At 46.3% G+C, this 281,950-nt stretch overlaps 13 protein-coding genes, 2 long non-coding RNA genes and 1 other non-coding gene across 32 annotated transcripts; 7 read left to right on the forward strand and 9 right to left on the reverse strand.

The window, feature by feature from the left end:
* Window positions 1-15,216: 15,216 nt before the first annotated feature.
* Window positions 15,217-61,209, reverse strand: CORO2A (coronin 2A). Of its 3 annotated transcripts, none has more exons than XM_015849995.2 (12): window positions 61,138-61,209; window positions 34,653-34,853; window positions 31,361-31,477; window positions 22,859-23,008; window positions 22,206-22,385; window positions 21,272-21,388; window positions 20,320-20,424; window positions 19,870-19,966; window positions 19,054-19,166; window positions 18,355-18,445; window positions 17,802-18,067; window positions 15,217-17,035 (listed from the first exon to the last, which is right to left on the reverse strand). In XM_015849995.2, exons 1-12 carry the CDS (start codon window positions 61,180-61,182, stop codon window positions 16,904-16,906), a joined length of 1,614 nt encoding a protein of 537 aa, XP_015705481.1. In that variant the 5' UTR covers window positions 61,183-61,209; the 3' UTR covers window positions 15,217-16,903. The 3 variants fall into 3 exon arrangements, with proteins under 3 accessions (XP_015705481.1, XP_015705482.1, XP_015705483.1); XM_015849996.2 differs by lacking the exon at window positions 61,138-61,209 and adding an exon at window positions 43,841-44,298; XM_015849997.2 differs by lacking the exon at window positions 15,217-17,035 and having other exon boundaries at window positions 17,920-18,067; window positions 18,308-18,445.
* Window positions 61,210-63,174: 1,965 nt separating this feature from the next.
* On the reverse strand, window positions 63,175-80,118 carry TBC1D2 (TBC1 domain family member 2). 3 transcript variants are annotated; one of them, XM_015849951.2, is made up of 15 exons: window positions 79,693-80,118; window positions 79,288-79,441; window positions 78,061-78,569; window positions 77,301-77,433; window positions 76,574-76,715; window positions 74,487-74,608; window positions 73,691-73,866; window positions 72,470-72,856; window positions 71,818-71,928; window positions 70,067-70,248; window positions 68,023-68,493; window positions 66,648-66,768; window positions 65,234-65,419; window positions 64,472-64,593; window positions 63,175-63,742 (listed from the first exon to the last, which is right to left on the reverse strand). In XM_015849951.2, exons 3-15 carry the CDS (start codon window positions 78,469-78,471, stop codon window positions 63,541-63,543), a joined length of 2,766 nt encoding a protein of 921 aa, XP_015705437.1. In that variant the 5' UTR covers window positions 78,472-78,569; window positions 79,288-79,441; window positions 79,693-80,118; the 3' UTR covers window positions 63,175-63,540. The 3 variants fall into 3 exon arrangements, with proteins under 3 accessions (XP_015705437.1, XP_015705436.1, XP_015705438.1); XM_015849950.2 differs by lacking the exon at window positions 79,288-79,441; XM_015849952.2 differs by lacking the exons at window positions 63,175-63,742; window positions 64,472-64,593; window positions 79,288-79,441 and having other exon boundaries at window positions 65,316-65,424.
* A 78-nt stretch (window positions 80,119-80,196) lies between these two features.
* Window positions 80,197-109,465, forward strand: ELP1 (elongator complex protein 1). Its single transcript, XM_015849949.2, has 36 exons — window positions 80,197-80,429; window positions 80,579-80,731; window positions 83,429-83,510; window positions 85,102-85,182; window positions 85,468-85,553; window positions 86,165-86,264; window positions 86,982-87,072; window positions 87,538-87,661; window positions 88,220-88,310; window positions 88,760-88,990; window positions 89,718-89,888; window positions 90,205-90,304; window positions 91,308-91,490; window positions 93,786-93,892; window positions 94,388-94,491; window positions 95,310-95,363; window positions 95,463-95,568; window positions 96,196-96,311; window positions 97,018-97,091; window positions 97,711-97,789; window positions 98,062-98,141; window positions 98,933-99,073; window positions 100,071-100,156; window positions 100,736-100,884; window positions 101,822-101,945; window positions 102,376-102,473; window positions 103,488-103,689; window positions 104,455-104,516; window positions 104,938-105,000; window positions 105,140-105,200; window positions 105,784-105,897; window positions 106,569-106,680; window positions 107,613-107,740; window positions 108,143-108,297; window positions 108,674-108,752; window positions 109,308-109,465. The coding sequence occupies exons 1-36, from the start codon at window positions 80,280-80,282 to the stop codon at window positions 109,373-109,375; spliced, it is 4,005 nt and encodes a 1,334-aa protein (XP_015705435.1). The 5' UTR covers window positions 80,197-80,279; the 3' UTR covers window positions 109,376-109,465.
* APTX (aprataxin) lies at window positions 109,399-118,938 on the reverse strand. 8 transcript variants are annotated; one of them, XR_004305603.1, is made up of 9 exons: window positions 118,662-118,934; window positions 118,393-118,439; window positions 116,164-116,499; window positions 116,006-116,080; window positions 114,704-114,763; window positions 112,103-112,329; window positions 111,530-111,633; window positions 110,126-110,670; window positions 109,404-109,764 (listed from the first exon to the last, which is right to left on the reverse strand). XR_004305603.1 is itself a non-coding variant. In XM_032441393.1 (9 exons), coding segments are annotated over exons 1-9 (1,260 nt in total). In that variant the 5' UTR covers window positions 118,792-118,933; the 3' UTR covers window positions 109,404-110,275. The 8 variants fall into 8 exon arrangements, 7 of the variants coding, with proteins under 7 accessions (XP_032297287.1, XP_032297284.1, XP_032297286.1 ...); XM_032441393.1 differs by having other exon boundaries at window positions 109,404-110,277; window positions 110,392-110,670; window positions 118,662-118,933; XM_032441395.1 differs by having other exon boundaries at window positions 110,634-110,670; window positions 118,662-118,932.
* Window positions 111,861-111,955, reverse strand: TRNAI-UAU. Its single transcript has 2 exons — window positions 111,918-111,955; window positions 111,861-111,896 (listed from the first exon to the last, which is right to left on the reverse strand). It is a non-coding gene; the product is annotated as a tRNA-Ile (tRNA).
* Window positions 118,939-119,065: 127 nt separating the features above from the next.
* On the forward strand, window positions 119,066-126,553 carry DNAJA1 (DnaJ heat shock protein family (Hsp40) member A1). The gene is made up of 8 exons (XM_015849954.2): window positions 119,066-119,286; window positions 119,369-119,546; window positions 120,809-120,913; window positions 121,027-121,254; window positions 122,571-122,685; window positions 124,440-124,555; window positions 125,392-125,492; window positions 125,769-126,553. Exons 1-8 carry the CDS (start codon window positions 119,155-119,157, stop codon window positions 125,985-125,987), a joined length of 1,194 nt encoding a protein of 397 aa, XP_015705440.1. The 5' UTR covers window positions 119,066-119,154; the 3' UTR covers window positions 125,988-126,553.
* A 2,253-nt stretch (window positions 126,554-128,806) lies between these two features.
* SMU1 (SMU1 DNA replication regulator and spliceosomal factor) lies at window positions 128,807-138,239 on the reverse strand. The gene is made up of 12 exons (XM_015849953.2): window positions 138,118-138,239; window positions 137,792-138,002; window positions 136,834-136,986; window positions 136,166-136,276; window positions 135,289-135,417; window positions 134,510-134,629; window positions 134,035-134,151; window positions 133,718-133,845; window positions 132,368-132,494; window positions 131,422-131,589; window positions 130,990-131,142; window positions 128,807-130,365 (listed from the first exon to the last, which is right to left on the reverse strand). Exons 1-12 carry the CDS (start codon window positions 138,141-138,143, stop codon window positions 130,267-130,269), a joined length of 1,542 nt encoding a protein of 513 aa, XP_015705439.1. The 5' UTR covers window positions 138,144-138,239; the 3' UTR covers window positions 128,807-130,266.
* An 11,027-nt stretch (window positions 138,240-149,266) lies between these two features.
* On the reverse strand, window positions 149,267-168,552 carry B4GALT1 (beta-1,4-galactosyltransferase 1). The gene is made up of 6 exons (XM_015849999.2): window positions 168,221-168,552; window positions 160,438-160,673; window positions 154,934-155,121; window positions 153,966-154,088; window positions 152,786-152,890; window positions 149,267-152,506 (listed from the first exon to the last, which is right to left on the reverse strand). Exons 1-6 carry the CDS (start codon window positions 168,492-168,494, stop codon window positions 152,371-152,373), a joined length of 1,062 nt encoding a protein of 353 aa, XP_015705485.1. The 5' UTR covers window positions 168,495-168,552; the 3' UTR covers window positions 149,267-152,370.
* A 6,310-nt stretch (window positions 168,553-174,862) lies between these two features.
* On the forward strand, window positions 174,863-177,958 carry SPINK4 (serine peptidase inhibitor Kazal type 4). Its single transcript, XM_015849947.2, has 4 exons — window positions 174,863-175,047; window positions 175,442-175,476; window positions 175,796-175,908; window positions 177,776-177,958. Exons 1-4 carry the CDS (start codon window positions 174,978-174,980, stop codon window positions 177,828-177,830), a joined length of 273 nt encoding a protein of 90 aa, XP_015705433.1. The 5' UTR covers window positions 174,863-174,977; the 3' UTR covers window positions 177,831-177,958.
* Window positions 177,959-181,928: 3,970 nt separating this feature from the next.
* HEMGN (hemogen) lies at window positions 181,929-186,527 on the forward strand. Of its 2 annotated transcripts, none has more exons than XM_032441476.1 (4): window positions 181,929-182,451; window positions 184,597-184,690; window positions 185,108-185,355; window positions 186,415-186,527. In XM_032441476.1, exons 1-4 carry the CDS (start codon window positions 182,373-182,375, stop codon window positions 186,519-186,521), a joined length of 528 nt encoding a protein of 175 aa, XP_032297367.1. In that variant the 5' UTR covers window positions 181,929-182,372; the 3' UTR covers window positions 186,522-186,527. The 2 variants fall into 2 exon arrangements, with proteins under 2 accessions (XP_032297367.1, XP_015705498.1); XM_015850012.2 differs by lacking the exon at window positions 181,929-182,451 and adding an exon at window positions 182,501-184,445.
* A 6,874-nt stretch (window positions 186,528-193,401) lies between these two features.
* Window positions 193,402-197,121, reverse strand: FOXE1 (forkhead box E1). The gene has a single exon (XM_015849940.1). The coding sequence runs from the start codon at window positions 197,119-197,121 to the stop codon at window positions 196,261-196,263; it is 861 nt and encodes a 286-aa protein (XP_015705426.1). The 3' UTR covers window positions 193,402-196,260.
* A 23,256-nt stretch (window positions 197,122-220,377) lies between these two features.
* Window positions 220,378-237,359, reverse strand: LOC107306654. 5 transcript variants are annotated; one of them, XR_004305645.1, is made up of 7 exons: window positions 237,013-237,359; window positions 233,589-234,214; window positions 232,949-233,040; window positions 231,876-232,866; window positions 230,714-230,910; window positions 226,398-226,510; window positions 220,378-225,851 (listed from the first exon to the last, which is right to left on the reverse strand). It is a non-coding gene; the product is annotated as an uncharacterized LOC107306654 (long non-coding RNA). The 5 variants fall into 5 exon arrangements; XR_004305644.1 differs by lacking the exon at window positions 237,013-237,359 and adding an exon at window positions 236,006-236,520; XR_004305646.1 differs by lacking the exon at window positions 237,013-237,359 and having other exon boundaries at window positions 233,589-233,752; window positions 234,080-236,520.
* Window positions 237,360-237,924: 565 nt separating this feature from the next.
* Window positions 237,925-243,582, forward strand: XPA (XPA, DNA damage recognition and repair factor). The gene is made up of 6 exons (XM_015849965.1): window positions 237,925-238,175; window positions 238,447-238,557; window positions 240,152-240,257; window positions 241,389-241,554; window positions 241,655-241,772; window positions 242,840-243,582. The coding sequence occupies exons 1-6, from the start codon at window positions 238,025-238,027 to the stop codon at window positions 242,986-242,988; spliced, it is 801 nt and encodes a 266-aa protein (XP_015705451.1). The 5' UTR covers window positions 237,925-238,024; the 3' UTR covers window positions 242,989-243,582.
* LOC116652524 lies at window positions 238,569-240,088 on the forward strand. Its single transcript, XR_004305647.1, has 2 exons — window positions 238,569-238,780; window positions 239,463-240,088. It is a non-coding gene; the product is annotated as an uncharacterized LOC116652524 (long non-coding RNA).
* Window positions 243,583-244,708: 1,126 nt separating the features above from the next.
* NCBP1 (nuclear cap binding protein subunit 1) lies at window positions 244,709-270,516 on the reverse strand. Its single transcript, XM_015849961.2, has 23 exons — window positions 270,368-270,516; window positions 270,170-270,255; window positions 269,931-270,031; window positions 268,797-268,953; window positions 267,369-267,476; window positions 266,706-266,827; window positions 266,116-266,185; window positions 264,294-264,509; window positions 263,282-263,379; window positions 262,198-262,261; window positions 258,291-258,401; window positions 257,169-257,233; window positions 256,670-256,732; window positions 255,260-255,334; window positions 254,405-254,508; window positions 253,759-253,881; window positions 253,325-253,427; window positions 252,476-252,569; window positions 249,910-250,013; window positions 249,539-249,653; window positions 247,379-247,510; window positions 246,860-246,973; window positions 244,709-246,404 (listed from the first exon to the last, which is right to left on the reverse strand). The coding sequence occupies exons 1-23, from the start codon at window positions 270,408-270,410 to the stop codon at window positions 246,291-246,293; spliced, it is 2,382 nt and encodes a 793-aa protein (XP_015705447.1). The 5' UTR covers window positions 270,411-270,516; the 3' UTR covers window positions 244,709-246,290.
* Window positions 270,517-270,530: 14 nt separating this feature from the next.
* Window positions 270,531-281,736, forward strand: TSTD2 (thiosulfate sulfurtransferase like domain containing 2). Its single transcript, XM_015849962.2, has 9 exons — window positions 270,531-270,658; window positions 270,794-271,071; window positions 272,006-272,114; window positions 275,197-275,322; window positions 277,197-277,302; window positions 279,051-279,169; window positions 279,811-279,969; window positions 280,615-280,753; window positions 281,025-281,736. The coding sequence occupies exons 1-9, from the start codon at window positions 270,560-270,562 to the stop codon at window positions 281,282-281,284; spliced, it is 1,395 nt and encodes a 464-aa protein (XP_015705448.1). The 5' UTR covers window positions 270,531-270,559; the 3' UTR covers window positions 281,285-281,736.
* Window positions 281,737-281,950: the final 214 nt, after the last annotated feature.

Consider the following 281,950-nt stretch of genomic DNA (forward strand, 5'->3'; position numbering starts at 1 on the left):
AACTAACCTTCCCACAAGCCAAAGCACAAAGAAGCTTCTCATGGTGGAACATTCCATCACAACTCACTCCTGGATGCCAGCAGCCACTCCTGACCCAGGAGGCAGAAGTCTGAACTCCATGTCCAGCTCAGGGAGTTTCAGTGGGTAAACCATCTGCTGTTCTTGCTGCCAAAGCCCAGTTATGCAGCACCACTTTCAAGTTAAATGATGGTACTTCTGGTTGAGGTCAGCAGCTGAGAGCACGGAGCAACTCTCCTGCACTAGCACCAGGACTGAGCACGTGTCAGCCTGCTGAGGACTACTCACATCTGAACTCTTGCTCTTATCAAACAGCAATACTGAACTCCAATTCTAAGACAATGCAGACCTCCACAGCTAAGCAAATCTTTGCGTGTTTCAATTATTAGGAATAGAGATATTGCTGACATTTACTTCACCTTGATTAAGCTGTAGAATAAATTGGATATTATTTAAAACACCCATTTCAAGGAGCTGATTTTCTGTCTATGATCTGCACACCCTTTGAGACCTACAGACTATACCTAATGCATCTGAAAAAGATAGTTAAAAGAAGCAAAATGTTATCTGTTGACTTGAACACTTGTCTCCATCTCCAATCTCCACACATTTTAGGAATTTACAAAATGAAAGTCACTGCTTTTCAGGCCCTGTCTGCAGTTCATATGAAAGCCTTGGCTGACAGAAGAATCTCCATATATCCCTGCTGAACAGGAAATCAAACTGTGCATGACATCCATTCACTGAATGTGCATAACCCTAAAAGAATGAAAGAAACCTTCCTCCACAGGGTATCCAGACCTATTGTAACTAGACTACCTTGTAAAGAACCGTGGTGGACCTGACTCTGGAGTGGACCTCAGCAGAACAACAGCTGATCCCTTCCTTTGTAGATACTCCTTTATGACCATGTAAAAGTCCCTGCTCCCCATCTCTTGTTGGCCACTGCACTGAGGAGCTAAATCTGGTGCTATACACCTCCCCATCACTGCCTGCCTTTGAAATTTCTCTCTCTTTGCACTGATATCAGAACTATAATGCAGACTTACATGCTAACTTAGATACCTTACTTTACCCACTCTTAGCAGTGAAGGATTTTGAGGAAGAAGGAGGGTGAAATCAGCTGACCGAGACCTGTGTCAAACGTCAGCAGTATCCTCATTTAATATTCATGTTATAAAACTAGATTGTTCAGTCAGTAGTCATTGTAAGAAAACACACTTTCACTGTTAATGCTTTGCTGACTCTTCCAATTCGACGTTGTTCATTCATCTCACAGACATTTAGCTTACATGCAGCCTGATCAGAAAGCAAATTAAAGCCTTGCCCTTGACTTCAGTATACTTCAGCTGGCTGTTTTGCTGCTGTTTTTGTGCTCCTGGTCTGAACTGTCATGCAGCATCTTTCAGGCCAGAGTGAGAGTTTTTATTGCAGTACTATACTCTCTGGAGGAACAACTTTTGTAATGAAAGCACTGTCACTGACCCTTAACTAAAGGACAGCTTTAGATGCTGTTACTGCTCTGCTTTTATAAAGTCTCCTACTAGCTTCACAGCTCTAAAGAAGAAAAAGCCAAGTCTCATGGTGCTGTCAAGGAGCATTTCACTCATGCTTACAAGGTATTATTTTTATTCAACCTACCTTTGCCAAATTTTAAAGCCTATTTCACTTCTTCACTGAATACACCTGCTGCTTTCATATCATTAACTTCACTTGCTCTTGAGCTATACGAAGCATTAGATTTATGTCATTGTTAATTTGCCCCTGTGCATAAAGCTCATAGGCTGATTTATAGCTTTAAAATAATTTCTAGGCACAAGCAACTGGGCCAACTCCATTCCAGAAGCAAATCACTGAGCATTTTCCTTCTGCCCTACATTACTCCTCTGCAGGCCTCTAAATGCAATTAATCTGAACAGCTCCAAGTGGCCAGGACCACCTTAAGAGTTTTCATCTTCTCCCTCTTCTGCCACTTTCTTCTCTATTGCACTCATGGCAAAAAGAAAAGTTATTCAGATTAAGGCAAATTATCACTGGTCAGGATGTCAAGGTCCAAGCCAATGATTCAGCCCTACATGTCACCATTACACAGCATGAATAAAGCATGACAGAGAGGGCACACTTCAAAAGCCCAGACCTCTTACCAGCTTGCCCTCATTGCTGATCCATCATTTCACTGATGAACCACTGCAGAGGGCTGTCAGTATTGCTGTCACAATGATAAATAAGTCCGCTAGCTACAACTTTCTCATACAATATATTGACCCCATCTGTTGTTAATGTTGCCAGCACCTCCCTCTCAAGACACTTCTGGGCTGCCATCACTTCAACAGTTGTGTTTGTTTATTTGAAATTGCTGGGGGAGTAATTGGAGTAAACACACTATGATTAGAAATGCAGGGACTTGCTCACAGATAAGAATACAGGAATAAGCATTTGGAGCAATCATCTTCACCTATATACAGAGACACAGAGTCATTTTAACCAATGCCACCAATATATTAGCTGCTTTAGCCCGTAATCATGCTTTCCACGGTACAATATGTAAATCATAAAAGGATATACACAGGTACATTACTCCTCTGTTAGCTACTGTTTCTCACTACTGTTAGCATCAGGTTCTATGATTTGATAAAGTACTGCCTTCACAGTAGGACAGCCTTAAAGCACTAGCACTAAGTCAGTACCCAGTGCACTCTCCTATGTATTCTTGTAGGATGTGTAGAAAGTTGGAACAGCAATCTGATCCCTGTTTTGAACAAGGTTTTGTAATATTACCTAATCAAACACTGATGCACTGATTAACGCTGATAATCAGTGTGGCTGAAATGCTAACGAGTTTCAGGATTGCATGACAGGTTATATTGCTTTTTTGGTTTTGGGGTTGTTTTTGGTTTTTTAATAATAGTCTTATAAAATAAGTTTTTGTAAGTGCTGATCCTTGAATCTTTGTTGTGAAATGTTTTGTTTAGGTAAGCACAATAAGCACACACTTATTAATCCAGTTTATAAATAGCTTTAAAAACAAAACTGAAATCAATTAATAATGCAGTTTCCACTACAGAATACTATTTCATTGCGTATTCTGAGAAGCTCAGTGGCAGATCCCAGGTCCCTCAGTTCCACTGTAATAAACTTCCATACTTGCCTTTGAATGTAGTCATTAATCAGCAAGCATAAAACGTCAAGTGATAGATTTTGTCTTTCTTGTGGTTACAAAAAAGAGGCAGGAAAAGGAAAACATTGAAGAGGAAGCCTTATTTTCCAGTTCTGGAGATAATATAATGATAAAAACAGCAGGAGCCAGACTTCACTACTGCTCATATTTGTTTTTCAAAGAGAGACTGCCAAGTCTTGTGCACCCTTGAAGGACATCTCTGAGTACCTTGTTCTAAAACCTTTCCAAGTCTAGAAAGGAGAGGGTGGCTCTTACTGCTCATCTCTGCTCAAGCACATCTTCATGAAACCTCTTCCTGTCTTACTTCAGACTGCACCCATCTCTTGGTTCAAGACAAATCCTTGAAAGGAGGAAAAGGTAGGAAGAATGAAGAAAAATGGATCAGCGTTCTTTAATCACTGGAAGGACATGAAAAGGGCCTATGACACAATACAGCTCAAAAGAAGCCCACAAAACTCAGGGTGCCGGTTTGTGATGTCTCCTCTGTTCAGGATGCTGTTACTGTCATTTTGTTTCACTTTGCTGTAATACACACAACACCATGCCCACATGCAGGTGGAAGGCACACCCCCCATTCTCCCTGTACATCTGCTGTTGACAGCCAAGGGTCACTAAACCTTAACCCTACGCATCCCTGGGACAGTAGATCTTTTCAAAATGTTAAAAAAAACTCATGCAGAAGGCAAAAACCTTACACCAGCCACACTGCTGAAATTAGGTCATAGGAGTGAATGCCATGGAAGGTGTTCTAAGGAAATGACAAAAGCCAATTAGTGCTGCCTAGATCCTTTTTCCACATCCAAAGTACATAGAGCCTTGCTGTGTTACTTGGGCACCAACAGTGCCTTTGTCCTCACTAAAGTCCTCTGAGGTAAGGAAACGAAAATTCCTGTATTGTGAAACTCAGGTCAGGGCTGAAACTGATCTACCTAACCCATACTCTTTGTTAATTCCTTAAGATCCTTATGACACAGTAGTAGGGATCTCTGCAACTTGCACACTGTCTTCCCCCTTGCCAGAAACCAATTTTATCCTGCCCAAGGCTAGAACCTCCTTCTCTGGAAGCACATCATTTTTCTGCGGACCCAGTAGCTGGCATGTCATTGGTCTGGAGCATTATAAAAGACATCAGGCAAGTAGGGTTAAGCTGGATGAATCCCAGAAGAGGGCCCAGAGTCACATAAGTGTTATCAGAGTAGAGAGCAGCAGTATGGCACGATCCTACCTTTTCATCCATTCCACTCCAGCAAAGATGCTGCCAGAGCTTCAGAAGAAAAAAAAAACAGAACACAGAAGAGTCATGTCTTTGCATACAAAGGTGGGCATGGTGATGATGGGTCCATGTTTGGACTTGACAGCCTTAGCAATCTTAATGGTCTTTTCCAATCTTAATGATTCTGTGATTCTGCGGTCTCTCCACCCAGGCAGGTGATTGATTTATCTGAGAAACATTTACATATTTTTTCATGGACAGGTATATAAAACAGTCCAGCACCATTTTCAAATTTCTGAACCTAAGAATTACCTTATGTATCTCACTCAGCTGTGCATGATGCAAGCACTATTTGCCAGCCCTTGCAGACAGCTTGGGTTTTACAGTTCAATCCAATGGTATTGTCACCTCAATGCAATGAGGTCAGCACACTGGAATTCCTGCTTATAACCTTAAACTTGTCTGAGTGCTTGGGACAGATACAAGCCCAGCCTTGTATGACTGCTTTCATAGACCCCAAGGAGAAGATACTTGCAGTCATTTCACAAGTCCTCCCACTTCAGCCTCAGCTGTCACACAAGCCCCATGCCCCAGTGTTCCTTCAGAGCAGTGACAGGAGCTGGCTGTGACCTCTGTGTACCCTCATGCCTTGACACTTCATTCAAAGATCTTAGGGCAACTCCGTGCTTTCTAAAGAACATTTTAACTTCTTTTCTATTTTTCACTTTTGGAATTACAGCTTTGCTTTTCTCCCATGAGTTTACCTGCCTCTCATTCACATGTAGGTTCATTGAATTTTTAGCAGACTTGCTTGTGATAGCCATTCCATTCTTCAATATGTGCAATCGTAAGTCTGGTAGACAGCACTATTCACCAGAAGACTGCAAAATAGTTGTCGTCCAGACACTAACTCTTCCAGAAAGAAGAAAAGAAAAGGAAAAACAAAGAAGAGTGCTTTTGACTGGAACTATTCTGATTCTGTAGTCTGAGACTACTCACTGCTCACACAAACAGTATGCTTCCACAGTTTAGTGTCCACTTAGCAAGCTTACTGCTAGATCTGCCACTTTTTGGTGACATAACATCTTCTATATCCTGCCTGCTTTGACTTGATGTACAACTGATCCCTTTGATGCAAAAGCATAACATTCACCTCCCAACCCTTGCTTGAATAATATGCCTGCCTTATGCAACAATCAGCCACCCAGTTAACCTCCTTCCCAACCCCACAGTTCCATTTAATTGTAAATCACTCAGGAACAACTAATGAATGTCTTTGGCTGGTATCCATATTGCACTTTGCATGTCTTTCAACTGTCAGTCTCTCAAAGGGCCCCTGGAAGAGTACTGTAAGGTTATAAGTGAATAGAATTGCATAAATAGTTTTAAGTGTAGATTATACTTCACATTTCAAAGATTATATCCACAGAAGATCAATCTTCCTGTCACAGGGACTTTGAAGTTTAAAACTGTCTACATCTTATGGGAGAATCAACATCACATACTCCTACAGAATCATCTAGACAGCAAATCCCCTTGTACCCATGTCAGCCCTGTCCCCATCTATCTAACTCTTGTCCCCTTGCTAATGCTGTCAGTTTTGCATACAACTAGGTGTCTGTGACTGCAGAGCTCAGTAAGAACTGAAGACATACATTTGCTCATGCCAGTATCAGCATGAGACAGCAGAGTTGGCATGTGACAGGGTCTGCTGCAGTCACTTTCTCGAGCTGGGAGAACGAAAGATCAAACAACAGTTAGCAATAATCTGAGCAGACAAGCCAGCGATTATGTCACTGTATTACCCTTGATGTTTTGGGGAAACTGACCTGAACGGAGGTCAGAGCAATGCTGAGGAAGAAAGAGCAGTTGGGATCAACACAACCAGTTGCCACTCAGAAAACAAATAAAAATGTAAGCCATTTAGGCTCCTTGAAAGAAGAAAAAAGGAAAAAACACAAAACTTCTTGTCACTGCTTGCTTCAGAAATAAGAAAGATGCTCAGCTGAACATGGTAAGGAGCCTAGCACCACAGTGCTTACATATGCATCAGCACTAATTCATTTTAGTGTATGTGCATGTGCATATGCATGAGAGCATGTATGTCCATGCACATATCTACCAACTGGTCAAGCATCTGTGTTTGTCTGTCAGGTGTTAACAGAAAGGTGAGAAAGTCATTATCACGGTAACACTGTTCCTATTCATTGTAGAACTCACTGAACTGAGACAGAAAGAGAAGAAACATGAGAGGAAAAGAAGAAAAAACTGACTTAATGATATCTCATCATAGTTCCACAGGAGAGGACAGAGAGATCATCCATCAGAAGGGAACTCATGAAAGGAAAATATCATGGAGGACTAATACTTCTTAGAAGTGATCATCACACAGAGTGCTGTGCATGTCCCTGTGGCAGGAACATAGCTCCCAGGAGCTGCGCTGCTCAGGACTACCAGAGTAGCTTATGTCTGATGGCAACTGAGAAGGTTAGCAAGAGCATCAAGTAGGAGGTGGACAGAAGATGTGAGTGGGAAGGTGAGCAACACCTGAGGAAGCTTCCTGGCAAACAAGTCCCACTTCGGTGACAATGGCTCAGTTTCTGAGTATACAGAGCTAGGTAAGCAGTTCCTGAATAAGGAATGCCCTGAAGCAGGTAAGTGCAAAACAATCCAGCACTGAAGTTCGACTTCACTGGCATAGTGGCTATTCATGCATTTCCTCCCTTTTGTCCTACAGCATCATTACAAATTAGATTCCTGCCCCTAAAACTGAAACAATAAAAGCCTCTGCATTGCAATATTATTTCAAAGAAGATGCAAAGAAATGGGTCATGACATCTTCAGCTGCAGAGCTATCTATCATAATGCACCACGGCTCCTACAAACTGCTGCCTTGGGCAGATAATGGCAGGCATTTCTAGTCATCCCCAGGTGGCTAATATATGGCAATGGTTTCTAACCTGCATATGCTGGACCACCACAGCTGCTCCACTGAGCAATCTTGCAATATTGATGGACACTGTTCTTGACCCGGAACACAGAATATGTTTAATAGTGAACTATTGCCACCAAAATCATTCCTTTATGCCTTTCCTCCACATCCTCAATTCAGAAGTCAGAAGTAAAATCAAGCTCTTTCAAAGCTGTCTGGTGTTCTCATTTTTGGAAGAGATATTTGTGCTTTCATCTGACAGCTCAGTTGAAATACTCTGTCCTGTTTCAATATAAAGGATGGTCCGCACATTAACAAGCAGAGTACTCTTACACCCTACAACACGTTCTTTGTTCCAAAGCCTAGGATCCAGATTTTCTCTGAAATAAGGATGTGACTCACTTTGGTTTTTCTTCATTTGTTTGTTGTTTGTTTTTTAAATGAAAAAGCCTTTTTCTTAATTAATCTTTATGAAAACCACAACTCCATAGAAAATAGCAAGCCACTGTCACCACACTTGTTAGTGTAGTTTGCATTACAGTGTCTTTCTGTCATGGGCCAAAAACAACCCAATTTTCAAGTTTGGTTAGATAACATTTCTAAATTACTTAAAACACAAAACACTTACCCCAGTTTCTTTGTGTGTGTGTGTGTACATATATACAGGTATTGGTGTACATACTTAGGGAACTATATGAATTACAGACAGCTTAAGAATCCAGATCAGAGTTTAAATCTGTAGCAGCATTTCATCTGACTCTAGTACCTGGAGTTGAGCCCTTACTACATTATTCATTTTCTTCTCTTTAGAAGTTGTTGCCTGTTCTGATTTTTTTCTCCACTTCTATGTTCCCCTTTAGCCTCCCTTTTATTATCACTTGCCTTTGGTATTGTTAATGGCCTCACTGATTGTTTGCTTGTTAAATGATTTCAAGCTTGAATAGACTAATAAATTGTCTGAATTGATCTCCTTCATGACGCAGTTCAGAAAGCCTCACCCAGGTACTTTTACAGTGAGACTTGTGACTCATATTTAGCTAAAACATGATGCAATAGACATCCCAATGTAATCTGGGGAGAGCAAAGAACATAAAGTTCTCCATAAGCTTTTTGTGATGAGGTCCTCTGAATCTCAGTATTTAACAACTGAAAAGGAAGGTTTAATTCCACTTTGTTTTTTCCTGTCTTCACTTTCTGCAAGCACCCTCTCTCTAATCATCCAGGTGGATGTTTCCCAAACATTTTTCCATATTTGTACTTGTATAGTAGCAAATGTACTAAAAAAAGAGGGATCTAGAGCACAGGCCTTATGAGAAGCAGCTGAGAGAGCTGGGACTGTACAGCATAGAGAAGAGGATGCACAGGGGAGACCTTATTGCTTCCTGAAGGGAGGCTGTGTCAATGTGAGAGTCAGTCACTTCTTCCATGTAACCAGCAACAGGACAAGAGGAATGGCCTCAAGTTTCACCAGGGGGAGATTCAGGCTGGACATTAGGAAAATCCTCTCCAAAAGAGTAGTAGGTGCTGGAACAGTCTGCCAAGGGAGGTGGTGAAGTCAATGAACCTGGAGGTGTTCAAGAAACATCTACATGTAGTACTAAGGGACACTGGCTTAGTGGGAAACATTGGTGACGGATGGTTGGACTGTATGATCTTAGAGGTCTTTTCCAATCTTGGTGACTATGACTCCATGAATTCACCTTTGTCCTCAGGCATTTGTGCAGTAAGACTTGAATGGGCCATCCAGGGATCAGCAAGATTAGTCCAGTGAAGAAGTAAGTTAGCTGAGGATACTTAATGGTCTTCAGCAGGGCATAAAGTTGCTGTAAAATAAAAAGGAGTATCGTCCTTTTTCACAAGACAGGACAAATAGGTGTGAGGGATGCACTTCTATTTCGTGTGCTCTGGCTCAGGAATAGCAATACCTGAGCTGATAAGCAGATCTACTTGGGCATAAGCACTGTAAAATCAGGCAGAGTCAAGAGCCCACATTCCAAAGTATAGCCAGTGTATCTGAGAAGCTATTGGTGATAGAAGAAAAAAAAAACAGTATGTACAAGATTGACTACAAGTCAAAAACTCTGTGCTCTGAGTATTTGCATCCACTAGAGCCCGTGAAGCTCTCCTGTACACTTCTCAACACCTCGAGGTCAAGAGATATCTTCTCTGACATCTGATATTCACAGCAACATAAGCAACATTTGCATATACATACAACATTTATGTATGCCAAAATAAAGAGACATTTTCCACACATCAAGCTAGCTGAGCCATTAGATGTGCAGCAAACATACTTGGCAGTGCAGTAGAGTACTTAACAGCTGCAATAACTGATTATTGATTAATAAATTCTTTTGGTTAATCTCATGATGAGAACTTTTTTCAATAATTCATCTCAGATAACAGGACTGAAATTAACATCAGAAACTGTAGAAAGAAAGAGTCGGGTTCAATATTAGCACATAGCCTCTTGAGGGCAAAGCTGCAAGCACACTGGCACAGGCTGCCTGAGGAGGGCAAACATCTCCATCTTCAGAGGTTTTCAGCAGGCTAAAAAAACATCTGCCACAAATGGCATGTATGTAGTTAATCCTGCTGCAAGCACAGGGATGACTAGTGACGACACTCATCTTTCTTAGTTCTACTCTGTACATGTCCTTCAACTCAGACAGATGAAGCTAATAAGGAAGTGACATCTGATTCAACTGTACTTATTCTTCCCTATTGAGTTCCACATCACATTTGCTTCTTCAGATTTGTTGTTTGGGTGTTGGTTTTTGTTGGGTTTTGTTTTTTGTTTTGTTTGGGTGTTTTTTTCTGAGACTGAAATACATTTGTTTTCTTACATAAAGCAAACCTTTTATACCAGTTTTATAAAGAATTTCACACCATGGCACATTTGTAAATGCAAATACATGTAATGTTTGTAGAAAGATTATAACATAGCCTCGAGCTATCATCTGGATTCCTATCTTTGTTTATCAACAAAGGAAGAGCTACTCTGAACTGCTTGTCTTGCCATCTTACCTGCAACACAAGTTGATTGGAAAACACAGAAAGAGAATGAAGTCATTAAAAATGACCTATTATTGGGTTGTTGTTTTGTTTTTTTTTCCAGCCACAGACTATAAGAAGTGGTACAGCTTCACTGTAAATTGCAGTGTTGATGTAAGATATCCAGAAACCTGTTCATTGATTTTATCTGGGGTTACAAAAGAAATACAATTAGTCCACTGATGTTAAACAGAAGTCATTGTACAGAGTCACCTCCCAGATAATACTCCAGAAATTTTGTTTTTTGTCAGTATGATGAACTGGTGATGGATAAGGGAGAAAGCAGAGAAGAGCATAGAAAACAGCTGCCATCATCAGGCCATAAGATTATTAGGACTAAAGAGAGAGACATGAGGATGGTTTCATTGGTCTGAATACCCTGCTTTAATGGTTAGCAGCAGCAATGAGAATAATGGAGTGATTTAATTGACAAGTTATTAATTGCAGTCTCACAGTAGCCCTTAGATCTCTTTCCCAATCTGATCTCACATGCTAGCCTTAGTGTTGGCAGTTCAGCAGATTTGCTTTCTTGTACTCAGTAGTACAAGGAACATCATACATAGGACACACTGTCTGCATTTTGTCTTGAAAACAGTTAAATTACCTTTCATTCCTATTCCCTACACCAGCCTACATAGCCAAAGCCAGACCCGAAACAAACTGACAGAGGTTTGATGGTTCTATACTATGCCTTCAGTCCTGAACTCTTTTACATGTTTTTATGCATGATGAAAGAAAGTGCAAAATACATCACAACTGAAATACTTCATCTCACGTCAAGATGAGACCAGCAGACCTGGAGACATAAACAGTCCATGATCACTAACCAGTTATGACAAAGAAGCACCTTCTCTAAAGCTACAAAGTAAATGACCATTAAATTCTCTCAGCATGTATTTACAACTGAATAATAATAATAAGGTCACTCCACTTAAGCCATTCTTAATAAAACTCAGAGATTTATCAAGCCAGAACACTGAGAATCTGTGTTCTCTTGAGAACATCCTTTTGAGAACACTCCTTTGTGATTCCTGGAAGTGGCTAACAGCAGTGCTGCAAACACCACCGTTTGTAGAATGAGCTTCTGATGCGTCCCAGAAGATCACAGGCATTGAACACAAATCACAGTAATGTCAGCTATGTTACCTAAGTAACCTAATTACAACAAATTAATTTGACATTCCAGAAAACAAGATCTCGATTGGTCCATTTTTATGATAAATACAGTTTGATTTAACCTACATAAGAATATACAAAACACAAAGACAGATTCCATTTTCTTGCGATCCTAACTTTTGGTGTTTAGTGAAAATCACTCGATAATTCTGTTTTCACAGTCCATCTTCTATTATCATTACAGCAGCTCACTTTCATCTTTGCCGTATTCGAAACACGTAGATGTAAAAAGGTTTTCTGAAGGATGTAGCGCTCGCTGTACACGAAACAACAGACCCCTCTTCTGGACGAGGATAACATTGCACTCCATTGCGCAGAAACGTCTGCAGAGGAGCAAACTGTTCACGGTTACTGAGCATGGATTATGCGAGCAAAGATCAGATCTAGTAGTCGACATGAATAATACAATTAGTCTACTGAATTCAGAGGTGACCACGGAGCAGTCACCTATGCCCGCGAGGATTGCATGAGCCTCTCACTGGCTTTGCAGGGCAGCAGTCAGAATGGCTGCAAGGAGCGAGCAGGCAGACCAGTGGGGGCTCATTGGGAGGGCTTTAACCTCTCACTCTGGGCACGCTGTGTGAAAATACACAACGAACTTGTCAGAAATGTGATTATGTATGACTGTTCTTGGAAATCTAATGCATATGTATAGCTTCTATCTGAATGCTAGGTATGCACCTTAGGTGGAGCAATCCTCTGTGCATCCGGTAATAAGGAGTGTTGCCTCTTAGTGATGCATTGGTCATTGGTGTTAAGAGGTTCCTTTGGTCATGTTTTTGGTTTTTTTTTTGGTGACAGCAGCAGGAATAGATTGGTGTGTCTCAGACTTTTTTTTTCCTGAGAAGCAAGGACTGTTGTACAACATTTCATGACTGCAGTTCCGTGCTCCTTCTCCTTGCTTTGTATTTTTAAAAGTAGAATTGATGCTGCGTTTGATCAGAATAAAAGAACTGGGGAAAATGTGGGGAATCCTTAATTAGGCATGACTGAGAATTTAACAACAACAACAACATCCATCATCTTTGTCCTGTTGTAATCTGGAGGGAGTGTGAAACATTTCTTTTGGGGAGCATCTACATCGGAGAGGTAGGAGAGATTATGTGCAGAGAAACTGGCAAGGAATAGTGGGCTTCAGGTTTGAGTTAGGACAGGAGCACAGAATCATATAATGGCTTTAGTTGAAGGGGACCTCCAGGGCCATCAAGTTCCAAGCCCAAGCCACAACCATGATTGCCTGGGGCCCCATCCTGCCTGGCCTTAAACACCCACCCCAGGGACAGGGCATCTTCAACCTCACCAAGCAACCTGCTCCAGCATCTCCTCACTCCCTCATTAAAAACCTTCCCCAGTCATCTAGCCTAAATCTCCCCTCCTTTAATTTAAAAGCATTCCTCCTTTGTAAAATTATAATAATAATAATTAATAAACATTTTTTAAAAAATTGATTTCCCTCTAGTTTATGAGCTCCCCTCAAGTACTGGAAGGCCACAGTGAGGTCTCCCCACAGCCTTCTTTTCTCCAGGCTGAACAAGCCCAGCTCCTTCAGCCTTCCTCTGCAGAAGTGCTCAGCACTTGAGGCCCTACTCTGGGCCCACTTCAACAGCTCTGCATCCTTCCTGTGCTGGGGAAAAAAAAAAAAAAAAAACTTAATTTGCTAAATATAACAGCGGAATGTGAGATAATACAATATAATACAATATAACTGGAACTGAAGCAAATACATCAAATAAAACGAGTGTGTCTGAAACCAAAGTGCTCGTTCTCATGCTGTAGGTGAGACAACCAGGGAGCACACAAAGCAAAACAGGCAAAAAGAGGCAGACCTGTGCTTAGCATATACTTATACACAAAAAAGCAGTAATTAGTATGTATTACACCCACATATATCTGTATGCATATGGAATGGAATTACTGTGCTCCCCCAGCATCAAATTCCCTTGTGGTACATACCAGACATCCCCATTTTCCTCCATCACTTACCAAGTGATCCCAGGTCTCTGTGCAAAAACAGTTCCATGAAGAGGTTTGCCCTTTCCAGAATGTGGAAGGACCCAACACGCTCTTTAGATGTACTGCAGGGACCTTATCTCCCTCTACAGAATGTAGGGAGCTGGATCGGGTAGAACCATCTCAATTGACTGATCCTCTGGTGTTGACCAGCCAGGTGGCTTCTGCCAAACGCTTCTCCCGGTGCTTAGATGTTCCACCACCCATTGCTTTCAGCATAGTTTTCAACAACCCATTGTATTGCTCAGTTTTGCCAGAAGCTGGTGTAAGGTGGGGGGTATGATAAATCCACTCAATGCCATGATCTTTGGCCCAGATATCCACAGGGGAATTTCTGAAACAAGTCCCATTATTGGACTCAGTTCTTTCTGGGGTGCCATGTCACCACAGGACTTGTGTCTCCAGACCCAGTATGGTGCTTCAGGTGGTAGCATGGGGTACTGCACATGTTTCAAGCCACCCAATGGTTGCCTCCACCATGGTGAGCCCGTAACACTTACCATTGCGAGATCATGGCAAGGTGATATAATCAACCTGTCATGCCCCCTCATATTTATACTTTTGCCATCGCCCTTCTCCCCAGAGAGGTTTCATCCTTTTGGCTTGTTTAATTGTGGCACGTGTGTCATAGTCATGAATAAACTGTTCAATAGTATCCATAGTTAAGTCCACCCCTCGGTCTCTAGCCCACTTACATGTCACATCTCTTCCTTAAAGGCCTGAAGTCTCCTAGGCCCATCGAGCTAGAAGTAACTCTCCCTTGTTTTGCCAGTCCAGGTCTATTTGAGCCACCTCAGTTCTGGCAGCTCAATCTACCTGATGGTTATCTTGCTGTTCTTCTGTAACCCAACTCTTGGGCACAGGAGCATCTACATGATGCACCTTCATAATGGTATTATTTTGTTTGGGCAGCAATTGCTTTCCAAAGCTCAGCAGCCCAAATAGGTTTACCCTTCTGTTGCCAGATGCTTTGTTCCCACTGCTGTGACCACCCCCATAAGGCATTTGCCATCATCCATGATTCACTACAAAGATAAAGCATTAGCCACATCTCCCATTCAGCAACATCTAGGGCCAGCTGGACTGCCTTTACCTCTGCAAACTGACTTGATTCTCCTTTACCTTCAGTGGCCTCTGCAGCTTCTCATATGGAGCTCCACACAGCAGCTTTCCATCTGCAATGCTTCCCCACAATACAACATGATCCATCGGTGAACAGGGCAGATTTCTTTTCATTTTCTGGTAATTCATTGTATGGTGGGGCCTTGAGTGATTTCCAGAAAGGGCTGGTTTATTCATAGACATAACATCATGGTGCAGGACATTTTGATATGGCTGAACCCTGCAGCATCAGGGACAGATGGGAAAGCTAAGGCCACACCTCCACGCAAGACAAAGAGACAACAGGGGATGCTCTTTTCTGAACTTCCTTAGGTCATCCATCCTCTGATTCAGCCTAGTTTTTAGTCACTTTAAAAATACGACGACAATAAGAAGCCAACAGCCTTGCATGTATCAAAAAACTTCTAAATATATTTATTATTCAATTATATTTGCTTTTCATTGCACAAATTTGTTTTTTATCCCCATGTTTTACAGGTTTTGGTTTTTTGTTTTTTGGGTTTTTTTGTGTGGTTTTTTTTTTTTTTTACAAAGCAGTTAGGAGTTTTAGAAACTGTTAAATGATCACAGAAGTCAATTTAGGCACAGTTCATTAGCCCAGAATTACATTTCCTCCCTTTTTTTTCTTTTTTATTTTATTTTTTTTAAGATTTATGATTGCTTTTGAGCTCCAAATTGAAGTGTATTTCACAGTGTACACTTTTATGGGCATACTGTCTAAAAGAGCAGTTTCGATTACATTGTCTTGCCTTATCACAGGCTGCCAGCAAAGCCTAAATGAATCTTTTTTCTAGAAATGCTGAAATCAACACAACCCTAAGATGGGAACCACGGTGGCTGACAACATTCTATGCTATCCAGTCATAGCATGATGAAGAAACAGACCTCAAGAGAAAGTACAAATTCTGTGGAAAAATTATTATGACTAGGAAATAATTTAAATAATTTATTTTGTAGGAAAACTAAGAAAAAAATCCAACAGATAAAATGCATACGGTGAGTGACAAAGTCATATCAAGCACTTGCACTTCTGATAATAATACCATGGAAACCAAAGTACCATATTCCTGGGACTACACTGTGAAAATGGCTTTGAAGCCTGAAAGCTGTCAGGTTTTCTTGGCATGGCTGGAGAACTGTGGGCTTTTAGATCTCTTGTCTAGTTGTTCTCTTTGGTGAGAAAACCTGACCACTTCTGGCGTAAGATGCACATGTTTGGTTTAAAGCTGTGTATCTGTGGTGTGTTGCTTTTGCAAATAAATGCATACTGCAGAGTGTGCCCAGGGTGCAGGAAAGCCCATTCCAGAGGACATGAAAGTTTGATTCAACAAGGCTGTTCTTAAGATAATAGGAATCATTATTTTTTTTCAAAAAGTAGTGTTAAAGAAGAGTTGGAATTGATGAACCTTATCAGACTCCTCCAGCTCAGAACATTCTATGAAATAAGTGACTGATGCAATCCTGAAAAGCATTACAACTACTCCCTCTCTTTAATAATGCAGAAACAAACAAAAATGTTTGACTTTTTAGCACCCACATCTGTTGTTGCTATGTAGAAATGAATTAAGAATTTTTGAAAGCCGGGTAAACTCGATGTAAAGGAAATAAGCTGCCAAAGTCTTTGTATGATTCCGATACAAACAAAGCAGCCCTCTTTCACCTACTACCAAAGTGCTGACCACTGGCAGCCCCAGTGCAACCTCCTGCATGGAACAGGACTATCCCCAGCACCAGGTGAGGGAAGCTGCAGTATCATTTAGCCCCCCAATGCAGGGCTGAGTCGTGAGACAGGAGGTGGCAGGAGGATCACTTTGGAGTCTGAGGGGGGAAAAGAAGCAAGCAGCTGCCTTTACTCTCCCATTGTGTAACGTGGAGGAACAGCAAAACAGGTTTTGGTCCTAGAGCTTAACAGGTGGCTTCACCAGGACAAGAGCAAGATTTTCCAAAGTCTCTCACTACCTTCAATGCATGAGCTTCAGACACAAGTGACTTGGCAGGAGACTGAAGAAGCACAGCAAGTCCATCAACAACTGTCTGGTGATGATTAGGGAAATGTGACCACCACAAGCCAGGGAAATCCATGCTGCCTGAAGCATCAGTTTTTCCGCCAGCAAAAAAAAAAAAATAAAATAGGAGTCTTCTGCAAGAAATGGAGTCTGCTGCAGCAGCTGAGGGTGCAAAGAGTCACAGACCAGCACGTTCAGTACCTGCCTGTGTCCATGTTGAGGTTTCTGAGCTCCAGCTCCAGTTGTTTAATTTTGACATCTCTGTGATTTAGGAGCACACGAAGTCTGCGGATCTCTTCCTGTTGTCGGTAAAACATCTGCAGAAGCTGTAAGAAAAGTCACACTTTACTTCTCTTACAGTGAGGAAATAAAGACTTATCCTAACAAACACCACCAATCCTGTCAACTTCTGAGAGAAACTGCACCTAAAGAGAGTGCTTTCAGCTTACAGACTGACCTTCAGCAGCAATCACCTGCACTGAAAAAGTAGGTCTTTGTCAGTAATGTTACATCTGCTTAATTCAACAGATAATATAACCATCCTCCTGATGGCTCATGCGGAGGAGTATTTGGATTCTAGATTCCAGGATCGCTCACTGTCCTTCCTGAGTGTTGGTTTTTTTTTTTCCCTTTTTTTCTTCTGTTCATGCTCTTTTCTCTCTATTTGGACTAGCATGACCTTTCACTGTGCAAGCACATGACCAGCTTTGAAAGACATGCATGTGTAGCCTCATGGGGCAGGCTCAGAAACATGAAGAATATCCTTCTTCACACCACTGGAAAACTGAGATCAGTACATTTCTACCTTGTCAAGCACAGATGCTAAAGCCTTTCCTGAGCGAAAGTGTCTAAGCATGACTATGGGGATAGAAAACTTTCCAGGGTTCCTAAGTGTAAACAACCTGCATATACTCAAAAATGTCCCTGAGCTGCCAATGGGCTTCCTGCTTGCCACAAAGATCTCACACTCTTCCAGACTCTGCAAAATAAACCTTCTCCAGATTCCATCATCACCTTGTGAAACACATCTTTTTGCCAGCTGACTCTGGGTATCCCCCACGCCCCCAACCCCTCACCCTACAATCTTCACACCTCATTTTCAGTTTTTGGTGGTGGACACTCAAATACATCGAAGCCATTGGACAGACGCATGTGTTCATTTTTTGGCAACCTCTCCTCCTCCTTCAGCTGGTTTCTGCTATCTTTAATCTCACTTTTCTTCTCCATCTCCTCTGGTGGCATTCTTCCTCTCTGACTCTTGTTCAGGTCAGGACTTTTCACACGTGGCTCTGACTCAGGAAGCTGTGGTAAGGAATTCACAGGTCCAGAACCTGGTCTCAAGGATACCAAGAGAGGCCCTAGGGAGGGAGGCAGGTGACTGGTTAGCACTCACAAACCATCTTCAGAAATCAGCAGAAAGCAGTTCATTCAAACAACCTGCAGGGATGGACATGGAGGCGCTTGACAAGAGAGGTCTCTGGAGTTCACAGTAGTGAACATTTCAGCCACTATATTATTATAGTTGACAGCTATATTTGTTACATCTCTCCTTTACCTCCATTCCTATTTTTCAGGCCAGAGAGCCAGCAGCAGCTTACCCAAGCCCTGGGGAGCTGAAGGGCTGGGGAGCTCTCCATGTGCTGACCTTTGTTAACTCCGTTCAGCCACTCTTGTGCCGTCATTGCTGGCTGGCTTCCTGTGGTCAAAGGGTAGATGTCTTCCTGGTATGACTCTGACTGCAAGCAAACAAAACAGTCACAACATCAGAGAGGTTTGGGCTTAGACTGTCCATACTGGAACATGGTGGAGGAAGGATCTCATTCCACCTCATAGCAGGGAGTATTCCACTAGAACATACATATAATCTTCTCACCTGTCCAGAACCTTTCTCCTCCTCATCTCAGCTCAGAAGGAGAGCATCTGACAGCCTATTCTAAATTCCTGCGAGTAAAGCCCTTTCACATCTGGACAACAGTCTGGGGAGAAGTTAGTAACACAGACTAACCCTATGTTGCCAAACTCCTTACATCTGTAAACTTGAAGTTCACAGCCAGCTAGTTGAGCTGATAATCAGAGAGACCTTTTGTTAAACCCAAGCAGAGCAGTCTGGTGAGGGTGAGTTTTGAAGGAAAGTTAGCTATTACACAGGGATCTTACTCTGAGTTACCCAACGCACAGTTTGGTGGCAGGGCTGCCCCACCAGCTGACTAACTTTGTTCCTTGGAGAAGGAAACTCTCTTGTTCTCCCTGCTTACCTGCCATCCAGTAGTCACAGAGAGGAGGCACTGCCCTCTTACTCATCAGTTTTTATCCCAGACACATGTGTGACCCGAGGCTAACTTACCCGTCGAGGGACAATCATGGAGACAGGCTCAATCAGGCTTTTGGTTGGAATCAGTTTGTAAAAACGGAAGATCTCACAAGCTGACACTTCAAGGCCTCTTTTTGGCATCATTCCTGTTGGGAAAGCAACAGAGAAACAGGATAGACATCTTTCTAGGAGAACTAATGTCATCTGTCATGGAAGAAGGGCCAACAAACGTGAGTCAGAGTGCCAGCTCAACAGCAGCATGGTCTGAAATCTGAGCCGGCACTCTATAGGCTGAGATCTAAGAGCTGAAAACCAAATTTATGGAAATAAATTAAATGAGTCAAACAATGGGTTGATGTGAGTACAGGTTAATGAGCAAGGGTCTTGATTTGAGGAGGGGTAACCTAGTTGCAAGAGGTCTAACTTGAATGGGAAATGCCAGTACTGAAGAAGGTAGGCTAGTGGAAGGAGCAAAGGCAGTGTGTGACATGCATTACTCACAAAGAAATCCCAGAGTAGAAACAGTGTCAACAGAGTGGAAATCTGGAAATCTTGAGGCAAAGCCTTAAAAGGAAGAAATATGCTCCACCTCTAAACCCAGACTACAATCCCTTCCATCTTGACCAGCTATGTGGAGGGGATTTAGCAGACACAGACAGAGTCCCCCAGTCCATATTTTGCTGGCCAAAGGAGACCTCTCCAAGTAGTGACCATGGTATCACCTGAGATACATAGGTGATACCTAGTGCCAAGCCAACCACTATTCCAGTATGGAGACTGAAATTAACCCACTCTCTTTACTTCACATGTTATACTCTTGTAACATTAGGCAAACACACTGCCACTCACCTATTCCCTTCTGTGGTAAGTGAGAGCGATATTCCATCAGGTAGCTCAGGTATGGTTTCTCAGGGCTAATCTCATAGTACCGTATATTTCCATCACCCTAAATGCAAATAAAATGAACATAAGCCAGGCTCTGCTGTCCAGTATGAGAGTCTGTGGAGAATGCATGGCCCCAGAAGCTGTGTGAGGTCAAGAATGTAAGCACTTCCTAACAAAATATTTACCCTGTATGCAGGGAAGTCAGGACTCTACTGTCCCTACATTAGAAGTGACATGTTTGCAGTAGAAAATGTGGCCTGATTCTCCAGCATTCTCCCATCCCCATCCCACTGGTCCATATCCCTAGGTTAACATGATCAGAAGCATCTATGACTTCAGCTTCAGCAATGTGGATGATGCAGCACTGACTAAGGGAAGAATCAGACAGCATTTGCTAACATGGAAAGCACTTACCTTTCCCACAATATAAAGCATGTTTGTATCTGAGTCGTAGAAAGGAAACAGGAGCCCTGAGGAGCCATCCAGATCCTCCTCCAGTAAAGGCACAGAAAGGTCATTCTGGGTAGGACACAGGAAAAGCAAACAGCTGGAATCACCTGGCAGCTACCTCTAGTCAGGAACATCTTACATGAATTCCACCTTGGAGTGACATTTGAGAGCTGCTCTGTAATATTGTACATCTCAGCACAGCTCAGCGTTGTGGAAAGTGTTTGGAAGGCAGTGCAGTTCTTTGCCATACACAGTGAAGCCACGTCCAAATACAGTCAAATAATACATCAGAGAGCTGGTCAACCAGCTCTGTCTGCTACAAAGGATGACTGTGTGAAAAAGAGGCAGAGGACCACGCCGCAAGGTTAGCAGATGCAGAGGGGTACAGCAATGTGGTGAACAGAGGAAAAGTGTCGCTGCATATGAGGGGGGCAGAGGAGAGTTTGGAAATGCCAGCAGTCATCATTGAAGCGTGTCTTGAAAGCAGCAAATACTACCTAATGTAAGGAACCATCACAAATCAATCAAAAATAAATAAATAAAGCACATCTCCTTCCTTCAAGGCTTTGCTTTAATGTATTTATCTAGAATTCATTTAACTTCCAGTATCCATAAGAGTTTTGCCAAAAAGACCACTAAGAGCTGCTTTTAACTTTTTTTGAATTACCTTTTCCTGCACTGGGAACAACATTATCTTTATTGTAGTGGATTCTATGTACAGAGAGTTGAGAGCATCTTCAGAAATTCATACTCAGTTAATAGTATCCTAACAGTACAGCCTATCACACTGTAAGAATTAGACAGACTGCTTTTGAATTGCTGTTACAAACCAATTCTTGAGCTGGTGGAATAGTGAAGTGACAATAAAGGAAAGAAGAATTAAGATAGTAAGGTTAGAATTGATGGTTCAACTCACTTGATCCCATAATGCAATTTGCCTGTTATTCCACCGGGATGTTCCAGTAGAGAGCAGCTTCTTCATGTTTCCAAGAAACAAGACTTTATTGGCTCTGTGAGACTTGTAGCTGGCTTCCTATAGGAGAAGAAAACCCATTCCTGAGTAAGAGACAGCACCTTTCCTTGCTGCAGTAAACAATTTCAGGAGAAATCACATCATGGCAAGAAACCACCTTCCATTGCTCACAAAGCTTATCTGAGTGGTCTAAGGCACACACCAGTTCGTTTTCGTGTAGCCACATTTCGTTTTACCTGAGACCTCTAGTCCAAGAAGCCATGCACAGTTGAGAATGAAAGAACCACTCAGAGTATTTACCCTTGAATTCTTATGTGGGGAAGTTGTGCATGTCTAACATATCTCCCCAATTGGGCTGAAACTACAGTGAACAGTATTTCACAGGGATCTGAGAAAGGTAGCTTGAACTCTTTAAGCGCATTCTCAAAAACCTAGTAAATCTCTCTGGTTAGTGATTCACATATCCACATCAGGGGAATTTCTGTTGGATTTTCTGTGCACACAAATGTGTGCAAGTACCTCCAAAAGGCAGTCAGCCTCACCTTACCAAGAGACATAAAGTACAGACAAATGTACACTTCCATCCAGCTGACATCCTGACATCCATCAGCTAGAGCAAGGAATCCCAGAGAACTTCAGAAGGAAGCTATTAAATTAGCGCACTTCACAAGGGGCATAAGATAGGTAGGAAGATACAGAAACCCTGTTAATAGTGGCAGCAATTATTTCATGTAAAATGGAAGACAATACCAACATTAAATGACTGTAAGAATACTGAGCTCAGATCTGTCTTTTTTAGTGGCAATTAGTCTACCCAGAAGTGGAAATGCACCACAGGTGAGATCAGCTGGATCTAAAAACCCTGAAGTCAGCCTACTTGTAGGACTGTTCTTGCACGAGGGTCTATCAGACGGATCTTTTTATCTCTGCAGGCTGTGGCAAGGAGGCTGCCATCAGTGTTGAATGACATGGAGAGGACCACATCTTTGTGAACATCAAGGATCTTCACTGGGTTTGACAGGACATCTTCCCTGGTATCAAGGTTCCAGATCATTATCTGAGGCAGAAGAACAAAATGTCAGCTCTTTGTTCCCTGGCCAGACTGGGACTTTGTATATGTACACTCTTCACATCTTCCTCTCTTCTCTACATGTATAGGTCATCATGTATTTAAAATAATTTAAAATAATTTCTGGTACATAAGTCAAATCATGGTTTATACATTTAAAAAAAAAAAATGGCCAGCATCAGTGCGGATATTGGCACTAGCACAAAAATGAAGTCAAAGGTATATGGCATTGAATATTGCTAGAGGAAAAAAGAAAAGAGTAGGCTGATGTTCATCAGAAGAAAGGAAAACGAGCCAGGTGTTTTGAAACCCATGACAAAGACCTCTTGCCTTTGGACTCAGTATGGAAGTTCCCTCTCAGGAAGGTTTCTGAAGTCCTTATCGTTAACTTATAGCTTAAAATGAAAACAAATTTCAAAAGAACCTGACAAACACAGCATCTCTGCAGAGAACAAACCCACCTTGTAGTCATGGCCGGAGCTGAAGAGGATGTTATTGGCAGTGGGATGCCATTCAATGAGGCCAACCCTTCGAGCATGGCCAAGAAGTTCCTTCTTCGGGGTGGTGATGTTTTTTGTTAGCAGGTGCTTGGGGATGTCCCAGATTTTAACCTGAAAGGCACAAAATGGGTCTTAGTGAGATTAGTGAGTATGGTGCTAATTAGGAATATACAAATTTCTCTTCACATTGCATTATTTTGTTGGTATATTTCCTGCCTTTATTGTTTACCAGCCTTTCAAATTTATAACTTTCTTTTTAGTGGATCTAATTCTCTGACTATAGGTGGCAATTTCACATTTTTGTTTTAAATTGGCCATCAGACTTACACTCAGCAGTGCCATCAGCACATTTATGAGGAACTATTGTTCAGGGTAAGAAGTAAGCCACAGATCTTAAAGACATCAAACCGCATCACTTGCAGTTTTCCGCTTTGTCTCATACCAAACTTCGAGCAGGAATGGGCAAATATAAAAGAAACTTCAGCAAAGGGTCCTAGGAGATGTTACAGCATTGACAGATCCAAGCAATCATCCAGTCAACACTAGTTTAAGTACACAACACTGGTTTAAGTACACAGAAGCCTATGTAGGTGGCCACATGGTAGGCACCCTGATTAGAGAGACCGGGCATCATCACACGCTGGGAGTCTGTTGTCTCATAACAGCTCTGCTTGCTGCCCTCCATTCATCTGGAAGGATACTACATGGAAACAGAAATAAACATTGCCTCACTGGTGTGGAAGGAGACAGTAAAGGTGACCTGTAGAAACAGATTAACCTGTGTGACATAGCTGTCAAATAACCCAATCATCCCAGAACCTCAACAGTCCAGGGGAGAGAGACACAGCCGTGGACACCGTGAAGTCTTCTCTCAATTACTGCTGTGTCACATTCCTTATATATAATACTAATTCCCACGCAGACACGTACACCCGCCACACACCCAATACACGTGAGATAAACCCATACAGACACCTACCCAAACCTCCCTCCCACTGGCTCCCTAATCTATAGGCCATAACTCAACTAATTCAGAGCACTCATCCTACTCAGAACTAAATTCTATGCACTCGTTAACCCTTACACAGAAAACTCCGTCTCCCAGCACCTCCCCCCTTTCTTTGACAAAATGGAGTTTCAGAGTCACAAGTGGATTATAACAGGGATCAAACAAACAGCAAGCAAAATAGCAACTGAAGTGCTCACGCCCAAAGTTAGAACACTCTCGAGTAAGCCGGGAGGGGTCGAACAGGTTGGAGAAGAAACCCCAGCCTAAGCCAGTCTGAGCGAGCAGGAAGTCCACCGCCATGCCAGGTTCAGTCAAAGAATGAAAAAGGATCAATTGTGCTTCTCTTTGGCCTCTGGGAATAAAGCAGAAGGGGTGAGGGTGTCCATGCTATTATTTTCATTGCTCCAGTGTAGTCAGCGTCTGTAAGCCCTTGTAAAACAAAAAGTCCCATCCATGTAACAGAAGAACATTGAAGTAAGAGGGTGCTACGCCCATCCCAAGGGGGCACATGACACCTCGCAGAATGAGTCACAGTGCTGTCAGTCAGCAGCTTGACTGGGTGGCGGCCGAAGAGGGGGCACACAATTCTGAAGTTCTCTCCTTGAATTACTCCAAACCAAAAATGGGAGCGACCCAGTTGGCCTCAGCAGGACAGGACGGCCTGATCCACATCTACAGCATGTCCCATAATTACTGACAGGAGCAGACTCTGGATGGCTGTTTGTCAGCTGAGGTGTTGGTCCACTTGGCAGGGAGTGGAGAAATGCAGCTCATCCCTTGAGGGGTTGATAGGAGCATTTACTTCTGCACCGGTCAGCAGCTCCTGGAGGGGTTGAGTTTCTCCCAGACACACCACATCACCAAGAAGACCACCCTATGTGACATGGATGTGGACACAGCACAGCAACATGTGGCCATGGCAAGCCAGGACCACAGCATGCGGGTGTATGGGGCCAGCAATGGGAAGGAGCAGTGCTGCTATAGGGAGGCAGCATCACAGCATGAGACGTATCACAGAATCACAGAATTGTAGGGGTTGGAAGGGACCTCTAGAGATCATCGAGTCCAACCCCCCTGCCAAAGCAGACCATGTCACACAGGTAGGCGTCCAGGCGGGTCTTGAATATCTCCAGAGAACGAGACTCCACCACCTCCCTGGCAGCCTGTTCCAGTGCTCCATCATCCTCACTGTAAAGAAGTTCTTGCGCACATTCATGCAAACTTCCTAAGCTGTAGTTTCATCCCATTACCCCTAGACCTGTCCCCATGCACTAAAATGTAGGTGGGACAGAGGGCAGGAAGGCCACAGCCAGTGTCAGGGCAGAATGACAGATGATTAATGGTCGTACAACTTTATGAAGTTGCATGTCAGATAGAACCAGTATTAGTGGGCCAGAATGTGTTGGTGGTGGATGCGATAGGGAGTGCCAGCAGAGCAAGCCCTGCTTCAGAGAGCACTTTAACTCACACACCCATCACAGATTCTGTCCCCTGCTCTTTTTTCTCTCAGAATCTGAAGGGTATTTTCCATTTCTACAACATATCCACATGGCCAGTGCGTGATACATGGCCCAAGTGGAACAGCTTGGAAAACTGTGGGAATGCAGTAAGGACTTTACAGAGTAGCAGCTATGGAGCAAGATAAGGACTTCACAGTGCAGCAGCTCTGGTGCAGGATAAACAGCATGAGAACCAAGGACACCTCTAGGAAAGGAATGCATGGCTCACAGCTCTGAAGGGGGATTTAAGGGTTGTTATTGCAGTAGCTTTCCTCCAGTTAGTCTGTGTGATTTTTTGAACTCCCTCATACGTCTGCTATAAAAGTACGGCATTTCAGGCAATCACAGAATCACAGAATCACAGAATCACAGAATTACCCGGGTTGGAAGGGACCTCAAGGATCATGTAGCTCCAACCCCCCTGCCCAGCAGGGCCACCAAACATACACCTTTACTAGATCAGGTTGCCCAGGGCCCCGTCCAACCTGGCCTTGAACATCTCCAAGGACGGGGCATCCACAACCTCCCTGGGCAGCCTGTTCCAGGACCTAACCACTCTCCTAGTAAAGAACTTCCCCCTAACATCCAACCTAAATCTTCCCTCCTTCAACTTAAAACCATTTCCCCTAGTCCTGCTATTATCAGCCCTTTCGAAGAGTTTACTCCCTTCCTGGGAGTAAGTTCCCTTCAGGTACTGAAAGGCTGCAATGAGGTCACCCCGCAACCTTCTCTTCTCCAAGCTGAACAAACCCAACTCCCTCAGCCTGTCCTCATAGGGGAGGTGCTCCAGCCCCCTGATCATCTTTGTGGCCCTCCTCTGGACCCTTTCCAAAATCTCTATATCTTTTTTGTACTGAGGGCTCCACACCTGGACACAGTACTCCAGATGGGGCCTCACAAGAGCAGAGTAGAGAGGGATGATCACCTCCCTATCCCTGCTGACCACCCCTCTCCTGATGGAGCCCAGGATCCCATTTGCTTTCCGGGCTGCCAGAGCGCACTGCTGGCTCATGTTAAGTTTCTCATCTATCAGGACCCCTAGGTCTTTTTCTGCCAAGCTGCTCTCAAGGACAACTCCTCCCAGGCTGTACAGGTGCCTGGGGTTCTTCTGGCCCAAGTGCAAAACCTTGCACTTTGCCGTGTTGAACCTCATTAGGTTCACCTGAGCCCAGCTTTCCAGCCTGTCAAGGTCCCTCTGAATGGCATCCGTTCCCTCCACCGTATCGACTGCACCACTCAGCTTGGTGTCATCAGCAAACTTGCTGAGGGTGCACTCCATTCCCTCATCGATGTCATTAATAAAGATGTTAAAGAGCACCGGTCCCAAGACAGACCCTTGAGGGACACCGCTCGTTACCGGCCTCCACCTGGACATAGAGCCATTGACCACCACCCTCTGTCTGCGTTCAAAGGGAAGTATGATTTATCCACACTGGTGAATGTCATAACTTCATTTGATTGATCCAACTACATTTAGCACCCGAATAGGGACCTGAATCGGTGTTGGAGCTGGAATTTGGGAAGAGCCAGATCATAGAATCATAGAATCACAGAATTACCCAGGTTGGAAAAGACCTTGAAGATCATCAAGCCCAACCGCAGCCTAACCAGTACCCTAACTCTAACAACCCTACACTAAATCATATCCCTAAGTACCACATCCAAACAGCTCTTAAACACAACCAGGGATGGCAATTCAACCACCTCCGTGGGGAGCCTATTCCAGTACATAACTAACCTTTCTGTAAAGAAATTCTTCCTAATATCCAACCTAAACTTGCCCTGGCGCAACTTGAGGCCAGATTTGGTGTTGGAGCTGGACCTCAAAACTTCTGTGGAAGACAAGAGGGGTCAAGGGAGACGGGGACGAACAGTGCTAGGAGAGCAAGTGGCGCACTGTAGCAGGAGTGGGGATTATCATCATAATCATCATAATAATCTCGTGCGGGTTGGAAGGGACCTTAGAGATCATCGAGTCCAACCCCCGGGATTCGAGCCTGTTGTGTAGCAGAGCGGCACTTCTACCACTTGTGCCACAGGGGGATTCAAACCCGGGCCCTGGTGTTGCAAAGCGGCATTCCTACCACTGCGCCACAGGGGCACACCACGCGACTCCACGGCTCATCAGGACTGCAAAATGGAAATAGAAGAGACGTCCCAGCTATAACACTCACTAAGAGAAGTGCACCCAGTAACCTGAAAAGACTGAGAGTTTTGGTAACCTGGGCTCAGAAAGAGGGGTTTATAGTGGAGATCCCCCTGGTTTTTACTCTGGATGAATGAGCAAGCCTGCTCCAGCAGCATTGCCCAACTGAACTTCAGATTGCTTCATGCACACCCACACCATTCTGCAGGACTGGTGAGCAGTGAGGAACTCAGGGGAGTTCAATAACTGAGGAGCAACAAGAACATCTCAAAATATTACAGCTAGATTTAAAGTTTCAGAATCAGCCTGTATCTACTTCAGCATTAGTTACTTTTCTTAAGTGGATAAGCAAAAACGTCCCAGAATTTCTGAAAACTGGGTCCTCTCTTGATGGAGAGCTTTGGGACAAAATTGGCACAAAACTCTGGGAGGCTTCTATTACTAAAGACAGAACGTCTGCTAAACTTTTACCTGTTTGGCACCAAATAATGGACGTCAAATTAGACAAGGCAGAATTTCTTCTGACCGTTCCCCATTGCCCTCCCACCCTCGACGCTGTCCCTCAGTGCTGAGAACAGCCCTTGCCCGGGTTTGATCCGCGGCTCCGACCTCGCCCCAGGCTGGGGAGAGAGAAATCGCTCCCCCCTTCCCCTCCGCCCTCACCGCAGGTGGCGCCGCTGTCGCTCGACGGAGCGTCCCAATCGTCCGCTGCTCATGGCTGCAGCCTGAACATAACTTGGCTAAAGACCAGAATGGACCCGAACCATAGGAACCTTTTGATCCTACTTCAGTCGATTCGAAAAACAAACCAGTCATTTTCCCTCATGAGGATAATTTGAAGGATAAAGATAGATTTTTCTACAGCACGTCACAGTGCTTTAGAGCAGCGCAGAAAAGTCACACAGGATCACAGAATGACCCGGGTTGGAAGGGACCTCAAGGATCATGTAGTTCCAACCCCCCTGCCCGGCAGGGCCACCAAACATACACCTTTACTAGATCAGGTTGCCCAGGGCCCCGTCCAACCTGGCCTTGAACACCTCCAAGGACGGGGCATCCACAACCTCCCTGGGCAGCCTGTTCCAGGACCTAACCACTCTCCTAGTGAAGAACTTCCCCCTAACATCCAACCTAAATCTTCCCTCTTTTAACTTAAAACCATTTCCCCGTGTCCTGCTGTTGTCAGCCCTTTCCAAGAGTTTACCCCCCTCCTGGGTGTAGGGGAAGGGAAACTGTATTGAAAGGCTGCAATGAGGTCACCCTGCAACCTTCTGTTCTCCAGGCTGAACAAACCCAACTCCCTCAGCCTGTCCTCATAGGGGAGGTGCTCCAGTCCCCTGATCATCTTTGTGGCCCTCCTCTGGACCCTTTCCAAAATCTCCATGTCTTTCTTGTACTGAGGGCTCCACACCTGGACACAGTACTCCAGATGGGGCCTCAAGAGCAGAGTAGAGAGGGACAATCACCTCCCTATCCCTGCTGAAAGTCTCCTGAAGACCTTCTTGATAGTCCTCAGGATTTTCTCAGCAACTTCATCTTTAAGGGGGCGTTGCTGAGCTCCGCTCCCACTGTTGTTGCGCAGCCTGAGCTAACGATATGGAGTTAACCGAAAGCTGCTGCAATTTCTCTAACAGCGTCTCTGGTAAATCATCTCCCTCAGAATCCCCAGCTCTCGGAACGGTCCCGCGACCCCCCACCCTTCTTTTCCTCCCCCCTCCCCAACGAGCCGCCGATAGCAAACTAACGTCCGAGGGACGCGGTCGGCAGACACGGCGCAGAAGGAGCCAGCGGCGTCGCAGGGCTGACCGCAGTGCTGGAGGCAGGCGGCACCTCCTCCGCAAAGAGGGAATCCGAGGCTTTTTTTCCCTGGATAAGCGGCAAAGCCTGTGCTGACTGCCGAGAGCCCTCACAATCCTCCCCCTTTTCCTCTTTAGCAGATTTCTGAGACGAATCGCCAGAGAACTACTGCGGCTCTCCCCAGAGCTTTGAGGGCTCGAATTCTCCGGCTCTACCGCTCCCGGTGAGCCATTCACAGTACCTGCCGCCGCCATCCAAACACTCTGCGAGTCACGGAGTTCATAGAGGAAAGCTCGTAGCGCCTCTCAGGAAGGGATGAGCTGAAGAGCAGACTTATTTCCTGCTCCAGCAGCTGATAGTAACTCCATCCCTGCGGCTTGAACCTTATCCAGGTCCAAAGCCCGTACAGCAAACTCAGTCACCCCTCCTTCCTCTCCCCCACTTCACATCATCCATTAGATGAGCTTCTCCGTAGCACTGAAGGACAATGCACCCTCTGCACACCCTGCTAGCACTTTAAAAACTTATACCATCTCCTTAATAGATCCTGTTAACATGATAAAAAACTAGAATTCACCGGACCCAAATCATTTGCTCTCTCCAGACCAAAACCCGTCCGTTCTTTCCAGACCAAAAAAAACATCTGCTCTCTCTCTCTGGACCCAAAACCATCCGCTCTTTCCAATCACAACACAATCAGACTCCACAATCGCAAATCACATTCACACTATCACATTCATCACATCACATTCATCACGTTGGGTCACCACTTGATGCAGCCTTCAGATAACCCGAACGTCCCAGAACCTCAGCAGTCCAGGGGGGAGAGACACAGCCACGGATGCCATGAAGTCTTCTCTCAATTTACTGCTGCGTCACATTCCTTATATATCATCCTAATTCCCGCACAGATGCGTACACCCGCCATGCACCCAATACACGTGAGAAAAACCTATACACACACCTACCCAAACCCCCCACCCACTAGCTCCCTAATCTACAGGCCGTAACTCAACTAATCCAGAACACTCATCCTACTCAGAACTACATTCTATGCACTCGTTAACCCTTACACAGAAAACTCAGTCTCCCAGCGCCTGTGCAGGTAAAAGGAAAGAGTCTTTCTCACGTTGACCCAAGAAGCACAAGCACTTAGGATGACAACAGAAGGTTGATTCATTGGTTCAATGAAAATGACTCTACTTCAGACATTCTGTGTGGTGAAGGGTAAATAAACACAATAGGAGGAAATATGTGTAGGCTCTCTGAATAAAAAGCACAGTGGGTAGTCAGGCTCTTCACTGTCATAGACACCAAACCACACTGCTGATAGGCCATCAGAGAAAGCAACCTTCCAGTGGGTAGGTATTGGCTGATTTGTCCCTTATGAACACAAGTGGCATCTTTGTGCTCCTAAACTGCATCTACACTGAAGTAAAGTAAATCTGACATGTGGTATTTGCTGTTTATCTATTGCGTGTGTTAGCATTAGCGTTTGCATTTCTGGTGTTCCTCTGCACTTTCAGTAGGAAAATGCTCTCTTTGATGCCTGGGGCAGAATAAAGTACAACATGGAATCCTTAGCTACCCTAGCATGGCTTTACAGAAAAACTCAAGGCAGGAATAAGCTCATAGTTGCTACTCAGGGAAATAATCTGAAATAGCTGTTACAGATCGTTGCATGAAGCTTTTGTTTTGTTGTAAAGGAGGAGTTTCGTAGTGATTGACCATGAAACAATTTTAAATTCATATTCTTTCTCACATAAACATAGCCAAAAAGATGGAAGGTGCCCAAAAGAAACGATATTTGTCCTATCATGATTTTAATAACATCAGCTAGATGGGATTACATAGGCCTGACCCCAAGAGAAATACAGAGATCCTGCTTTTATATCTGGCTTTTATATAGGTACTTTCACATATCATCCCTGGGCCTTGATTCTTTTCTAATTTCTCTCCCCCAGAAGCACATTGGACAGGGAATAGCACAAAGGATAAGCTGGGAAACTTACAGTGGCATCTTCTGAACACGACGCTATTACATAGTCATTGAACGGGTTCCACTTGATGTCCAGAACGTTCCCTTTGTGCCCACATATTCTGGGATAATGTGGGTCAAGCTTTCCTGTCTGGAAAAAACAAAGATCAAAACAAAGATGAGCCTTGGAATCACAGGCTGTTTCCAAGTGAGACCTGAGCCAGCCCAAGTGAGAAACCCCCTGCTGTTGTTAGGTTCCAAATACCCTGGGTGGTTTCTGCTGAGAATGGGGCTTTGCTGTTCCTGCAAGGCAAGTCTCGATGATGTAACTGACTTGAAGGGAAGCGCTGCTGCTTAGGCCTTCCTTAGTGTACACTGCTACCAAGAAAACTGTACACATACAGCAGTCAGGAATGCTGTGGCTATAGAAGTTATTACTTGATTCAGGTGCCAAAGAAATCTACAGGGGGAAAAGGGAATGAACTGAATCTCTCAATTTTATTTTTTTTTTTTTTTAATTTTTTTTTTTAGAGATTTGGGGAGGACAGGAAAATCTCTTTTTTTTTTTTTTTTCTTGAGTTTACTTTTCATTTAAGCAGGAAAAAATGTTTTTCCTCTTTTAGCTTCTTCAAGTAGAATTTATTCAATTTATTGATTTTTAAGCAAGCTTACTCAAATGCAAATTACAACCCCGGCTTTTATTTCAACAAGCTGTCCATTTTTCTCTGATGGTTTTCAAATCCAATCATTCATCACATTAAATCAACATTCAGAACATTCTGGAAATATATCATGTTTGGGCTGTAAGCTCGCTGCTACCTACCATCCACAGTGAAACACACCAAGGACCTTGTTCCACATGGGGGCTGTGCTACACCAGGACAACACATACTGCAAACAACCTCTGCTACAAAGTGATCTCAGCCTTACTTGCTAATAAGGTTGCTGGGGATTTGATTGAGGTTGGAGCAGCACTGGCTTCTCCCTGCCAGCAGGAGAATAAGAGGAGCTCCAGGGCCTCTCTCCCAAGAGTGCAGGTCAGCCACATGAGAGATGGTGCCAGGCTGGTCACACTTCACCTGCCTTCTTTTATCCCAGCTGGAGGAATCATAAACCAAATGAGTGCAAACGTTTGCTCTCCTGGCAAGCAGGCAGTGCAGGGCTGTGCTCCCCACACCTCTCCAGAGGTGGGCACTCAGGGTGTGCAGTGGAGGGGCAACAGTGCTGACCATAGCCAGCATGTAGCAGCCATGTCATTTTTCCACCCTCAAACATCTACAGACTGACTGCTTTTCGTGTAGAACTGGATGCGATGTAAAACTACTCTGGCTTCACTGGAAAGTTTGTCACACAGACTGGGACTAACCTGCTTCAAGAAGAACACCCAAAGGGCTTTGAAATGTAAAATATAGTCTAAAACAAAGCATTTTTGTAATAGGAGCAATAACAAGTGACTCAGGAAGGGAAAAGACAAGAGATAAAAGGGTTTTAATGATATTAAAACCCAGACACACCTCTAGACCAGGCTCCACAGCAGTCAGGGGAGCAGGGTAGGAGCCCATGGGGCTACTGTCACTGAACCACAAGAGGCAGTGGCCACAAAGACCACCTCAAGGAATACAAGTCAAAATCTGCCACTTTTCACCAGCTGGCACCAGTTTATAAGCTTATAGTAAAAAAGATAACTGGTATCACAACTGGCAGGCTCAGGGAACCCCTTTCTGATGGCGAGTGAAGCAGCTCACCCCCACGGTTTGGGTTAGGAGAAGGTATGCAGAGGATGGCTGTAAGAAGCAAAGCATGTACAGATGCTTTCCCCAATCCACCGCCAAAGCTTAACCCTCAGGGGGCTTCCTGAACTAGGGGAACTGTCTCTGAATAAGCACAGCTCACGGCACAACTTTTCTCCATACACCAGTCCCATTTTGAACCCCTTAAATCTTCAGACTCTTCAGCATCCTGGTCTGTGAACTCCACATCTGAGCTGCAAAAGTGCTGGATTCTGTGTGCCACCACTCTGCTCCCCTCCACCATGTCCCCTCCACTACTCACATTAAGCATTACTTGCCAGATCTCTTCCCCACCCTATTTACTTTTTCACCTGTCTCACATATTTGTCTTTTTTTACCCAGATTTATCCATCTCACATTTTCATTTATGCACTTTAATTATCCTTTTCTGGTTACCTTTTCTAGTTCTACTTTGCTTTTGACTTCTGCAAACAGCATTTCAAAGCTGGGTGGAGTATGTAAGCAGGTATTACGAAGGGAAGAATTGTTGCCAAAGATGGGCTGAGCTGAGAAGAGGTGAAAACACAGAATTGACAGTAAACAGTGCAAGCGTCTTCATCTCGTTTTACCAGTGCTTTGAGAGCTGGGTCTCACACCAGGTCCCACACTCACCAGCTGCCTGCTCATAGAAGCAGCTCTGTGATGAAGATGAGCTATTCAGCTTCATCAGATCGTGGTCAAGGGGGCAGAAGTGACTCAGCCAAGAAAAACAGGGTTCATCTTAGGACTGCCTCTGAACAGCACCAGCGGTGAAAGCTCTGAATAAACAAAGTCTAGAAGGGCCAGGATCTGTGCTAGGTTCTTAAAGTGCACTCAGATCACTTTCATCCTTGGCAAATATATATATTGAAAAACTGGCATTACAATAACACCGTCAATTAACTTTTAATTAAAGGCTGAACTTTTGCCTTTCATCTCTTCTGGTCTGATTCCAGAGAGCTCATAACCTCATCCTGAAGGTAATCCACATTAATGCCTGCTGACTTCTGAAGCATAAATGTCAGATGGCCAGCTTTTCCCTCTCATCAAATCTCTAACCCATCAAAACCCACAAACATGGGATTTGTTTCTGAAAGGGAAGTTTTTCTAGTATGAGTGCTTGAAGCTCAAGAGCTTCATTGTCTCATAACCCTGTCTGCATTCCTTCGTGAAGGAGAAAGCAGTTATAACAAAATACATCATAGTCTCCTTTGGTGACAGCTGAAGCCATGCTACTAAAGCACCATTCAGATTTTGCCCTCTGTATCTACTAATTGCTTTATGATTTGCCATTTCTCCTAGGAGACAAACATTTGAGCATTGCAGTTCCTGCTGAGTACACAAGGCAACAGAGATACTACGTGAAGGAAGGTGCTGGAAACCTGCAAGCAGCTAAATAAGGCATTTTAGGTACAGGTCACCTGCCAGGGAACTTGGGGCCCTATCCACACTTTCTTCAGCTCAGCAAACAGCACTAATGGAATATCCTCTGTAAGATCCACCTCCATGTGAGCCCAGCACTCTTCCAACCCTCACGAAAACCTGGATGGAGCTCACCTGGTGGATGGGAATGACAAGGAAGGCCCCTCCGCCCGCACATTCGGTCACCACCGCGATGAAGTGTGGGTTCACAGCACAGAAGTGGTTGTCATGGACACTGTGGGTGATGGGCACGCAGTCGTAGCATTTCTCCTTGCTGGCAGCCTTTCCGTACACATGGCGGAACTTAGAGCTGCGGTACTGCGGGTGCCACGACATCTGTGGGGAGAAACACAGAGCATTGCAATGTGAGGGCAGGCTGGCAAGTACACCTGGCCACATTTCCCCCTTTCATCTCTGCTGGTGCTCAGGAGAGAAGCAGTTCTCCCTCCCCAGCCCCACTAGCCACTACACCAGCACTCTCTGCACTGCTGGGGCAGAGCCAGGTGGTGCCAAGGACACGGGATCCCAGGTAGCACAGCACTCAGAAAGCACCAAAGTTGACATCCTGAATGAGCCAGCCCAGACACGTATTTCATTTAGCTCTTTGGTGGTTTAAGACCAAAAAGAAGTCAACACTTTGCTTGCATGAAAGGAAAAATTAGACTTGACAGTTCACAGAAAGGCACCTGTTGGTTTATTTTCCCACTGACAAATACAGCGTGTCTGGTTTATAGCTGCACCACAGCCCTTAGCCAGACAGCATTTTAAACAGTATTAAAATTGAAGCATGCTAAACAGAAGAATTACCTTCCCACAGAGAGCAGTGTGGCTTTATAGAACACACAAAACTGATTTAACACAGGAAGCTATCAGTGCAGTAAGGAAAGAGCAAACCTGGCTACTGACTGCTCTCTCCACAAGAACCAGGCAGTAAGAGGCATATGGAGGGAATGGAAAGGAAAAGGCAAATAAATGCCAGACGAGGCAAAGAAGTTGTAGGTGAAAGAGTTCCACACAGACAACTGGAATTATGGGCAAAGGCTGGGACGGGATTTTGCACCTTGTTTGATGTGCACTGGTACAGTTTGATCAGTGATGCTAAAGCAAACTGCAGTTCAAGGGGGGGGATCCCAGACAAGCAGCTTTTGAGTTGCAGTAAGACTGATAGTGCTCAGTCATGTGGTTAAGCGCTGGTAGGAAAGCATGCATTCAGCACAGGGAAGCAAGATGCATCATCAGCATTTGACAAGAAGGGGTCCAAGAAACTGTAGTTTGAAATGTCCTTGCATCCAGCATATTTCTCTGGCATTCATCTCCCTCATGGAAAAGCTGTTAAATACCAGCAACCTGTCTTGCATGACTCTGGACAGCCAAGGTTGGGCTGTACAAGTACCCATCAACACAAAGATCCAGAGAACATGCATCCCACGTACACAGCACCATCTGGTCTGCAAATTGCACCAGGGCTCTGGTTCTGTCCCAGTCCCTGCCCTCCTCTCATCCACCAGCACAGCTCAGAGCCAACCCCACCCTCAACAAATACCCACACCCATAAAAACTCAGTCCTGGCAGATCAAAGTTGGCTCCTACAGTCCCTTCTGTGCCTCACTTTCAATACAGGATGTTCTACCTTTACTAAACCTGCATTAGTCCATATTTGTAGCTGATTACATTTCTTGTGCAGAAAACATTAGGCGCAGCGGATCTATGATAACTGTGAGGGCCACTTTCCCCAAACAAACCAAAGGAATGTAAACTACCCAGTAAAGAAATCACTGATCCTGGGAACCTAGGCTTGGAAGAAGGGATGTTCAGAGGCAAAAGGACAGCTGAGTTGCAAATGGCAGGCTCCCCTAACAGTCCCAGGAGAGCTGTGTTTTAAAACAACGTCATGTTTGTTACAGGCAGGAGATTGACTTTTTCCCTTTGCTGGGGTATCACCATGTTGTCTGGATGCAGCAAGTCCATCTTACAGCAGGAAAATTAGCTCTCCAAAAGGAAGTTAATTACCATGGTCCCGGGAACTTCTAGCTGAACTGCTCCTGAGCTGGGAGGGGTTTTGTGAGCAGGAGGCACTGCACTTCTCAGCAGCAACAATCTCAACTGAGAAATGAGTCACCAAGAACAGGGAAGAGTTCAATGTTAGATTGTCCTTCCTACTGGAAGAAGGAATACACAGCAAGATATTGATGTCCTAAAAAGTTTACCTGCAAGATTTTAATGACAAACAATAAATGAAACAAGGAACTAAATGCTCAAGTTCAGCCTGTGCTTAAGAAACACAGAAAAATAGCCTTTTGCTATTCCAATTTATAGATGTAAGACTTGGCTGCCACTGAAATGGACTCTGCAGCACTTACAGTTCTCCCAAGGGACAGAAGGGCAAGGCATGCCTTTGGAATAACAGAAAACTGGCAAAGACAGTCCTAGTGGAACTGTGATCCTCATGACACCACTGTAATGACAACAGATCAGCATTAGGAGATAGACATGGGGTGAACGATAGGAAAAGCTGTCTGGGAGGACTGTGGAGGAGTGCTGTGCAGCAGGTCACTTAGCTAGTGATGGGGGTCTCCATCCTTGGAAATCCTATCACAGCTTGGCTAGAAAAGGCCCTGTCCTACTAAGACTGTATCCCAGCCCATGAGCACATAGTCTGTCTCACAGTGGGCAAGATGTAGTTCCTCAGCAGGAAATGATCTTGCAGCTGGCTCTAATGAGAACAGCACAGCTATTAATAGCTGTCAGATATCAGCTATATAGACAGTGCAACAGGAAAATCCTTGCAGAGAAAATCAGGTCAGCATTCCTCAAAGTTCTCTGCGAGAGATTTCAACAACACTAAATGCTGTGTATGTGTAAATGACAGCCCAGTACCAAATGCACAAGTGAAGAGCAACCCAGACACAGAAAATGGGAAGAGCTGGGCTGGGCAGACCAGTGCTCTGCAGGGCTATCTATACAGGAGGTGGCCATCTGAAGCATCTGCTTTGGAAGAATGTTATCAGCTCCGCTCATGTAACATAGATAACTGGTCTTTCCTCCTTTGCTCTCCACCCATGTCAGTCAGTCAAAACAACTTCCTCACAGAACAGAAGCAGCTTCCTGGACAGTAAGGCTGCCAGCACTATTTCCCAACACTGGGAAACAGTGGGAAAGCCCACCTTGACTTCTCCCCTATCTTGAGTGAGTCCTGCAGCACAGCAGGACTTCTGGAGAAGAGAAGGTTCAGGGGGAATGTCATCAGTGTCAATAAATACCTGAGAGGAAGGCACAAAGAACATGGAGCCAGGCTGTTTTCAGTAGTGCCCAGTGCCAGGTCAACAGGCAATGGGCAAAAGCAGTGCACAAGAGGTTCCCTCTGAGTATCAGGAAACACCTTCTCATGCAGGTGACAGAGTACAGGGAGATATTTCGGGCTGCAGGAGGCAGAGAAAGGGAGGTTGTAGTTGAAAGTCCGCACACCTCCTAAAAGCTGGTGGGGGGCATGACAGTAAAAGCTTTCTCTGCTTCAGCCCTTTGCAAGCAGTAGGGACTGGGACCAGACACCCAGCATAATGGAGATCCAAGATAACCAAAGAAATGTCTGTAATGTGCAGCACAGAGTGCAGGCTTCAGTGAAAAAAAATGGGTCTGCACCTAGCCCTACTGTTTCTGGGTACGCACAACTTGAGTCACAGATGTAGTGAGAACAGCTAACAGTGGCTCATGCAAAACCTAGTATTCATCTCTAAGTCTGGTGGATCACAAAGACTTTTTGTTAAAGATGCAGCCATATTGTCCATGCCTCTCTTGGGTCCGATATTTTAAGAGAAACTAACAAAGCAGAAGCAATTCTCAACAGTGGCCAGAATGAGCAACACTCCTTTTCCAATGAAAACGTTGCTCAGAAAACCACAGGGCTGCACTGATAGCCTCAGACACATCTTCCTTGGTCCAGGCATTTGCCAGACATAAATGTGAAAAGACTTTCATGACATCTACAGGAACTATGGTTAAAGACAGAGACTGCATGTCTGCCACCTGCCCTCAAAGGTACAATTCTGCAACAACAAAAAGACTTTGCTGTGCTTTAGCAACTCCTTTATGAGGATCACCTGTAAAATCTTACTGCAAAAGTCCAAGAACCTTGTGGATGGTAGGACATCCTAACAAGGGTTGTGAAGTCTAAGGTTATCTAGAATAACCAGTATCAGTCTTGAAAGATCTATTCTACCAGGAAATGCCAAATAAATGGGAGTACACAGGTCTGATTGAACAGACACATGCTTCACTGCAAACCACTCACCCTTTTGTACAACACTCAAACCACATTTGCCTGCACTGCTGCACAAAATCTGTGAATTCTGGGTGAATTTCTCTTGCCCCTGAACAAAATAAGCACATGATAAAAGTGAGATCCTTGTTTGAGGACGCCCAGATATGTGGTAGCCTAACCCAGACCTAACTGAGAGCACTTTTTCCTCTGGTGCTCAGTGTTGTGTCATAGCAGCAATGTCAGCTCTAGAGGTCCGAAAACTCATGAGGTTGGCAGCAGCCTACTCTGGCCTTTGACCATTTTTTATGGTCTTGGTGTAGAGTGTAGACAGTGCCAGCAGCCAGAGGACCTACAGATCTGGTGAAGCCTGAAAGGAAGTTTGTGGGCACCTCATCTCCTGGAAATACCAACCCCAGCTTTGGCTCTAAGCACTGCCACCAGCTGACTTCTAGCACATAGTCCTGCTCTGTTCATATGCTGACACCTTCAGCCTATCCTTTGCTTTCTCTTGTTCAAAAAGCAGAAAATTAATACACTGAGGGAAGGGAAGGGGGTGGGGGTGGAATTGGACTTGAACAGAATTGGATCACAAAAAGCATGTGGTGTAGGACAAGCGGAGTACAAATGAATGGTCACATCACAGCAGGATGCAGAGGGAACTGCAGTTCCTTTGGCAGCGCTGAGATCCCCTCAGTTCACCTGGAAACCACGCAGGAGGTGCAGCTGTGCCACCAACCAGCCTGCAGTGCAGGGAACAGGAGCAGCAAACCAGAGCTTGCTTCCTTCATTGTGAGTTAGTGTCCACATCTCCAGCAGGGCTGTGAGCACCACTGCAGTCTGTGCTCCACTGTGCCAGTTCTGGGAGGAGTTCAGACTACGAAAAGGCCAGATGTGAGATGGGTCTGTAACCTAAGCAGGATGTTCAGGAGCAGGAAATCCCGCTTAGCATGCCCAGCTCCTGCATGACACACTGCAGGCGTGCCAGCCTCCTCTCTTTCCCTGTCCCAAGGGACTAGCAAGCTCCAAAGCAGATGCCATCTGCTGCCCTGCAACTCTATCACGTCACACACACAACATGTAACACCAGATCTCCACACAGGAGAGGGGAGATGATACCAGAAGGCATGTGAGCCAGGACCTCCATCTACTCGTACACTGGCTGCTAGGCAGGACCTTCATTTTTTATCTAACAGGTGCATGTAGCAGAACTGTCAGCTTCCAGGACCCACCCACCACACCAAAGGCTGAGCGTGCATGTCTGCTTCTGGAGCTGGGACTTTCTTCTGCCATCCACCCAGCAAAGAGTCAGCAACAACTTCCCTATGACTTCATGTGAAAGGAAGGGCTGAGCAGTACCACCATTTACTCATCTTGGTGCTCTCTGGGTGTTTTCTTTCATCCCAGGCACATTTCCTCCCCTGAATACACAAGCAGGGGATAAGGCAGCCCAGCTCTGTGCTGAAATACCAAAGCAAGGCACGAGCTGTCTGTTCCCAGGACAGACACATGATGCTCATGATACACACCAAAAGTGCAGGGAAGATCAGGCTGGACAGAGTGCTCCAGCCTTCTCCACAAGCACTTCAGCTCATGTTTCTCATCAGCAGCAACACACATGTCTCAAGACATCAGTGCTGGCACTGCAATCAGGTGCCAGGCACCTTGAGAATTCAGTGGCCAGTGCTAGCAAACAGTTCTAAGGGCATGTGGCCTAAAAAATCCTAAAAGCTTCAGTGTGGGCATGAGGGGGGAAGCAGCAATAATAGGCTTGAAACACAGAAGTCCACAAAGAGAGTTCAAATCGCTTGCTTTCAAAGTCTACGGGAGACAGTCAACGAGCTTGTGCCTTAGCTGTACCAGACTCTCCAGTTAAACAGCAATAAACTCTCAGTTGCAAAGAGGGAAAGTTATCAGTCTCCACCAAGCAGCACTGATTACAACCTAGCAATGACCACAGGGCTACAGCTGATCCTGATCTGGGCAGGAGACAGACTAACAGAGCAAGAACATAGAAAAAGTATTGTAATTTCATATGCAGCAAGCCTCTGTGCTGCAAAGCTTCATCTGCTTGCATGAGCCACCCTGTTCCTTCTGCAGGACACCTGCCATCTTCTTTTTATGCAGTTTACAATTGAAATACTAAAAGCCATATAAAGAGTTGCAATTCTTAACGTCCAAAGCAAAACTGTGGAATCAGATATTGCTACTGCAGAGCAAAGTGCTTCCACACGGCACAGTGCTGCAAGCCAAGCTGAATGGTGACAGCCATCACAGCTGCCAGTGATGGGTCAGAATGGCTGCTGTCAAACGTAGCGCTGCTCAGAGCTATGATCAGAAGTGGTACAATAGGAGGCGAACACCAGAAGTCTGAGTTTGGCTGATGTAGCATATCAGTTTTAGCCTTCTGCAGTGTCCCCGGGAAAACTAGCAGGCTCTATTTCCCCTAGGTTGAAAGCTGCATAGAACTGCAAAATGGGCATGCAGAGGGAAGGCACAACCTGGGTGCAGAGCTGAACAGGAGAGAAATGGGTCTGATGGGATAAGACCTTCGGAAGCAGAGGCTACAAAATATTGAGGGAAAGGAAGAAAAAGGCGGAGGTACAAAAGCCCTCAAAGTGACAGAAGATGGCATACAGAGAACTCACAGCAGATGGATGAACAAGTTCAGAGAGCAAAAGAAACATTTTGCTTGGACCAACTGGGTCTCTGTCAGTGTAAATTCTAGGAGGCCATTGAGCATGCAAAATGTTTCAAGCTAACCAGGCTTGGACCACTTGTGAGCTGAGGCCAGCTGGTTGCAATATAACTGGCTTGAATATATTTCCCAGTGAAGTCTGGCCCCAAGCTGGCCCAAAACAGCCTGAAGCCAATGGGCACAGAAAAGGTTCCAGAGCAGCTTGGCACAGAAATTCCCTAGGGGTGCATTCCAAGGCCTCCAGGCACAAAAAGGCTTTTCCTGAATGGGGTGAGACACACAGCTGGCAAAGGGTGTTGCTGCTGATAACCAGATGCTATCTCCAGTGTGCCCGCCCTGGCGCAAAGCACTGCGTCACTGCCGGGAGAAGGTATGCAGACTTTGTTTTATTGCTGTGGTCAAAACCACATCGGCTTTCTGAGCCCTCCTGACCCAAAATGTCCACTTCATCCATTCTTCACTACCTGTGGAGCGTCACATTAGCTCCCTCACAAGGCTGTGTCACAGTCCTGGTGCTGGAGCAGGGCATGTGAAGGCTCCATGAACTGCAGAAGCAGAACTCAAATCAGGCCAGTGCTGACTTTCAAGGCTGAATCAGAGCTTGTGAGGTCTGACAGAATGCTGCCCCGTCCCACCCATTTTCAGATAAGCAAAGGGAGAACTGTCTTCCTGTTTCTGCCACCGATCTCAGGGCTGATCTCAGAGCTCCTGGAGGGCAGTCTGGCATAGCACCACCAGTTAAACAAGATTTGCATCTTCTCCCCATCCAAACTCACACTCCTCAGTTCACCCCACACATGGGCTGAGAGCTTCCCAGTTCATCATGCACAATATAGATGGTACAATCCCCTTGTCAAATAACTGTTTTCTTTTTTCTCGAGCTGAAGGGCACAAATACACACCAGTGACATTTAAGATTAATGATTATCTTTTCTTCACCCTCTGTAGTTTCACCTCAATGAGCCTTCCCTTCCCATGGGAGCTGTGCTAAGCATGGCCTGTATTGCAGCCCAGCAGAGAGCTGCCCTGGCACCAGCAGAGCACGGATGAAATTCTGCCAGTCCCCTGAGTATCTCCTCAGTATCAGTTGGGAAAGCTGTGATGTGACAGTCTTCCACAGTGCTTTTAAGTGCTGTTTCCTTTTCTTCTAGGCAGGTTTCCATGCTCTGCCTTTCCCTCATCATCTGCTCTGAAAAGCACCATGCCCAGGTAACCCAGCCTGACAACTTGGATGCTCTTTCCCCCTGCTCTCCCATCAAGCAATTTACAGTCCTGAGTGGTTTTTCTGAGCTCCAGCAATAATTTGAAAAGCAGGAAAAAAAAAAAAACAAAAACAAAAAAAAAACACAGAAAAAATAAATCTACCCTTTGTTCCTTCTCTTGCAACCACGGTCAGAAAGAGATAAAATGGACAAATAAAGGAATGCAACTGCTGATAAGGGGAGATTTTGAAAGCTGCCATGAATATTTCAATGTGCAATGCCAGGAAAACTTTTCCCTTTTCTCTTTCCAAATGTTAAACTTATATGGTATAGATAATATCTTACACCTTTCAACTTCATAATTTTTAGGGAATGTTTCCATAGCCAAGAAATAAACCTTAGGGTGGCTTTGCTGGCCTCTTGAGAGCACTGATCAGAAGTATCCAAGGAGAGTGCCATAAGAGAATAAGGCTTCCAACTCCATACAGACTGAAATGTACATAGGATTGATGACCAAAAGTCTCCAGAGAAGCTGTTTGTCTACTTTTCAGCCCTGATTCACCCATTCCCAAGACAAAACTTTTGCACGCATTCAGCTAAAGGTAATAACACCAAACAAAGCAAGAGTCACTGGCCTGCCCCAAATCTGCTTAGGTCCATGGTCTTCTCTGGCAGCTTTCCTTCTACTGCCTTCAGCTCAGTTTTATTCTGCTTATCCTTCTCCTGCCAAGTCCTCTCTCCTTACTTTCCTGTCATCTCCACATTTACCCCTCCCTATCCAAAAATGAACTATGTAACCCGCTTCAAAAAGACTAGAGGAGTCACCCTGGGAGACATAAAAAAGCTCACTTGGCTCTGCTAAGGCTAGTCAGTTAATGGCAGCTTGCTCGCACACAGAGACAGATGACAAGATCAGGACATACATGAAATCAGCTTCACCTGCCCCACACTGCATATCATGCTGAGCATGGGCACAGGACACAGCCTTCCAAATGCACCAGGGTTTGCAGAAAGGAAGCAGTTAAATACATGGCTTTAAATAAAGTCATTAATATACCATGGAATGCTGCTGGTTTTCTGCCTGAGAGCCAGCTACATGCACTGTAAATTTCATGATGAAACTCTGTACCAAGCAGGCTGTACAGATCAGCCCCATAGAAGTACTCACCTTCTACTCCCCACGCTGTCCCCCAGCAGGTTCACACTGAAGCCAGGAGATTTCTGCTTCCTACTCCCATGCGATCCTTGCTCAGGCACAAAGTATGGGTCCCAGAGGCCCCACACGAAGGGCTGCTGACCCCTTCTCAGAGCTGCCCTGAAGGTGCCAGGGCACCAGAGGGACCGAGGGCTGCCTGCTGCTGGGCTCCCCACCGCCACTGTGTTGTCAGGGTGCAGCCAGGTACAGCTCTGCAGGTGTCAGGTCAGCAGGCACAGCGTTTCTTACACCACCCACAGAAAACATCCCTCCCCAAGGTGCTGCATCCAGCGAGACTCAGAAGAGCTTTCAGGAGATGCCCAGAGTAACCAAACAAGCTGACCAAGTTGCAGGTCCCTAGGCTGGGATCGTTACAGCAACAGCAGGAGAAGGACTCTAATACAAAGATCAGGTCGTTGTATTTACTCTGAATAACATTACCAGCCTTTCTCCACAGAGCAAAGATCTCTCTGCAGCACACGTGTTCCAGCAGACCCTGCCCCTGCTGTTAAGCAGCAGCACTCCAAGTGACAGACTGGAGAAACAGTGCGTAGAGAAACTTCTTACTTTCCGATGGCTTCACAACTTTCAACCTCACACAGCTCCACATGCATTTCTCACCTCTTTTTTCTAGCCCTGTGCAGAGAAATGTCTATTGGCTGCAACCCTGGCAAGATTGCAGTGATGACTAAAGAAGCAAGCAGCAAGAAAGGTGCCTGCTGTTTGTGCCAGTTTGAAGTGCCAATGTCTAGGAACAGCACTGGGTTTCAGTTTTCAGTCCTTTGTGTCCTTCTTTGCCACCAGCTTTCAAGACAATGAAAAGTGCTCCAGCAGAAAAGGAACTGGGAAAATGTGTGTTAAATCAAGCACTGTAGGAAGACAGTTTTCTGCCAGTAAGATACACTCATCCCTGAAGAGTTTTGTAAGACGGGACAGCATCCCTCATGCAAGCATATATCAGGTGCAGGCATGAGCTGTCAGCCTCCTGGAGCAGGAGCTGCTCCAGCCACCATTCATCCCACCCTGTGCAACCTTTGTTCTCAGGTGATCTCAGCAGAGCAGTCAGCCCTTTACAGCTCACCATGCTCCCTCCTCTCCCCCTTTTCTTGAGCAGCAGCAACAGGGACAGTATGTCACAAGTGTTAGCAAATAGCTCCCCTGCTCCCAGCAAAGCTGTCCCCAGCAACAGCATGGCTGTGGCTTTCTCCAGCACTGACTTACTGAGGGAAGGACAGAGGCTGCTCACTCTCCTGGAGCAGTGCACCACCTGCTTCAAAGCAATCCACCCATGCACCTGAGACCTTCAGTCTTCTGCTTACTGTACTTCATGCATGGCCTGAGAACAGGCAGAGCAGGGAGTTATTCCAGAACCACTCACCTCCAGCCCCCAGAGACACACACCAGCAGCCCAGGGAAAGCCTGCAGGGTTGTATTGTAAGTCACTTAATGAAAGGGTCACTAATAATACAGACCTGGTCATGAATAACACATCCCATGTGCCACCAGGCAGGTGGAAAGGCAGTCCCTGGTCTGTGAGCTGCAAGAAAACTGAAGGAAACCCCTCAAAATATGAAGGAAGCTACTGTGCTGTCAGATTGCTGCAAGAGCAGGCAGAGGCTTTGTGAAAGCACTCCTTTGCTCCAATGACTTTGGACCATTCTCATCTCATCCCATTAGCACCTGTTGCTTCCCCATGATAAAGGTCTCTATCATAAATGTGAATGCTCCCCTCTCCGGCTCTCTCATGCACAGGGACACTTCATTTATAATAAGTTCTTTCCAAGAAACTGTACATTATGAAATCAAAGCAAAGTCCTCATACAGCCATCCAGATGCTGTGCTCACAGGGTCACACTATCCCTTCACATTTTAAGCACTCTTCAGGTGTGAAAGGCTCTGGGTGAAGCTATGCGGCATGTGCTGCAGACAGTATGGAAGAAGTATTGCTAAGAACCGACTACAAGTTTAACACATTATTTCTTCCCCAGCAACAGTAGCCAGAGGCAACTGTGCAAGTACCTCTGAATCTTCCATTCCTCTGGTACCAAGGAGACTGATCTCTGATGTAACAGAAATGTGCAGGTGCCGTGGCAGTTGACCAGCATTTCAACTCCCATCTTAAAAGTCAGTGTAAATGTTTTCTTTTGTCCAGAAAAGACAGAAAGTCCAACATTAACTGCAACTCTGTTTTTAGCTCAGGAAGTAGATCTAAGTACAAATGGCAAAGCTTGCTGCACAGGAGCAAGAAACAAGGTAGGTAAAACAGTTAAGCCCTTTCAGTTGGCATGGAAAGAACACAGTACTGGAAGCAAAGGAAAGTGAAGTCATAGCACAATCAAGAAAATATAAGGGGGCCTTTAAATTTAGGCAGATCTGATGTACAAAAATGCCAAAAAAAAAAAAAAAAGAGAGAAAAAGAAAAAGAAAAAAAAAAGAGGTAAGAAGCAATTTCTAGATGGCACAAGAACTGCTGAATTCTTTCTCCAGTACAACCAAAGATGGATTTTCAAGGGTCACTTTCTTTAAGTTCAAGAATGACCTGCCAGAAAATGCAAGAAAACAGCACTGAATTGCATTACGAACAAGAACTTCTTCACTAATCTCAGCCATTAAAAGGATACACATAGGAAGTAGAAGTAATCACAGATTGGGCATGCTCAAGGGCCTGAAGGGACAAACGCAAGGGAGCTGAGGGAGCCACTCATGTCATTCCAAGGTGAGCAAGGGAACCTCTTAGTGTGGGAGTTGTCCAGCATCTGAACTGGTTGCCCAAAGAGTCTGTGGGGTCTGTGCCCCATCCTCAACATGCGATGTGCTGAGCATCGTGCTGCAGGCAGCCCTGTGCTGAGCTGGCAATCCGACCAGGTATCTTTGGCCATACTGTGAGTGTGAAATGTGCACAGTGATCTCCAGAGAGACAGAATGAAAGCAGAACAGAAATGTCTACATTCACTCACCATAAAGAAATTGGGAGAAGTTTCTGTTCCAGGACACTGTCTGGAGGGGACTCATCAGACCAGCAGTGCTTATGAGGAGGAAGATGGGCTGTAACAACTCAACCGGGTGACTGAAAGTAACAAAAATAGCTGAACTGCAGCACGTCCCCATTTAAATCCAGCTTCGTGAGATAAGGAGGAATACAATGTTAGGTTTTTGGGGAGGGCTGAAGATCAAAGAAGTGAAAAAGAACAAAGTTGGTGGAAACGTAGAATAAAGGCGAGATAGAGGGAGAGCCAGCATAGCTTTGTTAAATCCTCACCTGGCCTCACATGCCAAACTGTGCCAACAAACATCAAAATCTCCATGTGGTCAGGTTCCATTACCCAGCACAGTTCCAGACCAAAACAACGAAGCAGCACGAGGTTAAACAGAAGGTCCTTAAATTGACAGGATAAGTGAAAAATGGGAGGCTCCTACTTTTTGAGTGCTGCAGGCTCAAGTTCAAAATAGATTCTCACCACCCTTGTTATATGTGTGCATTCCCAGGAAGGACACATTTGTAGAAAACAGGCAGATCTGCACAGATCTCGGGACCACATCTTTCTCTTGTTCTTCTCATTCGTTTCTTTACACACTTTCCTGATTTCTAAAATCCTCCAGTGACAGAGCAGCAGATTCCTATAGAACTCACCAGTTCTCAGCTGCCTTTAATACTATGGAGCTTTCAAAGCTAAATCTCCTTTTGTGCAACCATGTCCTTTCCTTCTTATCCCATTCAGCCTCCTTACAGAGAAAAGACTTCTTCACGCAGCAAGCTTTCCCATGCATCTGACACACAGCTTTTCAGGCATACCAGATATACCTCGTTCTCTCACCATTGCCCATGTTTTCTCAACAGCTGATGAATTTGTTCTCCTTGCTTCTGCTTTCCCCCAGCTGATCTGTATTTTTCCAGAGCAGTTGCACCTAGAGCTAGCATATTTCTATTTTAGTTACATGGATGAGCATATGCTTTCTTTATAATTCACCACATTCTTTTCTGTTTGTATTTGTCAGCTTCCTGCTGCAGGGTCTCATTCAGTTCTGCTTAGTATAGGATGAACCGCAGACCCTGAGACACTTTTCTGCAGGACTGCTCTGAGTCTGCCTGCACCATGCCATCCAAATACATCCATCTATCACTGCTCAGATGCATCCTATTTTTCCTGTGCTGTACCCAGCTCATCAAGGCAGTTTCAAAGCAGAGGCCTGCCTTCTGCAGCCTTTCTGCTCCTCTTGCTTACTGTTTATTTTTCCTTTGTCCTAACACTATCAAAAATATCTAACAGCTTCAGATGACAGGGAGAACCCTGCAAAGCTTTTCTCGATGAATTATCCCATTTTGATCGTGCAGACACAAGAGCTGCTATACAGCTTCTCCACCAGATTTACATCTCTCTTACCATAGACAGGTCTATATATATATTCTTGTGTGTCCCTTTGTCTTGATTACATGCAGAAGCACTGAACATTGGTCTAAAGCCAAGATAAATGACATGCCCTGCTTTTACACTGCCCACTGGGCTTACCAACCTTCGTGAGAGGAAATTAGGGTGGGTAGACATGATTAGATTGCCATGCTTATTCTACTTCTTCTGCTCACTGTCTATCCTAGGTGTTACCCTTTTTCATATTGCTTTGATAACTATGGACAGGCTTGCAATTCCCTTTGTCTAGAGCTACAGTCTCTCATCCACTCTCTTTAGTGTCCTCAAAGACATCCCGTTCCTGGCCTGGACCCCGCAGACTACACTGAGCATGGTCCACACACAGTAACCCAGAACAGAGCCTAAACTCAGTCTGCCCCATTGGACCCAAATAACAATTTTCCCCTTCCTATTCTTGCAGAGGAATTTGGCCAGATTTCATCAGGTTCTGAGTTTGTCCCTCCAAGGAGACACTATCATCAGCATCTGTGAGCCCTGCCAGCCAGAACCAAGCTGATGGGTGATAGCAGGACATGTGAAAGCTGATGGGTGAGCAACAAGCAGATGGACTGGACAGCATGTAGAACAGCAAAGCGCCTGGTGTCCATGGCAGCATGACAGAGAGAGGTGCAAGTTCTCCATTACTTCCATGCTTTTTTTCTCATAGGTCTTTGGAAACTGTTGGTTTGTTGTTTTTGTTTTCCCACTTCATCAGACTGAGCTCCTGGTCCAGCAAACCAAACATCTGCATCATCAGCCATTTCATGAGAGCAGATCAATCTTGTCTTCTGCTGGGGAGAGCTCATATCTTGTCTGTGACTGGAGATCTGGAGCAACTCCCTGGAGTTCAGATTACAAAACAGTGAGCCAGGACTCCTGTCACAATGCATCTTCTCAGTGCTACAAAAAATCTTGCTGCTCCCACACCGGAAAATCAAGGCTGCAGTGATGTGTAGGGGAGGATGCATTACATCTCTGTCTGTGCTGGGTTTTGCCCAGCACACCAACAAACAAATGCCACTGTGCAGATATACAAATCTACAGGCAAAAATTAGCTGAAGAGTATCTTTGCCTTCTCCACTGTAAGAAGATCCCCTTCTAGACTAGTTTCTTTGTGCCGAGATGAAGTCTAACCTGACCACCACCACCACTGGCTTTATTAGTTTGAGTACATGCTTCAGATTTTACTAGGAAAGGAAAAGCTGGTAACAGGTAAAGGTACCTGGCAGTCCACAGAAAGCTCTAGAAATCCAGACAGATCATACTTTGCATCTCAAAGACGGGACCACTCCCTATCAATTCCATTTCTCCCCCTCTTTAATTTCAAACTAGAAATTGTGTTCTTCTGCATGAGAAAGCAATGATGGTAACAGCTACTGGAGAAGACTCTCTTCCAACATACAAAACCTAAGCATTCCTGCCAAATCTATTGCTTTTGCAAGTAAGCAGACATCCACCATGCAAGTCCCATGTTCTCTCCTGCCTTTTACAAACATTTTATCAGGGTTTGTATCCCGGTCACACTGTGCTGCATAAATTCCACATCTGCTGCTCAATAAAACTGCCATGGAGGTCGTATCTGGAAGAAGTTGCTTTGGATCCTGAGTCAATCACACAGCAATCTGAAGCCCTAAATGCTATTGGTATGTGTTGTTGTAAACACCACTCGAATCCTAGGGTCTACAGATTTATTGTCATGAGAGCAATAAACAGCAGAGATAAAATAGTTCTCACTTCCTGGTGCACAGCTCAGCTCCCCCAAACACAGGGCAAGGAGGGGCAGTTTCCTTTCCTGCAGCCCTGCCTGTACGGACATTGCCCTGGAGATGGGGTTTGTCCTCCTGGAGTCCCCAGATGGAAGCCTAGGCCAGCACACCCTGGCTCAGTAGGGATCAGAGCAGTTTGGGCTGTCACTAGGCTGCCAGTTCGTAAATGACATAGAAGAGAGCTACAGGATGAGATGCGTTCCCAGGATGACTTTCTATACATCCAGCCCACAGAGCAGAGCATGCCAGTGTCCGCAACTGGGAACCAAACCCCTCTTGCTGTATGCAGGGTCTCCCCCACAGCAGACAAAATGCAAGCAGAAAAAGCACTACCTATCTTTGACTCCTAGGCTTGCAGTGCAATACAGAGCTGCTTCTGAAAGAGGCTCGTGCTGCCTGCAGCTTAGGAGGGGCTTTGAAGGGGCACCAAGCACAAGCATGAATACTGCAGTTGTGCCCATTGCCACAAGAAGGGGACCTGGATCTTGGAGCATAGCCCTGCTGAGATCCCCCACCACACAGCAGAAAGGCAGGCACTGCCTCCCATGGCTCTGCTGCTGCTGCTGGAGCCGAGTGCCCCAGCATTCACGCTCCCCAGTGACAATTCGCACAGATAAAACTAATGCATATGCATTTGTGGAGCTGTATGCAGGGCTCCATTACTGCAAATGCTCAGTTTTCAAAGCCTGCCTTGGCATGCATGCCTCACCTCAGACACTTGAGCCCTTTCAGAGGAGCAGTTTAAGCCCTGTGCCACGAGAAAACTAAGCTACAGGTGAAGTCTCACGAACAGGACCAGTCTGGTTAGAAGTTTTATATAAACAATGCGTTCCAAAAATACTAAAAAATAGGCAGGTCATTGTTTGTAGACAAGAACGGAGCAGGAGAGCCACTAGCAAAGCGATCTCACATCCCTCAGTTTGCTTTATCAGTCTCCTCATTCATTAAAAATAAATAAATAAATAAATAAATAAAAATAAAGAAAGAAAAAGAAAGAAAAGGGAAAAAAAAAAAAAAAAGGCTTAAGTGTAGTCCGGGCTCTCCAGTGAATCAACAAAACCACAAAAAGGGCTGCACCACTTCCCATAGCCTCCAGGCTGTGCATTAGCTTTTAGCGAAGGTATCTACCACATGAATAATGCAGAACGTCCTCCAGAGCATCTGTACTCCAATCAATCCGCAGCAGCGAATAAAAACCTTTCAGCACGCCTTTCTGCCAGGCAGTAGGACCCTTTCACAGCTGCTCAGAGGCACGTTCTAGGAAAAACAACCCTATCTGCTACGCTGGCTGGAAGCCTTTCAGATCAGCCAGCTGGGAACCAGCCATTAAATCAGCCATCCTGCTACCGGCCCTGATTTTATCAATTGCTTTTCTTTGCCTTTTGTTCCTAAAGATCCACACCCACCGCTAAGGGGCTCAGATTAAGGGCTGGGTGCGCTTCTGGAAAAGGACACGTGTCCCCCTCACCCCCCTCTCCGCTGCCTCAAAGCACGGCGGATCTGCGGCTGCAGCTCTGCCTGAGCTCCCCCTCCATCCCAGACGGACCAGGTGCCTCCTGCCACAGCGCTTCTCCCACTGCTGCAGAGCATCCCCTTCCCCACTGCTGGAGAAAGAGCAAAGAGCCCCCAGGACTTGCTTTGCTTGCCTCCTATCAGCAGCCCAACCCGCATTCTAGAGGCTGGAGGATTAGGTGCTAGTGGAGGAGGGTCTCAAGACATGGTGGTGGTGGGACAAAGGGACAACTGCTAGCGAGAAGACAGAGGAGACCGCGTTCCAGCGATGCATGCCTTCCACCAGAAATCCAGCTGTAAACTACACTGCAAAATAGCAGCAGTTCTCCAGCGCTACAAAAATACTGAAATAGAGTGCCTGGAAACCTGGCTGTGAAAAACACTTCTGCCTGGAGTATCAGCATTACACAAGGAGGGCATGAACTGGAAGGTGCAGAAATCACTCAAGAAGGAAATGAGTTATTTCCTCATTCATGAGACAGTGAGGTCTGAGCCTTCCTATATGTGCTCAGGAGAAGTCCCACTGCCCCATGGTTTCAGTGTATGTACGCCAGGACGCCTGGGAGGAGGCACACACATCCATCCATGCCTGCAGGAGCCCAAAACACACATGGACCTATTGGGTGATGTGGAGAGGTGAGACAGGTGCCACATCACCTCACAGCATCCTTCCATTGTGGGGCCTAGAGCATCCTGACAAAGCCCAGGGGCATAACCAACACATCACCTGCATCCAAACCTACATTGTGTGGATTTTCTTCATAGTAGAATACACCAAGAGTTATAAACCTGAAAATAATTTTAAGCACATATGCCAGGAGTGAAATGAAACTGCCACCCATTACTACTGTGTGACTGTGTTCTTATCTCACTCTGATAGGGCAGGGAGATGGGCAAGGGAGCATACGTGCCTCACAGAAATAGCTCAGCCAGGTTATTTTTAACTGCATCATCCCAGCACAGCCAACAGCAGAGCCCAGGAGCAGAGGAAAGCAAAGAAAAACTGTCAGCCTCCAGCAGTTACCAAGGGGCCTGATGAGGACCCCAGGGCTGCATGTGGATGGGATCCCTCAGAAAACTGTAAAGAAAAGCCATACGATGAAAAGCAGGTTGTGAGCTTCTTATTGCACTGCTGGTCTTACACCAAATGTGTACTTGAACCTCCCCTGAATTAAGCAGGAAAAGCAAAAATGAAGCAACAGCAATAAAGGATGCAGAGTCACAGGAAAAATACAGTCCAGGTGGCAGTTCTGAGCATCACAAGCCCTGCCCTCAGCAAGACTCACTATGCAGGAAGTCATCCAGCTGAGTCTAGCAGACCAACATGGAGATGTTGCTCATGGTTGGAGATTTCAGAGCCTCTTTGGGAAGCTTGTCTCCCTCCTGGGCTGGCAGCAGTACCTGGGTGAACAGTTGAACTTATTGCCTACCAGAGTCCCCTGGCCTTCACTGAAGAGCTATTCTCTTGCCAGTTGGCCCCAGCCTTTATCGGCATTGCTGCAAATCAGGTGCAGAAGTTGACATTTACCTTCACTGAAGGTTACAAAGAGCTGTGTTTCTCTTAAGGCCACAGAGAAGTGTAAAGCAGGCTGCACAGCCTGGGAAGGGTTGCTTAGGAAGGCCAGAGGCTGGGAATTTCCCACAGAGGATCTATTGCCAAATCTTGGACTTCCCTGCAAAGGCTACAGATAAGCCCTGCTTTTCCCTTCAGCAGCAAAAACGATTCACCCTGGAGCAAAGGGCTCTGAGGTATCTGTGGCATCATGACAGGCGCTCTGCTGCCAAGGGAGCCTGGAGCTCCTAACATGACACACTCAGCAACACCACCACTTTCTGATGGTTTGGCCTCCCTCATCCCCACACTGCCCATGTCTGCTGCCCTCCTGCCTCCACTGTGAAAGCCCTGACAGAAAGATGAGGTGTAGAGGGCACAAACTGCACAAGTCAGCATGTTCTTTGAGAACTAAAATGATCACAAAACTCAACTCATTTTCATCATACTTATCAGAGCACCCAGGAAGGGCGGGAGCCAGCCCTCGCTCTCAGAAAAAGCCAATGCTTCCATGGGTTCAGCTCCAGCTCTCGAAGGTAGCCTGTGCGCTCCAACAGAAAGATAACACTGACTTGCTTGCATTCCCCAGAGACAATACCCTCTTTCACTTTGCTGGTTACCTGGGCAGCAAAGAAAATATTATTGCTTATCAGCTTCCTTGTGAGTACTAATGTGCTTCTGAATTCAATGAGAGGGCAAATTCCAACTCACTGAGCTTGGCAAGAATCTGCTGCGTTACAAAAGAAAAGCAAATACAACAATCCTGTTTTGAAGAGCAGTAAAAACTCAAAGCCCCTTCACCCCCACAAAAACTCAGCATAAAAAGGAAGTGGTAAAACACGTGAACTTTAAGAGACATTGCCACATTTACTGTCAGAAGACAGCCTTGAAAAACTCATCATCTAACCTGCATGCTCAGCAGCCTCTCCCAAGACCAGAACTCTCACTCTCATGTTTTGCAGGAAGAAGTTTCCTGCTGCCCAAGGCCAAGCCAACCTCTGAGTTTCGGGAGCCAAAGTTCAGGTCCCCATTGAAAATATGCAGTCAGGTCCAGCAGCCTGCCATCTTGTATGGCAAAGTAAGGAGGTTTGATCCCACTGCTCTTCACCATAAGGTCTAAGTATGCTTGAAGCCTTCTGTGACACATGGGTACCTCAGGTGCATCAGCTGGGATAGAGTTAAATTTCTGCCCTGTATCTAGTATGGTGCTGTGTTTTGGATTTAAGAGGAAAACAATGGGCCATCACTGGTTTAGGAGATTTGGTCACCTCCAGGGAAATCCAAGGCCTTAGTTTTCTAAAGGAGTCCACATGGAGCCCACTGTGCTGGTTAGGGACCTTCCCACATCTCTTCTGCCTGGTCCAAGAGCTGTGGTTGCCCTCAGGACCTGAATATGTTTGCAAGCCTGAAGTGGCCAGTGGGATGGTGAGGCAGTGGAAGGACACCAAGCACAGATACTTCTCTTGAGTTCTGTGGCAGCTGGATCTCACACTTCATGTGGATGTCTGAAGAGACAGCCCTTAAATGTCATATGAACTAATGGAACCATAACCTAATCAGTCTAGATGCTGCAGTGTTTGCAGGATGTGATGAGATTCTGGTCAGCAAGACTAAGCATGGCCTTAAGGATTTCATCTGCAAAGCTACCTGGAGAAACTCAGCCAGGTAAAACAGAAACTGCTACAGAGCTGGAGCACTGACAAGGCTCAGTCCGTCTGGGCAGGAAAGCACAAGCACAGGTACAAGTGGACAATCTACAGGTGTCCAATGCAGCCTCACAGCAAACCTGTCTCTAGTTCTAAACTAGGGTGGGTGTGAAGCCTCTAAAACCCCCAAAGCCAGATCCCAGTGCTGCATCACCATCCTGGGAAAGAAGCCTTCTCCATTGCCTGATGTGATTCTCTCCAGCTGCAGCCAGCATCCTTTCCCCTTGTTATGTTGTTACTGCCAAGAAGAGTTTGGCTATATAACTGCTCCCTCCCAGGAGCTGTATGCTACTATTGGTGTGGTAGCAACAGATACACGTATCTACTTACTCCCATGGAATTTAGAAGAGCCTGCCATGGGTTTCCTAGTCATGCAGCCAGCAGCAATGGGGAACATCCCCCACCCCACTGGGAATGGTGGCAGTGGGACCTCACTCACTGAAAGACAGTCAGCAGCATCAGAGGTCTCCTCTGAAGCCTAGAGGTGCAAAGTCCTTCCCCCTCCCTTACAGCATCATCTACATAGAAAAACATGTAAGGGTCCCCAGAAATGTGGGGTGAGCTGTCCCACACATATGCACTGCCTGTGGAAATGCTTTCTAAATCCAGCTGAGGCTTTTCTCTTTGACTTGCTGATTAGATCAAAATTGACACCTCCCTGTTCTCTGGAAAATTCCTAACTCACTTTTGAGCTCTCTAATGGTAGGTCCCATTTATCTGAGGCATGACAAGCTAGCAGGAGTGTGTGGCAAAGGCAGCTGTTAGCAGAGGCAAAGGCCACTGCTCTCTACTACCACATCACAAGCCTGAAAATCAATTTGCCATCTAGAGAAAGGATAGCCAGTCCACTTTTTGCTCTTTTCAGTTCTTACTCTAGCTTTGATTTATGTTGGCTAAGTGGAAGAACTACTGATGCATTCTCTGCCAGAGAAGTGAGACTCTGTGCCTATTCATTCACTCACTGCACTTGGCAAATGAACAGTGCCAGAGAAACCAGTAGTGATTTTCTGAACCTAATCCATCAGAGGAGGCACAGGGCTGCTGTTTGGTTCAGGCTGTGAGCAAACGTTTGAAGCAAATCACTGCATTTACTGCATTCCAGCTTGCATTGCAAACCAACCTTGGAACGTGCAGACAAGATTCACTCCAGATGAAATTAGAGGTGCTCCACAAATCCACCTGCTAATGGGATTGGCTGGGTCAAATTAAAACAGTCAAAATGCTGGTGGATATGAAGTCTAGGAAGCACTTGTTTCAAACCACAGGTCTACTTCTCTTGCACTGTAGATGTGTCTGTACTTAACATGGAGGTGACCTGGGTGAGGTCAGTCATTGCACGCCTTTCCAGACATCCTTCTCTGTTCTTCAGCCTTGCCCATCTTCACATGGGACTATTTTCTCGACCTCCCCTCCTCCAAGTATTACTCATCTATTATTTATTGTTTGTGTCTCTGTCTCTGATCATTTTCTTCCATATCACCCCACAGTCACTGCTCTCCTCTGTAACAAGTCCCATTCTTCACATGTCCCATCTATCAGCAATGAAGATCAGCCTCTCTTCCCATACACTGGTTAATTTCCTACATGCTTCATTCCTGCTTGCTCCCCTCTCCCAGAGGGATGGGGGAGAGAACTGGGGGAAAAAATTGGTAGCATTCATAGAACTTCCTTTAAAAGTTAAGTCAGAAAAGAGAGAAATAAGAGTAACCATGTATATGTATTTATAAAGCAAGTGATGTACAAGTAATTGCTCCTCACCTGCTGACTCTTGCCCAGCCAGTCCCCAAGCAGTGGCTGCCCACCCAACCAATGATATCATATGGCATGGAATATCCCTTTGGCCAGTTTACATCAGCTATCTGGTTCTGTGTCCTCCCAGCTCCAGGCATAGGAAGGAGAGCAGATGATGGCATAGGCAGACACCGAAGTAAAGAAAGTTATAGGATATTAGAAAGAGCTGAAAACAAAGATGCAAAGACTCTTTCTGTGGGAGCTTAAGACAACATACCAAAAGACACCATGCAAACGTTTGTCTGTATTGCCGATGGCCCCTAACCCAAACATCTGCTTAAAGTCCCTCTGTCAGGTCTCCCCAAAACGCAGCCTGGATGCCAATAGAGATGAGAGCGTCACGCTTCCACTTGAGCATTTACTTACAAGAGCTCAGTGAAGTGCTGCATGTGCCTGCTTCAAGAATTTGCAATGCTTGACAGCCTGCATCACACCCATAGCTATTGCACAGGGCCTAGTGAACAGTGGAGGGCACAAGTCTCAAACAGACACCATGGGTTGTGAGGTCAGGACCGTCAGGACTTTCCAGTCCCTAGCTCAGCCTTTTGACACGTGCCATGATTTATAAGACTGTGGGGCTCTAAAGCTCTATCGATTTCTATGGAAGACGTCAAATGATCATTAGCAAGATCAATCTTTTCAATGAAGACTTCAGGCATCAGTTACTAACATGAAGACCTCTGAAAAACCAAAGGGAAACATGAGCCACCACTTTGGCCGCAGGTGGGAGGTGTCAGATGAGAGGCTCTGATCCTCCCTGACTCTAAGGAAAAAAGCCTCTGTGCACAGGAGGAGCTGGAACTAATGAGAACATGAACTTGAAGCAGTGCTATCCTGATTTTTTGTTCCACTGTATGCGTATTTTGGTATCCAAATTAAATTAGAGAAAATGGCAGAGAAAAAATAATGTAAACTAATTACATTTAAGTAGATGTTACCAAGACAATCTTTGACTTCTTCTATTTGTCTGCTGCAATTAAAGAGCTGTCTGGCTTTTCTGTGCCTATTATCCCACTGTTTCTTTGCCAGCAAAGGTTGTTTTTGTAGGCCAGATAGAATGGAAGAAACCAGAGGATCAAAAAGGAAGGTTGGTCCTTCCTGGCATCTTTCAAGTAATCAGACAGCCTTCTCAACAGAGTCAAGGTGAGGTTCCTTAGGAAGGAGTGCTGCAGCTTTACCAGCAACTGAGGCACAATGGCAGCTATGCTTTTCTAAAAGCCTGTGTAACCATGACCCAGCAGCCCTGACAAACCTGCCTTCCCTCCCCACTGCTCACCCTGTTCATGCACAGCTCTAGGGGCTGTGGGAGGAAGAACGAGATGGAGCTCCTCAACCTCTCCCACTTTTCTGGAAGTTATCTAATCAGGTTCCGTGGACTTTGCCTCAAATTCAGTCATAAAAATACCATAGGCACTGTGAGTTGCTGCTGCCTTGTCTTCCTTATTGTCCTTCTTGGTAACTTTGTCCTTCAGTGACTGAGAGGTGGTGCAGACAGGTGCAGAAGACCATCCCTCTGCAGGGTGAGCATCCCTGCATACCAGAACAAAGCCCAAGCACAACCCCTGCACATCCCAGAAGGGTACCCCATCCCTGGAGGCATTCAAGGCCAGGCTGGATGTGGCTCTGGGCAGCCTGGTCTGGTGGTTGGTGACCCTGCACATAGCAGGGGATTGAAACCAGATGATCATTGTGCTCCTTTTCAACCCAGGCCATTCTATGATTCTGTGATGCTATGAAGGGTGACCTAAAGAGAGAGGGACTGAGAAGCCAGACTTCAGACTGTGCACCACAGGGTGCAGTGCTGGGTGAAACAAAGCAGGTAGACAGTCAAGAGGGAAAGAGGGAACGGTCTCAGGGCTGAGTTCTGTTAGTGGTCCTTCCATGGGCTGTGGCATGCCCCTGAGTCTGAGAAAGAGCTTTGCTTGGCTGAGGGCTGAGAAGTCCTATTTGTGAACGTCAGAGTGCCTTGGGAAGAGCAAACGTCAGCATTACCCTAGCACAGCCCTGCAGGGCGTCTTTTCAATATGGAGAATTGCTGGCAAGCCTGTCATACCGCAAAGGGGAAATCCCTGGAAATACCAGGCCAGGTTGACTCCACTTACCAGCCAGCATCACCCTGTGTGTGTCAAACCCCTCTCGGCCCACAGAGGGGGTTTACCCCAAGGTCTTTCCTGTTCCTGCTGCGAGAAGGCAGAAGGCGCGCCAGTATAATTGTCGCACGCCGCTGGCGGTTTGTTCCAGCCAGCTCTGCACAATCCAAGCAGCTCAGCTTGCACCTGTGGGAAGCCAGGGGCACCTGGCTGTGCCCTGCAGCAGGAGAGCAGGCTGCTGGCGGCCCTGCCTCCACCTGGAGGAGGCCAGTCTCATCCAACCAATGCAGCCCCACACAGCAAGGCATCAGCCCCACAGCCTCCGCAACACTGGCTACAGCATCCTTGCCAAAAATTACCACTGCTGTTTATAAGTGGAAGAAAGGAAGATAACGGGGGGGAAGCAGGAGGAGCAGTTGTTCCTTCATTTTTCCATTGAAGCTAACACACCAAATATATATAAATAACAAGTACAGAGGTCCTGTTGCACCAACCAAGAGCAGCTGCAGAGAACTGCTCTGGGCTGGTCTTCCTGCACCCTATTCCTTCACAGAAGTCCTCTCATGCCTTACCACCCTCTGACAGGTTCTCTGTGAGATCCTCACTCTAGAAACTGGGGCCCACTGAGCTGGGATGAAGGCTTCCGCTGAAGCCACTGTTGGCCAAGCAATACAAAGATGTCAGGACCACATCTAGAGGAGCCCACATGGTCATGCAGAACACAAAACTTCCCTTAGCTCATCTGTGAGGCATCCATGTCCTGCTCCAGGACATCATCTTCCTTTATGGGCACTTACAGATACCTCCAGTGCCCTTCCTATATCTCTGCAACACCAAAACACCTGGATATCCACAGCTGGAAGGACAGGGAACCTCATGCAGAACAGGGGCATTGGCAGCCCCACTAGGAGGAGAAAATGGTCCCCATGCAGGTCCTACAAGACAGCTCCAGGGACCAGCAGCAGGCTCAGTGCCAAGAGAGCTGCCACAAATCCAGCACAGAGCCAGACATCCCCAAATCCTCTCATTATCCAGCTGCTAATAACATTACCAGATGCAGAAAAGTTCAAGATGTTATCCATTCACTGAAATGTTTCCCAGGTTACAAACCAGTGTGTTCAAGGAAGAAAATATCACAGACACAGAGTCAGAGAGCCATCACAGGTCCAGATAACAGCCAGCAGGGAGACCACTGCCATGGACACCAACCAGAAGCAGGAGGGCACCACTCCCTGCACTGTGGATGCTCAGAGAGGCACCACACATCACTCGCCTCCCCAGTGCAGTGGGCCCAAGAGAAATGCTTTATCTGTGGTAAGATAAGAGCATTGCTGTGACAGCAGACAGGCAGCTCGAAGATGTGGTCAAGAGGGAGCCCTGTGGAAACAGGATGGGCTCGCTCTGGCCAAAACTCCTGTCCTAAGGGAGGACACAGTGACTGTCACACAACGTGGGTCTGACTGCGGACGTGTGGACCCCGCAGGCATAGGATGGCTGCGAGAAGCTCAGGTGGGACCTGGGGACTTAGGGAGGAGAGCTGTCATAGACTAAGAACCCTGTGGGCTGCATCAACACTGGAACCCCAACTGATAGTCACCTTCTCCGTTCCTGTCTATCTCTCTCTCTCTTTACTTTTCCCACTAGAAGTTGTTAAGTAATACAGGGTTTATTGCAGTTTCTTTAAAAGTCACACAGTTCAGCTGCACATCTTAGATACGAGAGTGACAACACTTCAAAGACCATTTTAGTACAGGCATTCTCTTTAAGACTGATTATTATGTTTGGACCTTGAGTGGACCTTAATCTAACAGAGCCGACTGGTGAATCCAGCCTCCCTCCCTTCCAGCACGGGTGGGACACGGGGCACCCACCCGCGGGACCCGTGTGTGCGGCGCAGCCTGCACTGACATCCCACACCCCGCACTCCTGAGACTCCAGAACAAAGGCTCCTCGTTCAACCTGCCGCTCGCACATACATGGGGCTGCTCTCGGGATCGCAGGCGAAGTTTACGGATGCCCAACCGCTGCATGGCCAGGCAGGGCGGCCAGCACGGCGAGCAGGTGTCGGGCGGGCGGGGTTACATCGCCGCGACCCGAGGGAGCCCCGATGCAGCGGCGGGCTCCTCGCAGGGCCGCCTCGGCAACGCGGTGATGCCGGGAGGCGGACACCGCTCCACGGGGATGCAGCCCCGGCCGAGGGACAGCCGCTCCCCGCCGCGTCCCCGCGCTGTCCCCGCGTCCGCGGATGGCGGCGGCCGCTCCGCACAAAGCGGGGTGGGGCTGCAGGAGCCCCGCAGCGCCGCACCGGCACCGCCCCCGGCTTCCCCGCACGGCAGCGGCTGCACGAGCCGTCCCTTCGCCACCGGCCGTCCCGCTCCCGGCAGCGGCAGGTGCCCGACCTTCCCCTCCCCACGCGCGTCTCTGCCCCGCGCCGCCCCGCTCCTTACCTCGCTGCTGGCCGCGGGGTCCGGCGGCCCGCAGGGCGTGCACATGGGAGCAGCGCCGCGCCAGCCCAGCCCGCTCCCCGCCCCGGCCCGCCCCCATGCCGCGCCCCGCAGCCGGGAGGTGTCCGCGGGTTCCCGGTGCGGATGGTGTTACGGTGCTCCGGCACCTCGCCCGCCCCCCGGCAGCCTTGTGCGGTCCCCCGACGTCGCCAAGGAGCTGCGGTGCGGTTTGGGGCGCGTTTAGCAGGGAAACACCTTGCTGTCATCTGCCCGCAGTCACAGCGCTGCCGCGGCTCGGCGGCCCCAGCAGCGCGTGTTTGCTGGCATGTATGGACTCGGAGCCTCATGCCTTCATCCGCAGAGCCGCAGCCCGGCCCTGGGGCCATGCCTGGGTAGCTGGCAATGCCCAAGACCAGTGACAGAGTAAAAGACACGTCCCTGGCCGGTTACCCGGCTGACATCGCTCCGTCCCGTACCCACGTCCCGCACACATCAGTCGGTCGCGGCGGCAGCTCTGGGCTGTAGGACTGTGCTCTCATGGGGCAGGATGCTGCAGTTCGGGTGTCCTCGCACTGGTTGCGGTGCACACGTGGTGGCAGGTGGTGTAGAGGCATAACATGGAGTTCAGGGGCTGATTTAAACACTGCCCTTGTCAAAATTAGTGGGTTTTTTTCAGTTTCTACATGCAAGAGGATTTTATTGTGTTGAAAAACATTAAACTATCAGAGGATAAAGCAAAATATGACTGTTGATTTGAACTTGCTTTTGGAGTTTCTTTTCCCAACAAAAAGAAAGAGGAAAAAAAGAAAAAGCCATAAACAGCACAAGCACTGCAGGCAGGTCCTGTGACAGGGCCTTGTCACTCCACTCTCATGGCGAGGCCTTCACTCCCTGCTCTGTCATTCCACCTGGAAGAGAAGTCCGGGACTGGGATAAAAATTAACCCAAGTCAAAAATAAAAGAGTCCTGGGCCTGGCTCTGTCAGGGCAGCACGCCAGGGTACAGGAGTGGATCGAGTTGCTCTGCTATGCACCGGCACTTTTACAAGTAAGGGATTTGCTAAGGGGTATGAAGGCAGTGGTGGTTCAGACCTGGGCTGAAGCCTCCCATAGCCACCTGTTGTCAGCCCAGGAGCCAGCAAAGAGTTCTGTGTAGTTCACAAGTGCCCGTGCAGGCAGGTGGAACTACTGGACTCCAGGTGCTCCATCTCAAACTCTTGTTTTCCAGCCATAACAGGTGGCTTTGGCAGCACAAAGTATCCTCGTGGATTTCATGCAGAGATAACCTCTGTAAAAGCTGGTGTTTGGTTGTTTGTTTTTGTTTTGAGATACTGTGGTAAGACATGAGTAACACTTTATTCTCACCCTACACTGTCAGCGTGCACAGCTGTTACTGACACACAGCGGACCTATCTGCTGCAGGGCTCCCACTCTTTCCAAAACCCCAGCTCCACTTTGAATGTAAATTCATCCTGTGTGTCGGCCTCCAGAGGGCTCTGCCAGCTCAGACTTCTGCCGTTCTTTGAAACTGGCTGATAGGAGTCCTTGTATCTCATGCTGTATATTCCAGCTCATCCTGGTCAGCTGTGGGTCAGAAGACTCAGCTGTCCCCAGCAGTCCAAATTGCCATGCCGTGCCCATAGCCAGCTGGCTTCACACCAAGGTGAGACCTCCTCTCTGGTGCAAACTCAGTGCTGTCACCAATGACTGCTCAAAGCTAAACAAAGAGCAAGGGTCGTTCCCAGCATTTTCCAGCCAGGCAAGAGACACATCTTGTGCCCCTACGGATTCCCACAGGAACCAAAATAAACCTGAGAGACAACTCCACCTTCCCACATTTCATTTGACTCGTCCCAGTCTGAGCCCCACAGCAAGATGTCCTCCAGCTTCCAGGCCTTCTTCAGGCCTAACCTGGTGAGAGCAGCATGACTCAGCAGCTGCAGGCTTATGTGCATGCTTTCCTGGCAAGTGAGCCATTGAAGGCACCATGTATTCAAAAAGCAGGTTCCCCTCCCAACCAGTTAAGAAGCTTAGACACCAATGAGGAAGTGCTCTTGGCTTATTTATTCATTTGCGACTTTACATGCACAGAAAAATCTCTTTCGAGCCTCTTCAAGAAAAGCCCTGCCTGGTTGGATCGTTTGCATCAATGGTACCACAACCATTATTTCCTACAGATCTTTAGCTGCATCCCTCAGTTGCACAGCATGGGGTGTACAGGAAGGGTAAAATTCCTTTGACACCTTTCAGTCACAAAGCCTGGTTAGGTCCCCACACGGTCCTACATCTACAGCCTTTCTTCCAGAGGCAGACAGGCCTCACAAACACCTCTATCTTTGTCATATACAGATAGTTGTTACTGGAGACCTTCCACAAGGTGAAAAAGGAGTGATGAGCTCCATTTTTGCTATATCTCTTCTTCCTCCTCACTTACAGCTTCCTCCAAGCCCCGAGATCCCTGCTCTGCTCTCCCTTTTACGTAGGCTGCTTTGATCTGTTCCAGCTCGCACAGCTCTGTCTCCAGCTCTCCCCTGTGAATTCTCCTCCGGTTCCTCAGCAGTTTCATGGGGAAGGGGTTCAAATCATTGAAGGCAATGTTCAGCAGCTTCCTACAATGGAAAAGAGGCCTGGTGAACCCATTTACTGGCTGAAATGGTAGCAAATACTTAAGTGTTTAAGAAGAGTGGGATTTCTCAGACCAACCCAAGTGCAGCTTGTTATTCGCTCCCTCAGGATGCTGCAGAAAGTATTTCAGCTCTGTGCTCAACAGTCAGCAAGCAGCAGAGTCATAAAGGAATCACAGGCAATTGCTTCTTACACAAACAACCACCCAAGGTAACCTTTTAAAGCACACTTTTAAGGTACACTTTTAAGGTATGAAGCACACAGTGAGGAAATGGGCTCAGAACTAACTCTGATGACTCATCTTCCTTGGAGAGGAACAGCCCCTATGCTCCACTCTTCTGATTATACAATTGTCATTCTTAAGCAGTTTGTGCCATTAAAGGCCATGAGCAGAGCTGTGTTCTCAAATAACCTGATCATTTCAGCTGTGAGAAACCCAGCAGGTAGGACTGCCAAGTTTCAGCTGCTGAAAAAGAGGAATAACCCAGACTTTCTGGACAGGCCTGTTGTATCATGACTTTGTCCAAGCCAAACAGGCCTTAAGTAATAGCATGCAGGAGAAATCAAAAAAGAGGCACATAGGTCTATGTCCTGTTAACATGCTAGTGTATGCATCTGTTAACAAGCTAGTCACATCTCTTTTTAGGTTGATGTAACAGCTGAACAAGTACAGGCCTCAGATATGAGACTGACAGCAATTCAGTCTGTCCTACCTGCCATCCACGATCATCCTTGTGAAAAAACGCAGGTACTGGTAGATCTCCACACTGTCATGAATTCTTAGGATTTCCTCCTCATTGTATTTAAAAATTGCAAGTGCATAGCGGAAAATCACCTGGAAAGTTGAAAGGCGTTTCAGTTGGCAAAGTCTTGGCAACCAAGGGATTGGTCTCCCCTGGCTTAAAACATAGGATAAGGGATACACACTACAGTATATGTGGTCGCTGGGCTACTCCTGTGCTCAGTAGGCTGCTTTAGGGTGGGCCTGAAGAAGCACAGAGCTAAAACCAAAAGAACAACCCTCTGTAAGCTAACTTACAACTCTAAAGCTTAACAGAACCTCCAAAAGGACCCTGAAACTAGTCTCACAGGGTTTCCCAATTCTCCCTATACAGTGGGAGTGCAAAATTCACAATTATTTTTAGGAATATTAAATCTCTGCCCACCTTCTGTTCCCTGTATCTGTCCACTCTGAGCTGTGTCTGAGTTGTAGAGCAGAGGGGACCTCATCAGAACTGTTTTACATCAGAGCTACATGCTAAGAAATGCCAGGGGCACCACTCACAATAGATCTGCTTGAATGCATCAAATATACAGCAATATTAGACAAGGAGACAACAAGGCATTGCACTAAAGAGGCAGGACAGGACAAGAGGCTCATCCCCACACCTCTCTGACACATGTGAATGTTCATCAATCTACTGTAATGTCAGATGTGGTGCAGATGGAAAGAAGGCCTAGATTAAGGGTTTCACCTTAGTTCCTTCATACAAGAAAGCATCCCACACTCGCAGGAGGATGTCACTGACCAAGCTGTCCACAAAGGCCACCAGAAACCAGTTGAAGGTGATGAGTGAGACATCAATCTGATACTGCTCAAAATGAGTTGTGAGGCGAGGCAGCTTCTCTGCCAGGAAGTCTTTGAAGACTCTCTGATCTACCTAATCTTGACCAAAAAGAAAAAAATAAATTGATTAATTAGCAAGCACAAACCATCTTAGCAGTGAAGGAGAGGAACAGTGCAGCAGAACAGTGGCCTACATATGCCACTGGTGCTGCCTTCTAGCCTAAATACATCCCAGGTAGAGCATAGAATCTCATTGTCTCTCAGCCCTTCAGAATTACAGAGCAGTAAACTTCTGTGTGGTAACACGTGAAAGGTGTGGAGTTGAAACAGGGCTGAGATGTGCAGAAATGTGCTCTTCTCACACAGTGAGAAGAGTTCTCTATCTCAGAGTCATGAGGGAAAACACCGACGCATCTTTCCACATTAATCCTACTGTTATTTTCTCTGATGTCATGAGAAACCAGCTGAATGACAGGGACTAAAAGCATGCCTAGGTCTGAATGACTGCACATCGCCTAATAGACTGAATACGTTAGACCCCTGTCTGTCTTCACAAGAAAGAGCTAATCTTCTCACTTCACTTCTTTGTGGGATCACTGCTGTCTGCTTTGCTTGTAGCTGCATGAACCTAGACGCATAAATGCAGCTGGTGAGATCCTTTAATTAAGTTTATAAAGGCTTCATTTCAAGGAAGCTATGGTTTTATGAGAGGAAGTGTTCAGAGCAAGACCAGGGTTACTGTATCATATTACTATACCAGTTCTGTCAGCCTACTTACCTTTGGCCCTGTAGTACAAACCAGACAAAGTGATACGCTTTGGTCTTTCAAGTCTGCAAGAACTAAACCTTAACACTCTCAGCCAGCTTTCAGTTTATCAAGCCAACCTATAAAGCCCCTAGGCTTACTTTTGTCATTTGATCCTAAACTGAAACACAGTTGATATAAAAATTCCAGTACCTTCCTTCATCTGCACAGGGCATTCCAAAGATGGAAAGATGGAAAGCAGTTTCCACAAAGACACCTTCTTTATATTTGGTTCTACATGTCAGAGTTAGCCACTTCACTTTTACTGGATCTTCCTTGCAATAAATAACTGCACAGTTAATGGGCGCCTCTCCCCTGACTAGCCTGACAGCCAAGTGATTATTCAGGAGTGGTGCCCCATTTCTTAAACAACTTTGTAACTGTAATGGGAAGAACTACAAGGTGATGTCAACTGTCAAAAGTTAAACACATTGCAAGATGACTGCATGTTTTTAACCCTTTAGTTATAAATCACCACATCAGAGCAGTACAAGCAGAAATGGGGGTGCCAGCTCACCTGTGATGTTATCAGAGTGTCACTATAGTAGTCTGCTGGCATTAGATTCTCCACAATATGAACCAGACACCAGAAAGCATTTTCCTCATCTTCCAGGACCAGCAGGGCAACAGCTGCCAATCTGTGATGAACAAGACAACATGAGGCAATACCACACTGTATGAGAAGACACAGTCCAACACTGGAACAGGAGAATCCAGTATTCTTACTGGCCTGTCTCTAGCTCTGTGAGGGAGCACAGTTGGTCAGAGAATGATCTGTTCTGCAGGCTTCTGAAAGATAATTCTATAACATCTAATATCAAGGGATTTCTGGAATGGAAAACGTCATTCTGAAGAACACCGAAAGAGCAATAGGAATGCCTTACACAGATTTTCCTCCCATGAAAATGTACAGTCAGAAACTTCCTTCTTGCAGCTAGTGACTGGTGCCTCTTTTCATAGACTACACACTTCTAAGAAGTCTGTTGGTTTTTTTTTTTAATCTTTTCTGTAGCTAAAATTTGGGAAGTGAAAGAAGCTTTTAGATTCCTTGAGCCTCACAGACTGATAGAACTGGGCTGTTTGGCCTGGTGAAGAGGAAGCTCCAGAAGACCTGGTGATGGCCTTCTAGCATCTAAAGGGGGGCTATACAAACAAAGGAGAAAGACTCTTTAGCAGGATATGCTGTGATAGGATAAGGGAAAATGATTTCACACTAAAAGAGGAGATATTTAGATTGGCTATAAGGAAGGAGTTTTTTTTACAATAAAGGTGGTGAGGCACTGGCACAGGTTGCCCAAAGAGGTGGTGGATGCCTCATCCCTGGAGACATTCAGGGTCAGGCTCGATGGGGCTCTAAGTGACACGATCTATCTGTAGGTATCGCTGTTCATTACAGGGGAGTCGGACTAGATGACCTTTAAGGTTCCTTTTGCTTCTGTAATTCTTCAGATATAACAAGATCAATTTCGTTAGCTTCTCCTCATGCGTCATCTGCCACAACTGCTAGCACTTCCAAATATTTCCTCCAACTATTGCAAGACAAAAGCAATCACTAGGGTGCTCTTCTGAGCACAATATGACTCACAGATTCAGCCTCTATCTCTTGACGTTAATCTGAGACTGCATCACCCCACCTCCTATAGCTTTTCCTGTAGAAGTCACAAAATAGGAAGAAGACAAACAAGTGCATTCTGTCTGTTGACTGCTACAACACAGCAACAGCAGTGGGTGGAAAAAAGACACCATGTGCCAAATACAGCAGGAAAATACCTAGAGCTAGTAAAGATCTAGAGAAGGACAGGAGCCTGGGACTGTTTGAATCACAGCCTAGAGAAAGTATCTACACCATCTCAGTGCTATCCCATGAAGAAGCAGCATACCTGGTTCCTCACCTATTCAGTCCCTGGCAGTATCCAATGGCAGGATTGTGCCAGGAGAATGCCAGAAGTACCCTTCGGAGCTTGGGGATGAGCTGGGAAGTGGGGGACGAAAAATGTTTGTTGTTGGTCAGTGTCCGGGGCAGGTCAAGCTCAATCTGCCGACAGGCAGGGTGTTCAGTGCTCTTGCTCTGTCTTAACAGCTGCTGGTAGTGGTCAGGCAGATAGCTGCAGTGCTGGCTGACAATCCACTTCCAGACCCGCTGCCGATGCTCCACAGGAATGCCACTTCGAATAAGGCTTTTCAGCTCTGCAGAGGGACTCAGTTCTACAATGCTATTCCACCTGTCACGAAGGGGTTTCTCCACTGCTTCCTGGCTCCGCAGGTTGTTGGATTTCATCTCTAGGGCTTGAATTTTGGCCAGGAGTTTCCAGTCCTCAACTTCGTAGTCAGGTACAGTCATAAATCCATACTCATCGTACTCACTAGAAGGGTACAAGGCAGAGGTTAATTCAAAAGCCAGTTCTAGGCCACTGCCATGTTCCGCTCCTGTCACGCATGCCAGAGCACAGGTATTTCTCCTCTGCTTCTCTGGCAGCCATGCGCATGAGCCTGCCATATCTGCTGTCACAGAATCATGAAGACAAATGGTAGTCTGCACCAGTAGCATAGACAAACACATGAACTCAAGTGTAGCTCTGCTCTGAGCTGCAGTCTGACCCCAACAGACCCTTTTCTCTTGCTCCATCTGTTCCCCTACTCACAATGTAGCATTTTGCTCAATCTGTGCATCTTCTCCCTGCCATGCCTTAGGACACAGACAGTTCTGCAGTAACGAACTGCAAAAGCTTCAGAGCATCAGAACAAAAAACAGAGACTAACAGCACCTTCAGATGTCTCCGGTGCACAGCGCAGATCTCTTTCTAATCAGAAAACTCCAGGAGCCCTATTGGTAGTGCTTGTTGGAGGTTTGTGCACCCTCAGTCCACAAGCAAGGCTACTTCCAAGGTATCACAGAATCACGTGGGTTGGAAAGGATCGCTGGGGATCATGAAGTCCAACCCCCTGCTAAGAAGATACCTCACTGTAGGCTGCACAGGAAACAAGTCAGTCCATGTCCATGCTTGTTTTATCTTCCCTAACATATCTATTACTTTCAAATTAATACAGTGTTTATCTCAGCTAACATGGGGAGGTAAAGGCATTACAGTTAACCTTAATGCTTCCTGATCTCAATAGAGAGCAAGAGCCACACACCAAAATCCAGAACCAGGCAGGCATCGTCCAAGTGAACTGACAGAGTGACCAAGCACGGCCTTAGATTCTTAGGGCTACCTGTGAATCTGAATTTGATCAACCAGATGTAATAGAATTTGCTATGAAACTAGGGCAGTAACTTTGTAGAAAAGCATTAGTATAAATGCAAAGTCCTCAGTAGCACCAGTAGCAGAGCACTCTGGAGGACTGCAGTCTAGCCCCACCCCTTAATGCAAGACTGACCCAGAGCTAGAAACAGGGCAGCCATGGCTTTGCATGGATGGGTCTAGAAAACTCTAAGGGATAAATATTCTCTACTTTCCAGGGGACTTCTCAAGCATTTCTGTACTCTGCTCTGGTGAGGCTGCAGCTCAGGTTAGTTTAGTTAGACAAGAAAGGCATTGAGGCACTGGAGCATGTCAAAAGAAACAAAGCTGGTGATAGGTTTGGAACACAAGACTCGTGGGGAGCAGCTGAAGGAGCTGGGATTTTTTAGTCTGGAGTCTCAACAGAGATCTCATCATTCTCTACAACTATCTGAAAGGAAGCTGTTGTGAGGTGAGAGTCAGTCTCTTCTCCCAGGTAACTAGTGATAGGGTTTATGTAACTTTTATATCCCCTTCCTGCACTGATATGCTACTATCAGGTGTGCGTAGTTTCCATATTACCACGTTTTCTTTACTAATCCTTGTGGGTTATGGCTCCCATTAGCTGCCATAAGAACTGTCTCAGACTTCTCTTGCCCGTTCCACTGACAGACTTCCACAAGGGTGTGAATGTCCCCATGTGTTTCCCTATTACCTCACAGGGTTCAGGTTCAGATCTGCTCCTTCTTTCACATCCCACCGCAGTGCTTCCTGAATGAGGTTCCTCACCATCTCAGCATGTGAGCTGGGCAGGCCACAGACAGTCTCCTGCAGCTTCCGCAAGACCGTCAGGTATTTGCTCTCCATCTGGCAGTTTTGGGCTTGCAGGTAGGCACACTGATGTGAATACAAGAAAGAATTAGGTAGCTCACCGGCAGTTCTTCCTGTATCACCACTGCTCTTTGCTATCCTGGCCCACACATAAAACAAAGATTCCTGAATAGCAAGACCCCAGAAAACATACCCAACAGTTTTCTACAGCCATGCGAAGTGCAGCCATGAATGAACCACCACTGTCAATGAACAAACATAAGCTTCATAAGCAAGAAGTTGCTTTTTGAATGGCAGACTTAATACAGCATCACCTGCACTGGTCTATTCAGTGGCTGGCCATTTCCCGGGCAGCACAGATCAGAGCCACCACTCTGCATCTGAGTTCTTTTCAGGTTTTTTCCCTACTGCTTAGCCACATTCCCTACCACAGACCGAGTTGTACCCTGACAATATACAGTACTCAAGGGACTGAGATGGAACCTCAATAACTTGAGGATACACAGCAGCATCACAAAGTGAACATGCTCCTGAGCAACCACAGTACCATCATACTGCTACACAACATTTCTCAAGCATGGGAAGCTCAAATGAGTTCAGAGTGAAACCACCATGCTCCAGGGCATGCACACAGGAAAGAAGGGGGGAAAAAAAAGAGAGAGAGAGAGAGAGAAATGAGTATTGTTATCACCACTCCACAGTTCACAACTGAGGCTATAAAGGTGACAAGACTCACCTAATCAATGTGTCATAGGAAGCACAATGAAGAAACCTGCTCAGTAGGAAGCAGCAATTAAAAACAAAGAGGAATCACAGAAAGAATTAGGCTGCATAGAAAGTGGATAGAAAAGAGCATAGGACACTGTTACACTACCACTTTAATCAACATTTTGCGTTGTCAAGCATGTCGGTCTGATTACTTCCATTCTGAAAGTAACAGCAATTGCAAGATCAGAAAACAGCAATAAGCTGAGGTGTACTGGGTTTCAAAAGACTAGGGAGCAAACAGATGAAAGAATGACAACACCTCAGAAGTAGCTGCTTGCTTTGTTCCAGAATACAAGGCTATGGAGACATTCTTTAAAACTAAGCGAGGAAAACCCAGAGAACAAATGCCAGCCTGAAGCAGTGGTTTAAGACCAGAAAGACAAGTCTAAGCATAACTAGTTCATGCACACTTACAGCACGAGAAGTAAAAACAGAGCCTAAAAAAAAAAAAAGAAATGAACTCTCAACTAGCTGACAACACCAGGCCTTGTGCAGAAATCAAAACAAGAAGGAGCCAGGACTTAGTCAGCCTGCCAAATCTCAAGAAACACTTCTCATTCTCTTAGAATAGCTATTTCTTTAATTGTATCCAAAAGTACAGCTGAATCTACAGGAATCTGATTTAGTTTTCCGCATCCCTAAGCCTGAACTTTGTAAGCGTTTTACTTTGGAAAAAGAAAACAATCACATCTAATCTGGGAACAATACAAAGCAAGGAAGTGTAAAACTAAAAATAATAATTAAAGTAAAAAAAATAGGAAACAAACTTCTTCCTGGTGAGTTTTGGTATCAAAATCATCCCAGTGCCCACTTTGGAAAGAACTTATAAAAAGCTGCCCCCGAGGAAGAAGAACTATTTTGCCTCACCTTCATTAGAAGGGCTTTTTCATTCTCAGCAACTCTTGTCCAGAGTCGAGTAACCTGATGGATCTCTGAGTTGAGAAATTGGTTCTGGGTTTTGTATGCATCAATATCATCCTGCCACAAAACAAAACAGTCATGGAAGAAGAGTTTTTGAGTTTTTTCTTTATTTTATTTTTTTAAAGAAACAGATGCAGATTTCAGTCCCACAGCTGGCAGAAAAAACATTCCCCACAACAAAGCAGCTCATTTGGCAATTCTCCACCCCATGCTAACAGTTCATTATAATGGTATATGTGGTAACAGTACAACAGGCTGGATTTGAAAAAACTAAAATACGTTGGGAAACTGTTTGCAAGAGGGAAATACACACCAACAGAGCCAGTGAAGGTAGCAGGTTAAGCTGCAGTAAATGAAGCAGAATATCGAACACAGAGGCAGGTACTCAGTGTTGACAAGAACTAGATCAAAACTAGGCTGAAGCTGAACTTCATACTTCTGAGAACCCTCCTGGTACCAGGTTAGGCCTTCTCACCCTGTCTAATGCACGCAGAACTAGAAATATGGCCTGTACTTTCCACTAGGAACAACCTCCCACTGAACCAGAGGGTACAGGAACGGGAAAATAAACCCAACAGTCCATGTCATCTCCACATACCTTCAGGTGCTCGATCTCCTCCTGTTGTTTATACAGTGTCTCTGCAGTAATAGTGTTTGCTTCTTGCAGGGAATCAGAGTGTTCTCGAGCCCTCTGCTCTGTCAAGGCCATGATGACTTGCTGTTTGGCATGGTTCTTCTCCATCAGAAGCTGCACATGCTCTTTGAGTTCCTGGATATGGCTGTCTCTTAGAGCAACTATCTGCTCAAGTTCCTTCTTTTCCTGCTCAACAGCTTCCAGTCGACTGGTGAGATCTGAAATTTGTCTCACTTTGTGGCGCACTAACTCCAGCCTGTCCTTATCTTCTGCTGCAGTGAGATACATGCTAGATACTCTTTTCTCCTGCTGAGCTGCCTCGAGGGCTTTGTGAAGAAGCTTAACCAACTCCTGGAAAAAGAAAACAAACTGATTAGCTTACAGTGCTGTTCAGGACACAGAAATTAATGGATACTACAGACCTGCCTAGTAATATGTGAACAGCTAAAGATCCTCAGGATCTCAAAACTGACCCCTCTCTGGAGAAAAACTGAATGGAAATTGCTGTATCATTTCAGCTTTCCCACTGCAAAAGTCCTCCCTCACTCCAAGCCACATGAACGCACAAAAGCTTGTTCCAACACTGTGCTGCTGATTCATGCTCTGCTGTCTCAGACATTTAAGGAACCAAATCAAGGGTGTAACTCAATCACCCACCATGGGACCTGGCTCTCTTGTCTTCTTTGCTGGAAGAAATCATAGCATTATTGGGGAGCCTGGCATTGCTCCAGGCTTGTGGAGAACAGTGTCACTCAGGAGAGAAGCCTTGCAGTGACCCACGTGCTGGGCTTCTGCAGTCACATCATGTCTTAACGGTGGATTGTTGTTTAAAACAAGCATGATACAACTCAACCTGGCAGCTCCTGCCAGCATCATGATACCTATCCATGACTGTACTTCATACACCTGTTAAGCAATGTACACCAGCATGACAAGTGCAGAATACACCTGGATTTATTTTTTTTAACCTCTCTTTTCCAACCTGTCTGCTAGATGTGTTTCCTAGCAGTGGCTGATGGATATCCATGATTCCCTTATGCCGGGCACCATCAGATTATGTACACAAAGGCAACACTAGGAGCTTCAGCTGATTTCCTGCTTAGCCTGACATCAAGGTCAAGGGAGTCCCTGTCAACACTTGCAAGGTCCTGCTCTTAAGAGCAGCAGATTCTTCACCGCACTCACCTTCTGTGACTTGACCTCCTCTGTGAGTGTCAGCATCTGTTGCTGTAAGACATTCACTTTGTCCATTGAGTTCCTTTCCCGGGGCTGCTCTTCTGTCAAGCTACTGTTCATCCACTTGGCTTTCCTAAACAAGTTCAACTTAGACTCCATCCTTCCATCCTCTGGGGTCTCCTTCACTGGAAGGAAATAGAGTTAACTTACACAGAACTGAGTTTCTTGCTATAAACTCCTATGTGTTGCTACGAGGGAACTCACAATAGCTCCAACTAGAAAACTAACACACAGGGTAAGAAATATTCACTTGCTGGGATTCATGAATAGCAGGAATCAGAACTACAGGCGTCCCCAGAATAAATATGATTTATGGTACCTGTAAATCCTCGTCTAAACCCTCCTTTCACCCCACCTGTCTTGCCCACAGCAAATGGCAATTAGCATCCGTGGAGAACACAGGCTAAACTTAGCAGCTCCACCCTACATTTGGGAAGAAAGGGTTGAGGAGAATGAGGCTGTGCAGTAGTTTAACTTCCAGCTCAAAGAAATAGTGTGGGCTAGCAACATGGATTATCATTTTGCCTCTGGAAAAGATTTCACAGGTAAGAGACAAACAGATACAGCCTAAAGCAGAGCAAAATAAGTCTTGTTTATGGCAGCAATGCTCAGGAAGGAAGGAAGGAGTGAGACAACATGCTCAAGCTTTCATGTCCCAGAACTACTTGCCACTCTATCCTTCACTTTCCTGCTAAGTCTGACTGGTAAATTACATCATACCCATACACATCTCAGTAACAGGCACCTGTACACTGCACTTCCACTTCTCCCTCTTGTTCAGAGTGCTCCTGGAATTTATTGAAGTTAAAGACATTCCCATCATTCCCCCAGAGCTGCTTGGAGCCACAGATATTGTAGACAGTGTTTCTGAAACAACAAAAGACCAAAAGAGACTAGTGAACAGAAGAAGTCATGAACACTGCAGCCAGTATATATTCAGATTACCCAGTGATATACGTCTTCTCATTTATCATCCTTCCTCACATCTCATCCCTCCTCTCAGAACCTGCCTCCACCATTTGATTGAAAAAAACAAACCATTCATGGCACTGGTGGATACAAGGGGAGCAAAGCTGAAACTGGCACATATTAGAAAGATGCCTCAAAATTGGTCCCAGCATAGCCAAGTGAATCAGACAGAGATCTTTCCCACATCCTTCAGCCTTGTACATAAAGGCTGGACAGAATTCAACAGATCAACTACAATCGTTCCTTCCTTCCTTCTCTCCTTCTCCTCTTTCTCCCTTAGCTCAGTTCCTTGCAGAAGCCCTCAGAGAGAAACAAAAGCTCAGTTCTCTACAGGACAGCCAAAAGTGCCTCAACAATCACAGTTGAAGCTGTCACGGGTCCCGTGATCTGAATCACATTTAATAACCTTGCCACAACTAATTTGATAAGCTCTGATACAGCACATAGATTCTGGAATAAAATTGCAGTCCATCACAGACTGTTTGTTGCAGCTGCTGCTTTCAGATGCTGTCAGAAGAAGGTGACTCCACAGGATTATAAAGAACCAGCAACACGCCAGTGTTCTTTGTAAAACCTATAGAAGGGAGTGAGACAGCTGCCTATCTCTATACAAGTCTTATCCCTTCCCATCAGCTGAAAGAAAACAAGCCTGTTGTTCTAACACATACAAAAGATTTTATGTTAGCCATGTCTTTACTGTTAATGAAGCTGGGACTATTATTCTCCTTTTTGTCTTTTTACTGTGAGGCACTAGAGTAGAAGAGCAGAAGTTTCTGACCTAAGGAAATTTATTGGCAGAAGAGATCAGCAGACCTCCATCCCCTGTGGGCTGCTGTGGGCATTCACTTGATGCAATTTTCCTGCCTTTCTTTATCTCATGCTACGCTATTTTTCCCATAAAACCAGAACAACTCAGAAATCAGATGAACTCAGATGAAACCAGACACTACTCAACAGAGCCCACAGAAACGTTCACAGAACTGAGGTAACAACTGGATCTGAGGATGAAAAGAAGCAATTATTACTCAAGCTAACAAAAGTAAGGATGGGGAAGAGTTATGAATACAGTATTTTTAATCAAAGTGAAGAGGAAAGAATGCATATCCTGCAAAATAGTACAGCTGAGATGGCTACTGTTAGTACCATAGGAAGTCTTCCTTCCTATCAGCATCAGATTGTAACCAGAGCAGCAGTGATACAAAACTACAGCCAGCCTCCCCAGCAAAACCCTTTGGCAAGTGCCAGCCTACCTACTGCACCTGTGACCACCCGCATGCTGTTGGTTATATGTAAATAAGTGATGAAGATATGCTTAAGGACACACTGGTGCGGACTGCCTTTAAGCAACAGTAACTGCTGAAGGTTTGCAACCCAGATGGAGCCAAAACCTGCAATCACAAACATGAAGTCAGTGCAGGCCGGGGGACTATTCACATGCCTGAAACTCAGCCAAGGAACAGCAAACTGTGTAATATCAAGGCCTTGCAAAGTACCCAAGATCCTTTCAAACCACTGGAAAGGGCTTTTGGTGCTAACCTACAGAGTAAAGTTCAACCTGCCCAAAAAGTCCTTCCAAGAACAATGTTCAGATGCACCGCAGAAGGCAAGTAAACCACCAGCTTCACCTAGGAAAGCTTAACCAAGCTCCTAGTCTGCCTCTAGGGTCTTTTGCAAGACAGATAGATTTTGTGAAATGCATTAGAACAAGGGCATGTCAAAGAAAGTTTGTTTCTTCATAAAAACACTTCATGGTTTATCTACCTAGAAAAGAGTCCCAATTCAAACAATATAAAATAAGCAAGTAGCACACAGAAGGGGCAGGCAAGTATGTGAACTGCACTGCAACTTTCCTCATGCACTTACTGTATCTCTGTCCAAGGGTGCTTAAGGGAGATGTTCTGTAAAGCAGTAGCTGTTTGGGGTGCAGGCAAGGAGGCTGCCTGTAAACCCACCACTTCTGTTGGCGTTTTGACTGGAGGCAGAAAGCCCTCATCATCAGCAACATCTACATGGAAACAAACCAGAACATGAAAGCCAAGTATCCAAGGTAGTCTTTCATTAGACCTTGACTCCTTAACGTAACTTAAGAACCACTGCATTTTCTTACATGTAGGCATTCTGTGTACAACACATCAGTAACAAAAGCAGCAGAGCAGGTTTCCCTTACATAAGATCAAATTACAGAAGGTTCCAAGAAGTCCCTGAGCAGGTAATTTATTTCTACCAAGTGACTTCAAGCACTTGTACATGAGAAAGACCTTAAGAAATCAAAATTCAACCCTCTAAACAGATAAAGAGTATAGTTATTGCTGTTCCCTACCCCAGTCACAGTGTTTCTTAATGTGTAGGTAGGAGATTCACAACCATAAGATATTTGAACATTGCCTAACACATGCTGTGGTGGATCAGGAAACAGTATATTCATGTTCATCTCCAGTAAACTATGACCTCCAAACATCAGTCCAGGCACTGGTAGTTGGCACATGCATTTAAATAGCTGGGCAGTGTCTCCTCTCACTTATAGATGAGGAGCACCATTCACCACTTTGAGGCTGAAAGCAAATGAAGGGATGACATATATGCCACTTACTTGTTCTGCCAACTAGAGGTTCATTTACAAGCTGGGAGCTGCCCACAGGAAGTCTGCTCTGAGCACTGCAAAATTCCCAACGTCTCACTTGTAGCTGCTGCAGCCAGTACATCATTGCCTGTTTGCTGATTGCCTAAGATAAGAGAAAACAGGAAGCAGGCAATCTTAACAGCATAAGACATGATCTGTAGGGCTAACAGCCACTGCTCTGCCCATGTTAGCAAAAATAAAAGCCAGCTGAGTCATGCTGATGCTATATTCTCCAGTCCCAAGTCTTAATTTGGAAAGACAAAGCAAGTCTTCAGCACAGACTTCGCAACAGAACCTCAATAGATAGCTGATCAATTCTGTTTCTGGTTTACTGAGACTAAGCAGAAAGGATAAGATTACTTCAGGTGGGAGTCATGAACAGATTTCTCTCAGTAGACACATTCACAAAGATAAGAATCTACGCTTCCTGCTGCAGGAACCATTTCACAATGGAGCTAATTTCTACTCAATAAGTTATGCATGGGTGCAGGGCTTTTAAATTACTTCAGTTCAGCACCTGGTTTAGCTTTTACTCCTATCCTGTTAAAGAAAAGCCACCTCAGTAACGAAAACCCAGCCTTGCAAAAACAGAGCAAGGAACTTAGGTCTACAAGGTAACAGTCCAGGCTGAAAGGGTTAATACAAAACTGAGGCTGAGGTACATTAGCAGAGATGTATCTATCCTAATGGGGAATGTTTTGTAACAGCCCTCAAAGGTTCTGCCTCTTACCTTCAAAGTAAAAACTCTGTTTGGTGTTCTGATCTCAAAAACCCCCTCATCATTCTCTACTTTGCAGTCAAAGCTAGCACTGGAGAGATCAATAGAGCCCAAAGGGTTGATGTCCTGTGCAGTCCTGTAGTATAGTAAGTGACATTTATTCTCATCATAAATGAACCATCGAGACTTCCAGGTCTTGATTGGACCTCTGATGCCTAGCTTATTTAAATAGCCACAGAGTTTTTTTCTGTGTGTTTCACTGCTGGGTTTCAGCTGTATATTTTCTAGTTCTCCAGGAGAGGAAAGCACATCCTTCTCCATTGCTGAGGCTCCGTTGCTCCTATTGTCATCTGAGTTTGGCTCTGTTATCTTGTCTGGAACACCAGCACTGGGACAAGCACCACTTCCTGGTCCTTTCTTCATCTCTTTCAGGAAATATGCTCAGAATCAAATCAAAACAGGAAAATCTCCAGGTAAATGAGGTACAGCAGACAACAGCTATATGAACATTATTATGCAACCTGCAGAAGACAAAATTGAGGAATATGCTTAGATCTCATACATGACCAAATAAAAAATAAATAAATAAATAAAATAATTAAAAAAACAAACAAACAAAAAAAACCCTAAACCCACCACATTCCCTAGCTTTCATATTACCCAGCAGAGGTCCCCAGTGTCTAATTTTGGTCATCACTCTTTCCCTTCCTGGGCTCTAATCACCTCTACCTCTCAGTTTTCGGTCTGTAATTCTTATACAGTTTCTACTACCAGCAGAGAAGCCGCTACAATCTTTCAGGTGAAAAACAAGTACATCCTGCGGGTGTTTCAAGTCAATAGCAACAAAGGGGGCATTTGAAGTCACAGACAGTACTAAGCATTAGCTGCAGAAAAAGAAGTAACAAGCTCTGAAGGAGCACGTATTCAGGTCAATGGCTTTCAGGTAAGCTTACCACTGCATGTTTAGCTAGTATTTTAAACCATAGCACCTGGAAAAAGACCCATCCTTATACTTATGTCAGCTGAAAAACTGTTGTTAAAAAGCCTTCATATCATGTACTGCAGAATCAGAAGCAAATACGTTATTGCAGGGTTGAGTTAGTGGGAATCCCACTGCAACCACAAAACCACTGAACACTGAACCAGCAGTGTGATGACAACAGGCCAGTGGGGATAACAAAAAGGAGTACAGAAAGACACTGGCCAAGCTCTTGCTTTTAGGAACAACATCCTCCTTACTGATACAGGCTGACAGATGTTAGTGCTGTTTAAGCTCCATCGTTGTAATGCCGCTTCCTCCCATTCACTCATTCACTTTTCAGAAAGCTACCGATGATTCTCACTTTTCATTCTTTCTTATCTGCTTCTTTTATCCGCTCTCCTACTGCTGAAACTACAAATGCCAAGGAATAAGGACAAGTTACACAGGTGCCACCGCAAAAGCTTAATTTCCCTGCTAGTTTCAGCTGGTGCAAGGGAACCATTAGCAGGAAGAAGCAGCAGCCTCAAGCTCCCCTACCAGCACAAGGTTTTCTCCTGCTGTCCAAAGACTCCAACATGGTCACTGTGATACTCCATGGATCCAGCACACAGATTCAAGAACCTTGTTAGAAGGGCACTAGTCAGATCTAGAGAAAGCCTCACCTATTTGCAGGAACTGAAGAGATGATGCCCTTGGGACCCACTGTCTGCTGCTGTAGAGCTGCAGGCACCCCAAGCCAGGTAACCACGGCCTCCAGAACAGATCCGGCACTGAGGGAAGCCTCTGCTTCAAGCCTCCCTCTGCCCAGCCGCTGCCCGTTCAGCTGAAAGCGGCTGCGACACTGACTGACTCACTGACGAAAAGGGAAGATCAGGGTGGGCCCCGCACATGTGGGGCACAGCAGGCAGCTCCCCCCGCCCTCACACAGCCTCCACAGCCCAGCTGCATCCCCGGCCGGGGCACGGCAGCGCCTGGCACCGGGCTGCACCGCCTGGCGCGGGGCGGGGAAGGCGGGGAAGGGAAGGGGACACAGAGAGCCCGGCCGGGAGCGGGGACAGGATGGGGCAGAGCCTGTCGGTGTGGGACGGCACCGCCTGTGGGATGGGATGCGACGGGACCGCGGGGCGAACCCGCCTGAGGGACGAGGCGCTTGCGCGCTATGAGCGTCACCTACTGCGCCTGTGCCCGCTGCGGGAGTGATGGCGGCGCCGTGTGAGAGCCGTGTGCCCTGACACTGAGCTCTGCCGACATGAGGAACCTCCGGCTGCTGAGGAACGGTGGCTGCCGCCCCTCCGGAGCACCCGGCAGCCCGCAGGGCTTTTGTCTCGGTGTGGATCATGGCACGGTGTTCGTGGGATCCCAGAGCGGCCTCCTGGAGCTGGACTGTGCCGCGCAGTCGGTGAGAAGTCGGTCAGGGCCTGGCGGTGTGGTGCTGCACTGCTTGGGCTGGTTCTGTAATATGTACCGGATTGTGGTTGGGTTTGTTTTTGTATAAATCAAAGTGAGGTGATACGGTGTTATTAAGCTGTCTGCCTTTCTGTTGTCAAGGTGGTGAGAGAAGTTTCTTTGACTGCAGAGGGTTTTATGCCAGAGGATGGAAGCGGCTGCATCGTTGCTATCGAGCATCTTCCAGAGCTGGAGTGTGTGTGTGTTGCCACGGCGGCTGGAGACATCCTTCTGTGCAACCTCAGCACAAAGCAGGTAATGTGGCAGGAAAAAGAACTGGGGGATTGCAAAGGAAAGCTGAAAGTCTGTGGGCTAGATGTGTGTTTGTTCCATGCCGCTCAGAATAGGTCTTGCAATTACTTAATGATCTTTATGAGAAAAAAAAGAAAAAAAAAATCAAAAAGAGAGAACTGAGGAAAATGGAGAAAGAATGAGTGTCAGAAAAATGAACAGGAAAAAAGATTGGTCTGTTTTGAGGGTCTGTTTCATGAAGTTCCATTGTCAGCATATGGTGCTGGAGAAGCAGGAAGGGGATGAATGTGCTCATCTGGAGGTCATAGTCGCAAACCAGCAAACAGCTACAGTGACCACAAAGAAGGCAACTTCACAGGGTTCTTCTCAGGCATCCTTTTATGCTGGTTGAGTTTGCAGGTGCACTGTCCCAAGGTCGTAAACAAGCAAGTTTGCAATAACAAGTTTGTCAAAAATAAGTTAATAGCCAAAACTTTCTTGTGGGAAGGGTAAGAATGTAGATTTCGATTAGATATTAGAAGCAAATTTCTCACTTAGAGGGCAGTGAGGTGTTTGCACAGACTGCCCAGGGAAGCTGTAGATGGTCCACCCTTGAAGGCATTCAAGGCTGGGTTGGATGGGGCCCTGAGCTATGTCACATGGGGGCTGGTAGCAGTACCCACAGGCAGTGGTTTGGAAATGGATAATCTCTAATGTCCCTTTTAAGCTAAATCATTCTATGTAGGTTTCTTGACTTCTATTTTGTCAGTCAGTAAGGAATATTATTCTGATATGACTTAGCTGAAGATACAATCAACTTGTTATATTGTGATTTGAAGATTACTTGGGATAAAATAATGGAACTGGAAAACACTGAAGGTAAACTTGATATATCCCAGCTGAGTAAATGGGGCAAAAACTGAGATACTTGCTTTCTATTTTCTCCTCATCATCCAGTTTATACCATCTTCACTAAAATACCGCAGCAGAATCCTCTGAAATTTGCATCTCTCCCTACAGTATCAGCCTAAAAGTATAAGCAGGTGGAAGTAGGTTTGAGATGTCACTGGTTACTTGCAGCTCATCTTTCGGTTTCTGCTTGAGTTTGATTTGTAAATACTACTTAAATGTAAAACCATCTGTATGTGAAAAATGTGCCCTGCATTGCAACTCAATAAACATCATATAAGAATAAAAACTAACAAAAGATGTGACGTGTGTAACTTTTCTTGCACTGTGTGTTAGAGTACAAATTTAACTTCAAAGCTTTTTGGCTCACTTTCTTGATTATAAACTTGTATACTTTTGGTTCAGTTTGGGCACCAAAACAGAAGACTTGATTACTCTCCTTGTTCTGAATCCTTTTGCATGTGGATGGTAGTTACTCTGTATACCACTGTGTGTTCACACTCTGAAAAAAGTGTGCTACCCAAGCTTAATTTCTTGAATAGAATTATCTTGCTATTCGTAATAATTGTTCTGTTCCTTAGTCTTTTACAATTCAGGGTAACAGTGAAGTGGGTGGAGATTTTCTGTCACACTGTTGATTATACACCCATAATGGCTCACAGAATCACTGAAGGGGTTGAAAGAGAACTCTGGAGGTCATCTAATCCAAAACCTCTGCTAAAGCAGGTTCCTTATAGTAGGATGGATGCACAGGAAGGTGTCCAGGCAAGTTTTGGATATCTCTAGAGAAGCAGACTCCACAGTGTCTCTGGGCAGCTCATTCCAGTGCTCTGTAACCTTCAAAATAAGTGTTTTTCCTCATCTTCAGATTGGACTGCATGTGTTCTAGTTTGTTCCCATTTTTCCCTTGTCGTGTTACTGGGCACCACTGGAAAGGTCCTGGCCCCATCTTCTTTACACTGTACAGGCACATCCAGGTACGCAAGTTCATAATTACATGTGTCTGTGGTGGGAAGAAGGAACTCTTGCCAAAGACGAGATAGTTCAGTAAGTTACTGATCACCAGCTGATCACGTGCATCTGATCGCATTTTCCAGTCAAATTTGTAGCATGTGGTTTTCCATAAAAGGTTTTAGAAATACTAACCCCATCCTTAACTCTAAAGTTATTTGAATTCTCAACAAAAGTAAGAACTTAGACTCATTTCAGATGTGCTTCATACATGATTTCTTATCTGTCTTTTTACTGTTTGGTTCATTCTCTCTATCTGGCCACCTGAGTGCAGTATCCATAGTATGTAAGTCCCATTTCATTTGCAGGAACCTAGATATTCCTTGGGTTATTTCTGCACAAAATGAGGTCTTCTATCTGGAATGAGTCTTCCTGGAACGAAATCCCCTTTTTACCTCTCCTGGGTTGGATCTCGTCTGAATTTTAGAATTGTTTTGTCCCAATTTTTTGTAAACTTATTTAGAGCTTGTACAGCTGTATACACTTGTCATATTTAATATCCACAAGCAGCTTTGGGATCAGATTTTCAATGGATATGGGGCCTCTTAACTGTTCAGTGGAATTTTGTAGGCAAGGTCAGTTACATATGTTATATCCATAGATTTTTCTGGCTTGTTGTATGAAAACATTATAGAACCATCTTTGATTAGAAACGTTTCTTTCAACACAAAAAGTGAAATACATCTTCTGACTTCTTTAACCATGAGAGGATTTCCCACAGACAGTGACTGACAGCTTTTGTGCTGTGATGGTGCTATGCTGGTGTTCTTGCTCATCTGTGATCTTAATTCTGTCTTACAGGTGGAATGTGTTGGAAGTGTGGACAGTGGCCTGAGTGCCATGAGCTGGAGCCCTGACCAAGAGCTTGTTTTGCTTGCAACAGGTAGTAACAGCTAGTAAGCTTTCTGCCCTCTGGCATGAAATTTTGTGATGCAAATGTAGAATACAGTTGATTTTAAGACATGAAAAGCAAGATATAGTTACAAAATCGGGACTAAGATACAAGGAAGCAAAAAAAACCATCACATGATTCTATATATTAGGTTTTGTTTAATTATCACTGCAGTGCATTGATGGTCCTAGCTGAAGCTGTTCAGGTCCAGAAAGTGGAGCTTTGTAGAGAACAGTTTTGCATTAATCTTTCAGGTCTTCACTGGAGGTGTATTTTCCATGCTACCCTAAAATGTAAATACAGGGTTCTAAGTCCTTTTGATTGCTTAATAACAAAAATTTTCTTGTCCTGTGAGAAGAAATATCTGAATTAAAAGCTCAACTTTATTGACTGGAGACACAGATCTGTAATAAGTTTCAAGCAAAACAGAACTTGTGGTTGTTGGGGAACTCTGGAGATCACCTATTCCAACAAAAAACCCCAAACGGCACATTTTCTTACATTTAAATGGAATTGTTTTTCAGTTCCATTTTGTGTTCATTGCCTCTTTGATACCACTAGTAGCCTGTCTTGTCTTCTTTCCTGCACTCTGCCTCTCTGTTCCTTCCCTCCTCTATAAGATGTTGATGCACACCAGTAGTTCCCTCAGAACCTCCTCTTCAGAGAATTTTTTTTTCTTAGCCTCTCCCCATCTGTCTGATTCTCCAAGATGTTAATAATCTGTGACCATTTTCTGAACCCATTCCTCTATGACAGTGCTTGCTGTGTACAGGTAAGCCCAGAAATGGAGCCAGTGCTCCTTTCCATCCAGTTGGTTCCCACATCTGTCATAGTTCCTGATGTGCAGGACTTGGATTTTCTCCTTGTTAAACTTCGAGTTTCCTGTCAGACTCTCTTCAACGTGCATCATTGTGGCAGCACAACCTCCTGCTCTACCTGTCATTCTTCCCAGTTTTGTGCTTTCTGCAAACTTGGCTAAGAATCTAGTCATTTAGGGCACAAATAAAGATGTTAAACATTAACCCAAGGTCTAGCAGTGGTGATGTGCTACAGGTGATGGGCCTCAAGCTAGGTTTTTTGCCATTAATAATAAGCTTCTGGACATGGCAGTTCAGCTGGTTTTGAGTCCACATTCTCTACTGATCAATCTATGCCATCTTTCTTGAATTTTTGAGTGATGTGGAAGACAGTGTCAGAGGCCTTGGAAGAGTCAAGATAAATAACATCACCTGATCTCCCCATATCCAGAAGCCAGTCGCATGAGTTCAGTTTCATAAATTCATGCTGACAGCTTTTCGCCTTTTTCTTGTCTTAAGTAAAAATGTTTAAGAAGTGCCAGGTACTTATTTTGAAAGTGGAAAGAAGTAAAGGATAGTCTAGGAAATATGTTTCTGAATACAGACACTTTAAGGTGTCCTTTTCCAGTCTGAGATTTTCATTTTTGAGGGATGTGTTTTGTTTTTTATCATTAGAAATGTTTCTGTGTTGTCTATCACAGAATAACAGGATAATTGAGAGCATTTTTTAAAAAAATCTGCTGAAGATTTAATTAACTGTATTGTATTTGATATCTCCCCTGCAGGTCAGCAAACACTCATAATGATGACAAGAGATTTTGAACCAATTACTGAGAAGGAAATCCACCAGAATGAGTTTGGGGAAGGTAAGAGATGCTTGAAGTCAAGTTGCTGAGACTGGTTGCATTGGTGTGTTGTGAGCATATATAACGAGCAGAAGTGGAGTACTTACTAGGGCCAGCAAAGCATTTCACATTATGGGGGTGCTGAAGAGCTGGAAGGGAATGCCAATATGAACTTGTCAGTGGAAATTCAAGCAATTTTTTAGAGTTAAACTTGGTGGGAGCAGGTGGCATGGTGCTGTAGTCGTTTACCACCCTTTGCAAAGTAATTCTGTAAATCTTTGACTACAATGATTATTTCTTCCTCAGGAAAGTTTATTACTGTTGGCTGGGGCAAAAAGGAGACACAGTTCCATGGATCAGAGGGAAAACAGGCAGCTCAGCGCAAGCAGACGGTACTGTGCTAGTTTTCTTGTGTTATGCTTGTGCTCTCTGCAGAGAGGACGTGTATAAAAAGAGTTTCTGATATTTCTAGTTGTCCCTATGTGCTCCTTTTGTTCCTATTGTCTGAAATTCAGCATTTTATCCTCCTTATAAATCAGAACAGCAACTGGAAGTACATAAGACTGGCTCATATAGAGCTCAAAGCAAGATTTGCAAGATTTAGTGCTTTTGCATGTAAAGCCTCATGGCAGACATGGTTGACTTTTGCTTTTTTTTTTTTTTTTGCTATTTTTTAAATCAAATTATCTGTCTGATCAAAATCTGTATCACTAGTTCAGCTGAGGAGAAATGGTGATGATTTTTTCTCCTTGGAGTCAAGAATTTAAGGATTTGAGCTACTGAATATTACTAGTCACGTGGAGTGACTCCTTGTGCCTGCAGGTTTTAGGTCTTCGCTCCCCTGTCTGAGGCTTCCTAAAATTATTGAGTAATGAATTCTTAACTTCGCAGTATTATGATTGTTTAATCTGTTGACTTCATGTCGAGGCTCTTGAAAGAGCAGCTTGGCTGTGTAAGTAGGCAAAGCCAGTAGTTGCCTTTCTAAGCTTTTGTGTAACTTCAGGAAGTGTTACCTGCTTCATCCTGGGATGATGGCAAGCCTCGGATGACGTGGAGAGGAGATGGGCAGTTCGTTGCAGTGAGTGCTGTCTGTCCAGAGACAGGTATGGGATTAGTTTCATTGTAATAACAACTTGTTTAAAAGGCTTTTTAAGTGGAAATGTGACAAGGCAAGGACCAGCTAATGTTCATAATCTCTTGGCCACTTAAAATCAGAAATCTGAACTAATGAATTATTTCTTCCTCTATTTCGATCTCAAAGATATGTAAAAAAACTTTTAATATACATGATGTTTTGAAAACTTTTGAGCAGTCTGACTTCCAGACCAGTGAGAGGCCAGGAGAAATTACTACTGAGCAGTTATTACCCAAACTGCTTTTTTTCACCAGTTTAAAGTTATTGCTCAAACTCTAAGTAGTATGTAAGAGGCTCCTAGTGCCAAATGGGTCTGTTTGGCTGCTGTGGTACTCAGTCCCTCATAGTAAGAATTCAGCCTTGCACGCTCATGTTTAATTACTGGTAATGTTTTTCCATAGGTTTTGCCATAAAGTCAAAGAGATAACAAGCACATACATTTTTTTAAGACCGTAATTGTTATCTTCCATGATTAATATTACTGAGAAGTAATATTAGATACCACTATCTACCACTTAGATACCACTAAGCTACATCAGACTGAAATTTCTACTTCCTTGTGTAGAGTTACTTGATTACTGTGGGAGAGCAGCCTGAGACATTGGAAGTTCTGATGTGCTGTTATTTAAGAGTCTCTTTGTATTGTTTTCTCACACCCTTTTCTCCCTGCCTTTTCAACCTGTAGGTGCTCGAAAGGTTCGAGTATGGAACAGAGAGCTCATGTTGCAGTCAACAAGTGAGCCTATCTCAGGATTAGAACAAGCATTGGCCTGGAAGTGAGTAGCAGTGTGTGCAGGCAATAGACTGCTCTGGCCACATTCTTTGCTTAGCATTTATTTAATTCTCCGGTGTTAATTTTCCTAGAACTTTAATAAAGCTTGATCCAGCATGTGGACCAGAAGGTCCTTTAAACCCTGGAAAGAATAATACTTGCATTGCAGTTTCTGTGTACTGTCTCAGTGTCAGATGTTTTGGGATTGGACTGTATAAATAGGAATATTACAGGGGCCTTTTCCTGTACTGACATTTAGTTGCTCACCTGAAGATGTCAGGAGCTCTAGGGAAATGTCTTTGCTGCACCTATGGCTTTGTCTCAACAGAGCTGTGGAAAATGGTGCTCTGCTGTCCTTTTCTTGATACCTTGTGTGAAAACTTTGTGTCTGGAGAAGATGATGTTTAAAGTGACAGTTTTGATTGAGCAACTGAATTTTTGTTTTACTCATCTATTTATTTTTTTTAAGGCCCTCTGGAAACTTGATAGCATCCACACAAGAAAAACCCAACAGACATGATGTGGTTTTCTTGGAGAAGAATGGACTTCTACATGGGGAGTTCACCCTTCCGTTCCAGAAAGGGCAAGTCAAAGTAAGTGCTCTGTCTGAGCTTCTTTGATTAGGCTATAGTGAAAGGGAGAACTAGATCATTTTCACTATCATTGGAGGAAATTGTTAATATTGCAGTTAGTGCTGATCCTAGTGGGGGAAAAAAAGGTGGTCTTTGCTTTTAGGCCTGAAAATAGAACTGAAGATGCAAAATCCTTTGTAGGCTCTAGTACAGAAATATCTGGGGGGTTGTACGCCTGAAGCTTTTCTCATCTCTGTATGCTTTCTATCAGACAAATGCTTCAGGAGTGCTCTTCTGGATGTCAGCTTGTGTAGGCAGATTATTTTTCAACACTGAGGAGAACTTTGCATTCACATGTGGGATTGTGTCACCTCCTTAGATGTGTAGAACTGCTGTGATGGGTTCTGCTTTGAGACACTGCTCTGGCTGCCAGAAGCTTCACAAGTGCAGTGTTAGTGCAACTCTTGTACTTTACATTGTTGAAAGGAAGAAATAACTGGTGGTCTTGCAAATCAGTCTGGAGTACCCACAATGTGGAGCTGCAGCAGTACCCTGTAAAAGCAATGCTTGTTTCTGCAGGTTAATGAACTGATTTGGAATGCTGATTCCACGGTCCTGGCTATATGGCTGGAAGAGCTGAAGAATGTAAACTCCAACCCAAACAGTTACGGTGAGAGGACTATGTGAAGATACAGATTTTACAATTGCCTATGAACTTGCCTAGAGTGGGTTATTTACAGGAATAGAGACTTTGGGGGAGGCTTACTGAAAGCTTTGAGGTCCCTCTACAGCTCAGGAAGAAATGCTAGTTCAGCTTGAGCTTGAAGCATCTTCCATGTTGCTGGATTTAGAAGTGATATTAACTGTTTATGACGCCTTCCTAAAACTATGGGTGCCTTCTCACAGTGACTAGGTGGAGGAATTCTAAGATTGATTCTTCTGAGAAAAATCTGTGGTTAATATCTTTTATATTTCTGGGTGTTGCATGACAGAGCACATGGGCTGGAGGGGTAAAACTTATTTTCACTGCAGTTTTTTCCATCTGCACAAGAGCATGCTAGGGAGCATTTGAGATGGGTTTGAAGCAGTAGTCTCTGGTAACCATTTCTTTATCTATAGTCCAGCTGTGGACTACAGGGAACTATCACTGGTACCTGAAGCAAAGTCTGCATTTTGGTAACTCGGAGGAAAATAAGTTGGTGTCACTGCTGTGGGACTCAGTGCTTCCGTATAGACTGCACATACTCTGCCAGGGTTGGCATTACCTCTTCTACGACTGGCACTGGTCTACAGATCGTGGAATGGGAGAGAATAGTTTGCATATGGCAAATGTGGCTGTCATAGATGGAGGTAAGCAGTGGGACTCCTTTGCAGATAAAGGAAGTTTCATGGCCCTTTGAATGCAAGCTATTGGAGATTATGGTAGTACTGCTGTCTTCTGTTTATGCAGTGCTTTTTACTGAGGGGGACATCTGATATTGGGGACAGTTTCAGAGGTGGTTTAATGGGATTACCTGCAAGGGGTGCAGCAGCTGTATTTTCATAGAATCATAGAATAGTTTGGGTTGTAAGAGACCCTTAAGATCATCTGATTCCAAGACCCTTGCTGCTACAGGCAGGGACACCTCCTTCTAGACCAGGCTGCTCACAGTCGCATCCAACCTGGGCTTGAATGCTTCCAGGGAGGGGGCACCCACAACCTCACTGGGCAACCTCTGCCAGTGTCTCACCACCCTCATGGTAAAGAGTTTCTTACTAATGTCTGGTCTAAATCTGCACTCCTCCAGTTTAAAACCATTTCCCCTTGTCCTGTTGCTACATGCCCTTTTAAAAAGTCCAGCACCAGCTTTCCTGTAGGCCCTTCAGGTACTGGAAGGCTGCTGTAGGGCCCTCCTGAGCCTTATCCTCCAGGCTGAAGAACCCCAACCCTTTCAGCACTGTTGTTACATCAGTGCATTGTTAGGACATTGTTAGGACATCTTAGTTTGTTCTTGAGCACTGTTTCTATATTCAGTGGAGAACTCCAATAACATTTGAACTGTGTTACAGCTTGATTTGTTTCTCTTTTCTTCTGCAGCTAAAGTACTTGTCACAGCATTCCAGCATGCTGTAGTGCCTCCACCCATGTGCACCTATGAGCTGCAGCTCAAGCAGGCAGTTAATCAGATTGCATTTCACACAGATCCCAAATGTAGTGGAGACATGGCTATCCTGGATGCTGATAACAAGATCTACGTGTACAGATATGGTGAGAGCATGTTGTACTGCCTTTTTAAAGGAAACCATCTCTCCTTGAGAGTGGCGTAGTATTTGATATCCTTTTCACAAGGGGCAGTTGCTGTTATCTCAGTGGGTTCTGTACTGTAACATTATGAGGTAGTTGTGTTCCACAAGGTAATCGCTAATTAATTGTTAATGAGGAGTAGGTGGTGGTTGTGCATGTAGGTGTGGTATATTTCGACTTTCATAACTTCATGTGACATCTGTTTTTCTCCATAAGAGTGAAGATGGAAGCAGCTCAGCTGGAAAGATGTATAACTTCTGCTTTGTTCTGTGTTTACTAGGTCAGAGCATGGTGAAGGACCCCACTGTCAAGTTAGGAGCTATAGGTGGAAATGGATTTAAAGCAAATGTGGAAATGCCACACCTGGATAAAACATACAGGTAATACATAACTACTGCAACCGCAGTGGAGAGAAAAAGACTGTGTCTGGTTGGCTTGTTTAGAGGTCACAGCTGTGACCTCTGTCTGAAGCTTTTGAAGTACTTGTCTGGTAACATGGCTTCATTGTACTGAGCCTGTGGCTTCAGTTAGGCTTCAACCCCTAGGGCTTGCACAGTGCAGTTGATAGTTTATTCTTAGTCCTTTGACTGAGGTCTTGGTCTATCAGGAGTGGTGACAAATCGCGGAAGGGAGCAGTGTTTGGCTGTAGTACTGAGATGGACCAGAAGAAGGACAGGGAGCAGGACAAACAGACAAAGAAAGGCCCAGGAAAAACAACACAGTTGTAGAAGCAGTAATGACAGGAAAGGGCATGGAGGGATTGAGATAGAGAAAGGTCAAGTTTAAGACAGAGATGGAGGAAGAAAGTGTGTCCAGTGATGGGCAGGAGGACTGAGAAATGGAGCAAGGCAAAGTATGTCTGGGGAGCAGGTCAGGTGTATAGAGTGGGAGAAGTGGGCAGCCAGTTGAATAGAGGATATAGTGAGAAACACTGTGATGAGAAAGGGATAGAGAGACAGAGCACAGAAAGGGACAGAAAGTGGCACATGGTTCAGATTGGATGCCAGGAAAAATTTTGTTAGTGTGAGGGTGGTCAAAACAGTTGGAAAAGCTTCCTAGATAGGTGATCAGTGCGCTATGCCAGTCACTGTTCAAAAAGCATTTAGATAATGCTCATGGCGGGGGGGTTGGAACTAAATGATCTTTAAGATCTCTTTCAACACAAACTGTTCAATAATGCCCTCATGCTTTAATTCTTTATAACTCCAGAAATCATCAGGTAGTTGGACTGGATGATATTTGGAGGTCCCTTCCACATCAACTATTTTATTCTATTGTAGTTTTTATTCTGTTCTAAGTCCTTGGCCTTCTGCAGTGTGGTTCTTAATGTTGCCTGCTGAAATCAGGTTCTACCTGCTTACAATCTCTTTTATTCCATGACAGAGTTGATCTAGGCAGCAACACCAATGAGGCGATGAATCCTCTGGGGCTCCGTTTTCTGACCTGGCTGCCAGATGACAGCTTCTTGGTGGTTGGTCAGGATCAGCAAGCTGCCCAGTCTGTCCTCCATCATCTCACTGCAGCACCTCACGTAACTGGAGCTGAAGAAGAGCACCTCAATTTACGGTACTAGAGATCTGTCAGTAATGGGTGTGATCTGAGGGTGCCTCTGGACAGGATTTAGAGGAAATTAAGTCTCTCATGTGTCCTGGAGGCTGTGGGGTGGATTTTTGTGTCTTCCTGCAGAAGTAAAAAGTAGCTAATGAAACTGCCTATTATGCATGTAGTTCCAGTGCTCACAGCCAGCTTGACAAGCTAACATGATGTGCTAACATGCCTGTATTGGTAACAAGATACCTCTGGACTTCAGACAAAGGAGCAGGCCTCTGAACTCTGAGAATGATTTTCTCTCTTTACCCTTTATCCACTATTACCACTGTCTAGAGAGCACTGGTAGCCCTTGTTATTCCTGTCCTCTACTGCTGGGCTTTGTGCAGTCAGAGCAGAAAGAAAGTCAAATGGACTGAGGTTTTGAGAGTCACTTTTTTTAGCACTCACACAACAAAAGCAGTTTGCATATAAACATGCTGTAGGTATGCAGACAGTGGCTAGGGCAAATGCCTGTTGTCTTAAGTTGTTGGTGCTGTTCTTTGCCAGTCTCACCTGACACAGGTGTGAAATGAATAGACTGCAAGGAGCTGCCTCTGAAAAGCAGACCATGAACAGGTTGAGAGTTTGTGGGTAAAAATCTGGGACCAGACTGATAAAGGACATTGTGGTTGGGGTCTACTTTGGGCCTCCTGATCAAGGAGAGCCTGTTGAAAAAGCCCTTCATGCTTCATCTACAAGAAGCATTGCATTGACAGAATCCCATTCTGTTGGGGGATCTCAACTGACTGGATGTCTGCTGGGAAAACAAGGCAGCAGGTTGTAAGCATTCAAGGGTCCTGAAGAAGCCTGGAGATGTTGCTACCAAGCCACTCTCCATCATATTTAGAAGGTCATGGCTGAAGTCCCCAGTGACAGGAAAAAGGGATTCGTCACTGTGAGTCTTAAGAAAAGTAGAAAGGAAGACCCAGGAAACTACAGACCAGTGAGCCTTGCATCTGTGACTGATAATGACAGAAGATAATGAGACAGGTCTTCCTGGAAGTTATGTTAAGGCACATGTGAGACATGGAGGTGATCTGAGACAGCCAGCCCAGCGTAACCAAAGGCAGGTTGTTCCTTGCCAGTCAGGTGGCTTGTGATAAAGGGACAGTATCAGTGTACAAAGGAGAAGAAACTGATACCATCTACCTGGACTTTTGCAAGGCCTTTGACATGGTCTCTCACCACATCCTTATCTCTAAATTGGAGAGATTCATTTGAAGACTTTATTATTCAGTGGATAAGGAATTGATTGGATGCTTGCAGACAAAGGGTTTTGGTCGACAGCTCCATGAATGGTGTCCCTCAGAGGTACTTTTATCAGTGATGTGGAGAGTGAGACCGAGTGCACCCTCAGCGAGTCTGCTGACAGCACTGTGAGCTGAGTGGTGCAAGTGATACAATAGAAGGAAGGGATGCCACCCAGAGGACCCATATAAGCTTGAAAAGTAGGCCCATGTGAGCCTCAGGTTCAACAAGATACTGCACTTGGGTCAGGGCGGTCTGCAGCATGAGTACAGTCTGCAAGAAGTATTTGAGAGCAGCCTTTTAGAGAAGCTTGGAGGTCCTCATGGATGAAAAGCTTGACAGTGTGCTTGCAGCACAGGAAGACCACCGGTATCCTGGGCTGTATCAGAAGAGATGTGGCCATCTGGGCCAAAGAAGTGGTTGTCACACATTGGTGTGACCTTGTTAAAAAAAAAGCCTGCTTTACTGCATCCAGGCCTGAGGCCTCAGGATAAGGAAGAAATTGGATGTGGGAACAGGTCCAGAGAAGGGGCCATGAAGATGATCAGGGGGCTGGGGCACTTCTTCTATAAAGAAAGGCTGAGGGAGCTGGACTTATTCAGCCTGGAGAAGGTAAAGCTCAAGGGAGTCCTCGTTATGGTCTTCCAGTACTTCAGCTTGTAAACAGGAAGGAAATCAGCGTTTCACGTGGTCAGATAGCAACAGGGCCAGAGGGAACAGTTTTAAACTAAAAGAGTAAAGATTTGATTAGATACGAAGAGATTTTTTTTTTTTTTCTCAGAAGGCAGTGAGGCTGTGGAACAGGTTATCCAGAAAAGCTGTGGATGCCCCATCCCTGGAGGCATTCAAGGCCAGGTTGGATGGGGCCCCGGGCAGCCTCATCTGGTGGTGGGCAAGCCAGCCTGTGGGCAGGGGCTTGGAAATGGATGATCTCTAATATCCCTATTAATCTAAATTGTTCAGCGATTCTAGGTTGTCTCTCCAATTACTCTGACATTCTGTGTCTTTTGTATCTTCTTCTAGCTTGTCTCTGCCTGTAGGTGGAGAGGTGATCAGCCTGTGCTGCAGCCCAGTGATGAAAACTGTAGCTCTACAGCTGGCTGATAGACAGATCCTGAAGTACCTCTGGGGTAAGGTGATCTCTGTTAAGGTGCCTGGTCTGAGGTCTAGTTGTTAAAAATGTATTAAAAGGTTTAATGACAAATTGTCTTGCTCTGACAGTGGGTGACTCATGCTAGTAGTTGATGCAGCATTTCATGTTCTCTCTGCTCATAGAAATTGATGGAAATTGGCGATTTATTTTTTTTAAGCACTTAACTGTTGCTGATAATGGTAGCTGACTTTGTGATTTGAAAAGCACACAACTGTTTTAGAGCCTCCAGAAGGGCTGACTGACTGCCACCCCATTGGCACTTCACAATATGTAGTGGAATAAAGGTGCTGCAGAGCCCTAGAAGTTATCACCTTTGTTTTGCTGTTGTCATAGACTTAACTTCAGCATTACCCTTCTGTCCGTTAGATACTGTAGCTTATTCCCAGATGAAGTTTTAGTGAGATTTATTATACGTGGTTGTAATGTCTGGATCTTTGATTGACAGGTAAACTATCTGGTCTTTGCTTTCTAGGGGCTTCTACTCCAGTTCTTGAGCCCTGGCAGACTAGCAGTGGCTGTGCTCTCCAGTTCCCTCACCTTTGCATGCAGACATCTATCACAAGGATTGGTGGTGAAGTAAGTAAGACTGAGCAGTCTGACTTCCTAAGTTAGTTGCTGTCTGCATCAGATATACACCATCATACTCTGCCAGTGGCCCAGTGATACTTCTCAGCTATGTTCTTTATGAGATGCTATGCAGAGCTGAGAGCATATATTTCCATTTTTTCTAGAACATTTCTGGTGATTTGCAGTTAAAAGTGAATCTTCTCTTTCTGTTAATGTAATAAACAATGTCGTTGAAGAGCAAGAAATTTCATTTTTAAGATTTCCAGCAGTCACTGCTATGCTTTCTGAGAAATCAGTATTTTGCTCTGTTTTCTGATGTTATTATGTTAGCAAATATGGCTGCACTGTTTTACTGTATGTCATGCTACTGTTGTCTCCTATTTGCAATGATTGGTAGACATTCCTTAAACTATTGTAGCTAGCTGTTTTGCAGGTATTTTCAGGTTTTCTGTCCTTCAGTGAGTATCCAGGTGAAGGCTGCATGGAGTTACTTTGTCCTCCTCTTCTATTCTCTGTAATTTTGGACCAAAAGCTGGTGGGGAAAAAAAAAGCACAGACTTAATGGTCTGTTATGGCTCTGCATGTTTGGTTACTGTGCTGTTTGTGTGACAGGGTAAACCAAGCTGAGTTTCCAGCTAAGAGAGTTTAGAAATACTTAAGTAAGTTCCAGGTACTGTGGTTGCATGATTCCTGTCAATTCCTCTAGGTAATTCACGTGAGGTTCTTGATACTTAATCAAAAGGTGCTTTAATCCATTGGTGGTCAGTGTGGTGAAACTGGAGACTGTGAGACTGATACCTTATGCTTGTCATCCTTCTTGTTTGTAGGAGGTGATCTTGGGCCTCACAGATCGATGTCGGTTTTTCGTTAATGATACTGAGGTACCAACATGTTTACCCCTCATTCCACCCCTTTTTTCCCTGCCAAAGATTTGTTCTGTTTTGCTTCAGACAGAAATAAAAGTAGTCATTTTTTTGCAGGTTGCATCCAACATCACCTCGTTTGCAACATACAATGAGTTTTTGTTGGTGACGACCAACTCCCACACCTGTCAGTGCTTCTGTTTGAAGAACATGTCAGTGAAAGGTAAATGCCACTTCTGCCTGCCTGCTCCTGCCAGCTCATGGCCATTGTCTTGGAATTAAAATCTGTCCCCATTTTTTACATCCAAACCTGCTGTATTTGGGTCACTCAGAGCAGCTACTTAAGATACAGAGGTAGAGAGCTGTTCTTAAAAATCTGTCAGATAGCAAAGAGCACAAGGGATGTTAAAAATCATGCACTCCTCCCAGGTAGCAAGTTTTGCCCTAAAATTGTTGTCCTTTTGTTCTGTCCTTCACCTTCAGAGACAAAAAAAGTTCTCTGTTCTTCAAAAGTGTGTGGTGGAGAATGGGTCCCAATAGGAAGAGTTTCTGGTAGTATCTTACTTTGAAAGAAGTGAGAACCTCAGAAGAAGTATGATGACAGCTTACTGGTGCTGTACGCTTTTCCCTGCTTCTCCCCTCTTATGCATTAGGCATGAATTCAGGTAAACAGAGGACATCTTCCTACTTTGTACAGCAATGCTTAGCACTGAAAGGCCTTCAACCTGTAGCAGCCTTTCAGGATATCACTGACTGAGATAGTACAACATTGCAGAGCTACATGTGAAAGCCTGACAGGGTGGCACAGTTCTGTGGTCTGTCAGGATACTGATAACTGTGCTATCTTCAGCCCTTCAGGTAGGCCTGAGCAGTGTTGCAGCCCCAAACAGTGAGACCTTGCGCAAGGTGGAGCGAGGATCACGTATCATCACTGTTGTACCTCAGGACACAAAGGTTGTGCTTCAGGTCAGTGCTCTCTACTCATGTCCGTTGAGGTCTGCTGTCTGTGTGTACAAGGGTTGTCTCAGCAGGTAGCTGGTCAGACTGCAAATAACACATGCAGTGCTGCAAGGGTGCTGTCCTGTTGTTCTTCAGTTCAGTGTCAATCGCCAGCTGCCTGGTTAGATAAGGAGTAGTTTTGGGCATGGCTCTGGGAGTTAGATTGAGCACAGGCAACTGAGTGTGTAGTGAAGTGAAGAGTTCAAATTCCTATGGCAGAGTGTAATGGTATATGTTATGGCCTCTCCTGTGAATCTCAGAGCTGCTTCTTAAATGAAGAAGCTCTCCATGAGACATGAAACTGAGTTTGTACAGAATTTGCAGAGCTATGCTCACTCATGAGAATCAGCACAAGCTCACATAGAAGAATTTTGTTTGAAGTGCATCTCTAGAGGTTGGTAGTTTGACATCCTCTTTAATGCACCACTAACATGAAAGTATGGTCATACTACTCAGAGTTTCATCCAATTGAATGGAGTCCAATCTTCTGAGGAAGCAATGCTTTTGAGCTGAATCAATTTTCAGATATTTTTCCAGGTTCATTTGAACTGTCCTTTGAAGTGAAAAAATAGGCCTTTGTCACCTGCAAGTAGCAGCAGGCCTGTCCTTGCTTCGCCTTTCATGTAGGCAGAGTAGCTACAAATAAATGAATGCATGGATCTTTTTGCTGTAGATGCCAAGAGGAAATCTGGAGACTGTTCACCATCGAGCTCTGGTTCTTGCCCAGATTCGAAAGTGGCTAGACAGGTAAATAGCACCAGTGTTTTCTGGTCTTCCCTAACGCATTCTGAGCTGTTGAGCAGCTGGCTGATCCTGTGCTGGAGGTAGATTTGAGACTAGTCTGAAATGTACTGTCTTGTCGTCACTTGGAATGAAACAGTTTCCAGGGTCACCAGCCTACCAGTCTAGTTTTTGGCAGTACCTCCTTACAATTTATCACTGGGGGGCTTGTTTGTTGAGACTGTGGATGGGAAAGGTCTTGGTTAGTTCCTTTCTCCAGATGTCTTGATAATCTCATGGTTTAGCTTACTATTTTTCATATTGTACTGGTTTAATCGCTTTACATTCAAGTTTTCTAAAACAAAATTAGATTCATGAGACTGAAATGTACTTCTCTAAGACAGGAACGAGAAGCCAATGGCTGTCTCAGTTTTCCAGCATGACCTGTTGATCTGTTTCACTGCAGAGGCTGGCAGTGAGCAGAGCAGACCTTGCACATTTTTTTCTGGAGAGTCATTTACACAGCTTATTGCCTCAGCTATTGTTGCCCTCCTTGGCTCTGTGGTTGCCTCTGGTCAGTTACCTCTGTTTGTGGGTATTGTAGCTATCCAGAATGTAAACTATCCTGCTTTACTCTTCCCCTTAGGCTTATGTTCAGGGAAGCATTTCAGTGTATGAGGAAGCTGAGAATCAACCTCAATCTTCTCTATGACCACAATCCCAAGGCAAGTATACCCAGTTCTGTGGTGTTCTTTTTCATATCCATCCAGGCTGGTGGGATTCTTTCATATTGTACGTACACAGAATAATAGAATGGCTTGGGTTGGAAGGGACCTCAAAGATCATCAAACTCCAACCCCTCTGCCTCATCCAGGACCACCAACCTCCATATCTAATACTAGACCAGGCTGCCCGTTCAGATAAGGTCTTTGAATGTGCTCCTGTAAATAATGTACTTTGTCAGAATAACAGTAGTAATACTCTTGTTCATTTTCAGGTATTTCTGGAAAATGTAGAAACCTTTATCAAGCAGATAGATTCTGTGAACTATATCAACTTGTTTTTCACAGAACTTAAGTAAGTATAGTTCTGCAAATGGAAGCTAACAAGTCATCAATGGTGGTGGATTATTTCACCAAAATATTGGCAGCTCTTCAGTCTGAGTGGAATGACTCAGCCTGAAGTCTGGCATGTTGGGTCATAAAAACTCAAGTAAGCTGAATAGTTTCAGTTTATCTGAATTCATATTTGCAGGCTGTCATTACATTTTTCCTGTAACAAATCAGGACACCATCTGATTGCTTTGGCGCTTGTCTGCTGTTTTGCTCTACCAGGGTAAATGTGAATAGAGAATGTTTTGTACCTTCATAAAGAGGGGCAAGACAGCCTACTGTCAAGACAAGAGGCTTTAAAGCATTCATAGCTTCAGGGCTTTTCAGGCTTGTTGAAGTATATAATTGTTTGGGAGCTGGAGTTATCAGTCAGCTGCTCTGTTTTATTTTCATTTTTGACCTGATCTTAAATCTTTGCCTGGAAGTAAAAGCAGATGGCTTAATTTTCAAAAGTGCTTTGTGCTCGGCATCTCCACAGTGGATTTAGTAGAATACGCATAATGCATTCTGAGTTTTATAAGCTAAGATAGTTCTGACCAGTTGTTTTTCAGTACCTCTCTCGGTTGAGAGTCACTTCAGATGGATGAGAAATGTTGGAGAGCTTTGTAATAATGGGGCATTTTGTGTCTGTACTGAGGGACTTAAAAGCTATTTTGTTGAGTAGTTATCTTCTGGAGGTTTTAATATTACTGAATATTACTGTTTATTGGTAGATGATGAACCACACTGGTATTCACAGTGTATGTTTTTATTTAGAGATGAAGATTTCACCAAGACTATGTACCCATCTCTGAGCAGTAGCAGTAATGATAAACCACATCAGCAACCTGAACAGAAAAAAGTGAACCTCGTATGCGATGTGATGAGAGCTGCCATGGAATGCATTGACCCTGAAAAGTGAGCATTTTATTATTGTGGGTGAGGGAACAATTGGAGAGACTTGTTTTTAGTCATTTACAGAAAAGGGAAGCTGTCCTTCAGTTATTTTGCTTTGGATCTCCCGAGGGGAACTTGTGCTCTGCAAAACTTATTCAGCCATACCTTTTGTCTTCTGAGGATGGTCTTCTGAAAAACACTATGCATAGTAAATTCATCAGATAGTAAAACTTTTTTTCCCATAAGTGTTGAAGTAATAGAGGCAGGAGACCTACAAGGGTTTTGAAAATAAACCCAATGTGGGAAAACTGTGTAGTATGGAGGATGGGAGATGTGAGCAAGATTGTCATCCCAGGGATGCCATAGAATCATTAAGGTTGGAAAAGACCCTCTAAGATTATCTAGTTCAACCATCCACCTACCACCACTATTGCCCACAAAACCACATCCCTAAGTACCAAATGTACCCTTTCCTTAAGCTCCTTTACTTTGGGGAGTAGATGGCCTTTCTGAAAAATCTCAGCTGTTCTCTCTGAGACTGAGCTATTTTTGTACATCTTCTGCTGTATTTCAGAATGGTTACCTTTCTGCCACCACCCTTGGATGAATTAAGTCTAGACAAGGTGGCAAAGGAAGATCATAGCAGTGATTAGTGAAGGAAATCATTATACCATGGATAGTCTATGTGTGAAACAGTGGATAGAGGAGCAACAGACAGTGGTTTGCTGCTGAGCCCTGAATGTTTAGACAGTTTACTTAAACAATTTTAGTGAACAAACTATGCCCCTAGAAACATGGCTGAAAACCTAGGAAACCAATTTTGAAATAGTGCATGGGAAGTATATCAGAGTGTAAATAACCTGCAAAAAAAGCTTTCTTGCACTGGATCCAGTTGCTTGAATCTCCATCTAACCTTCTATTTCAGTGTAAACTAGACATTTCATAGTATATGCTAAAATTCGAATAAACATTTTTACTGCTGTCCCACTTTTTCATTTACTGCTTTTGTTTTCTTCAGATACTGCCTATCAATACTAACAGCACACGTGAAGAAAAATCCTCCAGAATTGGAAACTGCTCTCCAGAAGGTTCATGATCTTCGAGGTGATGTATCAAGAACCCAAAAGCATTGAAAGTGTGTGGAGTTTGCAGAAGCTTTTGTTGTTAGCATAATTTACACTGAAAATTAAATTTTAACATGGCTGTTTGTGGAGGCTGTCAGAAAACAAATGTTTCCAAAACTGTCATTAATGAAGAAGCAGTTTGTCAGCTAAAAATGTTGTATTTGCCCTCAGCTAATCCTCTCATCTAGGAATGCCAGCACAGAGCCCAGAGCTGGAGCTGCTCCCCAGTTCAGAACTCTATTTCTCCCAGCATGAAATAGGCATTTCCTGTTCTTGTCCTGGTATCTCAATTAAGCAAATTTTACTTTGTGTTCTGTGCTGTTGATTCTGACTTGTCCCTATTACACATTTTAAAAGTTACCATACATAGGTGAGTCCTTGAAGGTACCTGGAAAGCCTCTGCCAACAGCCAAAGTAATCCTCTCCTGCAAGACAGAATGAGTCATGAATTTGATGGTCTCTAATGCAGCATTAAGAACATTCCATACATTGCATCCCTCCTTCAGGCCAGGGTTCTACCGATAATAATGAAATCTTATGCTTCTTTCTCTTATTACAGAGAACATTTCTTCGAACGCTGCAGCTGTGAGTGCAGAGGAAGCACTGAAGTACCTGCTTTTCCTTGTGGATGTGAATGAATTATATGATTATTCCCTGGGCACATATGACTTTGATTTAGTCGTCATGGTGGCAGAGAAGTCTCAAAAGGTCTTAGCTTATGGTTCCGGTTAATCATTTTTCTACATTCCCAAGGGTTTATTGTAGTCTATGAATCAACCCACACATTTTGCTAGTTGTAGCTCTCTGCCAGGCAGGATTTCAGTCACTCAGAAGTCCTGAGTGTGTTTGGGATGATGGTAGGAACAGGACATAACTTTGCCTCCATTATCAGCTGTTGAGAGCATTTTAGGAAACTTGCTCATACTTGAGGTGAAGTAGGGCTCTTTTAGAGCAGCATTGCCAAGCTCGGAAGGACTCCTAAGGATTTTTTCTCAAGCTGGGAAGAACTTCTGAGGTGTTGCATCTGCATGCATTATGTTCCCAATTCTGTGCCCATTCAGTCTTTACTTAGTTAGCAGTGGCTGCAATAATTGAATGTGTCTTGCAGTGTCTGAAGTTTGAAATTTTCTCCAGAGGGTCTTCACAGAGCTTTCTGAGTTAATTAATGAGCCCAGCAACTGAAACCCACTGCTTATGTTAATAAAAATGTAATTTTTATAACCTGCAATGGAAGATACCAATCCATTTTATAACTGTAAATTTATACGCGATAGTAGCTAATAGCAAACAATATTTGATGTGATATGTGGTGTATAGACAGACTTGAATTTTCATAGATTCATAGAATGGCCTGGGTTGAAAAGGGCCATAATGATCATTTAGTTTCAACTCCGCTGCTATGTGCAGGGCCACCAGCCACCATACAAGGCTGTCCAGCGCCACATCCATTCCTTGGATGCTGCTGAAATCCATGTGAGCTTTGTAATTTACTAATACATATTCTTTAACACAGCTTACATTTAAAGAAAAAAGCTTTCCTAATGTATTATCACGTAATTTCAAGTATGGGACTGTCTACAGGTGAAGATGGGGATGCATAAGGATCTTAGCAAACTAACTAAATCACAGTTTTTATTCTTCACAGGACCCAAAAGAATACTTACCATTCTTAAATACTCTCCGGAAAATGGAAACCAATTATCAGCGATACACAATAGACAAACACTTGAAAAGATACACCAAAGCACTTGGACATCTCAGCAAATGTGGTAGGTGTTCTGCACATGCAGTGTATTTAAGGAGAAAATCTGCAGTATAGCATTTTTGAGAACCTGCTGGGGGAAGAAAAAGGGATTGCACCAGGTCATCTCCTCTCCTAGTAATTCATGGTTAACTTGCTTATTCTCTGTGGTTTCTGTAGTGTAGCTTAAAGCAAAGAGAGAGGTGTTTACTGCCCTTTAATCATGAAGCACAAGTCTTGATTTCTTCTGGCTATAGGTGATGTTTCCCCTGTAGATACTGTTGACCAAAGTGAAGCAGACCTTAAGGAAGTGAATCCCTTCAGTTTTACAGTGGTAGAACAGGTGTATTTGTGCTCTCATACCCAAGATTGCAATATTGCAGTAACAGTAAACCCTGGGAGCTGTCAGAGACACTGCTTTCTATTTTGTTGCTATAAGAATTAAAATATTTCTACAGGTCCTGAACACTTCTCTGAATTTCTGAACTTGGTTAAGGATCAGAATCTATATTGTGAAGCCTTGAAGCTGTATCCCTCCAGTACCCAGGAGTACAAGGTGTGTAAGAATGTGACCCTGCAGTATGCAGGTTTTTAATTCTTTGCTGTGTTTGCATGTGTCTCCAACACCTTGAGTGAGGGCAGGAATAAGACAACAGCTGCTTGACTTCAAGTTCTGCAGGGTGTTTCCTGTTTCAGTGTTGTCCGAGGCCTTTCTCCAGCATAATATGGGGAATTGCCCTCAGCACTGAGCCTACAAGGTCTGGGCATCAAGAGGATGACTGTTATTTCTTTGATCCGATGACCAGGAGAACACCTGGGAGTCTGGTGTTTGCTGCACTGTCCTGTGGTGTGCTAGTGGTGCTTGCGGTACAGGATTTCAGTGTGGCCCTGAAGGTTGTATGGAGACATTTTGTTGTGTGTAGATGTTTCTGGAGAGTGCTTAAGAGCTCGCAGTTCTTCTAGATAGACTGTAGAGTCTGTTGTTGATTTCAGTGCTGTTGAAAAGCTGTAGCTCACTCAAAGCTAAGGTGAATTATAAATGAATGCATTTTAATTTGTTTAATTTGGATTATGTAAATATACAACAAACAAGCCTTTATAAAAGAAGTTGAAGAAGTAAGAGGGAAGAAGCAGAAACTGTCCTTTTGTCACAAGGTGAGTGCAGAGAGGATTGATTCCAAGCAGCCTGTACCTGCAGAGTTGGAGGGCCTGTGTTATCCCTTGTCTTTCACTCCTGGAGTGACAGAGTTTGGACAGATCTTTTCACAAACTTTGCTCATCTGATTAGGAAAGAAGGGGCTGATTTTCTGCAGTCTCTGGTATACCCAGCTTGGAAAGTTAAGTACCTTCTGAGGTCTCTTGCTTTAGCTCTGCATGAGATTTCTGTGTATGCTGATCATCAACTCTTGGGCTGTTACAAAGTTTGAAATGTAGGAACATTGTGCCTGGAGGTTCCTCAGGGAAGGGTGGAAAATGACTTTGTAATGGTGGCCAAATAATTCTTACTAGTGGAGGACTGCTGCTGACTGTACAGCTAATTTCTTACTTTTCTTTTGTCCCTGTCTTACAGGATATCAGCAGTGCATATGGGGAGTATTTGATTCAGAAGCAGCTTTATGAACAAGCTGCACTGATATTTGCTCGAGCTGGAATCTTTGAAAAAGCACTGGATACCTTTCTGAGCAGTGGCAGCTGGCAGCAAGCCCTATGCATGGCCTCTCGTCTAGGTTACACAAAGGAGAAGCTTTCTAGCCTGGCACAGACCATGGCAGGTAGGCCTTGAGAAGATGGAAGCGTACAAACCAAAACTGATTGTTCCTATTTCTGTTTCATTGCAATTTTCACTGAAAATTAGTGCAAACCTCAGTCTTCAGCAGTGTTTTTCTTTAAGGCCTGTGATTCCCAAGGGTTCGCATGATTGCACATTGCCTTTGTTTCTCACTGGAGCCAAAAACCGCTGGAGCTGAGTTGCTGGGCACCCAGAAGTTGCTAAGCGAGGTGTGGCCTTGGTTGCCCCAGACTGACTGGCTCATTCACTCTCCTTGCAACCAGTTGCTGGAACCAAACCTTTTCTTTGGTTAACCTTAGTAAGTGGAGATTCCTTAAAGTGTTGAATGTGACTGAGGTGCTGACCTTTAGGGAACTGGAAGTCCTGAACCTCACAGATTTGGTGCTTCCTGTCTATACCTCAGAGAGCAAGAGGCAGTCTTCTCCCAGCGGATAGCTGGTGTGTACAATACACTGAAGCTTTCAAGAGAGATTTCCTGTTTACATCCTGCCTCCTTCCTCTTAGGAGGTTTCTATCCCACACTGTCAGGAAGAACCTCTTCTAGTGGCAGTGAGAAATGTGCACCAGCAGTTTTACAAGCAGCAGGCAGTTGATGTGGTATCATGCAGCCCTTATTTTATCAGGCAAACTAAGTAAGCACATAAGCAAATCAAAAGTGCTGCAGTGAATGTCATGTCCTTTAGCTTCATTGTTTTGTGGTAGAAAATTCAGCTGCTCCTGAAAAACCGAACTCCACCTTTTCTTATAGGAAAACTGGTTGAAAAGAGAAAGCATGCAGAGGCAGCCATGCTCCTGGAACAGTACACTGAGGTAATGTAATGACTCTCTTGCCTGTACCCCTCTTTCTCTGTTGTCCTGTGCCACACATGGCTCAGTGCGTGCTGGTTATTGAACTGTCCATGCCATAGGCACTTTGGGAGAACAGAGCAGGTTCGGTTGGTACAGTGAGCAGGGAATGGATGGAAAACCTGGTTCTGTTGCCTCCATTTTGTTATTAAAAGCTTTTGGTTCAGAGATGTGTGCTGGAATAAAGAAGACTGAGTTCCAGAGGGGCTTCCCCTTAGAAAGGGCCTTTTTAATGCCAGCCTTAGGTTTCAGTTTTAGTGCTTCAGAGTAGCTGTCACAGCAGTGCTGTCCGGTACTGCTGATTAGAGGTGTGCATCTGAGCAGCTGCTACCTGGATGTGAGTTAGTAGCATCAGCAGCAGCACATGGTTGTTCTTTCTTTACAGGACTGTGAAGAGGCTGTTATCCTACTCTTAGAAGGGGCTTTCTGGGAAGAGGCTTTAAGGCTGGTAAGACATTTCATATCTCAAGAACAAGAAATACTGTTTGGATTGTAAGAAGTGGAAATACTTTTTTTAGTGTGCAGGAACCTGAATGGAATCTGGGTTGCATCTTTAAATAATACTTTGTTTCCTTTTCCTGACCCAGATTCACAAGTATGACAGACTGGATATTTTGGAGACCAACTTCAAACCTGCCATACTAGAAGGTGAATATGTGCAAGAATCTGACGCTTGCTTGTGTTTTATTGGTGAAAGAAGGTCTTTACTGGGTCTACAGAAGGCCATGGCACACTAATACTGGAAGCTCTGTGGAAGGGTGCTTTGATTCCACCCAACTGATGCTGGCCAGTTAACTGAAACAATTATTGTATATCTTTATTCTCTCTTCAGTCCCTAAAGGATGATTCATTGATATCAGATATTCTTTGTTCTTATGCTATGAGCAGTGAGTTCTATGAATTGAGGAATATTTTTGTTTAGTTTGAGCCTAATTAATGTGGAGACATGTGGCCACAGAGCATTCTCTTCTGGTATCACAAACACTTGTTCCAAAGACACTTATCTGGCAAGTTAATTCACTCCATACACAGATGCACATAAGTCAGTGACCTCCTGTGCTACAAGCTTCAGATTTTTTCCACTCTAGTTATATTACCAGCTTTGCTGCTGATCTCCCATGTTCCTGAAGGACTGTGCTCCTTCAAGGTCCCTGTGAAAAATGCTCTTCTGACTGCCCTTGTACAAATCTTTGTGTTCTTACCTTGGACCTGCTTTTTTTTTGTTGAGCAGCACAGAAAAGTCAGCTGATGTTCCTAGATTCTCAGAAAACAGCATTTCTTCATCATAAGAGTCGCCTACAAGTGGTCCGAGAACTGAAGGAGAAGGCCTGTGAGAGCCTGCAGGGTTGGTATTGAATTGCATATGGCTTTCTCTTGCATGAGTATATGTAATCATTTTTTCTTTGGTTGTTCTCTGTGGTTCCTATATAGCCTCATGCAGTTGTGCTCTTGTGTCTCCAGTGGTATCTACAACTGTAGAAATAGCATTTATCTCAGCCACCACTCTCGCTGTAGTTCATTTGACCTCATTTGCCTTTATTTTCAGTACTACCTGTGTCACAGCTTTCCTGAGGTAAAAATGCTACACGCCACTGAGAGCTCTTCAGAATGAGACAGCATTGTCTCTGTAGTGCCATCTAACTTAGTGCTCAGCATATCCTCTGTGCTAAGAATCTCTGCTATGTATATTCACCTGCCAGCTTACACAGGCTTGGGGATATTTTCTAAAAGCAGAATGTTCTGTTCTGGTCCAAATCTCTTTCTCTGATATTGTTGTTCCCCTGACTGTGCTGCTTAATAATCACAGTCCCTGCCAGGGCAGAGGAGCAGTGTTCTCTCAATTTCTGTTCCTTCTTGTGAGCTGAGTCGTCTTGGGAGCCCCAAGGCTCCAATGTGGCAGCAGGTAGGATGAATCTGCAAGGCTTCTTTTCTAGAAAGTACATAGATTACCCAGGGAGAAAGCCTGAAATAACTGACCTTTTCCCTTGCTGTGACAGTTGTTAATATGTTTTGCAGATTATGAAGCACCATATTGCCCAGAATTTGACCTTTTGTCTGAAACCAGCAGTGTTGTGACAGCCAGCGACATGAGCAGCAGATATTCACACAGCAATTCAAGAATATCAGCGTAGGTATCTGCCTTTAAATTAGATGGTGGCTGGTGTGGCATCAGCCTTTGTTTGGCATCCTCCTCCTAGCAACTGTACGTGTCTTGAAGCTGCTTTAATTACATGCATTTCTTGTTTTTTTAATTCTTACTGGGGGAGATAGAGCAGAAAATGCCAGAAGCTGGTAGTGCAGCAGGAACAGAATGACCAGCAGAGGAGCTGTGAGCACAGATTCTGCAGGAGCTGTCTCTGTAGGCAACCGGCGTGATGCCAAAATAGCTGACTGTAGGAGGCTTGGCACAGGAAATAGGCAGTTTCTCAAACATTAACAGCTTGTGCAAAGCGCTTATTATCTTTGCCTTAAGTTTTGCATTTTTAGTAGTTGATAGAATGATGGAAGTAACCTTAAAGCCCACCTGGTTCCAACCCCTTTCCATGGGCAGAGTTTCTTCCCTCCAGATCAGGCTGCCCAGACTGTCTGGCCTTGAATACCTCCAGGGAATGGGGCATCCACAGCTTCTCTGGTCAGCCTGTTCCAGCACCTCACCACCCTAATTGGGGGTTATTGCTCAATTTAATAACTATTATATTTCCACAGTGGGTTTCTTTCTTGCTTTTGAGCACTTTCAATATAAGCTGCAGTATCAGGTGGCTGCATTAAAGACTGATGCAGTTTGTGGTACCACTTCTGAATTACCTGTCTGAAATGTAGAAAAGATGCGGGCTCTTGGGGGCACCAGCTGTGGCTCAGATTAAACAGAGAAGAAAATATAACCTTAATTTTCAGCATATCTGTATCAGAGTGAGGTGGTCATATTGAGGCACTAAGTTACTGACTCGTGATAAGAAGTTGGTTTCCTGTGATAATGAAGAATAGAGAAGTTGCTCAAACGTTGACTTTCCTTCAGACTTACCCCTGTGCACAGTCAAATTAAGAATCCTCCTTTCCTAGGCGATCCTCAAAGAACCGCCGCAAGGCTGAGCGCAAGAGATACAGCTTGAAAGAGGGGAGTCCTTTTGAAGATATGGCTCTTTTGGAAGTTCTGGGAGAAAATGTCCGTGCTGTTGATTCTGTGAAGGGTATGATACGGTGATGTTAATCTGCTCTCTGACTTTAGAACACGGCCAACTGGGGCAGTGTGCTCCCTCTTGTTCATAATGGATATGTGGGGAGAGGAGCTTTGTATTACATAAGCTGTCTGTGGTGGACTTTGATTTGGTTTATCTGCCTCTGCTGTTGGAGGAGCACCTAACAGTGTGAGCTCTCCTCATTTGGAAGTTGGGGAGCAGAGAAATTAAGACTTCTTGGTGCCAAGACAGGATTGACTCACGTTTCTACTGAGGCATTGTAGTGTCTGGGTAGGAGCAGAGAACCAGTTCTGATCTGCAGCTCTTTCCTGTGCTTTGATACCAGACAGTACTGCTGTTAATTTATCACACCTGTGTGAAGTGCCATCGCTTGTGTTTCTGTTCCTTCTGCAGGAGACGTGCATGCCCTTCTGAAGCAGCTTGTGCTGTTTGGGTTTGATGAGCAGGCTGAGGGGCTGCAGCAAGTCCTGGAAGAAGTTCTGCAGTTGATGGAGACCTCAATCCCGGAAATCTGGACTCCAGCCTTGCAGCAGAGTTCTCTCAACCCGGTTTGTGCTTATCCTCATTACCTGTAATGTCTGCTTCACAGTATCAAGAATTTGGTAGTGTTCTGTGTTTTCTACTAAAGATCACAGAATATTTCCTTGGCTTTCTAAGTCTGTCCTTTTCTATAGAGTTTAAGCAAATACTCTGTAGAGATGGAGATGTATTGGTTGCAGATGTATTGGAGCACTGTGCACACAGTGTTTATTTTATACACAGTATAAAATGTATGACAGATACAGCTTCTGATGGAACGGAGGAATACTGTTTTATTTTCTAGCCCAAGTGGCTGAATTTTAACTTCCATTCTTGTCAATAATTTTCTGTGCAGGCATCCTTGCTCTGGGACTTGCCTTGAACATGGCTATTAATTCTTCACAGGTCCTGGGACCCACTTCAACCGCAAACAGCATTATGGCTGCCTATCAGCAGAAGAGGATGGTGGTTCCTGCTGTACAAGGTTAGTTCTAACTCCTGGTAGGGTGTAGCTGTGGAGCATCGTTGTGGCCAGCAGCATTGTAGTGTTTTTCATCTGTAGGAGTTTATTGCTGTATGTTATGGTGTCATCTTTAGACAAGTGAGCAGCCTTCTTAGTAAGGATTTGTTTGCTCTCAAGTACTTTATTAAAACCACTGCCTGAGTTGTGCTGCTCCTGATTTCTGTGTGTTTAGCCTCTGTATGTTGTGAGGGAACTGGAAGTCTCTTTTCATAGGGCTGTGTCAGGTAAGTCTGCTTGTCCTTCCTGAGTTTATCTTTTTGTCTAATGTTGGCACCTTGGCCAGGTTTGGGAGCCAGGTTAGTCTATAGGATTTCATGGTAATTTGCCACCTTGAAGCCCTTGCAACTGTTACAATTTTAAAGAGAGAGGCTGGTGATAGCTGCTGAAAGGTGATGCTGTCTGAGACTTCTTGGTGTTCTTTGATGGAAACAGAAGCAAGCTGACTAGATGACAGGTCATGAGGAAACCATACTGCTCTTACCTTCTGTTCTGACATTTCTCATCTTTGTCTTTCAGATCCAGAATTACTCATTGCACCAAAACTCAATAAAAATCTACAGTGGAAACTGCATCTTTTCCAGTAATGAAAAGTCAAGGAATCCTGGTGGACTGTTACTTTTCATGTACTTTTATTACACCTTTATTAAAACATTGTTGTCCTGGTATTCCTGCTATACTGCTCTTGTGGCCATGCAAGTGAATGATCCTTCTGACTGATGTAACTTTGACCCATGGTTGGTTTGTGAGGCTGTGTGGCTCTAAGTCCAGCTTCTGCCACTACTGTTCCCTCCCTTCTGGATGAAGCAAATCCCCCACTGCTCAATGGGTTCTGTTCACTGCTGTCACCTCCTCCCATGGATGATGAAGGCAGGCCATATTTTAAGCCGTTCATCCTGATTTAGCTACATCACCATTATTTTTTTGTTGTGCTGGTGGTCAAAGCTGGAGGCCCTCTGGTTTCAGAGACGTTCTCCTGTCAAGATAAAATCAATTCAGATCTGCCATCTGGGAGGAAGACTGCTTCATCTCTAAGATCCCTTCTTGTTTCTCTCTACCTTACCTGTCCTGAGTGAGCTTAGACAAAGGGGTAACAGCTGGAGCCAGCACCCTTACCATGACTGAACTTCAGCTCCTGCTTCAGCAGCAGCCAGGAGTTTCCCTCCCCTGCATTTCCCCACTGATGTTTCTGTTTTACCCTTTGAGAAGTACACTGATGCTGCCCCTCTGGCACATCCTGTTCAGTTTGCTCTTGAAGCAGTCAGGACAACCCTCCATCACAGCACTGCCCCCCAGGCAGCAGGTATTCCCACCTGTGTTTCTGAGGATGCCCTTACCAGTTTTTGAGACAGCCGAGTGCCAGCTGCAAAGACCTTGTCTGCTGTGGATCAAATAAGAATGGTTTGAGAAGTGCTCCAGCACACAGGAATCTCTCCTTTCCTACAGTGATGAGATGGCCATCTAGCAGCTGGTAATCCATGTGGTCTTCCTTAAGAAGCAAATGTAACACCCTCATAAGATCCAGAGATCTTACAGCACAATGTGTGCACAGAACCCAACACTACAGTGAGATGGTATTCTGTGAACGTGTTTCCAGACTCACATAGTAACTGAGATAATGTGTGATGTCCAAGGCAGCATCGTCTGCTCTCCCAGTGCTGCTTCGTGGATGGGAACCACACACAAAGCACCACGGCTGCTGCCAACTGCAAGAGCTGAGGTTTTTCTATAGTGTTCAGGGATGTGTGGTTGTGGTATGCAAGGTGTATGGCAGGCATGTAAAAGGCTTCTAACACGACAGTGTATTTCTTCTTGTCAGCACTGGGACACAGGGAAGGCACTGACCTCAGAACAGCGCAGTCCTCTGGCTGAATCTTCATCACTGCACACAGACACAAAGATAAAGCACCAGAACACGGTGACATTTCTGTGCCCTGCTCAAAGTAAGCAGCCAAGCAATTGCAAACCTCTAAATCATTTCTTTTCCCCCTCTCCTGCTGAAACCTATATCTGAGTGCAGCTCTGAATTAAAATGAATTAATTCACCCAAACAAAGCACCTCTTCCAGACTTCCATTCACACACAACACAGTGGGGCAGTGTCACAAAGCTGCAAGCACCTTTCATTTCAGAAGTCATTTTATTTTATTCTTTTTCTCTGAGCTCTGACAGTGCTGCCGTTGATACGATTTCCCATACCTTTTTTCCCGCTCCAGTTAACAAAAACCACGTGTCCCTTCACACCCTTCGTGTTAACCTGAAATCTGAGCACACGGGCTGCCAATGATTTTTTTGTAGTCAATTTGTCCAGTGTTTCTTGAGATGTTCCTTTAGCTGTGGGATAGTGGACAGCTGCTGTTTGCAGATATGGCACTTGAGGGGCAATTTGAGAAGTTCAGAGGCCTGATCATTCACCGTTACTTTCCCTTCACTTCGTACCATCTCTATCACATCTGAAATGAAATCAGACAGGAGGTACTGAGGCCATGAAACACTGTGAGATGTGTGGCAGTACCAAATCTGCACACTGCTCAACACACTGCACATCACTACTGTGTTGTTTTACTTAAACACACCACACAATCTGACTGACTTCCACTTAGTGCTGTTCCTCAGTATCTGCAATCACATCAAACCTTTCTCTTACTTTAATAGAATTTATGGCCTTTTCTAGGGAAGAAAGCCCAAAAGTCAGAACCCACAATCATGATTATGCTGTGAAAAACCTTTTCTAATAATTACCTTTGGAGTTGAGGAAGTATTCTGTGGTAAAGGAGTTCCAATGCTTTTTGGTTTTCAGAGCAGGGGAATCAAAATCTTGGCTGATTACGTGCAAATGCAGTTGACTACAACAGATCACATAGGTAAGACAGAATGAAAAGTGTTAATGCATGAAGTTCTCTTGCAGTAGAATCAGTTGCAAACATGTCTGCAAAGAGACAGACTGCCAGTCTTACACATCAGTCTTAAAGGTCAGTCCTGAGACACACTATCCAGACACAGAAAGAAGATGAGCACCTTAGAAGGCCATACAGCCCCAAACCCTCCTGCTGTGGGTAGGACAAAAGCATTGTGCTCCAGGTGAGGCTCGAACTCACAACCTCGGCATTGCTCATCGTCAGTACTGCTGTATAAGTACCGCGCGCTAACCGGTTGCGCCACTGGAGCCGGCACATGCAGGGCAGCAGCAGCTCAGCAGCAGCCATAAGCAGAGCTAAGTGTCTGTGGGGATGGTGCTGGTGCTGGTCACCATCAGACCCAGCTCTGTACATCCAGGAAAGCAGGGTGTCTGCCTGACGGCTCCCCTGGGCTTACCTCATGCTGGGAATGGCGTGGTAACCCAGCCGGAACTCCAGGCTTCCTTTGGCAGGGCACTGTTCAATCATTTTTTGCCCAACTGAGTGCATATGTTCCAGGAGCTCAAGATGCTCTCTGGTGACTGATTTGAGGCTAGAAATGGAGTCCCACGGTAAAATAAGCCAGTGGTAACGTGCTTTGGGATATTTATCCTTGATGACTACAGTCTTCTCATCCTTATAAACCTAGTAAAAAAAGAAACTCAATCATTTATTGAAGTTAAATGCCCTGTCCCTATCTGCACTGCATTTACTGAGTGAGGTAACATCCATCTGCACATCCCATCATGGCTGCAGAGGTCCTGCAGCACATGTATGCGTTGCTAGTGGAACTGTGACTGCCAGGAAAAAAAGCCAGGAAAAGTCTCTACACAGGAGAAATACTAAGCAGCAGAGTGCTTCCCTTCATGGCTTTGGCTGGAGCCATGCTAGTCCAGTGTGTGCTCCTCTGCCACACCAAGCATACAGTAGCTACAGAGGCATTCTGAAGAGTGAAAAAGGACCCCATAATAGATAAAAAGGGAACACTTTGCTACAGATAGGGAAAAGAGGCCTCATCTATCTGTAGATACAGATAGTTTATGTTAAGGGGAGGCAGAGAGAGGGGGAATTGCAGACACTAAGTCTGAGAAAACAAGGGGATGAAGGCCATGAAGATAAGGGTGGAACAGCCCGAGAACAGTGTGGTGATTAGATGTCCACAGGGCAAGCTGGAACCAGTTTGGGGGGTGCCCCTCCCGCAGGGCTGAAATATACCTGCTTTATAACTACTTTGTGGTTATGGAGTTTGATTCCGCAAGTCATTCTACAGCTTTTCTTTAAGGAAAAAGCCTTCTATTCTTGTTCAACAAGAAATACTTCAATCATCAATGGGAACTCTCTAGAAAATAGCCTGGACTCACAAGTGCAGTTTGCAGTTGAGGATCCTTCCCTCCATCAGGCCACATCTAAACTTTGTGGGCTCTGCAGTGACAACGATGGCACTGCACTCAATGCAGAGCACATATGAGTGGACTCCCTGTGCTCTGTGGTGAAACACAAGTCTCAGAGGTGGAGCAGGACGCTCAGCACTGTACATCTCATCCAGCATTACAAAGCCAAGACTTTAAGATCCAAGCTAATTCAGTTGATGCTACCCAAGATGCTACTTTTAAAGATCGTTCACAAAAAGAACAGGTTTCTCTGTCTCTATTGCTCTCCTTCCCCTTGACCTTTTTGTTTGTTGTGTTTTTCTTGCCCTGTGCATCAACTAGATGCAGTTAATCAATAGAAACAGTACCAGAGCATGTGGAGAGCAGGACAGCACAGCCTGCCCATGGCAATAAAAATCTATCAGCTTCTGAAGCAGAAACAGCGTGCCCTCTCTCTGCTCTGTTAACAGCAAGTCTGCGGGTGAGAGATGGACGATGTCTTTGTCATCTTTGCTAACTCTTTTTGTATGTTTATGTGCAGAGCTGATCAGTCTTGCTCTACAGGAAAGAAGATTAAAATCTTATCAGCATACAAATCGTTACTGTAAGCAAATGCTTCCAGAAAAAAAGATGTTTTCTCCTTTCTTTAAGGTATGTTTAAGAAGCGAAGATGGGAGATCTGTTATTTGTATATTTAATTCTGAACCACAACTAATAAAGCTAACACTAAGCCGCACCTACAGCATTCTAACGTTCAGACAACAGTTTTAAGAACAGCTTGTCTTTCTGGTCAAGAAAACACTGTCTTAAGTGCTACGGGAATCTCAAAGAGTGAATATTGAGCTTCAGGTTTAAAAGGTAAGCAAGTACTTTGATAGCTTTATCATTCCTGACAGACTCATTTGAAATTACTGACAGACAAAAAGTGAGGGGGGGAAAAAGAAATTGGGACATTCTGATGGGTAATCAGTGAAACTGCTTCCAGCCTAAGGATGACAGTCTCCTGGAGGGGCCTACTGTGGCTGTGGAGCCCTCACGTTTGGAAGCCACCTCCAAACTCAAACACACAGTGGCTTGGGTGGTCAGACTGGCCACAGAGCTCAAAGAAAAGCAAGATGCAGCCACAGGGAAACAAAGGAAAAAAGAAGCACCTGGAGTATCTATAGAGGGTTAGAAGAAGGCACCCAGGAAACTCCTGCAGTTATGAGGAAATGGGGTAGAGAAGGAGCAAGAGGTCACATCCTTCAGCTGCTGCCCAGGTGCTGCACAGTTAAAATTACTGTAAATGATGAAGCTGCACCACACTTGGAAATACAACAGTGCTGACTGCCAGAAAATAGGAATCTCAGCTTGAAACCACGGCCTTGTTTTAATTGGTTTCCATGCTAAAGCGGCCGCACAGTGCACCTGCTCTCCATGCAACCTTTTTAAAACATCGGATAAACTTGACAGTGTGGGGAACGCCAAGACAAGGAAGTTCTGACACTGCACAAAATCAGCACAGCAGAGCCTCCCAGATTCTATCAGATGCAGCTCTTGTGCAGTAATCCACCAGTGAACCACACTATTAATGTAAACTGCTGAAGGAAAGAAGACTGCTCACTGACTCAGACAAGAAGTACTGTGAAGTACAAGTGCATAGTACTCACCTGCTCTTTTGGATCTTGCATGGCACTCTTTAAACCTTGACTCCAGTGCCCCAAATGTTCCTAAAACACAGAAAGAAGAAAAAAAACTCACAATTTTATAAGTGAATTAAGAATCTAATTACGTATTTTAAAACATTTTGTTACATACTTTCACTGGAACTACAGTGATACCACATGAACAACGGATGAATCGTTTCCTTTCCATGAACACCAACACAGCCCTCCATCCAAATGACCCACAGAGCTACTCTTGTATATTTTAACCTGGACATTTTCACATTTTAAGCTGTAAATTTAACAACAAAGAGCTCTAGATCTGCTCACATCACAGCACAGACCTTGATTACCACTGATGACAGATCATTTTACTACAAGACCTGCTGCTTCATGCATCACAAGGGCCAGAGGAGATAGAAGGATCACCATTTACTGTCTCATCACATGTTGCTCTGCACAGAACAAAGAAGCACTGTTGTGGTGCCTGGCCCTACTCTGGGTGTATTTATCTCCCAATACTCTGCAAGACAGAGTGGTTTGTAAAGAAAACAAGAAAAGTACCAGAGAATCAAGCCAGAACTGGCACATTATTTCTTAATTTTGTTATCCAGCTCCAAGTAAAAGATGCTTAGAGTGCACATTTTAAAAATACATCATATTTTATCTATTCAGAGTACTTCACAGGCATTGCCAATGATGATCTTTATGACATTCTTACAAAGCAAGGCATCTGAATGTTATTCCAGTACTGACAGGGAAACACTGAATAGCCATCTTTCTCTGATCACAGCATCTCAAATCTGATCCTAACATAATCAGCATGAGGTCAGCAGTGATGTAAGTGGTCAGCCCACCGGAATTTGAGACTGAAATTTGGTCCTGCACTCTTACTGTCTGAATGGTCTTATGCATTTTGCCCACGTCAGTGGAGCTAAAAATTTCCTTTCAAAACACTGTGGCTGGCAACATGAACATAAATACAGTTCTACCTTAAGGAATGAACCAAACAGCAGGAAAAAGAAAAAAAGAAAAAAGGTCAAGGTGTTCCATTTTCTGTATGTAAGCGTTTAGATAACCACTGTTCTACTTGTAAGAGAGCAGATCTCATCTCAAGTGCCTGCACACTGTGCAACTCCAGCTAAGCAGAGCTCAGTGGAACTCAGCTCTTCTGAAAGAAACTGCAGCAGGAACCAGAGATTAAGACCTTACTTGCTGAAGCAAGCTCCTTTCTTTAGCACTCCCCAGCTCAAGCTAACATGGGATCCAGGCTGTGCTCTCAGGAGCTACGTGACATCAGGAACAGACCTTTGTATGTGACAACTCATGTTCTGAACACTCCTGGGACACAGGTTCACCTGAGAAGTTCCCCACAGACAGCACCTACAGAAATAAAGATGAAAACTTTCTAATGGAGAAGACAACTCCAGGAGAAACAGCAGAAGTACTGATACAAATACACTTGCCTTTCCGCTCGTTGACTCTTCAAATAGAGGTGTGCTACTCTTGCTTGGCCTGAAGTCTGAAAAACTGCTTAGTGTATCCATCACCATCATCTTCTTTGCCTTTCTGGGAACATTTTCTGTATCATCCACACAGGACTCCTCAAATGGCCTCTTTTCAGTTTGTGTTTTCTCTTCTTCTTCCGTAACAGTTTCCTCTGATTCTTCACTAAATTCACTAAATTCCACCACAAAGGGGTAACGTCTGTTCACCATATGCAGAACTTGGCCTGGCCTCATTTTCACCTCTTCACCCTTGCCAACATCCACTAAGTCAACACTAGTTGTGTTGACTCCTATCTTTGGTAGAGAGAAAAATAATTTTAAAAGCTGATGTTGTAACTGAAATCACCAGCAGCGACTGGTCAGCTACCCCTGAGAACCACCATGCTGTAAAGCTTATGTGTTTGGTTTTTACTCCACCCCATCCCATTCTGGGAAGCTCAAGATTGGCAGCACCAGGCAATGACCAATCTCATGACTGCAGCCATTTGGACACAAACCAAAGCTTCAGCAACAATTATTTCTGAAAAAAATAACAGCAGTTTTAACAAGCTATTTCAATACAGCAATTCACAGAAAGCTCACTTCACATTATTTTCTGTCAATCCTCTTTTCTTTGTTACTACATTTTGCTATCTATCCAGCACCTATCGAATGCCACCCCATCAATACATCTACCTTCAAATACATAAGCCTGTACTTGCAGCTCATCTCAAGAGATGGTTGTTTAGGCTCACAGCAGCTAGCTCTCATTTAACCACAGCACACTGCTAACACTTGCAATGCACTCCCTCCTGTGTAATGAAAAGAGAAACGAGGAAACAAGTTTACTGGAGCTCCCAAAGGACACTGTTGCACAGGGCTCAGCTCCCAGCCCCCATTCTTGTTTCCCAGGCCAGATGTACCACTGCCCAGACCACAACTAACTGTTCAAACACAGCCAGTGAGAACATGTGTCTGTTCTTTGGAGTTACACTAAACCTCTCTGCCCACCTCAGCTCGTGCCAGGTATATACAGGCTGAAGTACATTTTTATGCTTTTAACCTTTTATAACCTTTTTTATATATAAAAGCATAAAACCTTATGCTTTTAACACAACTTGAAAATTGTTTTCTATTCAAAATAATGTTTTAAAGACTCAGAAGCTACTGAAGTTCAGCTGGTAATGGAAAAGCAATACCTGGTAACACAACATGGCATGGGCAACCTACATGGGCCAACTGAGCAGATTTTGTATGGCTATGCAGACTACCCTTGGAAACGAGTCCCTGCCTTCAGCTAAATGCTTCTGGTTCATGTTTATATACAAAACAAGTTTTGGAAACCAGTTCTTGCTTCTGACTGATAAACTCTTCTCATGTTTCTTTAACCCTGTCGGTCATAAACATGCTTGTTTCACAAGACATCACTATGCTTCTCATCACCTCATCTTCAATCTGATGGAGTGACTGCCCAATCCTAGCCAAAGCCTCCTCATCCTACAGTGCCAGTTTCAGTCAAACAAAGCACATGTCACATTGCAGGACAGCAATACAGCTGTGCGCTCCTGCATTGAGGTACAAATGGAAAACAGACCCTTTCTGAGGACTTTCTGACGAAGATGATCAGGGGGCTGGAGCATCTCCCCTATGAGGACAGGCTGAGGGAATTGGGTTTGTTCAGCCTAGAGAAGAGAAGGTTGCAGGGTGACCTCATTGCAGCCTTTCAGTACCTGAAGGGAACCCACACCCAGGAGGGGAGTAAACTCTTTGAAAGGGCTGACAATAGCAGGACACGGGGAAATGGTTATAAGTTAAAAGAGGGAAGATTTAGGTTGGATGTTAGGGGGAAGTTCTTCACTAGGAGAGTGGTTAGGCCCTGGAACAGGCTGCCCAGGGAGGTTTGTGGATGCCGCCGTCCTTGGAGGTGTTCAAGACCAGGTTGGACGGGGCCCTGGGCAACCTGATCTAGTAAAGGTGTATGTTTGGTGGCCCTGCCAGGCAGGGGGTTGGAACTACATGATCCTTGAGGTCCCTTCCAACCCGGGTCATTCTGTGATTCTGTGACCATCTGATGAACTCCTGATGGCCACAAAATAGCTCCAGGACTTCATAATCTAGGATGAGATCTGTAATTCGCAGTATTAGTGGACTTCAAGCATAACAGGCCAGTAAGCATTAGAAACACTAAGAAACCGCTTAAAAACATACCTGCTTAACAGTAACATATCCCTCGTTACAGTCTGCTTTCAACACAACTGAAAGAACAAAAAGTCATGAAAAGCCGTGAAAAGAAAGGCCTGAAATCCACCCACCCAGCCCTTGGGGAAAACACTCGTGCACCCTCAGCCTTGCGGCAGAGAGAAGAGCTCTGCCTCATCACCCACGTCCTAAGCAACAACACACAAGGATGAAGCTGACATGACAGCACTCCCCCCCCCCCTTATGCTCGCTGCAGCAGCCGGGAGGCGCGGCCTTACCTTGCCGCCGCGAGCACCTCCTGTCGGTGATGCCTGTGAGCGGCCCGCGGCCCAGCACCACGTCGGCCATGTGGGGCAGCAGCACCCGTAGGCCTCGCTCCTCCATGGCCAGCAGCCAGCAGTCCCTCATGGCCGCGCTGTGGAGCCGAGCACACACCGCGTTACCGGGCCGCGCCGCCCGCCATCGCGGGCCGCACCATGGCAACGCGGCCTACACCGCGCACGACCCCGCACAACCTCCGCCAAGGACGCATGCGCGCTCCCGTCTCGAGTCCTTCTGCCTGAGTGGGCGGGGCCTCGCTGAGGCTGAAGGCGCTGATTGGCTTAGCGCGCTCCGCCTCCTTCTCCTATTGGTTGTTCCTCTCTTGAAGCTGACTTCCGGGGCGGGGCGGCGCCGTCTCAAAAGCGCCGGATACGGCCCGGCTCCGAACTTTCCAGAAGAGTCGGGAGCGGAGCGGGGCTGTGTGGGCAGAGCGGGCAGTGAGGGCCCAACATGGTGAAGGAGACCAGGTACTACGATGTGCTGGGCGTCAGCCCCAACGCCTCGGCTGAGGAGCTGAAGAAGGCGTACCGCAAGCTGGCCCTGAAGTACCACCCCGATAAGAACCCCAATGAGGGAGAGAAGGTGGGTGAGGGGCGGCAGGGAATGAGGGCCGGGAGCGGCGGGACCGCGGGGTGTCTGAGGTGTGTGTGTGTCCATCCCGCAGTTCAAACAGATCTCACAGGCCTATGAGGTGCTGTCCGACCCCAAGAAGAGGGACCTGTACAACAAGGGCGGCGAGCAGGCCATCAAGGAGGGCGGATCGGGAGGCGGCTTCGGGTCCCCCATGGATATTTTCGACATGTTCTTCGGCGGCGGTGGGAGGATGCAGAGGGAGAGGAGAGGTATGAGCGGCTTCTGACCCCATCCCGGGCCCGCAGAGCAGTTCTGCTGTTCTTAGGATGTTCCCGTAGGCAGCCTGGGGGTGGAGGGCTGCTCAGGGAACGCGAGATGTAGCGCTGAAGGCCGTGGTTAATGAGCTGAGTGGGGGGTGCGGCTTAGTGAGCTTCCTTACCTTAAGGATCCGATCTGTGCAAGCGGCCGAAGTGCCGTCCCTTAACGCGCGAAGCAAACAAGGGGAGGGTAGTTGCATAGTGCAATGTTTGAAGCCGTGCTTTGTGTTGGTCTCTAACCGGGCTTTGTGCTTGGAAAGCTTTGGCTGAATGGTTGCCTAGCTTTTGTTACTGAGTAGGAAACGCAGGAGTAACAAGCCTTAAAGTAAGTGCTAAGTAAGGTGCCACGATATCAAAATGGAAGTTGATCTTACATTGTAAGTGGCCCCAGGTTGGACGGGGCCCTGGGCAACCTGATCTAGTAAATGTGTGTGTTTGGTGGCCCTGCCAGGCAGGGGGTTGGAACTACATGATCCTTGAGGTCCCTTCCAACCCGGGTCATTCTGTGATTCTGTGGCTTTATCTAAATAAGATAACCAAGTTACTTTGACTCTGAAGCCTTCTTGTGATATTTAGTTGAACTGGATTGAGTGCAGCTGCAGTAATGTTCTGCTCAAAAGTTAAAATCTAGAGGTAGCATAAGGGAAGGCTGATGTTAATTAAACTGCTTAAAAGCAGCACTGGCCACAGCACTTCTCTTCCTAGTGGGACAAAGGGAATTTAAAAGGCTGTATCAGAGTATTCTTAGTAAGATAGAACTTGCTGTACTTCCCTGAACTGGTTCCCTTGTTCCTAAAATTCTAATGAATTCCTGATTGTAGAAGTGTAGTTACTCAGATTAGTTTCCAGAAGTCCCTTCATGAGAGACAGAAAAAGCCTAACTGGCTTTAGGTTGTGCCTCCCACTTCCTTGTAGAAGAACTTCAGTTAAAGCAGAAGTTTTGAATCTGGAAGTAAAATGTAGTGTTTCACACTTCTGTTACATCTATTGTGTGTTCCCTCAGACGTGAGTCAGATTTCTTCTAATAGAGAGGTGTTAATGCCTTTAGAACCCTTACCTAACTACAGTACAACTGGGAAACTGACTAATACAAGTAGTGAGAGAACTGTGAAACAAGATGTTAAAGGCTACAGAAGCTTGTTTTAGCATGATATGGAAATTGTACTGTTACTTTGAGTCCATTTGCAAACTAAAGTAAATGTTTTCTTTCACAGGCAAAAATGTGGTCCATCAGTTATCAGTGAGTTTAGAAGATATGTACAATGGTGCAACAAGAAAACTTGCACTGCAGAAGAATGTTATATGTGACAAATGTGAAGGTAACTGTGAAATGTTGACTATAATTCCTTCTCTCTGGAGATGCAGAATTAACTTATGCATTGCCAGAAGCAATGAGAGATCTCTGTTACCCATCTCTGATTTTTCTCTCCAGGTCGTGGTGGTAAGAAGGGTGCAGTAGAATGCTGCCCGAACTGCAGAGGGACAGGCATGCAAATCAGAATTCACCAGATTGGGCCGGGCATGGTGCAGCAAATCCAGTCTGTGTGTATGGAGTGCCAGGGGCATGGAGAGCGCATCAGCCCCAAGGACCGCTGCAAGAGCTGCAACGGCAGGAAAATTGTTAGGGAGAAGAAAATACTAGAAGTGCACATTGACAAAGGTGAGGTGACTTGGTAAGATGCAGGGTTAACCTTGGTTGTACTGACGCTGCCTTTGTAGTTCTTAAACATTAACAAATGCGTAGTGTCAGCTTGGTGAGTGGCACCCTTGAAAACAATGGACTAGACTTTTACCGTCTTCAACAGTAGACCTGTGTTTAGGGAATGTTTGCGCTATGTTAATTTTTTGTGTGCATAGTGAATAACAAATGGAGAAATGTGCAATATTGTAAGTAGTGAATTATTTTTATCTGGTGCTGTTCTGTAAGTGCAAGTTGTGATCAGGTAAACATGTCACTTGGTTCAGCTTTCGCAATGAGTTTTCTGTGTGTCGGGAAACTATGCAGACTCCGATCACTTCTACTGTGTTTCAGTGTGAAGGGGAACCAGGTCTGCTACAGTAATTGGGTGCAAAGATGGTGCTAAGCCTGTAATGCTTGGAACTGTTTGCAATGCAACCCCTACAGTACTGCTCAGCATAGCTGATATTTGCCTGGCAAAATGTAATTTAATATATGAACCCTCACGGTGGTGGGAGAATGCAGTGTGTTGAGTGTGACAAATACTTTTCCCCTGGGGATTTCCAGAAGTTGGATGGACAAATCTTGGGAGTAGTGCAGCTTTTCTGACAAACTGTGCTAGCAAGCATGTAACTGCTACAGAGTAACTACTGATTATTTTCTGAAACTATTTTGTTTAGATGTACCTTACACATTATATAGTATCTGGGTTTGTTTTTAGCTGAGAAAACATTACTTTTTTTTAATAAGGAGATAATTTAGAAAAGCTTTTCTTCTTTTACTCTTTTCATAGTTGGAAAAAAAAACTGAGTTAGCATGATTCAGCTAGAATTTACTTACAGTGACTTCTGCGTAGGTGAAATGGGTTTCTTACTTGACAGGAACAATCTTGAGGAAAGTAATTCTTGCACTATGTAGTTGCTGAAATCAAGTTTCTTGTGTATCTCCCACATATAGTTCTAAAACTTAGGTTGATATGTTGTTTTTCAAAACGAATTCTGTGTGCAGCATTCATTTTCTTGTCATACTGTTACTTATATTGATGCCCCTTACAGTTTTTATCTTGACAAGTGGTAGTTCCAAGCTTTTTAGGTGAGCTTAATAGTTTTGAGCTGTATCCCAGTTTGGCAGCATTAAGATCTGCTGGAATTGTGAGTTGATTTGAGGGGGAGGAAGTTCCTGATATCTTGAATTTCAATATAAAGTTACATCCTGATACTGTATTATGCCTCTAAAAGTATTTCTTGCTACTGTTCTTTGTTTTTAAGAAGCTGACAAAGTTGTTTTTTCTTTAATAGGAATGAAGGATGGTCAGAAAATAACATTCCATGGTGAAGGGGACCAAGAGCCAGGACTAGAACCAGGGGATATTATCATCGTCTTGGATCAAAAAGACCACTCTGTGTTTACGAGGTAAAAATTTAAGTCCTCTGTGTTAACACTTGAGATACTTGTTCAATTGCTTCCATGGTTACAAAGGACTTTTTTATCCTGGGAAGATGAGTAGATAGGATCATGTGGCTAGAAGTCACCCGTGAGTACTGATGTGTGCAGAAATCCTGTTTTCTTTTTAGTTAAAACCATCTGTGTTCTAACAGCAGCAGATATGTTTGTGTGAGCTTTGGCAATGGAATATCTGAATACTTCCTTGCTTTTTTTATGACAGTTCTCTCCCTTGTATTAGAAGTCATGGCTTAGTGTAGGCCACTATTTATTGCCCACTTGACTCCAAGGCACTAAAAAGAAATTGCAGTATTTTATTTTTTTCTTAAGGAATCCTGTCTATAACAGACTTTTTCAGTGTAGCATATACTTTTCTGACCAAAAGCAAATTGCCACACTCCCACCTAAGTGCACTAGCAGTGTAATCATTCATTTACTTCTGGGAAGCATTGAGCATGTCTAAAGTATTTTGTTACCTGTAGTACTGCCTTGGTGTTGCAGATGTCTTTGTTTCAGGTTACTCTTCATGGAATTAGCCTATCCACTACTTTTTAGACTTAAGTAGTGCTGGTCATCTTAAATGTCTTGTGTTGCATTTGGTGTTTCATTGCTTCTGTTTGGAGCATTAAGGAAGAAGCCAATGGAAGTAGAAGGACATTTCATACCCACAGCTGGCACTGTACTTGTGGATAGGAATTAAGAGTAAAGATTGGTAGGAAACCAACAGCTGGTCTGCATGACTGTCCTCTGTGGTGCTGAACTCTGTGCCAAAAGAACACTGTTCTATGCTCAGGTTAAGAATCAGTTCTGTTCATGTTGGTTGAAATTTGCTGATTTTTCTTATAGTTAAACCAGGTGCTCAGTCAGTTATGCTAAAGGGACAGCTTGAACAAACTGTTGGCATGGCTACCTGGGTATTGAATTCATAGCTCTGCTTGCTTATTTTTGTCCATCTTCCTTCCCACTGCCTTCATTGCTAGTGTCCTTAGGGAACCCTTGATATTAATGGTCTTCTAGTCTTGTGCTGAGGTCATGCTGTTTCTGGGACAACTGGAGTGTTGCTCTTCTCCCTTCGCTGTCTATAATTAACTTCTCAGGCAAGTCTTATTCCTGAGACCTTTAAAATAGAGTGAGTGAAATAACTAAGTTCTTTTAATAGGCCTGAAGATTTCTTAGCCCTTGGACATGCATTGCATGCAGACATCACTTGCACTGCTTTACTGAGATCAGAATAGGTAACTAAAACAGTTACATCTGCATACTTTGTTGTTTGTTCTTGGTCTTCCACCTGAACCCAGAGTGGGCACAACGTGCTTACGCTTCCCTAGTATCAGGTCTTCAGAAGTTGACTATAAGAGAATGGTGTCGAGTTTGCCAATGCAGCCAAGAGTGTTAATCTACATAAAAAGGAGTTAACCATCCCTGGTGCAGTTCTTATGCTGAAAGTCTTTCCTAGAATAGAAAAACAGTACTGAAGTAAAACTGAATACAGCTAAACCTTATTGCATGTGTGTCTTTTTAATAAATGTTTGTTTTAAATAGTTAATAACAGCTCTTGGTATGGATACTGTTTCATAATTCATCCTTGAGCTGTTGCTTTAATAAATACTACTTCAATTGTCCAGACTTATATTAAAATTATTTTCTGTAGTAAGTTTGCTAATAAGGTGAATTTGATCCTTTTATTGCTTCCTTGTCACTGTTATTGATTGGTTCTACTATAGACGAGATGAAGACCTTCTTCTGTCCATGGATATACAACTGGTTGAAGCACTGTGTGGCTTTCAAAAGCCTATCACAACGCTGGATAATAGAACTATCATTATTACCTCCCATCCTGGTAAGTGCTTGCTTTCTGCTGAAGTCCAAGCATAGGTAAGCTGTAAGCTTAAAGGAACAGAAGCTGTCCCTCTTCTTGCACAGAAGGAACACATCAGTACCAGGCTTTTTCTTCCCAGCCTTTGCAGTACCAATCTTGTAACAAGAAGGAACTTTTGGATAGTAGTCAGCAGTGACTTATTTCTTTATGTGATACAGTAACATGAGGGAGAGGTCAGCTTGGCCTTGTCAAATGTTGATTTTCTTATTATGAGGCTCTGGAAAGATGGTCTGAATAAATGAACAGGTGTGTTTTGTACCGTGGTGTAGGGTAAGCTCTGCTTGTTATGGCACTTGCTTGCTTTCTAGCCAGTGGATTGTTAGTGGAAACATATTGAATGCATGTGTTAGAATACAAAAGGCTTGCTTAAAAGTATAAGCAGGAATACAGAAGATGATGCAGATACACATCATGATCATCACAGCAATAAAGAAATCTTCCTGGCATGAGAACTGCGTGTCGTGTTGCAACTTGTAACAGTAACAGACCTTCCCTCATGGACACTTGAAGGCCACAGGTCTCTGAAAACCACTTTTTCAGCTCTGGAACTGATGGAACACTTAGCATACTTGTAAGTGTGCTTCCTTGGGAAGCATAGCAAGGTTACAATAGTGTAATGTGGATGTCAGCCAGCTTTCTTACTTGGAAGTTAGCAGGCATCAAGTCCCTGTCAGAGTGCTGCAATCAGTGTAGTTGTCTCTACACAGTGCAGAAAGCTACATAAATCTTGAAGGGAGTGGAAACTAGATCTGCTACTGCTTCCTGCCTATGTTCCTTCTTTTGCTTTTGTTTTTTAGGCCAGGTTGTGAAGCACGGGGATATTAAGTGTGTTTTAAATGAAGGCATGCCAATTTATCGCAGACCATATGAGAAAGGACGTCTCATCATAGAGTTCAGGGTAAGTGTGTCAATGTAATTCCAGAGCACACAGGTCAGCACCTGATTTCCATCCAGAAGCTTACTTATTCTCTGGAGAAAAGCTGATGGCTGGGAGCTGTGGCAGGAAGCTCTTTGTGTGAGAGGAGATTTGACATCTCTGATACCTGATATTTCCTAAAGCACTAGGGTTAAGTCATCTGTGATGATAAAGCTGGCTTTGGCAGATAATTTGACCCATAATTTAATGGAAAAAGGTAAGTTCAAGTATCTCAACTCCATCTCTTGATGATTTCAGGTGAACTTCCCAGAGAGTGGCTTCCTTTCCTCAGATAAGCTGATGTTACTTGAAAAACTGCTGCCTGCGAGACAGGAAATAGAAGAAACTGAGGAAATGGAGCAAGTGAACTTAGTGGACTTTGATCCATCTCAAAAAAGAAAACATATCTATAATGGGGAAGTCTATGAAGATGATGAACACCACCCTAGAGGCGGTGTTCAATGTCAGACCTCATAGAAGGGCCATCAGTAACTTGTGATGCTCGTTTTGTATACATTAGTGGATGAGTGAAGGACTACAAAGCAGTTGACCGTCACTTCCTGCTATTCGTTGTTATAACCAGCCATAGTTGTTCCATCTAAAAGCATAAAGGAAAAAAATAAACTAATGAAACTGACTCTGCAACTTGTGTAAAGCTCCAGGATGCACGCTCAAATCAAATTGAGCACACTTCACTTCTGCCTGATGATACAAGACAACTTTCTCACCTGCTAGTCTTTTCTTTCAAGCCTTGTAATTCCTGTATTTGTGCAATTGCTGAGGCTTACACTAAGCTGCTGTGGTGATCTTTTTGTGTATTCTAAGTCTTATACTCCAAAATATGCACAAGTGCATATAAGTCACGGTAAGACGTAGTTGCTAAGTTGTGTACCAGTTAGGATAACATGTTAATGTGTGGGGTTTGCACTGGTGTTTGTCAAGTAGGGACTGACTCTTAACACAGCCACATAGTACATGAAGCTAACAAGGATGTGGACAGTCTTTGTAAACCTATTAAAGTCACATGATCTGTGAGTTCTCAAGTTCCTGCTCTTAAGGTCAAACAGTGGTGTTTTTTTTCTTTGCCACCTCTGTTATAACCTTGGAGCTGAATGTGAGGCTTCATTCAGGTCATTGCTGACTGCTTTTTTGCTGATGTTCTGCACAATACTGTGTTTAGAGCCAATGGTTGTTTGGCTACTGCAGGAGCTTCCTTTGCTACCATGCATGAGTGAAAAACTCCAGGCCTTTATCAGCACATGTGCTGTTTGGGGATAGCCTGCCAGCATGCGAAGCTTTTCTTTGCCCTTAATTACTGAAATTGGATACCCTACAGTGGTATGTCATGGAGAGCACTGCTCACCCTGCTTGTGGGCATATGCAAGCCTGCAGGAGACAGAAATTTATTATCAGCCATTGTCCCAACTGACACATCAAGGATGTTCTGAATTCAATGTGTTGTGTGCATTATTTTAAGCTGACTCTTGAAAATTCTGTATGAATGTTCTAATTATGTAGATGAAGCGTTTCCAATATAATTGCAAAATTGTTCATTGCCTCTTTTCTTAGAGCAGCTGTTGGTTTAAAGATACCACACCCCTCATTTTTAGCAGCTATTCACAGAAAGATCCTTGTAAAAAAAAAAATCTTCTTTCATAAAATATGCTGAGAAGACAAGTCCAGATGTAACATCCAGCGTGGCCTTCTTAATACCATCTGGTTCAGGACACAGCTTACACTTCCCATACCATGCTGAAGAAGTTGTTGTATAGTGAATTGTTCGTCTTTCACAAAATGGCTGCCATGGGGCTGGTGTGTTTGTTATGTTGCTGGAAGCAGCTCATGAAGGAAACCTCTTAAGTTGCAGGTTTCATTTTATATAAGACAGCTGGTGATAAAGTTCCTGAACCTCAACTACACTTCCCTTTCTGGTAGCTACAGAGTAGATATCCTCTCTAGCAGGACCTTCTCAGCAGGAAAAGGTCCTGCTGCTAATACACAAAGGGTAGCAGGAGTAACACTGGTTTAAATACTCCATTTTAAAACCAGCTTGAGACTAGCAGAGTCCACGTTCCCCCCCACAAATAGATCTCAATTCTCATTGCTAGGGCTATGAGGAGGAATGGAACACTCCCACTGCCTTCTACTCAAGACAACCATCATGAAGGCAGACATCTGTTTCTGGTTGTCTGCCTCAAGGGAATGAAAGCTAGGAAACAATAGCAGGGTGAGCCCGTTGGCCCCCTGCCCCTACACAGCATGTTTTACTGCCTGGAGAATACAGACTACATGAACGCACAAGCTTTGGTGTGTGCTTGCCTTCAGGAATGCCCACATCCTGGAGACCAGGGGCAATTATGGGAATTAGATTCTCAGAGGCCAGCAGCCACCTATGAGGATTATTTAATCCCTCTAAACCAAGGAGATTTGGCTGCTGTGTAAGCCATTCTCAAAGGATGTTTTTGTTCTGAGAAAGTTTTGTACAGAAGAGACCAACTCTTCAGTTCTCAGCTGTGCTAAACCTTACTAAGAAGGCAGGGAGGGACTGATTTTTATATGCTGTACCTGGTAGGTAAGTTCAGATTTGTGTGTCACTTGGACAAACCCCATAACATCAGAGAAAAGTTCCCAAGCATTCAGTGAAAGACTGAACCACCATGATCTGCCAGGTCTGAACTGACCTATGGAACTTAATTTCATAGAACCCCAATGCCAAAAACACTGCATGCTCCTACATATCACAGAACCAGCCAGTTCCAAGTAAAATAATTCAAGAGCAAAAGTAAGGCCCGTTGGTGAAGAGGTGAACAATGCTTTCTTTAATGCTAATTAAAGCATTCAAGGTCATCTTGTTGAAATCAAGTAACCCTGGGCTGATTCTCCAGAGATAAAATCTCTCCCAAGATTACACTAAAAAACAATTAGGAGTATTTTCAAGATTACCATTATACTTCCATGCCCTTTGTCAGTAATTGTACACATTAAAGCCACAGCCAAGGAGGGAAGTCGCACCATGGTCCTTTCACAAGCATTAGTACCTACTATTCCCTGCTTTTAAGCCCTGATACCTGAAGCAATAAACTCTAAAGGTTCTAAATAAGGACTGTAAGAAAGGCCAGATTTCCTCTGAAAATGTACCTAAAAATCTTTTAAACACTCAGCATTTGTACAGACCTATTTGATAGCACGACTTTTCATTCAGAGAACAGTGTAAGATCTCATTTAATCATCTGAGGATTAGCTGTTCCAATGTAACCTGAAAGTCAGAAACAAGTCGGATAATAAAAACAGTGTCAGACACTTCCAACACACAGGTGTATTTTCAGGCAGAAAAAAAATAATAATCACTTTTTGCTACCTAAAAAATAACTTTATTGCTATACCTAAGGGAGTAAAAAACAATTTAGGAAGTAAAACATTACAGCTAACACAGAACTAAACCTAGATTTGCAGTGAACAAGCAGTGCTGTATGAGAAGTTACGCTAACATCATTTTACATTTCTTATTACCAATCACACACAGGTCAGTGCTGACGGGTTAGTCCCTGGCTGACAGTCAACACTCGCATTAGTATCCTGCCCACCAGCTGAGAAAGAGTGTGGGGTTAACTTGGAGCTCATTTATTAAGTCATTATGTACTGCCTGAAGGAAAGCATTCTACAAGAGATAAAAACAGGAAGTAGAATCAGATCTACATGCATCTGTCCAATCATTACATACAAAATATTTATTTTATCTGCATCCTACAAAAGCTATTGTCAGACTTGAGAAGATCCCAGTGAACATCTGTAATGGTATGCACTAGCCAGCATCTCAAATGATCATCTGTTCCAAATGGAAGAGCCTGAGATTGTTTTACCTTAGTGTGGGACATATGCATCGCTGGTACCATTAACTAGGCCCACTTGAGTGTGCTATGCCTTTCTCAAAGAAGAAGGTAAGTTGAAATTCAAGGTATTAATGTAAGTGCAACATCACTGCACTGGGGACTTGGTCTGTGTAAAACAGGCCTGTTTTAGAATACTGATCCCGAGGCCTGTTTCAGTTACAGCTGGTCTGGAGACAGTTTACACTCAGGTAACTCCTTCTAGCCTGGAAGCAAATGAAAACAAATGACAAATACAAAGTAGAAACAAAAATACATTTCACTGCCACGTCAGGCAGTTTTATAAAGGGAAGCCCTATGAAACTGGGAAGAAAATGCATTTAGTTCTGAGGAAGCTACTATGCATAATGAAAAGGAAACACAGCAAAACACACTGGTCTAGAAAAGCTCCTGTCTTCAAGGAGAGGACAGAATAGTTTTATCTACATCCCAGGAAAACTGCTTTCATTTCAGCAGTGGAAAGTAGGATGCCGCCTTATCCCCATATCATGTAAAGCCTTCTTATCCCCATATCATTTACTCAAAAAACAAAGTACTGTTCTGTATTCTGGTAACCTGTTGTACGTTTAATTCCGAGCTCATTCAGCTTTATGAAGAGCATATGAGCACACACTTCAGGAGACAGAGCAACCATTCGCACAGAAGTTGCTTTGGCTAATGTGGTAAGAACAGGAGTCTTTTAAATCAACTGATGCTATACCTAGCATAAATCTAGCTATTTTTTGATCAAGAAATAGAAATGATATTGTCTGTAAAACTGAACTAAAACTGAGCAACTGTCATGCTCTGTGTATTGAGACCTCGTAAAAGCACAAACATCAACACCCCGCAAACAAGAGGCACACTGCACAGCTTATTGTAAAACCAAGTTAGGGCTTCCAGAGCTTGAGGAGGCCGTCTTCACTGTACGTGGCAATCAGGTTCTGGTGCGGGTGATGAGCAATGCCAATGACATCTTTTTCGTGAACCTAGAGAATAAGCAGAAAAGAAACTTCAAGATCCTTCCTTTAGCATTAACTCAAGCCAAATATATTCAAACACTAAAAACTAGAGGGAAACTGGACTGAGGGTCAAAATAGTTTGTGCATACACTAAAAGCAAAAAAAATAGAACCTTGCCAACATTAAGTTCCAGCTTTAGTGACATAGCAGTTTCATTTTTGCTGGGAGGGACAGTTTCATCTCCTACCCATTGAAATCCACTACGATGTTTCCCCATTAAATGCTGACATTTCATTTGGCACCTCTGTTTGGTGTAATCCAAGACAAATTTAGGCCCGATAGCTTTAACTATAGAAGCTTGGACAGATTCTCTACTAGCTAAAGACCAGATCAATATTTGTTCTACGTTATTTAACAGTTTCAACCAATTAATTCTTGTCCCAGGGAGAAACACCTTCAGAACTACTAAGATGAAAAATGTTCTAAAGAACAAAGCCTCAGCACATTTCACAGTCAACCATTCTGGAATGCATTTGCTATCAACCAGATAGGCAAAGACTAGAAGGGAAAGACTCATTGCTACAAAACCCCTTACAGACCTCACAGGTAACAAGCACTTTGATCATCAACTCCACAGAGCTGCAGACTTACAGTCAGTGTTCTCTCCAGCTTGCCAGTCACTGTGCTAAAGCAATAGAGCACAAAATCTTCACCAACACAGTAGATCCATTCACCACGAGGAGAAAGCGCACAGCAGACAAAGTCACCACCTTCTCTCTTACCAGAGCTAAAACTTCTTACAATCTGTAAAGACACCCCCCAAAAAATCATTGCATAAAATTAGACTGGGGCACACAATTGCTATAATCAAGATAAAAACATTCAGGCAGCACTAGGTCTATTTAGAAAACATCTCTCTCCATATCAGTCATCACTTCCTGCAAGTGAAGACATTCTATGAACTGCATCCAGAGCAGCTTGTCATGAAAATGAATTGGAAAAATCAAGTTCAAACCCTGCCTAGGTTTCTGGCATTCTTAAAATGATTGAAAGACTTGAAAGGACACCAGTGAGATCACAGACCTGACCCTGCATGTTCATAATGACGACTGTATTCGATCTGTTGCAAACAACGAAGTGTTCTGGGTTCTTAGGCAGCAGAATGACACTGTTGACAGTAATGTCTGTCCCCGCTGTGCTGCCAAGAGACTTGAAGGTGTTTGAGCACTCTGTCGTCTTCACATTCCAAACCTAGTATGAAAAACAAAATTAATTACCTTTAAAGAAAAGGAAACAAAAATTAGTTTTTTGGAGCTGACTTGAGGTACCAGATTCAGATTTTTTAATGCTACTGAGGGGAACTATGAATAGATGCATACTGTAAAATAGGAAGAACTACTAGATTTATTTTGAAGCGTGGACACCATGAACAGTTTCACTACAAGTGATCTGAAAGTGAATTTCTACTGCCCAAATTCAGCCTGGATCCCTTCAGTTAAGGAGTCTGCTCTTAGAAGTGAGTCCACACTTGCTTTCTGGTTTTAACTACCACCTGTTAATACATGTGTGGCCTCTGTACATGCAGCCTCCCTACACAAGAAAGACATGAAGATGGTGAAAAAACAAAGCTCTGTGATCACAGTAAGTGATGTCCCACCTTATAGCTGCTTCATATAGCACTGCAGGCTCTTCCTGCCATTTTGAAACAGGAAGTAAAACTACTTATTTAACATTTAAAATGAGATTTAACTCATTAACTCAGCTGTGGAATACATACATAGTTTACATGTTAGTGTAACCAAAATGGAATACAGTGTTCTCTTATGCTATTCTCATTATTGGGATAGTCTGGCAAATAATACAAGTTTGAAGTTAATGCTCCCCTGAATACAAACAAGATCCATCACAGTATCATTCCCTTCACCCCCATCCAAAAACCACCTGTCTCCTTAAGACCACAACCCCAGTTCTCATTTACAGCAGCCTGCAGCAAAGGTCTGTTACTAAAGAAGGGCAAACACCATCTTACCTTCACTGTGCCATCAGAGGATGCGCTGATAATATAGTGCCCATCCTGGGTAAAAGTAGCTTCATTAACGAAGGAGGAATGACCACGGAATTCTTTTAAAGTTTTTCCAGATTTTAAACCATGAATCCTGTCACACAACACAAGTCATATATGAGTGAGCAACTGGAGTAGTCTGAACCACCACAGTCTTTTAAATCTGAGCTACGTCTGACAGGTAGCAATAAGAAGTGCCAAAAACTTCCAAACTGTCATTCTTTACCACAAACCCTATTCAAAGATGCTGTGCACATCTTTGCACTGCACACCTCCTCCAGAACTGTCTGACAATCACACATAAAACAGAAAAATGCCAACCAAAACCCTTCTGTGAAAGGTGTCTCTTTATACTGGCACTTTTCATTTGAAATCTGTTCCCATAATCTCCTATTTATTTATTTTTTTGCCTGCTTATGCTATGGCTCATCTGTACCATGACTTCTATGGACTAATAGCTCCCATACAGATACTTTGTAATGCCTGCTCACTGTACAGTTGCTCCCAGATATCGAGCAGTACCCCCAGTTTCATCTACAACAGACCCATTATTGTTTCTAGCACAAGCAAGAGGCTAAGGCTACTAAAGGTTATGTATTCCCATTCAATTATAAGTAATCCTATGAAACTGATAGGCACTGGATCAATTGAATTCATATTACAAGTCACACACCCTGTTCTGAGAGGCAGAGATAAGAAAGTTGGAACCCTCAGCAAGCTGGACAGATGGGGTGTGAAAAACTCTATGATGCTGAGAACTGATAAATGCGAAGTGGAGAACAACCTCATGCTTCAGAATCAAACAAGTGGCAGAAGTCCTCAAAAGAGGACCTGGCAGTCCTTGTAAAGAAGAAACTGCTGCAGGAAGGAAAAAAAAACACATACTGGATGGAATCAACTACTGTCACATCACCTACTGAAGGCAGTGAGTGTTTGCAATTAAGCTGCTGAAGGGCCACTTCAAGGAATTTTACTGTCCTATTAGACTTAGATTCTTCTTAGTCTCTAAGCTTGTTACAGAAAATGTTACTTTTGAAAGTCAACACATCTGTCTTTTAAGTTAGGAATCTCATGGGGAAAAAATATCTTTAAAGTCCATCTAAGGAGCAACAGAGATAAAGAAGTACTGTGTCCCTGCAGCTGGAATAAGGCTGTTAAGTTAAGCATGGTGAAAAACCAGACTTTCAAACTGTCCCTCTCCAACCCCCAGAAGTCAGCTGTCCTACTAGTATTAAAACTATGAAATACAGACCTAAGTTTAACCAATTAATGTGAATGCTATTTTTCTCTTGTTTTCTCTATGTTTTCTCTTTTTACCTGATGGTCTGATCAAAAGAAGCACTAAGAATTTGGCTGCTGTCCTTAGAAAAACTGAGGCACGTAACACCTTTGCTGTGAGCTCGTTCAAACCTCCGCAGGCACTGACCGCTCTGGATTTTCCACACCTGCAAAGGAGAGAGTAAATGAAACAAGGAGGGTTACTTTGCACTGAAGCCAATACATCAGAGCCAATCTGTTCCTGAGTCATGCTAAACTGCCTCTGTTTTCATGAGCAACTGCAACATTATTTCATGATGGCAAATTAATCTTTCTTGTCACCACCCCTGGGAAGGTATTTCAGGAAGGATTCCTACCTTGATCTTTCCATCTTGTGCTCCAGTTGCCAGCATTTCTGTATCTCTGCTGAAGCACATGCACAATACTGCATCATCCATCATCATAAAATTATCTTGTGCCTGGTATTTGAGATCCTAAATGAAAGCAGAAGATCCACCAATCAACAGCAAATTAAACAAAACACAATTTTATGCTAATAACTACTAGTGCTTTACAAAGTGCTTCTTCAGCTACATTTTATAGTTTATCAGCAAACCTCATTGCCTTACAAAGACCAGAAACTGCTGTTGTCACCATTTTAGAGGCAACAACAAATACCTGGTAAGGATCAAAATAAGAGTCACCACAGAAGGAAGTCAGCGACAAGGGAGAATTAAATCAATGTCAGGATTCCAGGCCAATACATGGAACACCAACCAGACATCATTCATAGCCTCACAAGTGTATAGGCGACCTGCTCCAGCCAGTGAGCTGTCCACAGAACAAACGTACCTTCCGAATCTTCCCGGTAGTGAAGTTCCATACTTCAATGAAACCATCCACAGAGCCAGTGACCAGATACTGACCGTCAGGTGAAAACCGAGCACACTCCACGTGGGACTTCTGCCCAAACTGTTTTATAGGAGAACATAAATTAAGCGGTAAGCAACCTGAATGAAAATAAGCAATTCATGTTAAAACAAAACCACAGCCCCCTCTTGGCCACAAATTCCAATGTTTCCTAGAGATATGCAGCCACATATCTAACATTAAGGTACAAGGGCTTTTTTTATGTATATATTCACCTGGAATTGTCTGCTAAACTTAAGCCAAGCACTTCAAGCTAACAGAAGCAGTAACTTTGGTTAACTTTTCTTCAGTGAACTGTGAATGTTAACAAATACCTTCCCAGTACTCAGTACATATCAGCAGATTCCAGAACTCTTGTTGCAGTGCAAGTTAAAACAGTAGAATTTCTATCCAGGAAAAAGGAAGAGGAATACAAAAATCAATTCCTAAAGATTCCATATGGTGAAGTCAAAGAAATATTAAATGCTTCAAGCACGTTCAGAAGTACCGTGAACACCTAATCTTGTTAAGGCACTTTATTTCAGGCTCTTAAGGAAAGCCTTTGTTTCTTTGATGAAACAAGACACAGAAGACAAGGAGGGAGGGAAAGAGGGAGAGATTACTTGCAATAAAGACAAATTCAAAGAATCTGTAGCTCCTAATATAAAGCATAGGAAGGAACAAGCAGCAGTAACAGATACACAAAGTAAACAGAAAATCACCTTAATATGTCTGCTCAGCTGCGTGGGGAACTTTTCTTCTTCTACATCTTTCACAGCTGCTTTGCCTCTGAACAAGTCAATTGTCATCCCAGGAGGAAGCAGGCCCTGGTGCTGCTGCCACTTCAGTGCCTTTTCAGAAGTTGAAAACAACACTTTCACTTTATCAGTTAATAAATACCTTCCTCATCAAAGCTTTTATTTTATTTTATTTTAAAAATCAAGTTCAATTCAAGAGCAAACAAGATTTAGACTAAGCTTCCTAAATTATAGCTACAATAAGAAAGGAATAGTGTGAACGACCTGATGTCCACCCTTTTCACTCTCCCTCCAGAATGCAAGACGCAGTATGTACAGGGTGTGATGAGTTTGATATTGTTTCAGCATAAATTACCTGACCTGCTGTTCATTTGCCTAAAACAGCTTATATTAAATCCATAAGACAGGCTGCGTTAATTATGGCAAGACACTTTTTAAGCCTGTAAGTATAACAAGTCATGAAATAAGCCACAAAACAATAAAATACATGAAAAATTGGTTATATAAACAAGTATAATTTGAGAATCAGAAAATATCCTAAGTACAACTGCAAAAAAAAAAACAAAAAACCCTGTGTGCTGTCATGCTTATTTTGAAAATAATTCCTATACACTGAGTATTTATTCTATGTGGAAAAATCTACTAGATAGATTTAGAGGGTTAACATCTGCTGCAACTATTAAATCCTTGGGAAAAAAGACCATTTTCAACTATGCTACATATATACACACAACACTTAAGCTGTTTCCATGGAGTTGAAAGATGAGCTATATCACGTTTAATTCTGTAAGACAAAGATCTACAGAAACCAATGAAAACGGTGATTTTCTTCTCCAATTACCTGCCCCAGCAATGCCATAAGACGAGATGGAGGTACCACGCTGACCTCTCCAGCTAAAGCTTGTGCAATAGCAGCTCTCCGCTTTTCTTTGCTGCTTCCATCAGGATATGCCTAGAGAGAAGTTATCTTTATGAAGTGGTTATTTTTATGAACTGATTACTCCAAACTATTTTTCATACAAAATTTCATTGCTCCAAACTGAATACATTTGCATTTTCTAGCAGGCACTTGGAAACAGCCCTTGTCTTTATTTCCAGTTTCAAACACTAAAGGTGTGCTTTCACTAAGAACAACAGATCTACACAATCAGAGATCATTCTTTCCTACTACTATTACTACTATACAACATCAGTTTCATTTACAAAACATTTTCTCTTGCATCTGTAAGACATGGGAGCTATCAAATGATGAACACAGCATCATCCTGTGGCAGGACAGCAAAACAAATCCTGAACTCACACCAGCAAAATGTTTCACTGTTCTGCTGCCCTGTGATCAAGAATCAGTTCTAAATACTTCATAAAAACATCTGAAATTCTGAAGCTGTGTGTTTTTACTCCCAGAATATAAGAGAAAATGTTCCTTAAGCCTTTAACAATTTGGACCAATATTAGGAGTCAAGCAAGACTGCCTAGCATTGCAGAGTACCTGGGAAAAGCATAACCTACCTCACGAGGATCAAAGTAAGATCTGGCCAGAAGGTTTTCAAGGTGGATGTACCGCTCTGGCTGAGTCTGCTTCAACATGATCATGGGATCTGTCTGCCTGAGGAGGGATCTGGCAGCACCCAGCTCCCGGAGCTCAATCAGCTCCAGCACAACCTGCAACAAGGGATTAGCATCTGTGTAAGCAAAGATGAACCGTGCGGGAGGGTAGAGTTGGGGGTTAGGAAAACAGTTTCCACCAGAGGTTGGTGAGCATGGAACGGGCTCCCCAGGGCAGTAGGCACAGCCACAAGCTGCTGGAACTAAAGGAGCATCCTCATAATGCTCAGATGCAGAGTTCAGTTTTTGGGTGGTTCTGTGTGGATCCAGAGGTTGGACTCACAGAATCACAGAATGACCCGGGTTGGAAGGGACCTCAAGGATCATGTAGTTCCAACCCCCCTGCCTGGCAGGGCCACCAAACATACACATTTACTAGATCAGGTTGCCCAGGGCCCCGTCCAACCTGGTCTTGAACACCTCCAAGGACGGGGCATCCACAACCTCCCTGGGCAGCCTGTTCCAGGACCTAACCACTCTCCTAGTGAAGAACTTCCTCCTAACATCCAACCTAAATCTTCCCTCTTTCAACTTAAAACCATTTCCCTGTGTCCTGCTATTATCAGCCCTTTCGAAGAGTTTACTCCCCTCCTGGGTGTAGGTTCCCTTCAGGTATTGAAAGGCTGCAATGAGGTCACCCCGCAACCTTCTCTTCTCCAGGCTGAACAAACCCAACTCCCTCAGCCTGTCCTCATAGGGGAGGTGCTCCAGCCCCCTGATCATCTTCATGGCTCTCCTCTGGACCCTACTCCAGATGGGGCCTCACAAGAGTCCCATCCGTCTCACAAGAGCCCATAAAAGGCTCTAGAATGGAGCACGTATAAAGCAGAAGAGGCCTTAGGGAAGGTCTCACGCTGCCCACCTGCTCATAGAGGTCGATGAGGGTCTTGTCCGGCAGCTTCAGCGACTGTATGGCCTGCAGCACCGTGTCCCAGTGCCCGCTGTTGATGTCGGCCACGAAGCTCTCGATGCTGTCCACGGTGTTGAGGGACACTGTGGTCTCCTCCTGCAGGGTGGCGAGGGCCCGGTGCAGGCTGTTCTCCTTCAGATACTGCATGATCAGCCGGATCACACTGCGGAGCACAGACCGGGTTACAGCACGGCCCTGCCCCGCTCCCCAGCCGTCAGGGGATCCCAGCGGCCCCTCCCAGCCCGACACGGCCCCATCCCGCCCCGCCACACACTCACTCGGAGGACTCGATCTCGATCGACATCTTGGAACGCGCCGGAAGTCAGCACCGCTTCCGGCCTCACCATGGCGTACTTCCGGCAGGCGCCGCAAGGCCTTCGCCACGTGACGTGGGAGGGCGGCGCGCGTGCGCAGTGCGGCACTCCGCGAGAGTGCGCCCCCTGGTGGTGGGAGGAGCTAATGGGCTCGTCCTGCCCCTATGAACTGGGAGCAGGATGGACGTTGGTGTAGGTTAACATGGTCAGCAGGGACAGGGAGGGGATTGTCCCTCTCTACTCTGCTCTTGTGAGGCCCCATCAGGAGTACTGTGTCCAGGTGTGGAGCCCTCAGTACAAAAAAGATATGGAGATTTTGGAAAGGGTCCAGAGGAGGGCCACAAAGATGATCAGGGGGCTGGAGCACCTCCCTATGAGGGACAGGCTGAGGGAGTTGGGTTTGTTCAGCCTGGAGAAGAGAAGGTTGCGGGGTGACCTCATTGCAGCCTTTCAGTACCTGAAGGGAACTTACTCCCAGGAGGGGAGTAAACTCTTCGAAAGGGCTGATAATAGCAGGACTAGGGGAAATGGTTTTAAGTTAAAAGAGGGAAGATTTAGGTTGGATGGACCCTCTGGGTACGGCACTGCACAGCATCGGGATTGCTAAGGGTGTGGGATAACATCTGGCCTGCCTGTCTGCATGTGTCAAACAAAGGATGTTACTCACTGTTTGCAGGCCTGAAATCAACCCAGTGGGAGCATGGATGTGGTTGTGCACTGCATAAGGCAGTGTTTAAATAGGAAGGGATTTGTTGGCATATAGTGAGTGCTGTGCTTCGGGGCTGTAAGAGATATAAAGTGGAGCTGCTCTAGGCACAGCCTTCCAGAGTGAAGGGGACACAACACTGCTAAGCACACAGAGAGGAGCCCATCCGTATTGCTGGACTGTGACCGAGTCCAAAAGTCTGCAAGCCCTGGTTAATGCTAAAAGTCAAATAAAGCTTACTGTCCCTCCTCACTGCCTCCAGGCTGAGGTGGAGCTGCCTGGAAGCAAGATTCTTACGTGGGTTGCTGGTCACACTAAGGGTCTCAGCTTATCTCCCCAGCATAGGGGTTTCCTACTCACTCGCAGTGAGTGTCTGATAGCAGAGCTGGGCTGCCAGCACAAGGGCTTGTGAAATCTGCTGCAGTCAGCCTCTCTTGGATAGACTTGTTCCTTGCTGTTTGTTTAGGCTTGGTGTACAGTTTGCTGGATGAGCCACGGAAAACAGCAGAGTGTGAGAAACTGCCTGCCTTTGCCAAGGAAAGCTGTTCTTCGCTGTCTCTGTCCCCTGAGTACTTAAGAAAGTAATCCAGTAACATAAAGTTGAAGAAATACTGAGCAAGGCACAGAGTCAATGTTTGGCATGCTGTTGTTTCCTCTCAGCAATCCCAGCTCTTTTGTCCAGATTGCAGTTACAGAGGTGTGGGGATTACTGTGGAGAAGTGTCAGTTTATCATGCCAGGCATGTCTCTTTTCAGCTACAGGTATATAGATGTCTGCTGAAGGTTGTTTTGAGAACAACTCCGATCCAGATGGTAACAAAGCAAAGCCAGCTGTTTGCTTTAGCCAGGCTGCATTACACGGAGCTGCAAAATCCAAAGATGGCAGCTATTTTTGTGCTGGCAGCACATGGGAGTCTGACTCAACTCTGTAGGTGAATTAATCTGAATGGCTGATCATTTCCTGCCCTCCCCCTCGTGTGTTCCTGCCATGTAGCAGAGAAAGTCAAGCAGACCTAACCCACAACTGCTGTGTCCCCGGGCTGATGTTCTTCTGAAAGGTGAAGCAGCACAGAAAGACAATCAGACAAAGTAGATGGTGATGGCGTTTACACCACCTGGCCCTCCTTCCCTAACAGCAGAAGGAGGGGATGGACACCCCAGCTAAACCTGTCTGTGGGGCAAGTCAGAGCTCTCAGTAACTTCAGCTGAGGAGGGGGGTCCCCATGTGCCTCAGGCTGCGCATGCACGTTGGAAGCAGAGTTTGGCTCTGTGGCTAGACACAACTGCAGCCAGCCTGATCTGGAGCTGGCAGCAGGCCTGCCTTAAGAGACATCTGTCCAGACCTCCAGAGGTCCTCGCAGCCAGCAAAAACAGGGTGCCAGCTTTTGAGGTGTGTTACATGAGAAAAGGGAAGGTTTGGAATTTACTGTGTGACTTGAGAAACAGATGTGAAGAGAGCTAAGCAGTCTTTCTGCAGCTAGGCTGTGCAAATGATTCCCAGTGAAACTGGAAGTTAAAGCCAGACCTCATCAGAATGGTTTGTTTAAGTGAGAGCTGAGCGCATGATTTGGAATTAGAATCATTTTGGGAAGAACTTCAGCCCTTCTCCCAGCTGAAGGTTTAATATAATAGTGCAGAGTTCTCTTCTGATTCAAAAGCAGCTGGTTTTCTTCAGCAAGTAAGGGTTTGCTCATGGTTAATCTGTAAGCCATGGCTTTGACAAATGTGGGGTAGCTTGGAAGTTGTGTAAGCTGGGGGGGCTGGATGGTGTCACTGTGCTGTTACACCCCTGTGCAGTTCCTGCTGCAGCCCTCCTGCTCTCCTCCCAGAGCAGTCTGAGGACCAGGATTTTTGCTGGCCACTGGCCTGTGATGGCTGGGGAGTAGTGCAAGGAGCCTGCAGTGGTGCAGTGACCTGCATCTGTCTTCATCTGAAGACCTGGATTTCCCAGCAGCCAGATGCCTGGCATGCAAGCACCTGCCTTGCAAGCCGCAGGGCTTTGCTTCCCACGGTCACAAGCATCAGAAGGCCACATAAACTTACAGTGACAATAATGTCTTTTTTCTTCTTTCCAAGTTATTTCCTAGTGGGGAGTTTGTCTTTCTCAGCTTCCAGGCCACAGGGCCGGAAACAAGTCCTTCCACCAAAGCAAAGTTACTGCAGTCTGAAAATAAGAAGCACCTCTCCAAGGCCAGCATCGTGAGAGGAACTGTGTAGGAGAAATAGGCTGTGTCGTTTCTGTCTCTCTTCTCTTGGGAATATTTTTAGTAAGTCCTGAAAAAGAAACTCCAGAAAGCTGCATCTTTCAGGGACAGACGTGTGGCTTGAAATTGGAAGCAGCTTAAAGCTTATTCCTTGCATTTGTACAAGAACAAACTCGTTGTTAGTAAGGCAAATTGCATGCTGCGCCATGCAGATGGATGGATGTGATTGTCCCCTCTGCTGGGCACTGGGTTGGGGTGTGGGAAGGCTGGAGGGGACCAGTGAGCAGCTGCAGGACAGGAAGGACTGTGGGTAGCCTGGCCAGAGGGGCTGAAGGTCAGCCTAGAACTCCTAAGAGGGCATTGTCCAATATCTAAATACTTTCTGGTAGCCCCAGCCCACAGCACAGGGACAGCAGGCAGCAGCACAGCACTGTCAGGCTGTGGGTTTGGTGGGCAGCCCTGGGATGAGGTGGGACAGTGATGATCTCAGTCCCATGGAGACTACTGCAGTCACAGCCATGCAAAGCCATGGCCACCCTGTTCTGGAGCTGAGGGAACCTCTGCTGGCGCCGATGGGGTGCTGCACGCTGTGGGTTACATTCTGACTTTATCTGAACCTTGGTGACATGGCAGGGAGGATTTATAATCCAGGCCCGTCACTGAGAGAGAGCCAATAAAATGTAGCTTGGACTAATTAGGCAGTAGGGCTCAGGAACTCTGTTCCAGTTGCCTGGCCTCTGTTTTGATCCCTCTTTTCTTTGAAGTTCATGGAAAAGAGGGAAAGGAAATGAGAGCAGAGGCCCTGCTTTTCCTGTAAAATGCCTCGTTCCTTATAAAATTGTTTGGCAGAAATCTCTTTCAGCTGGACAAGCTGAATGCTTTAGTACATGCCTGCAGTCATTTTCCTCCTTTGTCTTGTTCCTCTGCCCGCTCAGTCGCTGCTCTGCATCAATAAAACCACCATGTGTGTGCAGGCAGAAATGGGACGTTAAGAGGCAGCGGAGAAAATCTCAAAAAGAGCATTAGGGGACTCTGAGTTGCAGCAGCAGTATTAATTCCTGAGCTGGCTGGGAAGAAGATGATGTCAAGTCTCCACACTGCTCCACAGTGCAGTTAAGGAAGCCAATTCCAGCTCCGCTCTGCATTTTCAGACCTTTCTTCCAGACAGGCCTGCTGGGACACATAGCTGCCTGCATTTGCCAAGCCATGGAGCAACCACACCTACCACCCACCCTCCTGCATGCCGGCAGGAGAGCAGGCCAGGGTGGTGGAGAAGGCACATATCATCTCAGGTCTGTCCCAGACACTGGGGGAGTTGCTAATGAGCAAGGCTGATTGCCTCAGAGGGAGGCAACTACCCTCCTCTCTCCCTGACTCCCACTGTAAGTGTGTGGAAAGACCTGGCTGGAATCTCTGGATTCTGCAGTCCAACTCCCTGCTCCCAGGCTGGGTCCAGTTGTGCTGGGCCTCTTCCAGCTGGGTTTTTGAGTATCTCCAGGGAGGTAGATCTGCTCTCTCTGTGGTGCATTGCCCTCTCAGAGAAGGACTTTCTCACACTGAGCTGAATTTTCTCTTGCTGCATGATATAGGTGGGCAGTCACATCTCACTGTGAAATGTTTGGAGGGGAAGCCCACCTCACAGCTGTTTCCAAGGCTAAACCTTTCAACCAGTTGGGGTGACTTTAATATGTAACTCATGACAAAGCTACTTCAAGGTCAGACACAAAGTTAGGAACCAGGCTGAGGGAGCTTTTATTCCCAGAGTTTGATCTGACACTCGTGTTTTGTTTTTAAGGGCTGTGTGCAGGGCAGAATCGTGAGATTAATTTCTGCTTACCCAGAGGCTAATTATATCGGCACTCTCTGGTGACGTTATAAATTGGGTTGATTATTTGCAGGCTGTGCCTTGTGTCCCAGTCATCGTCGTAGGCAGGGCTCCCGGATGCCTTTACAAACGAAGCAAGGTGTGATAACAAGGAGTGGCAAAGGAGGGGTAGGTGACAGGAAGCAGAGCTGTGCCTTGCCAGCTGGCAGCCTTCCTTCTCCTGCACTATACAGCTGGGACCCTCCCCTTGCTGTTCCTTTAACCAGGCCCTGTGCCCAGTGTGAGGAACCCCAGACCTTCCTAACGAAGGAACAAAAGCCAGGAGGATATTCAGAAGAAGTAAAGCTGCCTCTGAGCTGTCTCGTCGCTTTGCAGAAGACCCCTAAGCCAAGCCCTGCACCCATGCTGTGTAAGAAAGGTTTGGCATTTCAATGTGCTGGGTCTTACAAGACCCAGCGGAGCCCTCTGAAGGTCGTCAGCCCTGACTTACAGCAGGTCTCTCCCTAGCAGCAGGTCAGGCTGGCTGTGGCTCTGTACAGTTGTGTCTAGAAACACCCTCCATGATGGAGACCTCCTCTCTCCCTGCTGCACGCTCCCAGGGAAGGCTGCCCTGATGCCCATGATAAGGGCTGCACTTTGAGGCTGCTGCTCCCTGTTACATCAGTGGGCACAACCAGGAAATACTTCGCCACTGGCAGAGGCCCATCCAACTAATACTATATCCCCTGCCATTCCTCTCCTTCTGCAGTGGAACCAGGTGCAGACTCCTCATGTCTCCTCATGGGGTTCTTCATAACCTGGCAGATGTTTGCCTGCTCCTCGCCCATTTTCTCATGCCCCTCTTGAACTGCAGAGCCACATACCAGATGCTGTTTCGGGTACTTTCATGCTCTGGCTTCTGATGTGTTGTCACCTTTAGCATCTCTGGGCGATGATCACCAATAGTCATGCAAGGTCCTGGGGTCACAGCTTCACCTCCATCATCCATAGGCTAGCACAGGGCCTGGAGATGGTCCCCAAGAAACACTGCTGGTTTCTAAGGAACACTTCTCTGTCTCTGGTGTGATGTGTGTGCCAAGGGGAGCCTAGGAAGCATGCAGTGAGGATATTCATCAGTTACAGGCTGGCTGCAGGTGGGGCTAGGGCAGAGCAGAACAGCTGCAACACTGGTGCACTCCTGGTGCAGTGGCCGTCTATGGAGTTAAACATCAGCAGGCGTTACTTCCTTCTCTCGATGGTAGGTTGTTACAGCTCTGCCCATTTTATGTTCTTGCCCCAGCAATGCTGAAACCCCAACAGCAGGGGTTAGATATTTGATTTGTTACAGCACTGCAATGCCGTTATGTCTGGTGCTTTTTTCTGTTTCCGGGATGTTGTCTGGAACAGGATAATCACTTACTCATGTGCAACCAGCAGCCACATGGAAGCTGCTCACAGGAGAAGGCACAGCCTATGCTAACAAAGGAACTCAGTTCTGTTTTATTTTTCCAACATTTCCAAAACAAATTAATCAAATGCCTCCCTTTGCCCTTTGTTCTGGCTTTTGTGTGTGCTCTCACCAGCAGCTGGGGACAAAAGGGACAGGGAAGTTGTAGGATGCTGGTCTTAGGATAAGGACCTTGTCCTGAATTTTTCCTGTAGGTAACTGTTCCTTATCCAGAAATGTCTGAAAATTTTTCTTCTTAGGTCTCATTCGTGTAGTGCATTCACATGACCATAGATGGAATACTTTGGAGAAGTTTAATCAGGTCCAGGCATAGATTTTGGACCAGCAACTTAAACAGCAGAACACCAACAGCGTCTGAGTCCTCTCTGCTCACAAAGCCGAACGCTATCCGAGCATTTGGTAAGATTTTCTTATTCAAGAACCACCTCCACTTTTCTCCTCTTCTGTTTTCCTCTTCTCCCAAACACACACGACTAACCCTCATTAACAGCTTTCCTGGGAAATACTGTTGTGTCAAAAGTGAATATGGATGCGTGTTTGTTTGCAGGGACTTCAGTCACCTGGGAATATGTCAGGAACACCACCATGAGTGATGACTTACACCAGGTCTCACCATCCATTCTGGCAGCAGTGTGAGAATGGAGCAGAGCTGAGCCAGGATTCCCAGAAGGAAGAGCCCTGGGCAGGGGCAGGGTGATGAGGTCAGCAGTGTCTCTGTTAGAAACTCCATCATTTTCAGGGGGAGGTTTTTAGGCAGAGGGTGGAGGCACGTGGCCTGCTCCCACATCCCAGTTAGTCTTGCTCAAATTAGTTGTTGCTTAAGCAAAGCAGGACTGCTCCAGTGTGGAAGGAAGTTCTGATGAGTCAGGGCACAGATGGAGCACAGAGACATGGCTGGAGAAATACTGTTGCTGTGCATGGTAGCTTATTGGATCCAGAGCACGCTGTGGGATCTGGGCTGCATCTCTGCCCCTGGTGGGGTGAGGTGGGGCTCCTGTGGGTATAGAGGGGCAGAGGAAGGCTCCTGACAGAGTGGAAACAATGGTATGGGAGAGCAAAGGGGTGGGAAATGTGGGAGGTGCTCCCACGGATATGGTGGGCTGGTCACCCTCTGGACCAACGTGGGATGTGCTAATGTGGGCCACCCCAGGTTGAAGGGCCACACCTGCTGGGGCCAGAATGCTCATCACTGACTGTTCTGGAAACAGGACATGAAAGGGCCTCTGCCATCTCTATTGTTTTCAGGCAGGAGTGATGTGAAGGTGGGATGAGCTCAGGTTCATGCTGCTGCATTACTTTCCCTCTTCTTTCACCCATGGGAGTGACATTTTGTGGCCTTTCCTCTATCTCCTCCTTCATCTTTGCAGGGCACTGGACAAACAGGTCAGAGGCAGTCAAGACCAAGTCAATCTGCTGTTAACCACCCACTCCACAGATGCTGAGGCTTTAAAGCTGGGTGACCCTGTGAGCTGGGCTGATTTAGCCAGTCTAAGCCACTTCTCTTTCTTGGTCACGTCCTCCTTAAGTGAAATGTTCTCTCATCTGAGATCAGCTGTTGCCTGCCATTTCTCTCCATCAGGTTAAACCAAAGTTCTTTTAGGTCCTCTGTCTGGGTAGGTTTGCACATGCCCTGCCTCTCAGGGAAGCGACATAAGTGACGCACTGCCTGTGTACACACTACCTTTATTCACCACTATACTTCAGTAGGAGGCATGACTCAGCTGGACAAATCACTATCCTGAACACTGAGGATGGGGACTTTCCATGCAGCAAGCCCTCCATGTGCTCTGTGAGACCTAGGCAATCACTGAGGGCACACTGTCAGCAAACTGTAGAAACTAATAAGTCAGAAGGGAGCTCAGAAGTTGCGGTGCATTCCCTGCTCATCTAACTCCCACCAAGGAGCTCAGTTTGAAGCTGGTATTTCCAGGTCTGGCAGAACACAGTTTGCAGAAGTGAGCATATGGCAATGTGATGTCAGCACTGATGGCTGTAGTTTCCACAGCAACCTGCAGGCGTGAGTCAGGATGGCTGTGATGCCTGGGAGAGTGCAGACCCCCACCCAGCAGCTCTACTCTGGGCATGGCACACACTGAGTGGCAGCACTGAGTGTCTGGGAGCAGATAGCCAGTAGCAGAGGGAATTAAATCAGCCAAACATGGGGATCCCTTTTTGCAGGATGGAGGCTGCCTGGGTAAGGCTCTCACCCCAAGGCTGAGCTCCTCTCAGCATCCTGCATGCGTTTCTGCACTATCTGCTGACCTTTTTGCCACATAATGGCTGGAGCTGTGCAACACACTGTGCCCAGGCCCATAGAGCAGAGAGCCCTCCTGGACGTGCCACAGCCATGTGAGCTCAGTCTGTCTCTGCATTCAAAGCAGTCTGCAGTTCTAAGGACAAGACGTGTGCAGCAGAATATGTTTTCTTCTGAGATGGAGCAGATTCATGCATTTTGGTCTACACCTAGAAGTTGTCTGAACTGCATCAAATCCCCCATGTCCTCACCCCCACCTTGTCAGCTGTGACAAATGACACTACTAGCCGTGGGGAAATTGACGAGTGCTTCTATAAGTGCTGTGTAAATAAAGTGTGCTGGGAGCAAGCTGTGCTTGTGGCGTGAACCTCTTCTGAGGTCTGGTTCTTCATCCAGATGTATGGCTGGAGCAGCCCTAAGGACTGCACACCCATTCCACGTTGTCCCTCGCAGCGCTGCACCCTGCACATCTGCTGTCCAGCAGTGATTGTAAACCTCTCATTTTGCAGAAAAGGGGGACTGATGTGGACGTGGCCCAAGAGCTGCCCCAGCTCTGGTTCCTCTGCCATAAGGTGTTCCCATGTTGCCCCCCAGCTGCCACAACCACGAGTGAAAGGAGAGGGCAACCTCTGCCCCTGTCCCACACCGGCATCCTTCCAGATTTCAGGCCTGAAACTGCTCAGAGGAGGAATTTCCAAAACAAATGTTGCTATTTGAAGAATGCAGGGGCCGGGCCGTGGGGGAGAAATAATCACAACAGAGATAAGGACCTGACAGCTGCACAGGCTCTGGCTCAGGCTGGTCTGATCGCCCGGAGCCAGAGCTGAGGGACAGGATGGGGAAATGGCAGCACAGAAGGGCTGCTCTGCTGTCCCCCTTCACCTTGGGCTGCTGAAGGTCCCTCCCCCCGGTACTGGTTCTGCTCAGCATCCCTACAACCACGTGGCACTGCTGTGATGTTGGTGATAGTGTGGAAAATACCCAAGACCTGGGGTCTGCTCCCCTCCTCCCAGTCTGAGGGAAGGAGCAGAGCAGCTCAGGGCTGGGAGTTCAGGAAGAACTGGTTTGCAAAAGCCAGATGTCTGCACCCGGTTTGGCTGCTCCTTCCCCCGGTTTATGGCAGCTGGGTATATGCAGAAGCAAGATCCCTCTGTCTGCAGTGCGTTCGCCTCTTGATGGCATCTGGGGTTGCCTTATCCCCATCAGCTTCAGCACAAAGGGCTCTTGGTGCTGCCCACAGATGCACTTCAGTCTCTGCTCTCTAGGGCTATGCTCACATCTGGCGTTATTGGCCCCCGGCTGCACTTCTGTCATTTATTTATTAAAGTTAATTTCATCAGGCTGCAGTGATTTATTCAGGTCTGGAGCCTCCTGTAACAGGGAGCCTTTATTTGCTGTGCCACTGCCTCTCTGCCATCTGCAACCTCTACACACGTTCCATAACAGCTGCTTTCCAAAAGGTCAGCAAACTGCTTTGTCAGACCAGTGTCTCATTTCTTGGTCTTACCAAACCATCAGGTGATATTAATCAGAAATATGCGGATGGAAGCTGATTATATAACAGGAACACCATTCTCTTTATTTGATTAAAGCAGTAATCCCATCTTGTTTTTCTCTAAAAGGGGGTGAAACAAGGCTGACGATACTGTGCCTCACATCCAACTGGAGCAGCATTTCAGCCTCCTTGCTGACCTGGATGCTGGTCTGGTGCTTGGATTAGTGGACAGCTGCTCCCTGGATCTCACTTATTTTACCTTGGTGCTAGCACACTGCCAGCTTCTCTTCTCTGCAGAACTGCAAGGGAACCCCAGTGGATTACAAGGTCCCTGCTGTCCTCCAGACTACCCCAAAAACAGGGGCTCCACCTCTGCTTCACCAGAGGCTTCAGCAGCAGCATGCTTGGTGTTCTGCAGTATTTACATGGAGAGGGACCTTGCTGAAAGCTGGAGGGGATCTGCAGTTATAGAATGTCTAGGGTGGGAACGAACCTTAAAGCCCACCCAGTTCCCAATCCCCTGCCGAGGGCTGGTTGTTCCCTGTAAACCAGGCTGCTCAGGGCCCCATCCAATGCAGCCTTGAGCACCTCCAGGGCTGGGGCACCCACATTTCGCACCCACATTTCTCTGGGCAGTCTGTGCTGGTGCCTCACCATCCTCTGGGTGAAGAATTTCTTCTTAACAACTAACCTAAATTTCCTCTCTTTCAGTTTAAAACTGTTCCCCTTTGTCCTTTCGCTATTCAACCACCTAAATATTCTCCCCTCCTGTTTATAAGCTTCCTTTAAGTACTAGGAACCTCACCACACCCCTCGGGGCTTTGTCCAGGTGAGGACAAAGCTCTCACCTCCCCTTTCATCCAGCTTATCCCCTCAGCTTTATGCTCAGACCAAACTCTGGAAAACAGCCCAGACCTGAGAAAAATCATAGTGTGCATTTCCAGCAGCTGGGTAAAGAGGTGGGTTGTGTGTATGAAAGGGGAAAATCAACGTTTTATGCTTGGAATGGGGAAAACAGAGCCATTTTGTTGGACTTGTTTCCACTTCTCACCTTTGCCACTGATGCCTGAGGCAGAAGGTGAGGCCTCACAGCAGCTTCCCCAACCCTGCATCACTCCTGGGCCCACCCAAACAGCGAGAGCACCCGGAGGAGCCCCTTTCATCAGAGCAATGCTGCCAAACATCATAACCGAAAATACTTTATTTGACACCAGCAGTAAAATAGGAACATTGGATTATACATCCATTGGCATATAAATGATAGAAATGCAAAAGCTAAACCATCTGCAGGAGACCTGCGAACAGTCTGGTACATAAGTAACATCCAGGGGAAAAGCTGCATGCCAGGACCCTTCCTCATCCCTGCAAGCAAACAGCAGCACCCAGGAAAATGAGCATTGGTGCTTCCCCTGCAGCTATTTCTTGTAGGTGCCCACCACTATGCACAGCACTGCTTTGAGTGTTGCTGCAGGAGGGAAAGAACCACCCCGCACAGGTGAAAAATGAGTTCTATGTAAACATGAGTTCTTGTGGAAAAGGCCCCCGAGGACAATTCTGGGGCCAGGCTGAACCAAAAGCCTTCACCAAAACAAGGAGCACAGCTTAATGCAGGGACAAGAGTTGGATACCACAGGTTGGCCCCAAATGGTGAAACAAACAAGAAGCAGCCCCAGCTTTGACACAAGCATTTGTGTTGGAAAAGAAACAAGGCGGCAGTTCCTGCTCCACCAGTATCTGTGTGCTGAAAACCATTTTCAGGTTTCCTGGTTTTCCAGTTCCCATTTGCCCAAAGGATATCAAGGCACATCTGTAGACAGCTTCGATTGCAACACCAGAAGGAAGAGCTCAGACCACCTGCACCGATATTCCGTGATTCCAGCATACAGCAAAACAACAACTCATTACACAAAGGTTTTCTAATCTCCAGATAATCAGAAGAAAAAACAAACAAGCAAAGCCCAAAAGAACACTCAGATGCAGAAGACGGGCACTTTGCATTGCCAGTGTGTGCAGACGGGTACCTCCACAGCCACAGGTTCCAGCTTTCCAGAGCACAGAGGCTCAGGGCTAAACCAAAGTGCTCCCTCAGAGACCCTGGATTGCTAGTAGGTGCTCAGTGGGGTTTGGTGCTGAGCTGGCCTGTGGAAGCAGGGCCCAGCCTGCAAGGCACATCAGAAAATGTAAAAACAAAACCACCACCCCTTGCCTATATCTCAGTTACTGGTGCAGTCTGTGGCTATACCAGGGTTCTGCAGATGGGTATCTGGTCTGGCTTCTGCAACACATCCTGCTTTTGCACACCCCCTTGTATCTGCGTGCACCAGAGCCTGACCTGCCAAAAGGTCATTCCTTCAGTGTGCTCTGCAAGCCTGCCCTCATGCCATGCCAGGTGTAGCCGGTGCAGCAGGTCTGGCCAGAAGCCGTATGCAAGTACTTGGGGTGAGCATGATTCCAAAGTGACACTGGAAATGCAGCTGGGTACCTCGCTGGGAGCATGGTCTGTGCATCCTTGGGGCCACTGCTGGCTAGGAAGAAATATCAAGACAATAGAGCAAGGCACTGTCCCCCTGGCCCTGCAGGATCCCACCCCTGTAGTGCAAGGATTCAGCAAAACCTTCAGCTCCTAAGTCCCCAAAAAGGGAAAGGAAAAAGAAAATAAACAAACAAACAAACAAACAAACAAAAAAAAAGCAAAAAAACAGGAAAATAGTTAAAAGGGAAAGAAAAAAGGCAGTGCTGAAGATGATCCCCAATACATGTGTCCCTGATTTCAACAGCCTCCAGCACAGGCCAAGGGAAGTGCAAATTGCTGTGATCAGAGCTGGCGGGCAGAACTCACCAGAAGGAATCAGGTTTTCTGCATTGGCAGAGAGAGCTTTACACCGCTTGAAACAGCTCCGAGGTGTTGGTGCCCAAGACTTTCCCTGGGCCGTGGATGGGAGCAGCGGTGCCCAGCAGAAGGCAGTGCCCTGCAGCACTGCTCTGTGCCTCCCCGGAGTGCTGCGTGGAATCCTGGCACAGCAAAACTCTCAGCAGGCTTCTGAGTAAACGCACCGTGGGTCCTGCCTGCACCTCAGCAGCCCATGGGCAAACACCAGAGCAAATTCACATATGTGGTGACACAGAGGAGCCTACCAGCCTGAAGATAAAGGAGGCCTTGAAGCGTATGCCATTGTGCTGCACCCTGCTTTAATCTGGCATTAAATATACCACTTACGATATACAAATTACTTTAAAAAGTTATCAAAAAGTTACAACAACAATGAAAGTAATAAGTGAATTCAAGTTTTACACATGACCTTGCTAGCAGAATGCTGTTCTTAAGAACCTTCAGACCATGTTTAAATAGCGTGGCAGCTTCCTACCACTGGTAAAAAGTGTCTGTAAATGTTAAGGCTATCGATTCCTTGTGCAATTTAAACCCATCCACTCTTTTGGGGGAAAAACAAACAAACAAGCAAACCAGAATGACCCACCAACCAAAGAGATCCCCCAGGTGTGTCCTGCTCTGCTTAGGCAAGAAAAAAAAAATCACACCCAGCAGGCACATTATGGGAAGCCAGCAGGTGCTGCGGGTCACAAGGAGCTCCCGCACATCTGTGCAGCTCCCAGCCCATGCACAGAGCTCTCTGAGGGCACATTCTGCCTCAGCTCACTCAGAAGTCTCTTTGGAGACCGAAAGAGATTGCGACATCCGCTGAATCCACACGTGGTTATTCGTTATGTGCTCTGCACATGGAGAAGACTGTTTGCTTTGGTCACTATTAAAAAAAAACAAAACAAAAACCCACGTAATTTTGTCTCTCTTAAAAAACAACCTAATGAAATGAGTAAACTTGTACAATTTTAGCAGCGTCTTACAGTCCTTCATAAAGTAAAACCAAGGAATGAATTAAAAGGAATGTTTTCATCCACCCAATTTAAAAAGCCGTAAGATGGGCAGTCACTGCTGATGCACCACAGCTGCAGTTGGTAAACTAACCTGGGACCAGCAATGACAGAACACGGGAAGCGCTGTGGCCGATCAGATTCATCATTTTCTGGCAAGAGGAAGTATTTACAACTGTTATGTACAGCCTCTGAACTTACAAAACAATGGAGAGCTGGAGGTGAAGTTATAAAAACAACCAACGGGAAAAGCAGTTGTCCAGCTCGTCTGGAGAGGCTTTGACATGCAGAGAGAGCTCCGTGTTGTTCATCACAACCCTTAAAAAACCCGATGACACAAAGAATCTGCCAGCCCAGCGTCCGGGGGACCTTCCCGAGGTCTCCGCCGTGCCGGCCGTGTCAGCTGCCGGGAGATCCAATCGCCACTGTGATCCTCGTGTACAGAGGGAACCTGTCAGTCCTTAGCACCTTGTAGGAGAGCGAGTTCAAGCCATCAGAGCTCATTGTCTCCCTGGTGTGAGCAATTCGGTCAAACCTGCGGAGGGGAAAAAGCAAACAAAAGCCTTTCAGCGACCCCCAGCTCCCGTTCTTGTTTGCCCTCGGGGCAGTCCCCGCTCCGGGGAGCAGCAGTGGGTTCTGTCAGCCCATGCACAAAGTCAGCGTGCTCTCATTGAGCTCTCCGTGCAGGAAAGCGAGGGCTGCACCCCCAGCCGTGCTGCTAACAACAGCTCGCAGCTCGTTCATGGTATGCCCGGGGCTTACAGAGGGGAGCTTTGCAAGGTGTGGGAATGGGGCTCGGGCAGCAGACACGCACCTCTCCGGGTTTGGCTCGTTCTTTCGATCACGCGAGTGGCGAATCATTCTGCACTTCCCGATGATGGCATCTGGCCGAGATATGCCCATGCCTTTGAACACCAGCCTGCCAAAAGCAAACATGTTAGGTGACAGGGGACAAAGAAGGGCTGTTCCAGCACCTCCCAGTAACTGCCACTACCCTCTTTTCATTGCTGCTGAGGGCTGATCTGTGTGTTTGCAGCTTGCTAACACACAAGTGCACTGATGGGAATGGGGACGCCCCTGCCAGCACCAGGAACCTGCTAACCCACCCCACCCCACCCCAGGTAGCTCTGCCAGTATCAGTGCTGACCTTGCTCCATGCCTTAGCCTGGAACTTGAACAGAGGGCATCCAGCTTTTAGCCATCTGGACAGCAGCCAGACAACCATGCATTTTTCAAGATGTGGAAGCTGAAGTGCTGCGCTGGTGGAAACTGAACCGAGTGGTGGTGATACCACATGGGAAGGGACAGCACATCTCATTGGTATGCTCTCCACAAGGCACGTGCACATTAGGGACCAATACTGGAAACGTACTTGACCTCTTTCCTTCTGTATCTCCCTGTGTTTTTTTGCATAGCACTTCCCACCCCTAGAAAGCCAAGTGCCCTAAAAGATGAGACTACCACCTTTCTTGGTTTATTACACAGAAGTGCTGAGGATCTACAGTTGTCCCTGAAGCCCTCCCTGAAGCTCAGGAGAGTTTGGAAAGCCCAAAGAAAAGACCATGCAGGGTGTATCTTGCAGTCAAAAGCTTCTCAAATCTGAGTTCCCATGATTATTTCTCAAAGCAATTGCCCCATCTTCCCTGGAACACAAAGGTAGCAACCCCACAGACATCCCTTGCCTTCACGTTCAAGCAGAGATGGGCCCAGCCTGGCCTGCACTAAGACATTCCACTTCATCTGCAATTCTGGACATCGCTCAGCCTTCCTCCAGATGGGAAGCAAGGGCTTGCAGCATTGTTTAGAGCTTCTCAGAACCTGACAGACAAAACCCTCCTGGGCACAAAGAGATGCACTAGCAGCCTGCCACCTGCACAGCCTGGGGATGGGCTCTGTGTGTGATGGTCTTCTCCCACTCCCACTGTGGGCCTCAAGCCCCCTCAAGGCAGGTCCTGATGGGTAGAGGTGCTCCAGCTGCAAGGTGGGTACTCTACCTGTTGTAGATGTCATCGTCTTCACCACCCCAGCCCCAGTAATTGTTTGGGAACCCATTGATCTTTGTGAATTGTTCTTTGCTCAAGGCAGACACACCTCCAAAATACTGATTGTAGGGTAACCTGGAATTAAGCAGAACACACCATTAGGGGCTGTAGTGATCTCTGACCCAGTCTATAGTCCAGCCAACAACGCATCAGTGGGACCCCCTGCGACCCTGATCTTGTCTGCTTCAGCAAGCAGAAGTCCCTGGAGCCTTTCTGCTCTAAGCTTCATGGGGCTGCAAGGAGAAACCACCCGGCTGCTGACAGTCCTGCAATGAGCAGGGCTTGTGTTTGGGCAGAGATAGGCAGTTCTGGCCATGTGGGGCCAAATCCAGCGCTCACTTAATAATTATTTTTTACACTCCCACGTGTAGATCTGGCATGGAAAAAAAGAAAGGAAAGAAAAGCCACAGCTGTGTTGGCAGTAGCCTGAGGAACACATGCCAGCAGGCACTCAGTTTGGTGCTGCCCCCCAGACACTAAGGCAGGCCCCTCTGTGGCCTAAAATGGAACAGCCAAAAATGTTTTATTTTGCTCTCAAAATAACACCTGGCAGCCTTTTCTAGCATCATGGATGGTCCTCACTGCTGTATGAGAATGCTTCATTTTCCAGGCTGGACAGAAACAAGAGCCATCTGACACTGAAACACAAGAAGGGACGTGGGCACCTGCAGGACACCAGTCTACCCCTTCCTCCCAGCCCCGTGTCTGGCTGCTCAGCCACTATGCGTGGCAGCAGATAACTTTGCTCCACTCCCTGCTCCAACCTACCACTTCCCACAGGGACACGTGTCCCACGGTAGAACTTTCCAGATATGTTTTCCCAGGTTTTCACTGGCGTGTGGGGATGTGCAATGCTGCACCTGGCCTACAATGCTCACGGCAGTGTTAGGAAGGAAACGCCCCTCCGAAAGGCATCTCACCGAAATCCGAATTTATCCATGGAGACAGAAAGGTGCCTTGGTTGGCTGTAGCACTTGTAGGTGTTCCTGTCATCCATGGGAATCAGGTCTACATCACTAAACACAAAGCAGTCATATTCATACTCCTTCAGAGCCTCCACGAATCCTATGTTCAGCAGTTTAGCACGGTTAAATTCTTCATCTCCATCCTGGTTTAAAACAAATAAACACTGAATTAAGCAGTGGAAAACAGCAGTCTCCTACCTGTTGTGGGGTCACGGGCCTTTGGCATTGCTGGGAAGTGGCCCTGAGCTGGTCCCAGCTGTAGAGCAGCCACATGGTCAGAGAAGTGGGCCTGGCCTTCTGCACAGAGGCATTTTGCAGCACGTGCAGTGCCACACAGATGTGGCCAGCAGGTCTCTGGGGTGCTCTCAGGTCCAGCAGTGGGGCTGTACACATGTGCCCAGCAGTGGCCCAAGATGGTTTGTCACCCAGCACAGGCCCTGGCAGCAGCTCCAAGCCCTGTGCAGGGAGCAGCATGAGGCAATGCTGAAAGAGACTGGAGCTTTTTGCCAAAACCCAAATTGCCAGCCCCTCCCTGCTCTACCACATCCAGCCTCCCACTCTCCACAGCTTCAAGCAATGTCAAGCAAAGGACTGCCTGCCATGCCTGGCTTCAGCAGCATGTGCATGCACGCATGCAAGTGTGCAAATCACCTCCCTGCTCTGCTACAAGTCTGGTGTGGGACACAAATCAAGAACAGATAAAACTCAAGAGAGCAGCCTCAAGCCATCACGTTTACCTCCTCTCTTGAATGGCTCTGCTTGGTTAATAAATAATCTGTTTGGAAACTGATTAATCCAAACTGGTTAATGGCTTTGCAGCCTGAAAGCCAACAATTTAACCATGAAACAGCCACAACTATCTTTCAAATGAAGGATTTAACATGCAAGTGTCAAACCACAGCTTTCAAAAGCTTTCAGTGCCTGCCTGGGGCCTAAATGACTTCACAGAGAGGAGTGAGCTTTAGCAGAGGAGGACCTGAGACAGTTCTCAGCACCCTCACCTGAAATAAAAGGGTTCATGCCTTAACCAGGGTGGTGGGAAACTGATCACCATCATGCATAAGCAAGATCTGTGAAAACTTGAGCACAGAAGGCAAAGGAAAGTTGAACAAAGGGGATGGGGAGAGGGAGCGGCTACAGCTGTGGGAACAGAGGGCTTTGGTCTGTGAGCAAAGGGGCTGCCGAGCCCACGCACACCCAGCCTTGCAGCTGGGGGCTCGTGATGCTGGCACAGCTGGGGTAGCCAGGAGAGCTGACCCACAGGGCAAGTTTTGGGCCATGCCAGAAGCTGAGCCCCAGAAGCAACACTCAGGGGCTCTTCTACACCAGGAGTTGTGCTTGTTCATTTTGTCCCCTCTGGCTGCTCTTCTCATCACACCACTTCAAGGCAAAGAGTGTTCCACCTTGGTTTTGTGATCAGCAGAGGCTCAGCCTTATTTAACTCATGCCATCAGATGGCCTCTAACTCACCCAGGGAATAACAAGGGATTCATAATTCTACTAGAAGCTGCATTTTCAAACCTCTTGAAATCTCCCAAGAGATTTTGCTTTTTGGAGAAAGCTGTTCCATAACCAAGACAATTCATAATCATCAGCAGTATGTGGGATTCAAATCTCTCCAAACTCTGAACGGCCTTTGCAGGTTTCTGACTCTGATCAACTCCCAGCTTTGTGACGAGAGACCTTTCTATGCAACTGTCCCATGCAGGTGGTGTAGGACCTTGCACCAGTGCTGACAGGAGAAGAGGTGAAGCAGAATGGAAGCAACCTCCATCCTTGGCCTCTCTTGGCAGCTCCATGTACTGTAGGTGCTCTTGCTCTCTGCAACATGGGAAGGAATTGGTTTGGACACTCTTTGGCCAAGAAGCACTACTCTAAAGAGCCATGCAACAGACAGAGGACTGCTGCTCCAACACTGCAGACAGGCTCCAAGCATAGCACTTATTTCCTGGGCTTTCAACAAGAAATGGTACAGTGCAAACATGTTTCTACTAACCATTTTTTTCCTGGACAAACTTCTCCCTGTGTTCTCTCATCTCAGACCTCAGCCCACATCAGAAGTCATCACTTGTGCCGAGCACCAGTGGCTTTACTCCCTGTGCCTCTGCCAGCACATACAAGCTTGTCCTCCGTCACTGATCCATGAGATCTGTGAGGCCAGCTGCCTCAGTCTCAAAGACCAGCACTGGCTGCTGCTCACACATGCAAAGGATCAGCCAGCAGCCAGGCTTAGTCACTTCCATTGCTCACCTTTGCTGGACCTGGTCTGCTCAGCCAAACTCGCCCAAGGACACTGCCTTGTCTCAGTCTCAGTCACATCAGCTGGGGTGTACAGAGCTGCCACTTTTACTAACAAACTTCCAAATCAGAAAGGTGCTATCTGAATGCTAGTTTTACCCCAGTTTCATCCTGCTTTGTGTTCTCAGATAGGTGACAGCTCTGCGATGCCTGCTGCAGTTACAAAGCAGTGCAGGTGACCTGGGGCTGCACCTCCGATGTAATTCTGAACTGATGAGTCTAAGGCAGGCAATGGCAAGGACATGTGTTTCTAGTTGGCTAAGAGAGAACCATCACCCCCAACAAGAGCCAAGTCAGGGATCTTCCAAGCCAACCTGATCCACACACACAATGTCCACATGCGTATCCACACGCAGTCTTCTTTCAGCAGGTGGAAACAGATTTCCAGGACAACAGGGAGATACCAACAAACCCTTGCTGCTTCTCTGTTGGGGTATTTTGAAGTGCTATTCACTGTGAGAAGCCATAGCAGCATGATCGACCTCTGCCCTGCAGGAAAGGCAGCCTCCTGCACCCCTCTGCTGGGCACAAGAAGAGAGCAGCTGCAGGAAAATCTGCTGCACCCACCAGCAGGAGTGGGCAGGAGCCAACACCTGGGTTGGTGCTCCACACCTGGGGAGCTCTGGTACACCTTGCAAAATGACATGGATGAGCACAATGGCCCCCACACACACAGACACACACAAACACGCTCTGAAAAACCACTATGAAGGATGCTGCAGGTAACGCTGGAGGCCAGTGCAAAATGGTTGGATAACTGGAGCTTTTAGGTAATTTGCTGACTCTCCTCGCTCACAAACTTCAGCTTGAGGCACAGGGCTGCCACTGGATGGGCATTTGCACAGGTTGAGCCACAGTGATAAATCTCATTATGAAACAAGAGCATGCAGATGCCTGGATATGTGCAGCTGCAGCACACACCAGGCAATTGCAACAGCACAGCTGCAGCAAGCTCACAGTCCCATGAATGCACATGTAAGCCCACAGGTGACTGCAGGAGCAAGTGGGACTATAGAACACTTCAAAATTCATCTCCTGTGATGAAGCTGAGTTTGTGCATAATCAGATGGATGCTGCCATGAGTGCACCCAGCCACCTATCTCCCATCTCAAACTTATCTAAAGGACCTTAAAGCCGCTGGCCCATGTGTCAGGTTTGGGTTTTGCTGCGGTTGCATAATACACATTTTCCACTGGCTCCTGTTACACACTGGGCATCTCAGAAACATTGCTCTGGCTTCAGCCAAACCCTCCTCTGACACATTCAGGCACACAGGACCAGTGTGGCAGAAACACAACGGGCTCGAGACAGAAACGCATTGCTCCGAAAGGAAGAAGTTTGACATTACCAGTGCAGCAGTAGCAGGGCTCAAGCGCTCCTCTTTCTTTTTATGAGATGCAGAGGACAGAAGAGCACGTAGGCAGCGCGTAAGAATCAGATCACACAGTAATTCTCCTTGCTTCAGTGATTGCTTTGCTACAGACAGGATTAACAAGTAAAGGTAATATTTCCCCACTAGAAGGAAAAATAAAACAAAAAAACAAACAAAAAAAAAAAAAAAAAAAAAGGAGGGCAGATGCAAAGGGAAGGACAGACAAGAAAAAGAGAAAAGCAATTGTCAAGACAGCAGAGAAATAAGACTATTTTCCTACCGTAATTCTGGCAGAATTAACTCATTTTCTGCAAATCTCTCCATTCCATGTTCCCGCTCACCCTTGAGAGACACATCCAGTGCTTTTACAGCTATTGACTCTGCCGCCTCTCCCAGACATGAATGACTTCTTAGAGGCATGCAGAAGGAGTGTGTTTACTTTGCAAATCTAGCAGCCTTGCTTGCTAACCTGCATCTGACCACAGAAGCGTCCAGAACTCACACATCCAGTGTGCTAGAAGTTGCTCTCACTCCAGCTTTGCCCAAGGGATGCATTTGAAAAGAACATTTGCTTAAGCCCACTCTGCAAAGATTTGCTTCAGAGAGCCCCGACAGCACCACAGGCACAGCACTAGATGAGCCAAAAGGCAGAGCAGTGCAAGCCCCATGGCACCAGGGCAGCGCCGTGGGATCCAGTTCTGAGCTCTCCAAGCCCCAGCTATGCCACCTTTAAGCATCTGGCTCCAGGCTGCCAGCATTTCCTCCCGGTGTTCCAGGGAAGCTGCTGGCAGGCTCTGGCTCACTGAGGCAGCCACTGCAGGGATTGCCATCCCAGCACAGCCTCACAGCTGAGCAGTACCATGCCCTGGGCAGACCTGCCACACCAGGGGGACTGGGATGGCCAATGCACCAACACAATGACTGATCCAAAAACTGCAGGAGGTTATTTATGAGGAAGCATGCTACTTCTCAGTACTGTGAAACAGGCTCAAATAGGGCAGAAGTACCTACTGGAGAGAGGAGCTGTGCTGAGAGCTGCCCATCCCATGGGCTCTGCAGACCAACAGAGCCACACTGCCCCTACTACAACACAGCCCGCACAACTACCTGCATGTAGCTTTCCAGCACCCAATATCTAACCACCACTGTGGTATAAACTGAGACTGAGGGGCTCTGGAGTGAAAGGTACCCATTTTTCTCTTTAAGAAAGGTCTATGGCTCCCAGATATCAAAAGGAAAAATAAAAAAGCAAAACATAACCCAGAACTCCATTGATCGTTTCCTTTTCTGCCCTGTTTTACCCCAAGACAACCACTTACCTGCTGCACTGCAGCACCTTTGCTTTGTCCATACTGACACTCTGCATGCTTTTACTAACGTGAATAAAAGCTGCTTAAGGAAGTGAGTGAAATGCTACCCCTTTGTGCCATTCCCAGGATTAGGTATTAATGCTGCCTGTTCACCTCAAAGATCTCTGCATGCAATTCCCGTAGCAGATGTGAGAAAGGAACACTTCAGCTGGGTTATACCACTAGGAATTCTTTTCCTACTGACCACCTACAACCTCTTCAGGGTAAGCCAAGCTGAATGGGAGCAGAACACCCCAATTTTTTCATCAAAACCATCAAAGAAAAATTGCTCATATTCTATTTGTTGTGCTTCAGCTTCGTTTTTACAGCATCTCTATCCCTACCCATCAGCCTATTGACACTCAGGATAGAGCAGCCACTCCTCTGTTCCAGGGGGCATTGCTATAAGTGGCAAAAGCCTCATGACTTCAGCATCTTACCTGGTTGATGACATATACTCCATAATCTAGCTGCTGCCTTTGAAGAATCGGGTGCATGTAATAGAGCCAGTACTTCAGATGCTCCTCTCGGTTTCGGAACGGGATGATGATTGCTACTTTCTGCAATGCTTTGCAGTCCTTTGGAGCAAAACGACCTCCTTCCCTGACATCAGGGTTTGTGTTCGCCACCTCCTCCAGGTTCACAGGCTGGGAGAACTCCACGCGCAGCGGTCCGACTGGAAGGAAGGCACAGCACAAAAGCAGTTAGCAGATCCTGACGGCCACGCACCATTTATTTCTCTGGGCACACATTCTTCACGTGCAAGTATTCATTACTACTTTTAAACACAGGTTTGGATCCAAAGGAAATCCCACTGATGCATGGAGGTGTGAAGCTGGGGCCCACAGTGTCCAAAGCAACCACACCTCAGCACTCAGGGCAAGCCAGCAAACGCTCAGTCCTGTGGTGCCAAACCCCAGCGGACCCACTGAAGCTTGGTGGTTCCCAAAAACCCTTCTGTCCGCACTGCAGCCACACAGCCATGCTCTCTCTAGCAGTATCCTGAGTGGGGAGGGAGGAGAAGAGGGGGGTGTGCTGCCCTCAAATCATGCAGTGCAAGAGCCAGGCACTTGGGACACAGCCCTGCTCTCCTGCAGACAGAGCAGATCACGCCGAGATTGGCCACGTGCACAGCCAACAAAACTGCCTTTTGTTGTTTTTTCCTTACACATACTTTCAGTGTTCTGCCAGTGTGGCCATTACTTATGCCTTGTTAAAAATAAAATTAAAAACGCACCCAAATTTGCATGCAGGTTGGCAGTTCCCACACTCAGTTTCAAGAGTGGCAGTTCTGAAACCACCAGATCAATCTGTGCCAAAGCCAGTGTGTACAACCCAGAACCACTGGCAGCACACAGACAGCAGCTCCTGGGATGCCTGAGCTCCCACAGCAGTGGAGAAACTCCAGGTCTAAGCAACACACAACTCCAGTAGCCCCACAACACACCGCTCTCCATGAAAAGGTAATTTATCAATGGTGACCCCAATGGTGACCCTGCAGTGGTGGAAGACTTGTGAGGAATCCGGGCAGGAGAGTCACAGGTTACAAGGTATCACATCTCACCATTCCTCCTGCAGAATAGCAAAGGCCCCACCAACAGCAGCATGCCCCCCAGCTAAGCACACAGCAGCTGTGCTCAGGGTGGGTGCAGCAGGGGGACAAAGGCTGCATGGCTTGGCTGAGTGGTACCAGATCTCCCTTCGGTTCACCTGGAGCAGGAGAGCCTTTCCTCATCTCATCCAACAGGCTGGAGAAAGGAAAGGATGGGCAACAAAACACAGTCGTGACGAGCGCTAGATGCAGAAGATAGAATTAACAGGCTTGGAGGCTGGAAAAGAGGCTGATGAGAAGTTATCAGTAGCACTCCACTCTTCATCTTAATGAAATCAGCTTTAAATACAGTACATGTTCCAGTCAACACTGCCCCAACAACCAAGGCAGCGAGTGCTCCCCAGGTACAGTTTTTGCTGTTTTAGCAGTGAGGTAGCTACTTCTAAAGTCAGAAAGACACAAAGCACAAAGCCAACACACTTTACTGGTGTCAGTAGGAACAGCAAAACATGGAAGTTGGGGTGAGTTAACTTCAAATGCAGAATGGCTGTAATAAACAAGCCTGGAACTTACAAAGCCAAACACTCACAATGAATAGCAGCAAAATTCCACCTGCACAAACTGATGTTGTCCACTCCTTTTCTGTTTGAACAAGCATGAAACCAAAGATGCACATACACTGCATGTCCAGCAGTGAGCAGAGCCCTGCTCCAGTCCCATTTCAAACCATTTTGGCTGCACTTTGGCCACCTGGGCAGTGAGCAGCTCTGAGGCCACTGTTGCCCAACAACTCTGACCCAGGGTAAGAACCATGCCAGGAAAACACGCAAAGTTTGCTGCGGCTGCTGACCCATTAGCTAATGTTACACCCCTGTGTGTGCTCACCATGTCAACTTTCCAACCTGGTTCTCATCCTTCAGTCTCTTCTGTTTCCCGTCCAGATGCCTGCCTGACAATGGAGTTACTGCACTGAGTCTCAGTCAAAGGCACACACGTGTGACAGAACAGTGTGGCCATGCAGCCCCAGCAGTGTGTATAGCCCAGGGTTTGCAGATGGGCATCTCTGGGGCTCACAGTCACACTGCTCCATCACAGCACCTTCGTGAGCCTGACTGTACATTTTTAGCTAAAGAACACCTAGAAGACATGAATAAGCAACTGCCAGAAGTTGGCAGAAGATGAAAAAGCAACACCTACCATCCAAACAGCTCAGTGATCGTTAAAGGAGGATTTAAGTGGTCATGGTTGGGCAAGAGAGGGAAATCAGAAAAAAAAACATGAGAAATGAGCTACACCATCATCCCGTCCCTCCCCCACTTCCCTCCACCCAGCAATGTCTCACTGAAACATTTCTGCTCAGCTTCAGACAAAAGGTGCACAGGAAAAGCCCTGCACAGGCACAGACACCAGAGGAGCCAACGTGGTTCATACAAACAGGAAACAGATTTTCAAATGAAGCAAAAGGTGAGGCTTGCAAAAAGCTGCAGGGAACAAAATGGTCAAGTGCACTTCAACAACACAACGTATACTCAGTGACCTCCATATTCCCCACTACTACACAGCCACGTTTGCCACATCAACCCAAATTGCAGCTGTACAGGCTGCCAGTACAACTTCTCAACAGTGCTCACCCTGCTTACCCTCAGGGCTGCCACAGGACCCTTGTACCAAAAGACCATGACCTGCTCAACTTCATGCCGTCATCAGTCTAACAGCTGCCCTAGCCTTCCTAGGCCACAAATGTGGGGGAAACAAGCACTAACACCCTGCAGAGCTACCCTGGTGCCTGCAGGAGGGAGTAACCCCAGACAGCTCAGGGTGCAGCAAGGTGGGCTTGGTTGTGGATGCCCTGTCCTTGGAGGTGTTCAAGTCCAGGTTGGACGGGGCCCTGGGCAACCTGATCTAGTAAATGTGTATGTTTGGTGGCCCTGCTAGGCAGGGGGGTTGGAACTACATGATCCTTGAGGTCCCTTCCAACCTGGGTCATTCTGTGATTCTGTGGGCACGGAAGGGCAGCAGCCCTGCAGTCTGGAGACAGTGCTGAATGGCTCCTCTGGAAAAGCCAGCATAGCTCACCCATGTGGTTCACGGCCGGCACAGATCTCAATGGAAACAAAAGTTCCTAGCAGGGAGGCTTGAAATGTGCTCCCCACAGTGGGTGGGAGAGAAGGATTCTGTTGCTCCAGCAGAAAGCAGCACGTGCTCTGCTGCTGCCGAGACACGAGCAAGCATGTGCTGCCAGGGCAGGCGAGTCTGTGCAGGAGGAAAGCTAGAAAAAGGAAGCAGCACTCACACAAAGAAACAAAAAAGCCTCTCTGCAAGGCCTGAACAGAAAAGGGAAGAGCTGCTGACTGCACCAACCCATTCCTTGCTGGGAAAAACAACACGAGGCGCACCCCAGAAAGCAGGGCCAAGCCACAGGCACGGGAGCAGAGGACACTGCAGACCCCAGACCCACAGCAGCCTCAGGGCAGGCGTTGGCTCTGTCCCACAGTACAGCAGAGCAGGCCACGGATGGGTGCAATCCTGCTCCTTCTGCCAAGGACAGCATCAAATCTGTCTGCAGATATCCTGAGGGGAAAAAACAAGAACAGCTTCCCAACCTGCAGGATTTGCTTCCTTCAGACAGCCTCTTCTCACTGAGCGTCCCATCACAGAAGTCAGCTTTGCTGGTGCAAAGCCTGAGCCTGGAACCTCAGCACATGCCCTCACCCATTCACCCCTACGGGGCCCAAGGAGGAAATGGACTGAAAAAGAGGAGGGATTGCCACACACACTGGCAGCAGCTGGTTTATAGGATCAACTCTTAAACAGTTATTCAGAGCAAAAGTTACAATCCCGTCCCCAAATGACACCAGGTCTCACATTGGTGTATACAGTGTCCTTACATAATAACAAAAAATATTGTCTTTTCCACCAGTAAATACTCAGGGGAGAGAAGCAAAGTCCTCAGTGATGGCCACAACCCAGCATAGGCTGCGGGCAGTGGCTGTGCACCCCCTCCCCCATGGGCTATGGGCAGTCTGCACGCGATCGGCCTCACTCGTGCTGGCACTCGCTGCGGGCTGCCACTGCAAAATTAAATTCCAGGCCCTTGAACTGCAAACTCTAAACAAACAAGCAGAGAGACTTCCCTGGCTGCCTCAATCAAGGAAAAAAAAAAAAGCCGAGCTGCCTCTGCCAGGAAAACCCCACCCTGACGCAAGACGCATGAGCACAGACAGACAGACTGAGACCTCCCTGACAGACAGGGCCAGCAGCAGATCCTGCCCCGTGCCCTCCAGCCTGGTGGAGCCCCGAGGAGGGAGGGAAGGAGGCTGGCAGGGCTAGGTGAAGTGAGAGGAGCAGATGGCTGCAGGGCCTGGTGCTGCACCGAGCACTGGAGAACAAGCACTGCTGGGAGGCAGCTGGAAGAGCTGTTGCAGCTCCAGTGGCCATGTCTCATTGCACTGAGATGGAGGTGGCAGCCTGAAGGGGCCATAAAGCCCCTCCAACCCTCAAAGCCAGGCCTCAGAGCTCCAGGTTGGGCCAGGAATTGAGAGCTCAGGCAAGCTTGCATCCAAACGTAGCTTGGGAAGCTGCAAGTCTCTGCCTTTTTCCAAGCATAACTTGGCCCAGATTCCAAGAAAACTTACTCTTGCCCCAGATCTGTGCTGGCAGGAAAACGAACACGTTACAAAACACGGGATGCACAAAATAGAAAGTCTCCTCATCTTGCCTGCACACCCCAATTGCTGGGCCACGTCCCCAAGGCAAGGGGAACCACCCTTCCCAGGAACACACTGTACCCTTCCAAAGCCTAAGGAACAATCCAAACGGTTCCTACAAGGTGACACAGGGCTGGAGATGTCCACTGCTCCATGGCAGCAGAGAGGCACAGTCCTGCTCCACATGGAGCTCCCCTGGCTGCCCCCAGTGCCCCAGCTGGTGGGAGACAGCAGTGCCAGACAGAGCCCAGCCAGTCCTGCCGCATGGCAACTGGCATTGCCAGCACCTGAGGATGTGGAATACCCACCCACAGGCCTCCACACTCAGCCCAAACCATGCTATGATGGGATCCTGCTGGCATTCTCTATCTGCATCATCCACAGACACAGGGCTGACGCACCTCTTGTAGCAGCAGACTGGCTTCTCCCAGGGCCAGCAGCTGTTCCCACACTCCTTCCCCCTGGCCCTGCTCCTCACATTGATGCCCTGCTGATGGTGGGAAGCACCCTTTTTTTGCCCAGGATTCTGACTGCTGGGAGAAACATCTGGAATTTTTGTCCCTCTGTTGTCAATATTGCATAAGTACTTCAGTGCAGTGCTGTCATGTCTTCCAAACTTACATCTGGGGTAGAAAACCATGCAGCAAGACGTTGCCCTGTGGCACGGCACACTTAGGGCTCTTGGACTGTCTTTGCTTACAGGGCTGCAAGTGACACCTCTTCACCTGCCACTCCTCTGCCAACCACACCTGGTATCTAATTTCAGTCAAAAAGGGCCTGGGTGACAGCTGTAAGCAAAAATAGCTCCATAAACAACACGTGCTCTGGGCCAGGCAGGATTTGAAAACGACATCCCTAAGACACCAAGAAACGTGCCCATGAGAGCTTGCTCTGCAGCCATCTGGCACCAAAAGATAAGCGCTGCTTTTGGATAAGTTCTTTGGCAGCAGTGTCACCTCGCAGAAGAAGTTGGCCCCTTCCTCGCTCCATCCTACACGACAACAGCACCATCACTGAAACAAAAGCCTTGAGGTAAAACAAGGAATCATTTAACTTTTTTGAAGGCATGAAAGCCCACACAGACTAGTCATACCGAACAGCACTTATTCTCTTTTTCAAATGATGTTATTCTGGATAAACAGAACACTCTCATAAAGAACACTCCATTTTGGGGAATGATCACCTCCAGAACAGAGGTGGACTTCATTTTGCCTTCCAGGCTTCTCAGAGGCAGCTCTCAGCCACAGCATAAATCCAAAACACTTTGAGAACTTCTAATCCAAATTTCACTTACAGCATTACTTTCCCAGCCCTGGTCTATGCTTTCAAGTTACAAATAATGGGAAGTGAACCATAAAAGCATATTAAATTCAGCAGGCTCTCTCAGAGATTCAGACTAAATTCAGGTCATGTGTTTGCCCAGTAGCCAGACAGCAGGGACCATTGGGTTCTCACCCTGAGCATCATCAGAGAGAAGCCCCCAGGCCGCTCAGGAAGGCCTAGCAGCTCAGTCACACTTAGCTTGCGTGATTCATCACATGCCTTCCAGTGAGAGGAGGGGGGGAGGAAGAGAAAGAAGAGGAAATCCAAGAAGGAAGTGCTGGAGGAATGGGGCCACAAAGCCACCTGCTCACATCAGAGCAGAGCCCTACAGCTTTGGGAAGGTAGGGATGCCAAGAAGATGAGAAATACCTGTGGACAGGACACCATTCCAGTGCCATGCTGATCACAGAGACATGAGCAGGTCATCAGGGCACAGAACTCTGACCGACATGAAGCACGGCAGGGCAGTTTTACAACTGTGGTCTGCTGCCAGAACATGAAAGAAGCAATCATAAATTCAATATTGCAGAGCAGCTGGGTTCCTCAATGACATGCTGGCTGCAGACCTGAGAGCCACATGGGTGTCATTCCTACACCTGAGCACATCCCCAGGAACTAGGGCTGCTGGAAACCATCGGATCCTGCACCTCGAGGACCCTCCAGCTCTGAACAACTGCGACCAATGCCCACAGCTGTAGCGGGCCACCTGTATGGTGCATGTGTTGCACTGAAAGGGACACAGAGATGGTGAATTACAGAATCACTCAGTCACTAAGGATAGAAAAGAAGGCCACTGACCCGTCAGCACCATGCCCACTAATTATATCCCTCAGAGCCACGTCTCCACATTTTTGGAACAGGTCTGGGGACTGTGACCCTGTGCGTTCAGCTGACCATCCAGGCACTGATTGGATAATGCTCTGAGCCCTGGGGACGGCTACTACCCCAGCTCCCAGACGTTCAGAGCGACCAGGAGGATCAGGGCAAGTGAGGATCCCTCAAAGCGAATCGCTTCCAAGGGGCTGAACACCCCTATGTGCGGCCTGACTGCACCGCCACACTCAGCACAAAGCGATTGAAGGGGAAAAGTGAAAGACACTAATCAAAAGCATAAGGAAAAAAAGCAAAAAGAAAACAACAAAACAAAAAACAAAAACACACACAACACAGTCCCTTTTAACGACCTCAAAACCGCCTTCCCGAAACAACCCCCAGTCATTTGCTATTCAGATACATCAGATGCAGCTGACCAGCGAGAGAAACTACGAATTTCAGCGTCGGTTTCGCTAACAGAAAACCACAGGGAACTTCTCGAAAGTCTCTGCCACCCGCTGCGATCCGCGGTAACAACGATGCCCATCAGCTCAGCGGGGCCGAGCGCTGCCCGCCCTCCATGTGCAGCAGCACAACGCAGCGGGACGCCACGTATCGGAACGCCGCACCGCGGGGCTCACCAAGCGGGGAGCCCCTCCAGAACCGAGCGCTGCTGGCGGCGGAGCCTGGGGCAAAGCGGGGGATGCGCAGCGCTACCCGCGGGGCTGTAGGGCGCAGGAAGCGGGGCCGCTTCCCGAGCTGCAGGGGCCGCGCCCCCGGGAGGCTCCGGTGCTGCGCTGTCACTGCGGGGCGGGGAGCGGGACTTACCGAGCAGCGGGGACGGGTCGGGGCACAGCCCCGGCTGCGCTGAGTCCGGCCGGGTGCGGGGCTGCGCCGAGACGGGCCGGAGCTGCTCGGAGGGCGGCAGCGAGAGGTTGGCGGGCGGCGGGCGGCGCGGCGGCGGCTCGGGGCTGCGCGGCGGAGTGAGGGAGCTGCCCGCCAGGTAGTAGAGCAGCGTGGCCGAGAGGTGCAGGGCGCAGAAGGCGACGAGGAGGCGGCAAGCCCGCTGCAGCGAGGTGCCAGGCAGCGCCGGCTCCTTCATGCCGCCGCGCTAACCGGGACCGCCGCGCGCCCCGCGCCGCCGCCGGGGACGGGATGGGGTCGGGGCGGGGGCGGTGATGGCTCCGCCCGATGGGGGCGGCACCGGGCACCGCGCCCCGCCCGCACCCTCCGCCCCCGCGCATCCGCGATCCCCGCGGGGGGGCGGTGCTGCCCGGTGGGATCCATCGCCCGCTCCGGGCTCCGCGTGTGTTCTGCCGGTAACAGCGGCGGGGCTGCGGGGAGCGGCACCGGGGGACGCTGGGTTGTATGTCAGGAAACGTGCACGGAGCAGCGATGCGTTGGCACGGGCTGCACAGGGGCGCAGTGCGGTCACAGGAGGGTTGGAGATGGACTGGCTGTTCGTAGCCGTCTTTTCTAACCTTAGTGATTCTATGGAAGGCAGCAGGACGTGATCTCAGTGAAGCTGTGCTGACACAGGCAAAATAAAAAGAGAATGCCTGCTGCCATCAGCGAGTCATCGTGGAGACTGTGCCCGTCTTTAAAACATGAAATGCTGTGCCATCCCCAGCAGCAATCTTGAATCTGTATGGTCTTCCCTGCTTGGGATAGAGGAGCTCTGTTTATCTCGCTCAGGTCTTGGGGTCTCCTTGCTTTTCCTGAGTGGCTCCTAATCACTGCTCGAAAGTGCCTCTGCATTTGTGCCAAGGAGAAACAGTCAAAGTGCATGACCACAGGCTTTTGACTCCTCTGTTTTCTCTTTTCTTACACATTTCTTGTTCCTTCTGATACCTCCTGGAAGCCAGTCTGATAATTACTGTATTGGTTGAACCCGGTGTTGTCAGCACCAAGATGATGAGGCAGCTGCCTAAGACACTAGTGCTGTCTGCTGGTGTTCTCAGCCGTCATTCAGCTAAGCACCTTCTCAAATGAGCAAGCCAGGCTTTCAAAGCCTGCAGGCCCTCTGGGCATCTCTTATGGACTGATCATCAGAAGGCAGCCCTGGCAACCTAACTGAGCAGAGAAACCATTTTTCAACACTTACAGGTCAGTCCGGAGTTTCCACGCTCCGCTGCTATCAGCAAATACCGGATGCCTGCTTGTGAAATTTGTCTTTCATTTCTTTCCTGTTTGACATGGGTACTTGTAGGGAATGTTCCTGCAGTGCAATGACAGACCTCAACTGTGATTCAGGGCAGAGTTAGTTTGATTTCCCGTAATGCTTTAAATATGTCGTGCCTTAAGTTTAGCAAGCACAAGGAAAGAAGTCACAGCGTGCTGCTGGGTGCTAATGTCACCAAGTCAGGAAATGCTTAACCATGTAATTCCACATAATTGTGCTGCAGTAGCCTATACCACTGTATTTCCTCAATACGACTGTATTGCTCTTGCTGAATGTGGCTTTGGAAGCAGGGCAAGGATTAAAGATGAAAAAATTACTCTGTAACAGCCAGAGATCATTTCTATTATGCAGAGATGCAGGCGTGCCCTCATGAGCGTATGAGTAAATATGAGTATATATAGGCAAGTACGTAATGGCACACCTTCTTTTTTAGCACAGAGATAAGATGTTCTAACGAACCGGAGAATAAGGAAATGGAATTGCATTCTTTACAAGAAAAATGTGTGCATGCATACACACCCCTAGGTGCTCCTACGCACCAACGCTTCTGCCCTCTCCGGCTCACAGTGGCTTTTTCTACCTCAGCACAGCATAATAAAAGTCCTCTGAGCTCTCACTTTGCCACATCACCAAATCAGCTTCCAGCTCCCTGGCTTCACTGGAGCGGTGATGCTCTTTTCTGGTGAAGGTTGATTTTCAGCGTTACTTCCCTGTACAAAATCCACCGTGCCTAATGACTTCTAAGTTTGATTCTTATCAGAGTCGGCAGTTTGAAGAAGGCATTGTAAACATCCAAAATGAGTGCTGAAGCAGGCCACTAGGATGCCACTGAATGAAAGTTCACTGAAGGGTGTTTGCAGGCAGGCAGGAAATTATGAGGAGGACGGAGAGTACAGAGGGAGATTACAGGCAATTTAGTGATGAGATTCACTAGGTCAGATTGATGGTTGGATTTATAGGACTGGCACCTTCCTTCCTGCATGCTCCCAGGGCAGGGCAGGGCAGAGCATGTCTGGGTGCCCCTCAGGAACAGCAGTGTGGAGCCCTGCTGCTGTGACCCAACTCCTCATGGCTGCGGCTGTGTGGGCTGCAGAGCTGCTCTGCTGCAGGGCAGGGAGGGGGCTGGGAAGAGCTGAGCTTGGCTGAGGGACAGGCAAGGCAGACAGACAGCGAAGGGGCAAGGTGCACAGGTGTGGAAAGCAACATCCAGCTGCCCTTCGCTGGAAGCCCAGAAGAGTCAAATCAGGGCCTTTCTTGTCATCCATTAATTGCAGTCTCCTGCACTATTAACCTGGATGGCTCCTTTAGCTGGGCTGTTTGTAGAGTCAGGCACCATGGCTGGGTCTGGTGCAACCAAAATACATTTAACAGGGCTCGTGAAAACCTGGCTGCAAATCCAGCCCAGATTGGGTCACTGCTGCACTTGCACAGCTCCTCATCAGGCTTGTCTTCTGTTTCAGTTGGCTGGTGCTGTAGTACTTCCCAGAGCATACAGCCCCAATTGCATGTTACAGCAGTCCAAATGTAAATTCATTACAAGGATACTTGTCATTTTCACTAGTGAATTTCTTGTTTATCCACTGTGCCAGCTCCTGTGACAGAGGGCAGCGAGTGAAGCATTGTCCAGAGGTGCCAAGACCTGACCACACCACTGAGTGCCTTATTTTCTGGAGCATTATATGGGATGTAGTTTGGTACCACTGTTGACTTCAGTTTGCCAAGCAGTTTCACAGAGGAGAAATGTTGCATTAGTGCCTGGATCCTCAAAAATAAGCTGTTTGCAGTGCTTACAGCTCTTCTCTAATCCATCAGTATGGATGTAGATGTCTGTAGTGTGAAGACAGTGATAAGAAATAGATCTGAATCAACTGAGAATGTTGCTGCCTCAGCATAAGTGACTGCAAATGGCAAAGTTCTCTCTGCACCTCTGAAGAGGAACAGAAACCAAAAGCTGCAGGAATGACTGGGAGAAACAGAACGGTTTTCACTGTGGGTGACAATGCCCTCCTGTCTGATGCTATGTGAGGTGGCTGCCTCTGAGTGTTTGTGGGTACATACCCAAGGATTTGGACACACATCCCTCATGTGGGATGATGGGCAAAAGGAAGGTCAGCACCACCTCTAAGCTGCTGAGGAACTGCAGGAAAACTGCAAATCCCCTGAGCAAATCTAGCCTCCTTGGGTAGTCGTTCCATGACACAGGGGTATCCCAACGAAGCAGGACCAAGAGCAGATCAGGTGTGAGCCACAGCCCCTTCTGACCAGCTGTGGCTATTCCGGTGCTCAGCCAAAGCAGATGAAAATGTTCACTAATGGATGCTGTCCCCAGCCTGCCTCTTCCCCATGCCTATACCTCTGAGGCTTGGTGGGAATTCTAAAGATGAAGGTGACTGCAGTGCTTTCTTTCTTCTTTTTAACTTTCTGCCTGGAGTGATGGGGGTATGTGATGTGTACCCCAGCATGGGCTGCAAGAACAGGGCAGCCCTCAGCCCCCAGGCTGACACTTTAGCGCTGGTGGGTCCCCAGCATTTGCTGGAGGTAAGTATGCAAAAGCACCAGGGGGAGTAGCAGGACAGGATTTAAAACACCATGAGTGAGGCAGAGCAGTATGTGAGAGCAGATGTGAAGGCAACAGATAACAGAAAGGAGCTGGCAGGTGCTGGGCACAGCAGTGACAGTGCTGGTAACAGCACCAAGGCCACACTGCTGATAAGGCCACTGCACAGATCTGGAGCAAGAGTGACATGATGCAGTCTGGCTCAGTCTCCCATTCCCTGCTAGATGGAAGACCTGTAAGCTGCACTGTGGTCCCCCAGAAAATACAAGTGTGATACAAATCACAGCACCATGACTGATGCTCTGCAACAAAGCTGGGGACAGCAGAAGGGGATCCCACCAAAATAAATGCAGCACGGAGGAGGAGGATTAAGTGCATGACTGTCTGTGTAGATGGAGCTGTGTGGACAATGCTGGGGCATGCAACCAATGGGAACATCCTGGCCACCTAAAGGAAAGACTTCCTTCTTTAGCTTGAGGGGACAGTTGGTGGGACTTTTGTCAGAGGCTTCAAGCACGCACTTGAAAGCAAAATTGAAAGAGGTGTGAGAGGCCTCTGAGAGTTGGTTTCCTCTGAGAGCCTGTGAGGGTGGTTTCCCATTTGTCACACCTCTAGGTGTCATTTCAGCTCACCATGTGAAGATCACAGCATCTGAACACTGCTGAGAAACCAAGTGGAGAAAGATCAAGCGTCACGTTGGCCAGCAGCGCTGCAGAACCTGTTGCTTGTTGGCACAGGAGGGATGTGGGTGCCTATTCCATGAGAAGGGTGAGGCAGAGAAGGCAGCATACCCAAGCTGCACAGCCCAGCCCATCATTCCTGCACTGCTCATGGTGCAACCCCAGGAACCAGGCCATGCTTGGGACAGGCAATGCAGTGTACAGGCAAGGGGGCTGACAGGGGCCTTGGGGTCAAAGTCTAGCAGTTTTTTTGTCAGTAAATACCTCAGAGAAAACTATGAAGGCCCCAGACAGCCTTCGTGCAGGGCATTGCTGAGTGGGAGCAGCTCATAGGACACAGCACTGAGTCATCCTCCTGTTTAGTGTTGGCTGGCAGCAGGTTGCCCAGCTGGGGTGTGATGAGATTAATCATTGTGTGCCAGAATGTGAGAGCTTCTGGCTTCATCAGACCCATCTGTACTGGTGAAAGGATGCCCTGGGACCTTGCTGGGCAGCCTTCAACATATCAGGGCTGTCCCCACTGCTTGTCACAATGCCTGTTGCTTTGTGCAATCTACATCAAGGATGTAGATCTCACACCTTCCTGCTATTCAGGTTTCTCACCCTTCTGGGGAAGGCTGGTTCCTGATGCCCAGTGTGAACTTCTGTGGTCAGGAGTTTGTTCATGTGGCTTTCACTGTATGATTTGCAGCAGCCAAGAAGACACTGGTTCCACCAACTTAGATAAGACTCCTTCCCTTAGTTGTAGGCTGCTGGCAGATCTCCCCTTTACCAGACTGAAAAACCCCTCTAGCACCTTGGGAATGACTGCTAACGCAGTTAAATATTTACTTTACTTGTAGGATTTTCCAAGCAGAATAGTAATAAGCGTCAAGTGTTATTGAACTGTGTAAACAGGGAATGTAATCCATGTGCACAGCTATCTAAGTAGAGCAGAGGTATGTTCTGAAAGGGAAATGTTAAAGCTCTGGCCAGTCCATGCTGAGCCATGCCTGTCTGACCATGAGGGATGTTTGCTGAGCCACTCCTGCTGATTTCTACTGTCCAGGGCCAGCAAGAACCATGCTAAGACTCAGGTAAGACTATGGGGAATAAAGGTCCTGAATGTGGTGTGTCTGTCTCTACAGCAAGTGCCTGTGAGTATGCTGTATGAGTCTGCAGCTCTTCCAGCCTGCTTGTGGTTTCTGTAGGACACTGGCCCTTGCACAAAGAGCACCTCCTACCCCCTGCAAGAGTGAAGAAGACCCCGTCACTGCTGGCCCAGACTTAATCTGGCCAGGTCTGTCCCAAAGGAGTTCTAATCAAAACTGCTTTTCAGCTGTGATTCTGACTTTCTGTCCAGCAATTCTCTTTTCCATCCTTCAACCTTTATGGAATATTGATTCCATTGTGGAAAGCATTGGTGGATGTAGTAAATTGTCTTCTCAGAGGCAGTGAGGATGCTCACATGGAAAGACTGATGTTGGGCATCATCCTCAAAGGTGAAGCAGCCAGGTCTTTTGGAATGGAGGTCCTTACTCAAAAGTCCCTCAGTGGCACAGCCTCCTAGATCAGCCCCAACTTTTGCACTTTGCACATGAAGTATCCCAATCTAAATGGAGACCCGTGTGGTGTAGGAATCACAGAACCATAGAATATCTCAAGTTTGTAAGGGATCTGCAAGGATCATGAGGTCCAACTCCAGGCTCCACATGGGACCACCCAAAATCCAAACCCTATGTCTGAGAGCGTTGCTCAAGCTCTCCTCGAGCCCCAGCAGTGCTGCCCTCTAGGGCACAGCCTTTCCCTTACCCCCACCTGACCCTCCTCTGATGCAGCTCTGTGCTGTTCCCTCTGGTTCTGTCACTGTCACCAGAAAATGAGGAATGGCAGCTACAAAGCTGGAGGGTCGGCTTGGGGGTAATGTGCACAGAGGGAGGCTGTCTGGTTTGGAGAGGAGAGCAGTATTGCTCAGCCTGCACCATGGGTCAAAGAGATTTTATAGCAGCCTCCAGTGGCAGCACCTGGAGCTGGCAGGCTGTCATTCATCACTGCGTGCACAGCCTGTCTGTTCCCAGAGCAGGTCAAACTGCTCAAAATGCTGCTTTTCCCAGCACCGAGATTAGCTGCTGCCCTCTGCTATAAAGGCTGCTGTGAGCAGAGTGAGGTGCACGAGTGTATGCTCCTATGCCAGCCATGCCCACAAAGAAGCTGATGGTGCTGGTGCTGATGCTGGTAGCTCTAGGTGCTGCCAATGGTAAGTCTGCTCTGTGGTGTTGGGCTGGGAGGTGTGGAGGGACTGAGAGTGGGGAGGAGGGCAGAAAGAAGTAGGGTCTCTGTTATGGAGAAGAGGTTAGGGGGCTAAGGCAGCACAGCAGCAGCATGGTGGGGTGCAGAGAAGGACAGGAGCACACACATTCTACACTATTTGGGATGTGCCTGTGATGCATTTGATGCTCAGTGGAGCTCCCAGCCCAGAGTCCAGGAGAGAGGGCTGTGGGAAGGGACTCAGTGATAGGTACAGGCATTCCCACCCTTGTCCCTCTGTCACTACCCCACACTCCTGCCAACAGTTCTCTCTGGAAAGGTTGGTCACAATTGCCACTTATTCTTCCCCCTGCTGAACTCTTTGGATCTCTGCTCTGTTTCAGGGGCAGAACTGGAAGAGGGGAAGAGCCTGAGAAGGGTAAGATATTTCCATTTGCTGTTGTTAGTGGCTTCAGATCCTATTAGGCTGCCTCAATGCTTGGCATGACTGGGAGAAAAGCTGTCCATAGAAAATGCACCACCTCTGTGGGTCTCAGTGCTCTCAGCCCAGTACTAGCCCTGTGCAGTGAGTTCCACAGTGAGGCACATTGCCTCTTCCTGCTCTGCCCTAAGGGGCAGTGGGATCCTCATAGCCACTGTGCAGTCAGCTCTAGCCACGCTTGCTGCTACCCAGGCACCGTGGGTGGAAGGTGGGAGCTACTGGCACTGAAGCATTCACTGTGGTTTCTCCTTTCTAGCCAACATGTGGAGAGATGGCTGAACTGCAGGCCTGCCCCCTGCTGCACTTGCCGGTCTGTGGGAGCGATGGGAACACCTATGCCAATGAGTGCTTGCTCTGTGTGCAGAAAATGTAAGCTCACATCTGGGCACAGGTCTAATTTTAGCTATATAAATGCATGTGCTTGTCAAACACCGTGGGAAAACCACAGCCCACAGGAAGGACACAAGATCTTGACTGTGAGGTAGAAGAGGGCTTTTGGCATCCTCTTGAGCCTGGCTCTGCAACCCTCAGCTTTAACACCCTGTGATAGCAGTGCCCAAGAATAGGCATGGGAATGCCCCTAGCCCTTGCAGGTGCCAGCCCCTTCCTTGGCATCATGTTTAGGGACAGCACAGCTGCAAACTTCAGTATTCATTCACTGTGTTGACAGAGTACTGACCCCACAGAAGGGAGCAATATTTATCCATTGGAGCAGCTTGCTAGATCATGCATCATAGGGTGTCAGGTACAAAATGTGGGGTCAAGAGTCACAGACAGATGATCTTCCAACAAAAGAACAAGCAACAAACAAGGTGCTCTGCAGAGGATGAGAGAAGGTCCCCAGTCTGTACTGTCTATGAATGAATAGTCACAGAACTATACAGTGGTTCGGGTTGGTAGGGACCTTAAAGATCATCCAGTTCCAATCACCTGCCTTGGTCAGGGATGCCTGCACCTAGACAAGGTTGCTCAAAGCCCCTGGCCTTAAATGCCTTCAGGGATGTGGCATCCACAGCTACTCTGCATAGTTGTTCCATTGCCTCACCACCAACTGGTACTGTACTGGAAGACCACTTTAAAGTCTCCCAGAGCCTTCTACAGGCTGAACAAGCCCAGTTCTCCAGTGTATCTTCATAAGATGGGTTTTCCAGCCCTCTGATCATAACTGCAGCCCTCCTCTGGACCTCCTCTAACATGTCCATGTTTTTTCTCAAACTGGAGAAGGGAGATTTGGATGCAGATGTTTAGAAAGGTGCACTGGGTGGCTAGTATGGACAGGCAAATAGCACCAGTAAATCCTCTCAGTGGAGCTCTGTGAGTGCAGATGCCCAGTTATCCACATCACGGTTCCTTTGGCAGAGCTCCACCACAAAGGGACCAGTTGGAGGAGTAGGGCAACAGGGACATCACAGTGTTCAGAAGGGAAAAGCATGAGGGTTGCTTTGGGGCAGGACCAGACTGATCTTGTGCAGGCTGGGAAGTGATGGGCTGAGTGAAGATCAGGCTGAATGCAGGTCAGCAGGTGCTTGCATTGCAAAGAACGTGAGCTGTAGGAAAGGACAACCAGCTTGCATGGGAAGCTGCTGCCACCTCTGCAGGGTGCTGGGCACTGGGGCTGCTGCGTGCCACTGGGATATCTGTCTCCTGGGGTGTGGGGAAACTGCAGAGGGTCCACAAACAGCTGCAGGCCTGGATCTATGAGGAGCTGTGTAGGAACTATGTCCAGATTCTGGCAGCTCTTGGAGTGGGAGGCTGAGGAGTTCCAGCAGCAGCCTATGGCCACAAAGGGAAAGGATGGAGCCATGCCCCTCTTGTTGGAAGCTGCTGCTACAACACAGGGCAACGGCCACAAACACAGTCCCAGAAGGGTTCAGATGGGACACAGGGGACAGCCCTTCCTTTGTCAGGAGGGTGATGAACCAGGGAGGGAGGGGTCTTCATCTTCGGAGAGGTTGAGAGGGCTTGGGCAAAGCTTCAGCGCTCACATTGCAAACCAGGTGAGATGAAATAATCTCTAGTCATGGTGGGACATGTACCACACACAGGGAAGAGACCTCTGCAGGCCAGCGTGCCTTGCAGTCATCTCACCTCTTTTCAAAGGGACAATGAGCAAGTGGTTTTAGAAAGGTCAGCTTCATTCCATGGGCCAAATGAGGCCAAGAGTGAGTCTGGGAACACTTTTGTTTTTATTTATTTATTTATTTATTCTTTACTCTGTTTTTCTACATTATCCTAGGAAAACCAGGCAAGATATCCAGATTTTGAATGATGGGGAGTGTCAAGATATCTGAGCCTTCTGGTGCCTTTCCAGTGGCTTTCCTGAGCCTGCAAACAGGTGATTGATTGATGCTGTATGATCCGTGTGCCTCACACATTTCAGTCAGTGATGGTAAATAATAAAACTGCATACACAATCTTATTTCAGCTACATTATTTTATGCCAGGCTGGGGGAAAAAGCACAAGCCAGTTTCCACAAAGAGCTACTAAAAGAGTGTAGTCAAAACATTCGTTTCCAATCTGTATCACAAAGTAGGCTCTGCACATTGTGGACAGTACATTTCTCCCTTGTTCCTGGGAAAAATGTGGGAGCAGAAGAAACAGACACAGCTTTGAGACCCTGGTGAAGGAGATGCTGTACAAACACAGATTTTCCGAAGGAGGCAATTTAGCAAAGGTACAGTTTCTCTGGTGTGGGAGGTGGGAGGTGATGGCCTTCTCTCCAGCTCCCTAGAAACCACCTTCACATCCAGAGCTGGCGCTAGTGGAAAATAGCAACATTCACACTTCTCGTATCATTTAGTTTTTCACATGAGACTGCTCCATAAAGAAATCAGCCCAGGTGCACCAGAAGAGCAGAGTGGAGATTCTGAATTTCAGAAAGCCTGAATCTCTGGTGGGTCTTCTCAAAACAGACCTGATCCCCATCCAAACTAAATCTTCTACTTAAAACCATTTCCTGCCAATATCTGCCCTTTCAAAGAGTAGGCTCCCTTCCTGTTTGTAGGCACCCTTTAGGTACTGAAAGTCTGCAGTGAGAACACCCCACAGCCTTCTCTTCTCCAGGCTGAACAAGCTCAGATTCCTCAGCCTTTCTTTGTAAGGGAGGTGCTCCAGCCCTCTGACCATCTTAGTAGCCCTCCTCTGGACCCTCTTCAACAGCTCCCTGTCTTTCTTTTAATGGAGGCCCCAGACCTGGATGCACTACTCCAGATAGGGCCTCACGAGCACAGAATAGACACAATCACCTCCCTGTTCCTGCTGGCCACCCCTCTCCTAATGGAATATGTATAACCAAGTTGTGCAGCTTGAGTATGCAAGGGGTCCCTTTGCTCACATTGGCAGAGATCTGGCTAATACGAGGTTTCCCACCTTAAGTCCATTCAGTTCTGCTCCAGATGACAAGTCCCTAGAGAATGACTGATTATGATTTCTGATCAGCTTCAACAAAGCTTCATGTTGCTTGGAGAAATGCTCCGCTGTAAAGTGAATCCTGTGCTCACCCACAAGACATCAAACTGCTTTGTCTTACCTCTGTACTCATGACTCATTTAAAGTTACCAGGGAAAGGGTCCAATTGCATCATAAAGTCAAGTGAGCTGCCTGAAATCAGTGATCGCACTGTGAGTCTGTGCCAGTATCATGGCTGGTGTACCTGGCTGGTCAGTTACATGGTTCATCCCTCACATCCAGACCACAGCTGTTAGAGATTTAATGCTGCCACTGAAAATAATATTGAGAAGTATAAAATAACCATAGTTGGTCAATCATTGAGTTTCTTTTGACTTGGGGTCCCCAGAACCAAGACAGAGAGCAATGAGCAGGAACAAACACCTGTAGGAGGGTGCAACAGGGGATAACTGTGCAGGGACAGAGCTATGGGACTGCAATCATTGTTTTGTCTAGAGGCAGCTGTTGTCATTAGAAGTTCTTCCTGGCCCTAGCCTTGCTGCCATCTGAAAACTATCAGCTATCAGTGACTATTACAAGGACAGAACAGTGGCTGTGAAAGCAAGATTACCCGGATTCATCTCCTTACTGCTTACCTTCAGTGCCTGGCTGTGAGTTCTGGAGAGGCAAACTGCCATTGATTCCCTGACATTGCCTTTTCACAAGCTTTGCATCCAGCCTGGCTAGTTACTCACAGCAGTCCAGAGGGCTTAACAACCCTGCTGTCCAGCTCTGGGCCCTCTCCACTTCTGCAGGGGTGGGGGCCACAACTGCATGCAGCCTGGTCTGCAATTCTGTTGCTGCACCACTCATCCACTCCCTGCTTCTGCAGCTCTGCAGGTCCCCATCTATCCCATAGGGCTCTCCTGAAAAAACCAGCAGCATCTTTCCCCCTTTCAGCCCTCAGATGAAGAAGGAGAAGTTAGAGGCTGAGAGAGCCAGAGAGCATGGGAAGCTGGCAGGTAGCGTGCACTGCACCTTGGGAACAGGCTTGATTGAGGTTTTTGCCCCATCCTGCCCCATGTCAGGTCACCATTCTGCAGGACAAAACTGGAAGCTGTGCCCCAACTTCTGCTAGAGTGACAGCTGCATGGCTGCCCATGCTGACCTCCTGGATACCTTTGGGTCCAGGCTGTGTCTGTTGATGGAGGAAGGAGAGGTATTCTCTGGCTGCTGCCTCGCAGTAGCAATGCCAGAAGGGTGGAAAACAATAGTGAGGTTCACAATGCACTCTAATGAGGCTCCTCCACGTCCCGTCAAGGGAGCTGCATGTGGGTGAAGGTGGCCCAGGGCCAAAGGAAACAAGATGTGAACATGGGGAAGCAGTGCCTGGCACACTTGAAGCGTCCAGCTGTATTGGTTCACTCATCTGAAATTAGCCAGAAAGTTCAAAGTACAGCAGAAAGGACAAAGCTTGGGCTATATCTGCTGCAGAGTTCTTTTGTGCTGCAGCGCTGGCTGGGGACAGGAGGGCACTGAAGGCTCTGAAATGGTCCCAGCTGTGCCACCCTCACCTCAGAGCAGAGATAGCTCATGGCTGGGTGGTGGGGGTCTGTAATTTCCACACTGATATCCAACACCAAACATTCCCATAGGATCACCAGTTCACTTGCTTGGGATTTGGAGCAGTTGGTGCACAAGAACCAAACCTTCACAGGGATCTAGGTCTTGAGAGACGCAAGTGCAGGCTCAGTAAGATGCTAAAGCCCATCTATCCCATTAAATACCTCTTACAGACCCTGAGAGCACATCAGCTCTTTCATTTATGAACAATTTTAATAAATTTACTACATACCCAACTGGAAAATGGGTGGAACAGTGTCAACCTTCACAGCACCATCTCCACTGTGTCCAGTGGCAATGTTTTGCTGAGTCAAGAGAGATTTATCAGACCTCAGCAGGCTCTGGAGTGACTGAGTGCTTCTCTCTGCCAGAAGACGTGTGGGTCAGAAGCTGAGTTTTGCACAGCCCAGGTAGACAGAGCTGTGGCATCAAGGCTGGCAGACCCCCGTGCCTCTGCAGCCAAGAGCATCCCTGTGTGGGTCTCAACCCATAGCTTGCCCTGGGCAGCCCACTCTGGCAGCCTAGAGCCCTCAACTCCCTGCAAAACCTAAAGGTACTCATCCCTTCTCCTGCATTTCATATCAGCTGCCAGCAGCCCAGGGATCCCAGAACAGTTCTTTCTGAGCACTTCCAAATGTGATGTCCCCTGTGACCAGGTATGTGCTTTCCTCTTCCCCACACATGGTAATTCCAGGCTGCATGAGGCAGGGTGACTTGGGGTCATGCAGCATCACACAGCCTCACCAGCACAGCACACCTGGCCTTCACTTTTGACTGAGATACAAGAAACTCACACAAGTGACTCAGAAGCACCCCATCTCAGGATGTCACTTGCACTCCTCACCAGCCCTCGCATATCAGACCCTTCCCATATCTGCTGGGCTGCCACCACCCTGCTGGTTCGTTCGGGCCTTTTAAACTTGCCCCACCTCTCTGGAGGTACCACGTAATCTGCAAAGGACACAGAGGAGGAGCCCCAAGGGGAAGTGGTAACTGGGGGGATAAGCAGGAAAGCAGCAGAGATCACCACATTCCCCCAGGTTCCATCTTAGGAAACCCCCAGGCATGAAATTTGTAGCTTGGCCTGGGACTGTCATGGATCTCCCAAGAGACTGCTGAGAGCAAAGTCTATGGGCACCCCCAGGAGCTGTTCTGATATAGGGCAAGTCAGCTGGGTTCACCCATGCCAAAACAGGTGAGAAACTCCTTGGGAGAAGCCACATTGTAGAGTTCTTCTCCCACTGCTTGAACCATTTGGAATTCACTGGATTTGGCTACTTCTGTCCCTGGGGGTCTCCTAAATGTGCCATGCCCTCAAGCTGTAAGCAGTCTGCTGTGAGGGGTGCAGGTACCTTCCCACAAGCACTTCAACAGCCCTCTGCAAATGCTTTTCTGACAGCTTACATCCCATTACAGATCTCAAAACAGATCCTGGGAGCCTAATAACTCCTCCATGCATCTCATTCTGGAAATGAGCAGCAAGACCATGCAGCATCCTGCTGGGCCACGCAGTCCCTCTCTGCTCTAAAGGAGGGCGAGTCACAATTTGGCAGCAGCAAGCATGAGTTTCCTATCTGAAGCGGAACTGTTGTACAGAAACATCGGCATGTTTTGCAGTCCACATTGTAGGTCCTGGGCAGATACTCACACATCTTTGAACTGTGATAAGGAGAATATTATTACCCTACTGGTGGCCTGGTCAGATAAGTTGTTTGCGGAGGACAGTCTGCATTTATTTCAAGCTCTCTTTCTGCTGCACCAGTAACTCCAGATTCCATTCCCAACAAAATCAGCCACTTCTTACTCGAGACTGCAAGGAGCAATGGACAATTTAGAGAAAGACGGCGATTGTGCCAGCACTTCGCCTTCCTGCACAACCTTCAAGGAGGAACCTCTGTCAGGTAATGATGCACTTCTAACTCTTATGGGAAGGAAGAATGGTCCTTTTGTCACTAATACTTTCTAGGAAGGGATTACCGGTGTGGGGTTAGGGGATGGGGGGTGCATGTGTCATAGTAAATGCATGTGGCTTTTTCCAACCTGTTTTTCAGGTCACAAAGGCACCTATAAAGCACACAGAAAGGCTTCTCAACTTGAAGTTTCTCAGGCAGTTTCAATACATTGTCCCTTTGCAGACTGGGTCTCACTGTACTTTTTGTTGGAGGGATTTTTCATTTCATTTCTGTATGGTTGTGTTCTCTGCTATGTAATTTCTTGTTGGGATGCAGGCGTCTCAGAGAGATTCTTCCCGCTGACTGCAGCAGGTGGCACGGCTTTGGAGCAGCCCTGGAGCACTCTGTTGGTCCAAATAGAAAAGAATGAGGGATGTTTTCTGGCTGTGCACAGTTATTTGCTTAGGATAGATTGGGGAGGAGACAGATAGCAAGCAGCTGGAAGCGCTTTTATGGCTCAGAAGGTATTTTGAAAGTGAAAGAAAGTTAGCTTGGCAGCCGCAAAGGAGCATGCGAGGGATGCGCATTTTGGCAGCCAGGCTGGAGCGCTGTGCAGATCCCACAGCTGCTGCTTGCAGCTCCGTTTCTGCAGGCTGCCTCTGGTCTCTGCAGCTGGCAGAGATGCCCTAACGTTGCTTCACACCCAGGCACACACACTGCCTGGCACAGCTGTAAGCTGTGCAGTCTGCGTGCAGTTCCATCTCAGAGGCTGCCCATCACTAGTACCATCTCTGGCCGTGCCAAGATGCCGCTGCCACTGCTGAGAAATCCTCACACTGTCTGTGCTTGTGGTGTCTTTCGCATCCATGCTGTACCCATCTTTTTCTCTTCTCTGTGGTCCAGGTAGGATGAAAGGTTTCAGGGAGGGGATCTGAGGAGGACGTTGAGACAGAGATTCATTTATTAATTATCAGCAGATCAGATCTAATTTGAGTATGTGTCGGCTGCTGCTCTTAGGGTTCTTTCTTGGTTTGTTTCGGTTTGTTTTTTTGTTCTGCTTGTTTTGTTTTTAAATCTGTCCCGTACTGTGGCTTTTCACATGTTTAACTCAGGCACCTGAGGTACAGGAGCTGCAGTGCCAGGTTAGCCTCAGAAGTCCTTCTCACCTTGCCAGCTCTCCCAGCTGGCCAAAACGACCACTCTTCACTTATTTGACCTAACATTTGTAAGCTGAGTCCAAAGTAGAAGCTGGATCTGATTGCATCTACAGGGAGCAGGTCACTGTTACGGCTGCTTTTTACTCATGTGGTATTTGCTGAAACTGTGAAATCAAGTGCTTGTGCGAATTCCTCAGTGCATGTGTGGGAAGCTCCCTCTGCGCTCCAGGCAGCGGTGCTCCCGCTGCTATTTCTGCCAGTATAGGGGCCCAGAAATATGTCCCTGTATTCCCTGAAGGGAATGTTCATGTGCTATTTGATCTAAGACAGGTCCTAATAAAGACTCCACAAGCTGCAGCCCAAGGTAAAAAAAAAGTGGAGCTGACTTGATCAGAAACCATAGAATTGACTGCACGTGGTCAGCAGTGTTACCTGTTAGGATCAGATGAGGGACAGAAGATTGGTGCTGGCTTTGGTGAAGGCCAGGTGTAGGCTGGGATGTCGGGAAGCCATATGGGACCATATACGGCCCTTTGGCTCACCTTCCCCACCACAGACCTGTTCCCATGTTCTGCTAGACAAGGCCTTGTAGAAGGCTTACAAGGAGAAGGCATCTAGGTCTGGTAATTTTCCACTGGACATGATAGTAAAATGGGTTGAGAACTGTGGGCACTATTCACGTACCAGCAAAGGGCAAGGAAATGCTCACAGCTTTCTCAGCTCCTCAAGGTGGGACCAGCTGAGTAGGCACAGGAATAGCATTCTTCATCCATCTTTTGGCCCGTCTGGATGAACAGCATGGATTTGTGCGGCACGTCACCAGATCCCCCTTGCTGATGCTGCTTAGTAAGTACAGTGCTGTACATAATGTTGTATAAAGACCTGCCTCATCATAAAAAGGCTCAGACTACTTTCATCGGTGCCCTGTCAGCAGACAGGGAGGGAATGCCTTGTCCCATGGTCAAGAGGTCGTGTTAGCACTTGGTTTGTCCTCTAGGTTCCAGCATGTTTTACCACCTGAGAGACCGGGAGATGCTCCGGAAGAGAAAGGCGGAAGCCAAGGAGAAGGATTCAATTCAGTGGGCTCTAGGGTAAGTCTTTCTAATGCTGTGTGGTCCTTTCTCTGTGCACGTGACCTGAGGTCAGGCACAAACACTGCATGATGACAGGTCATCCCTGTGCTCTCTGTGAGGAGTGGTCCTGGCTGGCACAGGCAGCCTTCAGCCTGTATCTGCTAAAGGGCTGCACTGGTGCTGAGGAGAGAGCAAGTGGGGGTCTCATAGGTGGTGGGTGGGTGGCAAGGGAAAATTGGCATCCAGTCCCCTGCATCCTCGTCTGGCCATGGGAAACTCCCATGCGGAGAATTATGGTTTCTGCAGGGGTGAACTGAGTGCCACTCACAGCCTGAGTGCTGGCAAAAGTCTCTTGGGAAGAGAGCAGATGCCAGGTAAGGAGGGGCCAAGCTGCCCTTGGCACCTAACTCTTTGCTACATGAAATCTCCTTGCAGGGATTATGAGAAAAGCAAGCGTCAGAAGAAAAGCCAAGGTGCCAGGAGGGGAAGGAAGCGTGGGCATGTAATGAAGCCTGCACCACAGCAAAGGCCTCAGTCCCTGAAGACAGAGGAAGATGAGACGATGTCTTCCGTGATTACGCAGCAAGCTGAGTCTTCCCAGATAGATGCGCAGGACCTGTTTTCTGGTGTGCAGCTGGCAGATCTGGAAGGGATATTGGCCTCTGAGAGCCAGAGTCCCCTGGGTGAGCCATGGAAAGTTGCCATCCCCATGGGATCCTGGGGGCTGCAGGTTGGGGCTGTGGGAACAGATCCATCTCTCTGAATCATGGGGAGGGGTTGAAAGCTCACTGCTGTGAGTAGAATCACTGGCACCCTGGTCTGTGGCCCCTAGTCCCATATAGAGCTTCTTGTCCTAAGGATTTCTGCAGCCTTTCCTGAAGGGGGAAGATGTAGCTGTGTCCTGATGCACCTCCCCCAGGAGAACAGGTCAGCAAGGGAAACACTATATACAACAGCAAAAGTTGGTTCACAGATAAGTGTCTGCCTCAGGTCCTCTTCTGCCTGAAACTAAAGAAAGTGACCAGAGGGCCACAGATGGCCAGAAGGACAGCAGTTAATTGCCCATGATGGTGAGTCACCAATGCTAACCACTCCTCTGCCAAGAGCCAGACCAGGGCAGAGGTGCTCTGAAAAGGATAGGCAACCTCCTGAGCTCAGATCCCAGAGGTCAGGGAGTGCCAGCCACTGTCTGCCCACAGCCCACTAGTCCCAGGGTGGTGGGGAGGGGAAGGGGCAGCTGGAGGCACAATGCATGCAGGATTTAGGTTGGATGTTAGGGGGAAGTTCTTCACTAGGAGAGTGGTGAGGCCCTGGAACAGGCTGCCCAGGGAGGTTGTGGATGCCCCGTCCTTGGAGGTGTTCAAGGCCACGTTGGACGGGGTCCTGGGCAACCTGATCTAGTAAATGTGTATGTTTGGTGGCCCTGCCAGGCAGGGGGGTTGGAACTACATGATCCTTGAGGTGCCTTCCAACCCAGGTCATTCTGTGATTCTGTGATTCTGTGCCACCACTGCCCTGCACCAGGGCCAGCCTCCAGTCTCAAGACTCTGAAATGGCAAGAATCAAGACAGCACTTATTTGTCTTCTGCCATTAAGTCCATTAAACCCCACAACCCAGGGGACCAGCACATCCCCTGGAAGCCATGAGGGCCAGCAGGAGATGCTTGTCATCACAGGCACCCCATGGCCCAGCCAGCAGAGCCCCTGGCAGCACTGACCTCTCTCTCTGGTGTCCTTTGCAGGTGAAGAGGATATGCTGAAACTGGCGGATGAGTTAGAGGACGTACTGAGTTCTTCACTGGAAAATAATGGATCAGAAATTGACACAAACTCATCAAGCCCGTTTTAAAGTTTTATGTAACAACTAACATAGAATCATAGAATTACCCAGGTTGGAAAAGACCTTGAAGATCATCAAGTCCAACCACAGCCTAACCATAGTACCCTAACTCTAACAACCCTACACTAAATCATATCCCTGAGCACCACATCCAAATGGCTCTTAAACACATCCAGGGATGGCGATTCAACCACCTCCCTGGGGAGCCTATTCCAGCACTTAACAACCCTTTCTGTAAAGAAGTTCTTCCTAATATCCAACCCAAACTTACCTTGGTGCAACTTGAGGCCATTTCCCCTCATCCTGTCACTTGTGTATATTGTGTCACATATGTATATTCTTCTAGATTTAAGACTAAGAAATACTGAAAAGTCTTTTTAAGACACTTGAAGCTGCTCTTTCCTCAGGAACAATAAAAATCTCTCTGCAATGCTTCCTGTGTTGCTTTCTGGCTGGGGGGGTTTGGGGGTGGGGGTGGGGGAGGGGGGGAAGGATGCTGCTCCTTCAGCCCCAGCAGAGCTGTAAGCATGGCTGGTGAGCCCCATGTTCATCCTCACCTCCAAAATGTTCCCCAGTGTGTCCAACAGAAACATCAGTCCCTTTACAAAGCTGAACCCCACTCTGTCTTTCAGCAGGCAGGGGTGCAGTGGCTTGGGCTTTTTTCAGCACATCCTACAATCCCTCATGCTGTTATCTGCAGGGCCTGAAGGCCTTTCTCATAGTCTGCCTTCCTCCCCAGTTATCAGCTTGCTCTCCTCAAGCCTGGGAGGTGTGTTGTTTTTGTCTTGCCAGCAATTTCACACTGACCTTGCTGAGCTGAGTTGGGCAGAAGGAGGGTGGCTGAGAACAGTTGAATGCAGCAGACTGAAAGTCAGCTGAACTGCACACTTTAGCCAGAAAAGTCCAACCAGAGGCAAAAGCATGAGGCCACTCTGCACAGGTGTGGCACTTCACTTTCCACAGCCAGCTTTCAGGCCAAGACTTTAGAGAAGCAGATCCACGCAGTGTACTCACATTTTTTGTGTGTGAAATTAGGGAAGAATGAAGGTTTCCTCTCTTTCTTCCACATTCAGGGGTTTGGGATGTTCTCTTCTGTTCACTGGGGGTAGGTTTTTTACACTGCTGTAACATCGTGACACAGGTGGTCTTCCTTTTGTTAGAGGGAGGGATGTCTTCACTGCCACCATCTGACCACTATTAGAGGGCTGTCCCACTACTGAGGTCACCCTTGATTTTGGGGTGATATGTGGGCTTCCAGTAGCAGAATAACCAGTGAGATCACTCTAGAGATATCCATGATGCTGATTTGCACATCTCAATGGATGTGACATCTCACCAGAGACAGCATCTACATCACTGGCACCCAACCCCCCTTTGGCCCATGGGGCTTTGCATGAGGGATAATAAGTGCTCATGGGCACAACCTGCAGCCTTCTCTCCACCTGCTGAGACCCTTTGCTGTCACAGCACCAGCAGCAACAAAACATCTCCTGGGTGCCAAAGGAGAAACTCACAGATGAGCGCTATAAAGAGAGCTGTGCCAGAGTACTCTTGCAAGCACTGCATCCACACCACATTGCAGGCAGCTGGGCTGTAGGACCTGGAGACACTCCTGTCTGCAGAGCCCCATGCTATGGCAAGTGGCAGCAATAGCTGGCAGCTGTCACCAGCTCCCCAGCCCTCTTCAGAACCCCCAGGGAAGGAATCCTGCCCTGACATCCACCTGCACACCCACAGAGGCTTCATCTCACCCACATCCCACCACTCTTTGGATGCTGGGGAGCAGCAGCTTCTAGGAGGTTTCACATTCATATCACTGCCCCCCTCAGTCAAGAGCACACAAAGAAATGATGTGTGCCCTGTCCCTGTGCTGTCAAAGCTGAGCCATGGGAAGTGGTGAAAGCCTGGCAGGGTTTCTGTGAGCACAGGGAAATAATCCTTTCTGAAGCACTGGGTGGGCAGAGGTGCCATACCCTGTGGCTGTGCCTGGGGAACTGCTGTTGGGAGGGGACTTGTAGGAAGCAAGGTAGCCCACAGAAAGCAGCCCCCTCCCCAAGCTATTTGACCTTGGTGGCCTTGGGGTCCTGGAGTCACACAGAATCACAGAATCACAGAATGACCTGGGTTGGAAGGGACCTCAAGGATCATGTAGTTCTAACCCCCCTGCCTAGCAGGGCCACCAAACATACACATTTACTAGATCAGGCTGCCCAGGGCCCCGTCCAACCTGGTCTTGAACACCTCCAAGGACGGGGCATCCACAACCTCCCTGGGCAGCCTGTTCCAGGACCTAACCCACGCTTCTAGTAAAGAACTTCCCCTAACATCCAACCAAAATCTTCCCTCTTTTAACTTAAAACCATTTCCCCGTGTCCTGCTATTGTCAGCCCTTTCAAAGAGTTTTAGTCCTCCTGGGAGTAAGTTTCCTTCAGGTATTGAAAGGCTGCAATGAGGTCACCCTGCAACCTTCTCTTCTCCAGGCTGAACAAACCCAACTCCCTCAGCCTGTCCTCATAGGGGAGTGCTCCAGCCCCCTGATCATTCTTTGTGGCCCTCCTCTGGACCCTTTCCAAAATCTCCATATCTTTTTTGTACTGAGGGCTCCACACCTGGACACAGTACTCCAGATGGGGCCTCACAAGAGCAGAGTAAGAGAGGACGATCACCTCCCTATCCTGCTGACCACCCCTCTGATGGAGCCCAGGATCCCATTTGCTTTCCGGGCTGCCAGAGCGCACTGCTGGCCATTTTAAGTTTCTCATCTATCAGGACCCCTAGGTTCTTTTTCAGCCGAGCTGCTCTCAAGGACAACTCCTCCCAGCCTGTACAGGTGCCTGGGGTTCTTCCGGCCCAAGTGCAAAACTTGCACTTTGCTGTGCTGAACTCATTAGTTCACCCGAGCCAGCTTTCCGCCTGTCAAGGTCCCTCTGAATGGCCATCCCGTTCCCTCCACCGTATCAACCTGCACCACTCAGCTTGGTGTCATCAGCAAACTTGCTGAGGGTGCACTCCATTCCTCATCGATGTCATTAATAGAAGATGTTAAAGAGCACCGGTCCAAGACACACCCTTGAGGACACCGCTTGTTACGGCCTCCACCTGGACATATAGCGCATTGACCACCACCCTCTGTCTGCGGCCTTTCAACCATTGCTTATCCATCTAGTTGTCCACCCATCAAATCCACCTCCCTCCAATTTGGAGATGAGGATGTGATGGGGACCATGTCAAAGGCCTTGCTCAGGTCCAGGTAAATGACATCGGTCGCCTCCTCCATCCACCAAGGCCTCACTCATCATAGAAGGCCACAAGATTAGTTAAGCATGACCTTCCCTGGTGAAGCCATGCTGGCTGTCTCGGATCACATGCTCATTCTTTATGTCATCGAGCATGTTGTCCAGGAGGATCTGGCTCCATAATCTTCCAGGCACAGAGTGTGAGACTCACCGGCTGTAGTCCCAGGTCCCCTGCTCCCCTTCTTGTAAATGGGAGTGACGTGACCTTCTCAATCATCCGGGACCTCACCTGACAGCCACGACTTCTCAAATATGATGGAGAGCGGCTCAGCAACCACCAGCCAGGTCCTTCAGATCCTGGGATGCACGCCATCTGGCCCATAGACTTATACTCATTCATTCTAAGGAGGCACTCTTGGACTTGCTCTACCCTTACAGTGGGGAGGGATTTACCTCCTTGGTCCCCACATAGAGGTAGGGATGTGACTGTGCACAGTGACTGTGCACCCACACCAGAGCTCTCACTCCAGCTGGCTTCTTTGGCAGCCTGTGAGAAAGGTGTGTCTGCAGGTAGTAAACTTTATTGCATAATAACCCCGACAAAGATAAAGCCCTCTTTATCAGCACTTTCACTTGTACACCACACTTCATTTTCCTCTGGCATGAGGACAGGTAACAGAGCTCCCTGCTTGTGCAGATTTCCCAGGGGTTCGGGTGCAGAACTGGCCACAGAGTGGTCCATGGGCACCCCCAGATGGGTCCTGCTGCCCAAATGGAGCAGAGGATGGACAAGTAAAAGCTGTTACATCTAAGGGAGAGAGGTAGTTGTTATCCAGATACAACACATTCACTCATCCCTTCCTCCCCTCCTTCCTGAGCCCCATAGAGATGCTGTTGCCTGGAGCAAAGGAGATCAACAAGGAAAGATTTCCATACTCAGAGGGTCTGGGTCTAACATGAAGAGGAAGGCTGGGGGGGGTTGGGGGGGATCAGGGAGCTTCTTGATGATGCAGGAAGGGTGGTGGGTGCAGGGAGATGGCTACTGAGCTATGGGGTCAGTGCAGAGACCAGGCCACTGCCCAGCATGGTGCTCTCCTCCTTGCTGTGCTGTGCTGTGCAACTGGGAGCTGAGGTTCCCACAGGGCACCTGAGCCCTTCAGACTGAGGAGTCCTTGCAGCACACACAGACGTGCAGCATAGAGGGTGCAATTTGCAAAGGGAGAATTAAGAAGAGGCTTAATAAGAAGATTCAAGAAGACAAGGCAGACAGGCAAGTAGGCACAAGGCTAATGCAGACAGGTGAGCAAAGCACTCTTTTTACACAGGTTTGGCCCATTCACTCTGCCTCCTCTCCTCTGCCAGCTCCCTGACCTTGCTCCTCCTGCTGTGCTTCCCCTGCCCATCCCCAACAGGTCTGCAGAGTCCCACTGATGTTCTCTACCCTGTTTCAAAATCTCACCAGCTGCAAAGTCCAGTTTGATCTTCCTACCACTCTTATCATTTGTTTGTCAAGACTGTGTCCCTGTGTGTTCTTATTTGTCGTTTCCTCCCTTGCAAATACCTTGTGGCACTGGACAAGGACCTTTACCAGATGTACACAGAGGAGGAGATGCCCTCCTTCCACTAACTGTTACAAGGAACAGGAAAGAAACAGTGCATCCTGACAGCAAACTCCCGAGCTGGTTTTGCAGGAGCAAAGTTCGCTCTGGGATGGGAGACAAAGGTTTCTTGAGGGCCACTCCCAACAAAAAGCAGTATCTCACCTGGTGAAGTTTGCCTGGCACTGATGATGCAAGATTTTATGAGTTTACAGTTAGCTGTGGATTGGGTGTATGTGAATGGAAGACTTTGCTTCCCACTGGGGAGGAAGAAAGGTTTGCTATAGATGATGGTCATAAATTGTGACCATAAACCTTCTAGGGAACGGTATCTCTGGTTGAGCTTTCTAATGACAGCAGGACAAGCACTAGGTCAGCTGTGTCTTACAGAGTCCCATGGTGCCATGCCCCAGGACTGCATGAGACAGGGACATAGAGGGAGATAGGGATGGTCAAGCTCCATAAACCCCCCTGCCTGCCGTATAGTTATTTCCATAGCTGATGGCTGGAGGAGTGCTGCTGGCGCTGAAGACACAGCTGTAGTTTGGACTTCACACAATCACAGCACAGACCACAGTGTAATGAAAACAGTTCGCAGTGGCATGTTGCTCCTAGGTATCTTTCTCATGGCCTCTTAAGAGATTAAACAGCTGGTAAACATCCCAGAATGGCAGAGGCCTCTGAGCATATCCTCTGCTCTCACTGCAGAAAGCAAATGACAGGACACAGCCACACAAATCCCCCCATCCAGGGGGCTGTGACACAGACAAGTGAGTTCCCTGCGGGATCATGAGCCACAGTGTGACACCCCAACCTGACAGATCCCTGCTTTGCCCCACAGGTAACTACACTCAGAGCAGACAGAGCTTCCAGCAGCATGGGAGATGTTCTGGTTTATCCACCATTGCTCACCACTTTGTGCTTTTTGAATTGCTCTTCAGGAATGAGGTACCCTGTACTTACAGGCAGCTGGGGGAGATCTGCAGGGGCTCCTGCTCATAGGACATGCTTTGAACCTGGAGGGCTTTCTGCTGGTTAGCAGAAGCAAAGTCAAAGCAGAAAGAAGGTGGCCAGCAGAGGCCATTGAAAAGCCATTCCACCCTGACGGATCTTGGCCTTGCCGAATGAGAACTGTTTTTCTTGTTGAGGTTCTTGTTGATTTACCAATATTGACTTTAAGCAATAAATCCTGGTAACTGCAAACACCCGCTCCCTCCTTGGTCACTGTTGCTTATTGAGAAAATGTTAGCTCTGATCCCTCCATTTAAATAAATACACCTCTAATTACGCTGGGGCTGCCAAGGACTGCAGTGGTGTGCCCTGTGGGCACCGTGTCACCAGGAAACCACATAATCATAGGAGACTAAAGTGGGAAGAGACCCCAAGAGATGCTGAGTACAACGCTGAGAGCATGGCTAATTATGGCTAATTCTGCTCGGGGCTTTTTCCAAACAAATGAGTCTCCAAGACTGGAGTTTATCCCAGCCCTTCAGCCCCAGAGCAGCCTCATGGGAGGGCTGTCACACCTCGTCCCTTAGCGGCACAGCTCTGAGAAACCCCCTCCCCATCGCTCCGTAATCCCCCCCCCTCGGGCTCCAGTCACGCTCCCGATCCATCTCCCTGTTCTCCATGGCCTATCGCGTCCCCTGGTGGCAGACGCTGCAGCTGCGGCCCCTCGTGTCCGCGGCACGGAGTGGGATCGCATTTAAACGCAGCTGGGCTGCAGCACCCATCCGTGGTCAGATAACTTGTAGATACACTTGCTTTGATTTATACTGATAATGAGTACTTATTATGTGTGGCTTGAGCTGTCTGTGACTCCAGAGTGGCAGCAAGGGTCTGAGCTGGTTGCGGTGGTCAGTCAGTGTAGGATCACTAGCACACATTAATCAAATCAAAGTAGTTTTAGAGAAAAGGAGAAAGGGGGGGAATGGGAAAGGGAAGGGGTTAGACATTGAGGATCTTTTCTGTGTATGGCCATCTCAGCTGCATTATTGCTGCTTTCCTGCATCAGTTTGGACAATGAGCAGATGCTGTCATTACGGTAACACTCTGTTACAAACAAAAGGACCAAGATTTATTTCTATTACAAGTGAAGTAGAAGAGTAAATACAAAAAATATCTCTAATACATACTTAAATTCCCCCCCCCTACACTCATCAACAGCTTTCCTGTAGGCAAGGTGAGGTGTGCCTGCCCCAGACCCCACGTGGAGCAGGAGCTGCACTGCTCTGTCCTTCTGCAAGTGCCCACCACAGCCTGCTGCACTCATCTCCCAAAGATAAAAGGCTACTCTGAATCTTAGACTACCTTTGCTGCAAGGAAAGCCCTGCAATATTTACAGCCGAGATCCCAAAAATCAAAAGTTTCCTTATTCTGAGAATTACAAACGAAGAGTCAGATAAACACGCATTGACATCCCATGGTCCAACGTGGCGTATCCCCATTTCCCCACAGATGTGGCATATCCCCATTTCCTTGCAGCCCCTGCGCAGAGTCGCACACAGGGGCCATGTAGCTCCTTGCTGAGCACAGATGCTCCCCAGGTGGTGTGTGGCCCCGTGCCGTCCTCATCCCCTGGCAAGAGGAGAAGCAGCAGACGGTAAAGGCAACTGAAGGCAGCTGCTGGCCAGAGGAAGGCTGAGGAGACAGTTTCCCACCAAAAATAAAACAAAAAAAATAACCCACACTTAACATAAATGTCCCTGTACCTCCAGTTAGGCCAGGGTGAGGTGGCTGAGGACTGGTGAACCCAGAACCTTCTGTCCCTGCTCAGCACCGATGCAAAGCACTGATGCTAGGAAGGCACTTTGTACAGAAGTACAGAAGATGCACCCATATGTACATGCAGTCCACAGTGAGCTGTGCATTCACCAGTGCAAGCTGTCAGACACAAGCAGCAGTGCATGCAGGCACACCTGCACCCACATGCCAACACTCACACGTGTGCACATGTATGTGCAGCCACCACCTGCAGGCAGAACAGGCACACCAAGAGCCAAGGCACACCGCTCAGCTGCAGCTCCCTCGGAAGCAAAGCTCTGCCCTGCTTGCACAAAGCCCAGGAAACACAACCTGGTGAGTGAAGGGATCCAGCTCGCACCCTGCAGGCCCAAACACAGCATCCCTGAATGCAGCATGCAGCCCTAGGCGGCACGCAGGCTCCTCCTGCTGTTCAGAGAGGGTTGTCTGGGAGCAGAGCTGGGAAGATGCAGCACAGCACCACTTGCGATGGCAGCAGTCCCTGGGCACTCTGAGACTGGGAAGGACATGGAAAGGGGCGATGCTGCTCCTTAGGAATAAAGGTGCAGGTGGACACAATCAGGTTCACAGATTGCCCAGGCCAGGACAGCATCTCTGGGCTAACCCACAAATGGATTATCCACCACACGCCATCCTCTGAGGGAAAAGTCTGAAAAGTCTGAAGGATCATCTGTCCTCAGGGGATGTGAGCTCTTTGCACCAGCAGGACAAGAGGCATGAAATGAAACTAGAGAAGCGCTGTATGTACAGAAGAAACTCCCCCCAAAGGACAGTCAAGTTGCCCATTTTGCTGTCTCCAGCCTCAGACATTGTCTAGACTTTGCAAGAGAGCCCCAAGAACCTGGCCTTACTCCTGGCTGACTCCTTTGAGCATGAGGCTGGAACAGAAGCTTCCCAACTTCCAGCCTCCCACCTGAGTCACGCTGCAGTCTGCACCAATGCTGACTTTGATGTGCACACTCTCCATTCCCAACACTCCTGCTGAGGCTCCTGCTGTGCTTCCCACTTAACCTTCCCCAGTCAGAGCTCCACCAATTTGTACGACCCACACACCAGCCTTCTTCTTCTGCCCCACTCACACAGCCTCCCACCTCCATAGGACAAGGAGCTGTATGGGATCCTTGCAGTAGCAGGGCTACGTCTGCTTCCCCCTGCTCACAGCTCCTGAGTGAGACCTGCTCATTTCTGGGCTTCCTAGTCTCCTTCCAGAGGTGGTGGGATCTGTCTGGAGCGATCTGCTTGGGTTTCTCCATGGATCTATTTTAAAGCCTTTGCCTCTCGTGGATAGATTTTTAAAGCTCCTCTCTGTGTTTTCTTCTCACTTTTCCATCCTTAGGAGAGCTTGGAACAGAAAATGTGCAACCAAAGATCAGAAGACATCATCTCTGCCTTGCTTTTGAAGGAGATGCTGTCCTTTCTAGGCTACGGGCAGAGCTGGGCTGACTCTAGGGTCTGAGTAATTGAGGACGGGAGAATCCTCCCTGCAGATCTCTGGCCCAAACCACCACGGTCAAAATTCAGTGCTGGATCCCACTCTAAAGCCAGATGAGAATCCCTGGGCTTTGTCCAATCAAGTCGGGAAGATCACTGAGGGCAGAGACCCCAGAGCCTCCCTAGGTCTCTCTTACTTCTAGGGGCTGATGGCAGAACTTTGCCCTTTGAGTCCCAGAGTTCTCCCCACCTCCTGCAGCACACAGCATGCCACTGGGCTCAGCTGCTTCCCCGAACCTTTCCCATCCTGGCTGTGTTGCCGATATGGGACACAGCATCACCGATGCGGCAAGAGTGTGAAATGAGGGACGCGCTACCATCGGCACCACGTACCACACTTGCACTGCTCCGCTCGACGGGGCTGGAGAGGGCATCCTCCTGCCTCCCTCCTGCCCGAGACCGACAGGAGTTTCCTCTGCAAACAAAGTCACGGACAGCAGAGTTTTTTCACAGCGGCATCTTCCGAGAGTCCCAGGCATCAGCCCCAGGAGGGAGCGGGAAGAGCAGCGGGGAGCTCTGCTCACCTGCCCGCCCAAAGCAGGCAGCACCCAGGGGCTCCTTCACCCAGCCCGACGGCGGCGGGGCTCTCCGGGCTCCCACGGCTCCGGGCCCGGCGTCCTCCGCCTCCGCCCGGTGCGCGCCGTCGGGCAGCGCCGCGGGTCAGAGCGCGGGGACGAACCTGTCGGGGCCGCCGTGGAAGGCGCTCTGACGGAGCCCGGGGTCTGCGGCGCCCACCTGCCCGCCCGCACCGTAGGCATGGGGCAGCGGCGCGTAGGGCGCGGGCGAGCGGCGGCCGTACAGCCCGGCGGGGGCGGGCGGAGAGGCGGGCAGCACGAAGCGCCCCGGGGGCGCGTACAGAGGCCCCGCGCCGGGCGGCGCGTAGTGCCCGTGTGCGGCGGGCAGCGGGCCGTAGCCGTGGGGCAGAGCGGCACCGGAGCAGCCCTGAGCGGGGCAGGCGGCGGCGAAGGCGCAGGACGGGGCGGCGGGGGCCGGGGCCAGCTCGGCGGGCGGTGGGAACAGACGGCAGGGCGCGGCGGGGCGCTCGGCGAGGAACGCCGGGTAGGTGGACAGGTCGCTGCGCTTGAAGCGCTTCCTCCGGCGAAGGAAGCTGCCGCTCTCGAACATGTCTCGGGCGTGCGGGTCGAGCGTCCAGTAGTTGCCCTTCCCAGGGCGGCCGGGCTCACGCGGGATCTTGACGAAGCAATCATTGAGGGTGAGGTTGTGGCGGATGCTGTTCTGCCACTTGCGCGGGCTGTCGCGGTAGAAGGGGAAGCGCTCGGTGATGAAGCGGTAGATGCCGCCCAGCGTGAGCCGTCGCTCGGGCGCCTGCCCGATGGCCATGGCGATCAGCGCGATGTAGCTGTAGGGCGGCTTGCCCCGCTCCGCCGGACGCTTGCGCCGCCGCCGCCCGCCCCGCGCCCCCGCCGCCGCCGCCGCCTCCTCCCCGGGCGGCGCCGGGTCCGCCTTCAGCGGCGGCAGCGGCAGCGGGGGTCCCGGTGGCAGCCGGCTCTCGGCGGTCATGCGGCCGTCGGGGCGGCCCCGGCGCGGGCCGGGACGAGGAGCGCAGCGCGGCACCGACAACGCGGCTTTTATGCGGCGGTGTCCGGCGGCTCCGCGCCCCGGCGGCCGGCACTCCCCCTGCAACGCCCCGCATCCCGGGAGGCGCGGGCAGGGCCGGGCGTGCCGCACCGCCGCCGCCTCGGGCAGGGGCAGGGGTAGGAGCATCGCCCCGCTCCGGGCCCCTCCAGCCCCGCAGCCCCTCCCCGACTCCACGCTGCCGGGTGGGAGCCCCACGAGCACGCGACGGGACCCCACGGTGCTGGAGTGCGGAGCGCAATCTCGGCTCGCAGCCCAGTTCTGTGACAGATCCAGCGGGGCGGTGAGTGAGCGGGCTTGGATAGCGAAGCGCAGCCTGTCTAAGCGAGACGTGCTCGGACCGCAACCCCCGTCTCGAGCAATGACCCGACACAGCGCTGGCTGCTTGTGCGCTATTTCACCCCACACAGCCCGCTGGTCCCAGTGCCTCGGGACTTTGTCCTTATGAGCTGGAAGGAGCTCTCCTGGGTGCTCCCTGGCTGCTGCTGGGAGCTGACAGCCCCTTCTTGCCTGTTACTGGGATCTTAGGGTTAGACCCACATCTGAGTGACACCAGCTGGTAAGAAGTGCTACCCCTGCACCAGCACTGCAACAGCACAGCTGCCTGCGCTGGCATGTGGAGCTCATGACCAGTGAGTAGTGAGTGGGATGTGAGACTTCTTGAGCTGGGATGGATGGAATCAGTGTGTCCAGGCGTGCTCAAAGGTGTGTGTGCACAGGAGACAGCACACACAGGCACAAGTGTGCTGGGCTGCTGATCTGGGCTTGGGGACATGGAGCTCATGGGGTCTGCGCTGGGATGTGTCTGTGTGTGCAAGCACAGAGATCTGCAGTGCACTTAGTTATGTGTGGCAGTGTGCTCGGGTACGGGGCATGATGTCCATGGGTGTGCAGGAGTGGGTTTGCAGGCAGGCTGACATGCAGGTGTGCAGAGATCTGGACTTAAAGATCCATGCAGATGTTCTGCATGGCTGTGCAGCTGGTGCTGCCCGTGTCTTGGTGCCCACTGTCACTTCTACCAAAACTCGTGTCAGCAATGTGATGAGCCTTGAGCTGTGGAAAAGCACTTCAGAACCTTTGGGACCATTGCACAAAGGGTCTTCAGGTGAATAAAGGGAGATGCTCCCAGTGAAACAGAAGTGCAGCAATGCCATTTCTCCACTTAGAGGCAAATTTGTGTGTGTGGGGACCCATTTGCATGCACCAAACAAGCCCAAGCCCTGGTTCTCAGCTAAATAAGAGTCCCTAGAGTCTCAGCCCACTTGCCTATTTCTGTATCTACTAGCAGAACAAAAAGTAAGCAGTGCCTCTTTCTGTCTGAGTTGTAGCCCCAGGAGCTGGGTGCAGATGTGGCAGGATTTGATGCTGCATGCTGCAGCCTTCATGCCAAAAGTCATCCTCCTGCACCGACACCCTTCTTCTTAAAGTAAGCAGAACCCTGGGGTAGTGCTGCCCTGGAGAAACCCAGAAGCAGATTCCTCCTGCATGAAAGCAGTGGAGCTGCCTCTCCTGCAGAGCCCTCCAGCTCAAAGAGATCTGAAGTAGGGCAGGAATTCTCTGTCTAAAAATCAGCTCGGTGTCTCAGTCCCTCTGGGGCTGTGCCTTTCTGCGCCATGCCAATTCCATGCCTCCAGAGGGCAAAGTCAGATCATGCTTCACTCTGCACTGGTAGATGATGGAGGAGAGGTGTGCACAGGGTAGGATGGCATGCTGGAACTGCTTCTACCCTCCCTGCTGGTGATGGAAATGGTTTTCCAAAGAAAGCACTTTCTTTAGTAGATCCCAGCCTGTAAGCAAAGTGAACTGGATACCAAAATTACATGTACTGGCTCCTGCTCCTTCTCTTTCCCTCACTGTACGTGGCAAGCTGCAAAGCCAGCTTCTGTGAGTGAAGTGGCATTCATGTAACGTGATGTCCTGGTGATTATCCTCAATCTGAAGTTGTCATCTGCCTACTTAAAAGCACATCCAGCTCTCCAGTCTGGGAGCAGGAGTACATCTGGTACCTCTTTTGATTTCCGCTTCTGATGGGAAGTGGGACTGTGGGATTCAGCCAGGTGCATCTCAGGCTGCTGCTCTCCATCTCCTATAAATCAAAGTCCTGCTTGTTGGTGGAGCAGGAGGGTTGATGCTCTTCCTGTTCAAGAGCATTTTTGGACAGCACCAGCACTGTCAGTGTATTTCTGTCTGAATTTCCCAAGTCAGATCCTATTGCCTTCAAATGCAGCAGATACTGCATTGTGCCGCTGACTTTCAGTGCTGGAGTTTGTAAGTAGCAGTAGGTGCCAGAGAATTATCCCATCCAAAATCCCATCTGCTTGGATCTCCAAAGGCAATTTCCAACCATGGAAAAAATCCAGTCCTCCAGGCATCCTTCATTTCTGACTCCAGTGCTGCAAACCACACCCCTGCAATACTTCAGGAGTAATCTGGGAAGCCCTGCTCCCCATCAGCCCCATGCCCTGGAGGGCTTCTCCACCACCAAACTGGAGGGAAGTGGGCACAAAGTGTGTGGACAGCCCTTTCAGGTGCTGCACACTCATAGCTTTGGTTCCAACATCAGAATGCCTCTCATCTCCAAAGGGAGAAAGGTTTAATTCTGCTTCCATGTCCCAGGAACTCAGAGCTGTATTTAATGTGCTTCCAGTCATGTCTGGATCAGCTCAACATGAGTGGAACAAGAGCAATATGCTGCAGCACAGCCCGCACACAAAGCACAGCTGGATCTCTGATGGGATGGCAGCTTTGGTTCTCTGTTGGTTCTGTTTGAACTGATGTACAGCTGCCATAGGGGTTGTGACCATGCAGCAGGAGAGAGGCTGGAATGCAACAATGAATGGGAAGTGATCTTTGCATATTTACATCAGGAGATGTTTACATGCCCACTCCAGTGGGAGCCAGGTTTCATGCTGCATCAGTAGCCTGGTTGCTTATCATCAGTTGTGTTTTTATTGTGAGCAATATTTAGAGCCACTTTGCAAGAGAATGAGCTGTCCATTCTTGCCTCTGTACCTCCAAGAAATCACTGGGAGCTGAGCAGATCTGCCAGCTTCTGTAAGAGGAGGAGCTGACTTTTTTGAGAACATGCAAAGTAGAATCAGGCTCACTGCTGTAGGAAGAAAACCATTTGCTATGCTTTTTTTTGCAGGTGCTGTGAGGTTTGCATGGCTCTCGCTCTTCTAAAGCCTGTGCATTTCACCAGCTCATGAAAATCTTGCAGGTGGTATCTTTGAATAGCCATCGGGCTGCTGGCATGGAAATAAGTTCCCTTGTTTTGCCTACCAAATGCCCGTCTCAACAGTCATTCAGCAGTTTGGAGAGGTTTAATCCCCTCACGGTGGCTTAGATCTATAGCATTCACACTCCCTGTAAAAATGCTCTTCCTTCCCCCCAAGTCCACCCTGCCACCCTTGGGGATGGTGGCAAGGGACACTGGACAAACAGTGCAGATTTTGGCAACAGAGTCACAGGCATGTCACTAACCTTGGATGGGCAGGGAAAGGCCAAGCATGGAGGACACAACTGTGGCTTAGATCCTGCAAGATGAGACCTGTGTTTCATCGATGCCCTACTGGGACCCGTCTGCTTTGCTGTGGGGCCCACAGGGCCTGGAAGACCCCGAGGCCTGTGTTGTGTGAAGTTTTGCTTGCTGGAACTCTGGTTCATCATTCTTTGCAGCTAGTGGTGAATTCTGACACCTAATAGACAATAATAGCAACGGATGCAGCAATTTGGAGATAATAGTTTATTGCTTACCTAGGAAGAATAATTATTTAATTACTTGCTTCTGTGTGAACAAAGTGTCCTTGCAAATATCTTGCTTTATTTCAGTATGTTATATGGAAAGAAACATTGGCTTTCTTTTTCTTCATTGCAGACAGAACAACATTACTCTGGACATCATCTTTTTCTAAACAGTGCTTCAGCAGGATGGAGAGGGGTTGGGTCATCTTCAGACAAACTGTTTGGAGATTAATTCCCCATCACAGGTAGGAGAGAATTTGTGTTTGTGTTCTTTGTGGCAGTGTTCTTCTTGTTCCACCCAAGTAGGGCCATTAAGTCTTTAACAAATTGCAGTCGAAAGTTGTCCTGTGATTTAGTTAGCAGTTTAATCAGTCTGTCCCTGACATGTTGTTCTATGTTACAGTCCTTGCAGAAGGCTCAGCATCAGTTTCCTTGTGGTCACAAGACAGTGGGCTGAGGAGGGAGATAACAAGCTTAGGAGCAAGTAGATGAGAGAGCAAGGGTAGAGCAAGGGTGAGAGCATGTGAAGCAGGGGAAGGAGGAGGAGAAGGAGAAAGGCAGTGGAAAGGAAGGGTTGGGCCTGAAGCTGGAAGAAGATTAGAACCTTTTCTGGAGGACTGGCTGGGATGTCTCTCTCATGGAGAAGATCTTGAGGAGAGAGACAAAAGAAAGTGATGCCCACCAGAGCGTTCTCTCCTCCAAGGCTCGGCTTGGAGTCAAAGACTTCTGTGTGTAAGCGTCTGTGAGGTTTGAGCAAATGAACATGAGAAGTAATGTTACAGCTTTTTAGGATTGATCTTAAAGGGTCTGTGAGAGGACTGTTGGGTTCTTCATGTTCTTTATTATTATTTTAAGGACAAGGAAGTTCAGTGATTAAACAGTATTACTGAACATTATTAATGTTGGAAAGTTAATAATGAGAAAATACTGTGTAACTTTCAAATCTTCTGTTTCCATATTTGCTACAGAACCCTCTTTGGCTCCAAGTCATTTGTTTCCTTGATCAAAGCAGGAGGTAGGCCCACTATTTGGGTGAATCAAAGCTGTTCGACAGAAGTAGCATTCTTTTGCTCCAGATATTTAGTAGTAAAAGAGGAACAGTAGGAAAAGGAAAGGCTGTGAGTGCAGGTGAGTGCATTTATGAGCTTTCCCATGTTCTTGTTTGTGGCAGTTTGTCAGCCTGGCTGGAGAGCCCAGGCACCAGCCTTGTGGACGAGCTGAGAGTTTGTCCTGAGAAAGGAAACTATCTAATGCCCAAATCCAATCTGAGATGCTTCATTATGGAAACAGTGTAGGAATGAAAAGGTTGGCCTGAATCCCTGCACCTGGTTTTGAAATGGGGAAGACTGGACATAATCCATGTGGACCTATGGCGTGGGTAGCACTCTTCTATCAGCCTTCTTGCATGCCAACCAAACCTCTCTGAGGTACCACGGCCACCTATTTGAAGTGGTAGGGCCTGAACAGCAAGCCTGGAACCAAAGCTGACCGCTGGATGAATCTCACAACCACTGAGATTCACAATAACAAGTATGAGGGCAACTGGTGATGTATCTTAATCACTGTCACTGTCCTTGTGTAGCAATGGCTAGGTGCACTGCCTTGCTCTGCAAAGGCTGTGAATAGCAGCAGTACTACTGCAAAGCCTTTGAGCATTTACACTGGGTGAGAATCTCAGCGTTTACCTGAGGCCATATGTATTTCCAGGAGTGTGTGCGCCATGCTAATCTGGATAGAGGGAAGGGCTTTTAAGTTTTGTGCTGCATTTAAAGCCACGTGCTGTAACATTGCTGTGTGGCTGTGCACTGGCAGCATCATTTGAATAGTCTGGCCTTAATTGTTCAATTATGAGTCCGTATGTCATGTATGACAGCTGTGCCTGAGGACAGGCTTACAAGGGGACAGCAGGATCTCTGTGCTTTGTGCCTTGTGAAGCCCAGCAGGTATCACATAGAAAGTCATCCTCACCTGCACTTTCAGCAAGAGGCTGGACCAGAGACCTCATTATTTCTGCAGTTCTCTCTATTACCATGAGAGACACTGTGAGGCTGAGCCACGATTCCCAAAAGTTCCCACCAAGTCAGCTCCAATCCTGTCAGCCATTTAGGAAAATGACCCATGGACAGAAGCAAAACAACTTTTCCTCCTGCCTGATGTTCTGATCTCATTTCTCCCAGCTGGCTCTGGTGGTTTTGCCTGTGCCACATAGGTCCTCAGACACAAATCACGAGCAGAGCACCATGCTGTAATGTTGCAAACACCCCACAGGCAGCTCGCTATGCCCCCCACTCCTTCCCTGGGGTGGGAAGCAGCACTGTGAGCCCCTGGCTTGTGCTGGAGGCCGTGCAGACAGGGTGTTCCTCACTGCTTCAGTGTAAATAGCTGAGCACTGGAGGTAATTTCTTTCAGTCACTTGTTACACAGCTTTATTGAATGGGGAGTGTCAATTTTTTTTTCTCTCTTCTGAACTAGTCCAGGCAACACTGACAGAAGAGCTGAAAAATAAGAGCTAGTCCTGCAGGAATGACTCATTCTGGCATAGGATTTGTAGAGCAGGATGAGAAGTTCAGGTAAAACAAAGGGAAATGGAGGCCGCAGTAAAACTCTGTGGTTTGGAGCATGACAGTTTGACTGCTACAGAGTCCAAGTTGGAAACCCCCTCCCAACAAATTGCTCTACTCAACACCTTGGTAATGTCTAAAGCAAGGCAGTATGTGAGCTCACTTGTTCCAGGCTCTTTCCCATGGGAGCTGTAGATCGGACTGCTAATTACCATGGGACTGGAAAACAATTATTATTATTTTTAATTAAACACAAATAAAACAATGGCCGTCCCTTTAAAGTTTAACTTTGAAATATTTTCTGCATTTTTTAACAGGGGTTACACCAGCCAAGTTCAGGCAGAGCGGCACTGGAGTTTTGACAGAACTCAGGGTTATTTGCAGCCACTTTTCTCCATCGAGGCCAACATGGTAGGTAAGGGTGAAAGCAGAATTCCTGCCTAAATAAGTGGGCAGGGAGAAGGGAGGCTGGATTTCCTGAAGCAGCGCTGGACATAGAGATCATTCTCCTCTGCACTGTTTAACTACTTCAGCTTGCTTTCTTCACCTGAAATCTTCGCATGCGTGTTCAGCAAGTTGCAGAGCAGTGTTTCAAAGAGAAGCATCTCCAGCATCTGGATTGGAGGGTGTCATTTTTCCACTGTTTTTAAAAGTGTCAGTGGAGCACTGGGGTCCCTGTGCCCAAGCTTCTGCAGAGAGCAGTGGTGTCCTCAGCTGCTCAGACTTCATGGAGCACATGTTGCTGTCAGGGTAGCTGCAAAAAACAGCAACACATGGCAGGTGTAAGACTACCCAGGATCTGATGTGGTCCCTTCTCCAATATCTGTCCGGGCTTAGGCCAGGCGAGGCTGGCACGAGCATGCAGTGAGACTGCAACTGCTTTCTTTAGCCTGGCCAGCCTAAGGGCAGCCCCACCTTGCAGGCACATTCCCCTGCGGATTAGCCCTGCAGGGAGTGTAGTGCTATAGGAATGTCCTCCCAGTGCAACCCGAAACCCACAATGTGTTGCAGCCTGAAAAACTGGATGGGTGGTAGCCCTCAGTGTTGTGCTGGAATTCTTGATGATGAGGATGCTGAGGCAGTGGCACAGGCTAAATGAGCACCATCTGGTGGGGGGCAACCAGCCCATGGCAGGAGGGTTGGATCAAATGACGTTTAAGGTTCCTTCCAACCCAGGCAATTCTGTGATTCTGCGATTCTCAACTCAGACCCTGTTGGAGATGACTGGAGGGATGGTCACCACCTGTCTTTCAAGATCTGGAATGCTTCCTGGCAGCTCCAGCACCAGATGAGGGCACTACCAACCCACCTGCATTCATCTCCTGCTGCTTATTGCCACTGTCTGTGGCTTTGAGGCCTAGTGCTGCTACAAAGCAAGCTGGAAAATGGGTTTTCATTTCAATACTTTGGGGACTGAGCCCTCCCTTGTACACCAATTGAGCTGCTCAACACAGCTGGTCTAGCGCAGGAGTAAACCTTGTTCATATAAGCACACAACCAAGATGTGTGTGCTGTTCTGCTTCTTTTCATACACAGCTCTTGGAGAATCTTTGCTCTGATCAGAAAAGCAACATCAGCTCACATTGCCACTAAAGGTCTGATCTTTAGGAAGTCCAAAAGATGTTTATGCCAACTTCTTCCCCCACAGGGCTCAGCCTAAACACCCTGCTCTGCACACCAAAGCCCTCCCATGCGCTCTCATGCAATGTGGCAGAGCTGGACTCTGGCCCAAAGCCCCCCACCCCAGGCATGATGTGGGTTTTAGCCAGCCTTGCCACCTATCCCTGCTGGCATATCAGCAGGCTGTGGCCTCCTGGGTCTCCCCTCCCACACTGGGGCCAGCACTGGGTGTGGAGGAAAGCCTATCTCTCAGGGCTGCTGTGCACAAAGCAGCTTTCCAGTGAGCTCATCAAGGATGGAGTCAGCGCCAGAACGAGTGCAAACAGAGCATAAGGGGTTTGCACCCACATGCCAGCCCAGTGCAATACATATTTGGTAACCAGGATTGAGCTCCTGATCAAATTCCTGCTGATTATTGCCCAACCTCTACAGCAGCACATGAGGTAGGAGAGGGGAGGTCCACCTATCACACACCATCTTCTGGGACAGCAGCTGCTTCTTCCTCCTGCCTTCCTTTGTGGGGGTCATCAGTAGAACAGCAATAGCTGCAGGATGGGCATGGTGGATTTCCAGCTCCTGCCTTTTGTACGTCAGGGATCCTGACACCTGTATGATTTCATCCCTCTCCTAGTATTGTCTCAAGCATGCATTCCCTCTGCTAAGCTCCTATTTCCTGTCTGTGAACCAGAGATAAAGTTATTCCATGTCCTTCCCCATCGAGTTCTGGCACATTTGGCAGGTGCTAGGTAGGAAACATCTGAACCCAAACCTCAGCACTGACTCATTACCACTCAGGCCCTTAAAACATTCCCGCACAGTGTTGTTTTTTTTTTCTCCCCAGAACCTTTCCCAGCCTTCTAGGCATGGAGCATGGGTGGCACTGTGCCAGAGCAAGAGACTGTGCCTTTCCTAAATGGTGCCTGAGGTCCTTCTTCACGTTATGGTTCTCATCATGTACTGCTTCTTTTATTTATTTATTTTATTGTTGGGGGGGTGGGGGGGTGAGGGTGTTGTTTTAAAGCCTAGAGGGCTTTCAGGATCACTGTATGTGGTGGGGTCATGTAGAGAGAGAGGCAGCAGTAAGATACATATTTCTTTCTGGTTCTATTCTGAGTCAGAATAGAAGATTTTCTGCACAAATGGTTGTGGAATCAAAGTCTGCTGCACTGGGAGCACGCTCCTCTGTTCTCACTGATGAGCCCAGCAGCATACATACCTCCAAGCATTGAACAGGGGTGTGACAGCAGCTAGCACTGCTCTGGGCACTCTGGCCACCATGGCACTGATTGCTAATGCCATGTTTCTTTAAAGGCTGCAGTAATACCACAGTGCCTGTCGTGGATCAGTCAGCATCATCTTCCTGAATGGTGCAGGAATGTACTGCAGAAAAGCAAGAGCCAGGCTGTCCCACCATGAGCTGTGCTGTGCACTGCACCAAGGCTGGGGCACCCTGTGCTCCAGCTGAAATAGCACAGGGCTCTGAGGGTGACCAGGCAGTTGCTCCTGCCAGGAAGGGTTCATTGTGCCTGTCCTGCTCTAAGGACTTCTGGAGTGCTGCTCCATGAAACTGCTGACATGTAAAATGTGCAAACACTTCTCTGAGCAGGAGCAGAAGTGATGCTGCCCCTGGGTCCACTTTCTGGCCCAGTGGTCTTTAAATGACTGAACCTCAACATATGGGGCTCAAACATCTCCTCCCCATGCCCTCCTGCTCCTGCGGCAACGTGTAGCCCAGGGAGAGAGTATTGCCCCAGAGATAAAAATGTGATGGGCTTGAAAAGAGTGTTGTGTTTAGGAAGTGGAGCAAAGGTGCCACCAAGAGAGGAGCTTTGGTGGTTTGAGAGGATTTGGATGTCCACTGCAGACTTGCTTCCCAGTGCTCCCTATGGCCCAGCAGAGAGTGGGCCTGCATACATTACGCGCACCAAGAAAGACAAAGTCTAGCCAGAAGCTGAAGCACAAGGTGACCCAGCAGCTGAAGGCAAAAGAGAAAAAGAGCCCGTTCTGTGGGGCTGGGCTGGATTCTGACCAGGGATTGTATGTATTCATCAATGGCTGGACATCCTCCCTCTGCTCACGCTCCATTAGCAGCAGGCTGACGAGTAACTTCTAGGTAACAAGGATCGATATTCCTCAAATGCAGCCCCGTGCTGATTACCTTCATTTTTCAAAAGCTTCAATCACTTCAATGAAGAAGCAATTTCCTGCTGATCAAATGGGCAGCTGCCCAACACAAACTGCATGTGCTCAAAGACAAAGGCTTGTGATCCATCGGTTTACTAAGGGTTCTATCCCAGAGTCAGGATAATCCTAGGTGGGACATCCACAGAAGGGTCATCTGCTAGTGGCATCTCAAGACCTGCGGATGAGCTCAACACAATGGAAGACCTCCAGTCTTTCCCAAGACTTAGGGCTATCTAAATAGTATCTGAATCATTGAGGCACGTCTGAAGGCTTCATTCTGTTCTCTCCACCATTGAGCTTTCAGACAATTGTATCCTTGTTACACGCTTACTGAAGAGAAAGGGGGAGATGAAGAAAGAAATTTCAATAGATTTGTGATTTTGCTTAGAGCTGCGTTAATGATGAATAGCACGCAGAGGTGGAAGCAATATCCTGAGCAATGTTTGGTCTGCAGGCAGAATCTGTTTCCCATGACAGTGCCTTTCTGAAGCAGGAATTCCAGCATGAAATAAAACTTGTTGAAGTGGTAAAAGAGGAAGGTTCTATTGTATCCTATGTGACAGAATAATCCTTCCTTGTGAACAGGCTGCTGTCATTTTTCCTCTCCCATCTGTGAATTTTGGCTTCAGTCAACATCATGATTTTCACCAAGTATAAAAGCAAAGTCCTAACCCTTAAAAGAAATGCAGCCAACCCTGCAGGAACTTCCTGCAGACATGTTCCCTGCTGCAGATTTTCCTTTGCAGACTCTAAAATGTCTGACTGCTTTAAGCTGCAGTGGGGTTACCTGTTAGTAGAGATGCTTTACCATTGGAGATACTTCTCACATCTCTTTCTGTTCCACTGGCTCTATGCTACTCTGCCTTTTTGTTTTCCTTCAGTGTTTTGTTCACATGCTATCATTCTCCTGGTTCCTTTTTGAAGCTTTCCTTTTGGAAATAAGTGTAAAAACCTGCAGGCAGCAACTTAGACTTACCAGATGAGCAGTGCTGTCGTGCTTTCTCATCTCAGAAGCCTGTCAATGGAAGCAGGGCAATAGATGACTCGGTGGTCTTTTCCAATTTTAATGATTCTGCTGTTCTCTGACTGTCTCAGCTTGGGCAGCTGCCAACACAGCCTGCCCATGCATGAGCCCCCGTGCTCAAGTATTGCTGACACTTGTGCTTCCTAGATGTGTGTGAGGTATAACACGCACTGTGCCACTCTGCCAATGCCTCCACTTCACCAGCAGCAGCATCTTCTATAGACCTTGGGCTGCTTTGCTCTGGAGTGCTGTACCGATAACAGACGCCTGCTGAATCTGTGTCAGGAATCATCAAAAACAGAACTTTATGCTGAGTTTTTTTATCAGTAGCTTGCCTTGTAATCCATGTGACAAGCACATCACAGATCTTCAAGGGATACTAATTAGTCACTTAAATGAGATTAAGTTGAAGATGCTGGCAAAGCCATTTGACGGCTATAATTGCCATCCTCCTGTTTGCTCAGCGCCTTTAGCTGGAGTTTGGGCAGGACTGGTGAGAATGCAGGATCACTCACGGGTGTAAGTGAGTGTGAGTCACATTTCCCCAGCTTCCTGCATGGCCTCTGCAGGTTTCAAATGCAAGCCAGGCGGAAAGGGGAGAAAGCTTCAAGCTGCATCCTCCAACAGAAAATGCTTTGTGTGGTTGAGGTGTTTCAGCATTCTTGAGGTGGCTGTTGCTTCACTGAGGTTGTTATGTTAGGTTGTTGCATCTGATCTGCTGGCCACCTTTGGATGAAATCTGCAGCTTCTGCAGTTTTTGTTCAAAGGATGGGGAAGGGAAAGCGAGCTGTGCCAGGTGCCATAAAGCACAGAAAACGTGTGATCCCCTGCAAAGTGTGCTACAGGGACAGCCTCACTTGGCTGCAGTGCACAGTAGTAGGATGTCGCACCGTGCACCATAAGAAACATGAAGAGCCATTTTCTTAATAGAGTTACTTCACTCAATAGCAGGTGATGTGGCAGGGTGATGGGGGGGGAACATCTTCCAGTTTCCTTCATGAGACATGGGTCAGTTTAAAAGGGGGGGTCTAGTAATGGTGCACAATGTAGTGGCAATGCTCCCATCCTGAGGGCATTATAAGAGTGCATAGCAATGGGACATAGTCTGGAAGGCAGTTCCTAAAATCCACATGCTTCCACTTTTGGAAACAACACAGGGCCAAACACCACTGGTAAACCTGTAACAGGGAGATACATGAAATCCTCAGCATTTGTCCAGCAGTTTGTGACTGGGAAGAGAGGCCTCAGCTGGAAAAACTGAAATATCTGACAGCCTTTTAGAGAGCAAGCAGAAGGGATGGCTGCACATGCATGGGTGTGTGTGCGCATAAATTTGCCATTTACATAAGGAGCGCTGGCAAAGCTCTGTGGGCTTTGAAAGGAGAGAAGCCCAAAAGCTCGTATGATGAGCTTCAAGACCTGCTGGTGGGCAGGCCTTGAATGCATGCAGTGTATTTAGCTTGTCACTGTCTTATCTGGGGCATATCTGTTATGGGGTGGGAAATACTGAGAGGTAAATGGCAGCTTGTGCTTGTGATAACATGTAAAAGTACAAGCCAAGTGGATGCATTGAGTACTTCTAGGTGCATTGCCACCCTAATCTTTGCCTTGGGTGCAAAAATCCTGAATCAGAAAAATAACAGAAGGAAAGCACTCTCTTCACTGAACTCTTTGGAACATCAAATTTGTGATGAGCAGGCAGAACACAACCTGGTACACAGCAGCCCTGCACTGCAAGCATCCTGCTCCTAGGAGAAAGGAAGGAGAACCTGGCATTTAAAAACTTGGCATCTGAAAACCTTGGGAGAGGATTCACTGTTTGTTATGTGTTGCCTCTACTGACATTCTCCTTTGTTTTCCTTCTTCTTGTACACATACAGGCCTCAGCATGGCATCCCACTGTAGGCTCATCAAGTCCTTCCCAAGTCTATGGACACTTCCAACAGCTTTATTACTGTTTTTCCTGCACTGTCTTCTCTGGTCCCTGGTTTCCCTGCATCCTGCACGCCTCCTCCTGCAGAGCATAGAGAAATTTCTGCTAACACACATCTCATCCAAAGGTTGTTGGCAGTGACATGGCTGTTCTTGCAAAGATCAGTGGCATGACAGGAGCCAAACACTAACTAGCAGAACGTGTTAGCTGTGGTGTGTCTGCACTATCAAGGACTGGGGGACACCTCCTATGCAGCAAGCCATGAGTCTTACATTCATGGGGCACAGAGGGCCAGCAGCTGTAGTAACTTCTTTACATGCTTGTGAGCCAGTGTTCTCATGTGCTGGCATTAGACTTGTGTGCATTCCCTCTCTGTGATCGATCACAGAAGGATCACTGTGGATGATCTTAGGGTTTGTGTCTCACAGCCTTCATCTCAACAGTCTACTCAAAGCAAGGCTCACCAAAGCTATATCATGTTGCCCTGTCAATCTGGAGTATCTCCAAGGACAGAGGTCCCACCACTTCTCTAATGGCTGTTGCAGAGCAGCACCACTCTTGTGGGAAGGAATCTTTTCCCTGTGTCCAACCAGAACTTTCCCTGTTGTCTCCTTTTCCTTTTGCTCTTCTCCTGTGGACCTGTGAGATCAATCTGCCTGTTTTCTCTATAGCTCCATTAGGCAGCAGCCTGTTACCCCCTTGACCAGCCTAAACAATCCCAACCCCTTTCACTTTCACTGCTTAGAGTTTTGGTAACCCAAAAGGACCATTTCTGACCACCATCAATAAGAAAGTTAATCATCCTACAGCAGGAGCCTGGAGAATCCGCTAGCACCCATCCATCAAGATCGACACAGACCTGCTCCAGAGGAATGCTCACAGCAAGAGCAAGCCCGTTTAATCTTCTTGATAGATCTCATCTCTGCTTTTTCACTTCTGCCCTTCCAGCCCTCCTCTTACCAATGGTGACCTTGGAAGAAGTGCTCTGCTCTCAGGACAGCAGACTGCAACCTCTCCTCGAGAACACTTTGTCCCCAGGTGTTTCTCTTCCCAGTCCTCACTTGGATGAGTCCTGGAGTGGTTTAGTGTGGATTCCAGCCTACTTGTGAGAGCACAGCTAAGCAGGCATTTCACCAGCGCCAGTGTGTGCATCATACCAGAAAGGAGAAGGCCCTTGAGTTTGTTGCAGCAGTGGAGCGTGCAGATCTCTGGGGGCTCTCCACTGTGCTTGACTACCAAACCTGCCGTGGCCTCAGGTGCACACAGCACTTATCTCAGTCATCTTAGAAGGCAATGAAAGACAGCTCTTCTTAGGCAGTAAGGTCAGTCAAAGAACAACAGCTGAAGGCTTTGTCTGGAGCTGCTTTTCCAGGAAAAAAAAAAAGCAGAAAATGAATCCTTGTTACTGAATGGGAGAATATTGCTGGTTTCAACATTCATCTTCCTGAGAGCAACTTCAGTTCCTACTGAAATCACTGGAAACCCTACATTACTTGGACCAAGCCCCAAAGCCCATCATGCTGGGGCTCTGCATGCACCATCCCAGCATGTCCTTGGCAACCCAGCCGCTCTGAAGTTTGTATGCCAGATTTGGTGGTACCACTCCTATATGCAAAACCTGCTAGGCACAACACTGGGAAGACCTGAGAAAGACATTTTCGGGTAGAAAGTGCCCTTTCTCATCAATTTGGGATTTCTGAGCTGATCACTTTTTGTGTTGTTTGGTTTCCTCAGGAATGAAAACACTGAACATCCAGTGATTGGATTTCACGTGACTAATGGGATTTTTTGGGTGGTGGAATAATATGAACAGGGAAACAGAACTGCTCTGCAGTGTGTTGCAGATGCTGAGACAACGAGTTTACTACACATTCTGCAAAGAAGGTGATGCTGGACCACAGCACGCTGTAGGAGAGCACAGCCTTCCTGAGTTCCCTGTGTCTCCCACTTTCTTTCCTCCTTTCTGTGCTTTTTGTTTCGTGCCTGCAGAAAAGATGGTGGGTTTTTTTTTTTAAGGTTTTGCTTTCTTTTTTGTGTGTGTGTTTTTTTTTTTCTCCCCTGGAGAGGCCTTGAAAACTCAGAAACGCAGATCTTTCTAAACTTTCCAGTTAAATATTTACTGTCCCAGACAGAAAACGCTTCATTCATCGGTTGTCTGAATGCCCCCACCTGGAAAAGAAGCACTGAGCCCCAGAAATCCTTCAGCAAACAAATTCCTTCTCATTACCGACTCTGTGGGCATGACTGCTCTCAGGAAACTTGAAAGTCAAGCTACTCAAAAGTGCTGCCCATACATGTTTACCTTGGACTCTGGCTTCTCTCTTCAGACTAAATCAGGTACTTTCTGTCTGGTTTGTCTAAACAAGTACAACTGAGGAACAAATGCTGGAGAATTCTTTGTGTTGCTGCTCTTTCTGACATGCATTTCTGTGAGCTTCTTGCAAACTCCAGGTCAACCAGTCACATCCACTTACTCCACAGCAGCATGCTGACACCAGAAATGCTGGCATATCTTCTTAAGCTTACTGCATCTCATTTTTATTCCCTGCTTCGTATCTGTTTTTACCTAGAGTAGAGCTGGCAACTGCTAAATCTTGCTTTAGAGCCAAGGCCAGCAAGCAGGCTGACTGCAGTGGGCAGTGTCCATGGAAGCAGGTATTCCAGGCTCTCAAACTTCAGCTGCACCCCTCTGAGAGACCATAACAGTGAGTTCAGTGTGCACCTGTCCACAACAGGATGAGGTTAAGGCTGAAATCAGTGTGTTTGGTTAAAACCAACTGTATCCATCAGTGAGCCTGCAAGCTGTGAATGCACTGTGGTGAGCAGGAAGAGCTGCACAAACAGGTATCAGGTACAGTACGATTTCAAAGTCTGACATGGTCAGAGTTACCACTTTGTTCTATGGCTTTATGTGTGCACTTTCCCAAACACCCAGAAAAAGGCCTGTGCTCTCTTGTTGCTGAGCAGACTCACCTCACCAAGATCAGCTCTGCTTTTCTCTCTTAGTGACCTGGCACAAGTTGGAAAGGAAGGGAAGGGAAAGGAAGGGAAGGGAAGGGAAGGGAAGGGAAGGGAAGGGAAGGGAAAGGGAGGGATAGGGAAGGGAAGGGGAAGGGAAAGGAAGGGAAGGGAAGGGAAGGGAGGAGAAGGGAAGGGAAGGGAAGGGAAGGGAAGGGAAGGGAAGGGAAGGGAAGGGGGAGAAAAATAGGGAAGAAAAATAGGAGAGGGGAGAGGAAGTAGGGAAGGGATGAAGGAAAAGGAAAAGCAAAGTTGATAAAAAAGGAGAGAACAGAAAGGTAGTGTGCTTTATTTATGTATTGGTTTAGTGCTGATGTGGAAAGAGGGAAAGCACCTGTGGCTACCAGCATCCTCTCAGAGGTACAATGGGTTTATGTTTGATTGAATTCCCAGGCTAGTGTCAATCATATCTTACAAATGACTTTCTCGATAATCATGAGGGTTATTAATTTAACCCAGGGTTTTACTCACATGAATACCAAGTGTAGGACTTTCTTGAAAAACTAAGTGTAACTCAATGGCCCAATGTTTATTATTCAGCTTCTGACAGTGTAAGACAAGTGGACACACAAGATTTCCACCTATAATTCCTCAGCTGTTTCTCTGGTACAGCATCTTCTGTGTATCTGTTTAGGAGAAGGATTCAAATAAGTAGGCAATTACCTGTGTGTTGCCAGTAGGAAGAGAGGCCATTTGCCAAACCTAAACTACCATTTTTGGCTGCCTCCAGGTATAACTGCAGAGCTTGTTTCAATTTCATTTCATATCTTCCAGGATACAAAAGTGAAGTTTTACCTCTCTGACTTCCTTTTGATCTCTGTGTAGAGGTTCTCTGCTGTTGTTAAGTCCCAAACGCATCTGAGCGCAAGTCTTCTAGACATGGTGTAAGAAGCTGCATTTCTTAGTGCTTGTTGCTATTAGTTGTTCCCTTGATTGTCAATAATGACTATCCTTTTAACCTTTTTCTGATGCTTCTTTTTGTGTTTTAATACATGATTGTCATTCACACTTCACTGAGATAGGACTAAGATTTCTGTTATGACCTGTACAGTGCCAGGACGTTATGCACAGGAAACAGCCATATAGAGCCCCACCACACACCCACCAGAAATGAAGAATGTCCAAAGGAGAGTGCAAAGCTGGTAGGAACAGCTTAAGACCAGTCAAAACTAATTATCTGCCTCAGTTTCAGTCATTCTGCGAATGTCATGCAAAATGTAATCAAAGGAACTGAGAATGATTTAGACCAGAAGGCACCACTACAGCCCAACCTGGCTCCAACAGGGCTTACAACAAAGATAGGTGAGGTTCCTACATTCCCACTGAGTATCCCAAACATGGAAATCCCACCATCTCTCTCCATGCTTTCCCAGGTTTACACTTGTCTTGTTGGGTAGATCTGTCACCATTTACTGAAAAATCTCTCTTAAACTGGAGGTTCAGAAAGCGGGCTCCATTCTAGAAGCAACCCAATGAGCGTTAAGAAGCAGTGGGAGAGCCTCTATAAGCTTGCAAGTATCACTCAGTCCCTGGTCAGCCATTGAGGCCACAGAGTCCTTGTATAACACATGCTGGCTGCCCACCAGGGCTGCAGAGCTCTACAGGCTGCTGGTCCCGTCCTGCACTGCTATGGGCTCGTCCCATCCAAGGGCAGAATACTGGGCTGTGCTCCAGTTGGCTATCAGGAGCCATTTTCTGCAGCCTGCTGAGGTCCTCTGAAGGGCAGCACTGCCTTGAAGTACATGCAATGCTCCTCTGGTTTGGTACCATCCCCAGTGCCCTCCATCCTCTCTTCTATTCTGTTGGTGGAGATGTTGAACAATCCCAGCCAGGTGTTGACTCCTGAGATGCAGCAGTTGTAAGTGGTTGCCAGCCAGATGTTGGTGCAGCAGCATCCTTGGAGTTGATGGAGCATTCAGTTTTCCAGCATCTTTTGCAGTTCATCTGTGAGGTCTGTATTACATCAGTTTAGCTACAAAAGTAATGTTTGCAAAGCACTACTTTTTGTGGACACACTTTTTGTGGACACACTTTTTGTGATGCTTTGGTGTTGACTCAACCTGAGAATAAGTGTTTTGTTGTCATGCCTGCTGTTATGAATACCTATTCATTATAAAATAGAACACCCACTCTTCATTTCATACTGGCACCAGCAAAAAGTCTTTGTCATGTATGAAAACTAGCAGGGAAATCCATCTTTTATAAATACCTAGAGTTAGAAAGTTCACATATTGTTCACCAGACAATAAAATAGATGATATGAAGGAAGTGGACTGGCCGTACCTTGTAAACATAGCTTCACTAATTAGCAGAAAAGGAGTACTGACACTTTTATTATCTTGGGACAAAATGCGTACTACTGAAATGATCTACATGCTGCAAAGAAACCTGGATTTATCCACAGGTTGGGTGTGCTTTAATCTGACGTACTGACAAAGGTGTGTGGTGAGTAATACCCACAGCATGCCTGCCAAAGCTCTGCAGCTAAAGTATTACACTGCTTGTCACTCTGAAAAGACCAAAATGAATAGCAGGACACTAATCCTTAAGGCGCTGCATAGCCTGCAGCATCTGGCTGCTGCAAGTAGGGAGCTTCCATTCAGATTACTTCAGGTGTAGAGCTCTCACACACAGACAAACACAGTCTTTCTTTGGTTTAGCTAAATTTCTAATATGAAAGCTAACATGCTCAAACTCACATGGCACTTGCAAATCACTGCAAGCAGTAGAAGAAGTGAGTCCAACCTTCTGGCTTGCCTGGGCCTCATTGAGTGAAGAGGAATTGTCTTAGGCTGCATATAAAGGGCCACATGTAAAATATATAAGATGTAACACATGGTAAGTATCAAAACTTCTTTTAAAATACATTTTTAATTAAAATATATATTAAAAAAAAGCAACAGAAACATAAAACTAGCAGATTGGATGGTTATGCTGCAGAGTTTCAGCACACAAAATCTGACTCATCTTACACAGCATGAGCTCATCCTTACATGCATTTTGAAGTTCATTTTGCCATGATGGAGTACTGAGAAATTCAGGCTGCCATTCTCTGCATCTGTCTCTAAAACACTGGGTTTCAGTGCTTTCTTGCTTTCTCAGGTAAAAACATACTGACAAATCCATGGGTATCTTATATAACTGATGAACACTGTAAGCTATTGGACCCTAACAAAAAATGATTTTAAGAGTATTTTCCAATACATTTGAATGCATTTTCCAATACATGTCACAAAAGCCAGATACATACATAAGAAAACCGGGCATTTCCAACTTCGTGGGCCTGGATGGGATGCACCCTCTAGTGGTGAGAGGGCCGGCAGAGCTGATGGTGAGGTTAACTTCATCATCCATGGTCGACTATGGCAACTGGGTACTCAAAGATGGGAGGAAGGCAGATGTCACTCCTGTCTTCTTGAAAGGCAAGAAGAAGACCTGAGCAACTATGGGCCAGACAGCCTCAGCTCAGAACGTGATGGAGCAGGTAACCTCAGGAGCATCTTGCAGGTATGTGTATGACTGGGAAATCATAAGGAGTAAACATCGTGTATTCTCCAAAGGAAAATCATACTCGACCAACCTGATAAATTTCAGTAATGAAGTAAGAGTTATAGTAAACAAGATTACATCAGACTGGCAACCAGTCACTAGGGGTTCCCCAACATTCAATTTTAAGGCAGTTTCTCTTCTGTGTTTCCATGTATGTCATGTACACAGGAGTTGAGCACACACTGAATTTGTGGACAGTACTAAATCAGGAAGAACTGCTGACTTTCTTGAGGGCAGTGAGACTTTGCAGAGGTCCTGTGGTGTGTTCAGTCCAGAGCACAAGGCTTAGGGAAGGCCTCTGATAATTGGCTGAACAGTTGGACTGTGAGGGCGATGGCCAGTAGTGCAAAGTCTAGTTGGAAGCCAGCAGTGAGTAAAGTACCCCAAAGATCAACACTGGGTTCACACCTGCTTAGTATCTTTGATGCTTCAGGTGTTAGGGTAGAGTGCACCCTATGTATATTCACAGGTGACATCGAACTTGTGGAGGACCTTACTTAACAGAGGGTTATGCTGCCATCCAGAGGGTCCTCGGTGTACTGGGGAAATGGGATGAAATAACCTCATGAAGTTCAGCAAGAAATGCAAAGTCCTGTTCCTGGGGAGGATCAACTCCAGGCATTACTGTGTTCTGAGGGATGCTCTAACTAGAGAGCAGCTTGGAAGAAAAGAACCTAGGAGTCCTGACAGACACCAAGTTAAATGTAGCTCAGTGATATGCCCTGCCCAGAAGGGAGGCCGCAACAATGATGAAGCCAGGCTCTTTCCAGTGGTGTCAAGAGACTGAATTTCCACTGGTTTAGACAAGGGGAGACGAAGGTCTGTTAAGTTAGAAGTCTGCTGCAGGAGATGGACCTTGAGCAGCTTACCCTGCTAAAACAAAGGACCTCATGTGAACACATCTGAGATGGCAGAATGCAAAGGCTTTACTGATCAGAAGGTACACTTAGCACTTCACACTGAAACCAGAAGCATGTAATGGTATCATGGTCATGCAGTAGAATACCCAGCTTAACAAGGAGTTGCCATATCCTGCCCTACAAAGAAGCTGCTATAAAATCAGAAAGGCAAAAGCCCAGCTTGAACTGAGGTTCTCACTGCCTTCTTCTCATCTGTCAGTTATCCTCAGGGTACTCCACTCCCTGACCTGGAAATCTTGGATGGAGCACAGATTAAACCCCCCACAATTCAGGAGGAAACCATGAGAGACCTACTACTCCACCTGGATGGACTACCACAGGTCCATGGGGTCAATTGGGATCCCGTCAATGGTGCTGAGGGAGCTGGTGGGGGTGATTACCAAGCCCCACAAGATTACATCATCTGCCAGTGTTTCAATTGGAGAGGTCCCAGAGGATTGGAGGCTACTGCCACCTACAAGAATGAACTGCATTCTTTTCTCTTCATCCAAATTCTACACTTTACATGAACTTCAAACATGTACATAATGCTTTCTCACACCCCAAATACTTCCAGAGCAATGAGCAGTCTCATTGACTATTATAAATCTGAATGACTGTAATTCTGTGGCAATTTTACCTCCCCCTCTGACAGACTTTTGTGTTTGTGGTGCTCTAAATGCATCAGAAACGAAACAACGTAGGCCTCACATTATCAGCACAGAGGTAATTACATGAGCAAGAGCAGCTGGCAGTTTGACCTACACTACTGTTGTGTCCAAAACAGCAGGTAGTCATTGTGCCCTGTAATAGGATTAATACTGATGGAAATATGATGTATCTACAACCCACTTGTCCTATTGAATTAGAGAGGCAACAAGCATAAAATGAGAGCTATTTAAGTTACATATGCATTATAAACAAACAAACAAAACCCAACCAAGCAAATAACAAAAAACAAATGACAACGACAACAAAAAGCCCCAGTGCCTAGGAGTAAATAAAGCCCATTGTAAACACATACCCCAAAGTTCAAGCTGAAATTGTGTTTTCCCATTAACGGTCCTTGGGACAGCCAACATGGCTTGAAAGCCCAGTAGTTGTACTCCTCTGTGTTTCTCTGTCAGAGGACTGTTTTATTTCCGTGCATCGTGTGCCATTCCTTAGCAGTGATTTTACAGCTCAGCACTTCTGGAAAGGCTGTTTGCAGTGAATACATGCTGAGGATCTTAAAAATGAGGGGATTGTCCTTCCTGAATTTTGGAACCACAGTACAAAAGAGCCAGGTGAGCAACTCCAGAAGCTAAATGGCCTTAACCTAATAGTCAGAGTTTGGCTTTTGCCTGCCAGTCTGTTTCCTTAGGTGTGTAGATATGAGTACTTCCACAGCCGTGAGATTAAGCTAAGGCAGTAAAGCTGCAGACATTTGACAGTTAATAAATAGTTATAGGTTTGAGCCACCTACCACTCTGCTCTCTGTCCCCCAGGCATACTGCAGTACAAAAAGACTGGGGCTAATGTTTTCCTGGAACATGGCTACAGGATTGCTGATCAGGGGTGTCAGACCCAAAGACAGAGGAGTATTCCTGGATGGAGAATTAATCCTTTCCTACTTTTATCAGGATCTGAAGAGCATGCAAGATTTTCTTCCATCTAGTACCACTGTTAGAGCGTTATCATCAGACCACTACAGCTCAAAGGCATGATAAAAGAAATTTCTCAGTCCACTAGCCAACATTACCTTTAAGGTAAAGATTTATGGATCTTTGTGATCTGGTGAGTACATTCCATTCTCTTGATATGCAGAATATAGAATCCAGAACTCAAGGCCAATGGCATCTTGGCTTGTGTCAGGAATGGTGTGGTGAGCAGGACTAGGGAAGTCATCCTGCCCCTGTACTTGGCATTGGTGAGGCCTCACCTTGAGTACTGTGTTCAGTTTTGGGCACCTCAATACAAAAAGATGTGGAGGTACTGGAGCAGGTCCAGAGAAGGGCAACGAGGCTTGTGAAGGGCTTGGAAAATCAGCTCCATGAGGAGAGGCTGAGGGAGATGCGGCTGTTTAGTCTGGGGAAAAAGAGGCTGAGGGGAGACCTTATCACCATCTTCCCGTATCTGAAGGGTGCTTACAGTGAGAGCGGGGCTGGTCTCTTCTCACTGGTGACAAGTGACAGGACGAGGGAAAATGGCCACAAGTTGCACCAAGGTAAGTTTAGGTTGGATGTTAGGAAACACTTCTTTACAGAAAGGGTAGTTATGTACTGGAATAGGCTCCCCTGGGAGGTGGTTGAATCGCCATCCCTGGATGTGTTTAGGAGCCATTTGGATGTGGTGCTCAGGGATATGATTTAGCAGAGGGTTTTTAGAGTTAGGGTACTATGGTTAGACTGCGGTTGGACTTGATGATCTTCGAGGTCTTTTCCAACCTGGGTAATTCTATTATTCTATAATTCTATCACCCTGCTGGCCACCCCTCTTTTGACGTAGCCTGGGATATTGTTAGCTTTCTGGACTGCAAGCACACACTGCTGCCTCATGTCCATCTTTTCATCCACCAAGACCCCCAAGTCTTTCTCTGCAGGGCTGCTCTCAGTGAGTTTTCCCAGTCTGTACACATCTGGGATTGCCCAGACCCAAGTGCAACACCTTACACTTGGCCTTGTTGAACCTCATTAGGTTCACCTGGACACACTTCTCAAGTCTGTCCAGGTCCCTTTGAGTGGTGTCCCTTCCTTCTGCTGGGTGAGCTGCACCACTTCACTTTGTATTGTCAGAAAACTTGGTAAGGGTGCCCTCAATTCCACTGTCTATATCACTGATAAAGAAGTTGAAGAACAATGGTCCCAGTTTGGACCCTTGGAGGACACCACTCATCACCAACATCCATGTGAACATAGAGCTACTGACCACAGCCCTTTAGCTGTGGAAATCCAACCAAGCCTTTATACACCAAATAATCAATTCTTCACATCCATGTCTCCCCAGTTTGGAAGTAAGAATGTGGTGTGGGACCATATCAAAGTCCTTCCAGAAGTCCAGGCAGATGGCATCACTTGCTCTTCTTTAGTCCTCTGATGACATCAGTCATAGAAAACCACAAGATAGGCAAGCCAGGATGCTGTTGGCCCTCTTGGCCACCCGGGCACACTGTTGTCTCATGTTCAGCTGAGCATCAACCAACACCCCCAGGTCCACTTCCTCTTCACAGTCATCCAGCCACTCAGCCCCAAGCCTATAGCACTGCATGGGGTTACTGTGGCCAGTAACAGTCACATCCACGTCCTTGTATATGTGACACTTGAACAAAATTGTATGGGGAGAAAGGAACCTGGTTTTTATCATTTATTTCCAATTCACTGCTATAAGAGTTACTCTCCAGTTTCTTTTTGTTTAATAAAAGGCAATAATGGCAGAATGTCACTTAATCAGATGTGTCTCTGTATATACTACCTTACAAATGGAAGATACATATATCCAAATTAACTACAAGCAATTATTTTGTCTATAAGCAGCCACTCAGACAGGGGGATGCGTAGATCTGGATTTCACCTTTTGCTGCTGATGCCTATGTAGTAACAACTTGCCCAAACACAGGAGCACAAAGTGACGTGATTGCCTTCTGGATCCATTCCTGACACCTTAAAACCATGCAGAGATACAATGCAGTGTTAAAGCACAAGGAAGCAAAAGAACCATCTTGTTTGTATTCTTCATACACAAGTTCCTGGGACTTCAGCCATTGCTGAATCCCATTTAATGAGAACAGATGAGTAATGTACCATTCTGGTTACCAAAAAGCTTGAACATAACCCAGAAGTTACTCATTTCCAAAATGTGAAATAAGACTTCCTTCAAACTCCACTTGCTTTGTGCAATCCTGGAAAACACCTTGGACGGAAGGAAATAATGTGGCCTTAATGCTGGAGAGCTCAGCACGATCGCTTCCAATCACCTCTGGGAAATGCAGGATTTGATTTACAGCAGTGTACAGAGTTTAATCAGCAAGCAACTTACACAAACAGCTTATGGTTTTGGAGGATCACAAGAGATGAATCAAACCCCTCAGCCATTTGATTAGAAAATAAATCATTTTCTATATTAAAAAAATAAAATAAAAACTGTTTATGGTGGCATTTGAGCAGGAGGGCTGCACAGGAGATGCGGCCTTTTTTGTTCCTTTCCTTTCTGCTCTTGGTAGCACCCCCACATTCATCTCCCTTCTCATTGACAACTAAGCCTCCTGGCTTGCCTGGTGCTGCTGCAGGAGCCAGAGCAAACCAGCAAAAAAGCAAAAAGCTTCAGGACAGCCTATTGGTCACCATGGCATGAAGAAGGAAGATCGCCTTTCCTAAGCATAGGCTAGAGGGGCAGCTATAACCACACAAAGACAAAACCCCTAACACTGACACAGCACCTGTTGCTTTGGCAGAGGGTTATCTATTCAGTGTCCTGCTCTACACCAAGGGCAACCAGATCAGCTGGCAGCTGGGAATGGTTTCCATCTGCCATAATGCCGTGCTGTAAAGGCTCAGATGAACTTTGCTCTGTACACACACACACAAAAAGTGCATCCCACAGTATAGCAGCCAAAAGCAGTGGGAAACAGAAAAAAAAGAAAATGTGGGTGCAGCTGTTTCTCCCCACAACTCTTCCTAATTAAGTCTAAAAGGTCTGCAAGGCGAGTCCTGCCCCATCTCTCTGAAACCAGCCACTACATGTGCCTGTCAGAAGCACTTCTCATACTCTGTTCTGCAAATAGATGCCTGTTAGGAAGCGCACAAACATAAACATGGACAGAAATGATCTAAATATCAAGTAATAAAAAGGAATGTTTCCAAACAGTGGAATTATGTCTGACATACTGTACTTCCACCAAGGATTTCTAAAACTGGCCTTGGTTCATGTGTGAGTCTGTTAGACTGCAGACATGAATGGGGCCAGCAATGAGAGAGCAAATGTCCTCTGGGTGCTCCCCCAAGAGGCTGAAAGGAGGTTGAAAATGGAGCTCTGGAAGTATCTCCTTTGCTCATTCATCATCACTGAATATATTCATATACTGCCAAACATGTCAATATACCACCAAATATGCATCAATATATATCAGTACTGAATATACCAATGTATCACCAAATATCAGGCACATGCTATTCTCATTCTTCCTTGTCTGACACAAAGCAAAGAGTTGCAGCACAGTGGTTGGACATGCTGTGGGAAGATTGGGGGCAGAGTCACTGACCAGGAAGGGTTGGTTTCATAGGTGTGCTTCTTTGACTTGAAACATTATTATTATTCCATATGGGTTAGCAAAACAAACAAGCGCAATAGCATGGTAGGCAGGCAGTGTGGATGCTGAAAGCAGAGTCCCCTTTGCCCATCCCTTTCCCAGCCATCCAATGCCTTCCTGCAGCACTCCCAGCACAGAGCTGGTCTAACACGCTATTTTGTATGAAGAGCTCAGCCAAATGAGCCGTAAAGCAGTGAGAGAGGCAGAAGTGAAGCAAGTACAAACCATGCACTCAGCAGCAATCAGACAGGTTGAGAACTGTCTGTTGCTCTCTTCGTGGACACTGTGATGAAGACCTTGTGTACCAGTACTGCAGAATGGCTCTCCTGAATGCTTGTCTCACCAGGACCAGAGAGCAGAGAGCAGGATACCTAAGACACAAATAACTTCTGCTCCTCTGCTGGCCCTAGGCTCCATCTTTGGCTTGCAGCTTCATCTCTACCTTCCTGAGCAGCCAGCCAGCGCCAGCCCAGAGACATCCCTGCTGTAGGAAGGATGGTGGGGACCTCCCAGCAGGCTGTATTCTCATGGAATGGCTGAATGGCTGGCTCCCCTCCCCTGATGCAAGGCATGAGGAGCAAGGATGAGGCTGGAGTATATCATACACATCCTCAGCTCTCTCCAGCTGGCTGCAGTGAGCTGACACTATGACTCAGGAAGAGGTGCCGTATCCCATCTGCTGTGACATGTGAGTGGGCATCATCTGTGCAAGCCAACCTGCAGCACAGCAGAGTTCATCAGTGGGCTCACTGACTCCACTGTGCACCTGCACAGCCAAAGAGAAGGGCCAGCAGCGCCTTGTGTTCTCCCCAGTCCTGGAAGAGCCCAGAACCATAAGCAGGGCCTATGCTGGACAACAAGTAAAGAAAGCAGAAATAAATGACTGTTGCACAAACAAAGTCTGGCTCTTAATTCCAAGCAAAGCTCACACAGACTCTGAGGGTGCAGCTGACAATGTGGTGGTATTGTGGTCTGCTGATCACGGATGCAGCCAGGGTCATGTCAAGTATACTCATCTAATAGAAACTGCACTGCCATCAATGTGTGCTGCCTTCTTGCCTCTCACAAGCACTGTTTGCACTTCTGGAGAGAGTTCTGCTGTTTGTTTCTCTCTGTTTTACTCTTCGTAACCAATGCCTTCAGCCCAGGTGCTGGTTCTGACCTGGCCATGAGAAGCTGCCCAGCTCCAGAGTGATGGAGGATGAATCGTGTCATGGTCCAGGCTGGTGGGGGTGGGCAGGGTCTTTGTGGGGACCAGCATTTCACCAACACAGTCATAACTCCATCAGTTCCTTTCATGGCATGTGTTTTAATTGCCACCAGCAGCAGTGGCTCAGTTCTGGTAAGGATTTGAAGGAAGATCATCTACAGCAGCTCCTGAGATAAGAAAATAACCTGATTTCCCCAGTGGATATCTATTTGCTGCGAGGAATATCAGGAACACAAAATCTCTGGCCATCTTCTAGTTTCGTTAAAGCTCTTTCTCAGGTGTGCAGCCAGAGGAGGAAACTCTCCTGCAATACCAGACCCCTGCAGGATTTGGTGAAAGTTAAAGGAAAGCACAGAGATGGCATTCAGGTGGGAAAATAAATGGGTTGTAGAGCAGAACCAGGGGACAGGGAGGGACTCAAGGGCAAAGCAGCACGTGTTGCATTGTCTCTTATCACCGGTGGTGCAGCTCTCAAGGCAGTACTGAGCTGCACAGTGTTATATGTTGGTCTGAAGTATCACCGTCATGCCGCCCACAGGGATGGCCCAGAATGTATGAAAAAGGAGCACAGCACATCTTACTAGCATACTGTTCCTACTGGTAAATTGATGCTTTCTCTGCCCTTTTATTGCTTCTATGAGTGCCCCTCACTGCCCCTCATTCCTCCAGGTGTTTCTCCAGCAGTCTGACATCATGGCCCATGTCAGCTTTGGCAGTCTCTCGTGCAGTACAATCTTCCTGGTCCTGATTTAGAGCAACCCATGTGGTTGTCCCTGCTGTAGATGCCACTGCTGAGGTACCCTGTCTTTTCACTCAGACACAGTATAGCCATTCCAATATCTGGCGCTGCTCAGGATACCAAAAAAGACTCCAGAAATGGGTAGGAGAAACATTTCCATATTATGCCCGTCCTGAAATAACCGTTCTGTCTGCAAATGAGTGAGAATGAGCTTTCAGATAGCACCTTGAAACAGACAATATTTATCATACAACATAAGCCACTGAGCAATATTTAGCTTCTCTATCTTGATCATTTGGGGCAGGAGTGAAACAAACAAACAAACAAATAAATAAATGAGAGAGGAAATAAAAGTAGCCATTTTTCTTTAAAAGCACTCTGTTAATAACACAGCTCTTGTCCTCAGGGCTGCAGACAGGGCTATTTCAAACATGTCTTGGCAGGCAATGAATTAGGCAATATGGAAAGGGTTACAGCATTGCTGGGACCTTTACTGAAGCTGCCTCTGGGACCAGGCCCTGGACAAAGGAGAAGGTGACTGCGAAGTAGTGAAGGCCTTGTGCAGGTCACCATTTTCACCTACATCACTGGGAAGACTCCAGACAGCTGGTGACAGCATTGGATAAACAATTAGCAACTAGCCTGTTCTCTGTTCCTCATTAAGCATATCCAAACACATCCACCAATGCCTCTTCCTTCATATGCCTCTTTTAGTGCCTCTGAGCAATATTTGACCTCTATGTCTTCAACTCAAAAAGGAGATGGAAGAACTGGAAAGGACAGAAACGTATGAAGGGATGATCAGAAGTCAGAAAAGTTTCTTCATCAGTCGGCTGTATGGAGACACGATGATGTGAAGAGATGACAAATATGAAGGCAGATCCCACCAGCTGTGAAAGGGAAAGAGATCAGCAGGCAAAGTCTGCTCATGCATCTCCCAGTGAAAGAGCAAAGAGGCAACGAACAAGACCAGCAGGTGGCAGCTTCACCTCCTTCACAAGGAGGCATTCCTTCTTAGCCGACATGGCTGAACCATGTGAGCCATTACTGTTAGACATTCCATCTCTGGCAGCTTTGCCTATCTCAAAAAAAACCATAGGACAAATTCACAGAAGTCTATGGATAAAGTCAAAGAGTAAAGCTACAAAATCCATACAGCAAATATTACTGTAGCTGGGAGGAATATACTCTGACTCAGCAAACAGCCAAATAGTGATGCAGAGCAGAGAGGTGTGTGATGCCCCTGCCCATGCTGAGCCATGCACAGAGAACTGCAGCTGCTCATTGCTAGACCTCACCTTCATGCAGCATCACCTGTAACATGTGCTGATGTCTTGCGGTGAGCCTCCACAAGCGTGCCTTTTTGTCCCCTCAGGGAGCTGTGTGTATTGGTACAATAAAGACAGATATAATATCTCAAAGCTGGCCACCCTTACCTCCAGGCAGCAGGTTGGCTTGTATCATCTAAAGATGTGTGCTGCTTCTGTGCTTCTGGCTGGAGACTGACACGTTCTTAACTGTGCTAAAGATATTCTCAGCTGAGGCCATTCTGCAAAACACAGATAACGTTTTGTGTGAAAAAAAGACCTCTTCGTGTGGAAAAGAGATAGCTGAGGGTGATCTGATTATAGCCCTCAAGCACCTAGAAAGCATTATAGAGCATTACAGAGCAAACAAGAGCCAGACTCTAACCAAAGGTTCCTGGTGATGGGGAGAAGAACGTGTGCACAAGGTGCAAGAAAGGGTTGGATGTAAGGAAAAACTGCTCATCCACGTTTAATCAAATACATGAGTGTTTTAGACAGAAGAACATCCTCTGTGTATGGCTGAGACATCAGCCCACAGACTTCTTGTGTGGTGTGGCACTCAGCCTTCAGCTCATGAAGAACCCTCGCTCTGCTGCCTGCCCTGCAGTCCTGGAAAGGATTTGGGAGATGCTGTATCTAGCACACATGCTGCAGTACCTCCAGCCACTTCTCTACCATCTTGCCTTGTGATAATCTGCATCAGGGATTCCCACAAATCTCACAGGTTTTGCCTTTTCCCTGGTTCAAACGATAGCCAGGCTGAAAACTGTTATTTCATACCATTTTGGAGGCTGTCTACTTGACACAGCATGTTCTGCTTTGGTTGTAGACCAAACTGAGTTTCATGCCCGCTGAGCTAAGTGTAAGACAAAGCATCCACATAACCTGGGCTGTGCTGACCAGTAAGCGGGTCGGAAGCTGTCAGCAGCCATCTGCAGGATCCTGCAGGCAGCAGCCCTCCAGTAGTGCCCTCTAGGGGATATTTTAGGGAAAAGAGAAGCAGCGTCTTGCTTTAAATGTAGGAATCCCCTTCCAGCTGTATTACAAGCTCAGTGTCCCATTGATGTACAGCAGGATCTGCAACACCAGGTCTACCGCAGCGAGGGACTCCTGTTCAACTGGGAAAGGTGGGAATAGGCAGTGACACTTCCTGTAGCCCTGACATAGAGCAGCTCCCGTGATTCAGCCCTTCTAAAACACGGGACAAATAATGCATACAGTTCTCCTCACACAGAGCTCAGACCCACGAGTTCAGCTGGATCTCTTCATTAAAATCTCCACATCCCCTGTAACAACATTATTTTTCTCTCTGTCTCACTTCTGCAATTTGCTTTTTCTGGAGGAAGTGAAAGGAGGCATACGCTGCTGTAAGACTCACAAGCCCTGAAGAGCATCTTCTGTCACTCAGATAAAACTTTATGAAGCTGAGAATGCATCAGAGAGCACTTTGTAAACACGGAGAGATCCATCCTTCTGCTTGCTTACTGACCACAAAGGTAACAATGACAGTCGTTCAAATAATGCACTTATTCATTTATTTATGTATTTATTGCCTCATTTCTCCAGTTTCTGGTCTGACTCAGTTACCAATTGAATTCAGAATAATTTAGCAGCTGAATGCACTGTGAGTTGGGCCTGATCTAACTACTCAAGAGCAGCCCAACTGTAATGTAAATTGTCTTTGACTCTCTTGCAACCAAGGAGTTCCGCTCCTTTGCTCATTTTAATGCAGCTGGAGATCTCAGAAGTGACAGAAATTGACCAGGGGTGACTGGCGATAAACAGAATTAAATCCAGCTGGCAACCTGTCACGAGTGGTGTTCCCCTGTGTTGGTGCTGGGGCCTGTCCTGTTCAATGTCTTTAGTGATAACCTGGATGAGGGCATTGAGTGCACCCTCAGTCAGTTTGCAAATGACACCAAGTTGGCTAGAAGTGTTGACCTGCCTGGGGGTAGGAAGACCTTGCAACAGTGGCCAAATGTTATCTTGTGAAGGATACTTTACACCCTGTGGATGAAACCAAATTGCCTCAGGCACAAATTCAGCACAGGATCTTCACCCAAAATCGTCATCTTGGCTGAGGTAATGATGTCATAATCCTTAATATTTTTATACAAGGCTCCCATATTTCTACCAGATGATATTTTGGATACATGTCATGCAGCAGTTGAATGGTGATCATTGTGTAGCCATGTGGATTTACTGAGCACACAGGGAGAGGTTTTACAGATGTGCCTGGGACACCCAGGACTGGCTGAGCACATGAAGGATGACTGCAGACACCAGGGACCAGGGCTTGGAATCTTCCAGGTCTTTAGGATCTAGTGGTTGTTAAAACAAAACAAAACAAAACGAATCTACACTTCTTGGTCCTTACTAAGGATTCCTGTATAGTAACAATGCATGCTGAGATACTTATTGCTAAGTTACACTCTTTGAATAGACTACCAGACACCCACAGATGCTGGAAAAAAAAACTAACCAAACCCACACCAGATTCTGTTTTTGGACTGGAAAAATTTATGTATGGGAAAATGAGGACTTGCTGAGGAATCATGATTCTAGCATCATTCCCCATATCTTGAGGTCTCTAGCATACAAGAAATGGTACACTGCCGTGGCTCACTTTGAGCTGCTCTCTTTTTCCACCCCTTAACAATCTGAACAGAACTGTGCTACACACTGATAGTCTGCAGGGATGGTGACTGAAAATAGAAAAGTAAAGCACCACCACAACATGCCCACAAACCACTTTATACAAGGGCTGCTCTGGAAGTAATGCCTCCTAATTTGTGATGTTGGCCCATGACATCAGAATGGATGTTGGTGGTACAGCAGTAGGGGTTGCACCTTCCCACCTATACTCCATCCCACACTATTGCAGTGTGACAGATGGCAGCAGAGAAGCAGTCTGACTGATGGTGTGTGTACAAAGAAATTATGTGCTTTTCTGATCTGTCCACCTTAAAAGACCTGTATTTTTAATCAAAACACGTCATTATAAAAGTCTACAAAATGCACTTCAACCAAACAGAACTTAAACTGTTAAGAAGAAACTGTGCCAACTGCAGCGAATGCACATTTTGGAGCAGCATCATGTCTGCCAGGGCAGCTGTAACATGGCAGAGCAGCACAGCACTGCCAGCCCTTGGAGAGATGCAGATGCTTCTGACAGCAGCATCCCAGTGCTGTGCCATGGTAAGAATGGCTCTGTCTTCACCTCTCTGTCGTGTCGGATGGCAGCGCTGCCCTGTGGGAAAGGCTCCCAGCTCCAGAATGACACAGCTGCGGTTTGGGCTAATTCAGGAGTACGGTGGCTTTTGCTGCAATAGTTACATCTCAAGGCTACCTCCTTTCATTCTGAGAGGAAGAAAAAGCATCAGCCATGAGCTGGCTGCCTCATTCAGAACTGCACAGCATGAGCTGCAGCACGAGTAATCTCATCCACTTCATTTTCTGCAGAGACAAAACTCCCTCCCTCTAATCTTGATAGTTTCTTGTCAGTAAGTGTGAACATCCAGAGAACCAAACCATTATTTGCATCTATCTTTCAATAAATGACAGATTCGGAGGAACATGATTTAGAAGAGATAGAATAAGATAAAAAAAAAAGGGAGGAACTCAAAGGTCTGTGCGATATGTAAAAGGCATTCCTGCACAATGCAGTGGGTGGTCTGCTTGGAAGTTGTTGCGGTTTCAGCACACATCGCACAGGGCACTGGCAGCGTGCATACAGATAGGGCAGCCTCACAGCATCACACTGCTCAGCCTTGGCTGTACCAAACATGAAAACTCTTGTTATGTTTGGAAGAGCATTGCTTTTGTCTCAAATGCAAAGCGTTTTAGTAGGAAGCTCTTAACTTCAACGCTTGCAGCTCAGCTAAATTAAAGCCTTTGTTGTTGTCTTTGCTGTTTAAAAAGCACAGTGTACTGAAGACGTAGGGCAGAAGACCCTGCTGGTTTAGGCAGCCCCCAGTCAGAGGGATCACACCTGAGTGGGGCACGCACGGCCAGGCGCTGTGCCCGGCTTAAATAACTGATGGGGTTCGACTCTCAATTCACTCTCATTCCTACGGCGCTGGAATCCGTCGTCCCAGTTCCTCAGAGGACGAAAATGCAGCAGCGTTCACCCGGATACACGAGCACCCTCTGGTGGTCATTAACGCGGAAATTAATTAAAGCAAACAGTTAATGGCTCTGCTGCCTTACACGGAACACTCTCTGAGTCCATATGAATATGCACGCGCGTGCGCTGTGCGCTACCGGTGCTTTACTCAGCACAGCGGCAAGGCTGTATGTTGTTTATTCACTAAAGCCTCTATTGATTAAATCAAAGTAATACTCGCTAAACTAAACTATAGGGCAACAGTCGTGAGATGTAAGAACAGTTATAAGAACAAGATGGGTACATTTAGGTAACTTACAGGCAGCTCTGGTCAAGTTACCTGTGCTATCTTTGTGCTGAATTACAGCAGCAGAGTGCCGGGGTGTGAGGTGCAGACTGAGGCTCCCTTCCCAAAAGCAGAAGGCTGGGAAGAATCGTTTGAATGAGAAGCAGCCAGAAAGCATGCTGGGATTTCCCGTGTGAGCGCGTGAGTCAGCACGGCTCCTGTGCCACGTGAGGAGCTCTGCCAGCGCCGTGCTGTCCAAAGGAATAGACAAAATGAATGAAAAATAAGCATTTAAAAACACACATTTATGTTATTGGGGTGTTAGGGCTAAAGCTGAGCTTGTATCTCTGCTCTGCAGTGGGAAGATCACTCCCATTGACAACAGGCCTGGGAAAGCATGACATGGGGTAAAGCAGCCATGCTTTGTAAGGTACCAACAGAGACAGCTTTGCTCAAAGGTGGGGCTGCAATGCAGATATCTGCTGGAGCCTGCGGACCTTCGAGGTGATCCCTATGGGCTGAATGGCACAGAGCAGCTAATGAACACATTGGGTGTTGCCAACAACATCTTCATCTCCGTCTGTGACCACCTACCGCTTTCACAGGAAAGCTGTAAATAAACGAATGAATAAACAAACGAGAATCTCATCAATACTACAGTGACAGCGCTGATGTATATGCGAAACTCGGGACCCCCTGCAAACTTCAGAACAGACGAAGCCAAACGAAGTTCTGTTTCAGAAACAAACAACAAATAAAGTGATTTGAGGAAGACACGAACTTTGTCAGGCCATAGCCGAGGCTGCCGCCGTGCTACAGAGGTTTATCACCGCATTCCTCGCAGCGTGAGGCCGCAGGGCCAGGCCCGGCACAATGGTGGGCAGCGGCGTGTGACACGGAGCGGGCAGATGTGCGGGGAAGTGTGAATGCCTTCGCTCAAAGGCGAACCGTTCCATTGCCTCCGCATTCAAACTGGGGGTTGAAAACAGCGAGCCTTTGACCCCTGATGTAATTAAAACTTTGGCTGAGGGAAACTGTAGTCTCCTGCAACAAAAGCGGTGCGCTTTCGCAAGATCTCAAATCTGCCCGGGAAGAGACAAAGATTCCCCTCCCCCCAGCGCTCCCTTCCCCCAAATGGCCCCGAGCCCCGGGCAAACGCTGGACGTACCAAAACCTTCTGAAAAAGGGCTCTGGAAAGCGGCAGAGTTCAGCGTACCTACGCCACAAAGAAAGGCAACCCAGGAAGGAAGCCATGTCTGATACAAATGGAAGGATCTCTTCTTTATCTTTCCGCTCGGGGCAAGGCACGGAGCAGTCAGGAACACTTAGACGGAGGGGAATTAACACACCTATAGTCTCAGACATGTAAGAAAGTAGTCAAGAGCATCACTAACTCCTCTTCCATTTTTCCTTGCCAACTGTTTTGGTTTAAAAAGGAGTATCAGAACCTTTGAAACCCCCTCCTTTTTTTTTGTCCCAAGGAATAAATCTGTTAGTGCTACATGTTGAAGTGCTATGGTGGGTGCAATTCCTCCCCTCCCAGCACAAACAACCTTTCCCCTAAGCAAGCAAAACAAAGACGACAAAACCAACTGACCCAAGGAATTCAAAGCAGCGACTTAAGACCCCGATCAATAATTATTGTCAGGTCACACACAGAGGACACACTCAGATCACATTTAAAATTCGAATGTTGTGGATGGCGTGGCACCTCAGAAGTGCCTCCTGCTAGCCCTGCATTGCTAGCAGTTCCAAGCCATATGTTGGTTCCACATTTTTCTCACAACTAGGTTGCTGTGAGCCTAGAATAAATGTAACACGTTACATGTTACCCAAAATACGTAGGCCAATTATGAAGATCAACTCCACATCCCCATTCTCTCCTCCTTCAGCACAATGAATCAGCCACGGTTCCTGGTAGCATCATCCATCATGAAGAGCAGAACCAGGCCCTGGATTGCATGCAGGAGGAAATCACCAAGATCCGATCAAACCAGTGCACAACAGGCACCAAAACGTTTTGCAGAGGTTTGTAACTATTGAAGGAGACTCATCTCTCTGAAATCCTGGGAACTGAGATGTGATTTTCTTGCTGCAGACAACTTCTTCAGCCATCGCGTGGCTTTCTCTTCCAGCTGCTATGCACATTAGAACAACTAAGGCTGACTTGGAATCACAGAAATGAGCTCTTTATGGTATTGCTAAAACTGAGAAAAAAAGAAAAAAAAAAGAGCATAATACTTTGAATCACGTGAAACATAAACCTGAAGTTACTTTATACATACTTACATTTTCAATCTCCTTAATTACTTCAGGAAGATCAGAAGTCTACACTTTATTCCAGAAAACTCGGCCTTTCACCATCAGTACGGCCAGATCTCCTGTTCCAGAGAATAATATAATAGATGATGTATTGATTTTCTGTCTCAGAAATGCCCGAGCTCCTCTTAATAGAAAGAAAAAGGTAATTAAAGAATTAGGCAAAGTTTCTTAAGGTTTCTGTGTTGCTATGGGAAAGGTTCCTGCATGCATTAAGTAACTGACAAAATAGGAATATTGATGGGGGGAAAAAATGCGTTTGTTCACACATCCCTTTCAAGTGATATGTGAATATTCCCGCAGAACAAAACAAGCCGGGATGTAAAAGCAGAGGTTGAGTGGTGCTTTAAGGACAAAAGGGTCATTAGCAGGGTGCTGCTGTTAAGGAATTCCAGCCCGATGGCTTTCTTTCTTTTTTTTTTTCCCCCCTTTCCTCTTTTAACTTTATTGCTCAACTCTGAATTCACAGAATTCGTGGCAGTTAAGAAATGGTCTTCAAACCTATTTCTGTGACGTTGTCTACGGGTCCTGGGTGAGGCAAGGAAAACCTCACGGTGCCTTAGTTTGGGGGGGCGGGGAGGGGAAGAGGGAAAAAAGCATTCTTTCCTACCTTCCTGCTATTTTCGTTAGTCTTCGCATTGAAGAGGGCATCAAAAAAGATGTTGAGCTTCCTAGTTCTGTGTTCGTTTGTTGTTTCGCTACATTTTCTCACTCCCTTATGTGGATGGAAGACGCAAAATCCTGGAGGAGCATTTCTTTTTCTGGACTAACCAACTCGCAACAGAAATGTGCAGTCAGCTTTTTGGTGACCTCTGACACCGTAAAAAACAGCATTTTTCATCACAACTTCACATTTTCGTACTGGCACACATAAAGTCAGTGACTGCTGTTGGTATTAAAGGTCATTAAGAGTTCTGTTCATGAAAAGTAACTTACCAGAGAAGTCACGTGCAACACTAAAAAATAAAACATTTACATTCTAATTTCTCATCCTATCGCGTTCTGCAACTAGAAAATAACAGTAAACTAGCATGAAGACATCCTGTCCGGGAAGAATGTCGGGTTTTGTCTTTAAACATTTGCACTTCAATTCTTGCCTACCTGTTCCTTTCAGATGCGTCGCTCAAGCACTCAACACTTCTCCATTATCTATCTGTTCAACCGGGACGATCTACATCAGCTGGGAGACGATTAATGGAGCACGGAGACAGGTCGCATTACTATGGAAATCCCCTCCTACAGATAAAGAACAAATGAGGAAATCTCGCAGGGAGATGAGAATCAATTTACCCCGCGTGCCCCACTCTGTGCACCAGGATGACTCAGTGCGGCTCTGACCCAGGCGCTATGGCAGAGGTGGGCGCAAGCAGAGCAGTCGGGCACAGAGGCAGCTGAACTCCCTTCATTTCCTCCAGCCCTCATGCTTCATTTTTCACCAATAATGCTCTGCCATTTATTAATTATTTTAGGGTAGTGCCAAGAAATAGGTGCATCAAACTAAAAACCCAACGGAAGCCTCATCTCATAGGGCACGGTATTTATTTATTTTTTTTTTGCCTCACGTCCCCAAGGATGCAATAAATGTCTTCTCTCCAATAAAAAACGTTTGAAATCATTGGGCAAAATCCAATTCCTTAGTCATGCTAAGAGGAAGCAGCCAACCACTTAATCAGCCTGTGCATATTGGCCGCTCAGCTGCTGACTGCACAACTCAAATGCGGCTAAAATTCATGCATCCACCTGAGCCATCAGAGGGAGAGGGGAGAGATTTTTCTGCATTGCCACTCCCTTCAGTAGACCGACCCAAGGAAAACGAGATGACTTTGGGTGTTTCTCGTGGAGGATATATTTTCACTCAAGGACAAATAAAAGGTTTTGTTGCAGATATGCAACCGCATGCAGATTGCTATTAATACTTTCTGGACACAGGAATAAATATATTGCGAGGGGAAATGTAAATGCAGCACAGCAGCTGCTCCGCAAGTGACTCCCAGTACAGATGAACCCATCACACATGGCTCCAGATAGTAAATATCAGCAGAGGCTGATTCTCAGAGAATAGGAGGAAGAGGCACACTGACTGGGATACCAAATCCGCTCAGCCCTGTTTCCTCCACTGGCCACAGGCAAACACAGAGGGAAAATGAAAAATGAGGCAAGTCTGAGCTTCCTCCTCTGCAACACTCCCACAGCCCCCAACTATTTCCAGCACAGGGAGACTGCTGCATCGTCAGAGGGTGCTCATTCACTGACTACATGGGCTCTCCCCATTGCCTGGACAATCTTGCCATGCCCCAGAGAAACACCTTCTATCTGCAGCCTGCACTGAGTAGAGATGTGGTGTGCATTGCTCCCATGGCACTGTGCAAGGGGGACCTTCTAACAAGGCTTCCTACCACCGCACACCAGACCACACATACTTGGACAGCCAGTCCAGTCCATTCTCTTTGAGCCCTTGGGATGAGTCAGGCCTTAGGCACATCCTTTCCAAGTAATTCATTTTCAGGGTGCAGGGCCCAGACCTACCAAACTGCTTTTCATGAGAGGTTCAGATACCAGTTAGGTACAGTTAGGACTAGGCTTCCCCATGTACATCATTTATCTACCCTACTCTTTTTTTACTGCCCAGATACCCACAGTTCTTCACAGATGACCCTCGTCCTTGACAAGGGTAGTATTGCCAGCAGACAGGTTGCAGTGCCAGCTCCACAATGGTTGTGCTGCCAGCAGGCACTGCTGTCTTACTGCTCACCCTTTCTCTCCTCCAAGAAAATGCTGAGTTGTCAAGTGCCGTTTGTGAAGCTGCTTCCCCACACCCAGCTGCTCACTGATGCTCTATTCCATGGCCATGAGTTAATGCATGCTGATAAAGGACATCCACAACTGGCTACCAGCAGCCAAGTAACCACAGCCATAAACTGCCTGGCATACCATACCTGAAGAACTATCTAAGTGTGGTCAACCTAATGATGGTATGGTTTGATTATTGGGTGTTCCTGCGTGGCAGTAGGAGTTGGAGACACTGACCTTTATGGGTCTCTTTCATCTTGGGATATTCCATGGTTCTGTGGTTGCCTCCCCTGTGAGGACAGGCTGAGAGCTGGGGCTGTGCAGCCTAGAGAAGAGAGCTCTCCAGGAGAGCTGAGTGACCGCTCAGTATCTACAGGGTGGCTGTAAGAAGGAACGGGACAGCTTCTATAGCAGGGCCTGCTGTGTCAGGACAAGGGGAAATGATTTCAAACTGAAAGAAGGGAAATTTACATTGGATATAAGGAAGGAGTTTTTACAATAAGAACAGTGAGGCACTGGCACAGGTTGCCCAGAGAGGTGGTGGATGCTGTGTCCCTGCAGGCACCCAAGGTGGAAAAAGTATGTTTTTTGTGTCTTAATATCAAAAGACATGTGATGCTGTGTCCCTGCAGGCACCCAAGGTCAGGGGATGGGGCTTTGAGCACTGATGGTGTCCCTGTTCAGTGCAGGAGAGCTGGACTAAGTGAGATGCCCTTCAAAGGTCTCTTCCAACTTAAAGGATTCGATGATTGCATTATTATTAACTCATGTGCAGCCCCTCAGATTGCCCAGATCCTGAGGGAAGGGAAAACCCATGGAGCACTGCTCTTTTTCCTCAGTCAAGCCCTGTCTGCACTGCAAGGCCTATGCTGTTTAAGTGCCTTGCCTCTCCAAATTTGCTTTTGTTTATGGATTCTTCTAATCCTAATGCCGATTTGGTTGCATAACAGCAATATCCTCCTATGCTCAAAACCCTCTAATGGCACCAAACGCAGCTTCAGCTCGGGGAACAACACAAAGAGCAGGGCTCCAAAGTTCACTTCTCCCGGCTCTTCGGCTCGGATGGGACGCGGGAGGCATTAACGCGATAAGGCGACCACAAGAAACGCAAACAGATAGGGCTGTTTTCAAACACTCTGCTGATAGTTCTCGAAACCCGGCGGTTGTTTTACAAACAAAGAACTCCCATTTCCACATCTCAGTGCCAGCACGGCGCTCAGCCGAGCTAAATACCTGCAGAATACCTGCTAAACACCGCGGCGGCCTAAAGCAGCGCAGCCCAACGCCTGCTGACGGCGGGGCCATTTCCTGAGGGGGCAGCGCCAACATTTACATGCGTTCAGCTATTGAGTTCGCTCCCGCCCCAGCCTGCCCGGCTGGGAGGCACCGGGACATGCCCATTGCGGTACTTTCCGGCTTCCTGCAGAAAAACCAGCGTGCTGCAGGCAGGCAGAAAGGCAGGCAGGGGATGACTCGGCGATTCATCGCACACAGGAAGGTTGACGGGATGTGCACCACAAAATGTCGGCGCTGCGCTGAGCCCGCGCCCATCGCTCACATCGACACTGCGGGACGGAGCCGGGCCGGGCAGGTAATGGCGGCCGTGATGTCTGCATCGTGCTCAAGGACACGGCAGCGGGTCGGGCCGTGTTAGTTATGACAAAGCCGGGAAGGGTGTGGGGCTGAAGTGGGGCAGTGGGAGCGGGAATATAGGGCTGTGTGGGGTTAGAGCGAGGCGGGGGGGGCTCGGTGTGCCATTTTTCCCTGCTTTTTATTCAGAAAGGAGGAACCGCTTGGTGTCGGGTCATTGTGCTGCGGAGACGGGGCGGGCTGAGGACAAAGGGGTCACCGCCGGCGGCGCGTGATGGCGCTGCGCCTCGAGGCTTTTTTTTTTTACCCATTTTCCCCTTTTTTTAACCACATTGCTCAGCAGAAAGCGCTCGAACGGCTCTGTGAAATGGCCGGGCCTTGCTTTTCCCCTCCCCCGCCCTCCGGAGCCCCTCGTTGCGGGCGGTGCCCCCTGCCCGGCGCCACGCAGGCCGCAGCCCCCGCCCCGCCGGGCCGGCACCCCCAGCGAGCCGGCGGGGAGGGGGGGCGGGGCGATGGAGGTGCGCATGCGCGCGGGCCTCGCCCCTTTCCTTCCCTCCCCCGCCTCCTCGTGTGCGCAGGCGCAGTGCGGCGGCGGCTCGCTGAGGGAAGGGCGAGCCGCGCTCCGTGCGGGGGGGACCGGCAAAGCTCCTCCGCTCCGACGCCGCCATGGCCGGGCTGGAACACGGCACACATGGAGGCACGGAGAGCGAACGGCCCGCTATCTCGGCGGCGGCGATGGCGCGGATGGAGCGGAACCGGCGGCGGGCATTAGCGCTGCGGCAGGCGCGGCTGGCGGCCCGACCGTACCCAGCCGCAGGTCGGAGCACCGAGCGCTTTGATGGGGCTGCGGGAGGAGCGGGAGGAAGGCGGCTGGGAACGGCGGGGGGGAATGAAATGGGGGGGTAAAGAGCGGCCGGTGGGGGGCGCCTGTGAGGGGCCCATCCCCCACAGCGGGTGGGGGCAGGGATTGGCGCGCGCGCGCTCCTCACTGCGGGGGGGGCTGGGTGGGTGGGGGCGGGGAGCGGCGGGCTCGGGGAGCGCCCCCTGGCGGCGGTGCGAGCTGAGACGGCGGGGTCTGTGTTCTGCAGGAGGAGCGAGGGTACGGGGACCTGCCAAGGACGTGGACACGGGAGGGGGATTCTTCCTGCAGGACGAGGAGGAGGAGCAGCACAGCGCCGACAGGATCGTGCATCCCCCCGGTAACGGCGCGGGGGCGGGGAAGGAAGGAAGGAGGGCGTTGCGGGGGGACGCGGGCAGGGCGGTTCCGCGGGTTTTTTTTTTACCCCCCTTCCCGGGTTTTTTAGTTCCCTCCCCGCTGTCCCTACCCCCATTCTTCCTGGCGCGCCGCGCCGTGCACACCGCGGTGTGTGCTGTGCTGGCACTGCGGAACGGGAAAGTGGGGCACGGGGCGCTGCCCAGCCGGTAAGAGCCGCTCTATTCCTGCCTTTTTATTTCGCGATGCCGGATTTGCGATACGGCGGGGCGATCCGCCCCGCGTGGTACAACGGATGGCGACATATTGCGTCGCGATATTCAGCCCGGCAGCAAACGGAGGCGTCGCGATCCCGAAATAGTAGGGCAGTTTCTTTTCTGGGAATGCCTTTGTCTCGCTTTGTTCTGCGCCGGATCCGCCGCAGCGCCGTGGTGCAGTGTCCTTTGTTAGCCGGATTCATTACGGCAACGCGCAGCCCCGTGCTGTTGGGGATGGGCTTTTTTTTTACCTCTTTTTTTACCCTTTTTTTAAAGATGATTTCGCTTAAATTTAATATTTTTTTTTTTTTTTCTCTCCCGATAAAAGGCGTGTGGGTGCGGGATGCCTTTGCAGCGGGCGGTTGGTGCTGTGTAATTCATGATGTCATTGTCCTAATACAGCGCCTTTCAGCCGTGCATTACGAAACGTGATGTAAGCGCTCGCCATGCGGGCGGGCTGACCCGGCTCGGATGTCGGCTGGGCGCGATCCGCTCCATCGCGGCCGCTATTAAAGATGAATGACTCCTCACGCCGCGAATTAACCTTCTCTTTCAGGTTTTATTAATATTCTTCCCCTGTTACAGCGCTACCAATGAATGGGAACTGTAAGGCGTGGGGGTTTTTTTTTGCTAGGATGGCTTTCTGTTTTAAAAGAGCAGCAGTTCTTCGGTGTCACGCGGAGCACGAGCAGACGGAGCCCAGCACCCAGCGAGGACAGCACCCGGCCGGCGCAGACTTGAGCCTGGGCTTGGAGCAGTGCTGAGAGGGCTTGGGGAGAGGATTGTAGTGGAGCTCCATCCCCATTCCACTCCTAGCAGCTCTCTGGCCATCCACCCCCGCTGCTGCCGGCCGAAGCACGGAGCCGTGCCCTCATCGGGCGTCCACAAACCCTCAGAGAGCCGGGCGTGTTGTGCGGGCTCCGGGCGGCCGAGCTGAGGCCATTGAGTGCCCGCTCGGCTCCCGGCCGCCCCTACCGCCCTCCTCTCATCCGCCCCCTCCCCCGGGCCCTCCGCTCGGCCCCGTGCCGCGTGGTGCCATGTGCGGCCGTGGGGAGGGAGCGCTGGGAGCGGGCGTGAGGCTGCGAGGGATGGGGGCTGTGCTGCCTTTAGACATTAAAGATAAATCCATGTGAAACCCAACCGGGGAGGGCGTGGGCGAACGGCAATGTATTGTATTGAATGATAGAGAACGGGAGTCGGTCTGTAACCATCGGTGTGAAATACAATTAAATGTGTAGTAAAGCTGCTTGCCGTACCCAACTTCGCTTGCGTTGTGTTTAAAGCCGGTATAGAAAAAAAACACGAGGTTTTTCTTTCCATTAGCCCCCGTGCTAGAATTTGACTATCTCATCTGTGGAGACTGTGGCAAAGAATTCATGGACTCGTACCTAATGCAGCACTTTGATTGGGCCACGTGCGATAATTGCAGGTACTGCAGACACGGGGCGAGCCCTCATTTCCCTTAGTGCAGCACGGAGTGCAGCGCTGACCTTTGAGCCCAGCATTGCGAAACGGGGAGCGGCACCACGAGGAGCCGGGTGTGCGGGGGGAGGGACGGAGGGGAGCGCCGCATGGCGGCCTGCGGGGCACGGCGGGGTCGGTAAATGGGGAGGGGGCACAGCGGGGCAGGCCCAAAGAGGAGGTTGGGGGGTGGGGACGGGTCCGGTGTGCCCCATCGCGTCCCCTTAGTGCGGAGAAAGTGCTGGAAGCGCCGCAGCCAACCGGCGGATAGCAGGGAATGGGTGGGGATAAAAGATGGCTGCGGAGCACTGCCGCCAGGTACCACGTGCGGACCGGCAGCGTGGGGCTGCCTGCCCGACTGCGGCTATGGGGCACGGCGCTGTGAGCTCCGAGCTGGGTGTGTGAGCTCCGGGCTGGGTGAGCTCCGGGCTGTGAGCTCCATTGCAGGGCCGCATGCTTTGCTCTGCGGCTGCGGCGCTTCCTGCCCGGCCATGCCGCCCCGCACCGCGTGGTCCCAGCCATACATGGTGTACATCCCCCCCATATTAAGTGATGAATGGGCTCCTCACTGCACGCCCTACGGTTTAATATCGCAGATCGCAGTGTTCTGCTGCTCTCGGCCTGGCGGTGGGAAGCTGCGTTGCTTCCTCCGGCATCCAGCGGCACAGCGTGTGCGCTGTGACTCGGTGTTAGGCCCTGCTCAGCTCACACTGCTTATCTCTCAGCCATGTGTTGGGCTCTCGTGCTTTTGTCCCCAGAATCGCACCCAGTTTGTGCCAAACTGATTTGTAATGCCGTGCAGTTGGGGTTACGTTCCTTATGATAAAATAAAAACCGGAGAAAAAAGCCCTTCGGATCTCAGACAAAAGGCGTTCAGCCTGTTGGGTGAAACGGGACTCGATCCCGGGAAACCTGTCCTGCAGCTCAGCTGGGCCCGTGCAGCTCCATGAGCTGCGTGCATTAAAATGGAGGGGATGGATGGGGGCCGCTGCTCCGCTGGAATTCAAGGAATGCGTGCAGACTTGATGGGGACTTGGGAGAATGAATAGTGCCTGGGTTTCATGGGCAGCTTTCTCATTGTTACTTTATTGTCTTGCAGAGATACTGAAGATAAACATAAGCTCATCACAAGGACAGAAGCAAAAGAAGAGTATCTGCTTAAAGACTGTGACTTAGACAAGAGGGAGCCGGTGCTTAGGTTCATTGTGAAGAAAAACCCTCATAATCCTCGATGGGGTGACATGAAACTGTACTTAAAACTGCAGGTATAGAGAAACCCGGGACCTTTCCAACTCTTTTTACCTCCGTATGACTTTGCTTTGTCATTTCAGGGCAAAAAGAAACACCTTTGTGTCCACCCTGCAGGTAATCAAGCGTGCACTGGAAGTGTGGGGGAGTGAGGAATCCTTGCAAGAAGCAAAGGAGCAGCGCCGCGACAGCAGGGAGAAGATGAAACAGAAGAAGTTTGATAAGAAAGTTAAAGGTAAATGGGTGAACTTGGCTTAGATAACACAGCAGCTAAAGCAGAGTTCTGATGGCTCCTTCCTCCATCTGCCCCACATGGTCAGTTTTCAGTAAGACAAAATGGAGGTCTGCCATGGCTGGGAACTGCCTCAGAAATGAATTACAGCACACAGTGCATTACAGAGCTATTTGAATTCTTTGGTGTCATGCATAGTGTGCCCGTGTTCTTAGTGGTTATCATCCTTTACTATTCCAAGTTAACGTTTAGAACAGTTTTCAGATAGACTAATTCTGACCAGTGCTTTCAGCTCTGACATGCTGGCTGTTTTTAATGCGGCACATTAGTTTCTTAGCAGGAGCTGTTGCTTCACACGGTGTCTGCATTGCCCATATCATGCCTGCTCAGCTCCAGTTCTCATTCACTGAGCCTGGAGGAGGCAGAGCACAGGATTGAGCAAGCATGGGAATTGCAGCAGGCTGCAGCCAAGATGGTGGAGCGCAGGGCAGGGAGACAGGCCTTGACATGACAGTGGTTGCGCCCTGACTGACTTGTTTGAAGGCGTTACCACCCTTTGCTGCTTGATATTCTTGCTACTCATTGCAGCACAGATCTGAGCTTAGTTTGGTCGCAACTTTGCTGCTGCAGCTGCACGCCCAACCGACACTGCGGGGCATAAAGCTTAGAGAGCAGCATGGAAAGCTCTTCTCAGTGCTGTGAGACCAGGGGGGCCTTTATAAAAGGGCTTTCTGTGGGATGCTTTCCTCCTCGTCCCACCCATCCTTTATAGATGCCATTGAAGGGCAGCACCTAAAAAGGCAGTGGGCAACACGTGCTCCCTCCAGACAGAAAACTCCTGTGAGATACTCTCAGGGTTGCTCATACCCTTTAAAGTCATGCAAACCAGGTGAGGTTACGTTGGCTGTGAGGCAAATCCAAACTTGTTCTAGAAATACCAGATTTACCTCCATGTTCATGAAGGCAGTGAGCTGGCACTGCCCGAGTGTAGGCCTTGGGAAGGTGGGCGGCTCGAGTTTTGTTAACTAACACTTCAAAACCCCCCAAAAAACCTTAAATTTCCTCACCAGAGCTTCGCCGTGCGGTGAGGAGCAGTTTGTGGAAGAAGACAACTAGCATCCATGAGCATGAATACGGACCAGAAGAAAACATTGACGAAGATACATACAAGAAGACGTGTACTGTATGCGGCCATGAATTAACGTATGAAAAGATGTAACGTTGATCTGTTTGTTAAAATTAATTATCATCATTTTTAATCGTATTCTTTATTAAAGAAATGGCGATTGGGAACAAGCTGTTATCAAGCCCCATGAATAATGCAGTGAGTTCTGCACAGAAGGTTAGGACTTCTCAGCTAGATCTTGGGGTACAGCATGCACTTCTGTAACAGGCTGGAAATGGCTGCCTTGCAGGACGAGAAGCTGGCACTGTTACACTCATTTTACATGCTGATGAAATTTAAACAAGGTAATTTTCCCTTGACTCGTCAGAGCTGAAGGAAGTCTCTGTAGTTGCTCCAGCTGATGTCGGTTTGCCTCTCTGTGTCTCAGGCAGCCAGTTCCTAAGCTCCACCCAAGCGGTTAGAGTGCCACAAGGCTGGTTCTCCCTGCTGGTGGAGATGGAGACCTCCATCTTGAGAGAGGTTTCCTGTTTCATGGGGATTTTCAAAGGAAAGCACGGTGCTACAGCGTTCAGACAGGCTGCTGCCATTTGTGTACTGTGATGGCCTAAGTATCCTTTACTGATTTCTTTCACATTTTGGACCAAAAAGATGACTCTTAATAAAGTAAAAGCATGTCTTCATTTACCAGTTTGGTGTCTGTGAGTGGTTTCTGGTACAGATCTATTGGTGGGCAGGTGGGGAGCAGTACTGCAGGGCAGGCCTGTCTAAACTGAACCCAGCGTTGTTTGTTTGCATGAGAGGTGGACTTTGGTCCCAGTTCAAATTCCTCAGGTTTTTCATATCCTCACTGCTTACACACAGCGACCAGGGAATGGTGAAAATGTGTGAAAGTGGCCACCATGAGGGAACACCCTCTCAGCTGTTCTCTATTTATTCAATGTGAAATCCTGTGAGGCAATAAGGGGAGCCCGGACCCCCATAGCTGTGCAGCACTAAAACTAAAAAGAGGTGGGAACAAAGGGAGGATCTGTGTCAGCACACTCACTGTGGCTGTGCAAACAGGCTAAGTTAAGATAGCCCATAGCACACAGATGTACAGCAGTGCATCAGCGTACCAGCAGTGGGACAGTGGAAATGAAAGCACTGTCTGCATCTCACACCTATGTAACTCTGCTCTTCTGCTTCACAGGCTCCCCAGGAAGGCAGGACAAACACATCAGTAACCTGCTTCACCTTCATTTATTTTTGACTTTAATAATTGTGCATTTTTGTTTCCAAGCACACCACATTCTGCAGCACCTTGACACTATCCACCACCCCATGCTTCAGCAGTACCAGGTTGCTCAAGTTAGATGCTGGTATCCCTTTAAAAGCATCTCATTCTTCCTGCAGACCAACCAGTTTCCCAAGTCAAGACAGATGTACGTTACTGGACTTAAAAAGGGGGAAAGGTTTCCAACAGGCTATAGAGATGTCAAAGCCCATCATGGGAATTCCATCTATAGTGAAAGTGCAGATTTGGTTTTTAAGTCATAGGATTACACTGTCCACGTGCAAGTATTTGCAACTGGATCCCCAGCACCACTGTTTGTCAAGGCTCAGAGCAAGTTACAGGTTTTCACGTTGTAACCACATTGTCACTTCTACAGACATTATAAATCACATTTACGGTCCTTTAGATCCCCATCACTAGTTAATATCAGAACTCCTTACCGATCTGAGAGACAGTGGAAGGAAAAAGCCAAGCCCCAATTAAAACCTTTACAATGCTAAATGTTTCCTTTAAAAAAAAAAACAAAAACAAAAAAACCACAAAAACACTATTTAATTGCTCAAGAACATCAACAGAAAGATCTGAAGCAGAACTGTGCATAACTGACAGAACCCTTGCATGAAGCAAATTCATAACAAATAATAGTATACCCTAAAAGGAAAGGAGGGATCAGTCAAACCAGAGGGGGTTAAGCAGTGAAAGCAGGAGTAATGAACTGAAGCCTATGAGGACATATCCAGCGGCAACAAGCCACATACAAGCTTACGTCAACACTCAAAAGATGTTCCTTTTTGCTCTCCTCGCTTTATTGGGAGGTCAATTTATTAATGTTGGGATGAATTGCATTACGAAGCATAACACTAAAAAAAAAAAAAAATAATTTGTACAGGAATAAAATTACTTAAAATTCATCGCTTTCAAGCTTGAACTGTGTAGCGCTGTGTATGAAACTGTTAAAAACACTCACCCGCAAAGTTAAGAGAACATAAACAGCTTGGAAGTACACTGTACAGTACAGACCTGAGCACCTAAGGCAGTGTCTTTGCCATTCATCACTGCTTATCATAACACAGACCACTCTGATTTGGCATTTATATAAGTAATGTTATTTGCATAACTCAAAACTAAGGCTACTCTATCTTCAGGTTACGTGTTTCCCCAGTCTGAGTCTCTTGGCAAGGTACCACTTCAGTGAGCATCAATATGTTCTCAGGTGACACGGGAGCAGATATAGCCACCACAAAGCAGTTGTTGCTAAGCCAGACACGGAGTGGCACCTGGTTTATCCGCTGTGGGTAACAGAAGCATTTCTGGCAGCACTGCAGGCCTGCAGGTCTAGTTCAGCGCAAGCACAGCAGCCCTGAAACACAGTAAGGGCTGCAGTGCCAAAGCAGAATGTCTGCCCCACTCCAAGTGTTGCTCACTGCCTCCATTTAGCAGTGGCAGCGACTGCCAAGATGAGCTCATAGCTTTGACCAGACTGCAAAAAGGATTGTGTTCTTCAGAATTTATCCATCAAACTCCTCTACTGATTGCTTATAGCTACTGGAATAAGACACCAGACAATACATTTTAAAAACATACTCAATCCATATGCTCTACACTACTTCAAAAGCTTAACGCGTTGTTTCACATGCCCCCAAATTAAGACACCGTTCCTATGCCATACTAGAGACTTCATCACGCTGCTCACTTAGAAAGTGCATTCCCTTTCACACTTAGAAAACACTACAGACTGCTTCACATTTTTGCAGCTTCTCTGATTTAATGGCCAGGCAGAGGTAACAAATTCTATATTGATTTTTTTTTTCCCCCCAGTTCTCAATTTTATGTACACAGGGGAGAAAGAAAAATGCCACCATGAAGTCAAGAGTCAAACCAAAATAAAAACAGGTTAAAAGATTCACACTTCATGTCAATCCCCTATGAGTTGTATCTAGTAAGGCTTAGGACGCTTGCAGTCTGCTGTTGGTTAGAGAACTGAATTGTTTTTATGCAGGAGCATATGAAAGCCAGTTTTAGTCAAAAAGTTTTTTTCATCCCCATGTCAAGTTTTAAAAAAAAAAAAAAAAGAAAGAAATTGTTACAGTCCTGCAAACAAGACTTCACCCAGGAACACTCCTCAGGCCTGCAGAGCACAGAACTGCTGAAAGACAGCCAGTATGTGATGGTCCAGCTCAGCTGTAAACAGGAGGTTCTCGAAGGTCACCATGTACTGCTGGATTATCTGGTGATGCTGGCAGGTAAAAAAAACAAACACCTGTGTTGGTGAAATGCTGTCAAAGTTACCATGCACATTTCATTTCCATGGCAAACACACCAACGACTAGAAAAGCACTATGCAGGGTTGGTGGCAGAGGGAAAGTGCACACTGCTGTGTGGTGCCAGGAAGCACAACACTTCTGAACTGAGTGCAAGGTGTCATATCCAGAGACTTCTGCAGAGATACTGTAATGGACCCAAGGCATTTGTGTTAATCTGAAGCCACATCTGTCACCAGATAAAGCTTCAGCCCACAGGAGAATTACAGCACTGCTCCTTGCAGTCACCCACCTTTCCATGCAGCACACACAGGCACTGCAACTGTCAAGCATTACGTGATTTAACAGAGACTATAACTGCTGCGCTCAGCAGCCACCAGCACTCCTACACCTGCCCACACCTCCCGAGCTGAGCAGAGAGAGCACTCACCTGCAGGAAGATCTGCTGCAGCCTTTCTATGCAGCTCTTGTACCAAGGGGTAAACACATCAATTCCACCGGTCTCACAGCGCACTAAGTGCTCAGTTAACAACATAATGAAGCGCTTCAAGAGGAAAGAAAAAATATACTCAATGTCATCAAATGAAAGCAGTTCCTCATCTCAGATAAGAGCATCAAGAGAACAGAAACTTCAAATAACAACACAAAAATAGCTATTTCACTTCACAGACACTGGATTGTGTCAGGAAAATAAATCAACTTACTTTTTCATCCAGGAATCCACACAGTCAAATAATTCCCTTTCTGTATGCTTAAAACTAAAGAGGTCCTGCCCTGCTTGTCTGCAGCCTGCTGTGATGAAGGATCAACTCCAACCCACAGCAAAGCCTCTCAGCTTTTTCCTACATCCTCATCCCTGCACACGATGCCTGAGATACAAGCAGCACTGAAACCTTGTAAATTCAGTAACCTTTGAAGCTGGCAGAGAGGACAGCTCATCCACCATTACCTGGAATATAACAAGGAAGAGATTCTTCTGCTCGCTCTGTGCTGACTCGACCTTCTCCTGCAAGCGCTCTATTTGCTCCTCCAGAGGTCCGTCCTCCCGATCACTGCTCCGGTCATCATCATCACTGTCTCGCTGCAAAGGACAACACAAACCTAACTAGTAACACGTGGACAACTGTCAGTGCCCTATGGTTCCACCTGGCACAAGCTGCAGAGAGACCGAGACTGCTTTTTAGCTCGTCAGGTTTTGTATTCTGAAGGGCATTTACTTTCAGTACGATCAGAAAATCCACTTGGAAGAAAAAAGCCAGTATGGAAAAGGTCTGAAAAAAGCTATCAGAGTATCCAGAGGAAGCTTAGATATTTACTAGCATGAAAGCCAAAACATGTCGTTTTATCACTGCCCACAAACCAAAACACCTCACTCCTCCAAAGTAAAGCAGTAACACTCCTCACTAAATGAGCTGATAAAATAAACACAAGAACATGGTGCCAAACTTGCATTCTCAGATAGCCAAGGTCTCACACAAGATCAAACAGTATACAGTCTGAGCACGTTCAAATACAGAAGTTATTTCCCTGATTGTTTCTGTGTAAAAACACCCACAAATTAGCTGCTAAAAAGCTCAAGTATGTGTAAAAGGAGCATGTGCAGCCTGTGACAAACACAGGGACTTACCATGCCTTAGGTATTAAACAGCAAATGAAACTAGTTAACAGGAGATAGCAATTGCTCCAAGCCAGCATCAAAAAATTGAAATCCCAGAGCAATGGGAATTTCAGTGTATTCTTTTTATAGGATCTCACTTCCACCCTCTGCCCCCTTATCTACAAAGACTTCTTGAACTTAAAATGCTGAGTGCAACCTAAGAGAAGCTTTGGACTCCTTCCATAGTAAGGCAATCCACTTCATGCTGGGAACATAAAAATCTGACAGTTTACTGCCTCTAAAAGGAACGATGATGCAGCAGAGCACCAGCCTGCAGGACCACTCACTGTTGCATACAAATGCTTCTTCCTGGCAAAATACTCATTTGAAGCATTCAGTAATAAAGGGCTGCAGCAAGATATGAGAACAGACACAAAAGCACTGCCATATTTGTTTCAGCGTGCCAGAGAAGCTCTTTGCCTTACTGTAATATCAATGACTGCAGTCAGGCCTTCAATAATTACTGGCATTTATTAACTGCTGATCAATGTAGATTGAGGATGCAGACAGCTGTAACTGCTGTTGCTTAGAGTAAAGGGGGCTGGGACAAACTGACACAGACAGACTGCAAGGTGTTCGTGAACTCTCTGCAGATACTTCTGAAAGCATGAATGACCTGCATGGATTTCTTCAAAAACTATCGGTTTTTGGAACAAGTTAAAACCTTTGCGCAAACATTTATGTTCAAAGACCAATCACTGACTAGCAAACTTGCTCTCTGCAGCTCTCAATGTATCCGTAGACTGACTTGTTCAGTCACTAACAAGTGTTAACTCAGCCAACAGTAATGTCCCAACAGCTGCCAGACAGACCCACTCTCAACCCTATTTTACTATCCCACCTCAGACAACAGAACCCAACAGTGGCTTGCCCATCAGTTTGTTGCACACAGTAACTTATGTCACACAGAAGTGCTCAGAAAAATAACCTGGAAAAGCAGACAACAGGTGCCAGCGTCAGAATCCAGCAGCCTCCATGAGAAGAACAGTAACAGCCAACTTTTCAATAGGCAACAGCTGTTTCCGTGCACTTCTGCATGGAAGCCACTAGAGTACTCTTTAACAGAACTTACTCTAAATACGTAGATAGTTTTTACCTGCTCTTATTGTTTCCCAATTAGGTAATGGAATCCAGATGAGAATGCAAATACAAGACATGCTAACACTGAAACAGATACCTCTTCGAGAAAGCCTGGACAGAGCACAGACATATGAATTCCCTTACAGATTTCACTAAATTCTTAAGTCATGGCTACCTTCAGAAATGTGGATTGAGAATATGTATCCAGTTTTGTTGTCTTTCTACTACAAATGACATGTTTATATAGATACATGCATCCTGATAGGCATATTTACTGTCCTACCCCAAAAGCAGATAGGCATCATTTTTGACTGCGTGCAGGTTTGCCTGACTTCACTTAAGATAATTAAAAATGACAAACAAATTACTTACTCTCTTGTGTTGTCTGGCCAATCTTGCCTTTGTATCCTCCAGTTCCTTGTGGATCTTCAGAACATGCTTATTCATCTTACGAATTGTGGAATGCAAGATCTCCCAGATGTAAAACCTAAACACACAAAACGGAGTAACGGCTCTTGTCTAGGAATACTTTCCAGTGTCCTTCCAATCTGACATGTTCAGAGACTAACTGCAAAATGATATGCTAGAAAGATTCTTGTCATATAAACACAATCCCATGTTCTGTACATATTCTGTAGAAAAGACTAAAGGTCAAGTGTACCCTTTCCTTGCATTACTTTTCATAGATTATGCTGTAAATTGGTCACTTGAAACACTAATTCAGAGACAAATTCACATGTTACCTAGTAAAATCATGTGCAAGCTCCGAGGAGAAGATCCAGTTTGCTACTGCAGCACAGTCAACGATTTGTGTCCGAATCATCTTGTCCACAAGCACAGCGATCATCTGTATTTTGTGAAAGACAAAACTGTCATTTCTACCAAGATAAGAAAAGCCAGCCCAGGTACCCCAGCCTTGCATAAAACCAGAAACAGTTTGATGAACTCAACAGCAGTATTACTGGGTGATTTTAAAGTCTTCAGAAAACCAGTGCTGTCTAAAAATGACATCTGGTTTGTCTAGCCTAAAGCTACTTAAAGGATCAGTATCAACTACCTAAAGCAAGCATTCTTATTTTGATTAACAGTTTCTTCTATTCCTTGTGAAAGTAACAGATCGTTCTTCATTAGCATAACTACCTTTTGAAAACAAAAAACACAAGCATCACGGCTGGAAGTGAAGCAGCACAGACACAGCTCCAAATATAGAACATCAAGGTACTCAAACCAGAGCATACACAACTGTCACATCACCAAAGAGAAAGAGCAGCTGTTGGCCTACACTCTCCTTGAGACGCAGTAGTTTTCAAATATGGCAGTAACCTCTTTCCTGCAGGTACTATTGCATTTTAGGACAGAGCCAATATTGAAGTGCTTGTTGCAGGTAGTGCTATGATTCCAGGGGCTTTGCAAGTAATCCAGAAGGAAACTGCAGAGAAGAGCTGCAGACTAAAGCAGTTACAAGCTGTTCAGAAAAAAAGGCTTATCTTGGTTACTCATGTGCTTGAATGTCACAACGTCTAAGAACCACAGCCTGCAATGCATTTATCCTCACAACGACCCTCTGACACATAAGGAAGTGTAACAAAGCTCCTTTTAAGGAAGGGAAGTTAAAATAACCAAATGAATCATACAGAAGACTCAGGACTCAACTTTCACATCCCAGGATAGCATCTTATACTCTGTGTGTCTTCCTGCAATGCCAAGAAGAATCTCTGATTACTTCCCCTGATCTTCCAAGGAACAAGCTTAGGATTTTGGGGAAAACATCTCATCTTGGTGTCAAAACTTCTCCTTATGAAGTCACCACCACAACCACACTAAACTAGACCAGTGACTACCAAAATGACCATTTGCAACATGGCCCTCAATACACTGACAGCTTAAAGGACACCAGAAGATGTTCCCATTTACAGCAGAGTAGGGTGAACAGGAGTAGTTTCCTTCAAGGAAACTGGCTCTACTAGTGCCAGTGTGCCAGAGATGTTGTGGACACAGACAAGACAGCACCTGAGCAGCAGCAAAAGACTCAACTACAGTACATACAGGAAAGGAAATTTAGGTTCCATGGTCAAGGCCTTCAAAACATCAGCACTTGGTATTCTTTTAAACACAGTTTCAGTTTATTCATAGAAATCTGACCTAACTGTTCATTATGACTTTAAAGCCTCCACCACAGCTTGGTCATACTGCAGTACAAAGGAACAAAGAGGAAAAGAATATGGACATTAGACTGCGGTAATGTAATTTCTTCTGATCCAATTAAAGTAAAAGGAGGTCAAGATTGTAATCATCACATTTTCAAGGTCAGTATTTTGGGCAAGAAATCTAATATATTTAAAAAAACACTAGTTTTTGATATATATACATATAACACACACACTTAAAAAGTGGACTTGAAGGATATCTATACAAGGTGCCACTTGTCTTTTAGGCACTAAATTTCCTTTAGGAAACATGGAAAACAGACCATAGATTTAGCAGCAGATGCAAGGATTATCCCCTGTTCACAGTGGAACTGTTTCTTAATGTCTGTACAATGCAGCCGTGAGGTATGCTCCCCTTTCTAATACAGTACCATGTAACTCAAGTGCATCAGTAAGGAACACAGAGTTAACACAGGCAAATTCAGTGTGAGCTCCTCATTTTTATTTCTATGTTTAGAAGAATGACAGCTGGGGGAGAAAACAACTGCTGTGAAGAAACATAACTGTTTAAATAGCTGAGGTGTTTTCCATAGGCTTTCCAGGGTGCTCTGATTCAAGAATGAATGCAATCATGCCTCTGCAGTCTGACTGCTCCATTCTGAACAGTTACTGACTGCAGCTCTGCTCATTCTGCCCATATGCAACAGCAACTTCAGGTTGATCTCTGTGGAGTAACTGCTTAGCTTTTGCTAGCAAGTGGAAAAAGCCTAAAGGCCAACCAGGTTTCCCCGTTTCCAAGAATCTGGCCTGCTTTTGTTACAAGATCAACATCCTATTTCAATTCTAAGCATCAACACCATTTTCCAGTTTTGAACAGAAACAAGTTCTCTTGTATGACAAAGAGCACAGCATGAACCCGAGTTAGAATGACACAGCCTTTGCTCTCCCACAAAAGTAACACTGAGAAATAGAATATATACTATATGGCAGTTTATCTCCAACCTTCACTTTAAACACTTCTAGCAATGGCAAACAGAACTTGAACTTTCCTTGATATAAGGCAAAGAAAGTTTTAAAGTACATAAAAAGCAAACTGTAATGCTTTATTTAACGTGACCTCAGAGTTTAAACTCAACTAATGATTGACACTGTAACGCCTCACCTGTGGATGGTTCTTCCAGACCTCATACACAACTCTCAGAACATGGAGTTTTCCCTCATCACTTTCAGCAAGTGTTTTGAAGACTTCATGAAACCTTTTAACAGACGTATATCAGTCAGTGGAGGAGCAGGGCTCAGGTCAAAAGGCTATCTGACATGAGTTAAGTGGCTGAGATTGTCCAAAAAAGAAAGTTTTGGGACTTTATACAGCAATTCCTGAACAACTCCTAACAGGAAAATATAACCATTGGAACATTTGAACTAACAAAGATATACTCCTAAAAGTAGCTTAAATTTCAGTGGTGAATCTTCTCCTGGAAGGAGGATTGTATTTGTCCTATTCCTAGAAGTACAAGGCACACAGAAATGCTTCCTGTGCTTACCTATGCTCAGCTGGGGCAAAATGTACTCACCTCGGCCTGCCTCTTATACTACTGACTGCAGGTTAGCACCTGCAGTTTATTTTAAGCATGCCTGTAAAATGCTTCCATGTACAGGTTTTTGTATCAATCACATACTTTTACTGAGGAACAGAAAAGTAATTCATTGAAGTGCATCTGACTACTGCCTTCCTGGGTCATAAACACTTAATATCTCCAAAGCACAAAGTATTAAACTCAGTATGACATATACCTTTCTGTTAACTCCATATCTTTCATTTAACATTAACAATATTTCTGTTCCTTCAGTAAAAGTGCCACTAGCTCTCAGAGTCCTACTGCATTGAGAAGTACCTAAAACATTGCTGAAGCTTGCAGGTAATTGTTTTTTTTAAATTTTTTTTTCATCACTTCATTATTAGAACCAAACAGCTCTGTCAACCCTCAAATAGTGCACATGTTACACTTACTTTGCCAGGGCGCTGAAGGAGTGGCTGAAAGACTTTGCAGCTAGATGGAGCAGAGTCTGAACAAAGACTTCTATTTTCAAAGGATTGAAAGTAAATCCTTCATCTGCAAATTATTTAAAGTTGATACTGTAAGTATTACATATAAAGCAGTAGAGATAACCAATGGTTTTAACTCATTTCATGGCAAAGATTTGGCAATAAGGCCATGCAAGGCAGAGAAGGGAGCTGGCAAACAATTTTACATTTATTTTCCTAAGCACTATCCATGTTGTGAATAATCACACTCCCATTTTGCCATGGCACTGTGTGCTTCTATCTTGGGAGAATCTTCTATGGAAGATTAGCCAGCATTCAAGACATCTTATCTGCACACACAGCATATAAAGTGTATACAGTAACTACAGCCTTGCAAAACCTAACAGAAGACACCTTACCATCATCATCATCCTGGTTTGGATTAGGCACATCTTTTAAAATGCTGAAGATTTCATCATTACTGGCCTTGTTTTTAATTGCAATTGTTAAACAGAGTGCCACAGTGTATCCTGGAAGAGACCCTAAACAACAGCAAACAGGTAAAACAAAAATTAGAAAGGAACAGAGTATCTTTTGATATTAACTTGCCTCTCAGAGAAGCAAGTGCACTTCCCAGCTGCACATAACCAATTGTTTCAATAACACAGTCCACATTGTTATTGTATTAAAACTGCTCAGTAGGTTTCCTTATCTTTGTGCCAAATTCAAAACTTTCAGTAGGATCTTTAGAGCTGAGGCCAATAACTCACTCTTCTGTCTTAACGCTCCACATTGCTTCCCTAAACTTCCTAAAATACAACACTAAATTCTTTCTTTCCCTTAATCTTGGATGACGAAGCCTTCACATTTATGACTGTCCATGACTCCTTTTATTACTGGTTACATGAAGTGACTTCTTTCCCGCTCAGTCTTCATGTTCTCTGCTGTCTCTGTATGCTCCATTACTAGTGGAATGTTCTACTGCTCCATTAAATTCAAAATACTAGTGTGCTCCCTTGCTCTGAGGCACTTCAGACTTGACTCTTCGTGGAGTTTAATACTTACTATTGCTTTCATCTCCATACTTGTAGATACACACTGGATTTGCAGGACTGAGAACAGAAAAGCTTGCAGGAACGATATCAATTATTCGCTGATGGTAGGAGAGTCTGAAAATAAGTTTAAGAGCAGTAGAATTGAAAAGGGTTAATTCTAAAGTCATTCCTTTACAATGGCTCCCTGGTATTTATGTTTCACATAGGTTAAGAAAACACAGTTGTACTGAATTAAGTGCTCATGAGTGAGATCTAAGTAACTTCTTAACAGATGCTCGCTACTTGAGTACCTTGGCACTGGGACTTCATCCTCACACCATTCAGCTTTTGACAAGATTTAGAGGCTGCTTGGTAGGATGTCTCATGTAAAAGCTTAAGAAGCCATCCAGAAAACTACTAAGTCCCCAGTCAAAGGAAAAAAAAAAAATCTACATATTAACTTCCCCGTGAAGGAATTCAACCCCACACCTTTGCTCCCTATGCACTTCCTTATCAGACGCCATTTTGCTAGACTGCCCCTCTACTGCCATCTGTTGCACAGCCACAACATGGAATGGAATCCTCACAGGAAGGCTCAACCCCTACAGCCATACCGCCACCATCTGCATTGTAGGCAACATAATAAAAGCAGGACACAGTACTTTTGGACTAACTTCAGGGTATTCTTAAAAATGGACTACTGACATCAGAGAGACTCACAAGAATTAAAATTCCACTCTTAGTTTATACGACCAACAGACACATCCCTTACTCAAAATGGAGTTAGAAGAACAGACATGTAAGGGAGACATTACAAGGAGTGTGGCAGCACCCAGAAGCAGAGATCACTTTACTCAGAGCAGAGCTACCTACAGATTTTACTTACCGCATGCATTTTTCCAAAACCTCTCTCACAAATTTGGGTTTGGGCTTTTCAAGGTCCTGAGTAAGACAATCTGACCTATCAAAGAAGAAAAAGTGATGGTTTTCAGGGAAAGAGTTTGTGATTTAGTCTCTTTGTGGCTATACAAAAAGATGCATATAAAACAATCATGGTCTAAGCACAGCTGGACTGCCTGACACCCTTCTAAAGCATACACATTCTTAACACAGTGAGATAGCTCATCACTATTTCCTTACTATCAGTAATCTTGAAAAGCCATCTTTATGTGATGTATTTAAGTAGCTCTCCACAACAGATTAAAAGCAACTTGTGCTCATGGTTATTCTGCCTTCCTTTTCTCTAGGAAAAGAACATGGTGTGATTTTATAGCCTGTTTCTCCTTCACAGGAATTTCTTGAGTTTCTGGCCAATTTCAGATGCATTTCAGATTAAGAAATATCTCAAATAATTACAAGATTAGTGAAAAACAGCAGCTTGTGAGAAAAAGCACATAAGCAATCCCGTCAAGGAGCATCCATGCAAAGAAAAAACTGGTGCTATGAAGACCTGCAGTGGGTCAGTCAGCATTCTACTTGGACTGAAGAGCAAGCATACAGCTGTGAGGATGATACAAGAAACTTAAGTAATGTCACAATATCTTAAGAAAGACTGAATATCACTCCACGACAGCCGGGTGGATCAGCCATGGAGAGTATATGTGGTAGCAGTCTACAGAAGTTGGGACTGTATTAAGAAGTTAACTCCAGTCTTAGTGGGAGAGGGAGCAACAGCGTACAGTATGTGAGAAAGGCAGCAGGCAGCCAGCAGAGTGCCTGGAATACAAATCCCATGGAAGCCTACGGTTAGGCATTGTTGGAGACCATTGAGCTCTTGCCAGGAATGCAAGTTCGAGATTTAGCATAAGAATGGACAGCGGGGCCAGCTCTGCTGGAATGTCAGGTACTAAGATTTTGCAGGAGGGAAACTGATTCAAAGATCTCACAGATAACGATGAAAATTGAAGGTTTAGGGTAGGACAGAACATCACAGAATGAGTACATGATACAGACACACAGAGCACAAGGGCAAATCATTACAGTTAGGGAGCCATTCCAGAAAGTAAGCCAACAACAGACCGAGGATACAAGACAAAACAAAGAAACTGTGTTTCTACTCCTCCTCTTTAGGGAACACTCATGCTGGCTTGATATTTATCACAAAATTAGACAGGGACAATACAGAAATTGAAAGGATTATCAGGACAATGGTGATGAACAGATTAAAAAAAATAAATTTCTGAAAAGTTAGAGGAAAGTAATTAATACAGCCAGTATACTGTGACACTTTCTGGCTGAGTTTGAAAGTTTATGGTTTCTGCAATATGAGTTTCATATTAATATGCGATAAACTTACCAATCTTCCCAGCTCCAACGGAACTGGAAGTTGCTCAAGTGGTGAGAAAACCAGTTAATGAATCTTCATTGTAAGAAGAAGAAGAAAAAAAAAGCTTTATTAAATATTCAGAGTGCAGAAAATTCCTTCCTTTGAGAATTTCTTGTAAATACATTCTATATGCCAAAGGCAGCACAGCATTACACTTCTGTCAAAAGACTAAGTTCGGAAAATCAGAAACCAGATATTCTGGACCAAGAGAGAGTGTCATGTCCTACTGTACCATATGGATGGATACACAGAAGTTCTTGCCAGCACTATAGCGGAGTGTTTTAGAAAGAAAGGGCACAAGGCCCCAAACTTCTATTTACATTGATCATATCAAGAGCCCTCCAAAATTGTTTTGAATGGCACTAAGGATTTATAGTAAGAATTTTGGATTATTTTTTCTGTAGATTCCTTAATGCCCAGCACATAGAAAAAACAAAGAATATTTTCCATCCCTGGAAAACACATTTACCTGTCAACACAGGTTGTATTCATTGTATCCAAACGCATGTAGAGCATTTCTGTGGCTTGTGCAAGCTGAAGTTTCTTATTAAGGTTAACAAAAAAGCACTAGGATAAATCAAATGCAATTCCATTCAGTTTTGGAATAGAACTGCAAGAACTGATAGCTCCTTTGGACTATTCCAGAAGCAGGTAAATCACACTAAATTCATAGGGGGGGGATAACAGAAAGACAAGAAGCCAAAAAGCATTTTCCCATCTAACACTGTTTCTCTTCCATGGCAGTGAGATTGCTGTCTGCTACACCAAGTTAGAATTCTCTTCACGCAACAGAACTGTACAGACACAAACAGATAACAATCAAGTACTTCTGTAACCTTCCTTGTACCTTAACAGGCTGCTCTTGATACTCATGCACAAACAACCTTTGATCATAACTGAAAACTCAAGAAACTGTGTCTACGCTGGCTTTGCCCAACAAAGGCTTTGTTCTTTTACAGCATCCCTATTAACATTAAAAGCCTTCTGCACAGAGATCCCACAGTTCTAGGAACCTTTCTAGCTCTAATCACTGGCATTACGTGATTTTCAAACAATGTGTCCTTTTGGCCAAGAAGGCCAATGGTACCCTGGGGTGCATTACAACAGGTGTGGTTAATGCACTGAGGGAGGTGATCCTTCCCTTTCCTGCCCTGGTGAGGCCATGTCTGGATTTCCATGTCCAGATGCTTCCACTGAGAGCATCTGAGTAGGAACTTGTGCAGGTTCATTTTAAATGATCTGCTATGCTCACACAGATTAAGTTTATCCCTTCCTTTCCTTCTCAGCCTTCAATATGCAATCAGGCCACACGTTATGCAGTCCTAACAGGATACTAGAACAGCAACTCTTTGGAAAGTGAAAGGAGTACCAGCGTAGTGTTCAGAAATCTGAGTAGTCTTGCTCAGTCACCCAGACTAGACCGATGCTACACGGGCTGTGCTGTTCTTTCATGCAAGTATTACAAGCAAAGCCTCATATGGCAGCTGTAAAATAGATTACTGACAATATTTATTGCTATTTCTTCACCTACAGAACAAGTGGCATAAAGACTCCATTTTAAAAATGCTCTCTGGAAACAAAGGAAGGATACAACTTGTGGTAAAGAGCCAGGCTGAAGCTTGCACAGTTCAATCAGGAGCGTTGTGTACATGACCTCGATGTGTGGTGGAGAAGGAAGCTGAAACAACTCTGCAAAAATTACCTGCAGGAGAGGAAGGCATAGAATCAGAGCACAGTCAGCTTCAGATCAGCAACATCAGCCTTAAACAAGCACATACTCAAATTGGCTGTTATTATTCTGTCAAGCAAAAGGAGAAAAAGGTGATGCTTACAAAGACAGTGGTAACTCTACATCATATTAGAAGATTCTAAACCACTCTCATCGTTTTGTACTAACACAACACAGTCCCAGCATTAGACACATCTAAGAAATACATCTACATTATGCTCTATTTAGCGTTACCAAATGGTGCTGGCAAAACAAAGTGGGAATAACCTGGTTCTACTAAACAATAAACATTAAACACATTAAGCAAAGCCTAAGTATACAATATGAAAGACAACCAACATGAAAATTAGACAGTACTTTTTCACTCTATACTCTATAAGGAGATGAACTCCATCGAGAAAGCTTCTGGGTCTGATAAAGATGGAGGACTGCTATCCACTCCTGCTCTTTCAAGATGAGTTACATGAGGAAGCCACAAGGAAATGACAAAAACACGATAAGCTCCTCCCTTGGGATACAGAAATATCAGGAACACAGGTAGTGTTCTCTTCATTCTTCTTGGCTGGAGACTGTGACCCACGTGGATGCAGTGAAAGGACCATGCCAGTGACTGGCTGCAGGAATGGTATCAATCTCAGGGTTACGGGTTCTGTGATTCTGGACACACCTTCAAGAGATTGGGTAGGCTGACATTGGATGGTATGCAACTGTTGGGACAGAGCAACAATTTAATGGGCAGAAAGCTGGCTGGGCTAAGAGAACTTTAAATAAGATCTGATGGGGGAAGAGCTTGTACTTTTAAGTGACAGAGAAGAGCCAGGAAACACTGTCACTTTAGAAAGCAGCAAAGAAAAACCTCAGATCTGTCTCAGAGGGCTCTTACAAGAAGGCATCGTGGCCAACAGCCTGCCCAAAGTACCTCTACACCAATGCATGCAGCATGGAAAATAAGCAGGAGATGACACCATGGTGCAGTTAGAAACTGTGATGTAGTTGCCATTGCAGAAACATAGTGAGACAAGTCACAACACTGGAAACACTTCAGCTGAGGGCTGCAACGTTTCAGAAGACAGGCAAGGAAGGAGTGGGGAAGGAGTTGCTCTATAAGCACAGAGTGTGAACAGCTGCCTCTGGAAAACAGTCACAATCAGGTTGAGTGCTTCTGGGGACCATACCAATAAGGGACCTCTGGTGGTCAGGCTCCCTGATCAAGGAGCCCACTGATGAGGTCTTCTTGCTTTGTCTGCAAGAGATGTGTGGTCTGTCCCCATTCTGATGGGGAATTTCAACCACATGGATGTCTGCTGGAAAAGCAACATGGTGAGCCTTAAGCAATCCAGGAGACTTCTGCAGTGCTACTGAGGACAGCTTCCTTGCACCAACAGGGGATGAAGCATTACTGAACCTGGAGCTCACTGATGCAGTTGAAATCATGAAACAGGTTAAGACTGGAGGCAGCATGGGCTATAGCAACTACATCCTGTTTGAGTTTGTGATTTTAAGGAAGATGGGCCTGGCACAGATCAAAGCCGGGACCCTGACATTCAGGAGAGTGACATTTCATCTGTTTGAAGAATTACTGGATGGGATCCCCATAAAGCTGTTGTTGTGGACAAAGGAATAGTACAGAGCTGGCAGCAGTTTCAAGACAACTCTCCATCCCCAGCATAAGAAATCTACTAAGCAGAGAAGGCAGGAAACTGGAGATGATATGAGACGGCAAGCAGAGCTTCACCAAGGGCCAACCATACCTGACCAATCTGGCAGCCTTCTGTGATGGAGTGACAGCATCAGTGGACAAATGAAAGGCAAGAGATACCATCTACCTAGACTTCTGCAAGGCCTTTGACATGTTCATAAAATAGTTACAGTTGGAAAAGACTTCTAACGTGCTCAGCTCCAACCACCAATCAATCACCACCATGCCTACTAAACAACATCCATCAATGCTGCATCTACACTCTTCTTGAAAACCTCCAGGGATGGTGGCTCCACCACCTACCTGGGTAGCCTGTTCCAATGCCTCACCATCCTTTCTGAGGAAAGGTTTTGCTTAATATGCAACCTAAACCCCTTCTGGTGCAACACCACACTACATCCTTATCCCTAAACTAGAGAAATACAGATTTGAAGGGTGGTTAAATAACTGGTTGGATGCTTGCAGCCAGAGGATTGTGTTCAGCATGTAGAGGCTGGTGACTGACTGGTGATCCCCAGGGGCCCATCCTAGAACTGGTGTTCTCCAACATCTTGATCAGTGACCTAGAAAGCAGGGTTGGCACAATCAGCAGATTTGCTGATGGCACTATGCTGAGTGGTGCAGGTGATGCAGCAGAAGGAAGGGATATCATCCACAGAGACTTTACAGTGCTGAGAAGTGTGTGCATGTGAAACTAAAGCCACAGTACACAGAAGCCATTCTGTTTCAATTATGTTGTTAAGAAATGTATGGTAAAAAGGCACTGGGGAACACGTTAAGTACAGAGCTACTGCTCTCAAGACAGGAAACAACAACACTTGGATGACAGGTCATTAGCTATTTGAGATGCTGCTTTAGATGATAATTCTGATATAATTCACATGCTCATTATCAAATATTCATGTAAAGCATTTCATGCAGTACCAAATTTTGTGGAAACAACTGAGTGACAAGAAAGGTCAATACACTGAGAACCTGAACATATAAACTTTGTCTGGCCCAAGCAGTACCAAAAGCTTTACAAGTACAACAGGTAATACTAGTTTAACAGCCTAGTGACGCTGTGCAGACAATCTCTGTTCACAGCCACCAGTATTACCCACGTAAACTTTAATAAGAAAGTACTGAGGAAAAGGCAACACGTTTCAGAGTCCTGTGCATGGAGCATTCCATGCTTGAGCTGACAGACTACAACATGGAGCTTCACGGACCTCAAAACTAAGTGCATTTTGGGAAGATGCTGAGCAGCATCAGGCTACATTTAGTTCTGTCACTCTGTTACTTTCTGAACCTTATATAACACCTGTATTTGTTAGACTATGTTATTTCTGCTGTTCTGAGTTGTATTACAGAATGTATGAGAAAATTCTGCTGAACTGCTGTTGAAAGCAACAAAATACTAACCTGACTATTGAGAGAGACCTTATAAAGGAACAGTAGCAAGCAGACTGTTCAGAAGCTTGTAAAATACATGCTATGCCTTAAAGCTTCTTGAATTTCATTAAAAATTCACAGTCATAGGCAATAAAATTCTAAATAAAGTTCTAAAATTTATGCAGAAATTGCAGAAAAAAAGAGAATTCTGATGGTTACATTCATACAGTTCATACACCAATCTTGCATTCCTGTGCAGACATTTCATCTATGCAGACTTGACCATAAGTAACACAACTAAACAGCACTTTTATTATTTGTCATTTTGTTGCCAGCAGGAATTCTCAATCCCATCCTATTAAAATAAATCTCCTACAGAAGATATATTTATTGTTATAATTAACTACAAAATTCTACTTGTAGTTAGTTCTTCATAAAGCCTTAGGTGACATGAACAAGGTTTTAAACAGCCCTGCATCCTAGAAACAGACTCCTGAAGGCTGGCAGCAAGAGAAAATCTGTACTGTTTTTCTGATACATCATCTAAAATGAAAGGTGCCCTGGAAGAAGCAAACCACTGTACCATTACAAGCTCTTTTCAGGACCAGGACAACAGAGTCAATATGAAAAACAAACAAAAAACCAACACCACAGCAAAAAAAGAGCCACAAAAGAGATAACTCATAAAATACATACCTCTACTATATGATAGTTCAAGGGTATCTTGTTATTTCCAGGATAGCTCAACAGCTGAGCAGCACTGCAGAAGAACGGACACATTTAGTTCAGTGTAACACAGCAAACGTAATGTAAAGATTAACTAACAAAGTTATAGGAAATGTTTAATTCTCAGCAGGAAGTCACACAAGTCACACAAAAGTCATCAACCAAAATCCCTTCCAAAGATTGCCAATAACACAAGATCACACTAGCACATTTTTACCTCTGGCAAACTAAATTTTCCTCTTTTACTTTGTCAGAGGAGTAAGAGATTATTCCAGTGCCTGCAACAACCCCGATTCAAGAGAATAAAAAAAGAAATTGCAAGCAAATAACTTCACCAAATTCTATTAAACATTGGTTCTGACCATTTTTACACACTACACCAACTTTGGTGGCTTTCACACAGAAGTATGACACAGGCAACTAATTACCCATGGCAAACAACCTCACTTCCCACATCAGCCTTTACCAAAGCAGAAAGGAAGAAACATGGCTTGACTGGTTCCTGGCACTTCCAAATTCAAATAGCAGAAATCTTATGGCTCTGTAATGGCTGCTCAGTTACCTGAGTTCTCTCTCCCATGTAATCCCAAAAATAAAGACTGCAGTAAGGAGCAGGCAGCAAAAGCACCTTCATGAATACCAGCTATAGATAAACTAACTAAAGGTTCACTGCATCTCAACAGATCAGCTTCTCTTAAATTCCAGGAAGCATAATATGACCACACACTCCATTGGGCTTCATGGGAGCATAAAGAGGTAGGTGGGTCTGTGTCAGTTTTAGCAGCATGTTCTTCATTATCAACAAATTCCTTTCCCAAGGGGTCACAGCCACTCCAGCCCTGTGATTGGATGGATTCTTCACTATCACTACAGCCCCACAGTATTCCAAGTAACAGTTTCAATACAGATAACCATAGTGAATCAAATGCTCTAGGGAATGTTTAATCTCTAGCTCTTGTTTAACCAGTCCAGGATTCTGAATATCCCTGATGCTACCAAAGCCATGTTCTTATATAAAAAGTGCCTGGGCTCCATAGTGCAAAGCTCTTCCTACCAAGTCTTTCTCTCTTTCCAGTGGGATTTGATGATGCAGTGAAGGTTCTCTTCTATTACAAATCGTTCAACAGAATGGCTGCCAGGCATGACAGGGCCCTAGTTAGACAGAAAAAACAACAGGTGATGACTCATGAAAGATTACTGCAGTGCCACTACAGTTAGCTGTTTATAGAACAAACATGGTGAGTTCTTAACTGCCTTGTATTCTACTGGGAATGCACACTGACGACCTGTATTTAAAACAAAATGAATACGAGGATTCATTACAGAGGGAAACAAAATTAGAGAAAATAATCACAAGTTCACAGCGCACCCAGTTCTTCCTATGATCTATACAGCAATCAGGCAGTCCACTAACAGGCTGCTCAGAAGCATTCTTGAGTAAGGATATGATAAAAAAAATAGAGCAGAGAGAATAAAGTCATGATCTCACTGACTGCAAAAATCACTGGACAAAAAATGAAGGTAGTAGACCTAAAGCAAAGGGACTTACAAAGGTTCTAGGGGAAAACAGTACATACTCCTCCCCATTCCTATACAATTTTATCTATGCATCTGCTGCAGACTACTGCTGGAGGTAGTCTGTGGGGGCTAGACGGACCTTTCCCCTACTCCAACAAATCACACTTCTTTTCCCCAAAAATGTGCATCATCTTGTTTTAACAGAGAAGTAAACTGTACTTTCTAAAGACTGCAATAAATACCCAGTCAGGTAAAAGATCAAAATCTTTGTGATTGCTATTATGAGAGACATAAGAGAATTTATTCAGCACTGTAATACTGAATCCAAGCATTGGAAAAATTTCACTCCCTAAATTCTACTCCTCATCGACTTCCTTTGCACTGTAACTTTGTCATCCAGTTCATTTCTGCAGATGCACTGAAGTATAATTACTGCACATCTTCAAAGCACCAACTATTCTGGGAGAAAGGACATCATATTTTGACCTGGGTTGTACCATGACACTACCTGCAAAATCAGTTCACCCTCCCCTGCAGGGGTTACGTACCTCTGGGTCATCAGTGTAGTCAAACATCCTAAAAATTACCCTTGGCATGGGATATACTGAGTCTTCAGTGTGAGGTGGAGGAGTGAATGGTGGCAGATTGTGTTGCAAAGCCTCACAAAGAATGCTATCAAAAGCCAGGTAGGGCCTCAGAATGTGTCGTTCTTGCCAGCGGTCTTTTTTCAACTTCTGAATCTGAGACCAGAGGCAGTCTAAATACTGAAGGGAAAAAACAGTGAAAAACATCAGATGTGCTGAATCCAATAACAAAAGTTGCAGCTTATGGTGCAATCAGAAATGCATGCCTTAAATTCAGGAAAAATAAAACCCAAAAACAAAACAACAAAACAAATTTCTTAAATTACTTCTTGTGGGATCTAGTATTTATTAAATCAAGAAATAAACCAAAAACTAAACATCAGAGCTGCTCCCAATTTCACCAAATATCCTGTTAACAAAATTTAACCACTGTTCTTAAACAGCAAAAGACAGTCCAGGCAAGCATGACAGCCACCCTTTGAACACATCTGCAAGACTACAGTCATTTCAGTCAGTGCTCACAAGTGGTATTCAAAGAGATTCGGTATCTGTACTTAAAAGTGAAGAGACATTCTGGAGAACCACCATGTTCAAAAGTACCAGCTGCTGCATACTGAAGACAATTGCAATAGTACCAACAATTAAATATATTTGCTATGATTTTCAGATCAATTGGAAACCCTAACACTCTCTCAGAAATGGTACACACACTTAATTGTAATACTAGCTACATGTCTACTTTGTCCAGCTGCTTTCAATGCCCCTGCTAAAAGCAGGCTCAAGAAGTCTGGAGGCCACAGACTTTAGCAATCTGTGTGTGGCCTTACTGAATGCACGTTTTAAGGTGAAAAATCTCCACAAAGAAGTCATTTGCACCACTCTATGAAATGGAAAAAAAATACGAACAACTAGCACCTGATATGAAAAGTAACACTGAAGGTATGCTGGACATCACAAGCTCTAAAATGCTTTCTGCTAATCTCTTTTTTACTAAACTAAATGAGAAAACAGATATTGCGCAAGAACAGTACTCATGATGAAACAGTCATTATCAGAAATCCTATTTCTTCAAATTGGCATTAACAAGACAGTTGTTAAGACTGTTGAGATTTAAAAACAGGGATTTGATTTAATCAGAACAGAGAAAAATGTACAAAGGATTACTAGTCAAAAAACTCCCTGAAGATACACTTAATTTTTAATCACACTTTTCAACCAAGTTTGCCCCCAAACTTGGGGGAGGAATAAGAAGAAAAACAAAAACCAAAACCAGAGAAGGTAAACTCTACACCAAGCTACACAGATACCACCTCCACTCTGTAGTATTTTTACTTTAATTGAAGAAAGATGGCACAGAAGCTGCTGAGTACAGTTTCTGTACATTTGTTTAGTACTTCCTAGTGCTGAGAAAGCAAAGCCACTTTAAAGACTCCTTCCTAGCAAAGAGAAGACACTATGGGGCATGGAATTACACTTTGCTTTTCACAAAAGTAGCACGAAGCCTTCTATTTGCAGTTCCAAAAGCACTGCCACAGCTTACAGCCATTCTTCATTTAGTAACACCTAATACTCACCCCATAACATGCCACAACTTAGGTCTAAGATTTAGACAGGAACTCCTTACCTAGAACTTGTTTTAAATAATGACAAACAGGAGACAATTAACAGCACAAATACTTTCAGAGGTACCTCTTAATCTTCTAGCTGTCTGAATAGAAGCTGCCTGTGCTTCTACCACAACAGATTTTCAGACTTTCTCAAAGAATACAATACAGAACCCACTCACCTCTTCCTGTGGATGCGGTTTATCAGCAGTCCAGACTTGTAACATTGGAACGTGAATCTTCTGGCGGCGTCTGTTTACACAGAAAAGAAAACCTAACCCTTAACAGCATTTTTAGTACAGTCACAATAAGGAAAAAAAAAAGAAAAAACAAGTACCCTACTACTTAATCTCTTCAGTTGTTGAAGTCTAGTATGCAAAAGAAAAAAAAAAAAGAGTTTTAATTATCATCTCTGCAATCATATCCTGAGAGCAATCCTAACTTGAATCACCTAGACAAAATCTAGTCTCACTGCACAGTACTAAGGTAACCTTTCAGTATTTGCAGCAGTTACTGCTACAGCTGTCCCAGCACAAGCTGGACAAGACTGTCACCATACCCTAACAATAGACAATGCAACTAAACTTTTAAATTTTAAAAGGTAGATTACTCCATCTGTCCATTTTTACAGTGTTCTTACATTTCTCCATGCATTCTCCCCCCAATCCCAACGAAAACAACTTAGACCTAGGACCTGGTATTTTTTAAATGAACACTAATCAAGGTTATTGTTATCCTGAATAAGTACTTGAAGGAATATTTTACAACTTACTTCAGATAGCTTTCTGTTTGTGATAAAAGACGATCCATCTCAGCATCCTTTTTTTCATACAATTCCTTTCCAACCCAAGGTAAAGATGACAGAAATGCGAACATATACCAGTCACATCGTACCTACAGGAAAGAAATATTCTGAGACTTAAGCACACAACTAAGCTCTAGAAGATTTCCTACATACATTCCATTTTAATTTAAACTACTGCTTTGTGGTGACACAAAGATCAGCAGCTGAAGACTCAGTAGGTAAGTAATGAAGAAAAAACATACATTACTGCTAGAAATGTACAACTTTTAACTTGAACTATGACAATCAGGCTTGAAAACAATCACTTTCACAGTCTTCCTGCAGTTATCTTTATATTTTGAGTGTAAACAAACCTGGCAGAACAAGCCAGGCACTGTGCAGCTGCCAAGGTAAAGTAAGATTCATTCAGTGCAGATACCTCACTATGGAGGCTCACACTTCCTTACTATACATAAGTATTTCCCAACTGCCAGGGGCCACTTTCACTCATATCAAGGAACATGCAGATGCCAGTCCATCTAGGTTGCTGTCTCTAAAACCATCCTGTGCCAAGCATAAGTACAAAAGCAATGGTAAAGTAATGATGTCCTTGAAAACAGCCCTGGAGGAGCCTACAAATCTTTGACTTACTTGTGGTACGTCTTCCTCCTGTGTCACGCTCACAAAGTTCTCAAACATAGCTACCATCGAAGGTGCAGCTATGACATGACAATTCACAAGATCAGACAGAAAACGAACCTAAAAAAGACCAAAAAAAGTGTTTTCAATGAAAGTATTTTAGCTGGCTGCTCGAGATAAACACTACTTCAACAACTACAACCAAAGATACAGGTAATCATTCAGCACTAGGAAGGCAGAAATACTGCATACTGTACAGGTACCCCTGGCAACCACAAGGAACAATGTAAGCACAGTCAAGCACAGTTTGCTCATTATAATGTCCATGAGGTCCATAATGTCTGTAACATCCGTAATAACTGTAACACTACAACTCCTAATAATGGCAGGGTGGGAAACACCAATATGCATTTAAAGGCATGCAAGCACGTAACAAAACATATAGAACAACCACATTTTCTCTTCCCCAAGTGTAAAACAAACAAACAAACCCACAAATGCCTTCTTAAATGCTGAAGTTGGATTGATCAACTTCTTCATGAGTCCAGAGGTGAACCAGAAATGGCATCATTTAGAGTCTTTCAGATGAGACAAATTTCCATAGTTATTTGTTCATAAACACAGATAGCTACAAAGGGAAAGCTGATGTAAAAGCTGACTGCATTGTCAGGTCTCAGAAAGGTGAGCAAGGCTAGGAATCAGCCTTGGCAATGAAAACATTCCTCATGGCAGGAATACATCATTCATTTGGAGGCATACTAACAAGAAATCCAGACCGGCATAAATGGCAATTTAAGTAGAAAAGGTTTGGGGTACTACAAAAAGTTTTGGGAACATGTTATAGTGGGAACTGTTCTCTTCTTTCTTCCCTCATCAATGGGCTTTAAAAGAAGCAGTGTAGCTTGCAACTGGTCTTCTCTCTTATAAGATCTCTGAAGTGAGAGCTGAGCAAGTGGCTTCAGAGAAAGCACTAACAATTGTCTGCTTTCTCTGACTACCCCTCTTTGGGGGACAAATAACACAGGCCTGGTAGCAGTCATGAAACACTAGTTTTAAGACTGAGCCTTTTTTTCCCCTTCCATGGGAGCCAAAAGAGCAACTAATACAAAATATCAAAAAGCATGAGTTTCATCCACTTTTTATACTTTGCTGCAGAAAAGGCTGGCAAGAGCAGAATGACCTCCCTTGGCTGCAAATTAACTTGCAACTGAGGAAATACACATTTGAAACACAGTCTGCAACTGTGACATGATTTTTCTCCCCTTGGGAAGGAAGTACTCCTCATATAACATACAATTCCTCTCAGTTTATCTACATAAAAGCAAGCATCAATGAAATTTAAAGACTGTAATACATGTAGAAAGGCCAAGTTCTCATGGAAAGGTGAAAGGGAGGAAAGAAAAAAGGTGAGGAAAACATCTAACACAAAGAGACACTTACTAAATGCACAGCTTCATTGTACATATTGACTTTCAGACATTCTTTAAGCTGACGAATCATGGCTTCTACAAATTCCCCACCAAAGTTGTAGTTCCTGGCATTCAGCAACCCAACTAGTGTTGTGTAAACAGTAAGCTTTTCTGGTAACAGACGTGCACTGACACAGAAAGAGAAACACAGCGTTAGCACTTATTCATCATAAACCAACCAACAACAGCATACCAGCCCAGAATTTGCTTATAGTAAGCTAAACTTGTTTCATGTGGAAGTAACAAAAAACATTAACATAATCTGTAGTTGTTCCCATGGTTAATGCTTTCAGACTGTTTCTTTTTCTAGGAGGGAGGATTACTTTTAGGAAAGCAGATGTCACTTGCAACTAATTTAAGTAATTTGCTTTTTATTTATTTCTAATTTCTAAGTGTCCTGGAGATGGGGCTAAGTAACGTGATAGAATTTATTCAAAGATGCAAAACGCTCTTTTAAGACTACACAAGATTTACACATTTTACACTGATAAATTTGATCCTAAGTTTCTTCAGTCAAAGCAATTGATTTAGGGAGATTGTAGGGAAAAAACAGAAAATGGTGGGTCCTATTGTAAACAACTAGCTTTCCTCAACCTTTTTTGCATACCTGTAGACTAACTCTATATTTTCAAATACATTTTACCACTATAGGGAGTGACTGGAGTGCTGCCAGCAGCCCCTCTGTGTTCCCAAGGATGGGCTCATTAATCAGCACCACCACATGCCCAGAGCAGAGGAACAGGCCACAGGAAGGCATCACAAGCAAGAGGTACTGGCAGCCTACAGGTTCAATGCCTCTATTTCTTTGGGGGGCAGTGTGTTACCCAGCATTGTGCTTTTGCTGCTGCTGGGCAACAGTGCTGATTCTCTTCTGCTTGAAGCCTTGTATACATTTCAAGTTCACATACGGCAAGGAAATATTTTCCTTAAATTACCCCCAGAACTCAGTGAGTTCATCCCTTCTATTTCTTCTGTTTGTAGGAAAGGTAACAACAGTTGAGAACTAAAAAACCACCACAGAATGCTCAGATTGCCTCAAACACTCCAATGTTTCCAATGCAAGGAAAGCAAGCACCTCTCAGTCCCCCCCAGCCTGCATACGTACACAGTACACAGAATTCTTAGTATCTTGCTTTTGTAATTTGGCAGATCAGCTTCCAACACACCAGCTAGGCCCTCCAAGTTGCTCTCCAGGGATGAATTACTCTACAGAAGGCAAAATAAAGGAAGAAATAAAGAAATGCTGCAGCATCAACCAGACAACACTTAGTCTAACAGCGCCCATTGAATACAGCAGTACACCAGCCCCGCTCCGTGCGCCACGCGGCCGCCGTTGTGTCCTACCTTCTCCCCCACTCTGCAGATGAGCGACTCGAGCCTCTCCTCGATCTCGGACGGCTCCGACGTCCTCCGCCTCTTGTGGGGCTGCCCTGCTCCACACAGCGACCACACCGTTAACCGCCCAGCCTCTCACCTGCCGCCCACCCATCCCACCCACCACAGGGCCACGCAGGGAGAAGCGTGGGGGCACCCATCGCTCACCATCGCTGTCATCGCTATCATCGCTGTGTCTCCGCCGCGACATGGCGCTGAGTGACGAGCACACACCGGGCCGCGCCGAGCGGGACTCAGCCGACCGCGCTCCTTCCCCGCCCGCTTCCGTCGGCCTCGCCTCCACTTCCAGTTCCGCTTTCAGCCCCACAGCTCTTCCGGGGGTGGGGCCGAAGGAGCAAGATGGCGCCGGGCGAGGCGCAGACGGAGGCTGTATCTCGGTGCAGCGCTGCGGCTCAGGCGGCCGCCGCTAGGAAACAGCGTGCCTCCGCCAGAAGGAAGGTACGTAGGGTGGGCACGGGGCGCTGGGGCTCCAGGCCGCCTGTGGTAACCGGCCGCCTGTGGTAACCGGCCGCCTGTGGTAACCGGCCGCCTGTGGTAACCGGCCGCCTGTGGTAACGGCCGTCTGCCTTGCAGGCGTTCTCCCTGTTCGTCAAGGCCAAAGAGGTGCCGGCCGCCTACCCGTGCAGCGGGGCGGCCGTGTGGTGGAGGTGCTGCCGGCAGACGTTCCGTGAGCGCCGTGGTATCCATCGGCACGTCGGTACGCAGCACGGCGGGGACGTGGAGCAGCAGGCGGCAGGGCATGGCACCATCAGCAGGGCGGTGTGTGCTGAGCGGGCGGGAGGACAGGCCTGTGGAGAGCTCTGCGAGGTGCTGCCCGACACCAGCGGCCTACGCAGCGACGAGCTGACCAGGTAAGGCCGGTGTGGCTTATGCTCTATGCACGAATATGTACTCTTGCTTTCTATTTTGCTACAGGAACCTGAGAATAGGAGCTATAAGTTTTCAATGGAATGTGTTGAGTTGCAATGAGATACTTACATGCATAAACTGACAATAGCAGGACTCGGGGAAATGGTTTTAAGTTGAAAGAGGGAAGATTTAGGTTGGATGTTAGGGGGAAGTTCTTCACTAGGAGAGTGGTTAGACCCTGGAACAGGCTGCCCAGGGAGGTTGTGGATGCCCCGTCCTTGGAGGTGTTCAAGACCAGGTTGGACGGGGCCCTGGGCAACCTGATCTAGTAAAGGCGTATGTTTGGTGGCCCTGCCAGGCAGGGGGGTTGGAACTACATGATCCTTGAGGTCCCTTCCAACCCGGGTCATTCTGTGATTCTGTGATATAAACTATTCTATACATTTTATGAGGACTGCTCCAGAATTAATCCCTAGCTTGTCATGCAGCCTCTTGTTCATCATTAGTGAAATGTGTAGCTAATGCTGGTGGCAATGCTGAAAAACAGTGTTTTTTAGGTGATAAGTTGTTCTAATAGTGTTATTGTGCTCTTTGCGTGGGCTGTATTTTCTGAGAGTATATAGGAGGCCTTAATTTTGGATCAGCCTTACATATATGTGGCCCAAGATGATTCTGCTTCAGTCAGTCTAGCTCAGGCAAGCCAGAAGGTGGGACACCACACCTTAGTTCATAGAAGAAGGAATTTTGGAACTACCCTTAGTTTATATCTTTTCTCTTGGAAATGAGTTAGACTCAGCAGTTCTAACCTCTCCAGAATTTTGTGTTTTTTTCCCCTGTTACATCCACCAGGAGAAAATCGTCAGCTTTTTAAAGGGTTTGTGCTTTCAACTCTAACATCCTTTTCCTACTTGTTCATCTTTTGTGTGTTCTGGGCAGCAAGGTGGGAGAAGTACTTCTGTATTACTGCTACTGTGAGGTGAAGGATCCAGAGAAACTTTGTGCTTGGCAGAAGGCTCTGTGCCAGCATCTGCATCTCACTGGCAAGGTAAGGTTCTAGGCAGATATATTAAGATATGAACATGTGAGTGAGTGATGTACTGTAGGCTCTGTGATCAATGATGCTCATTTTACCTTGTGATGAGGTAACAAGTGCAGTTCAGCATGCCCTGAAGGCCAAGCTGGACATGCAGCACACACAGATTGGGGTCTGCTAGATGTGTCAATACCAAGTGCAGTGGTTGGGGTCATGGCACCAAGTTGTAATTCAGAATTGTCAAGAGTGAAAAGCGAGCAACTAACTGCTTTGGTCACACCACAACATAGCAGTGCTCCTTCCTACATGGTATCTTTGTTCATTTTGAATCATGAGAACAGCTTTTCCATATTGTGAGAACAGCCTTTTGCATAACTTGAGCAGATACAAGCTGAAGGACAGGATGCTTGCATAAATGTAAGCTCAAGTACAAAATGTGGAGGCTGTGAAACTAACAAGTGAAGATAAGAAAGTGAAGATAAGAAAGTAGAATAGATGTCCTGTTGTTGAAGATGGGAGAGTGAAACAGATGCCTCAGCTCAACAAAACACCAGTACGAGCTGGTTTGGACTACCCCCCCCCCCCCCCCCCTTAAAAGGTTGGAAGTTTATCATGAGAATGACTATTTGGCTTCATCCCATGGCCACCAGAGGTGTTAATTATTTCTTGGAATTTCATAGAGTCATCGAATGGCCTGGGTTGAAAAGGCCCTGCCGTGGGCAGGGTCACCACCCAGCTGACCAGGCTGCCCAGAGCCACATCCAGCCTGGCCTGGAATGCCTCCAGGGATGGGGCATCCACAACCTCCTTGGACAGCCTGTTCCAGTGCATCACCACCCTCCATGTGAAAAATTTCTTCCTAATGTCCAACCTAAATTTCCGGTCTTAGTTTAAAACCATTCCCCCTTGTTCTATCACTATCTACCCTTGTAAACAGCAGTTCTTCCTCCTGTTTATATGCTCCCTTCAAATAGTGGAAGGCCACAATGAGGTCTCCCTGGAGCCTTCTCTTCTCCAAGCTTAACAAGCCCAGTTCCCTCAGTATTCTAGAGTGGTGCTCCAGCCCTCTGACCATCTTAGTGGGCCTGGATGCAGCATTCGAGATGGGGCCTCAGAAGAGCTGAGTAGAAGGGGGATTTCTGCCCATGTCTTTGGAGTGTAATGAGTGTGTATATGCAATACCCTTAAATACGGAGTCTCTGCTTCTCTCAGTGCACATGTACGTATTATACACACTCAGTGTTGTAATAAAGGGAATGCCTGCTTGACACTCATTGGCATGTCACGTTACTTTCTCACTTTTCTCAGCTTCAGTTTCATTTTGGGCCAACAGGGCACTTGGCTCATCTAGCTGGCTACTGGAGGCTATGGGCAGAGGCAAATTCTGGGCTCAAAAGCTCCTAAGAGAGGAAGACTTTTTCAAGAGGGCAGCTCAGATCAGGACACTACTTTGATATATGACCTGTCTTCCTGAATAGCTTTTCTTTCTATGCCAATAGTAGAAGACCTGCCTCTGTACCTTAAGATAAGCCATGTTGTGTTCAAGTGCATTACTGCTGCTGGTGGGTATCTTTAAAGCAGAATGGGTTCAGTGCTCCATGTTCTACAGACCCAACCTTCCTTACTCAAAAGGAAAGAAAAGAAGACATCTCCCTTAGTCCACATCTGCAGAGTCTGAGGGTAAAATGTCCTCTGATGCACTAACTTCTTTTCTTTGGCTCAGTATCTTTTCTAGTGGCTGGATAGGGGAGGAAGAAAGTCTTTTTTTCTTTCCCTTTCCAATTTGTTTCAGCAGTTGCCTTTTCAAATGCTTTTTTTTTCTTTCCACTCCTGTGTTCAGTCTTTTTTCTTCCCCATTTCACCTCAGAAGTTTTGATTTGTGTCAGTGATGTAGGTGAAATGACTCATGCTGACATTTAGTACTGCATGCTGTATTATACATTCTCACATTTTCCTTTCAGCTATCTGAGTCATTGAGCACAATCCCACTGCTCTTCCTGAAGCAGACTTTCAGTAGGAATTTGAATGCTGACTGCAGTATTTGCTTGTTAATCATAGAATCATAGAATTGCTCAGGTTGAAAAAGACCTTAGAGATCAAGATCAACCACAACCCAACCATACTACCCCAGATCTTAACAGCCCTCCTCTAAATCATGTCCCTGAGCACCACATCCAAACTGTTTTTAAGCACGTCCAGGGATGGTGACCCAAGTACCTCCCTGGGGAGCCTATTGCAGTACTTAACAACCCTTTCTGTAAAGAAGTGTTTCCTGATAGCCAACTAAATTTCCCCTGGTGCAACTTGAGGCCATTTCCCCTCCTGTCACCAGTGAGAACAGACCAGCCCCACTCTCGCTGTAAGCACCTTTCAGGTATTGGAAGAGAGCAATAACGTCTCCCCTCAGCCTCCTTTTCCCTAGACTAAACAGCCCCAGTTCCTTCAGACACTCCTCATAGGGTTGATTCTCCAAGCCCTTCCCCAGCCTTGTTGCCTTTCTTTGGACCTGTTTCAGCACCTCAATGTCCTTTCTGTACTGGGCACCCCAAAACTGAACACAGTACTTGAAGTGCCAATGCCAGGTATAGGATGACTTCCCTAGTCCTGCTCACCACACCATTCCTGATACAAGCCAGGATGCCATTGGCCTTGGTCACCTGGGCACACTGATGGCTCATATTCAGCTGACAGCCCATCGGTCTCTTTCCATCAAGCAGTTTTCAGCTATTCCAACTCAAGCATGTAGGGTTGCTTGGGAGCCTGTTGGGTTGCCTGGAGTAACCCTACCAGTTAACCAGTTATTATCTCTGTTTATTGCTCAAACTTACCTCTCTGTCAGTCTTTTGAAACAGCATAAAGGCAGCTCCTGGTTTGTTTGTTTTTTTAATTCCAGTTTATGTTTTACTATGCTTTATTTTTTTCTGCTCAGCTTCACTGTAATCATTTTTGTCTCCATCCCTGCCTCATTAGTCTCTTTTCCAAACCTACTTCTGTGTCTGCCTTTCATAAGTGAATCATATTTTGCTCATTTTCACCACAATCTGTTTCTGTTGGTACTAAGCTGTAGGCCTTTTCTTCTGCTCTTGCCTTCTAGGTACGAGTTGCTTCGGAAGGAATTAATGGAACAGTTGGTGGAAGCAAAGTAGCTACCAATCTCTACATTGAAGTTATGCTTGCTCAGCCTCTCTTCAAAGACATTTTGTGTCGAGATGATTTCAAGGTATGAAAAACTATTTTCTTTTTAGGCCCTGTTAATGTAGGACATTTTAAAAAATGAGCACACTGATTATTAATAATATACTTGATGGGAAAAATTCTGCTTAAATAGGCATGCTCAATAATCTTTATTTCCCCCAAAAATGGACAGAGGAGAGTCTTTGGCTTTTTTGACTCAAATAAAGGGACAGGGACATTTCCCCTTGGGGTCTCAAAGTGCCTCCACAGCCTCCTTTGTATCCCTGCCTTCTGACTTTATGGTCCCTTCTCCTTTCCTCATTGGCTGAAGTACTTGGAGGTTACAGACTTCCCAGTCTGCCTAATACATGTTCCCCCTTGTATGTGACTCCCCATTTGTATCATGCATCACATGTGTAATTAACTCCAACTTTATGCTGCCCAGGGCAGAGAAGTTAATATTAATTAGCCTATTAAGCCTGTACAGTAAGTCCAAAGTTCATAAGTTCAAGTTGTTGATCGACCTTTGTAACTTAAGCCTTATTTGGTGAGAGTTTACAAAATAAGTATAGACATCAAGCAGAGAGGAATATACAAGCTTCTATGCAACTTGTGTGTGAGGATACCTTGTGAACAAGGCTCATTTCTCTCAATACTTCTGTGGCTCAGCAGCAGTTCTGCTATCTTTGTGCAGATAGGTGTTCCTAAACTTTGTTTAGAAATCTGCTGGTGCAAGCAGCAGTAGCAGTTACTGTAAGGAGTGATGGCATCCGTTGCAAAGCCTGTAGGCTGTGTACAGGTGGAGGAAGGAATATGCTTTTAATCTGCTGTTTTTCAGCAAGCAATTACTCTTACTTAACTGTCAAAACCTGGGCTTCTCAACCCATGCAGTGTATTCTCATGGTCCTTACTTACTGGTTTAGGTGTTGTGTAGGCTTTGCTGTCCTTACAGGGTGCAGTGTCAATTCCATGTTGACATGTTTTGATGCAGATGTTTTGTAGGGGAAAAATTATATAAATACATAAATAAATAAGTATATATAAGTGGAGTCAAGAGTTTCCTCCTTACTGCACTTAGTGCATAACTACTTAAGCCTAAACATATATGCTGAATACTGTCTTCAGATGATGGTGGCACCTGTGTGCACCATATGGCTTTATGGTGGGCTTTTGCTAACCCTTCACTGCATGTAGTTTTTCTGAGGGGAATAAAAGCTACTTTTGTTTTTACTGCTATTTGCTTTTCCACATAGTTTTTCTTGCAGGGAGTAATACTGTATTCTGCATAAATAACTAAATTGAAATATGTTAGTGAAGCTTGTGACTCTCATATCCCACATAGAACTGCAGCACTGATTCACTCTTAGCAATTTGTGTATTGAGTTTGTATGAGGCACAAAGGCAAACCTGACCAGCTACTGTGCAGTTGCAAAAACAAAATACAGATGGAATTTTACCTTGGAAAAATCTGCAGTTCTGCATGATCTCTCCAGGCACCAGCACTCTTGATGGTGGTGGTCCATGGTGGCCTTTTATGTGCTCTGATTCCTCTGCATGCCAAATACTGAAGTGACTGAGTGTTTCAAGTTCCTGTGCCAAGAAGGGTCAGAGGCTTTGACCTTCATGTCATGGATGTTAACAACCGTGTTTCTAATTAAGAAAGGTTTTCTCAGCCTTATCACTGCTTGCTGACTCCTAACAGATGGAGACTGACACAGGCTGGGTGGTCACTGGGACAAAGACACCTGTCTGTTGGTGTTGGGAGCAAACTGATCCCTAGCCCTCTGGATTTTGGCAGTTGTTTTCTCTCAGCCACTGAGACAATTTCAAGTTTATAGTGCATTGTACAAATTAAAGTAGATATTTTTGATCTTCACACCTGGAAACTGTATTGGATTATTCCTGTGTTTTATTTCCTAGAGTAGTGCAGGAGGAGCTCACTGTTTCCCAGATCTTCGAGTTGGAGTATTCAAAGAAATTGTACCACTGGGCATTGATCCAAAAGAAGTCTCTTATAAAGAAACTGGTGAGTAGATTTTGTGAAAAATGAGAGGATCTCACTTGAGAGATGCACTCCACTGCTCTTATTGTCATTAGCCTGCAGTCCTTTGGATACAGTGGATTCTCTTGCTGTGGATGCAGAGACCTGCATTTAGCTTTTTTTCCTTCTAGAAGTTGCTAGAATCCTGCTGGAGCTCACTCTTGAGTACATACATCTTTCCTCATTTGATACTGTTATCTGCCTTTCTGTGTGTTGAGGGTAGCAGCCACACTCCTGTCTGTCACAGCACAGCAGAACCAGCTTCTGAATCAGATCCATGACAGCTCCTGACACAAACAACATTTGTTTTCTGCTTCCTATAAATGTTTAGTATGGATTAAGACTGGAAAGCCACATAACTGGCTATGTGTCTACCCTAAGGACGCTTAAATAGATTGTAGAGTGTTGATAGAATTATTTATATTTAAGATTAAGAGGTCTGGCTAAGAAATTACTCAAGAAAAAGAGCATTCCCTTGAACCAGAAGCTGACAGTCTGTGATCATTGCATTGCTCCATTTCTGAGCTTAAATAATACTGGATATTTCACTCGTGTGGGCTACGTCAAGAGCCATCTCCATCTTATTCATCATTTGATTACTTACAATTGTGACAATTAACAAGCTACAGAGGGAACCACTTCTTGGGAGCCCTTATTAACAGTTATTTGTTAATAATTAATCCACCACTATCAGGCATGGATACCTGCCTTTGTTAGCATTACTTTTCCTCACCCTGTACTTTTTTTTTTCCTGAAATGATATATTGAATTTCTGTACTCACATCACTGAGAAGGGAGCAAAGGGGGAGCTGCTGTCCAATCTTTCACTTCATAAAGCTCCTCTGATCAGTCCTAAATTGTACTCATGTTACTGTGCACTTGAACAGTGAGCAGTAGCGCTGCAAATACCGATTAGCAGAGCATGTTTTTCCCCCAGCAGTTTTTGTTGGTGGCAAATTTCTGCAGCATGTTTTTGTGACTTCCTCTCTCCCCAGTGTTTTTCTGCAGTTTTCGCAGATGTTTTTTGTTTGTTTTTTCCCCTATTTCTAGGGGAACAGTTTACAGGATGTAAAGGAGGCTTTTCATGTTCTACCATGTTTGTATTTTTCTTTTCTTATTTTCCAATTTGTTTTTTATACTTCTATTTAACAGTATTTTGTGGAGATGGTTCCCATCACCTTGGTGATTTGCTTGTAGGGTTATTTTTTGGTATGTTAAGGGATTTTAGTGAATGAGGCTTTTTTGTTTTCCAGTAAGTTGGGAGCTCTAAGTCCTGAGCAGCCTTAAAGCAGGTGAACAGTTACAGTAATTTTTCATTTTGATCAACAGATGTGAATTTCAGGTAAAACATTGCTCCTTTGTAAGCTTCAGCACATCTAAATGCAGTGAAAGATGAGCCAAGTGGAAGAAAACATATTTTGATATTTCTTTAGAGTAGTAAGAGTTGCTAAGGAGATGTAACAAAGACAACCATACAGACAGGCAACTATCTGCTGCTTTTTCTGTCACAAGGAATAGAAATAACTATGGTTTCTTTGGAAAGAATTGCAATTGGAAGCTGAACATGGATAACGTCTAGATGAGTTGAGATGATAACTTCTTAAATTGTCACAGAAAAATTTCTGTTTTGGCTTTTGACTGGAAATCTGAGGAGAATCTGAATCAGCAAGATCATATATGATTGCTGTGTTGTAGTTCTGATTCTCAAAACTTTGTTTTCTTTCTCTTTAAAGGAATCCATTTGACCCCTCAGGAATTTCACAGAGAAGTAGAACATTATCTGTCTCAGTCCAGTCAAGGACAGTCTGATACCATCTTGCTGGATTGTAGGAACTTCTATGAAAGTAAAATAGTAAGTGTTTGCTTCTTGCAGTGTGTTACAGGTGCTGCAGAGAAGCAGTCCACGCCTGGGGGATGTAACTTTACCAAGACTGGTCACACTGACTGGAACACGTAACAAGATCAGCCTAGCAGTGATGGTTAGATACAGGCAGTGGGACTCCTAGAATGGAGCCTGCCTGGCAGGGTGCTTAAACATCTTGGAGTGTGGAAAAGACAAAGTGGTTTGTAAAGCATGAATACAGAGTATCAGTTTGAACTAAAATTAGTATAATTTGTAAGGATGTTTCCTGCATTCTTGCCTTGTCCCATATGTCACAGATGGGGTTGTCCTGCCTTTTGTATTCCATTTCCCAGCTCTTCAGCACTGTTATACGAGTAGTTCATCCTTTCTCTGACAGTGTGTTCTTACTAGATTCCTCATTTATGTTTGAATGAGAAGAAACATATACAGAATTTTGTTAACAATTTTAACAGCTATTGTGATGCATAATCACAGCTGAGGAGCAGCTTTAAGTAGGTGTAGTGTTAGGTGTGTGCAGTAACTTGGTTGATCTGGTCCCAGAATTAGTTATTTCCTCTAGTCTGAGATACAGACCTTACCATGTAAGAGAGCTTATACCCGATTTACATGGTTATCTGTTCTTGTTGCAGGGACGCTTCCAGGGCTGTCTGGCTCCAGATATCAGGAAGTTCAGCTATTTTCCCAGCTATGTTGATGAAAACCTGAAGCTGTTCAAAAACAAACGTGTCCTGATGTACTGCACAGGAGGCATTCGTTGTGAAAGAGGCTCTGCATACCTGCGGAGCAAGGTGAGATACCATTCTGAGTGTGATAGTGTTGAGGAGCTGAGACTGCTTGAAGGGTGGCCTGTCATTTATTTTACTGGTAAATGATTACTGGTATAAACTGCTCAGTGTGGGGAAATGTTTGTATCACATCTGCTTCATGGTGCCTACCCAGGGCACAGATGGTATATTGCATCTCAGCATGATGTGCATAGGCTTACAGTTGTGGGTGTGAAAATAGTAACCTATTTCTTGAGAAAAGGTATTTATTTATAAGTGCCTTGACCATTCTAGTGGAGTTTTAGGAGAGCTTGAGAGCTTTGTGTTTCTGCAAGCTCTATCTAGGCAACACTTGTACTTCTTGCAGCACAGCTTGAGCATTTCACTGTGGTTCAAATCAGCTTGTCAGTGATTTTCCAGTGCAGTGGAGCTGGAACTGCACTGTTCTATTTGTGCAATACATTTTGAATTATGTCAACAAGCCAGCATTGTGAGAGCTGCCCCATGGCACTGACTAGATCTATGGGCACATGTGGTGCTATCTGAGGGTTACTGAGAAACTGCTTATTTTCAGTGAACCCCTAATGCCTTCAAGTTTGATTTTGTAGTTCTGGCACAGGCCCACTGCTGCTGTCTCCTTCAGCATTTCTGCTATTGTGCTTTGAACAGGCAGTGTGCAAAGAAGTCTACCAGCTGAAAGGTGGAATTCATAAGTACTTGGAGGAATTTCCAGATGGGTTCTACAGGGGGAAGTTGTTTGTATTTGATGATCGTTATGCCATTTGTTCCAATGAAGATGTCATCTCAGGTAAGAACAGATAACAGAAATACAGAAGGCTGAGGAGTTACTGCAGTGGGTTCCACTGAGATGTGTAGAACATGTTTGTTTTTTTTTTTAACACTAAAATTAGAAGTTTAAAAATGAGGTATGTTTTTAGAAAATAAAACTAAAGCAGAAGGACAGTGGATAGCCATTTAAATGAGATTCCAGCCTCCTGATGCCACAGAGAACTTTCTGCATGAGGGTCAGATGGAGCAGTGTGGGTCTTAATGTATTTGTTTGTTTTAACTCCTTCCAGCATGCAGATACTGTGGGACGCTGTGGGACCAGTATAAACTTTGTTCCAGCCAGCACTGCCGGCAGCTTGTCCTGACGTGTCTGAGTTGTCGCAAGAAAGGTCTTACAGCTTGCTGTCCACTTTGTCAAGAGAAAGAGCTTCAGGTGACCTCAGGGGCTCCAGGACAGGCACTAAAGGAGGAATGTGAATGTACAAAAAGACGGCCAAGGGTACCCATTGAACGTATCTCACAAGGGATGCGGGGCACAGGAGAAGATTAAGCTGTTTCATTAGCTGATCCAGCACTCATGCTAATTTGAAGGGCTTCTAAGACCAAATCCCTATCTGTTACTCAACTGGATTACTAAGAAATCACAAAAGTCTGTTGGCTAGGAAAGTCTTGTTTATAACTCACTTCAGTATACTGAAAAAATATCCATTACTTGAACATTATATACCTGAGTGTACAATCTATTACTAGTGCCACTGGATTCTTCTCCCTGCCTAGTCTTGTAGCCAGGCCTCTACAATGGGGATTTTGCAGAAGAGATTGTGTGATGGGGCTCAGCTGTGCTTACACTAGAAAGAAATGACAGCTTGAAGCATGTTGCTACTGAGACACAAAGAGGGGAGGACAGAGACTGTCATAATACCAGTTATGGCAATGGAAGTGATGGTGATGTGTGTGTGAATGTCTGAAAAAGCAATAAGATTTATTACCCATGTTAAACAATTCAGGTTGTTGGGAGCATTTGTGCTTTGCAAATACAGGTTGAGTTTCGGTATCATAGAAACAGAATGGCTTTTGGATTGAAGTCCCTTCAGCCTTTCCTTGTCTTTCTTGTGCTGGTGACCACAGGCCTGGATGCATTACTCCAGATGGGGCCTTATGGGGGCAGAGGGGAACAGTAACCTCCCTTGCTCTGCTGGCCACCTTTCTTTTGATG

This window comes from Coturnix japonica, chromosome Z, assembly GCF_001577835.2.
Source record: "Coturnix japonica isolate 7356 chromosome Z, Coturnix japonica 2.1, whole genome shotgun sequence".
Classification (NCBI taxonomy): domain Eukaryota; kingdom Metazoa; phylum Chordata; class Aves; order Galliformes; family Phasianidae; genus Coturnix; species Coturnix japonica.

Bases quoted from the DNA above. Each gene is read 5' to 3' on its own strand.
- CORO2A (XM_015849995.2), bottom strand. From the start codon at position 61,182: ATGTGCACGCCCTGCGGGCCGCCGGACCCCGCGGCCAGCAGCGAG. The intron at 21,389-22,205 runs GTAGGCTGACTT...CTTCTCCTATAG, and splicing joins GTGCAAGAACAGTCCTACAA to GAAGCCAGCTACAAGTCTCA. The intron at 19,967-20,319 runs GTAAGTGCTTTC...ATTTGCATTTAG, and splicing joins TGCTTTATATTGTGGGAAAG to GGTGATGGAAATATACGGTA.
- TBC1D2 (XM_015849950.2), bottom strand. From the start codon at position 78,471: ATGAAGAAAGGACCAGGAAGTGGTGCTTGTCCCAGTGCTGGTGTTCCA. The intron at 72,857-73,690 runs GTGAGTGCGGTG...TTCTTTTTCCAG, and splicing joins AGGAGGTCAAGTCACAGAAG to GAGTTGGTTAAGCTTCTTCA. The intron at 66,769-68,022 runs GTGAGGAACCAG...TGTTCATCACAG, and splicing joins TACTGCCAGGGACTGAATAG to ATTGGCAGCTGTTGCCCTGC.
- ELP1 (XM_015849949.2), top strand. From the start codon at position 80,280: ATGAGGAACCTCCGGCTGCTGAGGAACGGTGGCTGCCGCCCCTCCGGA. The intron at 85,183-85,467 runs GTAAGAGATGCT...TTTCTTCCTCAG, and splicing joins CCAGAATGAGTTTGGGGAAG to GAAAGTTTATTACTGTTGGC. The intron at 100,157-100,735 runs GTGATGTATCAA...CTCTTATTACAG, and splicing joins GAAGGTTCATGATCTTCGAG to AGAACATTTCTTCGAACGCT.
- APTX (XM_032441391.1), bottom strand. From the start codon at position 118,791: ATGAGGGACTGCTGGCTGCTGGCCATGGAGGAGCGAGGCCTACGGGTG. The intron at 116,081-116,163 runs GCAAGTGTATTT...TTATTTCTGTAG, and splicing joins AAGAGTCAACGAGCGGAAAG to GTGCTGTCTGTGGGGAACTT. The intron at 112,330-114,703 runs GTGAGTACTATG...TTTTTTTACTAG, and splicing joins TGCAAGATCCAAAAGAGCAG to GTTTATAAGGATGAGAAGAC.
- DNAJA1 (XM_015849954.2), top strand. From the start codon at position 119,155: ATGGTGAAGGAGACCAGGTACTACGATGTGCTGGGCGTCAGCCCCAAC. The intron at 122,686-124,439 runs GTAAAAATTTAA...GTTCTACTATAG, and splicing joins GACCACTCTGTGTTTACGAG to ACGAGATGAAGACCTTCTTC. The intron at 124,556-125,391 runs GTAAGTGCTTGC...TTTGTTTTTTAG, and splicing joins CATTATTACCTCCCATCCTG to GCCAGGTTGTGAAGCACGGG.
- SMU1 (XM_015849953.2), bottom strand. From the start codon at position 138,143: ATGTCGATCGAGATCGAGTCCTCCGA. The intron at 138,003-138,117 runs GTGAGTGTGTGG...TGTGCTCCGCAG, and splicing joins ATCGAGATCGAGTCCTCCGA to TGTGATCCGGCTGATCATGC. The intron at 136,987-137,791 runs GTGGGCAGCGTG...CCCTTGTTGCAG, and splicing joins TCATCGACCTCTATGAGCAG to GTTGTGCTGGAGCTGATTGA.
- B4GALT1 (XM_015849999.2), bottom strand. From the start codon at position 168,494: ATGAAGGAGCCGGCGCTGCCTGGCACCTCGCTGCAGCGGGCTTGCCGC. The intron at 154,089-154,933 runs GTGAGATGCCTT...GCTTAATTCCAG, and splicing joins ATGGATAAATTCGGATTTCG to GTTACCCTACAATCAGTATT. The intron at 152,891-153,965 runs GTAGAGTACCCA...TGCTTTTGGCAG, and splicing joins GACGATGACATCTACAACAG to GCTGGTGTTCAAAGGCATGG.
- SPINK4 (XM_015849947.2), top strand. From the start codon at position 174,978: ATGCCAGCCATGCCCACAAAGAAGCTGATGGTGCTGGTGCTGATGCTG. The intron at 175,477-175,795 runs GTAAGATATTTC...TCTCCTTTCTAG, and splicing joins AGGGGAAGAGCCTGAGAAGG to CCAACATGTGGAGAGATGGC. The intron at 175,909-177,775 runs GTAAGCTCACAT...ACATTATCCTAG, and splicing joins TTGCTCTGTGTGCAGAAAAT to GAAAACCAGGCAAGATATCC.
- HEMGN (XM_032441476.1), top strand. From the start codon at position 182,373: ATGGACAATTTAGAGAAAGACGGCGATTGTGCCAGCACTTCGCCTTCC. The intron at 184,691-185,107 runs GTAAGTCTTTCT...ATCTCCTTGCAG, and splicing joins TCAATTCAGTGGGCTCTAGG to GGATTATGAGAAAAGCAAGC. The intron at 185,356-186,414 runs GTGAGCCATGGA...TGTCCTTTGCAG, and splicing joins TGAGAGCCAGAGTCCCCTGG to GTGAAGAGGATATGCTGAAA.
- FOXE1 (XM_015849940.1), bottom strand. From the start codon at position 197,121: ATGACCGCCGAGAGCCGGCTGCCACCGGGACCCCCGCTGCCGCTGCCG.
- XPA (XM_015849965.1), top strand. From the start codon at position 238,025: ATGGCCGGGCTGGAACACGGCACACATGGAGGCACGGAGAGCGAACGG. The intron at 238,176-238,446 runs GTCGGAGCACCG...TGTGTTCTGCAG, and splicing joins CCGACCGTACCCAGCCGCAG to GAGGAGCGAGGGTACGGGGA. The intron at 241,555-241,654 runs GTATAGAGAAAC...TCCACCCTGCAG, and splicing joins AACTGTACTTAAAACTGCAG to GTAATCAAGCGTGCACTGGA.
- NCBP1 (XM_015849961.2), bottom strand. From the start codon at position 270,410: ATGTCGCGGCGGAGACACAGCGATGATAGCGATGACAGCGATG. The intron at 253,882-254,404 runs GTAAGTATTAAA...GCTGTTGTTTAG, and splicing joins GTATGGAGATGAAAGCAATA to GGTCTCTTCCAGGATACACT. The intron at 250,014-252,475 runs GTGAGGCGTTAC...CACAAAATACAG, and splicing joins TCTGGAAGAACCATCCACAG to ATGATCGCTGTGCTTGTGGA.
- TSTD2 (XM_015849962.2), top strand. From the start codon at position 270,560: ATGGCGCCGGGCGAGGCGCAGACGGAGGCTGTATCTCGGTGCAGCGCT. The intron at 271,072-272,005 runs GTAAGGCCGGTG...TGTTCTGGGCAG, and splicing joins CGCAGCGACGAGCTGACCAG to CAAGGTGGGAGAAGTACTTC. The intron at 279,970-280,614 runs GTGAGATACCAT...TGCTTTGAACAG, and splicing joins CTGCATACCTGCGGAGCAAG to GCAGTGTGCAAAGAAGTCTA.